General features: G+C 42.4%; 1 protein-coding gene across 9 annotated transcripts; it reads right to left on the reverse strand.

Moving 5' to 3' along the window:
* Positions 1–3,513: 3,513 nt before the first annotated feature.
* Positions 3,514–226,311, reverse strand: UNC13B (unc-13 homolog B). 9 transcript variants are annotated; one of them, XM_054053735.1, is made up of 44 exons: positions 226,191–226,311; positions 195,750–195,779; positions 193,420–193,519; positions 189,459–189,576; positions 188,352–188,475; positions 178,959–179,029; positions 175,771–175,828; positions 164,903–164,938; positions 158,406–158,628; positions 143,294–143,620; positions 140,722–140,812; positions 100,082–100,128; positions 93,421–93,499; positions 91,642–91,716; positions 90,922–91,141; positions 80,892–81,119; positions 80,439–80,580; positions 70,160–70,329; positions 69,176–69,291; positions 67,232–67,395; positions 65,214–65,364; positions 64,135–64,203; positions 60,803–60,892; positions 59,235–59,369; positions 58,298–58,431; positions 57,286–57,371; positions 53,841–53,876; positions 51,463–51,504; positions 48,725–48,851; positions 43,127–43,223; positions 42,180–42,323; positions 41,972–42,049; positions 40,607–40,684; positions 40,023–40,058; positions 32,006–32,094; positions 28,668–28,820; positions 26,608–26,731; positions 19,106–19,162; positions 14,741–14,821; positions 14,200–14,347; positions 11,657–11,713; positions 9,157–9,249; positions 7,903–8,062; positions 3,517–6,774 (listed from the first exon to the last, which is right to left on the reverse strand). In XM_054053735.1, exons 1-44 carry the CDS (start codon positions 226,210–226,212, stop codon positions 6,489–6,491), a joined length of 4,992 nt encoding a protein of 1,663 aa, XP_053909710.1. In that variant the 5' UTR covers positions 226,213–226,311; the 3' UTR covers positions 3,517–6,488. The 9 variants fall into 9 exon arrangements, with proteins under 9 accessions (XP_053909708.1, XP_053909706.1, XP_053909707.1 ...); XM_054053736.1 differs by lacking the exon at positions 164,903–164,938 and having other exon boundaries at positions 3,518–6,774; XM_054053740.1 differs by lacking the exons at positions 40,023–40,058; positions 51,463–51,504; positions 53,841–53,876 and having other exon boundaries at positions 3,518–6,774.
* Positions 226,312–246,613: the final 20,302 nt, after the last annotated feature.

The raw sequence follows: 246,613 nt of genomic DNA on the forward strand, positions 1-246,613 counted from the left end.
GACCCTTTCTGTGAAATTTTTTTCCTAATATCCAGCCTGAGCCTCCCCTGGCAGAGCTTCAGGTCATTCCCCCTTGTCCTGTCCCCTGTCACTTGGGAGAAGAGGCCAGCTCCCTCCTCTCCACAACCTCCTTTCAGGTAGTTGTAGAGAGCAACAAGGTCTCCCCTCAGCCTCCTCTTGTCCAGGCTAAACAACCCCAGCTCTCTCAGCTGTTCCTCGTAAGACTTGTTCTCCAGCCCCCTCACCAGCTTCGTTGCTCTTCTCTGGACACGCTCCAGAGCCTCAACATCCTTCTTGTGGTGAGGGGCCCAGAACTGAACACTGTACTCAAGGTGTGGTCTCACCAGTGCTGAGTACAGAGGGAGAATAACCTCCCTGGACCTGCTGGTCACGCCGTTTCTGATACAAGCCAAGATGTCATTGGCCTTCTTGGCCACCTCGACACAATTCATCCCTATAGTCCTCCTGAGATGCCTGACCCTTCTTTGAAAGCTCATAGACTTTCCCTTTTTTTCCTGAGATCCACTCAGATCTCTCTGCTCCGCCAAGCAGGTTTTCTCCCCCACTGCCTCAGTTTTCAGCACATGGGGATGGCCTGCTATTGTGCTGCGAGGATTTCCTTCTTAAAGACCATCCAGCACTCTTGGGCTCCTTTGCCCTTTAGGATTTTCTCCCAAGGAACTTTACCGACCAGCCTTCTAAGCAGTCCAAAGTCTGCTCTTGGGGAGTCCAAGGTGGCCGTTCTACTTGACCCTCCTTCTTATTTTTCCTGGAACTGAGAACTCTATCATCTCATGATTGCTGTGCCCTAGGTGTCCTCCAGCCATCACATCACCCACAAGGCCTTCTCTGTTCACAAACAACAGGTCCAGTGGGGCACATTCCCCAGTCAGCTCACTCACCAGTTGTGTCAGGAAGTTGTCATCTGTGACCTTCAGGAACGTCCTAGACTGTTTCCTCTCTGCTGTATTATATTTCCAGCAGACATCTGGCAAGTTGAAGTCTCCCAAAAAGACAAGGGCTACGTGACGGTGAGACTTCTCCCAGTTGCTTGTAGACTATCTCATCATCCTCTTCTTCCTGGCTGGGTGGTCTATAACAGTCTCCCACCACAATATCTGCCTTATTGGGCATTCCACTGATTTTTACCCATAGACACTCAACCCTATGATGAAGGAGACTGGGTTTAGTGAAAGGACTATGAAGTGATGTAACAGAAAAGGACTGATAAATATGAGAAGCACATGAAGGCAGGGACTGATAATGTTTCTGACAGAATCTTAGAATCATTCAGGTTGGAAAAGACTTCTAAGATCACCAAGTCCAATCATCAACAGAATACCATCGTGTCCACTAAATCATATACTGAAGCACTATATGTACCGGTTTTTTGAACACCTCCAGGGATGGTGAGTCCATCACTTCTCTTCCCTGGGCAGCCTGTTCCAATGCTTCTCTACTCTTTTAGTAAAGAATTTTTCCTAAAATCCTGTCTAAACCTCCCCTGACGCAACTTGAGGGCATTTCCTCTCATCTTATCACTTGTTTCTTGGGAGAAGAGACCAACACCCACCTCACTACAACCTCCTTTTAGGTAGTTGTTCTTCTTAGGCTAGGGAAAAGAGATGCTAGAAGGGCTGCATGTTAGAGGAGATGCAAAACAAAACTACGCACAAATGATTGGAAATGGAGTTCGGGTGATTATCCCACATCCCTCAAGGAGGGTTCAGACCCACAATGTACGTTTCACCGAACACTAAGTGATATCACCAGTGTCACTAGTTGTATTGCAGATATTCATAGGCCTAAGACCAGGGTATTCTTTAGAAGAGAGGAAATGAGAGGCAAGAGCAGGAAAGGAGGAAGATGACGTGTCTGGAAGAAATCCCACATGCAGCCTGACCTTCTCCACTACCACTACAGCCTCCTCCTTCCCTGCTGCTGCCCAGGAACAGGGAAACTGAATCCCATGTCTGAAGTGCCTGCTGCCTTCCAAGTCTGTCCTAATCACACCCCAAACCCCCCATTCTCCTGCCTGCCTTCTTGTCTCCTTCCATCAACTTGCTAATCTCTTCCAGGAAGACTGATAAACTGCCCTTCCCACCTCTGCCCTTGGCTCTCTGCTCTCTCCCATCACACACCCAGAAACACAATGTCCTTTCCTGTAAGGCCCTTTTTATCTCCATCGCATGCTCACAAGCACACATCATCCCATTGAGTCTTGCTATCACACTCCCCAACCCATTTTTCTGACAGTGTCACAACCCTGAGTTGGCCATAGCTTTAAAAGGGATTTTCCCAAAGATCAAGAAGTATGCTAAGTCCCAAAGCCAGGCTTGGTTTCTTTCTCTTTGTTCTTAGAAAATTATCTCATCTTTTCAAATATGGGCTAGAAATAGGAAGACTGTTAACAGCTCTCTACCGTCTACCCAATCTCGTTCTTTCAGGTTTGCTTTGAGTAACACCGAGTTTCCAAGATGCAGCAACCTCTTGAACTTCCTCTTCTGGATTTCTACACAAGGTCTTGATGTCACCTGGGTGGTCTAGCAACATGCCTGCTCCCTGCTCCTCCCAGCATTCTGCCAGTATATTCTGCTGGCAGCCTGGAAGATTTTGTGAACTACTGACTACTGCTTTTAAGATTAGAAGCAAACTTCTACCTTTAGAAGGCTACCTCCTTGAAGATGGTCCACATTTTGAATTATGGATGCTGTTCTGGTCCTCATACCTATTCAGTTCTGGAGTCCTCAGCCCATGAAGTATACGGATATGCTAGAGCAAGTCCACAGGAGGCCATGAAGCTATCTGAGGGTTGAAGCACCTCCCCTATGATGTCAAGCTGAGAGAGCTGGAGTTGTTCAGCCTGGAGGAGAGAAGGTTCCAGGGAGACCTTATAGCAGCCTTCCAGCACTTAAAGCGGACCTATAGGAAAGCTGAAGAGGGGCTCTTGATCAAGAAGATAGGACAAGTGGGAATGGTTTTAAGCTGAAAGAGGGGAGATTTAGATTAGATCTTAGGAAGAAATTTTTTTCCTGTGAGGGTGGTGAGGCACTGGAAGAGGTTGCCCAGAGAAATCATGGATGCCCCATCCCTGGGGGTGTTCAAGGCCAGGTTGGAGGAAGCTTTGAGCGACCAGATCCAATGGAAGGTGTCCCTGCCCACAGGGGATTGTAACAGGATGATCTTTAAGATCCCTTCCAACACATATCATTCTATGATTCTATGATTTCCGGTCCTCTTAGCTCAGAAATAATCCATATAAATGGAGGAAGTTGCATTCAGCTCATCTCCCGCCTCTATCCTGTCCTAACCAAAGTTAGTGTCACTCCATTCCATAGATTGCTCCTGGATGGGATGACAAGCAACATACCGCTCCCTGCTGCTTGTCATCTTTGCTACGATGTCCTTGGCACAGCCTTATCCAACTCAGTAGCTGTTTCTACTCCAGGCACACTAGCATATACATTTATTTATAAAATACATATTCCATTTATTCATTTAATTTATTTTCATATTATTTGATACACAGTGTATATCCTATATCCAGCTGTCATTTTGAGGAGAGTTCAGATAGAGAGGACAGAGCCATGTGCACAACACAGTATTGTTGCCACAGGTAAAAGAAAAAGTCCACATGTTTGCAGCTCAAGTCTGCATGATCTTTCAGGCAGGAAAAACATATGAAAGGCCCACAATAAGTGTAAACAAGGATAGATGGGCAAACAAGGGAACATGTTACAAAGCAACACTCACGGAAATTAATTCTATGATTAAAAAGTTCATAAACTTGGTTTGCAGCAGGACTAGACTGGTGGATAAGCAATGTATTCCGGAGCATTGGGTCCCCACTCTACTAAGAACAGCCAAACCTCTTGCCCTGTCCAGGCCTCTTCCCCATGGTTACAGACAGAACTTTTACTTTGAATAGTTCTTTACTGGTTTCTCTCCACTGCAACACTATGAAGCGATGACAAGCAAGTGTACTGATGAGTTAGAAAACTGTGTACCATCTAACTTGCTACTGAAGTGGAGCTTTAAAGTCTTCAAACAACACACCACATGGGATATGCCATCAAACTCAGTAACTTCGCTGCGATGAAGCCAGAAACAGAAATACAGCTACAGGCTGGACTGAGACTGTTGACTGTATGTTACCTAATGAAAAAATGGTATCTCGAATCACAGAAAATCAGAGACTCACATTATCATGAAATATGAGTTTGAGTTATTTGAGCTGGTCTGCCGGAAAGTGGCAGCATCCCTCCAAAATGGTGTGTGGGAAAGGGTAGTTTACTTAACACCAAGAATGTTTGTTCTATTATCTCTTGTCAATACCGCCGACAGAGTATTAATGCTCATATCAGACTGAAAGCTAAGAATCAAATTTGGTATATAATTGTATTTCTTCATATATTACCCCTAAAGTATCCTACTGCCTGCCTGAATCTTCCCATTCAGCACCCTTCAGAGGCTCCCTGAGCACAAAGGAAACTTGACTTAAAAGCCAGATAGGAGAAGACAAGGAAGTTACTTATTCTTTATCCATTTCTGTCATGTCTTGGTGTGTTATCAGGAGCCAAGTACTTCAGGGAAAGCTGTCAAAGATGGAGGCACCATGGAGGAGGGGGCAATTATCTGATCCACACCCCTTGCTACGAATCTACAGCAGCAGAGAAATGTCTATGTCCCAAATGAGAGCAATTTACAGAGAGTCAGCAGCAATTCCACCCTATGTGATTTAGCAAACCTAATCACAGTTACACTTCAACAGATGACCCCAAATGCTGCTAAAAGACTTTATTAAAGACGGTACTAACAGTTCTCATAACAATGGCACATACAATGATTCAAAATCATGACAAATAGCGTGGAGTTTTGAAGAGCATTATTATAGTACACCATGGACAAGAACAAAGCGGATGTGCAGTCTCAGAACTCTACGAGCAGGCCCATGAAATACAGGAATCATATCATAAAGCTGTACAAGTGTCAGAGAAAATAGAAAAAAAAAAAGTAATTCAATACACAGTCCTTGAATTTATTGACAGTATTACAGTACTTTATGGACAAGCACTGGCTTGTTCCAGCTGCACTTTCCAGAGCACAAAGGCAGCTGGAAATAGCAAAAAAATCCCCATAAACAAGAGAAACCCTCCAATCAACATATCTCAGGAGCAATCACTACTCCAGACCTTCCTGCTTACGAGTTTTCAGTCAGAAATTCTGACCTCCCTGCAATCACTTTGCTCAAGACAGTGTTTTGTTTTGCAAGAAAACAAAACCAGGATGCTTCTTTAAGACAGTGCAAAAATATTTTCAATGGTATCATTAAATCACAGATTAATGACAATCAGCTTGGATCAACTGCAGCACGGCCAATAGTGACTTCAAAATTAGAACCGACAAGACCTGCTGCCCCTTGACCAGCACTCCAGAGTGAGCGCTTGGAGAAGGGAGAGGTGTTGCTCTCTCCCAAGCAAGCCATCGCTTCTGGTTTCAGAGTGAGGAATGGTCTCAGCTACTCCAGGGTAACAAAATGCTACAGAAAGCCTGCAAGTACTACATTATCCAATCCTACGTCAAAAAACTAACCACAGAATATCAAAGTGGAGAAAGTACATAGCAGCCATGTTATTTACCATGGCTCAAATATTGTTCCCTTCCTTACTGCATCAGTCACAGTAGCCAAATTGTAACGTGTGGAGTTTGGCAGCTTACAGCACCCCCATGGTGATGCAGGACTCTCAGCAGCACAAGGGGATTTATATTCTCTGAAACACACCATCTAAACACAATAGCAGGGCAGCTGCTGTCTGCTCCTGGTGTAATGCCTTTGCAGCTTTTGGCTAAGAACTATTAGGCCCCTCTGCACTTGTCCCAGTGGTCTTGCCCATGATCGCAGCAGCACATCCATGGTCATACATTCATTCTTCAGAGCAATTTGCAACCTCTTTTTCAAGCAGACGCAGGGATGTCTGCATATCACATTGGGACATTGTTTTAATCTGTGCAGAACATCCCCTGACAGCTCCACCGTACATTATTTCAATGAGAGATAACTGTGCTTTGCCAAAACTCCAAATAATTATTCTTCACCCAATTTTCACACAGTTGTGTGTTTGCACCGTAGTGTGATTATGTAGAACCTTTTTAATGTCTGCCAACTTCAGAGGATAAAAATCACAGTGCTGCATATCAACAAACCCAGCATACCCAGCCTACAATATAAAATAATTTATATACACAGAGCAGAATTTGCATCTTAAATAAGAAGAGATTGTCTCATTCTCTATGATGTCTTACCCAGCTACTAAAAAATAAATAATTCACATCAGATTGATGGATTTGTTTCCTGTACAGCACACGTGCGCTATTGGAGCTGACAAAGACAACATGAAAAAAACTTTTGTAATTAATAACAGAATTGTTTAACACTCGCACATATTGGCACAAGGCAGAAGAGAAAAGGGAACATTATACAGCTCAGCTCAGGTGCCCTCCTCCGTGGAGCGGGACTCAGATTTCAACTTCACAAATTCTCTGGCAACTTCATCATTGGTTCTCTGAGACAGAATCCTCAGGACTGTAAGTCCAGTCTCATCCATGTGAATCCTGCGTCCGAGGGGGCACCAGCAAGCACAGCTGCCTTTGTCTGCTATGTCTCTGAGCTGCATCACTGCTATCCCCAGTACTCGGTCTTCCCGAGCAAAGCAGTAGTCCTTTACGCAGACTTGGAGCTCGTAGGCATCAGGACCATCTTCATTCCCCAGTATGCTGAAAAACACACACAGGTTTACTTATGGTTTATCAGAACGTATAAATTCCTCTGCCAAACAAAAGTGTCAGCAGGTGATTGTAGTGCTTTCTACAGAATACCCTAGTCAGAGAGGGAGAAGTAACACTTGTGATGCATGGGCATTTTTGCTGATTTACAGCTGATAAAGACAACCCAGCTACTTAAAAAGTAAAAAAACAAATAGCCCTTATCAAGTTGCCTTTGTGTGTGTGTGAGAAACTCCAAAATGAGAGGAGCAGAAAACATTAAAGCCATGCTAATAGATTTTCAACTCAGATCACTTTAAACACTTCTGCTTCCGTTCAGAGTTGCTTCATTTCAGTAATTAATATTTTAATTAGATGAAGTCTTTGTTAAAAATTCAGAACCTTCCATTAAAGCAAAAGCTAATAAAAATACATCCCCAACCTCTCTGATGTTTCTAAAATTAAAAGAATTTTAAAAAAACGGACTTAGTGGAAGCCTGCCTTTCCTCATATCAAAGAAAAACGATACAGACAGTGCCTCTCCCCCACGCCATTTGCAGTCCTTTGCTGGTCAACTCCTCCCTGTACTATTGCATGAGCACTAGTCTGTAGCTCACTTTTTTGAGCCTTCCAAGACGGAAGATGTCAAATAGTACCTCAGGAAGGATGAAAGCCAAAGTACAGATCAATACTCAGGGTTGAGAAAGATTGCAGTTTAAGCATGGCAAATTACTAACAGTTCCAAGGTCAGTATTCTTGGAAACAAGTTCAGAAAGCATTTCTCATGGGTCAAGTTTGGACAAAAAGACATATTAAGATTAAAAGAACTAAAAATACTAATGAACTTCTAACCTCAGCTCTACCATTAAAAGACACAAAGCTCATTAAAAAAATGGAGCACAGTAAAATACATGGATAAAACCTTTCAGAAGGTAGCCAAAGAACGCTGCTGGTATAGAACAGACCTCAGCATCCCACTCACCGCAAAAATTCCTATAATCTAGCTTTCCCTGCCAAGACACCACATATTTTGCCAAGCTACTGGTACAAGTACTCTCATGAACTCTGGAAAACTCTATCTGTCCTCTCTCCGCATCCGCACTTGCCACATCAGATCTCCAGGCTATTCCTCACACTTACAAGTGAAAAGTTTCATTGTATTTGGGAGCCCAGTTGTTGCTCTTTGACTTGGTTGTGAACTTCCTCTTCTTGTCACTCTGATGGGGCCCAATCATGGTGATTTCAACAAACGGACGGAACATGCCGGAGGTTTGCCACTTCAGGTCATTGGCTGCCACAACTGGAAAAGAGAGTTACAACCTGTTTTACAGTAAATACTCATTTGTTAATATTGCTCTGGACAGCCTTCCGCTCTGCTCTGCTTTCGGTTTCTTGTTTCACAGGACAAAGTCCAACTCAAAACATGCAAGCGCCCCAACATACATGGGCAGGGCTTTTCTGTTATGCAAAGATACAGTTTTTACCTCTATTTTAAGCTCTGTAAAGGGAATTTAATGCTTGGGATAGCACTCAGCTTTTGTCATGTGCACAGTCAATAAATAAGTCCAAAAACCCCAGGCATTCCTGCAGCTCTGAGCAGGCTGTCTTACCAGTTCGGTGGTTAACTCCACATTAAGTGTGGGATGAGGAAAATAAGGGGCATTTTGGGGGCTGATATTAAGGTCTCTGTTGAAAAGGAAAATAAGACTGCAGGTAAGGCAGACAAAGCCCATGAGCTGTGGGTGGTTCCAGAATCCAGAACTATTAGCTCTTTAATCCTCATTCTCTCTCAGGTCACTGCAGGGAGCAGACTGAAGCACAGGAAATAGCTCTGAAAATCAGTTTTTGTATTGCAGTGTAGATTTAGCCAGCAAAAGACAGCCCCGAAGAGCTGCTTATATAAATCTTTAGAGGAAATTAAAGTAGCTAAATATGCTGTATTTGAGCAAAGGAGATAAAGGAGGAAGAGGAAGCAGAGATGAATCACTGCTTTGGTTATTTCCAGAGCAGATCTTCAGGGACTAGTGTGGCCTTTGGGATGGGGGAGAGGAGCCTCTGACCTCTTACAGGCTCTGCGATCTCTCCATTTACTCTGAGCAATTTTGCAATACCGCTCTGTCATGCTGCCCTGTTTGCTGCAGCACAGGCTAAACTGTGGCGCCTGGTTAGAGCTATCATCTGATTTTTTGTTTACTTCATGTATCATTGCCAATAAACAACAAGACAGGCTGAACTTGACAAGCTCATTTGCTCTTTCTCTACATGACCCTGATGTGAAACAGAAAATTCTGGATTCACATCCCATGAGCTAACGCAGAAATACAATGACTGCCAACTGGAGATTTGCCTCAACACAGACAAAGAGCCTGAGCAGTAACAGATGCTTTGCCATACCTTTAACCGTGACTTTGTGTTCACCAGTTCCTGGGTGGGTATAAAGGTCGATCTGTATAGACACTTCGCCCACAGGATCATCCACACCAGAGCCTGTTAAAAGAAAATTGACAGACACACCCCATGCACATACATAGTATTTACTAAGCATCCTTCTTCAGTCCATGGCCTCAGCAAGACAACAGTGTTTTCACAGTACACTTTCCATAGCCAACTTTTCAGTCAACATTGATAATATAACATTAATGCAAAATAATGTCAGACTTGCATGCCCAACACACATAAACACTAATTGTTCTTGCAATCCACCAAGACTGTATCCTGTTGAGAATACCATGAAGAATTTTTGAAGAATTTAAGAGACCTAAAGCTTGACAATGGACCCTCACAGACAGCAAGGATTTTTCAGAGATTCCTGCCAAGATATTGTGCGCACATGCAGGCATCGCAGTGGTGGGCATCGCCATTCCTGTCCACTCAAGGAAGAAGGGAGGACAAAAGGACCAACAAGACAATGACAAAAACACGGCAGAGAAGAAGTTTAGGAAAAAAAAAGACAAAGATGTTAGTGATTTGCACTGAGCCATAGTGCAGTCTCACCCTCCAAGAAGCATTTTCCACGTTGTACATCAGATAAAAGTTGTCTTCCTTACAGAGAAAAATGAGAACCTCTTCACTGTTGTGCATCAAAAGTGATGAGAGAGAAGCACTCACAACTTGCATACTTATTTCCCTTCATCAATTAGCCAGGCAGAAAATAAGATGTAGCTTCACAGAGGACAAGATAACATGTTGTAATAGAGGGAGAAGAGCTCATGAGCTTTATAATTCATGTGTTATGATCTTTTCCACTTTTTAACTTTTAATCATCATTATCATGCAGTATGTGGAAATGACGTTTTTCTGGGTAGGAAAGTCAAGGTGTCATGTAAATTACAGAAAAAGACTGCTTTGCAAAATGAAAACAAAGTCTTTGATAAGATAGTGAGATTGATTTTACTTTCTCTTTGATAACTCTCTGATCTCAGGTTGACAATTAGCAATGCTTTTGTAATTGGGACACTTATAAGGTAATTTGGTACCTACAAGGAGCATTCTCATTTTGTCAGTTTTGAGGCTAAAACACATTACTAAGTGGAAGAACTGGTGTGTTTGAAATTAAAGATAAGGAGCTTGAAGGATATCATTAAACAAACATTTTGATTAGAAAGATCTAACACGAACTTTCACAAGAAGAGTCTGCAGGCAGCAAAAACGCTCATTTGAAAACCAAGAGGTTGAGAGTGAATCTGTGCAGTTCTCCAAAGAGAATTACATGGCACAGAACTGTAGTCAGTGAAAGACACATTAATATACAAATAAAAGCCTCTGAGCAAACGTAACAGAACATCACATTATTATCTTAGGGTAGATTGTCGTTCTTGTCCTGAGTACAACAAACAGCCTTTGGGCTGTAACATTTGTACATCATCTCGAATCTACTGTTTTCTCCACACTTAGAATGGCAGTGTTTCCTCTCTTCTGTACATTAGAACAGAGCTTTAAAATTGGTAGGCTTAATTATTGACCTGACCCATCTGATGGTACAGATCTGTCACTTACACTGACAGCATTTTCCACGGACGCATATATTACCAACATTATAAACCAACTTTATCAGGCCACATCTGCAGAAACGTCAACTGCCAAACATTGAGGTCTTCATTCTACTGCCTCTAGCGTAATTAATAGGCTATGAAGGAGACACTTATGCATCAGAGGAATGACAGCAGAATCATCTCATCACCTCTGAGGGAGACAAAATTTAGATAAAAATAAAATATTACAAACATGTACAACTGTGGATATACATATAGTTGCACATTAGATGACAAGCAGATTTAAATCTTGATGTGGAAGTCTCATTGGTATTGAGATAGTGGAAGGTGAAACTGCAGAATTAAGCTCGCGCAACGTGTTACAGAAAAAAAAAAAAGACATTGGACAGCAAAAATAAATTGAGAGATGAAATAGAACAAGACTTAATTTTTAGGGCTCTCCTGAGTACCCAGACTTTTAGCTGCCACCATTCAAGCCAGATGTTTCAAGCTCAGCCATAACCTTGAGTGCATATCAGACATTACCATGTATTCCTGTAGCCAGTCTCAGCAGACCAAACGCATGCAAGTCTAGGACTTGAAACAGCAATGCATAGCCTGTGGGACAGGGTATGGGAACAAATCCACAGCATCTCTAAAAGAACAGTCCATTTTTGAGACAGCTTTCACACCCATGAATAAATCTCAAGCTTGGGGACAGACTCTCAGGCAAGGTACAGACTTGTACACCGCACAACCCGTAGCTCCATTTGTGGGACGCAAACATTCAGTGAAAGTTCACTTCTACAGGGAGCTATGGGGAATGGGTCTCTGGAAAAGGTTTCTGAGCATGGGGAAGATGACTTCAAAAGCAAGGCGGTTGGCTAATGTTGTTATGGTAACAACATTAGTCTTGAACATACCCTTATCAGGAAGAACATCCTCATTAGCGGTAAACCTAATACCTTTCCCATCATGCACTGAGACATGAATTCAAAAGGCAAGAAGCAGGCAGGATAAAGAGAGAAGAGTGTGAGTTACAATCCAATTAGTGGTGTCACTTAAACAAATTCAAGACAAATATTAGAGCTCTTAATAGATAAAATATCCTCTTACATCTTCCGCATCGACACAGGCTTTCGAGAGCTAGGCTGTCTGCAAGTAAGGGATTCTCTGGGTTAAAACAAGAACAGATTTTGTGCTGGCATAGCTAATCTGCAAGCCCTGACTGAGCTTTGCAGGGCAAACATTATACAGGATAGTGCCATGGAAGCCTGCTCAGTAAGAAAATGAGGACAAGAGTTACCTCACAAACTGGAAGATACAACCATCTAACAGTGAAGTAGGGAGGCAAACTATTTAAATAGCCATTTCCTCCCGCTGGCTGGTGGGAGGCTTTTCTTATGCAAAGGGAAACATCAGTCAGAGAACCCTGGTAAGCAGATGTTAGTTGTAAATACTAGTGCTGTCCCTTCTGTCCCTCCAACACATGTGCAGGCCTCCAAACCAACCTACCAATGGGCGTTACTGAGATGCAGTATGCAAGCAGTATCTTCTAGCCTGAGCCTCAGGAGCAAGTCATGCCTTTCTCAGAGCTATTCCATCACTGATCCTACAGATACTAGGTGGCATAGCTCCAGTCTTCCATTTCCCAAACAGGGTCCAAAAGTCTCAAGTCTACTAACGTACAAGATGCCAATTTGGACCAGCTCAGTGGCTCACCACACCCAGAATCCGTCTGCTGCTCTTAGATTATGTTTAATTCTCTTTGCATATCTGCTAAACACTTGTCCTCAGTAGACCTTTACAGTCAAACCAGGAACTGCATGAAGAGGCTTCCTCATATCAGCTTTGAATTTGCCACTTTGCAATTTGAATAGAGCATCTTCTTTTTCTAATTTTAAACATTCCTGACTGTAGAACTGCAGTGCTGCACACATTCTTATATCTTGGCTCATCACGACCACATAATAGGATCCACATTAAAAAAAACTAGGTTCAATTCATGGTCTGGATATATAATGGGAAACACTTGCCACAGAACAGCAAAGATTGAAAACATATTCTGCCTACAAGCTCTCAGTTAAAAAGTGTTTGCATAACTCTAATGGCATCAGCCAAGTTCCCAGTATCCCTTGTGGACGTAGCAGTCTTTGACCTGTCTGGCCACTGGATGTCATTGTTGCTCTGCTGGGACACAGCTATAGGACCACTCTGTCAAATGCAAATACTGACTCTTTAGGTAACTTCGGTGTTTTAATACAGTATATTTCAACCTAAGAAAGACTATATCATGCACCTACAGGCAGAGAAGATTCAGTTCTCCAAAACTACACTCAATTTTTCACTTTCAAACTCTAAAGGCAAACTTTGTTCTGCTAAAAAAATATCAGTGCCCTCTCAACTAGCTGAGGAATGCCAGTATCAAGCAGTTACATTTGCACATGAGGGAGAAGCATATTGGCTAGAGTGCTTTCTCCTTGATTCCAAGGCTTAGCGTAAGAGTGTGCTGATGGAGTTAGTACAGCCTGAGGTCTCAGCAGCTCTCATAGGCTTGGAAGGATTAAAGGAAAAAGGTGGCAGAAAGATACCCCCCTGGACTTGTACAACTTTTGCTGCTGAGACATAGTAGCCCAATGCCAAGGCTAGTACTTAAACAGCCTGAAAACTTAAAACATTTCAGTTTTGATCTAACATGTAAGATCATCTGTCCCCTCTTCCTGTGACTAGTGAGATTCACAGTAAGTCAGTGAAGGTCCCTGACTATAGACCAAATTATCCTGTACAACAATCTGGAGATGTTTACATGAAAGCAATGAAAGATAAAGACAATTAACTGTTTAGCCCTTCCAAATCAATGAAACAGTACCGCTATCAAGCCTTCCCAGAGAGCTACCAAAGAACTGCAGTGATGAATCCCAGCAGCTTACTAAGATGTTGTAGTGATTAATAACCACCCAGCTTACACATATACTGTACAGGCTGCAGACAAAACAGCGCTTTTGTTACTCTCCTAAGAGACTTTTCCCTTTACAGGCAGGGTGTAGCTCTGTGACTCGTCACATTGCCACCAATCAGACCTAGTCAGACCTACATGGGCTGCTGGCAGCTGGCCTGTTACACAGGCACCAACTACTGCTGAAGTGACATCTCTCACTGTCATGTAATAACTTTGAATTTCACTTCTCTTAAGTCACCTGACTCACTTTAACTCATTAAATGTGACTGTTTAATGAGTATTGCAGAAAATATACCACAAACACTCCAGGACTTGCATCTACTTCTGCTCTCTCAAAATGAAAACAATCTCCTTTCCTTCCTTCCCAGTTTCAAAAGCTCTGAACCGTCAAGCTTCCAGAAATGCTACTGCCAAAAGCATTCTACAAACTGGCAGTACAAGAGGGAGCAATTACGAACAGAGCAGATAGCTCCATTCAGCTTTGCCAACAACACAAAAGAGTCTTACCCTGAGCTGTCTGAGTCTGGACAAAGGTTTTTATGAGAGTGTCTGTGGTCTGAGTGTAGAGAGAGAGCGCATATCGAAGTGACTGCAGGTCTGGACTTTTCTCCAAGAAGGTTTTCTTTAGACCATTCCCACCAGCATGGAAATATTGCTAAAAGCAAAAAGAAAGAGAAAAATATTGCAGAATAATTGCAATCAGCAATCATTAGTTACAGGCTATTGTGTGTGTGGATGGGAAAAAGCTAGAAAAAGTCACAAAACAGCTTCAGTACTGGAAATCCAGCTCTTAGACTGATATCAGCTGGTCATGGCTTTCCTCTTTCAAAGCACTTAAACATACACACGCCGGATCCCAGCACGTGACAGTCACTTGAGCCTGTTCAGGTTCATACAAACATAGCAGTATCTCTCACTTAGTGCCTTTTCCACTGTAACAGCAGCAACAACCTCCTGAGATCTCCTGAACTGGGACAGGCACTATTTTCCCAAATAGTATATGGGGTTGGAGCACAGGCATGACAGAGACAGAAATGGAATCACTTACTTTGATAGTATCCAGTGCCAGATCCAAAACAGCACACTGCTTTGGAGTGAGACTCCTAGTTTCTTCTCTCACCATATGATCCTGCAAACAATTATTATATTTGACATCAGTATGCTCTCAGAGACTAAAGGAAAAGGAGTCCCCAGTATCAGCTCTTTCTCTGGATTCATGCTGGAGCTACGTGGCCATAGAATTAATTCAGCTGTTTAAGGAACGTTTAAGGGAGTCTCTCAGACTCATTTATTTCAGCTTAACTTGAAAATAAAACTACTTGCTCTGTTTCTGACAGGAATAGACGAGAGAAATATGGAAAGGAACCGGACAGAGATTAAATGACTATTTAAAATCACAGTTTGCCTCTCAGAAAACCTAAACAGGAATCTGCTTGCTACCCATGTCATTCTGGAGCAGCCACAACAAAAGCCTCAAAACACTACCTAAATGAAGGACTTCTGAGAACTAGATACCAGCCAGAGCTGTTACATCTTGGTTGTGGATTTTTTTTTTAATTATTCCACCTACAAAGGTCATTAATCCATCATGTTGTTGGTGTAGAGGAAGAAAACGCAAACAAGCAACATGTTCTAGAAATTACTTTTGCTAAAAGAAGAGATTGCTTCCATTAAGACCCATCTCTTACAGCAGAAAGCCAGGGATCCCTTGGGAATTCCCCTTCTTGCAGTAGGAGTGTATCCATGTTAGACTCTTGCATGACTACAAGTATGTGTCATCCTTTGGTATTTCACTAAGCTCTTTCTCTCTGACACTTAGTCTGGGTCTCAGAGAAAACCAGGACATTTTAGGGAGTGAAGGCTTTGCACGAACCCAAATCCTAACTGTCTGAGCTGATGGATGGTCAGGCTACCGGGCTGCAGCCTGGGTGCTGAAGCATTCATTAAAAAGAGGGAAGCAAATCAGGCAAAGGCTCCTTAACCCTACCTTAAACATCCCATAGCCTCTGAGGAGAGACATTTTCCAGGAGACACATCCACTAAACTGTCTTTTAGAAAAGCACGCCTAATGTGTGGCATCTTGTCTGTATTTCACGCTGATAAGCCTGCTGGGTGCTGTTCCTATATTATGCACCATGATCCATTTTCTGCCTGATGGAGACAGGGCTCACAGCAGTCCAGGCGCAGTGCTAGGCATTCCCAGACATGTAGCTAGCAACTTTGCACAGTGCTGCACTGAACTGTACAGAAAATGCCTCTCAAGTCAGCAGTAACTCAGACGATGCTTTCTTGAGTAGCAGAGACACCCCTCAGCTCGCCTCTTTTCCCCAAGCAGGCTGCTCCTCTTCTGCAAAGCTGTGTGCAGTGGCACAGTACTCTAGGCTGCAAAGCATCATCTGTTGGCACAAGCTGTCCTTAGCAGAGCAATAGGTCGCTTCCCTCTTCTTCACGAGCTGAGAATAATCCAACTGAAGATGATGTGGCTTCACACTTCAGTACACACAGGGTAAAACATTCTTTCTCTGTGTGACAGTCAGATTAAGTGCACAATCAGCCACAGCCCAAGGCCACATTCATGGAAGAGCCCAATTTAGTCAGGGTAGCCATGTCCCCAAGGCAGAGTGACTTTCATACGTGTTGAAATGATTTTCTAGGTCTGCCTGCCAGATTCCCCACACTGTGACAGAAGCCAGGTGGTCAGCATTTTTCTCTTTAAAAAGGAGCTCATTTACCCCTCTCTGAGCTGGTGCCCATGCTGTCCTTGCACAGCAACACATCATTGCTTTCTAAGAAAGCATTCCAATGCCATTTACTTCAACACATCATGCAAAAATAACCTTGTTACTGGACTGGTGGTGCTTGCACCTACACGCAGAGCCCACAACTGTCATTTCCCTGCATAGCTACCCTCTGCAAATCCCACACTCTTCCTATAAAGGACTGCAGAGTGCTACTCTGCACTTCCCAGATTGCTAGCCAGGAACAAGCCAAAAAGATTTACTTCAAATAATTATGCAACTTAAAGCAGAATAAGTAAATACATATGTATATTTATTTTTTTTTCCTGGTCTTTCATACTCATCCTTGTATTCTCCACAGGTACTGTGAGAAGAATCTCTGTGGTCAGAGCTTGACTGGTTACCCTGCAAGCAGCACAAGCGAGAGGAGAGTTCCAGGTTCCAGCTATTAAGCAAACTGAGCAGAAAGAGCTTGATATTATATGGGAGGCAGATATGTGGCACAAAGGTGTCAGTTTTATGGTTGGTTTTCTGAGCATTTTAAAATACACTGTGAAATTGATTTCTCATCAGGACAAGAGCCTGTGCCTGTCAGGTCTGTCAGTCTCAGTTTTCAGCTGAGTTACCTGATTCTCTAAGGCTCCATTCCCTCTTTTCTATTTAAGACAAGTAAAGCTTAAAATCCATCCCATAATTTCCCCACGCTTTTAGTGGCAAAATGTACAGGAGAGACTCTCTGAAAAGCCATTTACTCATGCTATCCTTGTTAGCTTGTATATGCCCGCAAAAAAAAAGGATTAAAAAAATGTTCACGACAGTTCCACAGATCCAAACAATGCACATTCATGTAACACCTTCACTCTCCTGGAAATTTCTGGATGTACTGTTGGTTCACACTGTCTGTCTGAACTAAAAGTCTCCAGAATTCAGGTGAAAGAGTGCTTTCGCACTTGTGTCTGGCTCTCTTGCCACACATAAATCCTGTGTATCTGTGCTGCTGCAGTCCTGCATGTGGATATGCAAAAAAAAGGCTTGAACATATATCTGGGCTTGCATGATTCCATGCATTTCTAAAAATGCAGCCCAGAGTTACCAGAGTTAACTTTTACAGAATCCGAACTGAAGCCAGGCTGCTGCTGAGGGATGGCCTTCATCCCATCAGTGCAAATGCACATGGGCAAACCTTCCAACTCATTCCTGGCAAAAGACATATTTTAAGTAAAGATACCTTCCAGCGAAGAGAAAACAGGGAGGAAGTGAAAGTGAATGTCACTGACTGCACCTGAAAATGCAAGCAAGCCACAGGAATTAGCAGCCATCTGTAAACAAATTTGTCCTTGCGACCTGGGAGGAGGCATAGGGCAAATTCAGAGCTCTCCCCTTTGACAACAGGAGTGCACGTAGAGGGCAGGGATGGCTCCTTTTCCTCCAGACGTTGGGTTCTGGCTCCTATATTTGAAAGGGGAAGGGGATGAAAAGGGAAGGGGATACTCACAGGAAGAGAGTCACAAGCTACAGCTACTCCCCTTGGGAACCACACTGAGGGCTTATGTTAATTCACTGCTAAGTGCCATGTAACAGCCTCAAAATGCAGCTGGAGAAAAGCGTGTGCGTCTAATGGCACATTTGCATGTTCAGATCAGTTACTCAGATTGCTGATCAGCACTACCTCAAATCAGTTGTGCACTGCCCTGGCTCATTAACATATGTTTGTAAAAGTGTCTGCTGGACAACAGAAATAGATTGTTGCATAAAGACAGCTGCAATAATTGTGCAAGACAAAAACAAAATATGGAAAAAGACATTTTGAAGTGCATTAGTGCATTTTGAAATTGCACTAATCACTTAGGGGAATGCCCTTGGCTGTGGGAAGATCTCCCCAGTTGCACTCTGAAACAGAATTCACACTCAGCTTCACCTTTCTTGTGCTCGCAGTGTTATTTGTGCACTGTGATGCTTCAGATTTAGACTGCCTCTTGCACAATACCTGTTTTGTAGCACAAGTCAGACCACAACACAGTGTAATTTGAATGCTGTAAGGCGTCATTATTTTCATACCATTCCTGTCGTGACCAGTGAATTAATGCTTGATTGGCTTATGATGAGGTGGCGTGCACTTAGCAATGCTCATGTCATGCACTGTCACGTCATGCTCTGTCAAAACACATCAACATAGCCTTCATATTAAATGCCAGCTTGCCTGTAAAGAGAGCCCACGCAGAAGGAACTTACAGACACAGGCTCTCTTCCATAAGCAGCAGTTATTTTTGTAACAGTTCATATAAATCATCAGTAGCTAGCACAATAATCTTTCCTACCGGTATCTCATAATCAGGATGACACAAGGGACTCCCTTTTATACATGGGGATACGGAGGAACTGGTCAGACATTGAGATCTCTATTTTTTCATTTTAATTTGATATACCAAAACGATCACTGCATCTATAGAAGACAGAAACTACTTAGATGATTAAACCCACAATAAAACTTAACAGATAATTTAAACACAACACTAATGCTAGCAGAATGCATTTAAAAGCACATTCAATGCTTTCGAAAGCATTTCTCTATGGTTGCATTCAGCAACAAACCACTGGAAGCACAAGACATGCTACGCGCTACTACACTTCCATGCTTACACACAGACGTGAACACGAGCCATGCAGAACAATACCTTCAACTTTGACAAGTGTCCCAGTTCCTTAGCAGCACTGAAAATCAACTGTGTGCCCTACGATTGCAAGAAGTTAGAAAAGAAATGAGGGGGGGAAAAAAGATTATAACCAAGCTTTGAATATTTTCCCTTTGAGCAAGTCAAGTCAGTTCACAGCAAGAACTTTACATAACCACCCCAAGGCCAGTCACAACAACTTGACTTTGTGCCAGTTTATTACCAAGTACAAAACCTGGCATTTCCGTGGATACCACATCAAGAGTTATGTCAGAGCACGATGTTCTGCACAACAGGTTTGCTGTTGCTTAAAGTAGCCACCTATTTAAACAGGATGCGCCTTCAAATGGATTGCGCTGGCTGGGAGTGAAGGCTGAATACACATAAAAACAGCGTAAGACTGGCCAAAGCAAAAGATCACACAACTGATGACAATCTCACTACAGAAATAGAGCTCAGTCAGTGGTGTGGCAGTAAGCATACATTGGATTAGAAACAAAACTGGATCTGTTTTCGGTGAGAGACTGGCCAGTGAATACTACAGCATTGCCTTCACATATCAAAAGCTTGGCCAGTGGCTCTTCTTCCCCCACCGTGATTTACTGATGTTGTATGACCAATGCATGCTGTATGAACAAAGAAAAACATAAGATAAATCCCAGTGATGGGAAATCTTGCTAAAAGTCACTTACACTCTAGTACAATGGACTTTTAAATATTTCCTCTGCAATGGTAACAATAAAGTTATTTGCCCTTTGCCCGACATCATTTCTCTGTTGTGTAACATTCCTTTTGCCTGGGGAGTTAAGCTCAAAATTTAATGCGAAAGCCAAAAGTAACCAAGACAATTCTCCAGTCTCTTCTCCCAGAGATGCTTTATGGGGTGTGCTGGAGTTTATTTTCTTCCACTTTACTCTTTTTCATTCATCTAATCTTGCTGTTTTCTATTAAAAAGTCACAACTGCCTGTTACTCAATTCAAAATAAAACCTCACCCTACTGTAATTCTGGCTACAAAATGTGCATCTGTCATATCATGAAACTTTGCCCTTCACTTCAGCCCGTAGGCTCATCAGATTTAGGACCAAGCCAAAGCTACAGATGACCCCTCTTCCCTAAGTAATCCTCCCCTTTTTTATCTCAGGAATGCCTTAGGTATATCAGGAGATCTGGCTTCTCAAAGATGATCTTTGGCTCTCCTCAACTGTCATTGGTCATTAGGGGCTATAGTTAAAAGTACGAGTAAAAGTCACCACTGGTATCAGTTGAGAAGTGCCTATGGGATGTGCCAGCTGAATGCCTGAAATATGCTTCCAGGGATAGACACTGATGGTTGGCACTTTCCAGTAGGGTCTTTTTACTCAGGAAAACACTTATAGAAGATAAAGTGCATCTTATTTGGAGACTGCTGGCTCCATGAAGACCACATTTCCCCAAATGTCTCCATTAAATCCAGTTCTCCTTTGCACAAGCCCTCCTTCTCCCTCCTTACTCTCTCATCCCAACCATCTTTCATCCTCCCACTAAACCACAACTGCCACCTCCCACACTGAAATCCTTTGAACTGTAACAAAACAAGATGTAAAACCAGAATTATTATATTGCCCTTTGTCCCTGCCTATGCCATTCAGTTTGCTTTCTTTGCTGCCTTCTTCAGTATTTGTTTTTGTGTTGCCTTTTACATCAGTGCTCTGTGGAGCAGAACTACTCCACACACACATTTGTGGAGGAGGCTCTTGGAACTGGGTTGTACTGCCAAGATCATTCCTGAAATAATTCTTTTATTTCAGTGATGGCTTCCCCTCAGCAAAAAACTCTTCATAACTGTTGCTAGAAGTAGCAGGTACCCTTTTACAGAAGGAAAACAGGCGAATAGTTTACAGCTGTATAAGTGGAAAGACTGAGACCCACTCTAGGGACACTGGACACACTTTGCCCATTAAAACAGCAGTCCAGAAGTGAATTTTCAGATAAGACATTTAAGCTTTGCCAGCTTTCAAAATTTGTTCCAGCTGAAAGACTCTGCGACCTGAAATCACAGAAGATGTCTTGATTTGATCTATCCATAACCATCACCTAACCCTCACTATTCCTCAGCCTTTTATGTTTGTTGAATACAAATCAATGCAGAATAAGCATTACTGTCTTTGTACTTAAACAGAAGCTCTTGATAATTGTTTGAATTCACAGCTCCTGGGGGAGAAAAAAGTGCAGGTAAGGACAATGCATGCATAAAGAAAAGCTTCTGAAACAAGGATGTGAGCTTCACTTGCTGCCAATATCCAATGGGTAGTGTTAGACTACAATTTTCTAAACCAAAAGAGTACAAAATTCTCTGTATTTCCAGCAAGTGAGGTTGAACATGACTGCACTCCAGAAGCAACAAAGAGATTTCACCAAATAATCCACCAAGGGATACTGCTTCAGCCAGTGCTCTGGTAGCCAGCAGATGTGCCTGCTCTTCTGTACCATTGGTCATGAAGTTTGCTTGACTTATCAGTCTTAAAGTTTTCATGCCTATTCACCCAGCACAAAACCCCCCTCATTTTTATAACCTGAATTTTGAAAAAGTTAAGTGAGCATTCTCTAAACACACTAACATCAACATTTCTTCATCCTGTATTTTCAGCCTTCATTGGACAATTTTTTTTCAGATAGATTTGAACAACAACATTAGCTAGCCCAGGCACGTATTCTCTCTCCTACAGGCCTCTAAGGAAGGCAGGTCTGTAACGCTAAGTAATACCCAGTGACTTGATATGCTTGAAGGAACAAAGCTGCTCAGATAACTACTCCTCAGTCCTTGCCCGCTAAGAAAATCCTCATCAATCAGTGCCCATCTCTATCAGTGTCTGCAAGGAGAAATTAATTTACTATTGCACTGAGTTAGTTATCAATGCCGGTAACATCTAATGAAAATCCAGACAGGTTCTTCCTCTGCTAACTCGCATTCTTAAAAATAAGATGCTATACCTCCTCAAAATAAAGGTACCTATTCATTGAAAACACATCACAAAGACCTACAGAGAGCACTTATTCCAGGTGCACCTCTAGGGAACTGAAATAAATTAAACTTAAGTATCAGATAGGTTTGAGAAAAGCTGCACACAACAGAATTGATTAAAATGTCCAAGATGGAAGTTGAGGAAAAATTAAGCCCTTATTATGATTTTTTTCTGCTTAGCTCTGTGGCAAATGTAGCTGCGCAAGGGGACAGACTTTAGCGCTGGTTTTCCTGGTTCATCCCATGAAATTAATTAGTTTTACCTTCCCAAACTTTCTGGAAACATGAAAGACATCTACAGTCCACAAAACAAAGATTTTACATTCCTTGTTAATGGTGTGACTGTTTTTCCACTCAGTGGAAGCACTCAGAAGAGGATCATCAGCTGACTCAAGTATAACTTTCTAGAAGCCAACAGAACTGCATTGATTTATACTCCAAGAGGCTCACGGCTTCTCATAGCTCAACTGTTCTATCACTCATTTGACAAAGTTAGGAAACAAAAGCCTACTGGACGTCTTGAATTCCAGTCCTTTTTTGGAAAATTTATTATTACTCAGGTTTATTTTTCTGAGTCATAACGGAGCAAGGAAATTTTATCTGGTATTGTACATTCCCTTGCCAGATTTTTTTTTTTATTTCCACACTCAACAACAATAAGATTGTTGTTTGAAAGGTCAGATTCGTTACCTGGCATGCAAACAGCCAATGTCACACACCAAGATGAGACACTGATTTTATTACAGAGTTGCACAAGTCCGGGTGCTCAGTGGGTTTCCACAAACCAAGTACCCCTGACAGAAGCCTCTGCACTCATTTTATTACAGAAAGTTACTGAGTAAACACATGCCAAGCACTTCTGTCTACAAATGATTGGTTAGTGACTACATAAAGTTACAGATCATTTTATCATGCATGCTCAGGGAGTGGGGGCTCTGCTTCTGGAGGGAGGGTTCCTTATGTTCCTCTGCCAAGTTGGGAAATCTGATCATAAGGCCTGATAACACTGTCCTTCCTAATGCAGATTCCAGGATGTTCTCTATCCGATCTTAATTATTAACAGAAAATTAACAACTGTTAGTCTGTTCTGCTGTTCACTTATTTTCATGAACAACACTCTCTTTTGCAATAAGATCTGATCATTCATTAGCAGCAAGGAAGTTTATTTTATAAGGCAATATTTGCTACCACTAGCAAATTTAGCCTATTTTTCAGTTGTTGTTGCGTATTAAACACCAAGAAAACAAGCTTAAAATTGTGATTGAAAAAGGGAAAATAATTTGATGCTGGTACAGAGATCTGGACACACGTGCAGTCAGCCTTGGTCTTTTTTGCTCCTAGCTACCACAAGGAAGAAGTTAGTTTCTAAACTAACATAAGTGAAGAAAGGTTTCAGAAATGCCTTTAAAGCTAGGTGCACCTCCACCTCAGAACAGCTCTGGAGTGGTGCTGCTTGCAGACGAGCCTGAAGAACAGCCAGTTTGGAAATCATGTGTAAAACCTGTCTGCAGCTTGAAGATTTTTTTTTTCTTATCCTGGACCACGTTCTCATTTAGTGAAAAGAATTCTGAGGGATAGAAAGAAGTACAGCAGGAGCAAACACAAATGGAGACTCACATGAATGGATGCATCGTACCATGCAAAATAAATAAAGCTGAGGCTCCAGAGGAATACTTTTTGTGTAAATTAAGCAACTTTTCATTGACTTGACTAGTCACTGATGGCATGCTATAGTTCTGCCCTAAGCAGTGAGGGAGAAAGAAACGTGTAACTAATCCATTAATATCCCCAAGCATTACACACTGAACCCCCAAAAAAGGATTCCCAGAGAGCTGTGTTTGCATATCCACTCATCTAAGACAGAGAGTGTTTAATTAAATGTTGATCTTAAAACTAGTGAGGTGTGAACTGCTTGGTGAGTTACTGGAGATCATGTTGCTACTAATCTCACAGCTCAGGAGAAGTCAATGTTCAAAGGCACAGAAGTCAGTCATCTGAAAATCATTAAGACACCGGCAGCTCAAGTCATCAGCAGTGGATGCTGTAAAACTGCCCCACACCCACTGCATCCATCACAGGCAGAGGCTGACTGCTTTCTCACCTGAGCCCCACTCCACGCAAAATCTTCCAGAAGCGACAGAGAACTGAAGAGCAGAGCACAGATTTTCTTCCCTGTGTAATACAGGCTGAGCTAATTGAAGCGGAACAGATTTCTCTGTAGAGTAACAGGCACTCACGCAGTGACAGGCTCACACGAGCAACAGGTGAGAGACACTGCAGCACGCTGAGAACCTTCCTTCTCAGTATGTTTCCCATGACCACCACCAAAAACACGCACCTCTAGCGAGTTTACAGAAAGGAAAAGAAATATTCCATACAAGGGACTCTCTTCTACCACACACAACCTCTACCTAAGGGCTGCAGAGGAGATTTAGGCAGAAACCCCTCATCCAGTGGTCTTTCAAAGGTGTGGCGTTATCACCAGAGCTTTCTGTTGCTGAGGGCAAGGAAGACAGTGAGTAAAAGTGCCTGTGGCTCTTTCTGAGTCTGATGTGCCTTCTTTTAAGGGAAAGCAAAATTAGATAAGAGGTACATGGCAGAGAAGAAGAGAAATGAAGAGAAAGTACTGTTTCTGCCCACGCCGCCAGCCCAGAGTTCTGCTTTGCCCTGCCAGCCTTCACAACTAAGGTGATGAATATCTGGTGTTGACAGAACAAATCACTAGGTCCCAAGGTACAGTGAGAGCAGCTCTTTGCCTTGCCACAGGTCCCCTTTTCAAGAACAAGAGACAAGGTCATTTTAATCATTGCATTGTTCATCACTGCCTTTCTGAAGCAGCAACTCTTTCCCAGTTTGGATTAGTTCAGACTCCTCACTACAATATCAGACAGCTAAAAATCCAGCTTTGAACATTTTGCATTATCTCAGAAAACTGAGGATGAGCTTCATTACACAATAAAAAGAGCTTCTCAATTTTAAACTGAAGTGAGGGCAACAAGAAACCCTTTGTAAAAAAACCCTCAAAAGTGGCTTGTAGCAACATCCTGCAGATTGGAAGAATTGGCTGATCAGCTATTGCCTTCTTCACGATACAAGCAGTGAAACACACTACTACGCTGCCTTTAAAATTCAAAATTAGCAAGTATATTGCTTAATCAGCTCCTCCTTGGTTCTCTCTGAGGCACTTGATTTCACTGCTTTCATTCTGAAGGGATCACGTCAATGCTGCTCCTATATGACGATTTTATCACCAGTTCCCAAAGACTCCTTTCTAAAGCAAGTTAACTTAAAGACAGAAATTTCATCCTCTTATTTTTTCCCTCCTTTATAAAGTAAAAAGACAAGCAGGAATGATTACTCCAAATCTGAGCTCAGAGCAAGCGGTCTTTACCAAACTTCCACCTCATGCTAATTATATCCTTAGGAGGTATACTGCATACTGCATGTCAGCAGTTTCGTTTATACCTGTCATCATCATGACTAGAAGCAAGTGCTTTCCCTCCCAGAGCAAGAAACTCCTAGTGCGAGATGCAGGTTTGTGTCACTTCTCTGGACACCGCAGCTCAAGAAGTCCACGCAAAATACACAGGCAAGTGCTGAATAGTGAAAATGCCTATTGTTCTACCCACTAATGGGAAAAAAAAAATCAGCATAAATTAGCCAAAGACCGCAAGTTTACTTCCACACAGAGATGAAAAGAAGTTCTGACTTATCTCCAGATAATAACGTTAAGGCCCAGACTTCACACTGCCTCCAGCTGAGCACCATCCCCCCAGAACGACTGGGCATGCGTGACCAACATTTAATCAGTGTCTGTGGTTTTTCAAAACCAGGGAAGAGGTTAATCTTCCATTGTTAAAAACATCGCTACATTCATGACACACGTTCATCCAGCAGGTCCACACAGCTGAACAATTATATAAAAAACTACCTCCGAAGCCAAACTATCTGGATATGCTTCCAACTCCCCAACATCAGAGACAGAGAAATTATGCCAGCTCATATTGATGTTAACGTCTTCTCAGGGCCAAAATAGGGGAAGGTCGTTAAAGAACACGCCCAAATTAACCACATCTATGCAGAGAGACACCTGACTAACAGACGACAACTATTAGGCAAAACTGTTTACAGGTGTCAATCTATTGCCAAAAAGACATTAACTATCCAATAATCCCGCATACTCTTTAAAGGACTCTCTTTAAAGCTCTATTTAAAGGACTGCAAATCCCTAACCAATGCGATTTGATATACTTGATGGCCACTCCTATTGGATCATGGATTTTGAATTGCTTTTTTTCTAGAGTGCACTCTGTATTCTGCAACCCTACTATAAATAGAGCTGCTTTCTTACTTTACTAGGTTACAGACACATTTCTCCTTCCTCGAGCAGGCTGTAGGCAGGCAAATTTACCTGGGCAGATGACTCATTAGGTCAAGGAGATGAGTTACACAGGTAATGGCAACACCTTCTGCTATGAGTCAGGAAGAAGAAAATGCCTTACCGTATGGTCTGTAAGAGGAGGCAGCACAATCAGCTTCTCCATGGTGTTCATTACGACCCTCCAGAGCTCCTTCAGCACCCGTTTCAACACTGTCTTTTCACACACAGTTGCGAACAGCGTCAAGCTGCAGGGAGAGAGTAAGAATCAAGTAAGTTCAAAAAATGAAATCTGCAAGGAAAAAGGAGATGTGCATAGGAGAACAGTGTCCTATCTAAAAAAGCTTGTCGTAACAATTGCTTTAAGGGTAAAACTCTTCCCTCTTCATAAAGCATAGCCTGGCTTCACCCTTAGAGTTCTAAAGCAACCTTGGAGTACTAAAGACATTTGGCCAAAACTGGTTAGTGACAGTTCTGATCTCAATAATTTCTATTTATTGACAGGGGGATGACAGAAGGTATCGCTATGTTATGGTGGCTGCGAACAGACCAAATAAGAGCAGGTACCATTGAACTGGTTCCTTTTAAGAGGATACTTCCTGATGTATTTGGTTTACAGATTATATAGAAATAAAATTACAAACAAACATAGTATAAAAGGCTTTAAAATTTCAGGGGTTATTATACATGATTTTTTTGAATACCTAAAATAATACTTCCCAGATTGCTATGCAGAAGTTCCAGCACAGCCTTCCACTGTCCTCCACTCTAAGCCTTCCACTTTTACAACTGCCTCAATGCATGAACTGGACTCTACTGTATTTTGTTGCAATTGCATTCATCACTCATCACCCACCATATGTTTATGCCCTTTTACATAAAGAAGTTCTGCTTTATCTCCCTATTTATTTTTCCTTTATTGTTCTACAGGCTATGTAAAAGGCCAAGAAATGCTAGATTCTTCTTCAAAATGATTGCTGGACTTTGGCATTTACTGATCACGCTGAGAGATCTACAAAACAGGAACTCTGCAGCCAGGAGCAGTGCACACGCAATACCTGACTGTTCTACATTATGTAATATCATCTCCTTCCTTCCCACAGCTGGATAGACAGTAAATTAACAGAACTGAACAAGGACAAGACTGATGGGGGTAGGATGCAGGAAGCACTGAAAATGAATGCCCTTCTGTAAAGGAGGAAAGAAAATAATTCAGAATTGGATAATCATAATTAAAATTACTTGTGCCACAGCCGGACAAAGAGACTGTAGCATACCAGGTTCCCAGTAATACAGCAGAAGGTGGCTGCTCAGTGAAGGCATGCATGAAAAATGCTCAAATGAGAAGGCTCTTAGATGTAGTCATTGCTGCAGAGTCACATACTACATGGTGATCCAAAAGAAAGATGGGAGAAAAAATACAAAGAGCAACAAAAGAAGCTACATTTTCGAACTGTAAAGCTTTACAGCTCTTACAGCATTTATTATGAAAATTAACAACCACCTCTTTCAAAATAAAGAACTGGTGTGCATCAGCAAGAAGTTTAACTTCTACAGTTATTAAAAACTGTACCTCTTTGAAGATCAAGGCTTAGCCAATGAGAATTATGCACAGTTAGCCACAAAAAGTCCCTGTACAGCTGAATCATGCTGCATGGTGTTAATAGCAACAGCTAATTAAAGTAATGGATCAAGCTTATGTACATCACGTAGTTCTGAAGCTTATTTTCTAGTCAGGACAGCATCAGGTATGACTAGAACACCCACACATAACATAATTGAGATACTGAGTACTATATGTATCAAGTACGTAAGTACAGTTTGCAATACGTTTGCTAATTGGCTACAGTAAAATTTGTATAGAAAAACAACCCCATAACTAGTAAATTTAGAATTTCAGTCTTTACCAATACCTGATCAGCAGTGTGTTTTGCTGATTGCTATAATTGCCAGAGGGAGGAAGGAGAACTGAGAGTATGCTCTAGCACTGAATGAAGGCTGAAGAGGTGATCCATGGATTGACAGAGAGGCAGATATGGAGAGAAAAGCCATTAATTCTTCCGGAAAATTCAGAGACTGGGCATCTCAAAACCAACCCAATAATATGGAGCTATTTTTCCTCCCCCCATCTTGTTCCCAATCCAATACACTGTATATGTAACATATATTTGAACACTTGCTTACTTTCCATCCAGGAAATCCATCAATGGCCTCAGGACATTGTCTGCATCTTGCGCAACTGTGTTTCTGGCATTAGCAGCAACATTTCCTGTCCCTTTCACTTGACAAAGGATATCTGACATTTGCTTGACACACTCATCAATACGAGTCTGAAAGCTGAATGGATAGGAAAAAGGAAAAACCCAGGAAAATCAGTGACAGAGATCTCAGCTCTACTACATAAGGCAAAATATTGCAAGCCCATAAACAATGCACTCAATTACACACTCTTCACTCATTGGGATGGGATGATTTGCTGCTCATTTCCTTACTATATTTGTTACCAGGAGGCACATCACCTAATTGCACATGCCCATCATCCACAGAAAGTCTACTACCTCTGAACACAAGACACAGTCACTTATGAGAGGAATCTGTTCATTCAGCTTGCAAAAAGAAGTGATCCTTTCCTGTTTTCAAGAAACACTAATATTTTTAGCTCAAAGCAGTCTGCTGTATCTTTGCTCTCTGGACAGGCTGTTATATCACAGAGTCTGGGATATAGCATGGAGCGCTGGCACAATGCATGCACAACTGAGCAGCCAGGAGTCCATCGGCAGTAATCTGGTTATGACCCATCACAGGTCACGTCTTTAAAGTAACAGAAAGAGCCTGAAGGCAGGGTGATACCAGTCCACTGCCATGCTATATCAAAGTCCCAGAATGAGATGTGGGGCTTAGCTGTGAAACAACCAGTGTCACTGTAACGAAATGACAGGCAAGCCATTAAAGCACACTTACTGTTCCGACTCTTACTGCTAAGAAGAGGTTTAAAACTAAATAATACAATGGTTAAACATGATTAATATATCAACAGAGCTGTCAACATATCAATTAGGTGAATAAAGGAAAAGTACTTTGGCATTTGAAAGAACTGTTCTAACAACAGGCATTACAAGTGACATTTAGCTATCCACAAACAGCACAGAGGTTTGAAACCAGGAACGGAAGTCAGTATTAGGAGCTGGGTAGTTTTGAGGGCAAACTTCCAAACAACTGGTTTGGAAGTCAGCTTTAGATCTGCTTAAGTGGCCTCATCTTCTGCTGTGTGAGCTACCTAGGACATTTGTGGGTTGGGTCCCAGCACACAAACACTCTGCTGTGAGCTTCTCAATATCCTGCTCCACCCTGTCACCTCTCTCCTTACCTGCACCACTACCTCCAGTCTCACTGTCTCTCTTGCTCACTTCTAGCCCACCTCTCACTGGAGCAATTCCAGAGAGCAATTCCAAGACTTTTTTGCCATGCAACCTCCACTTCCACCCTCCCCATTACTAGCAGATTGGCTTGCAGAAGTCAGTTGTGGCTACAATGACAGCTTAACGAGAGATATGTCACATCAAATAAAATAGTACCACGAATTTCCTGTACTGCTAACAGTCCCTCTACTGTTACAGCCTAACCTCACTCCATACTTCTCTGCATAAATTGTAGGACCCTCCTTCAAGATGCTGTAAACACCCAGTCAGTGGATGAAAAATAACAGAATCCCTGAAAACATAAAAGAAATAATAAAAAGCAGAATCGTCACCAATTATGAAAAATTATTAATCATTTAATGAGGCAACAGGTTCACCTGAAAGTGAACCTCATGTAGATGTACACCTTAATGGGAGCCCTTGGCAGCAGCGAGTTTAAAGACAACCTCACCTATGCTGTCAGACAGGGCCTTCTGCTCTTTAACTCCCTCAGGAATTCTATCCTTCACCCCCACAGCCTTCAAGAATATAACAGAAACTAGCCTTGCATGACGTATAAACCCTTTCAAGGCTCCTCTTCTTTATGATATCCTTTAAAGCAGAAAACGCTTCTGTGTCCAGACACAATCCTTTCTCAGCACAAAGGTGATAAGCCTCTCTGGAAGTGTTTTCCCAGCAGGCGCAATTACCTCACACCAATGAGGAAAAGTTAAGATCTCCAGTGTCAGGTGTGCACAGTGTTGTAGGAGCAACTGTTTACAGATTCTGCAGAGAATATTGTGGATATCTGTCTTACCTCATACATTTACATCTTTTAGAAGATCCCGCTATACAGTAAACTGCAGCTCTGCTTTTCATTCCCTATTACTGTTAAGGAATGAGCAAAGCATCTGACTGTCTGACTGGCTAAATCTCTTGCTGGCACATCTCTCTAAAACATTCCCTGGAATGTATGCTGATACTGAATAATCTCTTTAAATATATTTGCAAATGTCAAGATGGTACCTTAATTGTCTTATAGCAATGACACCATGGATACAGGTTTCAGATAACAAAATTCAGCCCCTAATTATAATTTCTCTCTCATCTTCCATCTAATTATAAGGCTTATCGATTCAATTCAGTTACAGCTATAATCTCTCCATTTCTTGCTACAGCATCCATTACCGGCAACAGGAACTCCTCATTTCCCTCTCCACTTAGCTCTGTGTGCTGAAATGCAAATAGTCTCTGACAAATCCCATCATGACTTTTTAGTCAAAGGTACTGCAAATCTCTAGACTGCAGGAGGCCAAGTTGGTACCATTTGCTTTACTCTCCTTCCCACGATTCAGCTACACTACAGTTCATGCTTGTATTAATCTTGTTATAAATCACAACATGAAATGAATGGGGTTTATCATGAGACATGGTTGTTTTTAAAGATCAGTTGGGAACCCTGTATTTCCATTTTGCTTAAATGACACTTTTTATGGTTCACTACAAAATTATTATACAATGAAGTTGAGCACATTTGTATCCTCAGAAAAATGGTAACATGATTTGCAATAAAACTTAATTGCCATCAATTACTCTGGTAATATTTTAAAGAGCTCCTCCCCTTGAAACATTACAAAACATCATTTACTGCAATATTAGAACAAGTCGATCTCAAATTCTAAACCTGTTTCCTTCTTATTCCAATACTCATTTAACAATCAGAAATAAGTCAGCTGTTTCATACATCTAAAGGAGAACGTTTTAAGAAGAATGTTGCTTCATAAACTGGAAACTGCTTTCCAAGCAATAAAAGAGCAAGCAATTCTGTAACTGACAAGCACTACTTACAGGAAGAAAAAAAAAATCACTCTATGTAATTCAAACACATTTCACAGTTGAGAGATCTCCATGTTACATTCCTAAGCAGAGCAATCCAGAAATGAGGGACTTTAAAACCATTTCTCACTTCTTTAGATGGCCTCAGTATTTGAAAGACCATGAATTTATGGCAAAAAGAAAAATACAATGCAATTGACAAGAGTTTCTTCTCTCCTTTTAACATGGCCAAATAAGATTAGACAAAATAAAGGAACGTTTCAAGGACAGGGACCTCCTTATACTCACCTGTTACCAAACACAGCACTCAGCTCATCCAAAACATTGTTTAACTTCACCTGGAGCTCTTTGAGATGGTCACTTGCTTCTGCATCCAGCTGTGGATGAAAGAGGAGTACTTAGCTTGATCCCAGAGGCAGTTTGCTGTCCTTCACCATTCTCTTGTTCACTTTTCAAGCCACTCTTAACAAGCAGGTGAACTATCACCACTGACTCTGCCAGCTAGGATGTTCTCTTCCACAGCCTACTGCTCTTACAGAAGCTGTGAAATCTCAAGTGATTTCCCCAGGCTCCAATACCCTTCCTGATATTTCTAGAGTTGAGGAAGAAAGTGTATGGGAATTCGCTGTGGCCAGCAGATTAAGCAGGCTGAAAAATCATCAAGCACTGTGCTTTACCCTGGCATCAAGGGTCTTTTCACCACTTCACCACTCTAAGTCTAGGAGAATCATAGAATCACAGAATCACCAGGTTGGAAAGGACACACTGGATCATCGAGTCCAACCATTCCTATCGCTCCATAAACCATGCCCCTAAGCACTTCATCCACCCATCCCTTAAACACCTCCAGGGAAGGTGACTCGACCACCTCCCTGGGCAGCCTGTTCCAGTGCCTGATGACTCTTTCCGTGAAAAATTTTTTTCTGATATCCAGCCTGAAGCTCCCCTGGCAGAGCTTCAGGCCATTCCCTCTTGTCCTGTCCCCTGTCACTTGGGAGAAGAGGCCAGCTCTCTCCTCTCCATAACCTGCTTTCAGGTAGTTGTAGAGAGCAATAAGGTCTCCCCTCAGCGTTCTCTTCTCCAGGCTAAACAACCCCAGCTCTCTCAGTTGCTCCTCGTAAGACTTGTTCTCCAGCCCCCTCACCAGCTTCGTTGCTCTTCTCTGGACACGCTCCAGAGCCTCAACATCCTTCTTGGGGTGAGGGGCCCAGAACTGAACACAGTACTCAAGGTGTGGTCTCACCAGTGCCGAGTACAGAGGGAGAATAACCTCCCTGGACCTGCTGGTCACGCAATTTCTGATACAAGCCAAGATGCCATTGGCCTTCTTGGCCACCTGGGCACACTGCTGGCTCATAGTCAGTCAGCTATCAGGTCCTTCTCTTCCAGGCAGCTCTCCAGCCACTCTTCCCCCAGTCTGTAGCACTGCACAGGGTTGTTGTGCCCCAAGTGCAGGACCCGGCATTTGGCCTCGTTAAACCTCATGCCGTTGGCCTCGGCCCAGCGGTCCAGCCTGTTCAGATCCCTTTGCAGAGCCTCCCTACCCTCCAGCAGATCCACACTTCCACCCAGCTTAGCGTCATCCGCAAACTTGCTGAGGGTGCACTCAATGCCTTCATGCAGGTCATTGATAAAGACATTGAACAGGGCTGGACCCAGTACTGAGCCCTGGGGAACCCCACTTGTAACTGGCCTCCAGCTGGAGTTAACTCCATTTTCCACCACTCTCTGGGCCCGGCCATCCAACCAGTTTTCCACCCAGGAGAGTGTGTGCCTGTCCAGGAGGAGATTAGGATCTAGGAGGAGATAAGACTTTTCAGACTGGATGGTCTTGAAAGATGCTATTCCACCTTTCAACCAGGTGCCAGTATTCAAACTGAAGATTGACCCAGCCACTGCTCCCAGAAGACTAGAGTCCACCTATTTGGAAAATCTGGCCACAGAAACATGGCAGGAACTGTTGTGTTCTGATCACTTTTGGAAAGCACCATCTCAGCTACAGTATTTTCAGCACAAATAGCTCTACTCTTACACAGAGCCAGACAGCTTTTTCTACACAACTGCTCAGAGGAGACTTCACAAAAGAAACAAAAAGGTGCCCCAAGCACTACGTTGACACCTTGGCACATGCAGTAACAAAGTGCTTGCTCCATTATCATCAGCCCAAAGCCATGTGTTTTTACATTCAACATTGCCCTGTATTCCAGCTGTAGTCATCTCTCCAGCATCAAAAGAAACACTTCTGAGCAACCTACCTGTCTGTACACACAAAACATATGGAATGCTCTGTGATCCCTTGCTCTGAAAAAGTTAACTTGTAGAACAGATTTGCCTTTGTATGCAGGCAGGGAAGCTGCTTGTAAAACAAAAGCCTTCCAGATATGTTAGCATTTAGAGCTTTCTAATCTTTAAAGCAGAGTATCTATTTATAAATGTAAAGACCCAGATGCCAGTACATTCATTAAAAATCAGACAGATTTCTACAGTATATCCACACATGGCAACTATACAGGATTTGAACATTACAGAAGTTTCCACTTCTATATACAGTGTTGAAGCCCTTTTCATATTCCTCAGCATCTGTTAGGGAAAGCTAAACCTTAGGGGATTTGGAATGTGATCTGCTAATTTCCCTGTTATAAGTTGGCACGGAAAACTGACTCTACTGGGCATTTGAATCTGTGTTAATGAAACTCCTGGATAAGAATTTAAAAAATATTTTTTTAAAAAATCAAGAAAACTACAATTACTTAAGCCTTATAACTTCAGGCATTACTAGCTTTGATCATTTCACCTTTATTAAAGTGATTTTGTATTCCTGTTACCTTTATAACTCCCTCACTATGAAGGCAGAAGGAAGATAATATCATGCCAAGCAGCAGTCACTCCAGCCAAACTTGTAGGTACAAAACAAAACCAGCATCTGTTGTTGTTGGTTTGTCTTGCCCCTATATTAATCCATCCCTTCTACTGGCAACGAGTCATGAGCTGTCTAGTTTGCTAGCTACAATTACTGGCACTGAACGGTTGTCCGACTTTGGCCATTTCTGGTAGATATGAGGCAGGACTGGTTCATGATTCACCAAAACAGTTCAAGTAACTGTTTTTCCAATGTAAAAAAAAAAAAAAAGCCAGAAGAATTTGGCACAAGACACCTCCTCATAGAATCACAGAGTGCTTTGAGTTGGAAGAGTCCTTCAAGATCATTCAGTTCCAAACCCCTCGCCACAGGCAAGGACATTTCTCTCCGGATCAGGTTGTTTAAAGCCCCATCAACCTGACCTTGAACACCTTCAGGGATGAAGCAGCCATGACTTCCTTGGGAAACCTGTTCCAGTGTCTCACCACCCTTACAGGAAAACACTTCTTCCTAATATCTAATCTAAATCTCCCCTCTTTCAGCTTAAAACTGTTCCACATCGTTCTATCCCTGAACTTTCTGACAAACAGCCCCTCTCCAGCTTTCCTGTATTCCTCACTATTTACATCTACTTCTTTATAAGCTACCAGATGCATGTGTTACAGGTCTAGAGAGTGATTGAGGTCAAGATCAAAAACTTATCACCCTGGTTCAAAAATGACATGATTAATGCCCTCTTCGTTTTTGTTTTATTGCAAGGTGACATGGAGAGCCTGCCAGCTACCTCTGAAGCTTCTCCTGGGTACTGTTGACTGCAAACTGATCTTTGGAGCAGAAACCAGGTTGATTGCAGCCCTGTACTAAAAGAAGGAGCAGCTGGATCAACATGTTGCCAAGGGGATGATCTCCATTATCTGTGTTGAGGAACTCGCTCTCTTCCAGAACATCATCTCGCAGCTTTCTGGGTGCAATTGGCAAGACAGCTGCCCAGATTTAACTCTGCGGTGCCTAGCCTCATGTCCAGGAAGCCAGACCCTAGTGGTAAGCATTCTGGTTCAATATTCACCAAGTCCTCTGTCATTCTTGGAAGGCTGTTGTCTTCTGAGCAACTGCAACTATGGATGGAGTCATCCACATAATACATTACTGATCATTAATGCTTAGGTACTGGCACACTTTGGCTTGAAAGCAAATTTCAGAGGATTACCTGGGTGTGAATTAATTCCAGTAGGAAGGTGCAAGTAGGCAGGTACTACTGTTTCAGAAACATAAATTACACATCAGTTATGGAGTCCCTATACCTTGTGGTATAACTGCAAACTATTCTTTGCCAATATGGTGAAGCACTGATAACAACATTCAAATGGAACAGTGTATGCTTTGCTGTTGCTGCTCAGCCAATGAATTTTAAGCACTTCAGCTACCACTGATAGCCAGAAGTGCTACTCGGACTGCACAATAAATCTGGCTGGTAGAGTAAAGGAGAAAGCAGCATTAGGCAGTTGGGTCACTGCCATGTGTCACGTGCAGACAATTTCTGTCAGAAGCTAGAGCTCAGCAGAATTATGATATCCATTCTGTGGGAGTATCGGAGATGATTCAGAGGAAGAAAGCTAATGAAAAGTTCTCTATGCAAAACATGGGGCAGTAACCGTGACGAGGCAGCTTCTGATCTCTGAGATAGTGCTCCAATTCCAGTGGAAATAATGGCTAGCGTGGTCATGGTTCTGTGGCTGATACTAAACGTGTGATACCGAAAACTGAGGTGCATGCAAAGATGGAAGAAGTAAGCCTATATTTGCATTTCAGGGAGGAAAGCCGGGCCCAGTTAATGTTGTGCAAAGGTTTGGGACTTGTCACGTCAGAGAAGCCATGCCTCAAAGTCTCATCCAAGGAGACTATGCTGGAACCTCAAGTTCTCTGATAATCTGAAGGGTGGCATTTATAGCATAGTGCTATGAACTTCAGTTTAGGTTGACCTTCTGCTTCTCTGACGGATAAAGTGGAACCCATGAGCCTAAGAATTTGCTGTAACGGGCTTCCAAGTTTTCCAAGAGATGTCATTAGTTCTTTAGTTCCTACACACACAGGTGATGTGTGAACCACCAGAAATGTAGCTGATAAAACACAGCTCTTGCCTTCTAGAAGGCTGAAGATGTTAACCAATTCACATCTTAAAGTAAGAGAACCTGTGAAATCATCAGGTCTGATGTGACACAGCATCAGCTAGAGAATTTTGCCCTGCAATCCTATTCTACCTTTATGCAAGTTACAGCACTCATCTGGCTCCAGCCTGAAGTTTTTGCTGTCCCCTCCTCTCCCAGTCCCTGGGAACTCCCCTCTGCTGAGGTGACAGAGGCAGGGAGCTCAAAAGATCTGACTGCCCTTTAGGAATTCACTTGCACTGAATTTTCATGCATCTCCCCACTTTCCTTTAAGACTTAATAGTAAGGAACCTGAAGTGCTGAATCCAAACAACAGCTGCCAGCTTCTCAAATGCTAGAGTGGTCTTTGATATGGCACAGGGGATGCTAAAGAGAAGCAATCAGAAGATACTGTAAATCCTTTGAGAATGTTTCCATTAAGTCTTGGCTGTTTCTAAGCTGTCCTGTAATTTGTTATTCAGGTGGCTAACCTAGGAATTAAATCGTGGGCTAACCCTGGCTGAGCATTAAGAGGAGAGCTTCTTGAAGCATTAATTGTATGGATTAGCTTGAAACCGAAGGCATGAAAATTGTATGATGACAATCTGCTGCTGCTACTCAGCAGCTAATTCTTTAGGTTCCCTAGGCAGTGCTTGTCTCTGATACTTACCCCACATCCTTGACTTTAGGGGAAAAAAAAAAGTGTAGAAATGTTTTAAAGTAGGCTTCCACAGCACATCTAGACTCCAGCAGTGGGCAGCATCTTTTAATTTCATTGCCATGACTTTGTAACTCATTAAAAGCGAAGCAAAATAATGGACTGCTGAAAGCCTCTCTCAAGCGAAATGAGAAGGGATTACTCCAGTGTCAGGGAGAGCACACAGAAAAGGCTGGTCTGCAGAAAAGCTTCAGAGGTGGGTACAAAATGCAGGTCACATTAGGTTCTATTAGATAATGTACGAATAATTACATAAATGGGGCCAAGCTCAGGCAAATGCTAGCAATGTATCTATACAGCCCACTTTAGCACAGAGCTAAATTACACTAATCTCCATTCTGTGGGTGTATTGGAGATGATTCAGAGAAATCAAAGGTTTCAAAAACTATTAATGTACCCAATTTCTGTCCAGGACTTACCCCCTGATTACACTCTTCATTATGCTTTTAATGCTACCTGCACTCTATAAATGCCGCCTTTCCAAAGCATGCTTCAGGAATGTTTTGAATGCTACTGAGCCACAGTGAAGCTGCTCTGATCTCAAGAGATCAACATAGCTCAGAAGTATTAATTATAAATCCTACAAAATCATTTAATATGCTTCTATGAGCGTATGTGTGTATTTAAGTGTGAGTATATATATAAATATATATACATGCCTTGAGATGTCAAGCACAGTCCCAAGAGAATCCCTCCACACAAAACTCTCTCTAATGCTCTGCTGCTGTCCTTATTGTTTCTGACTAGTAATGCTCACACAACACATGATGTCAACACATTAAACCAGTGATGCCAGGCAATTTTTGCCCTATTTTGTGCCTTTGAGTATTACAGTTGGAAAAAGACTAAGAGATGTGGAGGAAAAGCTAGTATTCCTCATTTGGCGGGGGGGGGGGGCAGGAGAGGAAAGTAGTAAAGGAAGGCCCTAGATCAAGGAGCCCAATTGCAAAAGACAGTAATGGGCAAGCACTTCTGTTTCATGTTATGCCGTCACACTGCAGGGCGACTACAGGTGAGACGTGTCCCTTCATTTCCCTTCCTGCAAAAGAGAACAGTTATACAGATTTCTTTAGGAGTGTGTTTTGGATCCACTGGCAAACAGCGCTAGGTAGCAGCACTATTTCAATGCTTTCCAGAGCTGTGCAGTGCTACAACTGTAGATGGAGATGGATCTGTGAATCAGAAGCAGATGAAGTCACATGAACACAGTAACTGAAACCAATTGCCAAGTTCTGGCTTCACGCATGGTACATCTAAAACATCTGCCACAGGAACAACAGAATATTTGTTCTTAGTTCTCAACAACATCTTTGAGAACACAAAACAATGAACAGTTCAAGATAACCAGAACATACCACTATACTATTTTATTCTTCCCCCAAGGATGCAGTTCCTTTTTGGGTATAGAAGTCAGAATAATGCTAACATTTGTGCAAGCTACTCTCTTGTATAGATGAACACAAATCAAACCTGTCACAGAAAGTAAGAACTGCCTTCCTGAAGGAGAGGATAAAACCTATAGATGCATTTTCAGCAACATGTTTGTCCACATGCTCTATTTTCAAAGCTGTTATCTCACCAAGAGTTACTCACTAGCCAGGTTCAATCTACACCAGAAAAAGGACTACTCAACTAGGACAAGACCTTGTTTACTCTAGCAAAAGAAAGGACCTAGCAGGTTTCAAGTCAAGAAGCAAAGTACTACATAGTCACCAAGAGAGAAACACTTGGGGATAGCAAACAATGCAGGCACCTAACACAACACGATCTATTTCTGGTGATCAGCGGCATCTTAATGAAGTGGAAAAGCACCATTTGAAAAGAAATGGGAAAAAATAATTTCTAAAATGCTTCCAGCATGTTTACCAGGTTTCTTCATGTGTGTTTTGTTGCTCACAGCCTGGATTCCTCTCTCCTTATTTCCTTTTGATTCCACAGTGCAGGGAAAATAGTGGATTAGTCACTTCTGTTCTACCTTACCTACACCTCCCGAGGAAGGTTTTAAAGGTCAGAATACAAAGAAGAAGTCTATGCTAGGAAAAGTAGCCAATAAAATACTTTTTTTCCCTCCTACTATTTAACACACCATCAGGTAGTATTTTCAGTTTGTAGGTGGTATTTTCAATCTGAAATATAGAGAAACCCTACATAATGGTCACTGCTATGGGAAAAAAAGTGGCAAACTGATTCCTTAAGGGAAATAAAGTGCACATGGATTAAACCATTATAAACCACTTCATAAACAGCTCACCACAAGTTTATTTTTCCTGAAAAATAAGCATTTAGCTACCACTGCTATTACAGATTACTCTAATTCTTGATGTAGGGCTCTGAAATTGGGATTGTTCAGACCACACGCAAAAGAATGACAGCACTTTTCCTTGCCTCATGAGGTAAAGCTATTTGTTGAGATTTTTGCCACTTCATAGAATTCTGCCACTGAGCACAAGAAAAACTTTAAACAGCAATACAGGCAAAAAATGAGTTGCCCATCAGCAAAGTTGACTGTCCTCTCGGCATACAGGTCATAGCATAGATTCTACCACAACACAACCAAAGAGAATGCAATAATTTTTTTCTAACATCAGAATCAGCAGCCTTTTCTTCATCTTCCTGAATCTTGAAAAGCAATGAAAAAAAGAAGGGAAAAAAAAGAGATACATAGTTTATATCAGACCAGAAACCAGAATCTGCGGGAGGTAAATCTTATTTCTGTAAAAATGGCCATCTCAGAACAAAGAACAAAACCTAAGGTATCTGTATATTTGGACACAATTGATTATCCAACAAAGCATGAGTACACAGCTCTTACTTGCATGTCTGCAGTGTATTAGATACTGGACATCTAGTGCCAGTGGTACTGTCTTCATTTATATGTCATGTCAAATGATTTGATGTCAACAATTCTTAGACCTATTTGTCTGTCTTCAGAGTTGTGAAGCCACCAGCCATGCCAACATCCAGCCCATGGGAGAACAGTATGTATTTTCTTTCCTTCTCTATGCTATCCCTGTGCTTCAAAACATTCACTCCATATGATGAATGTAGTTAAGAGTTGTCAGACTTGACTGTCCCCTCAGACCAACTCTCCTTACGACTGCAGTCTTCAAGTACCAGTATGATGCAAATAATCTAGTAATAGTGCAATAGCCTCGTAGCACTCTTACCTCTTTACCACCCATGGCTTCAAACATCTTCTCTAACTGCACCCTCAGCTGTTGGATGTTATTCATCAGGATGCAGGGCTGAAGAGACAAAAAAGGATGCTTGTTACTGCTCAGGATGCCAACACATTCTCATCACTGGTACAGTCTGTGCCTTCCCCAATTACCACCAGATCTGTGAGTCCAACAAGTGGTAGAGAATTCACAGCTTGCAGCACTCAAACTTAAAAAAAAGACAAGTTATTTTTTGTTCCAGCTTGAAATGGGACGGACAGTTCCAGAAACCCCAGAACAAGAAGATGTCTGCTGTTGCATTTTCCTCCTCAGCTTCACCACAAATAGAGAACGAGCCGACAAGATACCAGTGTCAGGACAAGGCCCAGCTCTGCAGCTCCTGCCATGCCCTGCGAATGTCCAAGCTGTATCAACTTCAGCCTCTTAATGCTGCAGTGTATTACTGTGAATGGTGTACACCCCAGATCAGAGGGGAAATGCCAGCCAAAGCTGCATTCAGAGACATGTCTGGGTCCTGCCAGACCAAGCTTGGGAGCAGCGGTCAAGGTCAGCCTGAGCAATGGGTTTTTGAGTTACCTCCCCGGTACAGCTGTGAGAGACAGTAAAAATAGCATGGGACACACCAAGGGTTCAAAAACGTAAGACACTGCTTTGTTTAAGACACAGAATTTTGCTTAATTCAGGATTAAACAGCAAGATAATTAGGTGGAGACAAGAGTAAACCAAGACTGCTGCTGAGTACCAGGTCTACAGAGCAACTTGTGCCCATATTTTAGTTGGGTTTTTTTCATCACCTCTGTGACACACAACCCAGACAGACAGACTGGAATTTCAAGGGGATCTGACAGCCTCCAACCTGCAAATTACCCTCAGAATTGAGTTTTATTTTATGTCAAAGACAGAATTTAATCCACAAAAGCATAGGAATAATGATAAAAAACAATACCAAAAATATTTACACCATCAGAGGGGCTATTCACAATGGCTTGTGGTGATAGGATGAGGGGGAATGGGTACAAACTGGAGAGTGGCAAATTTAGACTAGACATTAGGAAGAATTTCTTCACCATGAGAATGGTAAGGCAATGGAACAGGTTGCCAAGGGAAGTTGTGGATGCCTTATCCCTGGAGGTGTTCAAGGCCAGGCTGGATGAGGCCTTGGGCAGCCTGATTTAGTGGGATGTCCCTGGCCATGGCAGGGGGGTTGGAACTAGATGATCTTTAGGATCCCTTCCAACCCTAAATATTCTATGATTCTATGATCAGCCTGGGCAGGTGCGATGCAAGAAACTTGGTTTTATGAGGACAGCTAGGCAATTCCTTAAGGCGGAAGAGAAATTCAGTGTGACTTACCAATTTCTCCTTGGAACAGTAGGACTGGAAGCTCTTGGAGAGGATGTCAGCATACTGCATCAGCACTTTCCCAATAGTCTGCAGAGACAAGAGGTGAGCACTGTTACCTGTCCTCTATCACACCAGGAGAATTCCACCAAAATAAAAAATCATGCTGCTTTGTATCCCAACTAAGGGAAAATAAACAGCTGGATGTTGAGGGTGTTACCTTAGCAAACCTTCTATTATAATGAGCAACAATGACGGGGTCTGGGCACTCCAGCTTCTTAATAATCTCAAAGCTCTGATTGAGCTGGGTGAAGACATCCACCACTGAGCAAGAGAACAGGGCATGCTCTGATGTTTGCTGGAACTAAAACAGAAATACAGAGAAAATTGGAAGATCTGATACACATCCGTTTAATGGACATCCCCATCACCTGTCATAGTGGAACCAGGACAACTTTACTAAAAATCCCATCTTCCTCAGAATTAGTTAAAAACTTTCCAAAAGGCACTGAGGAGGAATAGAGACAATTCCACTCAGTCACAGATTTACTGTCCTTCACCACCTATGACACAATAAGCACCAAGGAAATGCAGTGTGATGCAGAGACCCTTAATGAAATGCACAGCTTGCCTGTCACTTAATGAGAAAAGGAAGAGAGAGTGAAGAGCTTTTTGTAGATATTTCTTAAAATCTAGATATTAAAGAGAATGCTTACACTAGCATCACAGACTATAGTGCCAACAGACACTGAACAAAAGGGAAGGCTATTGCTTTCCATCACAAATATTTATCAAATTAAGAATAAGATTACTCTGCCAATGGCTTAAGGTCACATTCTCACTGCATGACTAAGCAGATGCAAAACACCTTATATTTCAATTACATCTCATGAGCACAGAGAGATGAGAGAGCACCAGGCTGCTAGTTGACAGATTAACAGCAGCAGAACGGAACAGACACGAGTGAATGATATGCATCTTGCTATTAAACAACTCTCAGTGACCTGTAGAGAAAAAGCTCTAAAACAAATGAATTTCCCAGTTGTTTTGCATGCAAAAAGGGCTGCTTCCTCCATTTGTATGACAGCTGAACTTAGAGTGGTGTTGTTTGATTCTGGGCACTGAAGGATGCAGTGCCAAGTCTTCCACTAAGTGTGACCTACATACCCCATCTTTTTTATCTCTCTCCAGAGCACCATGCAGGAATTCTAAAGAAACATCTTCGTTTTCATCCAGCCACTGCATCACAAACTGCTCAAACCACCTGTAGGAGGGACAAGAAAGTCAGCAAGTCACAGCAATAAACAAAGTATCCCATCCAGACTCGCGCAGCACCGCTGTTTCAGCAAGCCTTGTAAAGGTATGCCACTGTTAGAATTCTGAATGCTGTTAGCCATATGTTCGAAGTTCCCCAACATCCCCCAAATTACTCCTACCCATACACAAGCTATTAATGAGCAGAGGCTGTACCATTACCTGTTCTGGACAAGCAGGACACAGTCCAGCCCAGCCTCTGCAGACTGTTGGGTCTGTGCTGGCTTTGTCCTTTGCCCTTCTCTTTCCTCTTCCATCATACCTTCCTATTTTTTCCACTTGAGCACCTCTGTTAACATTGCATCATCTCAGAGCACTTTGTCTTTTTCTTCTCCTTTAACCCATGTGCTGCACAGTAGAAAGGAGACCTCCAATGCCACTGTCTGTGCAGGCTAAGAGAGATGGCACACTGTCCTGCTGCCTGTTTGGGTCTACCATCTCTCACAGGAGAGCTGCAAATTAATATAAAGGGAGGATAAGAAGTGCCTGCTTTCCAGGGTCCTTCAGCCAATTTATCTGCAGAGACAGATATATTTCTGGAGTGTCAGGAGGGCGAGTCAAAGCTAGAAGTTTCCTCCTCTTTAATCCTCCTCTCTCTGTCCCCAAGCCTTCCCTAGATTCCACCCACCTATTTCTACAGGCTGCTGATCTCACCATGAAGACGCTTGATAAGATTAACTCCTGGTGATAGAATGACACATCTGCTAGGGCTTGCAGGAAGCTGGCCAGCCCTGTAAGCAGCTCTTCATTGTTTTCTTGTAAAGAAGCACAAACTTAGTTCACACTAAGTGCTGGAGCATCAGCCTTGGAGAACTGATCAAGTCCCTAAACCAGACAGGTCCTAGAGGCAGGACAGCAAAGTTTGTCTCTGTTCCTTGTCTTCACTTAGGAGGATAAACTAAATGGTACAGCAGAATCCAAGAAGCTCCTAAAATTGTATCAGATTGCTGTGTCTAAGGGAGGTGCCTTATGTGAGGTGGTATCTAAAGCCACCTCCTGCACTGAACAAAAGGCTTCTACAAAACTCCACCTTGGCCTAATAGGCAAGGTGAGAAGCAGCTTTCGTGATGAATTCTTACAGGTCATCTCTTTGTTCTCTGCTCTGTGGAACATACTGACATGGTACAAAAAGGTCTGTGTGTATTTGTCTGTGTTTAGTCAACAATATAGCACTTTCAGCTTTTTTAACTGTCTCTCTAGAATTTGTAGTGTGCACATGCCAACACACCACAGCTGAAGCAACTAAGGGGAAAAAAGTGTCCATGTGTGATTTCAGTCTATACAAAAGACTATTTTATGTGCTTCACAGAGTACAACCCCCTCTGAACAGGCAGCTGTGTTCATAGAAATTGTGCTAATTATGGGCTGAGTTTGCAAAGAACATGAAAGCATGTGCCAGACATGAGAAGGAGATCAAGAGTAAATTCACAGACAGAGCATATGAGATGGTCTTAAATACTCTCCACACTCTGAAACATAAAGCACATCAATGCTAATATTGGAAACAGTAACTGACACTGTGTTAAACGCCAACAGCAACCTGTCCATGCAGTCCTATTTAATATAGACAGCAACAGTGGAACATTATCACAGACACATAGATTTCCTGTAGTCTGGAAAAATCCCTTTTGAATGGCACATCAGGGTCCTCAAAGTCAGCATATTTTAAGAGTCTGCTGCAAGTTTCTCAAGCTTTCAACATTTTGTTTTAAACTATAATACTGTATTTTAAAGTGACAGCTCAATCCTTGGAAGAGAACTCAGGTAGCTTACAAGGAAACAGATCTCCCACGTGTTTCGCAGTTCCCAGGCTACAATTCCTGACTGCTTCACAAGTCATAGGTGAGGAACAGCGAGGATTACTCGTTTGTGTCAGAAGCCACAATTTTCACTCTGAGAAGCAGAGCAACTTCCTGATTATCATTCATCCTTAGTTATTGCACCACATTCACAAGAAAGGGCCATTCACTGTTGAGAAGAGTCATTGCCCATTTTTATGTCTACCATATGCTGATATATAAAATCAAGTCTGTAGGTATTTCACTGTCTTACCAAGTTGTCTAAACAAAGGTGGCAAGGAAAAAGGTACTGCTGAGTGGCTGGTGGTGCTGGCGGTGTGCTTGCTTCCCCTCACATTACAAAGAAAAGCATTACCTCCAAAAGGAGGTCTAACAAAATGTTTAAGTGCAAAGTCAATCACTCAGGTCACATCAGGAAATTCTGTAACTACATTTGCCCAGCCCAACTCAACTTTGTCCCTTACTGGCTGGCAGGATAACACAAGAGATACAAATCATCTACAAATACTTCCAGTCCCTGGGACCTCAAGACCAAAGCCTGCTTTGAGCTGTAACACAAAAACTAGACGTGGTGCTTAGGGACACGGTTCAGTGTGAACTTGGCAGTGTTAAGTTTACAGTTGGACTTGATGATCCTCAAGGTCTTTTCTGACCTAAATGATTCCGTGTGATTCTGTTATTTTAGGCAAAATTCCCCTTACAGTGTTTTACTACCAGATCTTGGGCTGCTGAGCAAGTGAGGGGGGACTCCAAGTAGTACAAAAGTAATACATCCAAAAAGATATTCAAAATTATCTAGCTCAGAAACTAATAAAAATAATTTGATTTCATGCCGAAATAACTTCAAAATGTTGTTATATGACAAATATCTTCTTTCTTGTCTGCTTCAATTATTGATCTAAAAGAAAATGCCATAACTATTTATGCACCATCACACAAGGCAGAGGCTCATGGTGCTGCTTCAGGGACTCTTTGCTCGCAGGGATCAGCACAGCGTGACTCAAGATGGCACAGACAACCTCTCCAAATGAGGTTTGGACTGAATATAAATCAGTCCTGCATGCTAGGAGAAGGAACGGTGCTTTGTGACCAACTGAAATCTTACATCTCTTGGTTGCACAACAGCAGTGTAAGACAAAAGGCTGGGATTTCAGCTTGGCCATGAGTCCAGTTCCTGTGGTCTCCAGACTTTACAGGTGCATTAATCTTGTTCATTTGCTGTTTTGATGCACATGGGTACCCAGTGAACATCCTGTGGGCCTACACAAGCACAGAGGCAAGAAGGCAGGCAGGGTTTTAATGAGCAAAAGAATAAACACTATGTTTGATGAAGTGAGCCAGAAGAATAAGACAGGATTTCAAAGGAAGGAATATCTTCCCCCACCAGAGAAGAGGTTAGGTCTCCAGTACAGCTACAATACTAGCAGCATGCTAACATCAGGATTAAACCAAATCATAGTACACTTCTTTATACATCTAAAAAGATGAGGAAAATGACAGTTCACAGCTTTTAGCTGGCAGCTAAGAAGTGAAAAGAGGAAGTTTTGAAGATTCACTAGCAGCTATGTTGCTGCTTCAGTTTCAGAAAATAAAGGGAGCGTAAAAACTGCAACTTCAATACTTTGGAGCTTTCACTTTATTCAACTGTCTCTCAAGGCTATCAGAAACATGGTTTCTCATAGTTGAAGCATGAAAAGTGAGTTTGTAGATAGCCTCATCTCTGTCAAGTGTACAGACAATTCGGCTGTCCTCTGGATAGCAGCAATTTAGTTTCATCTGAAGACTTTATTGATGTGCAAACCTGATATGTGGACTCTTTTGCTTAAGAAAGCTTCAAGACTAAAAATACTTGTGAAGAAACAAATCAAAGCACAAGAGCACATTGCTGTAATTGATACCAAGGGGATATTTCATGACAGATGAAGGTTATGGTTGAAATAAATACCACCTGTGTCTGACAATGTGGCTACTGTACTAAAATACAAGAGCGGAGTAACAAAGCCAGTGGCTGAAAACATACATGAGCACTAAAGCTCTACCACAAAGGCTAGCAGAGCAGAACAGTCTGCAAAAGACTGCATGAATGAAACTGAGCATCATTATTCTGATTACACATGAGAAAAAGAGAGATTAAGAGTATCTGATGGCTTGTCTGAGACTGCACTGACTTGGAGGCACAGAAAAGAGAAAAGGGCTTCTGAGATTGTCACTCCAGCACCCTGCTCACTGAGCTAATACCTCTCACTGACCTGATTTCTTAAGTATGGCCAACAGCTCAAGCCAACGGATTTCGCTGACTGCCTCAGGTCTTATTAGCATGCAGCTAGCACCAGGCTTGAGGGACTGTGTGCACCACAGGATGGGAAGATAATTCGAAATGCCAAACTGGAAACATGGTCCAAGCAAGATGTTTTTTTTCAAGAGGGGCAAGTGTGAAGTGCTGCATTTAGACAGCAGTGAACAGTCATACAGGATGGGAAGAACAGTCAGGACACTGTTGAAGGTGCCTGGAGGTTGACATGTGGCCTACTGGAAGCATCACTACTCAACCAAACCACTGAAGGAAAAAAACAAACAAACAAAGCTGCTAACATCCCAGCATGCAAAAGCAGCAGCACTGTTTGCGAGACAATGCAGTGCAAGGACTAAATGAAATATCATTATTTAAGTCTGGGTGTTATATGTCCAGACACAGAGCAGCTGGAAAGAGACAAGTAAACCTTATCTAGAAGGAAAGCTGGGAACAAATGGGAACTAGCAGAAAAGGACATGAGAAAAGCATGATAGTCTTGTAAAACAGGATCGATTTGTCCAGGCTGGCAGGACAGGATACAACAAGCTCAAACTGAAGCAAGAAGGATGTGAAGGGGGGAAAAGCAGAGTGTGTAAAACCCCCCAAAACCCAGTGGGGGTGTAAGAGTGAAGCACAGGGAAAAAAGCTGCTTGAAGGAGATGTATAGCCTCTGAAAACCAGTTAAACTCTGGTCAGGAACAAAACATCAGCTCTCGCCTTAGGCAAAGCGTGGGACTGTAGCTACAGTATTCTCTGCAGGTTGCTCAGACAGCTTTTGGGACTCATAAACCTTACTCAGGTCTGAAATCTACTTCTGCTCTTTTAAAGTTAAATAAAAGTTACAAAAAAATTGCTTAGAGCTCAAGAGTGACATCTTATCTGATGTTTCCAGCTAAATCACATGGTCTTAGAACAAAAAGAAGGCATTACCTTTACTTATAAACTCTTCTGTGTGTATATATATATGACATTCATGCACACACATACAGACATACACACAGTACACACAGGTAAGGCTGTATCTATTAACACAAGACTGTGAGCACATATCCAGAAGCCTGCTGTTCAAGAATTGACCAAAGCCCACACTGCAGGCATAAAGTGGCTTATACACTGTCCATGCCATTGCTAACGCACTTGAGTTCTTACTGTACAATAACGGATTGAATTGTGTCAGGGATAGTGGCACAGAAGTTTGTTCCCCTCACCAGAGGGACAAACATGTACAGAATCACAGGAAATCAGAAGTGAAGAAGTGACATATCATGAAGACAGTCACAGGAGTACCAAACAGCTACTCTCAAGGTAACACAAAGAGATCCATGGCAGGATTTACTACAGGAGACATAATGCACTCACGCTGGATATTCAGGCACTTTTCCCTTGAAGGCAGGCAGATCACGAACATATTCATTGTACAGCCACTTCACTTTGAAGTGTAAATTCATATAGTCTGCACTTTTACACAGCCTGTGTTTCTCGTGCTCTGTAAAGAAGGAAAAAAAAAAAGCAGTTAGGTCTGAATTTACCACTGTCACTCCATCACGCAGAGGAGGGTCTTCTAAAGCACGTCCACAGTATGCAATGGTTTTGAGGATGAAGCACCTATAAAGCCACAAAATCTTCATAACATTGTATTTTAGCAACAGGCAGGCATTCTTAGTGGTTGACTGTCAGGGCTCTGGAGTTTATTTCTGTAGCTCCAATTAACACTTTCATTTGTTAAAGACTTTTTGGTTGTGAAATCAATAAAAATAGATAAATCTCCTATGGCCTTTCTATTTAACATATGACAGTCCAGATTTCATCTTTGCAGGAAACAAATCAAGGACAGTAAGCCTGTTCATTCTTGGATATAAACAAAGGAAATACCAACATTACACTACGTGCACTAAAAGACAAGAGCACAAAGAATCAAGTTCTTTAGAGTTTAAAATTGTGACTCACAAGCAAGTTCAAATGAGCTACACAGGAGCTGAGGCCTTCCCTGGTACTTTGGAGGAATTTGAAGAAATGCATAACACTTCTTCAGAAAGCAGCTGTTCTCTTACTTGTACTGCCTTCCTGAGCACACTCCACTGAAGTGACACATGGATATCTGGCTGTTACTGAGCCTCCTTCTCCTCCTGCCAGCTTTCATCATGTTTTTGTACCCAGACTATATTGAGACAATGCAGTTCTTTCCTATATAACACACATCCACAACAGGGCCCTTCCCACACAGCTGTGCTGCTAAAGCACTCACCATACTCAGACCTACGTTTCTGCACAGATCATCTCCCTAGAACTCTGCTCCTCCTCTCTCATGAGAAGTGTATGCTCCATGCTCTCAAAGTCCTTCACAGCCTACATCCACACCACCATCTTTCAGCAGTTGACTCCCACCTCTGGTCAGCCTACAATCCCTGTTTTTAAGCTACTTGTTAACTTCTCCCAAAAGTATCTCAACACTTTCTCCCAAGCCACCTCTCATGTGTTTACATAGGCAACTCCTTCTACTGCACTGCTTTTCTTCAAAATCTTCCTTGAGAAGGACAAAATTAATTCCTTTTCCATGATACTAAGAGGACTCAGCAGTGGGCTTTGTCTGCACCGTGATCCTGAACGATCAGCTCACCAATTCTGCACCTCTGCTCCCTAGTGCCACCTGACCATATCCATCTCCTTCTTCTGCCAAGCTTCAGCAGCATAAATAAACCTTCCGCCAGGCTTCTTTGTTCATGCTACTCATTCAAGACTACACTCTGAGATATGAGACTAAAACATACCTGATCAAGATTCAGATATTTTTCTTCCTACAAAACTTGACTTCAGACTCATCTTCCTACATTTTATGTGTTTACTTTGTTAGTGCTGATGTGTAGACAGAATTTACCTATGTTAAAAAGTGGAAACCTTTCTCTTAACTTTGAATGGCTTCAATCTAGGGCTTCGGTACAAGTATCCAGTAACCGGGTAAATATGCGCACATGTGAGCAATACATGCTACAGATATTCATCAGCAGAAGATAGGTCTTTATGTTGTAAAATGCCCCAGTTTTCTAATCAGTTACCTAACAGACAATCTTATCTTAAAATATCATCATCTATTTTCCTATAAATGTGAATTTTTGCAACTATTCTAAAACATTAAGAAACTTCCACATCTCTCTTGAAACTTCAACAGCATGCACAAGAAGAAAGGCCAAATAAATTATGAATTTTCCAACTGAAAACACAAAAACCAAAGAACTATTCATGCATAATTAATCCATAAGACTTGTCAACTCCCAAGCAGTGCAACACTCCAGTGAGTTAAACGTTTGACGTCCTCTGTAACAGTGTAATACAGATTTCCTTCTAATTCACAGGTAGCAGAACCACACAGATGCCGTCTCAAAATACAGAACCCAATCATTGTTTTAAAGAAATTAAAATGCCCAATATCTGAGAAAAACAGTCCCCGGGGGTGACAATTCAATGGACAAATTACATGTGCTACCACTTCGCAAGGACCGTGACCCATTATTCTCCACAGTGAAGTTGTTTGTATTGAAGCCAAGGAAAGGCTACTCCTGTTTCACATTAATAAATCTGGTGTCTTTCTTCAGCACAAAGGAAGTACGCATATTCTCACTGTTTGAACTGCTGAAGTCTCTCCAGAACAAATGCAGAAGAAAATGCAAAGCTCTCTCGGCAGACCTAAAACTGGAAACAAACACAGCAATAACCATGCCTGCTTAGCTCCCTGCGAGAGTGAGGAAATCAATGGACAATTATAACTTCATTAACTTTGATATGTGCTGCCACCCAGGTGGTGTTCCTGCATGCGGAAAGCGCCGTTCCTGCAGGGGGAAGGTCTGACTTCAAAAAGGACTCCAAACAGATTTATTTCCTTAATTAAGCAGTGCACTAGAAGCAAGGAATTCAAGACGCTTCTTGGTTTTTTTAGGACATTTAAAACACTAAGTGCAGAAGAGGAATACACAAAGCAACCACAGAAGCATAAGCCCAAGGACTGCTACTAGGACTACTGAGCCATCTAAGTAGTAGAGGAGAGACTTGACACCAAGGCGATAAAGCTATAGAAAAGTAAAAGAAAGCAGGAGAGATCTTACCACCATAAAAGAGAACTTTACGTATGCGAAAGAAAGGTGGAGCTTGTGACAGAGGAAAAAAACAAAAGTGAACTACAACAGCTCAAACATGTTGGAGGACAAAGAAAGCCAACCAAGCACCAAAAGTCCCTCATTCCCAATAGCTTATAACGTATGCCTTCTTCCCTTCAGTGGAACCTGCGCAGTTCTGATCAGGTGCTTTCTTGGTAAAGAGAAACATTTAAGAGCACTTGAAAGTGACATGGAAATGTGTTGGCCAGAGTTATACTTTGAAAACCTGTTTTAGAAAAAGTAAAGTGAAGAGTGTGGGAGCCATCAGCCTTAGCACATTTCCGTTTGGCTTTATAACCTGCTGACTTTTAAAGAGCTTAGCGGCAGCAAGAGTGGAACAGTGTACAGATATTCTGCAGCAACTGCTGTGTTTTATCTTGAAAAGATCGCGGAGTTCTGCAAGTCTCTCACTTTTCCTCAGCAGATTTCATCTGCAAACAGTTTCCTCCAGAGAAGAGCTTTTAGGGTCACCAAGGCCATATATTTAAGGCATTAATAGGGAACTGCTTCCTGGCAGCACACTTTTTACAGTTATATCCAGTGCTATTTTTCAGGCAGAGAACAGGACTTTCACCATATCCTTAATCCATGGATATTTTTTCCTTGATTGTCAGTCTACTATCCATGGATTAATTTCTAGCAAATAGTGCTGAATTTTGGCAAAGAACCTTTAATAGGTACCAAGGCTGTTGAAGTGTTAACACTTCAGACAACTGGCATCTGTGTGTGCATCTGATCCCCCTCCCCGTATTAGAAATGAGAACGTGGCAGAATGATTTATTTCAATCCTGCTCGCCAAGTCCACTCAGTCTCTCTTCCTATTAGAGATGCTTCCAATTTACAACTCTCATAATGCTGATGCATCCAAAATAAGATGAACCACAGTTGTCAAGGATTAGATTGATTTTCTATTACTGCCTTTTAACGTCTTCCTAGTAAAGGAAGAGCAAAAGCCCTCTGCTTGGAGAGTCTGTGCTTTGTAGGTCATGAAGTTTTCACAGAGGACAGCAAGAACACTAGTAACTCTAGTTACCAGTGGGTTCTAGAGGAGGTTGACCTAACTGTATGACTGGGAAAAATTATCTTCTACGCTACAGTGACTCCAGGGCATGCTACAGCATGATCCTGCCATCCACGTCTGGGCCACACAACACATCTATCCACTCTGATTTAATCTAGGGTTGATTTGGAACAAGGGATACTTCTCAATGCCTCATCCTGTACTGCCTTCACCAGCAAGGAGGGAAGGAACAGGTGTGCTGTTCACAGTGCCCTGAGCTGTCACTGTTTTGGGGCAGAGAGAAAGCAAAACAAGTGGGGTAGATGCTGGAGATGCTGAGTCTCCTTAGAGAAGACGAAGGCAAAATATAGGTCTGCAGGGCACCTGCTTTCTAGCAGACAAACACACTCCTGCCATGACTACTGCTAACAGCTGCTAAACCTATTTTAAATAGAAAATGAGAACCTATTTTAAATAGAAAATGAGTGTTTCATTTTTATGACTTGAACATTTTACACATTAGCAATTTAACTCTTCAGAGGGTGCCCAAAGAATACATCCACTGGCTAGTAAGGCTCCTGGTTCTGAAGACGCTATACACTGTATTCTAGGGATAAATTAATATTTACGCATTGCCCTGCACAGGCTGTAAGCTCCATTTGGGAGAGGCACGGTTAGCTGCCACCCGTGGGGTAAGAACAAAACAATCCACACAGCCAGACACCGCTCTCCATCTCGAGAAGCCATCTCCCACCTGAGCCTCCAAGCTCTTTTCCAAACCGCATACTAGAGAGCAATACAGAAGCATCAGAGTGGAAGGAGGAAGGGTGCAGTTTCACACAGCGTGGTCTGCACTCTGTCTACACCAAAGTCACTGCACCGTCTTTAGGCTAGAAAAAAACCCCTCACTCTCATTGCAGAGTAAAATGGCCAAAGACCCTCCATTCTCACCCCAGCCAGGAGGGAAAGAACAGAGCCATACATAAACCAGGGCTCTTACTTCACAAGTTACTCTCCGTCAGATGTTATCTGCAGCTCAGCTCCTGGGACCCAGCAAAGGGGTACTCACCATGAACTGCTCAGTGCATCAGGTACCACGAATAAACAACAGGAGTGACCTGTCAGAGCAGGATTCTCCTAAGCAGTACATACCCCCGACTTCCGCAGCAGCAGTATGGTCTTCTGCATCTTCTTTGTGTATCTACTCACCACTGACATAAAACTACAGAACACCAAAGCTAGTACTAGCAACTACATCCAAAGAGCTAAAACTACAACTAGCAGGTGAAACTCTTCGCCTGTTTACAACTAAGTAGTATGAACTTACCACTTGACGAGGTGAATGAGCTCATGTTGTCTAGCACTTAGGAACAGAACATAAGGGAAACACCATGAAGAAAGTTAGGGGCAAGTGTTGTATTCTGGGTTCACGTGCACACATCTCCACAAAAAAAGATCAGCTTTTGTTGCAGAGAGCTTAAGATGCGTACAGATCTTGGAGCACACCAGAAATGTATCCAGGGATTTCTCCACAAAGCGGCAAAAACAGGAATATGAAACAACTGAATAATAATAATAGCAACTGAAACTGAGAAACGACAGAGCCAAGAGCTGAGGACAGCAAATGTAATCAACATCCTTCACATCACTTAATCTCATTGTTTCCTTTTATCCCTTTTTCCTTCTCACTTAAAAAAAATGCAGTGAGCTAATCCAATCCAGTATTTAAACTACAAGTAGTAAGGCCTGTAATTGAATTATTGTAGAGCTTGTTATAAAGGTTATCTTCATAAGTTTCTGGAGAGCAAAGCATTGAGGAATCAAACTTGCCTCAAACAGAATTTCTTCAAATTGAAAGGATTTCTTAAATATATATTTCGAAGACACACACACCAACACAGACTCTTATCATTGTTCAATCCACCTGCAGGACTTTCACAGCAGGAGTACAAATATATGTTCCGTGCAGTTTTTCAGCTTTAGTTCAAAATGCAAACCCTCCCTGGGTTTGAAGAAGGATTTTCTTTCAGCAAGTATTTACTATGCACTGGTGAACTCACAGGTGCAAACTTTACGCCAGTCCTTGCTTTGAGAGGCTCACAAGTGACCATAAGGCTGTCAGGAAAAGCTAAAATAAGCTCAGATTCACCAAGGAGGACAGAGTCAAAAGGGACACGGTATGAGATGTAAACAGAGAAAACCTGGGAGGCAAATCAGCTTGAGCATTGGCAATCAAATAAAGCCATGCAAAAGGTGAAAAAAAATTACTTATCTCCCCTTTGACAGACAAATTCACACACACGATCAGTAACCTTTTTGCACCTGCACTTGAATGCAATAGAAAAAGGGAATCTCGGGGAAGTCAGCAACTAGACCTGGAGAGATCCAATTATCATGACTCCTAGCAGAGGAGGAATATATACCACTTTCAAAACACAGACGAGAAAATTGCATTGTAAAATCCTGAGGGTGTAAATAAGAACAAAATGGAAAGGGGAGGCAAAATATTTTCAGGAGCAAACAGTTTCTAGGGAAAGCAAACTTGAAGTTTTCACAGTCGCTGTGTCTCTAACACACAAGCAAGTAGTGACAGTCACTATAAAAGGGACACTTCAACACAGTTAGTAGATCTTTAGTTCTTCTTCCCAGCATCTGTACTTACATCAATACAATCAAAAAAGACAAAGGAACTGTGTGGTACAAGCGTACATAAAAGGTTCCTAACACAGAAGTGAGAACATTTCATCCAGACCTGCAACTTGCTGAATTCAAGTCTAGAGGTGACAAAGGGTGTCCCCACCACAGCAGCCTCTACCCCTTGTTGCACTGACAGAGACTAAGCAATAGACTGAGTCAATCTTCTTCACCTAAAGAGCAACCCCATAGACTTTTCCTAAAGAATAAAATGCAAGAAATTCTCTTAGGTGGCAGCAGTTTTCTCCTAGCAGTCCGAAGTAATATCCCAATAGTCTGTCACTCTAGTAAGCAAGCTTAGATCAAACTGGGGACGTATTATAGAATCACAGAATGGTTTGGATTGGAAGACAGCTTAGAGATCAGCCAGTTCCAACTCTCCTGCCATAGGCAGGGCCACATTCCACTCAATCAGGTTGCTCAAAGCCCCAGCCAACCTGTCCTTGAACATCGCCAGGGATGGGGTATTCACCACTTCTCTGGGCAGTCTGTTCCAGTGCCTCACCACCCTCATGGGAAAACAATTCTGCCTAAAATCTAATCCAAATGTCCCTTGTTTTAGCTTAAAATCATTACCCTTCATCCTATCCTTGCAATCCCTGATAAAGAGCCCTTTCTCAGCTCTCCTGTAGGTCCCCTTTGAGTAGTAAGGTCTCCATGGAGCCTTCTCTTCTCCAGGCTAAGCAGCCCCAGCTCTCTCAGCCTGTCCTCATACGGGAGGTGCTTCAGCCCTCGAAACGTGGCCTCCTCTGGACAGGCTCTAACAGATCCATGTATTTCTTGTGCCGAGGACTCCAGAACTGAACACAGTGCTCCGGGTGAATACAAATGGATTAACGATAATTTTGAGAGTTACCAAAAGCAGCAACTTCACTTGGCTTTGGAATATGAATATAGCTGGCATGCCACAGGCAGCACTGGCACTCCCAGTTCTGGAACTTTTCTGGGCTTTGCATGCCTACCTCATTTTCAGAAACAGTAAAATTTCTCCATATTTACAAGGAGTCTGATGGAATTACGCAAAGGCTATCTCAAAAGGAAGATGTCTGCAGCAGCATTTATTCTAACATCATGTTTCTGCCAATGGCTTAGACCATCTATGCTTTATCATCCATAAACTACAGCCATGACACAAACCACAGTCCATCTACTTCTCCAGTCCTTTCTACCACTGTATATTGGTAGAAAGAAGAAAAAAAGAAAGAAGCTGCTGCTGATCTAAGCCATCACACCCTTAGGCCAAAGTGAACTTCTGATTTCAGACCAGATGGGATGACAATAAACAGCTTGGACCACATGCAGATCTCAGCCTGCATTCTCACCCATAAAGCAGCAGTCCACAAGCAAACCACTAGAAATCCCTGCTCCAACCAGCAGCACTTAAGATGTGCTTAAGCCTCGTTTACACCAAATGGATGGAGAACAAGAGGTCAACAGCAAGTCAACTAACTGGCAGTGTTGTCCAAAAAGCCAGATTTGTTACCAAGCATGCAAACCTGCCAAGCCGAGACACTCATTTAATTACAGAGTTGTACAAATCTGAGCACTCAGTGGCTTTTCCACAAACCAAGCACAACTGACAGGAGCCTCTGCACTCAATTTATTACAAAAAGTTACAGGGCAAATCCATGCCAAGTACTTCCCTCTACAAATCACTGGTTAGAGATTACATAAAGTCACAGATGACTTTATCATGCATGTTCTCTCTACACACATTCAGTGAGTAAGGGGGGTCTGCCTCTGCAGAGGGGTGTTTCTGATGTTGCCTCGCCAAGCTGGCAGATCTGACAACAGGGCTTGATTAATGCTGTCCTCCCTGATGCAGATGTCCAGGATGTTCTCTATCAGATCTTCTGGGTCCCTTATTCTCTAATTAGTGCAAGGCCCAGATGTGCAGGACGTACTTTATCAAGATATAGTTTATCAGATTCTCTGGGTGCTTTGTTCTTTCAATTAGCCCAGTTTACTATTTAATTTGATTTAGCATTAACAAATGTTAGTCCATTCTGCCGATTGCTTACCAAAATGTTTAGAACAGTACATGTTTTTGCAACAGCAGCAGAGAGGAACTGTCTTACCTTCCATGGCATATTTCATATCCTGGGCAAAAAGATTCCACATCACCTCTGCGCTGATCTTCCCAACAGCCAGCTCTTGAGGAAATCTGAGGGGACATTTGTGAAAGGTATTGGCATGTATCAGAACAACAGTTCTTCTTTATTCAGTTCTGCGCTAAACTACAAGCTGAAAAGCTCAACATCACAGACATTTCCTTCATCCTAGATAAATCAATAGGTGGAAATTGGAGACATTGAATTGGACTCTGCAACATAGACTAAGTAGTCTAGGAACAATACTGCTGTTGAGACTGGTTTTAACTCAAAAACGAAACCCCTGGACATTTCTCCTAGAAGGTGAATGTGATCTTGACACCCTTGCACCTTTCCCTCTTTATGTTCATATTTCTTCTTTTTCTTTATTCCTAGGGTTACTAGGCTGACAGGTAAATACTAAACAGGTGTCATTGCCATGTTAAATTGATGATCACTAGGGCATAATCTCACTTTTTGTGTAATTCGTCGTTAGACATCTCCCTCTTTCCTGCCCTGTGGGACTCTTGGAGGCGTATCCACTAGTTAAACAGACTGGTTTCGAGTTTCCTTCAAATGCTGTGCCAACTCAACCCATTGCAATCTCCCGTGTTACACTGAACGCTGTATTTCTAAATCACAATGTAAGGTGTGGTCACCATGGCACCAGTGTGCAGTTATGTGCATTCCAGAACTGCTCAACGTCAGAAAAAAACAAAAGAACTCTCACCCCATTTTCAGGTGCCTCCCTGAGTTCAGCATTGTAATAATCAGGGTGTTTGTGCTCGAACGTCATCGTAACTGAACCTTTTGAAACTCTTCCATCCCAATCAAAAAGAGTTATTTATATAGACAGAGACAGATAAGACAGAAAGACAGACAGACAAGATAAGTACATCTATAAATACACAAGTGACAGAAGAGATAGAAAGCAATTTAACAAAGAAAGCAGAGCACACAGAGACTAGCATTAGTCATACAGGACACAGAAGATTCTTACTGATTCAGGACTGGCGTATAAGAATTTTTGTCCTCTTCTATAATGGAAACAATCAAAGTGATGAGCTTGGGCCAGAAATCCAGGTTCCTAATGCTGGGGCCCTGTTCCTCAGGAGGAAGGTCCTGATTTTTGTTCTGGGAAGGAAATTATTGGAAAATCATTGTAAATTTAAAGGGGAAAGAAAAAGGTGATAAACGTAGATCACCGTACAAACTCCAAGTACTAATAATCTGTGTATCCTTTCTTCTGAAGAGTTCAAAACTAACTGTGTGCTGGCAACTTCCAGGGTCTAAAGCAAAACACAGTAACATGCCAAATCATGTTGCTCACTGGTGGCCTCAAAGCCAAATAATCCCCATTTTGTCACTGACCATGCCAAAAGCAGGTCAGGTTCCAGGAGACCTGCTGAGACATCATTTGACCTAAGCTTGTTCCAAATACTTGGGTTTTCAGGCACCTGGGTTGACGACTATATCTATGTTGACAGACTGTGTGTGCATTACTGCAGAGCAGCCCAGAGAGCTCTCACAAATTTGGAAATGGTTTGTGTCTAGAGGTACCTCCTAAGCCTAGCACAAGGCACTGGATGCCAGACAACAAGATAAAATTTCACTGCTTGCAACTTATCTATGCAAAAGACATTTGCTCTAATTGGCGTTTGCTCACTCAAAGCTGCATCGAATCTTCCCTTCACAAACAACCACTCATGAAATAAAATTGCTGAGGCCAGCAAAATGAATCGTAATTAGTTAGTGTAAAACAATTATCATCCTCCACTTACTAATTAGTTCTCATTAATTGATTACAAGTTTTGCATATTCAAAAGATAACAAGACGTACTTTTTTTTTGTGTTGGCTTTTAAATTCAATTACTATTGTCGTTATTATCTGAAGAAAATCAGAAACTTAGATTTCTGCCTACTTATCAGCTACTCACAGGATCCGTCTGGTACTCGCGACTATACAGCTCATGGCAGTTGTTGAAAATATACTCATAGGTGGAGTTGAGGCAAGCTTTTACACAGTCCTTCACCACTTGGCTTGCTCGGGGTGGACTCTGCAGCTCTTGAACCTGGCAAGGAGACAACAAGGAGTCAAACAAAGCACTCTTCATAATAGGGACAGAACAAGTCACTGGGGTTTGGGAACTGCATAGGAGTTGGTGGGTCTGCTTTCAGTGACTGGAGCTATCATTGACCTAAAATCACAAACAGGTTGCTCTCCCCAAGCATAAAATGGCAGCGTAACACTTATGTCCCCACAGGATCATTTGGAGCATAAAAGAGATTTTGAAGTTCCAAGGAAGATTCTTCAGAATAAATAAATCATGTGGCTTGATATGTGCACAATTTGAACCAAGCACACACAATTTCTGCTCAACTTGCAGGATTTGTCTATGAAGACAGAAAGCAATCTTTTCAAACATTGGAAGAACATGCAACAGACATGCACATTACATCTGATCTGCAAAGTCTTGCTGAAGACCAAATAGTCACACGCCTTATAAGACAATAAGGCTTTCACAGGCTTCACCCATTTTTTAAAACAACCAGAATCCTTCTCCTTTTTCAATGATAACTCTTTCATTATTTCAGTTTTACACTGCTCTAGATAAACACTGCAGGGTTACTGAACTCACATGCAGGCATCACCCTGCAAATAAAACTATAACCTGAGACAATTTCGATACTGCCACTACTACCTCTAAGCTTTTCAGAGTATTTCTACACAGCAAACTTTCAGTGCAGACTTATTGTCTGACCGAACATGTATGTTCAAAATAACGTTCTAAAAATCATTATCACAGAGCTTAAAAGTAAAAACTGAAGCACTTCCTGAAACAGCTCAAATTAAAGACTTGCTTTGTTTTGGATAGGACAAAAAATACTAAGCGACATGTGCTAACCTGCAACAGTATTTTTTAAAAAGTTCAGAAACAAAAATCAGGAATTAAAAATAATCTCATTACACACTGCCAGAACAATAAACTTACCTACAAAACCAGCACATTAGCATTCCTAACAACTCTTGGATCTCTACTGAGAGATTCTATCCCTTTTCAGTATCTTACCCTCCAAGAAGAAAATGTAAAAATATTTGCAAGATAAAAGATGGTGAAGAGACAGTAGTGACTGATAACACTAGATAGTTTGCTATAAAACTGATAGGCAGTTTTATAGGAAAACCTTCCTAATGCTATTAAAAAAAGTAAACTATCTTCCTAAAACTAGACAATTTTCTTCCTTCCTCCTTTTTTTTTTTCTGAATTATTTTGTGCCATATTTATGATTGAAAAACCCCAGTGGAAAAAAACAACTTTCGTCTTCATGATGCAAAATACAGTGAAGATAAAATGTGGATATTTACTACACAGTCAGCAGATGATTTCCATTTTCCTTTAAGTGTCTAAAGCACAACGTCATGAAACAATTGTTTAAAACAGGAAACCAACTCCTGTGGCAAAAACTGCAGAAGGCCTGTTCCCATTCCCACCCATAACACTACCTTCATCCTGAAAAAGGTGATGCTGGTCAGCAAATCCACTGTAGATTTCAGGTCCTGCAGCCGCTCACGGCTGCTGGCTGGGAAGTTATTCTGTCGACAAAAAAGGGAAATCCTGTTGGAAAGCACAGTCGGATCCATGCAAGGCTTCAAGCATGTGCTAAATAGGGAAAGTGTCTTGGAAACATTTCCTGCTCGAGAAGCTTGTACCAGTCAAAACAATGCTCAATAAATAAGGCCTTTTTGCTGCAGGAGCTTATCTGCTTGCTTAATTAAACAGCTTCTCATATGAATTTAAAGTTTGTGGATGCCAGGAAACTGACAGCCCTCGGCAGCAGGAGATCTCTCCTTGGCTGCAGAAGGAGCAGGCAGGGAGCAATGGCCTTGCCAGCAGCAATCCTGGCCTTGTGGTTTGAGGTTGCTTGTGCGGGCTCTTTCCTTTCTGCTCTCATCACTTGGGTTTTGGCTTCTCTTCTGGGACACCAAGAGGTATGTTATATTAGAAATCTCTCCAGGGAAATGAACTGGACTGAGAAGGGAAAATGAGCACTGTTCCGGAAAGAAGTCACTGTAACCACTCTGTCCCTGTAAAATGCAATCTGCCAAGGTAAGCAAGTATCCTTCAGTGCCTCCTTTGCTCTTATGCATTTATTGTACACACTTTGCACACCACCTCACTGTCCACAGTCATAGCTGCTTCTTACACTCTCTGGGTTTCACTGAAATCAGAAGTCTCATTGTCCCTCCCAGATATGACACCTACGTCTCTGTGTGTGTATGTATATATGCATGTAAATACAGGGCTGGAGCACCCCTCACATGAGGACAGGCTAAGAGAGTTGGGGTTGTTCAGTCTAGAGAAGAAAAGGCTTCATGGAGACTGGAGAGGGGGTCTGTATCAGGGAGTGCAGGGACAGGATAAGGGGCAACGGTTTTAAGCTGAAAGAGGGGAGATTTAGATGGTATTAGAAATGTTTTCCTGTGAGAGTGGTGAGGCACTGGCACAGGTTGCCCAGGCAGGCAGTGGATACTCCATCCCTAGAGGCGCTCAACACCAGGCTGGAAGAGGTTTTGGGCAACCTGATTCAGTGGAAAGTGTCCCTGCCCATGACAAGGGGGTTGGAACTGGATGGACTTTAATGTCCCTTCTGACCTAAACCACCCTAATGTTCTCTGATTCTATTAAATGCATCAGCTGAATGCAGCAAGCTTTGCTTTTTGCACGAAACTGCTCCCTTTCTGACCTCAGGCACTATGCCCTTATCCACTTACCTACATTCCCACTCTTTCCTTCCTGTGTCCTTTAACAACGTTCATGCTCCTCAGCCTGTTCTTACACTCTAGCTCAAGTGATTAGTTTTGCTGCAAGTAAAACAGCAAAGGCAACCTACACTTGGACAGTCTCTTCGTATTTGTACATTAAAAAAACATTAGAGACAAAGGTCAAAAGGGCAGAGAGGAATAAGTTTTCATTTATTAACTGACTTGCAAAAAAAAAATGCTGTTTCTTGACACCAACTGAGTACTGTTGCAGTTCAGAAAACGCTGCAAGCAACTTAGTATTCTATACAGTCATTTGTAGATGCTCATTCCTAGACAACTCTCCTTTTCAAGTGACATGTTCACTCTGGCATTTCAGGAATTTACCAAAAGAAAAGACTTCGTGGGTCAAGATTTAAACACAAAACATTGGATGAATGCTGGTGACTGAATGTTCTTGAGTAGTAATAATAATAAGGAAAAGGTAACTTTATCTGTATTGAAATTCAGCCTCCTCTATGCTTATATCAGTTAGCAACCAACCACCAGAAAAGAACAACTGACATGTGCCTAGAATAACTGCACTTGCTCACAAAATGCTTTTCAAAAATAATTATTCAGAGGGTGACTTGGAGCTACTCTTGAGCAGGATCCACCTCTCCCTTCCTTACCTGCCGCCCTGCCCTGGAAGGAACACGTATTTGTTTGACACTTTCTTTTTCACAAACCCACACTGCTGGTTATTTATTATTTTAAGTGCTTACAAACAGCTTAATTAAATCAGGGGAAGGGACAGGCCTAATCCAGGTGATTCAGGTTGTAAATTGCCATCTCCTATACTGAAAGCTAGAAACTAACACATTTTTCTTCTAGAATTTAACTTGTCCCTCAGGGGTCTTAAAATAATCACTAAGAACTGCCAAATTGCTTCAGCCATTTCTCCAAATATACTGTCCAATAGACAAAATATAAATTATTTAAACTACACAAATCTTTCCTGGTCCTTTACATAAGATTTTACTTGTTTGTCCAAGGTCTTGTTGCATTCGCAAACGGAAAGCAGCTTTTATTGAAGACCAAGAAAACAAAAAAGGCATCGCCATCACAGCTTTTTATTGCCAAATGTTGACAATTTTCCCTCTGCTAAACAGTGGATTGGTGCTCTAGTTAGACCTTCTCTTACTAGTAATGTTGTTCTAGAATAGCTTTTTACACAACATTCCTTTTATCTTCTTTTTCACCTTGCCCCTTGTTCTTTTTGTTTTCCTTCCTAATGGACTTCTCCTCTTAGACCAGTTGTGTTTCCCTCCTCTATATGTTGTCCTGTGTTTCAAATAAATGCACTAACCAGAAGAGGATCTACTTCAAAATAAACAAACAAACAAACAAACAAATAGAAGCTCATATTTTGCCATGGTTTTTTTTTTTTCAATGAATTAGTCACTAATTAAAATAATAGAGTAAGGAAGTAAAAAATAAAAAGCCAAGTCACATGATAAGACTATGTTGACTCTTGAATAGCAAAGATGGAAACTCAGAGAGTTTAAGAAGCCTGATGGACTGATACTGACTTTGAAATTCACTTCTTCCCAACAGGCTGAAGGGGTAGGCGATCTCAAAATGAGAGCATGTCTTAAAGATCCAGAGTCAGGGACAGTAATTTGACCTAAAATAAGTGACAACATGGCTAACGGTCCTCTAAAAGATTTCTGTCTCACTAGGGAGGAGCAAATCTATTTTCCCTTAGTAGATAATACTTGAAGTAGATTATAAGAGTAATTCAAATTAATTAATTAAAATCAACTTGCATTTCTGTGAGACTATCAGAGATAAGCATAGCTCACAATCTGTGAATTATTTTACAAGTCTTGAGGAAGTTATAATGGAAGAATAAAACATTGTTTAGATTCTATCCATGAGTAAAACAAAATGGTGCATTTGGGCAACGTGCTTGTCATGACAATTCCCTAAAAGACAAACTACCCAAAAGGTTAGAAACATAAGAGAAATCCAGAAGGTGTGTTTCCCTTCTGCGTACCAGAATTCCCAAAAGGATTCTGTTCATTCTCACTCACCCTGTACATTGACAGATCGATCCGAAGTGAATTATGAAGCTGATCCAGAAGCTTCACAAATCGTTCTTTCTATGGAGGAAAACACCAACAAACATCACATATCATCACTGTCCAACTGATGTTCAGACTAAACAGCAGGATATCAGCAAATTGATGCCAGACCTTAGGAGAGTGGTAGAAGCAATATGGATGTATGCTACTGTGCAAGCATTATTTTCTTTCAATGCTTGTATTTACTTTTATACTGTAATTATTTCTGAAGTTGCTGTAACACTACAATTGTCAGAAAACCACTCTATTATCACTCTGAAACAGAGGCAGAAGAAAAGCCCCTCTGATTTCTAGTCTGCAATTTGCACCAAACTTATATTTAAGACAAAATATTTATTCAGAGACAAATAAAGGAATAGGAAGAAATGGGTCTAAGTTGGCACAATGACACAGCTCCAAGATCTTATCTATTAGTTCAGACACAAGTATTACAGGCTTCTCATGACTACCTGCTTAAGGTCAAGTCCCTCTACCGGATTCTGGCTGGGCATTGTGAACTCATCATTCAATTTATAAATTCTCAGTCTGATGGGAAGCATGACTTTTTTCAAATACTTTTCCAGCCTGCTCAACTCCCCCACATGTAACAGGAAAAACATTTTAATTATCAGGGAGACAGACTATTTTTTTGTTGGATTTTGCTTTTTGGCTTTGGTTTTTTTTTCTGAAAGCAGTTGCTTGTTTTAAAAAACAAAGTTCTGAAATGATCAGATTGCACAGTGTATTTTATCAACAGCACCACCACAGAGTTTAGCCTTACTTGCTCGTTTCCACACCATCTGTACTCCAGTGTAATTTGAACAAAAAGAATAAACATCACAATTCATTACACTGATTAATATCTAAAACCTGTGATGATGACGACAATAAAACCGTGCTCTTTGTCTAGTTTAGAAGAGCTCCACAGCTTCTAGCTCCTCACAGATATACTGCTCCTTAAAGAGAACAAGTTATTTATTGAAAGGCAGAAGCACTGTAAGCAAATTACGGCAGTTCAATTGTAACGTCACCAAACAATGCAAACATACCCCAAAATTGGAGGCTGCAAAGCGGTCCGAGGCAGACACATTTGTGGAGGCAGTTGTGTGCGCATAATAAGCATTGATATTGGCAAGTAAGGTGCTCATCACAGCTGGCACGCCTGGGCACATGTATTTAGAGGACAGACATGCAAAATGCCTGCAAAAGGACAGCTCTGTAAGTTATTCTGGTCTCCTATGCGTAGCACAACTTGACTCTATTCCTTTAATCCCCCTTAGCTAGTATACAAGCTAGTATTTCTGTGCTGCACCGGTATGTGATTCCTTAGGGCTAAACCCTTCCAGCCTGCAGGAAGCTTGCACAATCATTTGCATTTTCCCATTTAACTGCTCTCATAAAAGGCAAGGAACTCCCCTGCAGGAAATCTCAAAATTATGCCAGAAGCATCCAGGCCTGTTAAATGATTAAACAATCAAACAAAATACGTTAAACATAAGGGGGAGGAAAAGCCAGCACTTAAGAGGTCTGATATTATGTGATGTGGGAAGCAAAGTTCATTTCAACAAAGAGGAGAGGTGAGCCATTTTTACTTCATGCAGGAACTCTGAGCTCCCAAACTAAATTTGGGAACTATTTTCTAAATGTAGCTTTCTCCCTAAAGGACTCATCACAGACATTAGCTACTATGCTAGTTAACCTACAAATAATTACAACAAAAAAAACCTCCAGTGAAAGAATTTCACAGGAATTCACAAGCCAATATTCCAAACACACATGACATTGATGCCTGAATATTAATTTGCTGGCTACACGATACCTCTGTACCAAATGGTCATTTAGGCCCTGAGTAAATAAAGACAAACACATAAAGTTACTTTGTTTAGTTTGAAGGGGAGAAAGCATGAAGAGTGGAGAACAATGTCTTGACTAATTAGCAGGGATGAGAGGGTTAGTGAGAAGACTGAGTCAGACCAAAAAAATTTTTACAGTGAAAATTAAAAGATAAGCAGCAATATGCACGGTAACAGTATAGGAAATTCAAAGCAGGATTTTCTTATCTGGATTTCAAACAGGAATTTCTTCCTCAGAGTGGTAAGGTCTGAGGACAGGAGCCCAGACAGGTGGTCAGTCTCCATCCTTGGAAATCTTTTTAAAATGAAAGATGCCCCAAGCAGTCTGTTCCAACTTGCAAGTCAGCCCTGCTATCAGAAGGGTCTAGATTTCCAGAGGTACCTTCCAATTCTTTTCCACTTTGGCTTAAATCAAAAGCTGCTTGCAAGGTGACTTAAGTACAGACCATAACTCATCCAAGGATGCAGATGCCAAAACTTTCAGTTTCTAACATGAAAAAGTTCACTTCATATATTTAATATTACATTTGAAATAATAAATTAACTAAGTATAGCACTACTAGTCTTTAAGAGGAAGAATGGCTAATCCCAAATCCAAGTAAAAGCAGAGTAACAAGGAAAACACTTTGAAGATCATGACTTGCATTAGCCTAGCTCCAAATCAGACAAACCAGTGGCTCCATTTCTCAAACTTCTTATAAATGCCCTCAGCAGCACCTTGGAAATTAGTAACTTCAAAGGACTGTGACAATTGCCACAACAGACATATAGAACAAACGCTTTCACAAAACCTCATCCATTCTCAGATCATCAGAAATCATCAGTGGAATCCTTGAGTGGTATCTTTTTAACAAGAGAGTGCTCCAACAGAGATTTTAGAGTGGTAAAAGAGGAATGGCTCAGCAATCAGTAATAAAATATGGTCATTTACTCTATGAAAGTTTGTGTAATTCCTTAGAATTAGTTTTAAAGTGCTCGCACAAACTGTTCAGATGCTTGATTCCAGCATTTTGTCACACATTAATTCATAGACTTTCAGAAAATCAGTGATTCAGAGACAGGCAGCCTCTTCCTGCTCACAGGAAGCCCCATAAGGAGCAGCTGTCACTGCCAAGTCTTCCATTAACGACACATTTCATCTTCTAAATATTAATGGTCACATCAATTAGTTACACTGGTTATATGCAATGAAGACCACACAAAATGCATCTTACGTCATGGCCTGGTATATTGATTCAATGCCGTAACGCATTGCAAATTCATCCACAATCTCTTGAGCTGTCTCATCAAAATACACCTTCCAGGCATCATCTCCTTTGGCATCAGGGATCTTCACCACCCCATTTCCTTGCACATCTGTGAGATGGTGAAAGAGGTTCTGAAATACAAAACAGGAATTAAACGTGAAGCTGCTGAAAACTTCATGAAGACCTTGGAACTGCTGAGCGGAGCACTAAAAAAAATGTCTTTGCACTCCTGCCTCTTTCTTTCCCCCTACTCATTATGCATTTTTCTGCTTTTACCATCTTCTCTTCCCGACTGCTCCTACCTGAATTTTTTTGCATGCATACCTCCAACTGCACCCAGCAACACTGCAAATGATGCAGAGGAGTGCTTCAATACAGCAAAGCCACAAAGTAACTAGTTTCCTGAAACCTATGCAATTCTGTCCTGGGAATAAAACACCTTAACATGGACAAGCTATTTAAATGATCTGACATAACAGCTCCGTATCAGCTTTCTATTATAATTGTTATTATACAACAGAACAGTCCAAACAGGATATTATTTTTTTTCTGAAAAGGACATCCTTAACATTACCCCTAACAACTAGACACTTGCATTATTATTCAATATAACCTTTCACTTTATCTAACACTGCAACAGCTTTCAGCTATCCTCGCTGTGCAGAAATTGCACATTTAGTGCAGTGGGTTTCTCAGTAATCCTCAAATTCACATCACTTACAGATTCATCAGCCTTTCAGACAGCTGGCTCCCTGTAGTAAGGAATGCAAAAGTCTAATGATCTCATTAGGAGCTAGAGGACTCTGCTTTACACTACTATTTTTCCTGATTAAATTATTCTAGCTGTAAATCATCTTCATGTTATGATATACAAATGAAAGAAAGTGATATTTAAAGAGACATGTATTTGCAAAAAAGAAGGGCAGCGAGTCATCATGAGTACTCAGAAGAAAAATCAAAAAACAGCTTACCAAACAGAAGCCATCATTGAATTCGAAAACAATAAATATGTATTGAAGGGCAGAACACAGCCTACGAAAAGAAGCCTACTGATGTCTTCCTGAGCTTCATATTTATCTGTTCCCTGGTAAGGCCAGAAAACACCCCAGGGCTCACCTAGCAAAGTGGCTGGATAAACACACGTTCCCATAGCTGAACATTTCTCTGTGATACATCTGTCCTTCTTTTCTAATCTGAATTTGCTTAAACCTCACTGGACCTCATGATATTTTTGTACATCAGATGAAAGAGGCTCTGATTACTCTTCTTTACTCAGTGCAGAGAACAGAGACTGACTCTGCCACCTACTCTGCGAGATAAGGTTTTCCTTTTAGTCATTCTTACAAGTCACCTTTGGATTTCTCCCAGCTTCTACAGCACTGCCTGCCCAGCTTAGTCGACCCTGAAACAGGTCAGCACTCAGTAACCACAGCTTTTATTCTGCTCCCCAACAGTTTTTCATAGCTATAAACCAGCACAGCACCACAGAAGAATTTACAACACCAACATCCATACCACTCAGAGTCACTCCAATGATCAGCATTTACTCATAAAGCATTTTAGTGTGCCTTCTCTAAAGCTCATGCTGAAAGAAACTCAGAGGCTTCTTTACATGAGACTCGTGGAGGGCTCTAAGTTGAGCCAACACGCGACCTCTGCCTGACAGCAGCAGAGCTGTGACAGTGGGACAGACTGAGACAGCCACCCCCAGAGCAGAAGAGACAGCCTAAAGGCTCCCTTGCCTTCACAATTGCAGGCATGATGATTCAGCATATTTCCAGGACTGCAGAGCAGGGAAAAGGAAGCTTATCTAGGGCAAGGAAGAACATTTCAACAAAACTAAGGTCAGAAAATTGGTTCTTCAATAGACAGAAGTCACATGGTGATGGCTGAGCTGAACTCACTTCTTACCTCGTGAAGGCAAGTGTACTGAATATGATATGGTGCCACCTTCTCCTCGCCTTTGATCTCCACGCTGATTTGTAGGCGAATAGCCCCAGACACTGCAGACTTATCTGTTCGCTTCTCTAGAAGGAAATATGATCAGAAATTACATGCATTTTTCATATTCAGAGCTCATCCATCTTGGAGAAACAACACTGGAAAAGAAACTCCTGGAAGCTCAAGCTGAGCTTGTGATCAGAGTCACTGTGGAGAAAACTTTCTGACTCTTTTTTTCTGAAAAAGCTTTGGAAGACTGACTGTAAGCCAGTCATTCTGACAGCAAATGTATCATAGGGTCCCTGGTCTTGGACTCATTCAGCTGAAACTGAGCCACCAAGGACAAATCCCTTCTCTGAGAACAGAGCTGACTGATGTGGAATGTATTCCTGACTTCACCACAGTCCTGAACTCCTGGGAATTGCTAGCTATCTGCATCAAAAAGATTTCAGACCTCCTAGGTTTATTACTATGGCTGTCAACTCAGCGTCATCTGGTTACTTGTCAGTACCTTCTACAACATCCTACGGGATGTTGGAAAAATATGAACAACTTCCCAGTTCAGTGTAGGGCACATGCAGGTCTTGCAGACTGGTACAATTCTTCTGTTACCACAAAAAAAAAAAGGGCACAGGACAGGAAATACCTCCAGCAGAGGTGGAATCCAACCCTGCTCCAAGCATTTACCCATTGTACTTCCCAATGCTTGACAGGGAAAACCACCACCCTTCTGACATGTCACACTGTTCCTCTTCATTTTAAGTGGGATCAAAGCTTTGCAGCTACTCTGCAGCACCACCATGCCCCTTGAAATCATGGAGGAGTTTGTGGTTTTGGGGGACGGTGGGAGTGTTGTATTTCTTTTCTTTCTTGTAAACTTCCCAAAGTTCTCCAAGCACTCTCAAACATCCCTGAACCAACATGTGACATTTTCAGTCCCAAAACCCTGCTCACCAAGATTGTACCACACATCCATTTCTCCACTCAGGGTACGGACTTCAATGATTGTCTGCCCCAGAAAATCATCAGACTCGCGTTTCAGTCTCTGCTTGACACGAGACTTGATGTCATCATCTTCATCCCACACTCGCACCTTGATCCGGTCAGAAGAATTATGGCACTCACTGCAAACAATACAAACAGTATGTTGAAGAACACATAATGCAGCCAACATTTGTATGCTACGTGTTTCACATTTCTCTTGACTCACTTGTTCAACACTAAAGGGATGCACAAACAAAAGGTAAACAAATGCCTATTTCTTTAAAATTGGAGCATCTGAGTGGAACTACACAACAACTTTTTGGTGCACTCTAAATGCTCCTCTGACATGGCAGGTACTGCACTTCAGATGCACTCTGCAGGAGTGCCCTGCCCTGACCACAGCCACCATCTTCAGACTCACTAAGTGGCTGCAACTCTCTTGCTCGCCCTCACCCAGCAGCAGCTCCTTGAACTTGAGAATCCTCTTCACTGTTGTTGCTTTTGCTGTGAAGCCCACCAAAGCCTGGTGATGGCTAGGCTGCTAATCTCAGCATATACAGCCCAAAAATATCAATGAGCTTCTCACTGTTTCCTGATAGCTCTCCTCACCAATGATCTTCTGTTAGCTTTAAGCGTCACAGGCTACTGGTGTTTATGCATATGTAATATCTAGGATAGCACGGTCAAAGCCTATGACAAACACCCTTCATGAGGTTTTCTAATGAAAAATAAAGAGCTCAGATGAAGGTAGCTCTCTTACTTTAAGATAGTAAAAAAGCAGTAGTGTATAAATACACAATATGTTGCCATCAGATGATATAAAGACTGCCTGCCTCTGGGAGGGAAGGGTGAGATACATAGTTATAACATTGGTATTTAATTACCAGAGTTGAGTCTGCCTATTATTCACACCAGATACTTTGTGCCCCAAGCAGGTCATTAAAGACATTTCGGTTTTTTTTTAAAAAAGCAGTCTACGGTTTGCTGAATAGGCACCCTCCAGCCTAATGCACAGGCAGAATTTCCAGCCTCACTCTCTTTTTAGGTGTTCAGATATCTTTTGTAGACACAAACAGGTTCGTGGATGTCAGAAGTAGGTAGAAGAACCTTATAATAAGAGCTCTGCCCATTTACAGGGTATGCAATACAATAAAGCAATTTGAATGCTCATATGAGACTGTGACAAGAGTGATTACTCACCATAACCACTACAAATATCTGCCCTCAAGGAAATAAAGCCTCTGAAAACAGGCAACTTCTGCTGAAGGCCTGTTTTCCAGTCTTTTTAACTTTAACATCCTGCATCTGTTGCTAAGCAACAGTGAGAAGGAAGAAATGGGTCAGAAGAGATCTGCTAAGCCCGGTCAATAAAATGTGGCAGTGACTGGCATTTGCATTCTCCCTGCCAAGAAACCATATAGGCTCCCATCGTGATTCAGGACTGCTTAACAGACAGCTATGCAGTTACTACCAATTCCTCCAGCATAGAGGAATAGCTGGGAATTACATGGAGAAAGTCAGAGGCAATTCCAGGCAGTTTTGATTATGGGCAGAAAGCACCGCTGCTCCCGGCATTTGCTGTGCAATCAAAGCCATAATTAGAGTTCAGAAGAAAGAAGATCCAATTTTTCTCTCCTTCTTTTATTCTCCCCTTCCTCTTCCTCTACTTCTAAGGATGTCTCCCTTTAACAAAACATGCAGTAACCATTCACAAGCAGGGAACGCTAGGACTGCTGCTCTCTGTAGCTCTCAAATTTATCCAAGTGCATTGCTGTATCTACCAGCAACACAGCATAAGCATGTAAAAGAAACCCTCTGTTCCTGACGTAGTGCACTAACGTACATCCTGGCAGTACCATAAACACTCAAGTGTTCAGGAGTGCACAGCTACCTAAAAAAACACAGCCTGGCACACATTGCCCTTCACAAAACATCACTAAGTTAGCTCCTGACTTCTTCAGACCTCACTTTCTGCTATGCTAGTTCTTGGTTAGGATTGCTTTGATCTTGTGTCTTTGCTACGAAGGATCAAACACTGCTCTTCCCTTTAGGAAAACATTCACTATTTAGACCTAATTCTACCTTAGGCGGTTCCACATGCATCATCCCACACTCCTGGAGCGGCTGGCTATCATTAGCTACAGGAGCATAACTTGCTGCTTAGTGCTATGGGAAACTTTCCAGTAGCATTTACTCAGCTGCTGAATCTTCTGTTATACCATACCTTTCTCTGTTGTTTTTAGGAGATGGCTCTATTCACATTCATTATGCTGCACCCATGCCAGAGTGAGTCTTATCACTCACTCACAGCAGCTGAAAGCTTAGGGCTGGTGGCTCACCCACAAAACATCAGTAAGTCTGTAGGAAACACAGTCCTTACTTTCAGAGAACAAAGACAGCTGTGCCAACACCAGTTCGCCTTACAGAGAGCACCCCAAAACAGAACCAGGAATACCGAGGTGCCCGGCCTTGTTAAGTCTTAACAGGATTTTTAACTAATGAGAAATAGCTCTCAATTTGTGACAGAATTATGACCCCGTAAGGCTGTGCCTAACAAGCTCTGCTGCGAGCAACTTTCTCCTTTATTAATACAGTAGCTGGCACATTTCTAAAGATGCCTGTCCCACTTCTTGCTACATTTTTAAGTTTGACTTCACTCTGTGCACACATACATCTGTCCAGTCTCCCACAGTTTTCCCAAGAGGACGAGGAGAGAAGAAACACTCTGTGGTCTCATTGCAGGGAAGAAACTACTGAACACTTTCAGGCCCATTTCAGAAGGCAAGAAATTGGAAACCAGGTTCCCTTTGTAAATGGCTCAGAAATTGCCTTCTCCTTTTATATCCTTATTCTCATATGTTTGCAATGGTGCCATTTTTATAAAGAACTTGCTTTTACTCTTCAAGCTACCAAATAAAGTAATGTTCTCAAGAAATAGCACACTAAATCTTTAAGAAAACTGAAATGAAATAAAATAAATAGTCATCTATCAAGTTTTTCAGCCTGAAGCTGATGATTGCAGGAGCAGTGGAAGCAGCTGAGCCTGGTTCTGCTGACTTGCCCTCTACCTCCCTCCATTCCTCCATCTCTTCTGCCACATTCATTCCCCTTCGGCCTCATCCAACCCCAAACCACCAGCTCCCCACATGTATCTTCTACTCTGCCAATACTCTGGCCTCGTCCCACATCCAGCTAGCAACTGGACTGAGGGGAAGTAGGCGAGCACATGAAGCTGTAGTTAATTCTGGTCTGCACACACAGTGGCCTGCCTAGACGTAAGCTAATTTGTATATTGGTACCTAAACAGAACAGGCATCTGCTGAATTTACACTATTAGTGCCTCCCACAATGAAGACAGCAATTTGTATCCTTCTAATCTAGCCCCAGTTTCCACAAAAAAAAATTGTAGAAAATTATTCTTAGTTCTTAGACCTCTGCCCATCTGTAAATGTTCACCCAAGCTGGCTCAGATGATGTCAGGGATGGAGTTTTGCATAAGCCTCTTCTCCTTCAAAAAGTAGAAAGAAAGAAAAAGAAGTGTCTAAAAATGATCAGAACACCACTTCCAACCAGTGATTATCCATGCTCTGAAAAAAAAAAAAACAATTACATTTGTGCTGAATTTGCTAATAATTTGCTGTTCGTGTTAATAACACTTGCAGGATTGTTAACCTCCTTGGAGCCTTGAGCAGCCAGGTTTCACGGGAGGTGTGCTTGCGGCAGGGGGCTGGAACTGAATGAGCTTTACGGTCCCTTGCATCTCAAACCATTGTATGATTCCATGATTCCACATAAATGCTAAAGCCAAAGTCATAAGCCTGGTTAGGTTGTGGCAATACTGACAGTTCTGCCAAAGAGATACAAAGGCATACCTATAAAACAATTGGCCCAACAGTTCACCATATGGTCTTTACCCACAGTAAAGATCATAAGTTTAAGGCATAGAGAGTGCCAAACTGAAAACCTGTAACATTCTGACATGGTTAACTCTCACTGGTGAACCTACACCAGTTATGAAGAGGTAAATAACCATAAGGGTGAAGGTCCATTTGTATCATCCACAGGGACTTTTCTTCCCAATCAATTCTGATCTCAAGAAATGTGATTATCAACACATTCACAGAATCGTAGAATGGTTTGAGTTGTAAAGGGCCGTAAAGATCATCCAGCTCAAAACCCCTGTCACGGGCAGAGCACCTCCCATTGATCATGGTCCCATTCAACCTGGCCTTGAACACTTCTAGGATGGAGAAATCGCTGCTTCTCTGGGCAACCTGTGGCAGTGCCTCCCCACCCTTACAGGTAAAAAATTCTTCCTAAAATCTAATCTAAGCCTCCCATCTTTCAGCTTAAGACTATTCCCCCTTGTTCTATCCTTGCACTCTCTGATAAAGAGACCCTCCCCAGGGGGAGGACCCCTTCCCCTGCAGGTCACCTTTAGGTACTGGAAGCTGCTCTAAGGTCTCCCCAGAGCCTTCTCTTCTCTAGGATGCACAACCCCAACTCTCACAGCCTGTGCTCACATGGGAGGCATGCCAGCCCTCTGATCATCTTTGTGGTCCTCTAACATTAACTCTGCAGGACTTACCAAGCCACTAATGGTGCAGTGAGATCCAGCTTGTGCATTTCTAAAATGCACTTTGCAGTCTAGAGAGGTGGAATGCCAACATGACCCCATTACTCCACATATTCATTTTACATAAAGATGTTTCCTTAAATTATGTCAGTTTCTTGTATTTTTTGCCTGAAGAAACGGAGAGCCCAGAAGCTCCAAATGCAGCCAAGACTCTGCTGTGCTTGGAAGCTCCCAGAGGGGAAGACAGACCATGCCTCATGGAGCTGACAGGCCAATAAAGTCAAAAAGCAACAAGTAGATGTCACAAGAACAATGGAAGTGAGGGAGCAGAAGAACCAACAATAAAAAATAGATTTAAAAGTACATAATTCAATCCCAGAATTAAGTACTTTTGTTGTGTTTAGTATTAAAAACAATATTTACAGTTCCAAGAATCTAGTGAATATCTGTATGGCCACAGTCTGTGAGCAGTTTCACTTCTGCATCATGGCAGATGCAGCTCTCAAGAAGGGCCTGTAAAGTTGCATTGTCCAGTGCAGGGGACATTTCAAACAATGGTACAGAGAGGGAGAAAGAAAGTGAAGAATTGCTTGCAGAATTAATAGATGAGAGTACACAAGAGACAACAGATCAGCAAGACTTCAGGACCCGTGATCATTTTAGGAGGAAACTTTTGCTTCTGAGGAGCAAAGCTTCAAAAAAAAGCAAAGCGATTTACTGGAAAATGAGAAAGAAATGAGTAGTTGCAGCAACCAGTACGTGAAAGCCCAGTAAAGACTTATAGCCACACACACGGAGGGAGCAGAAAAAAATGTTGTCTATGGGAAATGGTCTGGTTGAAAAAGCAGGAAGATTTGGATATGGTTCAAATGAAGCATCTTGACACAGCAGGGTCCAACAAGCAGCTCTGTTGTGGCCAACCTCAATGGGAATAGAAGGCAGAAAACTTCTCAGAACAGGTTAATTTTTAAACAAGGCTAAGTCTCTTCTATTAGTGAGAAAACAGGGCAGTGGAGAAAACACTGAAGGCAAAATAAGAATGGTAAGAGAATGAAGCTAAAATCCTTAGCAGCTTAGAAGTTATGCATGACAGCACAATAATATGCCCCGAGATCCAGCTGTTGCTATCTCTAAGAACAAAGAAATGAGTTTTCTGTTCTTACGAGCATGACGCTCTTTTCTTAGGGGAACAAGTACAATAATTTTGCTGCTACCCAGTGCTACAACATCAACTGACAAATTAATGGTGCAGCTCTCCTAACTACAAAGAGCAGATAAAGTGATAGAGAGCTACATCCTAAGCTACATTAACTCTGCTTCCCAAAAGGCACTTGCCACAAGGCATCAACTCTGCCTTCAGATTTAAGCTTCACATTAGTAACTGGGCAGGGAAACAAGCGGGATTTTATCAGAGTGTCAGTTTCAGTATCTGCAGTACCTGGAGAACAAAGAAAGCCAGACAAACCGAATGGCCCCAGCCATGCAAGGAAGGGAGGCTGAGAGTGTAGTGTTACAGTAACATTTATAAACACAGTGGTCTCAGAAGGGGAAGTCTAAAATACAACTTTGGAACAGTCACCTATAACCACAGAGATACTGAAAAGACGCTGAGCTTGGTAAGAGGCTCAGCAGCTGAAAGGAAAGGTGCAGAATCAAATAAAAGCTTCTGGGTGACAAACCAGTGGTTAGCTACGCAACAGCACCATTCCCAAAGGACTAACAGGTATGTATACCATGTGAGGCTCTGCAGGTTCTAGTAAAATATTATCTGCTAGCAGGAGGCACTGCATTTATTTTAACTCAATTACTCCTCTGCAGTGAGAGAGAATAAACATGCCTCTTGCAAACTGTTCAGTGACAATGTAATCTGTTCCAGGCAGTGATTTCACACCCACCCATCAAAGCTCCAGACACAGCTGTACTCAGACCATGCAGTTTCTAGGGGACATTACTGTAAAATGAACGAGTCACTTTGTGCCTAGGCCAAGAAAAACAGGAACATCCTGTTTAAATCCAGCAGCTTATTGTTCTTACAGTCATTAAGGACCAGGGTGCTTCCTGGATGAAAGGTACGGACAAGCAGACTCCAAATGAGCCCAGAGTTCTCCCTTTAAAACAAAAAAATCTGTCCTGCAGTCAAGTTAATTCTCCTGAACTGTCTGCTATTGTAACCCATTCAAATGGATGCTCAGCTTCAACCTTTTTAAAAAAAAAAAAAGAAAAAAAAAAAAAGGGATTCTAGGAAGCCTGTATTTTCTACTGACAGTCTAAAACATGTCTAAATGGGAAATGAATTCTAACTGCATTGAATAGGGCAAAAATATCTTCCCATTAACATCACTGGGCTGCTTCTTAAGGAAATTAGACTTACGCAGACTCTTTATGAATGCTCCTATATTCCAACAGGTTTTGTGAAAAATTACAGGAAGAGAAGAGAAGAGAAGAGAAGAGAAGAGAAGAGAAGAGAAGAGAAGAGAAGAGAAGAGAAGAGAAGAGAAGAGAAGAGAAGAGAAGAGAAGAGAAGAGAAGAGAAGAGAAGAGAAGAGAAGAGAAGAGAAGAGAAGAGAAGAGAAGAGAAGAGAAGAGAAGAGAAGAGAAGAGAAGAGAAGAGAAGAGAAGAGAAGAGAAGAGAAGAGAAGAGAGAAGAGAGAAGAGACCCTCACCAGCTGTCATCCCTGGGAAGTGTGCAGCCACCCAGCTCTCATGTACCAACCGGGTCAGACAACTCAGAACAAGCTACGGGCTAGACGAGCTGCCTTTCGTTCAGCTAGAATTATGGGCCAGGAAAGAGGGCAGGGATACATGGCAAATGAAGGAGGCTACCTGTAAGTCTGCTCATCAGAAGTATAGGAAAGAGATTGAGCATTACTGCAGAAGGGGAATGGGTTGTATAGCCAAGGGAAGCAGGGCTTCCTTAGTGGACGCTCACAGAACAACAGTCCTGCATTGCAGCAATGACTGGAGTCTCTCATCAAGCTCCATCCTTCCAAGTACCATATATGCAGTCTCTGCACCAAGTTTGTAAAGCTCTGAACCACAGAGAAAGATCAATGCCTAATATTTTCATAGGTCTCCAGATTTCAATGCAAGATATGAAAATCACTCTTTAACATCACATTGCCTAAAGCTGAAGATGTAAATATGCAAAAGGACAATTTTCAGAAAGAAACAGGACCTGCAAATCACTCATTCAGGCAACATGAATATGCTTCAAGAACTGGTCATTAATTTAAGCAGATGCCTACAGTAACACAGGTTACTAATGACCTAAATAGCACCTACAAGGGAAACCCAAAGTGTTTTCAACCTTGCCTTTTCTAAAATACAATTCTAAATCTGGACTTTCAAACTGGGTCAAGCCTACCACAACTTTTTTTTTTTCCGAAAATATATAGAAAAGGAACCAAGTCATCTTTAAGCAGAGGTTTCTAAATTAATATACCTTTCCATCCATAAGCAAGCACAGAAAAATTACTTGAAATAGGCTACTGCAGGCTTTAAAATTTTAAAACTTGCTTAAGCTGCCCTTAGCAAACTTTACTGAGTCTGTAGAAAGAACTGTACCACTCAGCTGTATATAGTCTGCTGAATTCATACCACGGATTACAATAGCCAACACTATAATTATAATGAGTGATGCACACAGATTTCTGGCTCTATATCCAACCTTTGAAAAGACATCAGAATTGTGATCATATAAAACGCACTGGGCACCTAATGAACACCAGCTACCAACAAGTCTGTCCACATAGTCAAACAGAAAAGGAACAGCAATTGCTGACATACACATTAGTTATTTACCTGACCTCTCTCTCCTCACATACCTTGCACACATTGAAATCAAAAAGCATTTTGAACACCAAACCTTTCATGTCTGCTGCAAGGTAGGCTTTCAGTAACTACCAGCACACCTTTCTCAAAATTATTCCATTCTAAGGAACAAACACCCAACCCAGCCATTTAAATCTGACAATCTCTTGGATGTCCTGACAATCTTGTCTAAAAAAGCTTGGTATGTAATGAGTATTTTTGTTCTGCATATGTTGATTTAAATTTCCATTTGATTATGGGGTAGAAAATTTCAGAAACTTTAAGAGTTGTAAGCTGCTAAAAGATACAGAAATGCAAAAAAAAGGGAAGATGGGTGTGTAAAAGACCAGTGCTGCATACAGTTCTACACGACACACTCTGCACCCAGCATAAGGTGAGCTTTGACACCTACTAATGAAATGACACATTGATCCCTGTACTGAATCCTCTCCTGCCATCGATTTGGACACTGTACTCATTTCCTTCATCTTCTCCTGCTATTCCAAGGCAATTAAAACAATGACCTATACACAGGCAAGACAGAATGTAGCATCAACTCTAATGCCCAACAGCATATTATCTGCTGAATCACAGACATGGTGATAAAATCTAAACAGCAGCATCGTTAAAGCTGTGACATTTATCACGTTGCGCTATCTATCTTTAAACACTGTATTTGTTGAAGCTCCTAAAATTAGAAGGGAACACACAGCAAACACCATGGTAACTACTTGGCATGGTAAATCGAGGTCCTTAAGGCTCCCACACAGAGTCTCTGCTATTGTGACTAGAGTTATCCAAATGGCACCTAAGCACACTTACTACTTACCAAGCAGTAATGTTACCTTGGATTAAACTAAGAATAAAGCCAAGGGCTTGCTCGCTCAAAATAGCACCAAGATTTTTTCTGACGTTAATGAGTAGATCACAACTTTAAAAATAATTTTGTTTGTACTGTACAGTGAGAAGACAAAGCTGGGTTGATATAAGCCTGATTTTAAAACACAAACAAACTTCAGCTTACTGTGAGAGCTCCCTACATACAGTTTAGGAAAAAACAAGGGAAAAAAAGGAAAAAGAAAGTACAAGGAAGAACTAACACATGAAAGGAAACAAAGATGTTTGAGGTTAAGTGAGATCATCCACAACCTTCAGAAAATACTTTCTTGCTGGATTTCATGCCTCCCTTTTGTTTTATAACATGTTCAATGATAAACTGAGGGTACTGTTTACTTATTCAATAAAAGTAGGATGGAATAATACATTCTCCAGCCTTCTGAGAGCAGTTGATATCTAAAGAATTGTGCCTCCAGCTTTTGCTTTCAACTCAGACATTGCTACACTGCTCATCTTGAAAGTAGATAATCTCTGAAGTTATTGCTATGCTGACTTTCAAGAACTGACAGGGAAGACTGGCAATGTCAAGGACAACTAACTACCTTTAACATTTGTTGGTCAAACACCAGTAGCAGGTCACCGCAATAGCTCATGGGAAGTTTGCTTAGTCTTTTAGACAAAATTTACTCCTTTATAGTACAAAGAATTTTGAAAGCACGTCTATTAGTCAGGAACAAAAGTAGCTGAGTTAAAGATTTTCCTTTTTCTTTTAGCTTTCTCCAGAAACATCAATACAAGTGTTCATAGAGCAGACAATTTATACACACACAAGTAAGACAGATGAGATGAATAGATGTTCACTACATACATTGTTAAAGACATCAATCCTCCAGATAACAAATACAACACTGAGTGGAAATAAAACCATTGAACCTGAGAGGTTATGTGGGAATGCGTATTGACAGAGAAAACACAGGTGGTACGAATAGGCAAAACAAGGCAGAGAGTTATTGTAAGAGCACTTACAAGTAAAACTTCTCTTCCCATACTGGGTTCAGATTCCCAAAAATGGTTTTTGTCCTCTTCTTGGTTTTACCCACTTGAACTGTTACGTATGGGTCACTAGACCCAGTCTTGTCTTTGGCCTGCAGACCCTGAGCACACACCACTGGAAGGAAAAGAGAAGGGTTACAACCAGTCTGCAACAAGACAAAGTGTCTGCACATTATATGAAGCAGCAGCTCAGAGTAGCCAGAGAAGCAAGAATATCACATATGAGAGCTTTTCTAATGAGCCTCAGCCCGCTACGCGCTACAGGGTCTGGGTGGGGATGAGTATCTCCACCTGCTACTTGAACACTGAGCAGAAGAGACACAGGTCAGGAAGCCCTTCCTCTCCACTCTCTCTAGCTTCACAACAACTTTCTCTTACCTGAGGCTCCCCCATAAGGCCAAGAGAACTTATGCCTCCTTCACTCACCTGTAATCGTGATCTTTGCTGACCATTTTGAGGTGCCATCAAGCACGCTCTGTTTCACTGTCTTCATCTGTTGAGCATGTGTCATTTTGCTCTCACAGAACACATCTCTGATCAAGTCAAAGATCTCCGGCTTGTTCCGCTCCCGGATTTTCATGCGGTCCTTCATTGCCATGATGAAATTCTGGGTTCGGTCTTCAGCTCCATGCTTTGAGCTCTTCTCTGCTGCTCCTGTGCATCAGGAAACACCCAACACTCATTAGAAAGAGACAAACACAAAGTCATGTTTACTGATTCTGGACAGCTGTATCAAAGCCATGAGTTACCCTTTGCAAGATAGCTCTTGCATTGCGTTTCACAGCCAGGGCCCCTCCCCATTTCAACACACACATAAAAGAGAACCTGAACCACTTGGAGCTGTAAGAGGGTAATGGAAACAGAGTGCCTAGATTCCTCTGTAACATGTGACCAGGTTGCTCTCTGGACTGCAGACCTGAGTTTAAAACCCTTTTAGCTGAGGAAGACCCAGGAATGAGGTTCCATCTGTAACAGCAGTCATCAGCATACCTATTGTTCCCATCACCTTGCTCTAAATAAATAAATCTCTGCTTGGGAAAGTGCTAAGAAGAGGACATGGTACTTCCATCACAAATAGTACATAAAGAGCTTGTCTCAGTGCTGCACCCCAACACCACAGAAGAGCACAAGTTCAGATGGGCCACCACGTTCAGCATTTCCTGTGGACTCCCAATTCAGCACAAAGTCGCTGCATGGCCTATGTCTCTTTCTGCCTGGAACCAACCTGTTTGGATTGGGCACTAAGCTGGAGGCATCGAAAGTGCCTCCCTGGATCCCAGTCTATTCTATCAGTTAGTAAGGAGATAGCTCATATTATCCATTCTCAGACTGGCGCAGACACAGTAACTGTAACAAATACCTATAAAGTAGCAAATTCAATAGTTAAAAATTTGGGCCATCATTGGGCACTAGTACAGTACAGTATCCAGCAACTGGAAACACAAAGGACAGGCACAAGGTGTGTATTACACTGCTATTCAACTGTATCTGTAAAAAAGAGAGGCCTCTGGTCACTTGCATACCTCTTACAAAATGCAAAAGTTCATTTAATTCTGAGGTAAGAATGCTCCCACAACCAGCCACCCTCTATTCAATTTTTACCGTTCTGTTCGCTGTCAAAATTCAGCCATTGACTAAAGTTTCAGATGTGCATTAAAGACAGCACTGACATGAGCTAACAGGGCAGACAAACCAGAGTGTGAAATGAAATGTAGGAACCCAAGATTGCACACAGTCTCTCTATGTGCAGTCCACAGTGATTTCAAGTTATGATATTAAGTCATATTAAGTTAAACTAGTACAAAAGTCCTGTAAACACACTCAACCATAAAATCTCTATTTAGTTTAATATGCTTTTGCTTGTTTTTCTTTTCCAGGATTATTTATTTAATGTAAGCTTTGTCCTAGAAAAACTATCTTCATCCAGATGTTCAGAAATACTAAATTACCCTAAAAAATATGCATTAAAGCAGGTACAAGCATGTGCAAAGGGAGCCATCAATCACAGAGATACACAGAATCATCTTCTGGAAGAAGTAAGCAAATATGATATCTGGAGTGCCTTTAACATAAGTCATTACATTTCTGCATGTGAAACAGTATCAGCAGGCAGTGACCAAATATGAACAAAGCTCTATGAACACACACATATAAAGGACCCCCAGCAGTACAACATAAGAGACAACCTTGTTAGCAGGCTCAACAGGGTGCCCAGTGACGAATGCTGCCTGAAGCCATCCATTTCTAGGGCCTTCCATCTAACACCTTTCACCGTTACTAAATCCACTTCAATAAAGAAACAAAACTCTATTATAACTTCCACCACCCAAATCAAAAGGAATAAAAATGTGGTTTGGAACAGACTGTGACCAGTGAAGTTTCAGAAGTTCATTAAGGACACTGCATATCAAGGCATGCTATTAAAGACCTGGGTATAAAACAAGCCAAAACTCTACATTACCCGACAATTATTTTTCTCATTTCACTTGCTAGAGGCTTGATGTTCAGTATTCCATTTAGTACAATAAAATGTACCTGCCCCAGAGTTTCCTTTTGTTGGCTTAAGATGAAATGAAATCACAATACTGGAATTAATTACGCAGTCCCTGCTGTCTCTGCTCACCGGTGATGAAGACCTAGCACCACCCAAAGCGATGTTTTGTATCGGGCAATCATCCAACTGTAGACCCAGCATTTATTAAAGGAATATGAAACCGAAATGATACCAGTGGCTATACTTTGAACTTCAGATAAGAAGTGCTATTCAGCTTTAACAGAACTAGGTCTTCTGGGGATGGAGGCGGACACCACACAGAATATGCAAAGCTACATAAAATTATCAGGAAACTGGGAAAGGCCAAGCTGAAAATTTTGCCTTTCCTAACCACGATTCTGAAATCTACAGTGATGCAAAGAAACTAACCCTGCCCTGCCCTTTCTGACTTAAAGAAAACTCTATTTCAGAACCATTTTTTAAATAAACTACCAGCCAGGGAGCTTGCAAATATAAATGTTTCACTGTTCGTCACCGAGATAGGACACCAGTTATCTCAGTTCTGGAGCAGCATGGTTGGTATCATTGCCTAAGTGCAAGCATTCCAGGAGCATCAAATGTGGCTTTAGAATGCGAACTTGAACAAATGGACTTATTTAACATCACCACCACCTCCAGACAACTTGTATGGCAGGGCCATTCGTCCCTCTGCAAGGCCAGCAGTAGTCCAGGGTATCATGGGTTGCAGAATGTGCAAGCCACATCACACAGACACCTAGAGAGTCTTCTTGTTTGCCACCACTAAGGCTTGGCTCTGCTTCGTGACTTTCAGATGAAACACCCCACCTTCATCCACACTGCTTCCCTATTGTGCCCAGATAATCTGCCCAGGTAAGAAGGCTCCATCGTTGCTTTCCTGGGAAAGTTTTCTCTCTCCCTGCAGAGACCGCAACTGAACTGCAGTGCAAAAGCCAGAATCAGACAGACACGTTATTTAATAATATGGACTAATAGAGGACAGAAAAACACTCTGTCTCAACAACCCACTCTTTCTCAATTTTAACACCTGCTTGTTGGTACAAAATCACCAGTGTCCAAAATAACCATAGGGGGACTAATTACCTACAACTTATGTGTGACAAACCCAAAGCATGTCACTACGTTGGATGGCTGAGAGTGTTTTTCCTCCAGCTGGACTTAAATGGTATTTATTCAGCTGCAAAAACGATTTTGGCCAGTGGATCAGCTTTTAAAGTAGTGGTGTAAATGGCAATTGAAAGGCACAGGAATACACAAGTACTGTGCACAGTATCATACAAATGGTATGGCTTTTCTTCTCTCTTCCTTTCTAGGACTGAATTATGCGTCAATTTATGACTGGAAACAGAAAGCAAACACGTCTATATTGGGAATTGTATTGATACAGCTATTAGGAAACCATCAGTGCTGTTATCCTATGCTTCAACAGGAAAAAAGTCAAGAAAGCAACACTGGCAGGATAGAAGACAGCTGTTCAGTAGGCGGATAATGCTTAGAAATTATATATTCCTGAAACTTAAAATAGATATTCAAGTTTCAAATAAAGGTATCCTTCCTTCTTCTGTGCAAATATTTTCCTACATAGGATTCTGGGAACAAACAAGCATTTATCACCACAGTGTCATTCAACCCAGAAGCCAAGATGATTATCAGAAGAGTGACTTAATTGGTGTCACTACCATTCCACTTACAGAGCAGGTCTCTGGACAGCAGCCTCTGAAATCAGTGGGCAACACACACAAGTTTCGTATGCAAAAAGCAACGAACACATTTCACTTCCAGTCCTGAGTTAAAAACCACTGAACAGCTCCAGACCTGAGCCAAAACAGTACTGAAAGCAGGGCATTCAGTAACTCAATCCCGACAACTCATGTGAAGTTCTCCAAGGTTTGTTATTTTAGCACACCATAAAGAAGCACTAATAAATTCATGTAGCTATTCACACTCACAACACAGATATCATGTTCAACAGCAGTTTGAAGCTGGAGATCTCATTTCCTCATTTTCAAGAGCTCCAGAGTACCAGATTCTGATGTGCCAGGGCAATGTCTTTTCTCAAGTTTAAATGTAATCTACCCAGGAGAGATTAGTGTCACCACAAAAAAATGCTAGCCCAGAACTGTATGGGCCCCTTCCACTAGGGTGCTGCTAGCACAATGACCTTCCTTTCCCCACTTTTCATAATTCTGCCTATTTCTCTGCATCCATTCCTTTATATCCTAAACATCCATCCTTAGCTTTACTCTCCCTTTGATACTAACATTGCCTAACCTATTGTATTGTAGTTAGTGCTACACCAGTGCTCAGACCAAGAAATAAAAGCTCTCCTTTTTCCAAAAACTTTGCATGCTACAGGGATTTTAAAGAATACTCTTTCTTACTTGGCTGAAAATGGATGGAGGGAAGTGTACCCCTGCAGCAGAGATTTCAAGTACAACAGATTAGCTATACCAGCTTCCAAGAGTAGCAGAAAGCTAAAAAGAGAGCATCTTCCCTTGAGCAAGTATTTATGAGCTCATGATAAAGAGGTAAGTGCCCCATCATCATAATAATATCTTCTAAGTACAAACAATAGAGAAACATTCGCTCAGAGAAACAGGCTGGTGCCAACAGAGCAGTAAACCAGGTGGTGGCAGAGGCACATGCCACAACTGATTCCAGATTACTGCACTTCAGACACTGCCGATTCACAGAACAGGCCTGCTAAACCGGTCTGCAAGTGGATTTTCTTTCAAACTGTAACGAAGCATTGCTGACATTGAGTATTTCATCACTGTAGTCCTACAAATTGGTTGACCATCTCAGTTGCTCAGTTTTGTAAAGATACAGAGGATAAGAAAAACACCATTAGCAGAAATAACTAAACTTAATTCTAACAGATCTGGGGAAAGAGACCCTTTTATTTCTTAAAAAAAGGCACTGAAGGAGAGAAGATGGATAAACAGCACGTTCTGATTCTAAGGAATAAAATCCCAGGTGTCTACCCAGAATTTCAAGACACAAACAATGGAACTGTATTTGTTATCAGTCTGAAAATTCATTTTACTCCAATGCAACATTTTTCTGGAAGACTTACACAGGCTGAGGTGAAGATATATCCTGAGGCATCAAGGCATAATCAACAGAACTGTATTTAATACCAGTCTGAAAATTCATTTGACTCCAGTGTAACATTTTCTAGAAGCCTTAAAGAGACCTAAGAGAAGGTATGTCCTGAGAATGGTGTTTTTTATCAATAGCAACAATAAAGCTTCTGTTAGGAAGAAATCCTTCCTGAGTTCAGTATACATTAAAGTTCAGTCTTGGAATTTATTGGATCTCTAAACTGTTGCTTGTCCCCCAGAAACCCCATTTCTTATTCCTCAAGCACAGTTTGTTCCTCAAACACAGAAAAAGTCAATTTAATTTTTCCATTTTCTTCTGGCCTGGTGTGTCCCAGTTAGAAGGATTTTAGCATGAACATCCCAAATCAAAGAACACAGGTGCCTGAAAAAGCCTTTTAATAGATTTGTAGTACCTATAACTTGTTTTGTCAATCCAGCAGCCTTCTAATCTCTACTCTCCCAGCACCATCTTTCCTCTGCTGCCTCTGTCTTCTAATTACACAACTGCCGTCTTCAGTTTCCTTTACATCTCTACCCCAGATCATGATACCCACCACACTCGCACTGGGGACCCCTCAGATGCCCAGCTCACAGCTTCTGTATCTTTCCTGCTCTGAAGCCGCACAGCTTTCAAATAACTCAGTAAGTAAAATTTTTGTTTGGTTGGGTTTTACCTTTCTACATGCTTCACAAGATTCGAGCCCAGTGTACTCTCAGTTGTTTCCTCTCCATTTCTTTAACTCTGCATGCTGAAGTATCTTCTGTTTACATTTTGAAAGAAAATGTGCAAAGCAAACATCTGCAATCTCGTGAACAAAACAAGATGATCTTAGCTAATGCTTTGCCATATATGAAAAATAAGAGTACTTTCCAGTTGTTACTTCTGTTCCATAGAAAAGCACAGACTACTGCCATCATCACATCCCACAGCGGATTGCATAAGCTTATTTAATTTCAACCAGAGATTAGAAATCCTTCCCCCATGGTTACTTTTCAGAGGCTGTTCCCGAGACTCCCTGTTCTCATCACTGAAGTTGTCTTCTACTTCCACCTTTAATTTTCTTACAGCAAATTTATTCCATTTTTTCTTTTGTAAACAGTAAGTTTAAGAAGACCATCTTCCTGCTGCTTATCTCCCTCTTCCCCAACACAGTTCAGACATAAACAGGTTTGAATAAGGATTAAACCAATTCACAGAGCCATCACTGCCAGCTATTAAACATGGCATCTACTGCTCAGAAAGGCTTTAAGCCACGGATAGCTGTAAGCTGTAGAGTAAGCCAGTCATAGGAGCTCTGTGCTCACACATCTTACACCTCCATCTTGGGGTCCTCAACATCCCTTTAGAAACTTATACTGGGACAGACCTAGCGCGGCTATTTTTACTTTTTTGAAACAACATCCTTCCTGTCCTTCTCCTGTACCACAATGCCGAGCCTTTCTTTTGAAAGAGTAACAATCTCATATCAACCTCTCTTGAGACTTTCTTATATTTTCCCAGCTACCAATGAAATCTCTCCATTACACATCCCATTTTAAAGTTTCTCTTCTTGACCACAGACAGCCATAACTGCCCCCTACAGGAATATACCCCCTTCGTCATTAGCTATTTCTTAAATTTAGTTTTCCTTTTATTGCTCTCCATTCCATAACCTCTGCTCTGTACAATGTGTCTGTTTCCTCGATGCTGCTGGTACAAAACTAATTTTCCTCTGCTCTCATAGAATCATAGAGAATCATAGAATCATTAGGGTTGGAACAGACCTATAAGACCACAAAGTCCAACCATCAGCCCAACACCACCATGGCTACCACACCATTTACGCAGTTGCCAGGTCTACATGTTTTTTGAACACCTCCAGGGATAGTGACTCCACCAGTTCCCTGAGCAGCCTGTTCCAATGCTTCACCACTCTTTCAGGAAAGAATTTTTTCCTAATATCAAGTCTATATGTCCCCTGGCACAACTTAAGGCCATTTACTCTTGTCCTATCATTTGTTACTTGGGAGAACAGACCAGCATCCACACAACTACAACCTCTTTTCAGGCCGTTATAGAGCACAATAAGGTCCCCCTTCAGTGTCTTCTTGTACAGACAAAAGAGCCCCAGTTCCTTCAGCCGCTCCTCATGAGATTTGTTCTCTGGACCCTTCATCAGATTAATTGCCCTCTTCTGGACATGCTCAAGCCCCTCAATGTCTTTCTTGGAGTGAGGGGCCCAAAACTGAACACAGTATTTGAGGTGCCATCTCACCAGTCCTGACTACAGAGGAAAATGCCTTCCCTAGTCCTATGGCCACACCATTTCTGATACAAGCCAGGACGTTGTTGGCCTTCAAGGCCACCTGGGCACATTGCTGGCTCACATTTAGCTCCTGTCAACCAGAATCCCCAGGCCATATTCTGTCAGCTTTCCAGCCACTCTTGCCTAATCCTGTAGTGTTGCATGGGATTGTTGTGACTTAAGTGCAGGACCCAGCACTGAGCCTTGTTGAACCCCATACAGTTGCACTCGGTCCAACAATCCTGCCTGTCTATATCCCTCTGGACAGCCTTTCTGCCCTCCAGCAGATTGACACTTCCATCTAAATTGGTGTCATCTGCCAACTTACTGAGAGTGTGCTCAACCCCCTCATCTAGATAGTTGATAAAGATAGCATAGCTCCATAGCATTTTCCCCATAATAAGATATTTCAACTTCATCGCAACGCTTTAACACCATGGACACGCATCTGAATCAAGATTGGATGTGTACATCCACAGCTTTTCATCTCAAATACCAAAAATCACCAGTTCGTGGAAGGTCCCAGTGAACTCCAGAAACAAACAAAATTATCCTCAGTCTGACCCTCTGCATCAGGTTTTGTCAGAAATTTGAGTTAAGACTTAACTACACTCTTCTGAACTAAATGCAAAACAGCTGCTCTTTGCTTAGTCAAAAAATGGTACCAACAAAGCCAAGGTATCAATGATACAAATGCTTGACTATAAACTATAAACTAGCCGAGGAGAAACAGAGATGTTTCACCAGTATCAGCAGTGCCTGATAAATAAGCCATTGAAATAGCCCCAGTCCTAACCATGGCTGGTTTAAAAACTCTGCATACATGAAAAATACAACCATAAAGAACATCCATTTGGAATGTTAAGATAAGCCATAAGAAAAAAGTGACCTGTGATTCATTCACTGGTATCTCTTTGCTGCATCATGCCATCTAGCTTTCCTAAAAATAAATAACCCAAGGCAGATAAGATTTGACTCTGTATATACATATAGTCATTGACATAAATTTGCAGTAAGTCTGCTTATACTTTTCTGAATCCATAGACTTAGTCCATCAAGATGCAGTGCCAGAAAAGTGAAGGGTGAGCAGAAACAGCCCCACCTTCCTACTCCAGATTTACCACATACAGCAGAAGTTTCTACTCCATTTAGACAAAGGTATTTTGACCTCAAACAGGAACACAAATATGAGACCAAATTAAGAACCTGGAACAAGCAAATAAAACAAAAACAGAAACCAGCCCAAGGTAGACGCCTGCATTAGTACTTTTTCTCTCTTCTTTATGTCGTTCAATCTAACTCACTTTAAGTTGTTTGTGGAAGGTCTCATTTATCCTGCAAAGTCACAGCTCTTTGAAAAGCTCTTCTTTGAAGAGAGGGCTTAGCTTTTGAACACTGCAGATAAATAACAACAAAATAAACAGAAATACTGCTAGAAGATTAAATGCTGCCCATACATTCAAACACCTTCCTAGCTGACCCATCATCTGCTGGTCTCTAAAGTTTTCCAGCCACAAGACTCTGCTAATAAAAAGACTACTTGCCAACCTGCACCTGGTAAGAAGAATTCAAGCTAAGTCCACGGACTCTCTGCCCTAAGCAGGAACCCAGTGCTACTCTGAAGGGCTTAAATTGGTGTAAACAGCCTGATGACTGAAACAAGCAATCTGGCTGGGATACGAGGGCAGGAGCGACAGAACAAAAGCCAGAATATCCAGCCTAGTACCCTGTTCACCCAAACCACTGCCTCTCTTCCATGCAGGATACCTTAGCACACTACCCAAGCTGACACACAGACACTAAACATGTTACACAGTTTAAAACAAAAAAAAATAAAAATTAATGTGAAAGAGTCAAGAATTAAACCCCTTTTAAAGAATACCAGACATGAGGTTGCAAAGCTCTTTTGTCTCAGTGGAACTGCCTGTGTCCACAAGGGTAGGTTTAGACTAATGATACCTTTCCAGAAAAATCAGTCATTTTAATCATAGAATCATAGAATATTTTGGTTTGGAAGCGATGTTAAAAATCATCCACTTACACTCCCTGCGCAGGGACACATTCCATTCAATCGGGTGGCTCATAGCCTCATCCAGCCTGGCCTTTAAAATCTACAGGGATGAGGCATCCTTCTCCAGGCAATCTGCGCCAGTGCCTCAATGCCCCGTCAGAGGAAAAAAATCCTCCTAAAATTGAATTTAAATCTCCCCTCTTTCAGCTTAAAACTGTTACTCCTTATCCTATCCCTGCACTCCTTGATAAAGGTCCCTTCCCCAGCCTTCCTGTGGGCCCCCTTTCAGTACTGGAAGTCTGCTATAAGGTCTCCCTAGAGGCTTTTCTTCTTCCGACTGAGCAACCCCAACTCTCTCAGCCTGTCCTCATAGCAGAGGTGCTTCACTGCTCTGATCAACTTTGTGGCCTCCTCTGGACTTGCTCCAACAGATCTGTGTCCTTCTTGTGCTGAGGACTGATCACTGAGGTATCCCCTGTACATTTAGGGAAGCTCTGGTTACACCCCAGAGGCCGCTACTCACTTTGTAAGCAGTCAGCGTTGAGCAAGTCTTGGCACTTCTCATGGCACTTAACTCCACATTCACCACAGCGCATTCCCTGCCGTGCGATACCCCACAGCAGCCCCTCGCATTCATAGCAATAGGTAGGAGTTGTGGCCGTCCACACTTCAAAGTTGTGTGGGGTTGTACAAGAAATGGGGTAAATTAAGGCTTGCAAGGTCTTCTTATAGACATGAGATTTCTGAAAAGCAAGATCACACTTAAATCAACATCCAGGATAGTGATTGAACCTATTTTTGCTGGGTGACAGCTTTAAGGGGAAAGACACAAGCAGCGCCGTAAATGTACACATTTGAGGTAGCCAAATTTATCAAACTTTTAAAAGCAGCAGGAGAGGAAACCCTTCCAAAAATGTTTCTCTAGGCATTTAAAAAAGTGGAGGAGACAGAAGAAAAGGATTAAGGTTTGTGGATAAAGAATATCTTGCATAAAGCAAGTCTCACACTGTCCCCCATGGCAGATAACTAGAACAGAATGAAATGGTAGAATTACATTTTTCAGGCTTATATTGACACATTAAATGTTGTTTTTTACATGTTTGGTTTCTTTAAAAAAATGATACAAGAAGCTTTGCATCTATATTTTTAGGCATATGTGAAGCTGGCTCTGAATCCTAGAGAGGCAAATTCCCGTAATTTGCTTACTAAAAGTTAACAGGAGCCAAGCAACCCTCCCACTTACCAGCTCTTCATCTTTGAGAGATGTTCTAGTGGCCATTGCTGAGGTAATTCCGGCTTTCCGGGACTGAACCAGTGACTAAGAAAGAAGAAAGTTTGTTATTCACCACCACTATTCAGAAATGCACTGGCACTACACACCCAGAGGTGACCATGTGAACAAGGGAACTCTCTCATGCCAGACACCAAACCAGCAGTCTAATATATTCAAATTGGTTTCTTAAATGATAGCTCACATCTCAGAAAAGTCAAATTTATAATCTGAAAGGTCTCCAACCTGTTTCCAACTGCCCACAAACAGTCTCACTCTGGTAAGTTTTTATTTGCTTCTCTGGTAAGAACTGTGAACAAAATCTGGATTCGTATCTCCACTTCAATATTTTGGTAGCAGTAGTAATTCTGCTATTGCCTAAAATCACTACATGGAACTCACTCTTCTATGTCTAAGTTCATTCATACCCAAAAAAAGGGGGATTATTTCATCATACGTAATACCCTCAAACATGACAGTGGAAAGGTTAGAAACAAATAGGATATAAAAAGAACAGAGTGGGTTGGGAGCACACTTTTGACCGCGGCCACATTCATTGGCTGTAACTGAACAGAATGAACAGCATTCTCCCCTCAAAATTGCCTCTTTTGCATCACTACAACATCAAGTTCTGCAGTCTTGGACAGCACAGGACAGAGCCTTTACAGCACCTCACACTGGATTTTTCCAGCAAGTCACTCCACTTAGGTGAAGGCAGAGAAGGAAGTGAAAACTAGCAACATCTGCTTTGAAATCATCAAACCCTACCAGAAACCTCCATTTAGGCTCAGTCAATGGTTTTAGAAGACAGACTGAAAAAGTTCATTCTATCAGTGATGGAATAGGACAGTGAGGTGGGCACGCATGCACTGGAATACTGCAGGTTCAAAAGAATAAGCAAGGAAGTGCAGGGAAAATAAGGTAAAACAATTTTTGTTTCTGGTGAAGATTTGGTGGATAGCCTTAAGCTCTACTTACCATGGCCTGTGGAGAGAGAGAGTGAAAGCATAGAAAGGAAGTAACACAAGTTAATGCCATTGTTGCAAAGATTTAAGATATAAGCAGGCAGTAAGACACTTATTAAGCTTCCCATGCATAAGCTCGCAGAGAGAATTGCACACAACTTTTCACATAAATTACAGGGCATGGAAACTTCGGTCTTTCAGCTGTTACAGCATTTCTCCCAAGTATGAAATCGCTACATGTACTGAACACCGCCAGAAGAAAACCATTTGTCCTCCAGAAGCCTTATTTTACCATATCACACAAGCATATGAAACTTGTCCTCATTACACACTTGGTTCTTTTTCTTCCTCAGTGCAGAAGCCTACTGGCAATATTGCAAATCACTTTAAAAATCCAAGCACATATGTTCGTTTATCTATCCTCTGAAATTCCAACCTTCTGGTAAGTTTCCAAACCTCACATGGACACTAGAACTTTCCTTAAAGTATGTGATTTTTAGAAAAACATATAAAAATAACATAGGTCTAAAAATAATCAAATATTCTATGTAGAACAAAAAGGAAAAAGAACAAGAAAAATACCTTAATTCTGCCAAATTAATGAAACCATCTACAAAATTATAGCTCATTCTCACTGAGATTTTTCCAAGCACAACTCCTAACCCTTTAGCATTGAATTAATTTAACAAAACAGGAAACCTTTAGTGACAACGAACATTACCATATGTTCAAAAGTAAAGCCACTTGCACTAATGGCTGCTTGGCCGAAGAAAAACAAAACTCTTACCAGATCACTGACAAGTGGAATTGGCTTTTTTTTGCGTAGATCAGGCATGCTATCGATGCCATAGAGACCACCTGCAGGCCTGGAAATTGAGGAGGGAAAAAAAAAAAGATTAAAATATTACCAGCAATGACAGGCAGAGAGATGAACAAAAACTTGCTTATTACATCAGTCTCCTTGCTAATATCGCAGTGAACGAGAACATGAAGAATCCATTCACCGCAAACGCAACTTGATAATAAACCAAAGTTGTTAATACACTGAAAAAAAGGTCATTTAACCATCCTCAGTTCCAAGGTCTGAGCCAGCTCAGAGTAGGCTGCGCACATGCTTGCAGAGCACCCAGTGCTTCAGAGTCACTGCTGCCAGCACAGTGGGTGAAGGCAGCCGTATCCCCATCGCTTCTGGGGGGCACAGATTTGACAACAATACTTACTCAGGAGCAGAAACAGAGGTCCATGGCAGTAATACTGCAGATTAAGCCATGTGTGAAACTGAACTACACACCTCTGCTTTCAGAAGTACCTTTTTTTCCTTAGAGGCAGCTCAGTTTATATTTTACTCTGGGCATTTGGCATCGTGGCAGGAAAGACTTTGGAAACTTGAAAACATTCTGTCTCCAGTCTTTATCTCCTTTCTTCTCATTTAATTAATTTAAGTTTCGGCAGGGGCGGCGGGTAGGGTGAGGAGAGGGATGTTTTACTGGAGGAAGCAAAATCAGCCAGATTATACTTAAGAAAGTGTAAAGTTAATGCTAAAACCGATTAAGTGTTTATCTTCTTCACATGCAACAATCCAGGCGTTCCTGCCTGGTGCCGGTGGCTGGGAAGGAGCATGTCAAAGTGGATCAGCCCAGGGGCAGGATGTTAATCATCATCTGATCCTCAGCTAGAACATACTTAATCCCAGCCCTTGAGGTCCATAAAATTATTAGGAAAAGTCTCACATGTGAGGAGAAAGGAGATTATTTTCGTTTCTATTAAAGGGACCATTCATGGTACTCAGTGTTTCGAGACATGCAGACCTCTACGCACAAGAGCTGTCATTCACTGGTGGAAGTGGTGATGGAGCAAAAAAGCCACTACATCAGCAACACTCAGATCCTGACAAAATAAAACAATATAACCTTCTTTCTTCCCGATGAGACCAGCCTGGATAACTGTATCTGGATCATGGCAATGCCAAATGGATGTAAGCCTATGCTTGAAGAAGGTCTGTTAATTCAGCTTGAAGGTCTCTGGTAAATCAACTGCATTCATCCATAAGGCCTTTAAGATAATGCTTTTTGTTAGGGTTCAAAACTGAGCGTATACTTCTCCACTGTTGAGTCTATCATATCCACCCCAAACTGAAGACTGGACTTCTGATGCGACTCCCTCCTTGCAAGGAACACCCAGCTTGCCATGCAAAACCCACAGCCCCTTCTAGCATCTTACTCAGCTTCCCCATCTCCAGGTTGCTCTCATGCTTGGTAACACTAAGAATATGGTTCCCAAGGCCTTTTTCTCAGCTATAGAAACCATAAAGGAACCTTCTGCCTATCCATCACTAGTCTTCCATTTTCACCCCATACCATGCTGGCTTACACCTCTGTGCCGTGGCATGAGAATCTGGCTGGCACTTTTAACCTGCATGTTTTGCTGCTGGTACACAACATCCAGCTGAAATGTTTTAGGACACCACAACTTCAGGGAAGAGGAACATGGGTCAAACTTTTCTTCCTGCAATAAGGGACACACAAGGAGCACATGCCACGAAAATTGGGAGGCTGGTGAGTAAAAAGAGGCAACCTGCATCCCTCAGCCCTCTTTGAATATAGTAAAAAAAAAACATTCAGGGTGACTATACCTACATTACACAGCAGACCATGCTCTAGGATGAACAAGAACGTCATGGCACAGCCTAGCACAAGGCTGTGTCAAAGACAGAAAATGTCTATTATATATAGAAACATGCCATGTTGTTGTAAAGGTAAAACTGACTTTTCGGATGGGGTAAAGGAAGGTGACATGTCTGAGCCGTGGCTGAGTTGACAGCTGCTGTTGGTGAACAAGCCTGGTGGGAAGGTGAGCAGCCACATGTAACTGCGTGAATTGCGTCAGCTCTGCAGGCAGCATGAGTCATGTTACACAGCAGCAGCGTGCGTGGCGCTCCCTGCTCCTACATGAGCCACACAAACCACCCGCAGTCAGCTCGAACAACCAGAGCTCACAGCTGGGAATGGAAGACAAATTCAGCCATGAGAAAGGTGGAGATTTACAGCAGTTAATTGAAATTATAGGAATCTTTAGCCAAGAATGAGAACAGTTTTCCAAAACTGGAAATACAGAGAGTCCACTTGGTGTTTTCACTAAAGGCTATCCTCATCTCCAACAGAGAATTCCAGAAAAAAAAAAAAAAAACCTTTGCCCACATTTCACTGCAATAATTCCTTCTGGCTTATTCTAGAAAAATGTGACCCACCTCAAGAAATAAGAAATATCTTTATAAAGTGTTTATATTATCAGAACTCAGTACAGACTTGCTGGGATCAAACACAGAATTTCATCTGCTGCCCTGATGTTACAAACCCGTTCTGATACTAAGGAAACTGTTTTGGGGTGAACTAGGTGAAATAGGAAACTACCCAGGCAATGGCAAAAACTCGACCTCATTTAAATGCCTCATTCTAGGGCTCGGTACTGGGTCCAGCCCTGTTCAATGTCTTTATCAATGACCTGCATGAAGGCATTGAGTGCACCCTCAGCAAGTTTGCGGATGACACTAAGCTGAGTGGAAGCGTGGATCTGCTGGAGGGTAGGGAGGCTCTGCAGAGGGATCTGAACAGGCTGGACTGCTGGGCTGAGGCCAACGGCATGAGGTTTAACAAGGCCAAATGCCAGGTCCTGCACTTGGGGCACAACAACCCTGTGCAGTGCTACAGACTGGGGGAAGAGTGGCTGGAGAGCTGCACAGAGGAGAAGGACCTGGGGGTAATGGTTGACAGCTGACTGACTATGAGCCAGCAGTGTGCCCAGGTGGCCAAGAAGGCCAATGGCATCTTGGCTTCTATCAGAAATGGCGTGACCAGCAGGTCCAGGGAGGTTATTTTCCTTCTGTACTCAGCACTGGTGAGACTGCACCTTGAGTACTGTGTTCAGTTCTGGTCCCCTCACCCCAAGAAGGATGTTGAGGCTCTGGAGCGTGTCCAGAGAAGAGCAATGAAGCTGGTGAGGGGGCTGGAGAACAAGTCTTATGAGGAGCAGCTGAGAGAGCTGGGGTTGTTTAGCCTGGGGAAGAGGAGGCTGAGGGGAGACCTTATTGCTCTCTACAACTACCTGAAAGGAGGTTGTGGAGAGGAGGGAGCTGGGCTCTTCTCCCAAGTGACAGGGGACAGGACAAAGGGGAATGGCCTCAAGCTCTGCCAGGGGAGGTTCAGTCTGGATATCAGAAAAAAATTCTTCATGGAAGGAGTCATTGGGTACTGGAACAGGCTGTCCAGGGAGGTGGTCGAGTTGCCTTCCCTGGAGGTGTTCAAGGAACGGGTGGATTAAGTGCTTGGGGACATGGTTTAAGGGAGTGTTAGGAATGGTTGGACTTGATGGTCCAGTGGGTCCTTTCCAACCTGGTGATTCTATGAGTCTATGATTCTGTGAAATCATAGAACTGCTTATTGGTAAGTTTTGTGTCAAATCAGGACAGCACACATGATATAGAAAGGGATAGTCTGTCAGCTGAAAAGATGCAACAAAATGGTCACATGCAAAAATTCAGAGTCAATGCTCCAGCTGAAAGTCAGTGGTACAGCTGGGAATTCATACTTCCAATGATTTTTTTTTCTAATTCAATTGAAAGGGATCCATGATACTCCTGACATTTCCTGGAAAGAAAAACATTAACACAGCACATTTTATAATTAGTCTAAACAAGTTATTGTGCTTGAAAAGCATGTCCAGTTACAACCTGGTTTGTAGCAAAATATTTATGCTAGACTGAGGTTTGTGATAGAATCAATTGCAAACTAGGCTGATGGAGAACAAGGCTATTTGAAAGGTGCACCACTGAAGAGAGCTATCCTAGTGCCTACTTATACACTCAGATGATCAGCTTTTTTCTTGTTAATATTTAAGAAAAAAAAATTTTCAGCAATAATTCTTAATTTTCAAAATTACTCAGCTTGAGCTTTCAGCTGCCTCAGTCTCTTTATTCAAGCACAATCTCTACTTTGCTTAACAAAATTACAGCCTTTGCACAGACAGAAATACTGACAGCGCCTCAAATATGCACACTGTAGCTTTATACGTAATAAGGCAACTCTTCTCTGCAATACATGTAATATTTATAGCATTATTATGGAGTGCTGTATTGAGGAGTGAATGGTATATCTGTATGAGGAGATGATTTTCACTAATAAATAAAATATATAAATATGAGGTATTGCACCCACAGACTGATCCATAATAGCAATTGTAGTTCTTTTTAAAGCTGTCTCTCCAAAGCCGGTGATTACAGACAGGGAGCTACTTTAAGTATTATGCTAAAAGTGCAAGTAGCTTGAAACATGTATTCACCTTTTAATAAAAGTTTTATCACAGAGATGCTTACACTAAATCTTGAAAATTTAAGCAAGCAAAGATGGTTTGCAATGACAGAAGATGATGGCTTCCTTCAAAGGACACTACTTCTCTAATCTTCATATGAAAGAACTCCAAAGCTCAGTGCTTTCATGTATACTTTGTGGCTAACAAGCCACAACCAGGCCAAGGGTGGAATTAAAGGTTCATCACCCACTAACACCTTTTCTGCAAATCCTCTGCATGTGGGGATAAACTGAATGAGCCATACTTTTTTCAAAACTACATTTGCCAGTGTGTTTTGTTATAGCTCACCTAGAAAGGGAATAATTAGATGAGAGCAAACATTGCCTTGAATTGACAAAACTTATTTCTCAGTATTTCAGGACTGTAGGTGTATTCAACTTTCAGGTTAGGAAATGATTTTGTGTGCATGAATCAATAAACTCAGTGCATCGTCTCCTTGTTAAAATAGAAGGTGCTGTTTGTAGTCAGAATAAATCACTTGTCTTCTGCTCCTGCTAATTGCCAGTTTTCCAGCAGCCTGCTCAGCTAAGTCCCGGGCACCTTAGGAAAACACAGGGTTGCTAGGCAGCTCCAGGCATCCACAGGTGTGGAGGATGCTTTGTGACTCCAAAATTGCTCCAAATAATGATTCCAAAAGCAGAGAGCTGTATAATGATGAAGCCTCTGATTTAACTTTGCCTTTTATTAGGGAAGCTTCCTTTAGTAGCATGAGAATTAACTTAAGCGTGTAGCAAGCCAAACTCTTGCTGAGATTTCAGGGCAAATCTTCTGCTGCCTCAGCTCCTAATGAGTGCACTGCCACCGAACTGTATCGCCCTAATTGTATACACAGCACAGAACCAAACAGCTTGTAAAATGTGTCATTGTCTTTTTTCCAGAGAGGATTCCAGGGAAGCTACCATGCTGGCACTTATTATGCAAGGTATCACAGAATCATTAGGTTGGAAAAGACCTTTGAGATCATCAAGCCCAACCATACTTGTCCACTACTAAATAAGATCCCTAAGCACTTAATCTACCCACCTTTTAAATAAGCTCAGTGATGGTGACTCAACCACCTTCCTGGACAGCTCTTCCAGTGTCCAATAACCCTTTCAGTGAAGGAATTTTTCCTAATGTCCAACCAAAACCTCCCCTGGCACATACTGAGGCCAACACCCACCTCTCTACAACCTCCTTTCAGGGAATTGTAGACAGTGATAAGGTCTCCCCTCAGCCTCCTCTTCTCAAGGCTAAACAACTTCAGTTCCCTCAGCCTCTCATCGTAAGACTTATTCTCTAGACTCTTCACCATCTCTGTTGCCCTTCTCCGGACAAGCTTCAGAACGTCAATGTCTTTCTTGTAGTGAGGGGCCCAAAACTGAACACAGGATTGAAGGTGAGGCCTCACCCATGCTGAGTGCAGGGGCAGAATCACTTCCCTGCTCCTGCTGGCCACACCATGTCTGATGCACTGATGCATGTCTGATGCACTGAAATTACACACAATCAGAATCTGCTACATTGGCTGCGAGTAGCATGTGGCAGAGAGGACACACAGCCTCTCACTCTCACCTGTGCAATAGAGGTGTGATGATCATTGCTTTAAAAATTACAAACTGCAAGAATTTCCAGAATTAATGCACTTTTGACTGCTACATAAATCACTGCAAAGACAGAAGACTTCCCTAAAGGTACTTATTTCTTCCAGGAGCAAAAGACACAGTGATCTTTCTGAGCTTCTCTTTCTCTGCCCTGGTGCCATCAGTGACTGATTCAGGAAAAAGGATCTCATCTAGATCACTCTGTGGTGCTCAGCAAGGATTACTTAATACTACTGCCACAGGTGCTTGTCTCCATCACGTTACAGATTACACATAGCAACTATAACCTTGCTTTTAACTACAGCTCTCTTGAAGAGCTGCATAGCCCACTGCCAGCTGGTTGAGAGGAAACTGAAGCAGCCTGGCCCTAAGTGAGGCCTGGCCACCTGATTATCCCTAAAATGGCCATTAGAAACCATCAGAAGTGCTGCATCTACTCAGGCTGAATCTCAGGATTGCAATTACAAACACAGGGAAACAAGGTCTAAAAATACCACTTACCCTCCTTTGAGCCAGGGTGGTTTTGACGGATCAGCCTCATCTTGACCCTTAAATGGGAAAAGGCAAAAGAATAATATGAAAATAGTTCCCAAAAACACCAGAAAAAGTATTTGGATGATGTTCTAAGAAGAGTATAACACAGCACACTGCATGCAGGCAGATGCATAGAGAAACTTATTCAAACACCTCCAACAACCAACACGTCTGGATAAGTCACATAGACACAGGCAGGCTATGTGATTTCATTGAATACGTAGACCAGAAGAGCCTGTTCAGTGCATCTCCTCCTTCAAAAGGCAGTCTTGAAGCCCAACATTTTCTTTTTCCTCAACGCAACAAAAGCATGAGTTATTGGAGAACTCCTCTTACTACAGGTCATCACTTTCATGAACATGGTTATAATGAAGATGTTGTAAATTAAAAGCACCTGTATGAAATGAACAAATGACTGAGCAACAGGAAACTGTACAAACATTTGTGAGCTTTGTCCATGCCCAAATGAAAGATTCCTCAGCCCCCTAAGCAGTGAGATCCCATTGCAGCACCAATCTTTCACAGGCAAGTATTTAACTTCCAACAAGTATCAAACATAGGCCAAGATGATTGCAAGTGATTTGCAATCTTGCAAGATGATTACAGGTGAACTGGGATCTCACAGCATGATGGAAAACACTACAGATTGCAATGTGAGAATTCATACTCAGGAATTCAAACCATGTTCTTGTGTTCATATTAGGAGTAGATTTACAGAGCGATGTTTCTTTGAAAATCTTCAGTGAACTGTTTAGAGCTGAGGAATGTTTAAAAATGTGAAATATACCTGGAGGAAAAAAACATTTTTAAATAAGGGGGAAACAGTTTACCTAGAACTCTTTGTTTCAGCTTACAGTTCATACATTCTCCTGTACTCCCTGAAAGACAAGCTGGTTTCAAACAGGAGTAAGCAGGACAAGCTGCTAATAGCTAACACTCCAACCTCAGATAACAATGTCTGTCAAGAGTATAAAGGGGCTGTAACTTGCACACAGAGGAAAACAAAGTATTTCCAGCCTGAGAATCATCATAAAGTAAAAAACTACCTGTCAGGAAATGAGTTCCAGTCTTATGCAAGATAAAAGAACACAGCTCCAAAAGGAAGATTTATTTATTTAGTCCTGTGCTTTGGACAAGCTATGCAACCTCAGGCTGTTCACAGGGGACAGAGGAAGTCTGCCAAGAACCAAGAAATACAAGTTCCTATCTGAGGTCTCAACTTGTACAGCAGCAAAAGTCCAAACTTTTTATTAGTCCTACAACTCCGGGGCCAAGCATATCTGAAGACTGCATCATGCTTATTATTTCTAAAGAGGCATGTACAACAAGGCATTATCCATAACTGGATGGACTCTCCAGCTTTCCTACATGATCATACAGGTCTGCAGAGCAGGCAGGAGCCCCAGACCCACAGTCCAGCACAGGTGCACGTTCTCCCCACAGCCAGAGCAGCACACCAGGATCCAGGGTTCTGCAGGAAGGATTGTGCTCTACACATCTCCACTCCAAGCTGTGCTTCCAAAATCCCTCAGCCTGAAACCTGCACTTCCTTTGGCAGGATCTGAATCAAGTGTTAGTCGAGAGAGTGGATTTCATGAAGCAAATGAAACCAGATCCTTCAGAGCACACAAGGGAAGATATCTCTACTTTTGCTTTTGAACATATGGAAGAGCTGTGGCCAGAAAACAACCTTAAAGTGGAACAACATTTCATGCTGGGCCAAGCACGACACGTGGTGTTCAGCTGTAGTGAATGACAGAAATAGCAAACACAAATACAGAAACATTTACTGGTAAAAGAAATCAGTGCAAGAGGTTTTTCAATCAATTTATCTGAGAAACCCTAAATATAAGTGGCCAATATTTGAGATGTTAACGCATCACAAATAGCACCGGCAATACTGCAGCCTGGACACCACAAGAGTACAAAGAAACCTTTGCAGGGGAAAGAAAAAGACCCAGGGAAAGCTGTTATCTGTCTGAGCAATAACTATTTCCTTCATGAAGCTATGAGTCAACGGAGAATGTCTGGGAGTCTGGATGCAGGGAGGGGCAGAAAGTGTGATCAGGAAACAAGCCTCCATCACCTCTGAGATTTTGAGACATCCTGAGTAAAAATTGCCTAGAGTTCAGATAAACTGTACTTCTGCTCATCTACTTTAACTGTTTTTGTCAAGCCTTTTAGACATGTAAATAAAAAGAAAAGAGAAGAGGAAGAGCTCTAGGGTTGACATTAAAAATCATCTGGTACAAGAGCACAAAACATAATAAAGAGCTTTCAGAAAGTGACAACACTGATGCAGGGGCAAGGCAGGTGATGGCTGTGTGGAAACAGGAGTTCATCACCTGCTGAAAGCAAAGTAAAGAGATAATTTGCTCCAGGCAGCATTCTCCCTGAGAAAATGCTGAGGGACACAGCACCTGGCATCCATCAAATGAGGGCTGATGCCTCAAGACCATAGAAGAGCCAATGCATTACCAACAGTTAAGGCAAGGAGGGGAAGAGCAAAAATGTTATCTAGACTAGCACAGTCTCATTATTGGCTTCAACAGCTTGAAAGGCTTCAAGCAAACAAGAAGGAATTAATTCAACATAGAGACAACTGGAAAACACAAAAAAATATCATAGAGGGTACAGAGATTTTTGAAAGTTTTCTTTGTTTGACAAAGCAACTGTTTTTATCTAGACTCTAAAATGAATTTTCAATTGAATTTTCATTTTGACAAACAACTTTTCATGTAATGGCATGTGATGTTAATAAGGCTATATAAGCTGAAAAGAAGCAGGGAGGTTTAAGGTGGAAAAACAAGTCACTTGTCACTGAGCCAGCCACAGACAACGCAATAAGGAAGCTAGTGGGAGTAAGTAGGATTTGCTGATAAAATCTGCCAGTGACAAACACTGGAGAATCACTGACAGAGAACTCAGATGTGCAGTGGAAAGAACTGATGGCAGTGAAGGTTGCAGCAACAGAGCATCAAGCATGGTACAAATGGCAAGGTCAGAGTCCCAAAGCCTACTGTGAATTTGACTGCATGAAAGGTATTCCTCAATGGAGGAAAACACATAACAAAGCACTTGTATTCTAGTCATTACACTGGCCATAAGCCACTGTGATATAGCCAAGTCAAGAGACAATATCATCCATAGACTACGTCCAGTGAAATTCCTCTATAGAATAACAGCATAAATACCACTGTACTGGGCTCGCAATACTTCTTCAGAAAGGCATATACAATCTTCTCATTCTGTACTGAAGTAAAAAGAATTCACACAGGAAAATGGCAAAGCAGCATAAGGATGTAAATACAATACTATAGAAGAACAGGACAGGTTGCTTACTCCAGCAAAAAAAAAAAACCCTTTTTCCATGGTTGTTCAATAAACAGGTTATCATACTTCATAGAAGAACAACTGCAACTAAATATAAAAGGAGGATGAAAGCTCAAAGGTTCTGCAGTAGCCTTTTAAAAGGAAAAGCAGACACCAAACCTATCCTGTTTTAATGAAGGAAATCGGGCAGTTATATATGAGTTGATGGCACAATCTCAGACAGTGGCAGAGGGCTGGCATCATCAAAGAGTCCCCACAGACCCTTGTTGCACTGACACACGCAGCTGAGAAAGCAGAGGCTGCATTCCTACAAGCGTTGGCATGAGGGTTAACAGGGCCCTGACACCTCTGGGAGTGCCAGTTAAAGTAATCCATAGTTTACACCACTGTTGTGCATAGGAACACTTCATACATTCCTCTTCATCTCAAGAAGGCAAACAGCAGTGCCTTTAGATGGATTGTCCACCCACCGAAGGCAGCACTTGCACCAGGACACCGGAGGACTCTAGCAGCTGCTCTAAGTCTTGCCACCAGCCATGGATTTCCTTGAGTTCAGCCCACGCCTGGCTCACTTAGAGCCTGGGCAAGCAGAGGAAATGACAGCAGATGAGAACACTAGGATAACTGTGAGGGACTTAGCACTGTGCTTCCCCAAACAAATGGGAGGGCATAGAGAAAGTAGACACAATTAACACCTAGACATCCACATGCTGCATAACACAAAGTGTTTTACTGGCTTATGCTTCACTTTTCCACACAGCTCTGTCACTTGATCTCTCCTTGAAAGCATCCAGACAAACCAATTTGGAAATTTTTTTTATTTTTTTTTTTTAGGTTTCCAGTAAGCACATTAAGCGGCACAGAAAGGATGAAGCAGAAAAGATGTAAACAAAAGAGCCCATTCCATCTCTATTCATCTTTCTTTTATTTCCGTTGCTGATGGATGACAGTTTTACACCTCCTGTTCAACAAATACCTTCAGCCAGGAAAGTGCTTGTCACCCCTATTAATGCTGTACATTTCACTCACAGTAAGCATGCTGCAATCAGTTGCTGAAAGGTCTTCTCCAAGTAATTAAAGTTTCTCATTAACCAAGAAACCGTTAGCAAAATAATGCCAGTGACAAAGGAGCATGAATTTAATACTTTAGATTAAATAAGTCAATAGACATGATCATTTAAGGCACAGTATTTAGTGCTTATAGGGAAGGCAATGTGAAGCCTAAATAGGAAACTAACACAAGTTTTGCTTATACAGGCAAAGCAGCAGCTAATGCTACAAGTGAATGAGAAGTCATTCAACCAAGTTGCAACTTCTAAATTTTGCAATCAATATCATACACAAGGAGATGTTTCAATGGACATAACAAACAATTATGTACTTCTGTGGAAGAGAAAGTCCACAAAATGGACAGAGAACCTTAAAAAAAAAAAGATGGAGTAGCACAATGAAAAGGAAGAACATACCCAGGTCTGTTAGTCCTCTCCATAGAAATCCACCTCTTCACATAAAAGGCTTTCTAACAAAGTAACTTTCCATCACATTTGAGCACTGTGTCTAGCCCATTATCCTCTTAGATAAAAAACAGATGTAAATTATGGAAAGCTGCTTTACTTAAACAGATAAGGAAAAAAAATCAATAATGACGTTTTATTTGTTTTGCAAATCATCCTAACTTGTTTTCAAAGACCACGCTTCATTATTAAACCTCAAAGATGTCAATTTAACTATAGATTAAGCTGAATCAGGCTAAAGCAAGAAGCAACTGTTTCACTGTCTGATTAAACTTCTGGTCATGCCTAATTAGACCATTTCTTCAGGGGTATTAACATAATCAGTCTGAACTAAATCATTCCAATTCAACTAGTCGGTTTTGTGGTTTAGTGTCTTCATTGACTACATTGTACATGGAATCCAAAGCTGCAACAAGACAAGGGATTATTTTAAATCCACTCTAGTCTGCAACAGCATCAATTTAAGTAGTGACTGAAGTGCCACAAAAGAAGCTCCTTCCACCTGATGTATCTTCCACTACCAGTTTTCCAGAAGCCAGATGAGCAGCTTAAAGGAGGCCACTGTGTTTTCACACTGAAGCCAGAAGAGTACCAAATTTGACTCCAATATTTGACACCGGATATCTCTGCATTCCCTAAAAAGAGTTAACAGACAGACATTTGTCTGTAAAAGTGAACCAAATTTCTTGATACACAGCCAAATAAAGCTTAGAAATAGAAATTTATCAAACTTAAAGGATAAGATCTGCACAGAAGCCCAAAACTCATGCAACGTTTAGCCTGATTCATAGAACTAAGAGACATGCAGAAGCACACCAGGCACCTAGTCCATATACCATATACTCAAGAAAACAGAAAAGTTGGGAATCAAAAGCCAGATACTTCTCTGTGTGAGGTACAGTTGAAGTACTAAGGTGTTACACTGCTGTCGGAAAAAAAAAACCTGTAAATACTCTTAGGAAGAAAGTATTTCTTGTCCATGGGCAACTGACAACTGTTATGAGTCTGAGTGGAGAGGCAAGAGCTAAGTCTTAAGCTAAGTCCTTCCCATCCGGCACACAGCCCTACTCAAAGCAGTCTGTACACATCTAGAAAGGCATGAGATCTGCAGCAGACACCTCCCAGCATCCATAGTCTTCCTTAAAACTCAATATCACCGCCCGCTGTGATACTTTTGACTTTGATTGCTGTAAGCATAAAAATCAGATAGAGATGGAATGAAATAATACAACTGAGGAAAAATGAGGAAATTACTTCATTTTAATAGGATTTATGAAGAGGAGGACTGGAAAAGATAAGAAATAACAATTTGTACTTTGCTAATGTGGTGCTTATGTACACAACAGACACCCCACAGAGCACCGAAGGGAGGAGATCACTCCAAGCATCCATGTTTTCCTCTTATTTCAAGGTATTACGCACTGAACAGACTCTTAACTCACACACAGTATTACCAAATCCTCTGACAACTACAACATGCTACACTGAATCTCAGTGCTTCAGCAGGTGCAATTGGCTATTGACAAGGCATGCACACAGAGAACTTTCAGAGAGATACTGGTTACAAGGGACAACGTTTACAACCTGGAGCTCTCCTCTACCTCCTTCTGTGAAGAAAAAAGAGAAGCAGGAGAGGAACAAAAGTTAATAGACCATATTTCTGCCATGAGCTCTGTAACACAATTCCAGAAAGTGGCGTAAACATTTTCTACAAGTTGATAAAGTATTTATGTAGGGGAGAGTTTTCTCATGTGCTTCCTGGGACATACACAAGTTAATTAATCTCTACCAATTAATGCAGAGCTAAACCAATAAAATTTCATCCGTAACTTCACACGCATTAGAACACATGCTTTTGAGAGCTGATTTTGAGAGTTACAGTTCCTGTTTTATTCACTCAAGAATTTCAAGTAATCTTATTACAGAATTGGAGCTGCTATTCACCACACTGAGAGTAGAATCTGCAATTATTATAGAGAGGAATAGGTTTGTTCCCTCTTTCCCCTAGACTGCATCCAATACCTGCATTTGATGCATTCCCCCTCCTTCCCTCCTCACCCCCTGTACATTTTGCCCCTTATGAGCAAACTGACAGCTCCAGAACACATTTTGCTTTTGCAAATACCATAATTCTGACAGATATTTTCTGATTTTAAAAATGTAGGCAATTCTCCCGTGAATTAAAAAAAAAATCTGGAAGCCTCCTACACTGAATCTCATGTTTATGGAAAGGCAGTTTCAAGGCTAGTAAAGTTATATGAGAGTCATACTCAAAACTTCCGGCACAGACATGATATTTTTTAAGTCTTCCAATCAGATAATTCGGTATCTGCACAGAAGAATCATATTACTCGTTTGCATATGAAAGATGGAGGGGAAGGAACATCTTCATGGCAACACGGGCCACTCAAATTGGTTTAGAAGCTAAAATAGTTTTCAAAGTGACTGTCTATATAAGCATAATTAGATATATGCAATCACTAAGACAGGAAAATACAGAAGCTATTTTAACTCAATCACTAAGGAGAAGTCAAATTACCTCAGCAAATGAAGTGTTGGATTGTAGCTAAAATAAAAACCTTACTTTCCACCTTAAGACATGCCCATATGGATCCTCATCATGCAGGAAAGCCTTATGGATCCCCATTGCAGAGGAATGCCTTATAGATCCTCGTTGCGGAGGAAAGCCTCTGATTGCCCTACAGATCTCTCCCTCGTGAGCTAATAGAGGAGAAGACACAAATGGCAGGATGCTGCTGTCTTCTGCACAGCTGCTGGTGCTGCAGGATTATCGTGTTTTGACAGTGAGCTCTGCACAGACCTGCCACAGAGAAACTGAGGAAACCCTGAGTCCACCCCACACTCAGATGAGAGATGGGCATGGCCATTCCTGATTCTTCCCTCCTAAAGTGACTTTCTACACCATCCTCCCGCCTGTTCCCCTCTATTAAGCAAAACCTTCTCACCTAGGCTGCCCCAATTCCACTTCAAGTCCTCTGGTTTCCTTTCAAGCCCAAGCCCAGCCTCTCCTGACTTGGTCTCTGGGGTTGTTTCAGTGTGTTCCATGCAGATCCAAACTTCACCCATACCTGTGTTTTTATCTCCTTTGTCTTTGAACTAGATTCCTTCCTGCTGTCTCCTCCTGAACACAGAAGATGCAGAAGAGCTGGATGTTTGTCCCCACTTGGGTATGCCATGGCTCTCAGTCATGCTGAGCAGGGAAAGCCCTGCTTTAGCCCCTGGCTGGAAAGCGCTGAGGACAGATGGAGTCTCTGGCAGCGCAATAGCTCAACTGTAGCAAGCTACCAGTAAGCATATGCAAACTACTCATTTCTCAAAAGCTTATTCACTTCGCTTATTTGGGGGTGATTTTCCACAGAAAAATTGTTGACATAGACTAGTTCTGCCAAATTTTGAGGCCCGAAGGCACAAGAGCTTCTCAAATATAGGTCAAACTTATTTTTGTACAAACATAAAGCAATAAATCTTGCGCTACACTTTTTTTTTTTTTTTTGGAAAATAAAAGAGAATTATTTTGGCTTAAATTCCATATATATCTTTGATTTCAGAGCCCCTTCAGTTTAAAGCTGTTAAGGACATAACATCATCAATGGCAACTAATTTGGTTAAGCCCCAGTCACAGAATTCTTTCACCATTCCATTTTAGATCTGTCAACTTACATCTACAGAAATCACTACCACTTCAGGGACTGTTTTTTTAGACATAAACAAAAGTCAAACTATCTTCATCCTCACTTATGCTTTTGTTTTTCTTTTTCTCAAGTTAGAACTTTAAAACATTGCTCAGGTTTGCAGAGGATATTTTATTTTTTCTCCTCTGACTTCAAATTAAACACAACAGTTATGTACACACATCTGCCAAGTTCTAAATTGCTCTAGTATTTTGCATCTGCATACAACTATAAATATTCGAAACCTTTATGCCAGTCCATCAGCTCCAATTTACCAAAACACACAGGTTTACCAACACCTTCAAAGTTATCATCCATTCCTTTGCTGTAGACTGCTGCCAAACACATTTAATAAAATACCTTGAACAGAATTTCCAAGCAGACATGAGTAATACAGTAGTTTGGGCTCAGAACCAAAAAGCCAGCAGGCAGAACTGGATTTCCAGTGGACTCAACCTAGTAACTTAAAAGCCTACTTCTGAAGCAAGACATAAACACTCCTCTGCAGTGGGGAGGTGTGGCGGGGAAGCAAACCAACAACCTTTCATTGCATTCTGAGTACAATGCTTTCACCAAAGAAAAAAATAGTAAGAGTTCATCCTAAACTTTAGTACTGCGAAGCAGCACATAAAACCGTTGCTTCACTTTCTCAGTAAACGCTTGTGAAAACAACCTCTTTCAAAATGAATGAGTGTATGACTAATTTTGCCCTGCTCTACAGCTCTTGGCAATACTGTTGTCCCCTTCTCTTGCTCTGGCTACTGCTACATGTTTATTCACTCACTGTCTCCTAGCCTGTCCTGTGCAAGCATTTATTACTATAACTTCAGCTGTCCCATCTTTCATACAGATACGTCTTTACACCAGCACCACACAAGCATCAACTCTTTGACATATCACCAAACGATGTTCAGAACTGAACTAGGGAGGCTCAGGAATGCCAGTCCCCACTGGAGGCAGATCTAGGGCACCTAAGTCCAGCTATGATCCTTCTCCTTCTTCACTGTTCTGGCTACTGCTAACCTTGTGAACGTGTCTTTATGCTCAAACTCTGCTGAGAGGAGCAGCCTCCTCTTACATTCAGAAATAGGTTATTTAAATACTTTTGTTGCATTATGACAAATGCTCATCAAAACCACTGTCTGTTCCCTTAGGTCCTAAAATTAGGACATATGTCTGGGACTTAAGTGCTACACAAACACTACCAAAAGAAAAGAAAAAAAATGAGAATATAAAAACAGGTTTCTGAATTAAAAATAAAATCAGTCTCATCTTTACTATCTGCACTTCAGTAACCCAAACACTCCCTTGAAAGACAAAAATATGTGCATATCTGTGCCAAGCCTGCTAACAACTCCTAGTGTTTCACTCATTAAAAACCTATTGTTTGAATCAACTCACACTAAGGACCTCACACAACGTAAGACAGTGAAGAGCTGATTACAAACTTTATGATCTGTATAGCTGAAAAGGTCACTGGCACAAAAAGTCCAATAGGGATTGACAGATTGTTTCTTCATAGGGAAAGTACAGTCACTGGAAAAGACACTTGGAGCAAGATAACTCAGTGGAAAAAAAGGGCACTCTGATTATTCCGACTAGCATTCAGGACTGCAAGGAAAAAATTGAACAAAATATTTAATAGGAGGTTCTCAGCAAGGGTGTAAAAATTTCAAGCTGTAGTTCCAATACCTACCACTCCTGAAACAAAGCCTCCTCCCTTAATTGTGTAGTGTCTTGGACAGAGATGACACTGAGAGTTTCCTCAGTGCTTGGAGAAGGAGCGGGCAGATGTACCTACATTTCAAGGCTACTGTGGTTTTACCAGATCAAGGCCCACCAAAACAAGTTGGTCCTTTCTATCTTCTGCATCCTCAGGAATGGGTTAACCAGCACTACTGTATCAGTTAACCTCTACTGAGGTCAAACACTTCGTCATATGTGCTGACAATAGGCTGAATGTAGCTCCAACAAAATGGAAAACTCAGCTCATGGAGAAGTTATGTAAAAAACAGCAAAACACAGGTCTCAACCTTTTTTGCAGGGGGTGTGAAGATGTTGGTGGCTTGGTTGTTTGGGGTGTTTTTTGTTAAAGGTCTCTACTACCATAACATATAGCAGTGATTAAACACAGAACTCCCACTACATGATGAAGCCACTTGAAGTCTTGGATCCACTCAACTCCCCAAACTGCAAATCTGGCTAGTTATAGCTCAAATGCACACTCGTTATCACATGTCTTAACTATTATATTTAACAAGAAACCAAGTCACGAATTATGATGAAAAACTCTAACACCTGCTATTTTGAAGACGCACTGTAAATCTCCCGCTCTCTCTCTCAAAAAAAAAAGAGGTGAAGCTTCCTAACTTGCATTTCAGTGTTACACAACAAGTTTTAGGTATTTTTGGTCAGTATTGTTGCACAGTGTATGTACTTGCTTTCATACTTATTTGCTCACAACTCCTAAAAAAATGTTCACCCACGGAGTGAGGCGTTGGCTACCGGCTGTAAAAATATCAGATTTTCACATCTCCTTAAAAACAATTTTTTTTTTTTGTTTACCTGAATTTGTCTCCTCAGCAGAAATCCAGTTTCCTTCCTGTGCTAATTCTTTTAAGAGTCTCCTACGCATTTGTCTCTTTTCCCTCAGCACATTTTTGAAGTTGTTGATGCACTTGTTCAGGTAGATGGTCTCTGCGCACACCTTGTCAAGGCTCATGGGTCTGCACTCCTTTGTTGGCTCAGGTACAGAGTTCGCATCTCCTCCAGGCTCCTCAGGAGGTGAGCGCTGCCCAGCAGGGGTTTCACAGTCAGATGATGGCACCAAACTGGAAACAGGAGGCTCATGTGGAACAGAGGAATGACTAGAAGGAACAAACTGCATGTGAGCAGATGCTTCGCTGTTGACAGTTGGGTTTGCCTGGCTCTCGGAGGACTGACTAGGAGGGGTTTCTGCAAAGTTGTCAGAGCTGCCGCACATACCTGAACTGGTCAGCATAAGCGTATTGTCATCGTCCATCTGTAAGCCACTATCATTTTCCAAAAGGATTTCAGAATCACTGGTCTCCAGTTTGTGAAACACCACCTGCAGAGCAGACCTGAAGTGATTAATAGCTTTCCCAAGCTTATTAGTGTAAAACTTCACATCTACAAGATCAATGTTATCCCTGGAATGGTCAAGGAAATATTGAGAATTTTCCAAGACATCCCTAAAAACCTGATCCGTTGGATCTTGATCATTTAGGTCCATTTGGATCATATCTTTCAAGCTGTCACTACTATCAGCCATTTCATCTGTTGTATGGTCATAGCTAATGGTTGTCACCCCACTAGAAACATCTTCTCTCTGAATATCAACTTTCTCCACACTCATAAATTTGCATGGAGTGTTACAGTCTGTTTCAATTTCTTTTGCAGTTATTCTCTCATCTTTATCTGGAAGGGAAGAACCATTCTTAGTGATGTTTTCAGTGTCAAGCCTGTGCTCACTACCATTGCTGGAAGCACATGTCTCGCTTGCGTGGCCTGAAAAGTCAGATGAGCAGCAGTAACTTCCATCACCCGGTTTGGCCAAACTGGTCACCAGTGGATTTTGCAGAGGTTCCTGTAGGACCTGGTGAATGTGTCTCCCATCTGAAGGCGGCTCACTGCAGTTTACTGTTTCTACTTCCTTCCCAGTTTCATGCATCAAGTTGCTTTTCTTTGTCAAGGTTGACGTCTGGGCAGGATCAGATTTCTCCCCTGCACACTGTGTTTTCCTGCTTGTGCTTTTACACTTAACCTGGCATGAGTCAGTTTGAACTGCATCAGTTTTCTGAGCTGCATCAGGATTCACTGAGTTGCAATGATTTTTTTTGAAGACAGTCTGCGAAGAGACTGAATCCGTTTTGCCACCCTTTTGGCCACTCTGCCGCTTCTGCTCTTCACCAGTAACAATCTGGACCCCTGAGCTTTGCAGAAGGAGAGATTTCTGTAAAATAAAGTCCCTCTGTTCACAATTGACAAGTCTTACAACTGCTGGTCGTGGTGTTAATGGCTTGCCAATACCAATGTCTGATCTATAAGCATCTTTTATATACTTACTGCACTGGATACCATTGAAACAGTGGTATTCAGATAAGAAGCTGCAGATAAGCTCTACTGTGTTTTCACCATCTTTTTCTGGGATACCATAAAAATATAATATTGGTTCTTCCTTGCGTACCTCCTTAACTGACTCTCGAGCATGTGTACCCTGGGTTTTGCCAGTGGAACCACCTTGCAGGCCTTCTATCTCACTCAAGACAGTATCCACGCAGCTGGAGACTTCATCCACAGAGCCTTTTATCAAGGTGAGGTGCTGCCGGAGCTCAGCAATCTCTGTCTGGATGCGACTTATTCCCTGGAGTTCTTTCACAATGTAATCAACCACATCAGCTGAGCGATCTCTCGATTGCCGTCTACGACGCTTGTATGCAGTGGGCTTTTCCTGTGGAAAGCACCCTTGCCTTTCAGCTACCTCCCTCCAGCTCATGGTAATGCTCAGGGAAGAAAGGTCCTGACCTTCAGTCACTCTGCTCTTTCTTTCAGAAGATGCGTGCATCATGCCATCAGAAGAATTTCCCTGCAAATCCTTCTTGTTCTGTTGAACTGAGCATGGTATTTTCACATAGCCATCCCAGTTCAGTTCCACCTCACCAACACAGACTTCACTTACTCCCTTGGAATCATGTCCTCCATCCTGATGGAAGTCCCCTCCAGCAGTGGAAAATTCAGTGCTGACAGAACTCCTCTTTATCCCACAAACAAACATGTCAGTTTCAATCTCCACTGGGGAGAGCTGGCAGTGATGAGCATGGTTTGGATTCTCATCTACCTGACCTTGAAGAAGCCTCTTCATTTTGTCCCGCAGAAACAAATGGAGTTTTTGCTTCCGGAATTGCTTCCTGCCCCACAGCTTTACAACAGGTTTTCTATGCAGAAGCGTAATTTCATTTTCTTGCTTTTTCAATCTACTTCTAGCAAACATTATCGGCAGCTGCACCTGTGTTTCTCATAGTGCTACAAGCTGCACAAGCACACATCAATCACTTCCCAATGCACAACTCACATCCAGGTCTTATTCTGTCACGAAGCAGCTACCAAAAGAGGGGAAAAAACATTACAGCTTGGTTCAGACAGAAATAGCCAAAGTAACTTAAGCAGCAGAATAAAAAAACCCAGCATCCATGTAAAAGCAGACAGAAAGAGGATGTGTTATTTAAAGTGTACAGACATCATCTTGGTTTTGGCCACGTCCCCAGATCAGGACCTTCTTTGTTAAAATAGTTGTTCCTCACTGCCTCTTCTATCAAGAACGTAAAAACAAGAATAAAAGAGCAATTCTGTGCCCATTGCCTTTTTCTAGCAGGTTTGCAAATTACTCTAAGCTGAGCTCCTGGCAACTGTGCACTCTGTGATTTAATTGCCCCTCTGAATACAGAATTCTGACAATTATTAGGGATTTCATCCCTGCACATTTTCTTTCAAACCCACAGTCTTCATCCTTTCTTGCTTCAAACCAAAGCAGAAACCAAGATTAACTTGGCACAGTACCAGCTATCCCACAAGAACTGCACAGCTATGTAAAGTGGCAGGAAGATTGGGTGACAGATTTTAAGTGCAGAGCCCTCTTGCTATTTTAATATTTTTATCTTAATATTTTGCTACCAAACACTAAAAAAAAATATGCAAAAACTTCAAAGCTTACAAGCTCCCAAGCTAACCCGCAGTTAAAAATGCCGCACTCAGCATATGTACAAACTGGCTGAGCTGACAGCATGAAGATTCTGCACGTCATTTCTACTCCAGCCCTCAAGATTTCTCAGTGGATCATTTCCCGATTTAAATCCTCCCTGTAAAGAACAAAATTAAAAAAAAATACTATGCTAACTGTTTAAAACTTTCATGTGCCTTCACTGCCATACGTACTAAGCAATATACAATCAGCTTTTTCCTCTTGGGACTAAGGCAGACAGAGACCCACTCAGAGGTCTTTCTGGTGCCCAGGTGACTGAAGAACACCAGTCTGATCCAATTTGGATTTGCTGCTGTAGAACATATTCTTTCTCACATGCTGTTTGATTTAAGATCTACAGTAACTGCCTTTCATTTTTACGATTACCTAGTTTAAAAAAAAAAAAAAAAAAACTTAAGCTCCAGTACACACAAATATAATCTGCACATACAACTTTCAGCCTACCTTAAATTTTGCCAAGTGCATCCAACTTTGCGCAGGAAAGTTTTCTGCCACATCAAAAGGATTAAAAACAGGGGTTTTAACCTTGTTTTCAGTTTAGCTGTTTTAAGGCTAACTTGTTACAGTTCATATGAAGACAGGTTTTGCCGCTCCACTCACATCATCTTTGAGGTCTGATAACCTTATGTCTCCTAACATGGCCTTTGCACCCCTGACATCTTCTGCAAGGAGGGTCATATGTGGTCCCAGCAGCACTCATTGCCACTGAAGAATGCTGGACCAGATGCTGAGCCCAAACCTTCCATGCTCTCATGCTAAGCAGAGGACTGAACTCTACAGTAGATCTGTGGGCACTGGATAGAGGCCTTGACCTAGGACCCAACAAACTCACTCCAAGGACTGGGACATTTAGATTAGATATTAGGAAAAATTTCCTTACTGAACGAGTGGTGGAGCATTAGAATAGGATGCCCAAGGAAGTGGTGGAGTCACTATCCCTAGAGGTGTTCTAAAAAACCTGTGGAGATGGCACTGCAGGACATGCATTAGTAGGCATGGTGGTGCTGGGTTAACAGTTGGACTGGATGAGCTCAGAGATCTTTTCCAACCTCAATGATTCTATGATTTTCACTGCCCAAGGGCCAGCTCAAGAGCTCACAGCAGCTTTCACCCGGTGCCTCTTTCAGTCATCACATATTGATTCTTATTTTCAAAGCATTACTCAAAGTTTCTACACCTGCACTGATCCCAAGCTGCTGCAGTGCAGAAACCCTCACGGACATCCCTCTGCTCCACCTGACAGCCATTTACACTACCACCAGCATTTTTCTGCCACTGAGCATTTTCATCCTGCTGAATTTTTGTTGTTTCACTAGGGAGGGGGAAGGAAAGAATGATTTTTAATCAGGAGGAAGCAGCATTTGCAAATACCAATCTCTATAATCTCAGCTAATTGATATGCTATAACAGAGGCTGCATCTGTGCTTCAGGTTTAAGCCCCATCACCCAATATATCAGGGGAACTTTCATACCAAAGGCAATATCTGCCTTTGTGTAAGCTAAACACCTTCTTAAAGAAAAGAAGTTTTAATTTGGTAGAACTTTCAGGTCATTGGTCCGTGAATATCAGGTTTAATTTTTCACCTATTTCTTATCTAACTACTCCTTCAAGGAACAGGGCTGACCTAAGAAATACTTGCTCACGCTCACTTCTTTTTCCAAGACTTACACAGTTTACCTTTCACTTGAGTGGCTAAGTGGTGTTTAATACCAGAAAAACACTTTTGAATCAATGTTAAGAAGTGCACCCTCACAGAGCAACCACCTGAATTCAAGAAGAGGAGCTCTATAGTTGTGGTTTCCTACTTGTGTTGCTTGAAGGTAGCACACAGAGATGCTCATTTCAAATATTTTCCAGCATATCAAACCCCAAGTGCTAGGAGAAAAGCCTACACATGCCTATGCAAGGATTCCCTCGGAAAGCTCAATGTTCATCACGCTTCTTTCTGCACGCAGCCTTCAAGGCACCAGAGGGACTTAACAATCATTTTAGTTCAAAAAAAGAAATCAATTCAAGCCAGAGTTCACACACATTTCCCTTGCCTGCTGCAACACTAGACAGCAGCAGTTTGTTACGGTAAACGCTTTTTCTTGCTGAGCGCTTGCAGGACCATAACCCCATTCAAAGCAGGCAGCTCAGTGCAAACACTACAATGCTGTCATTTTTATTCATATTTATAATGTTTGTGGTACATATGTATGTATATGTACATACAGAGATAGAGAAATACTTATTTCATTAGAGAGTTCAAAAAAACACCTTTGATTTCAAAGACTAGCAATACCTTTCCAGCTTGCCCCATGAGGGATAGAAATTGTTCACCCAGGATGGGATCAAGGCCAGAGCAGAACACGCGGATGACAGCTCTGGCTCAGAGGGAAGCCTCTCCGCCTCTCCCTACAGTGGATGCAAGTGGATGGAAATCTACATTTCCACCAAAGAGCAAAACACTGCCTACTTACAAGAATGCCAAGAAGCAGGTATGAGAATCACCCTCTTTGCATCTCTCCCACAGGCTTCCTCCCCCATTTCCTGCCTTCTGCCACCCCAGACCCACACTCAGACCTGGAGCTTTGGGTATTCACCCACTTCATCAAGTAGGCTGACCCCACAGTGCCTCTGCACCTCCTGCCTGGCCCATCACTCCTCCTGCGCACTCACCGTTGTGTGTGCACTCCTGCTCCCTTCCTCTGCTCCAGACAAGGTCCTTGGCAGTCACTTGTCCCTTGTAAAGGACCTTTATTTCTCTAATGTTGCCTGTGCTAGGGCCACGCTTGTTTGTAGTGCAGATGGGGAAAGTGCCAATGACAGTTAATGCAGGTTCAGCCAGGAAAAAAAAATCCACTCTAATCTGGATGCATCCTCATTGATGTCTTTTTTTCTTCTAGAATCACTCCAGGAGTCATATTAACACTTAACAAGAAATCAGGTCTTTAGAGAAAGAGTATTTGCATCCTGGTATGCTGGCAGATACTGCAAGCCCACACTGACTACAGCAGCTTTGTTCTGACTGCCTTTCTAGCAGGCATTTCTCTCCAGGAGAATTCCATGCTCAGTTCAGCACAGCTGTCTCTGGGTGTGCAGACTGAAGAGCAGCATGCACAGGTACCATAATTTGTATGTTTCCCGGCTTCCCAAAAGGAATCCAGGCTCATGCTGAGCAGGATGAAGGCATCTCTTGCTTCACCTGGGGGTGTTTCGGTTGTTCTGCAATTCCCATGAGGGCAAAACTGACATGCTAAGATTTTAAACAGGGAAAACAGGTGAACTGCTACAAACACTGCACAGCTTATTACCCTGTCACCATCCACATTTCTGAAATATCCTCATAACACACAAATAACAGTTACTTCTGCTCCTGTCATACAAATTTGCAATGACAATAGGAGTGCAAACATGCTATCATCCATGACTGAGAAACAAGAATGTGAGAAAACTCATGAAGGAATAAACTGCAGTAATGAGATCTCTGTTCATGAGCTGGGAATCAGCTATACTTTAGACTCATCGCACTCCGGAGAAGGTCAGTCTTCACCAGGCTGACTACAGCAGGTTGCAGCCCTCTCTGAGCAGCATCTTCACTTCTGTGAGCCACTGGACAAACATGGTTCAAAGCAGAGGCAGCTCTGCGGTGCCTTCAATACTCTCCCACACACAATGAGCCAGCTGTGGGTGAGAGCACAACCTCTGTGTCCTTTAAATGAGGTTGTGTTTTTACCAGCTGTCTGGTTTCCATCACACTAAGGAAATACTGAGACATGATAGAAGGTGCTGGTACCCTACGGTAGATGTGATTTTCAGAGTCATTGGCCACAAGGTATAAAAGCAATTAACTATAACCAAAAAGACAGCTCACAACAGCCTCTCTGGCTATCCACTCATGCCACCATGGCACCGAGTAAAGTCTTTCAGATTAGATTTTATTTACAGTACCCTCCACACAAACTGGTATTGCATTGAGTGTGCTAGCAATTACATTAGGAAAAGCAAAAAAGTATTGATAAATGGTTTTGCGACTTCACAAAGAACCATTTAAATGTGAAGAATACCAATCAACAAAATGCAGGGCATTCTAGGGGAAAAAAAAAAAGGTTTTGGCATTAACAGGAGAAAGAAATCATGGCTAAGGCTGCCATAGCAACATCGCCTCAGCGCTCTGCATGCTGAAACATCATCTCTTACTGGGAGTATCATAACATTTTTAAGCACATTAATTGCTGAAAGAATTATAACAACAAAGCTTGACAGAGATATGAAGGGTTACCTCCAGCTTTGCTGATGTATAGCTTCCAGAGGTAAGCATGCAATTTTCTAATTAACATGATTAGATTTAATTTTGGGTTGGATCATATCTAAACATGGCATTACTGCTTGCTTCTGAGAATGTGCCTCTTTTCAAACCCTATCCTGATAATTAACAAAAACTCTAACTTTTGAGTCCTGGCATGAATTTTTAGAACACGAAGGTATTGAGCTAGGCAATCCTGGGTAAAGAGCAGCTAGACTGAAGAACAAAATGTTCTCTTGAAAAACATGTTCACCTCAGGACATTTCTGATAAAAGCAAGGTGCAGAAGAGACACACGACATTTCGCAGTGGCTTAAAGAGGAAATACATCCATCTTATTTTAAAGACAAAAATTATAAAAGGACAAAAAATATTTTTAAAACAAAACAATGTGAGCAAATAAATTATTACAGAGTCCCTTGGTGGCCCTCTCACAGTCCCTTTGCAGCCAAGGCTCTACCTATGTTCTTGTTCAGGAATTACTGCATGAGCTGTGAAACCACATCCCAGCCCCGCTGGTAGAACTTCCTGAATTTTTTTAAGCACTTCCAATGATGTTTTCCAGGTTTCACCTGTACCTACAGATTTGTTTTGCTGAGCAAAAACTGTGTTGGAACACTTCAATGCAGACATCAATGTAAGCCAGCCTTCCCGCCTGTCACTTTATATAAAAAATACAGTTGAAACCTTCCCAAGGCCATTTGGTAGGTGTGACAAAAGGTCACATTTATCCAGTCAGTCACCCTCACAGTAGAAAACTGATCCAGGGAACACTACATATTGGCAGAATGAATTATGTGGTTCTACACCTCCCACATCACAGTTATTTCTTACCTTTTACACAGCCAATCAGCTGAGGCAAAAGCACCTCTGAATAATATTTTGTTGTACCAGCAAGTTATCAGTATAGCTACAAAGCGAAGGAACAGTAAAAACCACTAAGTATGAGGATAAAACACCCACTAAAGTGTTGCAAGTGCATTCACCAGTGTGAAAAACTCTGCTGCAAGACAGCATGAAATTAAACTCATGTAATTAAAGAGTACTGCTATGTAGTACAGCAAAGAGATAGCACACCCTGCCTTAACTCCTTAGTACCCTCTTCAAACACAGACGACACCATAAAAGTTGCTAAGTGCCTTGGCTTTCTGTAAACTGGGACTAATGTCCACCATCCAGCTAGCATCCCTATTGTGAGTGCAAATGGAGAGCAACTGAGACATTCAGTCCTTTCATGTCCAGTTGTTTTGGGAGCCCCCAGGGAGTGACTCAGCATCAGGCAGCCCTGCCATTGTTTGGGATGTGCTCAATCCCTCTGCAGCCACATCCTTTTACCACAGCTTTTTCTGCAAGCTAAAAGCAGCAGTGGCTGACCCAGTGGTGCACCGGTGGCAGTAACAAATGAGGTCTGTCATTACCTGGCAGCCAAGAAAAGGCAGCATCCAGAGACAGAGTTAAAGCAATAGAGGTTGTCCCAGAGCGCAGAGGGAGGCACAGTTTGGAAGCTGCCGACTGCAGAAGCAGAAGGCTGGTGCCTAGCTGGCAGGGCTAAGTCTAAGTCATCTACCTTGTTCTGAGACCATCCCACACCAAGAAAAAGGCAAAGAGGATAACCAACTGTTCTTATGTAAAGTTACTTCACTCCTTGGCAGCAAATACAAAACCTCAGCAGCAGCTATCAGCACTTCAACAGCAAACTGAGAAGCAACTGAGTTCAGCAGTTCCCTTATTTCTAGAGCATGGGGGGTTTGTACAGAGCTGCATCAATTAGTTCATGTTTTACCCACAACAACCTTAAATACTAGTTGTTCCTTAAAACAGATTTTTGCCAAATCAGGATTCTAAGGACTAAGTATTTTATTGAATAGCTGAGCCAGGAGCAAGAACCAACTTTTTGTTTAAAAGAAACAGCACCAAGAACTGAAACACAAACACTGGACCACGCTGAACACACTTGGGATCAAAACTGTAGAGATGCCTGCTGGGCTTCGGAGAAATGTTTCCAATTATTCAGCTGCCTCTCATCAGAGAGCAGACAGACAGCGCTGCCAGTACACACCCAGCAGTTCTTGTTTAAATAAGGTATGCGTGCAACGCAATGAAAACACTGAAGGATGCTAAGAGCTCTGCCTTGACTAAGAGAAACAGAATATGCTGTACCCCTCCTCTACTTGTAATCCGAGTTACAACCCAGGGCTATTAGTGTGAACTCATCAAGTGCTGCATTTCTGACCATACCCATCAGGAACACTCATTCTAAGAATTTTCTCAAAACTGATTACTCAATGAGGAGGTCTGGAGCTGATTTTCCAGGTAATAGTGCCTCAGCTTACCAGGACACTTTGGTAGGGGACAGACAGGCAGCACTCACCAACCCAGGACAATGAATTATGAGCTCCAACTTTATTTGTCATGGCAGCGTTAGCAAAGCTAAGGTACACACTGTTGCTACGTAGTCTGGCTCACTGATTCTGACCTGCACGGCTTTGGAGTAGACACTCGGCAGCATTCAGCCAGCGTGGGCAAAGGTAATGTAGGCAGCTGATGGAATAATTAGGGTTTTCCAGCTCATGTCACTAAACTGCAGCACTTGGCAACTAAAATCCTGCTGGGCTAAAACTGCAGCTTTACTTCTATAAGCTTTCTCCTTTTCATCTTGAGGACAGAAGACCTTAGCATTCTGTATTAAGTCTTGATGTTTATCCCCAAAAGGCTGTCTCTATTAGCAAAAGAAAGCTGCCCCTATAAAAGGAATGAAAACTGAAAAGATATTTGATACAGTCACACCATCTGCTCTGATTCACGAGCTTGTACAGCACCCTCATCACTCTTGCATGCCAGTCATTTCATCTCATCAGCTCACAAGCTTCTCAGCACAGGAAATCAGGCCAATGACAAATAACTCTGCATTAAAAGCAAGCCTGTTTTAAGTGACATTTAAGGAAGAATCAAACCAGTAATTTAATTACTCTCAAGCGATCAAATTTAAATTATCCCCAAATCCCTTTTCCCTTTAACTCTTCTTCACACAGTGATTTTCATGTCAAATTCCAGCTGAGAAACAAGCCCTGCTAACAGAAAAGTATGAGAAGTAAACAGACACAACCTCAATTATACCAGCAAAAAGACACCTATAATTAGTGTCTAAAGGGTGAACACAAAAACTAAGAAACAGAGCATGCAAATGAACATACTAACAGTAAATTGTCTTTTCGAACACGTGTTTAAATCCAGTCAGTTTCCAACGGAGCGACTATATTGCTGAAGTAAACACATATACACACAACCCACTCTAAAAATAAAGAAAATTCTCCTTGTTTGTTGCCTACTTGCAGCTTATACCCAGCCACTTCATTTGTTCCAATCGTTCACTTACCTTGCTGCTTCAAAATAAAATAAGAGCTTAGAATGTAAAGGAAATCATAGAATTAATAGAAAACTACAGAATATAACAGCTTGTTCTCATAGAAAAGACAAGTCCCAAAGGGTTCCTAATCCTGTTAAAGGTTCACCACATAATGAACTTTCACTGTGGAGATTATCAACATATTGTTGGTGTCCCATGTCAGCTACCAGGGAAACCAACATTAAAGGCACCAAGAGTATCCCGTTCCACGGCAGCAATAGGATGAGAAATCACATAAAGTTGAAGGCATGATTTGAAGGGTTAAAAAAAAATGCAAACAGCTGCTAAAAATCCAAAAAGCAAAAAAACCAGCAGAAGCCAATGAATATAAAAGCCAAAAACGCAGAAATCCTGTCGGCTTCCAGGAGTATCCCTCCACAGAAATTCTTTAGTTCACCATCACAGTGCCTCTTTTCCCTTTCTCAGGCAGTATCAAGTACAGTTAAAACTTCATCCTTCTCTTCAGTTGTGACTCAACAGAAAATATTGTACTTCAGAGGCAGAGAGAAAGCTGTGCAGCTATCGCTACTTTACTCCTCCTCGTCAGCTGCTTACTGCCTAGCTCCTCACACACGCAGCCTCCCCACTCCGCTCGCGCACCAACACTCCTCGCCTTGAAACGATTCTCCACTTTATTATTCATTCAGAAGGAAATACGAACTGATGGAGCCAATCTGACTAAAGACAAAATGCACTCCTTCAGCATTATGAGAGCAGGCAGTACAGCACAGCAAGCTGATCTGTGCTGGAAAAGAACTCTGCCTGACTCCTGGTATCCTGCAGGACTGCTGAGCAGGAGGGCTGGGGAAAAAAAGTCCAGGACTCACATTACTAACCAGCTCCAAGAAGATTCTTCACCCAACTCAGATACAGATGTTTATTTTCATATCTCCCGTTCAACCCAGACTAACCCGCAGGATTCCATGATGCCCTCACTGAAATGAATCTTATCCAGTTTCCAAGGAACACTAGTACCAGTTCTGCTGTGAGTGTGGGGGATTGAACACCCGTTGATCAGCATTTCCCAAAAATAAAAGTCACATTGTTACATAAAAGAACGACTGCAGAAGTGCTGTGCACAGAATCAGACCCACTCATGTTGTTCTGACACTTCTCTCCTGGGAGAGACCAGCAGCAGGCACTTACCCAGTCTGAATTACCGGCACCACTTACTTGCCCCACAAGCTGCCCCAGGAGCATCCAACACAGAGCTACCAGGAAAATCTTCCTGTCCAGTTGGTCCACGTTCACATCTTCCTTTGCACAAATGCTCCCTTCATCCCATCTCACTTCTTCATGCACCCAACAACAAGCACCCACCTCCTTCCCAAATGCTACTTCCCTGCCTTTAGCACCAAAGACACTGTACAGGAGCTGTGCACATTGCCTGGTTTTGCTCAAGGACAACTCACCGCATCTTTCAAAACAAAGTCTTTTTACAGTGTGGAGTGGGATTTTGCAGAGGCCTATATGACTTAGCCATGGAAATGCCACTATCCTCCCATCTGCTGAAAAACCTCCTACCTCCCTGTGAGCCAGCCTTGCTATGAATGATACTTCCCCTCCAATCTCTTACCTACACCAATAACAACTTTTATTCATTGCTTCTTCTACAAGAATCATTGTGCTCCCAGCCCTGCCCTCACTGCATGGGATATTCTCCAAGCACCTTCTACCCTCTGATCTCACAGCTCCAACTCAGCACCTCGCTGAAGTGTTTGCTGACAACAGCCAGGCTGGTGTCTCCATCAACTCATTTGTTTTACGAACATAAGTACAAGTTTTGTAACCAGGCAGACCAACAGTTCACAGTATTTTTTCTCAGCAGCACCACTGGTAAACAAAAGTGCTGTATTTTGCACCTGGGACACGGCAACCATAGATATACACACAGACTGGGGAGCAAGAGGTTGGAGAGCAGCGCTGCAGAAAGGGATATGGTGGTTCTGGTCAACAGCAAGTGAACATGAGCCAGCAGTGCCCTGGCAGCCTACAAGGACAACCGTGTCCTGGGGTGCATCAACCACAGCATTGCCAGCCGGTCTAGGAAAGGATTGTCCTGCTCTGCTCTGCACTGGTGCAGCCCCACCTTGAGTACTGTGTGCAGTCTTGGGCACCACAGGATAAAAAGTACATCAGGCTACTGGAGAGTGTCCAGAGGAGGGGCACAAAGTTGGTGAAGGGTTTAGAGGGGAAGCCATATGATGAGTGACTGAAGTCACTTGCTGTGTTCAGCCTGGAGAAGAGAAGACCGAGAGGAGCCCACATTGTGATCTACAGCTTCCTTCACAAGGGGAAGAGAAAGAGCAAACATTTTTCTTTTCTCTCTGGTGATCAATGATAGGACACGAGGGAATGGCAGGATGATGGGCTAGGGGAGGTTTAAGTTGAATATTAGGAATAGGTTCTTCACTCAAAGGGTGGCAGAGCACTGGATCAGCTTCCCAGGGAAGCTCTTGCGGTGCCAAGAAGCATTTGGACGACACCCTCAGACACGTGGTGCAAATATTGGGGTTATCCTACGCAGGGACAGGAGCTGGACTTGATGATCCTTGTAGGTCCTTTCCAAATCAGAACACTCCCATGATTCTATGCTCCTTCCCTATGCAGTCACAGCCGTAACCCATGCAGTCATGCACAGAATCAGACTACTAACCTCCTTGCAGAAAACTCTCCCTCTTCTAGCTCTTTCTCTTCCTGCAGGGGCAAGGACCATAGGTCAGATTCTCAGATGTGTTTTAACTTTAAAAGTCTCTGAGAGCCTGACTCCAAGTTTCTCATTATATGTTTGCATCTGCCAGGATAACAGGGCTCCTACTCAACTGAGGACACTGGGCTCCCTGCAATAGAAATGATTGCTACTAAACACACCAATTATAGCACTTGAGCTCAGAGCCGGAGCTCTGCATCACATTAATCCACATAAGGCTAAAGACTGCCCAACTGGAAAAACCAAAATGCAACCCAGGATTTGCACTGCACTTAGTACCTTTCAAAACTCTGCACATGAAAAAGACAAAGAAAGATCTTGCCAGGGGTCTCTTTCACAGCAAGAATTGAAAAAAAAAAAACAAACCATAACATATTAAGGATCCATTCAGACACTTTGTTATTCACATTAACTCTCACCTGAAGCAGATATCAGACAGCCTCCCAGACCTTTATATGGCTTACACGTTCCAAAAATCCTACTACAAATGAGGCCAATGTCATCTCGTGCCTCTGCTCTTCATGTTTCTTCCTTCCTTGGTCTTTGCTCACTATTGCACCACCAACACCAGACATTAGCACACCCAAGTCAAAAATGCAGTGGGGCCAAACAAAATCCTCCAGCTGCAGTTCTTAAGATCCAAAGAGCCTTTGCATATTTCAAAGCACTGACACATCAAATCCCAATATCCCTTGTCTCATAAAAACACAAGCAGAAAAATGCAGAGAAAAAAACAAGCAAGTGTCATCAGACAAAAAGATAGGAGACATCGCTAATGGAGGTCATGAGCAATGAAGTGCTGGAAAATGTCACGGCCCTCACCAGAGCTCGTAGGGAGCTGAGAGGAAAATGTGGTTACTAAAAGACAAAAACACAGGTGCCCTCAGAAGCAAGTCAGACTGCACTTTCAAACATTTTAAAACCCTTACCCAATGCATAGGAGATTGACACAGCGCATAGGTTCTGTTTTTCCAGGATTGTTTGATTACTGAAGAAATGAAAATAACTTGAAATCAGGAAAAATAGGCACGACTTGCATCTGAAAACATACTATGAGAAAGAGTGTGCTTTACCTTAAGGCTCCAAGCATTGAGTTATTTGCCTTCTACTAGAGAAACAAACTTCCACTTAAAATTTTAAATACTTCTTACTGTGATTTTTTAATTCGCCAACAGATTTTAATTTTAGCTTGAGCCAGCAGGGAATTATTAAAACTGATAAAGCTAGGCTCAGCTATATAGGCCAAACGCTTTGATGTCTGCGAGGTCTACATTACTCTTTCTTCTTTTTTAATCCTCATCTATTTCATTCCAACTTCCTGTAAAGTACTGAATTACTGATAAAATTGTAAAAGTAAGCAATTCCTTCACAGGCACGAGTGGATTAACCAAATGAAAATGAGCACACTTTGAGCAGAGGTCTTGCTCCTCCCTCTCCCACGCTTGTACCCCTTCTCCCTGCAGGAAGACAAGTCAAAACACTTGTAGTGTCCTGGTTCTTCAGGAAGAACAGAATGGGGTGGTCAAGTAAATTACAGGGTTAGGATGTTACACAAAGAGATGAAACAAAAAGACAAGAGGGAAAAAAGTCAAGAGAGAAGAGGGACGAAGGAGAGAGTTTGTCTGGAATAGCAGGGATAAATGCTGCCCAACTCACACTCAGACTTAATTCATCTCACAAATGGCCTCAGATACCTCTGACTCAAGTGCTCTCTAAAACAATTTTTTAATGTCTTTCACTGGAAGAAAAATAAGAACCTTCTGTCCCAAATGAAACCACCCACTGCACCTCCCTAAAGACAGAGTTCTGAGTAAGGCAGTTTGAGCTCAGTGCTGCATTAGACCTCAGAAGTCCAAACACACAGTGTTAAGCTCACTAACCAATTTAGGAGTGAAAACATGCCATTTATTATCTTCTTCAAAGCCACAAGAAGATTCAGTCAATCAGCAGGCTAAAGACCAAAGTGTTAATGCAATCCCATTCCCCAGTGAACACTACACTTCAAGGAGCTGTGCGTCACCGCAACCAAAGCTGTGCTGCTGGGACAGAAGCATGGAAAAGAGGAGACTGTAGATTCTAAGGCATTTAAAACTACCCTGTCAATGCCATTTCTGACATTACAATGAACACACTTAGGAAACAGATGCTGAAGATGTTGCTTTCAGATATAAGGACAAGTTTCTTTACACAAGGTGTCACTCAAAGCACTGATTCTTTCTTGTCCCCTCAGGAAAGGGTAAGGCAAGGTGCAAGGCTAACCTGCAAGCTCAGAAGGGAAAAAAAGCACATGTACCTCCTCCAACACCCTACGCACCTTGGAAACTGATAACAGCTATACATTGGTCTTGAGGCAGTCAAAGAAAAGGAAGGAGACAATCTTTCCCAAAGGTTCTCACTCCTGAAAAATGTTTTTTTCTCCCACAGAAGCTGAATTATTCATTTTATAGAAAGACAAGAATAGCACTGGCATGTTGAAAAAATGCTAAAGATCAAAGGTATTAGGACTGTTTACCTTCGAAAGACAGGCAATGTAAATCCATTTGTCATGAACATGAGAGAACAAAACACTGGCTGACTCGCATTCGTACAAAAGATGTTTACTCTCCACATGTTAACATTATTTGACTGTAAGGTTGTATGCTGAACCCTGAGACATGAACATTGCTGAACTAACAGAAGGAAAGATTTTAACACAGACTGGGAACAAAGGATCTTTCCAAGGCCAAGAATGCTGTAAGATTATAGACTCTTAGAATGGTTTGGGTCAGAAGGGACCTTAAAGGTCATCCAGTTCCAACCTCCCTGCCCTGGCCAGGGATACCATCTATGGATCAGGTTGCTCAAAGCCTCATCAAGGAGCAGGATTTTTATAAGGTTAGTGAAAAAATTAGTTAACACAGTACTAATGCCTTTGAAGAATTATGAATCTTTCCACTTCACAATTTAGTCCAACAATGCAGGATTGTTTAAAGACATTAGAGTTGCCTGCAGTGTGCCCTCCTATCTCCATCTCTCTGGGGAAGCTGCTGCCACACCAAAGACTTCTCCAGAGGCTAGAACAGATATAGTCTGACATGGGAAGTTTTAAGGAGCAAAATCCTTAAGGAACTGCTGGTCAGAAAGTTAGAAAAGCTCAAATTAAAATCATCCTCCATTTAATTTGTTCATAGTCATCAGTGTCACTCAGGACAAAGTCTTTCGTAAGAGATTTGTGGAAGGCCTCTAAGCACACAGCCTGAATACTTGCATCATTCTCATTTCCAGGCAGACATTTGCACTCTTAACTTTTGGGATACAAAACCAACTACTGTCAGCTCTACAACTCAGCACTTCATAGGAGAGGCTATTTTGTTCCTCAACCAGTAAGATCAGCCACTCTGTGGCATAAATATGCCTTACCTCCCAGACAACACGCTTCTTTCATGAGCTGCTGCCAAGACAGTGCCAATCCCACTTGGAACAGCCCACATCAGCCTTTAAAATCAGACTTTGAAAGGAAAGCTGTGTCAGGTGACAGCCCCTGGGGTGGCACGTTATCTCTTTTTTTTCATTACAGACATGAAACCTTATTTAAATGTGCCCCTGACAACAACGGAATGAGCTCGTGTACTGGGTTTTAGCTGCCCATCTGAACGTGTGAAAGACATTCTCTAGCCGAATTGTCATTCTCCACTTTTAATCAAACAGTACAATTAGAAGATGGACTTCTAGCAAATGTGTGCTGCCCTCTGCAACGCAGCTAACTCAAAAACGTTACCAGTGGATACCCTCATTCCCTATAATACTGGCTTTTAAACTACAGTCAGCTTGAACACCTTAGGTCAGCAGGCAGTGAGGAAGCATTTATAGCAGAGAAAACTCTCCCTCTGCTGCTTCCTCCTTCAAATTACATCTCTTTCCCTACTGATGGCATCCTAAACACAAGGACTTGCTATTTCACAAAATTGGAAAATTATGATCAATGTCTTAATTGCACATCTAATTAAATAATCAGCACCCCTAAAAGGCAAAGGCACCTGAACACAGACATGTGCTGGAGGTGGAAAAATCTGAAATTATACTCTCAGTTAGAGCTGTAATTACTTTTTTGATCAAGAGAAAAACTTGAGAAGGAAAAGTTTCAGATGCTGTGAGATTTAGAGCTCAGGTAGATACAACAGCCTTCAAGCATGAATAAGTTGAGGCAAGCACAAGGGAAGGAAACTATTCAGCATTTCTATTGTGTGTATATATATATAAATAACCAGCTTACCTTGCAGCAGTGGAAATCTAGGTTAGGCATACGGAAAAGCTTTTAATCATAAGTGTAAGTGAGCATCAACTGTCTAGGAAAGCTACAAAATCTCCATCTCAGAAGGTTTTCACAAAGGGTGCACATGCATTTTTCAGGGATGCTTTTGATGACGACAAATAGTCCAGTTAGTCATGGATGCTCCATCTCTGGAGGTGTTCAGGGAGAGGATGGATTAGGCTTTGAGCAATCTGAACCAGTGGAAGGTATCCCTGTGGATGGCAGGAGAGTTGAAACTGGACAGGCTTTGAGGTCCCTTCCAACCCAAACCATTCCATGATTGATACTATGAATAACCATATGGAGCAACGCCCAGCTGCCTCAGACGATGAACCGCTTCCCCTGGTGGCACTTTCTTCCTCATGGGCTACAGATGCATCATCTTCCAAAAAGCAGGGAAAGAATCTTTTTTACTACCCTATCTTCATCTTTATGATTCCTGGCTTAAATAATATGCTTTGCTGTGTAGGTAGGAATAATTTTGTGCATTTATATTCCCTGCAGAAGGTAGCAGTTGATTAATGTACCAAAATACCCCACATAAATACTTGTTATGAACCACATATAAGCCTCTGAGTCTCTGAGGACGCTGTTAGTGTAGGCACTGAACAAGAAAACAGGGGCACTGCCACACTGTAACTCTGACAAACCTGACTTCAGCAATCACATCCAGATTAATAAGCCCAGAGACAGCTTTCACACCTCCAGTAAAGGCAATTGACAGGCTCTATAAAATGCACCTGAATTAACTGGGTCTAGAAACCCAGTCAGTCTGCTCCCCTAATGGGGTGGGACGGAGAGGAAATTTAATGCAAAACATGAAAACTACTGGATTTAGAAGCAACTCTGAGGGGATGAAAACTGCTCCACAGGCCAGGCTTTGATTAGATAGATGACCTACATCAAGTGCCTGAAAGGCCAGCAAGACCCTTTGGCCAGTCTGTGACGGGAGGGACAAGCACAGTGTGACCAAGACACACCCAAATACTGAGCAGGGATGGGGTGATTCCAGCAGCTGCCTCTACTCTGTGCTCACAGGTCACAGAAGCCACTCCACCTCCACCAAAACTGGCGAGAAACAGATTCAAAGACAATCATCTTTGTCTTATGCTGTAACAGCTGCACACAGTTGTATATTAACTAGCTATTACTACTGCCAGCTAAAAATAGAGAGACTTAATTAGGATGAGTAATGTATCCATGTCACACAAATATGAAGGAGAGTTGTACTTACTTGAAATTAAGTTCCTTAAATTAGGCATAACAAAATTCAGAGTGAACACACCAGCCAATCTATAGATACTTGTGTAGACAAAACTGGATCCTTCAAGTACCCATTACATGAGGTGTCACAAAAAGTTGCATGCAGTTCAATCTGCTGCATTAACATGATACACTGAATAAAAATAGAAATATTTAAATAAATTGCAATAAAATTTAGCACTCCTAGTTTCTTTATAACAGTTTCTCAAAAATGTGTGTTATCTTAAAATACAAGGTGAATATTGACTCATTAACAAAAATAAAGAACAGATGGAAACACGGTTAAAATAAACTGATCTTTTACTTGAAGCAATCTTTATTTATATTTCATATATTCTTGTATGTAACAACTTAAAGTACTAACCAAAGATGGGCTAAATAGATACATCAGTTCTAGGCTAAATCTAAATCCCCTTCTAGCTGGCTACCTCCATTATCTTCTTTTGAGTACACATCACCGATTTTGCCTTAATATCCTCTGTTGCTTTTCAAGCTCTCCTAGAAAAATAATTCTGTAGCTTTTCAAAACTTTTAATGAGTATAAGATCAATTGCAATCTACTATCCAAATAAGCAACTGGAATCCCATCGGGAATTTTTTAAATCTCATTTAAGAACAAACCTGTTTACAAATACATCATATTTTCTGAAACTCTTACCACTTGAACATTTGTCAGAAAACAAAATTATATCTATGACAGGTTCATTACCAGGCATGAGTCACTAAAAACTACCGCTCTTCAAGAAGCCCTTCACACAGTCTAACATCCTTAATATCTGCAGTGCAACTGCATGGAAAGGCACCATTGAAGAAGGACTGGATAATTTTCACAATTTTACTTCAGTGACAGCATCTAAATAGCAAATACCTCTCCCACACACCTCTGGTTGTGCTCTGAAACTCACTGGGTCCTGCGATGTGGCAGAGCTTGGCAGCAAAGGCGGGCAGGTGGGCAGTGTGAACATGGGGAGGCCACACTACGAAAAATAGTTAACAGAGACTGTGGTTCCATGGACATTTCTCATAGCCTGCTTAAAGGCTTCCTGGATGACAAAGTCCCATTCTTTGCTCCCACAGGCGATTGTCATAATAGCTTTCACAAACAGACCTATTTTTAGATTAATTAGAAACAGAAAGGGCAAAGAAACTCGTTTGGAAGCTGTTCACTAACAATTAGAAGAATTGCTTTCTGATTTCTAGCCTGGGTTTGTTCATAACCAGCTTATACCCTTCTGTTCTTGTGCTAACATTAACCTTTAGCTTAAATAGCTGTAAACTTGCCAATATTTACTCCCCTGCTCTATTAGTACGTGGCAGCAACATCCGCTCTCAGCTTTCAGTCTGTTAAGCTGAGCCATACTTGTTTGGTCTCATCTCACACATCCTCAGCGCCTCCTTTCCCAGGGCTGCCCCAGTGTCCCCTCTCCTGCTTCTATAACCTGTCCTCTGATTTTTGCAATAGCCTACATCTTCCCAAATAATTTGCTGGTTTCCGAAATGGTATATTATAAATATTAAAGAAATACAGGCAGATGAGATGTATTGGCCACCTGGTCTGTCAGAATGCAGAACAAAGCAGCATGCAATTAGTAGCCGAATTCAATGAATCTTTGACATTAAAAAGTGCAGGAAAAAATCAAATCTACTCTATTTGACATACTACCTAGCATGAGCCAGAATTAGAATCCTGCTGTCTTCAGACATTATACTACATTAAGAATTGTCAACAGTGTTTTGACTTCCAAATGCCACTTTTACAGTGGAGGGAAAAATAGCAATCATCCTACTTTAATCCTGATGCACAGTACTAGAATATTCCAATTACAACAACCCTTACAGAACTCCAAAACTTTGCTCAGGAGCTTTCAAGGCAATCCTACCCTACGTCTAAAGAAGATAAGTAGCCATGCCGCCTGGAAAACAAGAAACAAGTGACAGAAGAACATGAAAAGACAAAATTGTTATGTACAAACCCCCTTTTCCTGACCTACTGTTGTTTTCCTATGAGTTATCATACTGTTCAAAGCATTTGTTAACAATATATGCTTATTTAACACTTCATTTATGATGCTCTCAGCTACTGTTAGTTGGCTCATCTTTCCCCTAAGCCCTGCGCTTTGTAAGCCAAAGCCCACTGCTGACTCTCCGGTGCAGCATTTCTTGCACAGATTGCTTCAGTAATACACAGCACTGGGAAATATCCCCTCCTCCCACGCACAGTCTTAAAAATAAGAGTGTGAAGTCTGGCTCTCCCAACAGCCAACGCTATTTTTAAGGGCTGCGTATGTGTCAGGTAGGAGTCCCCCCACCCACTTCTCCCATTTGCACCCCTATTCTGAGCAGGAGGAACTGACTTACTCCAATGCTGTCTGAAGTTCTCTCAATTTCTACTGATTAGCACCATGTGCAAGTGGCACATCAAGTGACCAGGACACCATAGGTTTTTGCACCTACTTCATACCAGATAGAAGGCTCTACCAACAAAGCACATGCTGCTGTTAATTCCTTCTGCCATTGCACCCCCGAAAGACAGTGCAAAAAGCGGAGTTTTGGATAAGGTGGCAACAGTTGCCTCAGCTCCAACATTTTTAGTACTCTTCTATAGCCTTTGGTACACATTATTTAGAGGGTTTTGTTCACTCTCCAAACAGATCTGGGTTCCATTTTCCCTGAAAGCTTCAGACAACTGCTGCAGCAGGTCCTGGGAATGGAAAAGTGCTTGCTCAACAAAGTATTTGAAAAAGTCTTGGTACAAATGTGAATACAAGCTGGGCAGCACCACGTGAAAGGTGAGGGGAAAAAAACTTACTGTCATTCATCGTGGTGTTCTGTGCACATGAATAGTTCCTTGCAACACACAAGTCATTTCTGGGGACAACAAACACAGAAATCTCTACAATCAGATTGGCTAAAAGAAATTATGGCAGAGACAAAAAGGCAGCAATTCTTGGAACGTTGTCTACCTGGGAACCTGGGGGCCTTATGAGAGACATAAGGCCATCCACCCACTAAAACTTTTGTACTTTGCAAATGCAGCAGCTACTTTCCATCCAGCTTCACAAGTCAAACACTCAAATATGAAGTGAGATACAATGTCAGATTATTCACATCATTCTCAGTACTGTCATTATGACCTTAGAAGTCAGAGAGCAGAAGCACAGAGTTCAGCCAAACTGGATTACTTGACCTTCACATGCAGTGCTGGCACAAAGTAAAAGATGCACCTGCTTGTGGAACATTCCATGTTTGCAAACTACATCCCAGATGCTGCACAAACACATTCTCTTTCTTTTTAAGGAAATCAATGGAACAGACAACAGAAGAAAAAGAAATACATTTGAGTTGCTATTCATAAGAATTTTGACCTGCAGATGGGTAGAGTTTACAGTACAGAACTAGAGAAGCAAAGCTGTAGTCCTGAACACTACTACAGGCAGAGAAACATGTCAGGATTCTTCAGCTTCATATGGAGGCTACCCCTGGTCTCACAAGTCCACAGGAGGCTTGCAGTGAAAATTCATAGAACGGTTTGTGATGGAAGAGACCTTTAACGTTCATCTGGTCCAAGCCCCTGCAGTAAGCAGTGAGCAGGGACATCTTCAACTGCATCAGGCTGCTCAGAGCCCCATCCAAGGTGACCTTGAATGTTTCCAGGGACAGGGCATCCACCAGCTCTTTGGGCAACTTGCTCCAATAAAATAGCATTATAGGAAACTTAGATGTCCACTGCAAAATCCTGTTACACCTAAGGAAACTCCCCAAGTACACTTGTGTTTTTTCTAACCAGCAACAGGAAGGTATGGAGAACTCTGATATCTGTGACGGGGACAGATGTCCTGTGTGCTGTGGAAAACAGCCCATCAACACCAAAACTGGTGCATAGCAGTGGTGAACAGAAGCTGAGTGACAGTACATTGTCAGAGAAGCTTGAAGAAAATCCTGTTAGCAGCTGAACAGATTCCTAGCTGCTGTGGTCATTATGAAAAGCATTTCTGACCAGCATGCTGCTTCACATGAAAGCATTTCTCTTCATTTTAGCCAAACCGCTCTAAAAAGGGCAAGCCAGCTGATTTTTCTCACTGGAGAGAAGGTTATGAAAAAGTTACTCAAAAAATCACATCACCAGCTAATAAAGGCATGACATTATTTTCTTGTGTATATATACAAATAATTATCTCTTTGCTGTATCATTACATTCATTGTAAAGCAGGTTAAAAACTGATAGCAAGTCTGAGGGAATCTCAGTAAAGATAAATAAACAAGCATTTTATTCCAAACAGATGTGAATATGCTGATATGTTATTTAAGACAGCTGGAGATGAAAGAAGCTCTTCCTCCTCCGAGTAGGGCATGTCAGTGGGACCTTCCCTCACAGAAATGCAACCAGAAAAGACAACAGACGCGGGTTGTTCCGGCACCAGGGAATCAACCTTCACTAAGAGCTGCCTCAGGAAACCCACGTGGCCTTTGAGGAGTCCCGCAAGACTTGACAGTCAGCAAATTCAGATGAAGGTATGGAAGTAAGATTATGACACTGGGAGACAGATGATCCCCCCCTACTTTGGTATTTAAATGCTTCCTAAATGATTATTGTTGTGAGCCCCTAAAGGATCTGGAAGCCATATATGAGTTTTATAGATAAGGTATGCAGAAATCATTGACTGCCATTGTAAGCCCAGACACCTGACAACAGATAGTCTGCAATACAGAGAGCAGTGACCCTTGGATTCTGCCTCACCCACACAGAACTGATCTCCTCCTTAGGGAAGGAACAGCAACAACATGAGGATGTTCTACAGATCACCAGCAACTCTGATCCCTGGGACATTTCATCAGCAATGCTGGTATTTTGGTGGAGGCCAGAGATAACTTTCATAAGCACAATAGGTAGAAAAGGAGGAAGACATTTAAATGGAAATGTAGGTTTTCTATACAAAGAGAAGTTTCTAGTAACTCTCTGTCACACTGCTTCGGTTTGCTGCTTTGCCACTGTGTAGGAGGCTTTGAAAATGCAGAGCTTACTCATCTTCACAGGACTGATAAAAAGACACCTAGGCAACAAAGCTTAAGGGAAATAAAATGCCAAAAGTAAACCATTGCATGGACTGCACAGTTCACAAGAGGTGTAAAAGTGCAGTTTCTAATTCTTTGGATGCTGGCTTGAAGCAGATATGCCCTGTTCTAGCATCTGAGCTGGTGTACAGAACAGAGTTTAACTGACCAGAGGATCTGGATTCACATGTGGGGAATCAAAGCAGGCCAGTACCTTACAAATTAACAACCAAAACTGGCATCAGTGAGCACCTTGCTGGTCTCCTCACTGGGGTGGAAGTCCAGGAAGGACTCCTCGGGGCACCCCACAGCTACTTAAGGAGGGGATTGTGCTAGTTCGCACTGACACCTTGCTTTCTCAAAATAAAACTTTGCACTCCAAAAATCACTGATTCAACTCCTTCCCCAGAGCAGGGCTTTTAAAAGTGAGACCCTGACGGTTCTTAAATATTTGCAGGTACTTGATCGGAAGTGCAGACTGGGAAGCTATGGAGCATGGAAAAACAAGACCAAGTATAATACTGGGTACCTGTACAACTGGAGTAGAAAAGTCATTTCCCACTGCAGGAGCTTCTCATATCCCAGAAAATCAATGTCATGAACTACGCCTGCCATCTCAGTAAGTGATCCCATTACATAGCAGTTAAAAAGAACAAACTATTGACATGTAACAAGGAAAGACATAGATTAAATCAAAATAACTGGTGTAAAATGTAATCTAGAAGAAGAAAAGAGGAAACACTGCTCTGATACCCTTCGTTTTGAAATGAAAACAAAAAAGAGTAAAATTATGCATAAGGCTTCTCCCCATAAACAAATAAAATATAAGTGGATAAAATCCCAGATCTCACACTCTCTTGTAACACCTGAAAGAACTGGTAAGAGGGCAATTTCATGATTTGACTGAATTTTGCTCTTCTCCAGTCTGCCAGTTCTTCAGTTATACAAAACTAAGATTCAAATGTGTGTAATTTTAAAAGTGACACAGCTGTGTCCCTAGCTGAAAACTATTTAAGTTAAAGGCAGTTGTGAGTTGAAGATGCACTAGATACATGCTTGTACTACTGGAAAAGATGCTCCCACAGAGGGACTGCAGCAGACAAGCTATCAATTAATTCCTCTTTGTAGACAAAGTTCTAAGTGTGAAGGTGAGAATTATTGAGTCATTCCTCTCAGGGCTGAAAACCCTAGTTTGATTCTGGCATAATTAAGTTTCCTCTTCACAAACACAGAAAGAGAACAAGCAAAACAGCAGAAGCGAAGAAAAAAATATGCATGCCACCACAAAGCTTTTCCAACATGCACAGTTACGAATATCTGTGCCATTTTATAACTGTCAAGTCTTAATTAAAATACTACGTTTCTCTGACTCATAGTGCTGTAGGATGCATGTATATTATTCACATGAATATTAATCTCTTTCCAGGTAGGAGGCTGAATTGCTCAGGGGATTTATAATTGCATCACATATGGAAACTTCTTGGGTGACTTATTTTTTTTTCTTCTTTCAAATTTCAGCCAGATCATTGACAATTAAGAGTCATAAAAACTATTTCAGCAGTCTGTGAGAGACGAATCCAGCAGTTTGCATCCATGAGCTAGAGCTCCATGTGTATTAATGAAATTATATTGCACCTCAGGAAGTGGAATGTGGAAAAGAGCTGAAGACCTCACTTTGAACATCAGAGACATAAGCAGCTGCTCTAAGCGCTGGAATAAAACAGAAGGGTAGCCCTCTTGAAAGTTTCTAGGTGATGATGGAAAGTGGGACCATGTTAATATAGAGTGATCAGAGCAACGAGACATGATCTTTCCTAAATACCAACAGAAGCACCTGGTTAGATTATCACCACAGGGACGTTTAAAATCCTGATATTTAATCCAGGTAGTCTGTATTTGCATCACTGACTTTCAAACAAGATCTAGGAAGGAGCTGATGATGCACAAGGTGCAGAAAACAGCTAGCAGGAGATGTTCTTCTACACTGGAGCAAAACTACAGAGAGAAATGAGAATGCAAATGCACCCAAAAAAACTGTGACAGTATTCCTGATACCTTAGAAGGAAAGGAATCAGACAAGCAAGAAAACCCCTATGTAACTCAAGCACACAAACTAATAACAGCTCAGAAAATTAGTATCTCGAGCCCATGAGAAACAGGCTTAAAGGACCAGGGAGTTCACAGCTAATAGTCAGTTAAACAGTATGAACAGACAAAAAAGTTGCAGGCTATTCCAGTGCAAAGAAAGGAAATGACATAAAATCGGAGATCGATTCACCCCTTCAGAGGGCTTGAACCTCAAACCTCAGGAAGACTTTAAAGACAAGCATGATTGCACAAAAATGAAATCAACAGGAGGAACCACAAAACAAAACATCTAGCACTGAACACATAATGTGACAAGGAACGCATAGCCGCTACTCATAAGAAGACAAGCAATCAACGGGCAGCAGTAAGGAGACCGGAACATTCAATGCCTTAATTGCTTCTGGTCTTCACTGACAGGGACAACCACACTTAGGCAGATGACAGAATTAGGACTATTTTTTTTAAAAAGGGGAGAATAGAAGTTTAGCCAGTTATAACAGGGTGCAGTAAAGGAAAACAAATTTGAAAGCAAACAGATAAGGTAGTTATTTCCAAGACAGGTAGTCCTGATAAAGCTTCATCCTCAGGTACCAGGTTGCAACACTGACAATCACAAAGCACTACGATCTTGAAAAACAGGCAGCACACTTGAAGATTTTAAAAGGGCAAAGCAAGCATTTATGCTTAAAAAATAGGAAGAAGAGGACTTGGATAATTATGAAAGCACTAACTTGACTTTTTCCCCCCGCTCCTGGGAACTGAAGACTGGAACAAATAATCAAATTATTTGCAAATCTTCTAGAACATAAAACGGGGAGAAATAACAGCGAGCACGGTTTCATCAAGAGTAGAACTGTGTCAAATGCATTTAGAATTTCAACAGAAATTAGTCTTAAGGGTGGAAGAAGAACAGTAGAAGTTTTATATCCTGAGGTCTGGATGAAACTCCTAAAATTAATGCAACCACACTGGAAAAAATATACTCAGAGTAGCCAACCTCAAAGAATGCATTAAGCAGGGTCCCTCAGGCAGCTCTGGTAGCACACAGCCTGGCAGCTTGGGTACTACACAACTTTTTCACATACAACTTGAAAGATTTGTAGGCATAACAGATTAGGAAGAGGCAGACAGAAATGTGCTTAAAGAGTGAAAAAAAACAATTCTGTGAGAACAAGTGCAAAGCCATATTCAGCTGTAATCCAACACAAATATAGGCTGGGGAACAACTGACAAAGCACTTCTTCAGAAGGAACCTCAGCTCTGGAAAGGATAAGAGGCTAACTACACATCAGTGTTAGCCTGTGACTGAAAGGCACCATCACAGCAGGATACCTGGTATCTTGGGATATCAGGATCAACAGGCTGGAGAACAAAGTCTCCATTGCTCTGTAGTGCACATGAGCAGGCTCTCAGCTGGGTTTCTACAGTCAGCTTTGGATGAAGCACTTCAGGAAAAACAAAGAAAGGGGAAGAAAAAAAAAAAATTACAGACTGATAACAGAGAGCATAAAACAAAAGCTCACAAGAAAAGGCTAAAGGAAAAGGGTCATTAAGTGAACAAGTGAGGCTTTGTCCTCTCTTTGCAGCAGCCCTTCACTATTCCAAAGATGAAGAGAAACAATTCTGTTTCCTTATTCCTTTTCCTGAGCATGAGAAATAGATTTATACAGCACAAGAGAGATCCAGAGCAGAGGGTGGGAAACACCTTTGGACAGTAAAGACAGCTAAGCCCTGGAGCAGGCTGCTGGAAAGCTCTAACTCTTACCTTTTTTGTCTTAAGAGAATTTTGGATCAATAGTTGTTAGGAGTAATCAAGGCAAAGCAAATCATTACTTTTTCCTACCATAACTAAACCAGTGCTTCTGTAACGGTCATCTCAAAGCAAGTCTTCCTTCCAATTTAGCAGAAACACAAAGATTGATGCTGAACCACCTAATGGACATTCTGTTCTCTCAGAGAAAAAAAACCAAAAAAAAACAAAAAAACAGAGAGACAGATTGATCCATGGAAAAGCACTATTGAATTTCTTATATGTTCTAGTATGTTTGTGCACTTGTTTTCCATAAGGCACAGAACGGCTTTACTTGCATGCTCTATAAAATCACAACAGAAGTTTCTTTTCTTCTTAGATACTAACGGTGTTCTTACACGTCTCTTTCCACCTCATACTGACAGTTCTGACCTAAATCCCTTCTGCTCAGAAGTGAAGTAGCACAGTAACTTGTTAGACAGGAAAGAATTTACAATCTAGATAAGCTAAGGAAAAACAATTTGTGCTATGACATTTGAGATGCCTCCCCAGATGCCAAAAAAAACAACAAACCTTGTTTTCCTAAAAATTTGCAACAAATCCAGAAGAAAAAGAAAATTCTGGTACTGATACACACTGTAAAATAATTTCTTATAAAAACAAAACAAGAGAGCTATAGTCTAAAGTAGTATTTCTAAATTAAATATATTAACTCTGCACTTTGGGTAGTAGGCAATAGTTTATCATCTATAGAATATGAACACCATATGTTATCTTTCTGTGGGCATACAGATGGATGAAAGCAGGAGACTTTTTTTTAAAAAAAACCCAACTTTTCAGGCCTTAATCGCTGTTTTCTAAAACAAGCGTGTTTATACTGCTGAAGAAAATGTCACAACCTTTTCCTTTTGACTTCCCAAATCAAGATTATTTATTTTTAAATCTTACTCTCAGGAGATGGAAATACCAAGACTTATTATACACCCACTTTCAATTAGTGTATATAAAAATATTTGATGTAAAGTTTCCCAAGGAACATTTTCACACGACAAATAATACAGATAACTCCTACTAAAGCTAACAAGCTATCCTTAAACTGCCTTGAGAAAAAGTCTTCATTTCAAATAGTTTAACACAAACCATTTGGTCTCAGATATTATTATTACTATTTACAAATTCAGAGCTAATTTCTCTGCCTCTGCAACTTTTTGTGATATTCCTCTCCAGTACCACACAATGATGTTCAAAATGTTTGGCAGAATTAGATAGCTCTAAGACCATCACAATATGCTGCAATCCTATACAATACATTTGATTAAACTGTTGTCTGCAAAACACCAACAATATAGGAGATGTCTTACAAGGAAGAATAAATGACCATGAGGCACAGATCTAAAATCCAGGCAGCACAGAGAAGGAGCGAAGCAATATTCCATCCTACCTCTTGAAGCCGCAGTCGGACTTTGCTAATAGCTCTAATCCAATGGGCTCTTGCTGGAGGAAATGGTGGTGGTTCGATGTCACCATGGTAGCTTAAAGGCAAGAAACAGAAAATCACTGTATGAATAACACTCATTTGTAGCATCAATGATTCGGTGTTACACAGTGCAATCACTGCTTTAGCTCTGGAAGCTGAAGTAACCAACAGGCTCCAGTCAACACAGCCCTGCACATGCTCTGGGAAGCGGGAGGCTAAAGCAGAGGTCTTGTTACACACAAGAACCAGCTTGGAAACTGAAGAGCCAAAAGATACAAGCTAGGCTACAATCCAGCCCCAGGAGTAAGATGATGTTAGTCAGAACATCAGGAAAGCAGTCCAAGACACCTTATCAAGCCAGTTCAACACATTGGTACCGTAACTGCATACATACAGAGGAACATGGAAGATTTTCCATCCCTATGCTTGATGCAGGTCCATTCGAATCACTGCCTCTTCCTACTCACTCCTACTGCTAAAAAATCACAGTTCGTCTTCGACAGAAACACAGGCAACAGGGCTCAGTTGTGCTTTTTTCCCATTCATTGCACCTTTCTCCCTCCTTTTCTACAGCTTTTCAAGAGGATACATGCTTCATCTCAGATCTTCACTGCACATTTTACACTCCCTAGCCTCATGATACATTGGGCCTTTGGTTACATCCCTGCTTTTGTGTGTTGCTGAGGTGTAAATTGCCAAAACAAACACCCTTTCCAGTCTGCAACTGCTGACAGTATAAAAAATCATAGCTGAGAGCAACATGCATCAATGCCAGAGATCTAGCTCAGGTGCAACTCTAAGGATCAATGTTCTGAGCTCAGTTCCATGCATACTCCTTGGAGACAGGAAAGCATTGCCAGAGACTGGAGAGAAAGGGAGCCAGTGATGGAGGAGTATCCAAGTCAGATGCCTAAATTAGCCTGAAATAGACTATGTGAATAACCTTCCCTGTAAACAAATATAGGCCAGCCATTCTGGGACAAGACTCCTGCTGCTCTGTAAGGAGAAGAGGGAAGTGAGTCAGAGTTTAAAAACAGTTTAACACTTTTTTTCTAGTCTGGTTTCCCTTTTTTCATCTTTAGTGTAAGGGTTGCCTACACATGAACTGCTGTCGCTAATTCTCTCATATAAGCACAGTGACACGAGCTGTACCCGCCAAAGGGAACAGACAGGCAGACAACTTTCCATGGATCTAACTGAACCAGATAAAAACAACCCCGCATAACTACATCCACGCTAGGGGCTGCAATGCCTTGATTACCTCCAGGGAAAAAAGCAACTCCCAAAGCAGAGCAATTTTAAATTCCTGTGATATTTGAACAAACCCCCAGCGCATTACTCCCCCAAACTTAGCTGATATACGTTTGAAGACTGTTTTCAATGCTGCTGACAGCTTGGAAAGCCCAACCACAAGGACAAGAAAAGCTGCTGCAGTGAGTCAGAGCAACATGTCTATTCAAATTGTAACTCTACAACCTACAACTGCATAAACACTAACTATAATTGCAGTAGCCAACTACACGAGAGAGGAACTAGTGAAGCTCTAACTGTGACTACATGTAGTTCTTGGCTGCTCACATGTTAGCTTGATCACACAAGAGCAATGGAAGCAGCTATCTTTGGGTCAGACTACATTCATCAAAACAGAAATGGGAAATAGAGAATCATAGAATCATAGAATAGTTTGGGTTGGGAGGTACCTTAAAGATCATCTAGTTCAAACCCCCTACCATAGGCAGGGACATCCCACTAGATCAGTCTGCCCAAGATGCCACCCAACCTGGCCTTGAACACTTTCAGGGATGGGGCAGCCACAGCTTCCCTGGGCAACCTGGGCCAGCGCCTCACCAACCTCATTGTGAAGAAATTCTTCCTCATGTCTAGTCTAAATGTGCCCCTCTCCAGTTTATACCCATTCTCCCTCGTCCCATCACTACAAGCCTTAGTGAACAGTCCCTTCCCAGCTTTCTTATAGCTCCTTGCAGGTACTGGAAGGTCACTATAAGGTCTCCTCGGAGCCTTCTCTTCATCAGGCTGAACAACTCCAACTCTCTCAGCCTGTCCTTATATGGGAAGGTGTTCCAGCCCTCTGACCATTCTTGTAGCCTCCTCTGGATCTGTTCCTACAGTTCCATATCTTTCTTACGTCGGGGATTCCAGAACTGGACACAGTACTCCAGATGAGGTCTCACAAGAGAGGAATAGAGGGGCAGAATGCCCTCCCTCGCCCTGCTGGCCACGCTTCTTTTGATGAAGCCCAGGATACTATTGGCCATCTGGGCTGGGAGTGCACATTGCTGGCACAATGGACATCAAAGGAGCTTCAAGGCACTAGCAGTCTTTCCCCTCTACATGCATACAGAGCAAAGATAGTTTAAGCTTAGACAATGTCTCATAAATAACCAGACCCGCACATATAGATGTTTCACAGATCAGCAATATCAAGTTAGGTGCAGTAGCTTGAGGTTGGGAAAACAGCAAAGAGAGGAATCCACTTTGAATGAGTTGACAATAACTCAGTAATAGTTTCACCTACCTCACTTGGGCTCCTGCATCAACATCTTTGGGCTCCTCAAGTTCCAGAGGTAAATTAACTGCAGAATGGTCTGCGTGTTTCTCCTCTGTCTCGCAGACCCTCTCCTCCTCTCCTTTGCTGTGAGGCTCCTCTTGCTCCCTGAGTGATGCTTGTATATCCTTCTGGTAGCTGCCTGAACTGTGGTAGGAATGATTCGACATTCTTTCCTGGTGATCATCTTCTTGCTCAGAGCCATGAGCACTTTCATGGGAATGGTCCAGCTCACTTAGGTGAGAGCTTCCCTGGCTGACATTACAAGAGGAGCCATATCTACTACTGCCAGCAGGACTATGAGAGAATAAGAAAGACTATCAGAAAAAGCAGTGGCTTAGAGAAACACAAAGCAATCTGCATATCTAACAAACTGAGCGAGACACTAAATATTACTGAAAAGACATGTTTTGAAGTCATATTTAAATATTATGCTCCCCAATGTACATCTAAACTCTGAACTTCAAAATTTTGGTAGGCAGTAGAAGTACTTCACACAGAGCCCATCCATGTACACCAGTGTTCTAACAGTATACAGAACATATATGCCAATGTTTTTTCTTGCACCAACTGACAACTCCTTCATCTTACATCAGCTAGAAACAGCCAGTGAAGATATTCTAGTAACCGGACAGGAATAATACTAGAAACAATGTGATTCAGAGTGGAAGTGCTTCTGTCTTCTGTAGTTTCACTGCAGCTAAGGTCTTTTACCGTGACCATTTAAGCCCACTATTTTTAAGAAGTACAGTTAAAGTTAATTTTATTTATATATATATTATATGTTTATGACAAAATACATTGCAGTCAAGATTATCAACTTAAAAGTAGAGCAGTTGTTCAAAGGGAAGCCACACATCTCAGTACAACAGAGCTTTTTCAAGATTTTAATTTATATAAAACTTCAATGCCACAGGGGCATGGTCTCTGTGATTGAAGACACCACTTCCAGAACTGAATTCCTAGAATCTTCACACAGAATAAGGTGGACAGAAATCTCTCATGCAGTCAGGAAAACTATGGCCTAGAATTAAGTAGAATTAAGTTGTTTCCTCTCACTTGCACATTTAGGAGAATTTGAAGCCAGATAAGAAGTTTTGGTGGTGCAATGTTGCAACAGCATGAACAGAGGCACAAGTTTGACTTACATCATGCAGAGATATAAGTTTAGTGAGACTCTGGTTTTATTTTTTGAGGGCAACCATAACTTTAAACATGCACAGGACTGAACACAGACCAGGAAATATTGATACTTTCCTTTAAAAGCTTTCCTAACTGCATGAAATAACCTTTGCAGAGATTTTATGAAGAGCAAGCACTAGAATACCTTCACTGATATACCTGACCATGTTTTAAAATCTTCAACGATGTGGAATTAGTTCTATAATATATAAGCAGTAGGTTAAATTTCCATCTAAAATTAAAAACCCTTTTTTTGAAAAAAAGTTCTCATACTTTCCAATACATTTTACCTACTGTCAATTTTTTCTTAGCAAACACAGCACAATTATCACTAAACAAGAAAGCAATGTCAACTGTATGCAGCATAATTAACACACAAAGGAATATAATTTCTGAAAGGCTAATGAAATCAGCACTAAAAGCATTTCATTTCAGTGCAACATAGAGTAAGAATATGGGAAATGCTACTACACTTACAGAAAAGAGGAGGGAAAGGTGAGAAAATAGTACATAACTAGTGACTGTAGTTTGCCACATCCTCTGTGACAGCTACCAGTAATACTACAAACACCTGACAACAAATAGGGGATGAGACTGAGCTACAAACATCAGACACCAAGGCCAGTATCTACTGCTGCAGTATTGCATTATAAATGGTCAAAACCTTGAAACCATTTATTATGCCTCATTTGTAACTAGCCTTTTCTCATTCAGTGGTTCCATGCTATTCAGATCTGCAGCCTGTGTGCTAGGATGAAGCACTGCTCCATTAGGAGCAGAATCAAACTCAGATGATTTCTCTTTCAGTTCAGGCTTGTCTGGCTCGTGCCCTTCTGCTTGATCTTCCTTCTGCAGTTCACCTGAAATCACGTTCTGCTGGTTTTCTGACTCTTTATCCAACTTCTCTCCCAGCTCCTTGTTCGATGCATCATCAATAGTGCCTGAACCAGATGGTTCTTCAGAAAGTTCATTGTCTACAGCGTCAGGCTTCTTTGAAGACAAGTTTACGTCTATATTCGCATCAGTCAGTTGATCCGAGACTGCAGATTTTGAGTTTTCATCTGAACTGACTGTTCCTAACACCTTGTCATCTGGTTTTGACAAAGCCTGTTGTGGTGGTACATGTGGCTCCCTTTTGGCAGAGGGCTCCTTGTTGTCTTTTTGCCAGGGAAAGGAGAAATCGAGCTTTTTCCCAAATACTGCTCCTTGGACACCCTCTGGCTTACTCACCTTTTCTTCACTACCTCCTTCAAACAGAGTCGAAGAAAGTTTCTTAAAGCTGGACATGAGGCCCTGATCTGCCCCTGGCTTATTAGCAGAAGGTGGCTGCTGAGAGAAGAATGACCCAAATGGCTTTCCACTATCAGCAGATGACATAAAGCTGAATTTTGGCAAACTGGGCATGTTTGGTATTTCAAAGACTGGTTTACTACTGTTTGCATCTGGAGGAATGTTATTAGGTTTACCCTGTTTCTTCAAGTCACATTTGGAAGCAACCCCTTCTGCAGGCACCTCATCAACTGCTGGGCGTTTCTCTGGTTCAGCAGTTTGCTGTTCTGCCTCACTTGCCTTCTCTTCATTCAGCTGGAGCAGACAAACACTGGGCTCACCAGCTGGAGCTGGGGGTTCTTTACCACTACTACTGATCACGTGCTGCTGATTAGTTCCAGCATCGGCCTGATCCCCTGGAACAGCAGGCTCTGATTCAAATGTAGCACTCTTGTCCAACTCAGAAAGTTTTGTGTCTTCCTCTGTAGCTGGAGCTTCCATTTCCAGTTCAAGCCCATCAGACGAGCCAGTCTGAAGAATGTCAGTGGCTGCCTTGTCTGTAGAAGTAGCTTGTTCCTCTGCTACCTGCGAAGACCCCACATCTAGTTCACAGGTATTTACGCCAGCCTGGTCAGTGGCCTCAGCCTGCACTGCATCAACTGCATTACTGAGATCAGACAGGAATGGCTTGTTATCCACCACCTCAGAGGGTTGTGCATCATTATCTGAGTGCAGAACCTTGAAGGCTTGATTTTCAGTAGTCACTGATGTTGCTGGAATGATGCTCAAAGGTTCCTCTCCACAGGTTTCTGAGTTCTTGTTTTCCTCACCTTCTGTTTTCATAGGAGACTCTTCTGTGAGGTTCTCTTCTGCTGAAACAGGCAATACATCCTCCTTCAGAGAGCTTGTGACATCTCTTTTAGACTCTCTGGATGCAGCTGTATTTTCTGTCTCCCTAGAGTTTTTTGCTGGAACAGGTCCAGTGACATCTTTCACACTGCTGCTTTGAGGTTTAGGGGTGGATTTTGGAGGCGTCTCTTTGGGAGATTCTTTTGGACCTCTGAAGATGCCAAAGAGATCATTAGTCAAAGTGGGTGCTGGACCACTTGGGAGGGATGAGAAACCAAAGAAAGAGGAGCTTTTCTTCTGTGCAGGAGGAGGTGCAGTAGCTTGAGGTTGGGAAAAGAAACCAGATAATGTCTTAGGCGGTTTCATTTTTGTCATGAAACTTGAAAACATCTCAACTGAAGAATCCAGAACTGATTTATCACTTTCGGATTCCTTAGGTTTGCTTTGCAAATTAGACGTCCCTGGCATTTTAGGAGAGGAATGATCTTGTGGCTGTTGTAACCTGTCACCAAGAGTTTCTTTGGGTAAGTTATGTTCTGGCAACTCAGGTTGTACATGTACTTCTTCAGAGATTACTTCTTTTTTTATGTCACTAATAATATTTAAGTCATTTAGAGTCTGGGAATCCATTTTATCACCTAAGGCCATGCTAGTATCTTGCTCTTCAGATGCTTGTTCTTTTGAAGGATAAGGCTCTTCTTTATCAATAGGAAACACAATGCTGTCCGTTTTCTCTGTGCTACCCAGAGCATCATCTTCCGCCCCTACAGAAATAGCCTGTGAGCCCAGAGAGTCCTCCTGCACATTGGGAGTCTGAAGGCAAGGACCAGAAGCAGCTGAACTGGTTACTGCAGCATCATCCATTTGTGGAAGCTTCTCTAAGTTGCTCTCTTCAGCCACCTCAACAACACTTTCTACATTTTCCACTGCCAGCATTTCTGATTTATTTTCTGGGACTGTGAGGTTATTAAACATTTGCTTGCCAGTCACTGCTGCGATAATATCATCAACTTCTTTCCTAACATCTGCATCTTGCTGTCTGGCAGAACTGCTAATTTTGACACCCGAGTCAATGGAAATACTTTGTGTCATATGTGACTTGGAGTTCACTGGTTTAACTGGCTTTGTATTATTCTCCTGTCCTGGAGTAGGTTGTGGCTTTTCATCCAAAAAGGATGTCAAATTGAAGAAGCTAAAGCTAGTACTTCTTTGAGGTGTACTCTTCTCAGCAGTCTGATTGCTGGAGAAGAAAGAGGGCAGACGAAACAGCCCCTCTGTTTCTTGTGGCTTCCCACTAGCCGGAGCAGCAGCAGGTGCTGGAGGCTTTGGTTCGTCTGATCCAGTGAAGAAGGAGAATATGCTCTTACTGGCTGGCTGGGCTGGCTGTGATTTCGCAGCAGTGATATCAGAGAAGCTGAATGGCAAACTGAAACCTGACTCTTTAGGTGTCTGATTTGGCTTTGATTTTGCCTGGTTAACTGTGCCTCCTAAATGACTTCCTCCTTGTTGCTTTGGTATGCTGCTTTGCTGCCCAGCTGACTGACTCACTGGGCTTACTTTGGGACCTGCACTCATTGGCTTCTGTGAAGCATTTCCAGGAGGCACTTTTTCACTCTCAGGAGACTCCTCCTCAGCTTTTCTGCTCTGCTGTCCCATTTGCACCGCAGAGCTAGGAGAGATCTGCCTGTTCATGTCTTCTGTTCTCATCCCTTTCTTAGGGGTGGAGGACAGACATGGCATACTGGCACTCTGAAGACCCCCTGACTTCTCAGTTTGTTGTCTCGACTCAGCCACAGTTCTGCTGTTGGTTTTTGGCAGAGTCGCAGTGCTTGAGGTTGGTTGAGAAGACACAGCTTCCGCTTTGAAGAGATCTCCAAGGGATCCAAATAATGATGAGATGCTGGAGGTTTCCTTCTGTTCTGGCTGTATCACCTTTTCTGGTTTATCACTTGGACTTCTTTCCACGTTCTGTGGAGGTTGTGGTGCTTTGCTTACCTGGGTTTTAAAGAAATCGAAAAATCCAGAAGCTTGGGGTTTGTTGGCAGTTGAGCTTGCGGGATTATCTTCTCCAAGACTGAACAATTTCAAAGCGCTTTTAAATAATGTCTCTTCAGATTCAGTGGCTGGGTGGCTCTGATTTGGCTGTGACTGGCTAGGTTCATTAACACCTGCATGCCCTTGGAGACGCTTGGAAGCCGGTATTGCTTTAACAGGTCTCTCTTCTCGTATGGGCTTGCCATCTGGAGCAGTTTGGCTCAATTGAGAAGGAGATTTTGTTAATCCTGTTTTTTTAACATGGATGTTTTCGTTATGATTTAATTCCAGCTTTTCCTTTCTAGAAGCCTCCAAATTAAGGTCTAATGAAGTATTTCTTCTTGGTTCTGATGTAACGGGAAACTTTTGCCCTGCTTGTTCCTCATCTAATCTTCTGTCTGCTGCAAGCGATGGTGAAACATCAGTTTTATTTTCAGATGACTTTGACTGTGTGTCTTCTGATGTCTCATGGGCAGGACCTGAAGACTTTCCAATCAGTCCACCCAAAGCAGAAAATAAAGAACTAACTTTGTTCACTGGTGTTTTCTTATCTTCCTCAGCTTTTTTTGCTTCTGTTACTCTTTCTGCAGGTGCCACAGTTTCTTCAGCTTTAGGAGCAGATTGAAATAGATGGAAACCAAAGAATCCTGATGACCCACTCCCAGTAGTTGTCACAGGGACACCTTTATCCAATTCCTTGGTGTGCTCTTCCTTACTCCGTGATATACTGAAAGCCATTCTGGAATGTGTTCTGAGATCAAGGGTTTGCGGAGCCTCCTCTGAATAATTCAGGGGTTCCTTCTCAGGTCTAAAGTCTACTTTGAGTTTTTGGAGTTTATAACCTGAGAAGTCTAGCGGCTGCTCTCTTTGATAATAAATAGATTCTTCAAACATTTGTGAAAAAGTCTCTAAATTCATGTTCATTAGCTGATCGCTCCTTTGCAAAGCTACTGACAAATCCAGGGGTTTGTTGATTGTATAATCATCTAAATACTCTTCTTCAGCAATCCAAAACAGTTCATCTTCACTGCCAAGAGGGACTTTAAAACCACAAACAGCAATTGTGTTGTCTTCTAGCACAGCTCTTGGTATGGACTCCATGTGAAAATTATAATCCCAGCAGTCAGGGTAAGAATATGTTTCAGGAGCGCACACATAGACATATTGTCCAGTGGGATCAGTGAGCAGCGAATACACATACTGGTTATCACTGTACATGTAGTATCCACAATCACCATCCTCTGATGGCCACCATATACCCTGCTCAAGCATCATTAGCCACTCCTGATACTCTTGGCTGTAGGATGAGTACATAAAGCTCTCATCCATGCTTAAAGTCTCCTGGTCAATTAGGGTCCACATAGTTCCATTGCAGCCAGAGGAGTAGCTTAAATCCATGGGCAACTCTTCAAATAAGTAGCTGCCATCTCTTTCAAATGGTGGAAAGTTACCATAACTTTCATTGAGAGAACTAGCAGTCCATGCATCATTTTCTTCTGAACAAACATCTTGAAACATTAACTGGTCAAATGACTCATAAGACATCACACTTAAATCCAAACTCTGTCCATCAAAATTTGCATTAGTCTGCCAATCCATCACGTTTGCATTTCCATCCTTCTTACAGAGATTCACTACCGTATCACTTTCAGGCCAGTCCAAGAACTGAGGGGGCAGAACAGAGTTCTGATTTAATACGTAGTAAACTGGTACTGATATTTCATGAGTGTCAGCCAGTTCCCCCACTTCATATTCCCATTCAAAGCTAGAATGGCTTCTTGTTTCCTGATAAGCTGAGTACTGCTCCGTACAGTTATATCGTTTGTTTGTCAAATTGAGAAATTCATTTGATCCTTTGTTGGAATGAGTTGTAAAAACTCTAGATTCAGCATCCTGACAAGGGATATGCCTACTATTTACAGGCTTTCCAGATAAGTCCTGTACCTTGTCTTGAAAACTTAGAGCTTTGGGAAGTACAGGCTGCCTGCAGTGGGGAACACTGGGTTCTGTAGGTTTATTTACTCTGGCACTAGACAGACGGTCAGTAGTTTTGGAAGACTCTGCTGGTTTTGCATTATCCAGTTTCTCCTTTGATTTGGGCAGGAGATTTTTTAAGAAGCTGGAAGCTTCCTGCTTTTCTCCAGTGCTGCTTTGAGTGTCAGAAGCCATTCCTGAGTTGCTGGGTTTTGTTTCCGAGCTAGAATCCTCACCTTTATCAAAAAGTTTCATGAAGCCCAGAGAGCTTGTTTTCACCTTCTCTTGCTTACATTCAGACAAGTTTTCACTTGAAGCAAATTTAAATAAGCCAGAAAATAATCCAGGAGAAGCATTTTTCTGGCTATCGCTCTCATTTTTAGCAGACAAGTCTGGATTACTGGCTGTGTTTTCACTGGAAGAAATGCGAAGAAACCCAGAGAGAAAACCTGGTGTGTGCTTCTTCTGCATTTCATCTGCACTCACAGCTTCTGACCCTCTGGCAGAAGAGATGGACTCAGATGTGCTGTCTTTTAAGTTTGGTGCATTTAGTCCTTCTTTCATCAGTCCTCCTTTTACATTTCTAGGTTCTTCCTGTGTGCTTTTAGTTCTCTGCTGCTCTCCTGCAGCCTTAAAGTTAGCAGAGGCACTCTCCTGGCCTATTTCCCTATTTACTTGGGCATTAGGTAAGTTTTCTTTATTCATGTTTTTTGTTGGTACAAGTTCCTCCTTACGGTCTGACAAATCTGGAACAGAGCTAGATTTTAGTGAGTTGGCATTTTCTGAATCGCTCTTTCTGTCTTCAACCAAAGAAATGCTACTAGAACTCTGATGACTCTTTTGATCCTGTGAGGGTGCTAGATTTTCTGCAGAAGAAAATTTAAATAATGATGGAAGAAAGCCTCCTTTCTCATTCCCTTGTTCCTGCTTTTCTGAAAAACCCAATCCACTAAAAAAAGGAAAGGATCTTCCACTGAAAGGAAATAAGTGTTCTTCATTCGATGAACTATTTTGTCTTATATCCTCCTCAGACTTATGGCCTTTAGAATGCTTGGATGTACTTTCTTTCTGCCCTTGTTCAGCAGAAGGAAGCAACAATTGACTGAAAGACTTTTTGAGTGGACTGAAAAAGCTTTCGGATGCTGTACCCTGATCTTGAGGCTGTGAATTAGGTTCCAGATCACCTCTGTTTTGCTTGATTCCCAGGCCATGACCTGTAGCATGCGGAGCCCCTGAGTGATTTGCAGGAGGCTGATCCCCTGACCAATTTACAGGAGGGTGATGATCCCTGACAGAAGGCGCAGTTTCTTTCACAGTGGCATTTGGCTGATTTGTGACTGACTGCTTCTGTGGTACATCCTGCTGCTTGGGAGCCAAGAGACCATCAAAATTGGCTTTCAGACTGAAGGAACTGACTGAGCTTGTGAGCCTGCCAAAGATTGAAGACACAGAAGTGCTATTTGTATTTACCTCTGGCTCACTTCTAGTCTCACTTGTCTGTACCTCCAGAACGCTGTTGCTGGTCCTGGCTGCCGTCCGTCCAGATGGTCTCTCACTTTTGTCTATCTCATCAACTTTCACAGCATGGCTGTCCTCCTTGGTGTGCTCCTCTTTTACGACTCCCTGTTTTGGCACTTCCTTCTCGGAGAAGATCTTTAAAGGATTAAACATGCCTAGAACAGAATTCACAACCGAATGTTCGTTTTGCTGGTTGTCTGCAGTAGTTTCTTGTGATTGCTGTAGATGACGTGGTACGGAAGCATGACTTTCCATTTCAGTGGTTTCTGGCTTGTTGGAGTTCATGTTCTGGGCTTTTTTATCACCACACACCTGAGACGGCAGCAGAGAATGAATGGAGAACTTGGTGTCAGCTTTATTATCTGCTGTCATTCCAGAAGACGAACTCTCACTTTTGGATGTACTAGAAAAAACATTCAAGCTTCCACTTTCTGATGAGTTTTTGGTTTCTGTCTTCTCCTGAGTGGAAGAAACAAGCTTTTCAACAGAGGCTGTGAGCTGCTTTGTGCTTGACCCCACCTTTTCAGTGAAAGAGCTGAACAGGGAATTCACTGTATTCTTCACACCTGACAAGTCTGGGAGAGATTCAGATTTGCTCTTGGTGTTCTCCTCTGTAGCAGGATGTTTGGGCTGTTCAGACTTCTTGCCTTCTGCCAAATTATCAGCACTGTTCTGCTTCAGTGGCACACTCTCCACATTTTTTCTGGTCTCTGGCAATGTGCCAAATTTGCTGATTTCTTCCTCCTTTTCTGCCAAATATTCTGAAACTGATTCTACCAGACACTGAAGTTCATCCATTGTGTCTATGTACTCCTCGTTGGGTTCTTCAACAGGAGACAGTGTTAAGTCTTGCACAGGATGGCCATGCTTGCTCCCTTTAGTCTTGTGGTTTTTATCACAGCCAGTCTTTAATTGGGAGTCCAGATTTTCAGGGTAGTTAAGAGTGAAGTCTCTCAAATGGCTGATGTCAGAATCACACCACGTTTGTGAAAGCGTAGCCATTTCATCATCTGAAACAGGTGAGTACTGGAACTCATCAGAAGCACTGCTGTCAAATTCCTCAAGGACATCCACAGGCACAAAAGTGTTATCTGACATCCCTACGAGCTTCACATCTTCACTGTTACTGAGGTGAAGCGAGCCCTTGTGGTTCACCCCTTGCTTGTTCAGCAACTTGCCACTTTTAACCATTAAGCCATTTTTGTACGGGCGCAGGATGGGATAAGCAGATATCTGCCCCTTCCTTTCAGAGCTACTAGTGTATTTTCCAGTTCTACCATATACTGGGAAGTCATCATCAGGTTCAGATCTAGTTGCCACACCATTGAAATAAACCATTTTCTCCCCAGGGAACTGCAGACCTTCGTTAGTTTGCAGGCTTATTTGTTCACTCTCCTCAAAATTGTATCGCAGCTTCTTTTTCCTTCTCCTGTCTATCGTATCATATTCCTGAGGATACCTAGGGACATCTACAGACCCTGACTCCATTAACACATTTTGGCAGCACCTTGACCTTTCACAGTGATTGAAATTTTCTCTTTTTGAGAGAGTATGCATCTTTTTTTTGTTTGTTTCCTGCCAACGTCTATTTTTATGACTCTTTTCTAAGAATTCCTCTATTAGCAGTTTTCCTAGCTCTTCATAATTACTCTCCTGTTCTTCTTCTCCATCTTCAGAGTTAAATGGAATGATCCTGACTCTTTCATTTCTAGTTAGAGATCCTTGTCTAAGATGAGAAATATAGGGGGTAGAAGGGAAAGGAAGAGAGGCAGCAAAAAAAAAAAAAAAAGAAAAAAGAAAAAAGAAAGGGGAAAATAACAGTTATAACAGTTTAAAAAAACTTTAGAAAGGACAGAAAAAACAGTAATGAAAAACCATGCATAAATAAAAGAAAATTAAAATCAGAAACATCCAGAGATAACAAGACTGAAATCCTGCCAATCTACTGCCATGACATTTCAACCACACAGTCAAAAAAAGCAGCATGGGTTATGATAGTCCACCAGCCATAGTTACACAAAATTCAGAAATGCCTGTTTGAAGGAAAACAGCTTTTTGTGACCGAGTGAGGGCACACAGCCTTGGCTGTACCAGTAACTCTGCTGTTTCTTTTTTAGGCATGCTGAAAAAAGCCACTTACTACAGTAACAGGACTACTTTCAGATATGGTGCCCACGCACACCATTCCACTATGCTGTGCATGCATTTCGGTCACAGCAGGCTGCAGATTTTGTTTTAGCAGTATTCATAAAGCACACAGGCACTTTGATTCTCCAAAGAGTGGCTACAGAGCAGAGACTGCATGCAGTCTCAGGAGCCACTGGACTCTAGGAAAGTTTGGGACAGGAACAAAATGCGAACTCTGCACACCATCAACAGGAGGAGTTACATCTATTCCACCACTCCTGTCTGCTGGAAGGATTCTCACTGCAACTAATGCTAGGGGGGCTCCTACGAGAACAAAATGAAGATCCTCAGAAGTGCTACTGAATTAGAAAGCAAAACAACACATTGGTGATGGCTAGTAGCCCAGTGTAAGCCTAATATGCTTTTCAGGATCTGTACTTCCCATTTATAATGCATCTAAACAGATCCAGCAATCTACACTTGTCTATCTTGTGACAATGGATTAAAGCAGCTAGTGTTTTGCTGTCAAACAATCTGAAACTTCCTAGAAACCCAAGTAAATGACCCTTGGGATTTTGGAATTAATTCCTAGCCCTTGATTGCAAGGGTTATCTCAATTGTTCAACAACGCAAAGGCTAGTAGCAAGAAATTCTCCTCTTTATCTTTAAATTTCACAGGAAGTTTTCCTGCCAGCCTACATAAAAATAAACATGCAGAAATCGGGTGTAAAAAAAATAAAAGATGCACTGCAGCTTTGTTTCCTTCATTCACCACTGAGAATCATGGAGCACAAGGGCACGCGTGCCCTGACCCCCTATGAGCATGGCAAGAGAAGGGAAAGAGCAAAGGGCACATGAGCATTGTATGAATACTGCTAATACAAAAAGGAGTCTTCACCTTGAGCCTTGCCTGAGGCACCCCAATAAGGAATGCTGATGGGATAGCCTTGAAAGAGAAACAAGTCGTTGCATTTTCACTGCTGCTGGTTTAGAGCTTCATTCCCACCAGTATTAGCTAACTTACACCAACTGGAAAGATAGTAATTACTTTAAATGAACTCTGTCGTACACAGTTTAGAACACTTACTACGCTTTTTGCTTGCAATTTTAAGCTGGTAATTGAAATAATTTTCTTTAAAAAAGCTAACGAAATTTAAAGGACTCCCAGGGCCACTATAGTTTCTGGATCAAGCCCTTCCAAATCTCAGCTGAAAGCAATGGGAGCTACATGAACACCTGAAGAGCCATTATCTGTAAATGCTGAACCAACAATTGACTAATTTAGACATAAAGGAAATTACTTTTCTTTTTAATGGAGCTCCTGCTCCCTGTGTTTCCCCTGCTATTTTATAAAGCATTCATTTTACTAGAAATAAAGCAAAGATAAGAAGTCCAACACCTGAGAGGAGAAAAAGATGGCAATGTCAGACCAGCATTAAACAACCACAGATCCGAAGTATAGCCAAGGCAAACAGCGAGTGTCAGCTGAAATGTATCACAAGACCACTTCACAGCAGCAACAGCAAGGAGATAGGCACAGATACTGAAAAGAGGTTAACCCACCTATCGGACAGCTCTAGAGAGCGTCTGCTCTCTAGTGAGCACTGGCAGCTTGTCATTTGACTAGACTCAGATGTGGACTCTAGGTCAGTTCGGCCACTCACAGTGGAATCTATGCTAGCATATCGCCTTGGAAGTAAATAGAGCAAGAGCAGGAAGACATGGGGGATACATGGTTACACAAAATGAACACTGCAAAGAAAAGTTAGTGCTTAAAAAAAAAAAATCCAAGAAGGCGTGTGCTTCCAAAGATCCAAAATCCAAAAAAAATCCAAGAAGTCAAACTGGCTGTTGACAGCTAAAGACATTCCAAGGACAAACAAGAATAATACTTGCTATGCTTAGGAGAGGGGGAAATAAAATACAGGTCCTTCCATCAAAAGAACACATCCACATGTAATGGCTGATAAAGAGGACCAAAACTTTCCCAAATCCAAATTTTATTAGAAAAAAACCCAGGTGTTAGCCCAGCCATTTTCAATTGAAGTGTTTTGGCATAGACAACTTTCTGTCCAATTCAAGACAGGTTCTAGCAGAACCCTGTCTAGTTCCTCTGGATCTGACCAGGACAGCCTCCTACAGTCTGTTGTTTCCTCAGCAATCACCACTGCAGTCTGCCATGAACACCAGTTTTACCAGGTGGCTGCCTGGTCCACAACACTGAGAGCTGCTAGGAACAAAAGTCAAACACAATCGGGTTTTGCAATACTCGGCTACAACTAAGCTTTATTTAAGATCTACCTAGCCAGTTCTTGTAAGAAATACATTTCTGGCAAGAAAGGGGACCCATGTAGCTTATTTGAAAAGCTTATTTGCACTTTCTAAGTTTTAAGATTGAATATGTAGCAAGAAGTCTTGCTGGGCATGTGGAAAATGCACAGGGAAACAGGGAAGCTCAGAGGGAAGCAATCCCCATATAGGACTTGCTTTTCTGGTGTGACAGTAATTTTAGACCACAGGAGACTACAGAGCTCTTAGCTTATAAGTAAACTTTATCAGGCCGAATTGTTTCATATCAATACCTTCAGGATATCAGAAAATACATACATATTCCATCTTTACATTCTTTAACAATTCAAACCAGACATGCTTCTTTGGAAGGTCTTATGAACACATCTATCTATTAGACACAGTTAAAAGTTTAGAGTCCCTGCCTCCAAGCGAGGTGAGCTGTGTATCCTTGTACTGTCAACACCACTCCAAGAAGTCGGCTAACTGCAGAAACACCAAGCCAACTCTGGCTTCCACAGTCTGAGGGCCAGATAACATTGTTTGGCTTTGCTTTTCCATAAAGAAAAGGCTTTAGCCCATCTTCCCAGACTCTCTGTAAGATCTTAAGCAATTTTACCACTGCAAATGAGCAGTATAGAATAGCACGGAAAGGGGAATAACTTGCTTATATAAGACATTTAATGAACTAGGGAAACAGCACTAAGAATGACATGTCACACTGCAGCAAATGCATTTTGTTGGCACATTGCCTCTGCTGCTTTAAGTCTCAATAACAGTAACAACATTAAATGTTATTATTAAACTTCACCTTTAGCCATTAAAGACCATAAGGCAAAAAGAGTAAAATTTAGCCTCAGTCATAAACCCATAATGGCAAATGAATTCAGGTTCAAGCTTCGGGAAACAAGAACATCCTTACCAAGGAGGGGACAGTAGAACAAATCCATTACAATACATATAAAACCTTGCATCGCTGACTGTGACAGAGCTTAAGCAACTGCCTCTAACTACTAGACCAAAGGCAGAAGCAGCATGGCCGGTTCTACACTCTTACCATGCTGATCAGTACTGTTGAAGTTCTTCTACTCTCCCCTTACAATTAACTCATCCTTTATTTGGAACAGTGGTTTTGTGAAGTTTCTACAGTTCCCAGCACAAACAGCTCTAATTCACAGCCATTGATCCTGGCAAGTTTATGTTGTCATGCTTAATACTTAAAAAAAGATAAAAGCAGGGGTGAAACTACTGATTTATAGTCAAAAAGCTAATTTAGAGCAAGTAAACTACCTTTCATACAGCTCAAAGGAAACTAAAAGAGAAAACACACTATTCAACAGTGCTACATGGAACTAAAAACATCCTAACTGGTTATAAACTTTCCTCTTTTTTATGTTATTTTGGCAGAGCTAATTGAAAAACAGGAACTAATCTGAAACAGAAAATAAATCTGGTCCAAGAAATAAACTCCTATTAGGATAACTCTGCTAGACCATGCTTCACTGGTTTGCAAGGCACATCCATGCAATGGTACCAAACAATCAATCACCCAGTGGTCTGGCCTTTAAAAAGTAAGGTGATAGTACAATTAAGAACAAATAGCCTCAGAACTGAGTGTATCTTTTAAAAGCTAATGCACTGAACTGCCTTATCTGGTATAACACACAGCCTTATTTTCCTATTTTCCCTGCTTCACAGCAGAGTCCTAGTGTTCACAAAACATCTAACACCTTCCTACCAGAAGCCTGTTGGAGTCCTTGAGCCACTTTCACCTACCATCACGGCACCTGCTATGGAAAACCAATGGGAAAAGAAGAGCTAGCCAGAAGACAGCACGCACCTCATGGCCACATGCTCCCGATAATCCAGATCGTAACTTTGTAGGGAGTCAGCACAGGAATCCCGCAAGACCCCTTGCTGCTGGAGGCGTGATGGCACAGTGAACTGGTGCACAGAGGCATTAGGCTGCGCAGTCGTGTGGTACGGAGGAGGAATGCTGTTACTTGTCTCGCTGCGATAGTCACTGTCTCGATCATCCACAGCACTGTCAGCATCTTCAAAGGCTATGAAATAAAAGCAGTTAAGGGCACAGATCTCTCAAGTTTGCCTTATTGGGATAGTGAGGTGCATTTTGTTTTTAAAAAGTGACAAAACTTGCTACTTCTGCTATGGATGCTTCTCCATCTGGTAACTGGATATAACCTCCAATTCTCTCAATGTACCAAGGAACTCCAGTGATCACCGCCATACCCTCCCTTCCCACGCCTGTCATAGGAGTTTATTTCTCTTTAGTCATTCCTAATAAGGAGATTAAGACATTTTCAGTTGAAACAAAAAAAAAGAACACTTCAACATCAAAAATTTCAGGTTCTTTGCTGCCACCAAAACATTCAGTTGCTGGGAAAAAAAAAAACCGAAAACCTAAACATTCTTTTATGGAAAGGAGCTCTCTCCTGGAAACTTTTAAACATTTAAGCTGGAATAACATCTCCTCAGCATTCTTTATCAGTACTCTAGGGTTCTGAGTTGTTTTTTGTTTAGCATCTTTTTTTAAAAAAACAAACCTATTAGTTCAAGCGAAACTAATGAAAAGCACTCAGTAGGAAAATCTGAAGAACTGGAGACCAGCTCTGCTTATAAGCAATTACACTACTACTTATAGGGGAAAAATTGCTGCATTTAACACACAGAGGTATATATCAGTTTATGTTTAGTAGTCAATAGTAATGATAGTCTCTAAAAGGGAAAAGCTCATTTCCAGCAAGTCGTTCTCCCTAATTCTGCTTGCTAACCCTTCAGAAAAAAAGAGAAGGCAGAGTTATAGTAAAGAAAGGTATCACAAATACAATATTAGTGTATGGCTGTGTTTGACCATGCAGGATGCAAGGTTATGTTTGCAAGCTTAAAGTGAAATGCACACACCGTAAGGGAGTGGAGTGTACCATTAACATGCTTGAAACAAAAGAAAATAAGGATCAGCCATTATTTCCCCTCTTTCTGCCACCAAAAGCCTGTCTAAAAACAACAATTAAAATTACCTGTGCTAAGTTATTTGGCAGTATGTGCCCTACACAGCCATTCACCATAAAACTGAACAATAAAGTGAAAGTGCTGTTTTCATGCCAGATCTTTAAAAACCTGAATGTAACTGCTGAAATTCCAATGAGATGGAATGCAGCATCAGGGAACAGCTTTTTCTACTACTGGTGCTTCCCACACCTCCTATTCAATTTTCCTTATTCTTAATAAAAGGTAAAGCTTGTTCTTAGGGATCTTCTCAGTTCCTTCCCATCTGAGGAAGATTATGTCAATGCCCTAAAGTGGGTGGAATAGTAGAAAACAACCCCAGAAGAAAACATGTCTTCAAAATACAAACCACTTGAAAAAGCCCATCTCTACTCTCTTAAGTACAATGAATTCAATTTGATAGCCCACGCTGAAAATGGAGTTCAGACTCCTACTTTTTAGTAGTCTAAATGCTGCAATAGTTCTTGTCAGTCTCTAGCCAGTTTTATAGAAATAAACAGCAATTGTACACTACTTTATTCAGTTTTATTAAAAGCACAATGTCCTTCAATTTTATACTGGTTCAGTGCTCAGGAGAAACACTCAAGATGTGCTACACAAAAATGACTGGATATGCCAAAGTGTCAAACCTCTCTGGGAAGCACCAAACTTCCAGGCTGTGGAGGAAGGGCTGATTTATTTGTAGCTCACAAGGCACCCACCAACCTCAGAAGGAGAGCAAGCTCTTATTCAGCTGAGCAATGTCATTGCTGAACACTTGAGCCATTACTATCTACTATAAATAATTACTTTCATTGGGACAGAAACTCTGTTTCAGAGAGCTTTATAATGTCTCCCTTTGCTGCTCCACTAATTTCCTCTTCCCATCAGACATAATTTTCATCTAAGGCAAAGCCTAAATAACTCTGGTATGATGGAAAGTTCTTTCAGCTGTGGCTGCATAATCATTGTAAGTAAGCACTTGTAAGGGCTTAACGCAGTTACAGGTTCAGGATCTGGTAAAAGACACCAGACCAACAGCTTTGGAGATAAACAATTTATTTCACCACAGTAGTGTAACAACAAATACAAATCAATAGTACAACTATCTGCGTAAAAACTATAACGAATCAAATAATTCACTAATACTGGGCTAAACTTAATATCAAGGTATGCAAAGACTTGTACAATTATGGTTATTAGGCAGCAGGAAGCATGACACAGCTCTGGGTCAGTGACTCCGCCCATCCAATGACATCAGAGATTTCTGAATTCCCTGATAGAACTGCTGCAGAAGCACTATCTGGATTTGCTAGCCAGTCATCACAACTTACCTCTGTGCTATCAAAGAAAGATTTCCCATATGAACCACAGTATCTCTAAGCAACACCTAAAAATAGCTGATTGGCTTAAATGTTAATCAAACATCTACCACATATACCTTTATAAAAAGCAGCACCAGAATTGCTCCCAGTTCTTACTGGTGTTTACCACGAACAAGTCTGTTAGAGGTCATGACACAAAGTGCCTTTCTGATGACATGTTTTAAAGAATGCAATGCTCCAGCCACCACAAACTTCGATGAGGCAGGTACATGTTGTTTCTCTGATGTTATGTGCCATGCACCTACAGCATCTGCAGATGTTAATGCCAGGCAGAAATCCTCGACTGACTCATAAGGGCCACCTCCAGAAACTCTTATCCATGCTGAACTGCACTTACCCTTTGAGCAATCTCACTTTATTTAACAAAAGTGTTCACAAATTAAGACATTGCTCAGACTGATGAAAAGCACGAAACCTGGTCCTTATGTATCTCACAGCACACATTACCTTTGCAAGAAAGGCTACTCTGAAATCTCTTCACGTGGTGGTGATCCTATTCACTAACATACTTAACACTTAAATGCAATATAAGTGAGGGACTGACAAGAACTTTAGGGATGCAGCATCCTTTCAAAACGAGGGGTTAGGGATTACAACCCATGTTTTAGCAAAATATCCCTCACTACACACATGGTATGAGATATTCAAGCACATATTTTTCAGATGATACACCAACTCTTCCATAAGGGAAATTTTAGTTCAGTCGCTAAAGAACAGTTAATTAATAAGAAGATAGATAACAATACACATAAAAAGACAGTAACTTTTAACCCAGACTGAGAAATTTCACATGTACCAAAGAGGTCTCAAGGGATGAAAATGGTTTCTTTGTTGCTGAACTCACTGAGTAGAGAGTTGAGGGGTAAGGTTGAAGGACAGGGCAGAAGCATGCTCTTCGTGTTTAATAATAGAATATTCATGCATATAAGGCAGCATAAGAAGAAAATCTCTTGGACAGTCACATCACAGCAGGATTTTACAAAGAGTGGGGAAAAACAAGAAAGGAAATAGTTTCTCTGAAGCAAACTGCCTCCTGGAAACCCTGTTATTCAACCCTGTTATTCTTCCCCACTGATGCCTCCAGAAGTTATTACACCCCCACTGCAGGGCAGAAAACATAGTTTTTAATGTACTGACCTCAAAACCACTCTGCATTGTGCAGTCACACCAGCTCTAGGAGTCACATTTAACCTCTGGCTACACTCTTTAAATTAAGTTTCCAGACAGAAAGGAAAGCAAACAGCAAAATTATTATTGGTGCCTGCATAAATGCACTTTGAAAAATGTTTGTGTTGTTTTAAGGTCCCAACGCACAGCAGGAGCTCCCCTCAAAAGCCTGCCTCCTGCTTCCTGCTGTTCTAGCAGCGGTGTGTCATCAGCCACTGGGAGCTGGGCTCCAGTCCCTAAGCTTAGTTAACCTCCACAAACCTTAGCAAAAACTTGGACTAAAGTCTTACGTGCAGCACACTGGGGTACTCTGGAATCGGGAGGCTTCTGTCAGGTTCTGTATACCCAAATACCCACTTCTCCAAAACAAGCCTCCAAGCTTTTCACAGCTTTTGTCTATTTTTATAACAGTAGAAGAGAAGAATATGTACTACCTGAAGAAAGAAGACATCTCTGCTGGCTTCACACCAGGGCCTTTGCCACTCACCTTCCCCACTCTTCATCCACTTCAACTGCCTTTCCCAACAGCTGCCAAAAAAACCTTAAGTCTTGGACCCCAGTGCTCCAACAGTCACTTCTGACAATCATGTACACTTCCTGAAATCTTATAATCAAAACGCGTGCCGGTTTAGATAAGAACACTGAAATAAAAAGGAGGAAAAACGAGATCTCAAAAGGACACAATGGCATTTTTTGAGGCTTTTCTACAGCTCTCCACCTTCAAAAAAAAAACTCATAGGTTTTGAGAAATTAAAGTGCAACTTTGCAGGTTATTAGTCCATCCTATCTCTCTCACCATTTAAAAACACATTAGAAATCTCCATAAATTTAAGAGAGCACCTTAGCAATATTCAGTCTTCATTTTATGAGCTTTCACAACCTTGTTTTTCCGACCTGAAAATACTCTCTGCTGCTGGAACACTCAACAGCCCAGAACTGGACTGACAGTCTGAGGTGCAAAGACCGCCTCAAACATCTACCCTACATATTTAGGTCTTTCCCTTTCCTAAAGCAAAACCAGGTCAGCAGCACAACATGTTTATTCTCAAAAGGGTCCTCTGCCCCACTGGCAAGGGTCTGGGCTACAGCGTTCTTGAAAGAAGCTCCCACCAGGAATAAGTTTTTCAGCTACAAGAATGCTGTTTCTGCTGCTTCCTTCTCAGTTGTTCCTTTAAGTTTACAATTAGAAGTATATTTTTTTCATTGTATCGTCAAGCTAATGGAGTTCACTTGGAAACATCACCAGCACTGGCCTAAACCTGCCTATTAGGATGATAACATGACTTAAGAGGACAGCACAGGAAGGATGAAATAGAAGAAAAAAGGAAAGGAGGGAAGGAGCTCCATGAATACATGCACCTTTTAAAACAAACACGCCAACACTCAGATAAACAGGAGAAATATCCTCTGCACAACCCTCCTAAATCTCTAACCAACCAATGCCTAACCACCCCATTTCCCTCCCAAACACACAAAACTGTGGAATAAAAGAAAGCTGTTTAGGTTACTAATCTTTGTTTTAGTAGTATACAAAAGTATAGGTAATTCTCAATTATCCTATCACACCTCCCAGAGTAATCCCAAACAACTGAAACGTCCAACACTGACAGCATGAAGAAACTGGCCAACACTGTTGATGCCCAAAGAATTTATGGTCTGACCAAAGAAAGGAGAACAAAAGGACAAAACATAGGAGGAGAAGCTGGCAAAACTTGTAAAGATACTGATGGAAGAACTGTAAAATGCAGAGCAGGAAGATGTGTGAAATGCATTGTAACATTAGCCAGACATTCGACAAGTTACTTGGCTGCAGTAAGAGCATCCTCTCCGAATTCCACTATGTCAAAAATGGAGAAGCACCAAGCAGAATCTCCTCCCTGCTGGTAGTGGTCATAGCAACCTTTCATTGTATGCCCCTCCCAGCAACACCCTCGCTCTTTTGTTTTGACACAGCAAACAGATACATTCGTTTTAAGAGTGACGGATTAATCTTTGCAGGTCCTACAGGCAGTAGAAGCTGTGCACTACAGCTCTTGCAGAGGCCTTGCATGTTGGAACTTGTGGGAATTCCACAAAGTGAAGATGCTTCATGCACATTTTCTGGAAAAATTAACAAAACTATTGAGCTATTGAGTTTTCAGGTGTAGGCATCAGCTCTACACATCACAAGCAGCTGGGTACCTGATTTTTACCTTCACAAGGCTGATAAGCACTAGCTAAAGCAAAGCCATTTTTTGCCATGACACTGCCTCACTGAGCTTAAACATTCTACAATAACTACAACCCTTCTCACAGTGCTGTCCACCAGCCACTCCTGTTTTCAGATTTGCTCCTGTTAGGAATTTCTGTGACCACTTCCCACATATCTTTGCACCTTAGTAAAACAATCACTACAGATTCCCTTGTGTTTTTCACTCACTTCAAACATTGACTTGGGGCTACACAGGTACGAAGGCCAAAACAACAGAAGGGTACAAGCAGAAAAATGGAATCATCTTTACAGGAAAAGAAGAACAGTCCAAATTCTGCATTCTTAGCCTCAAATTCCAGTAAGTAAAAGGCACAAGCAACTGAACTAAAACATGGCCAAATCAAAATTAACAGTAAAAAAAAAATGAGTGGACAGCCATCCACACAAACATGAAGACTCTGTGAAAGTAAAAGAAAATACAACGGAACAGATTTTATATATGCATGAATATTTCCACTTTCTTTGTACTGGAGCATGCTGCATCACTACAGGATCAGAAAACTTGCAAGAAATCAAACTGTTACGTACTCAGCTGCTCTCCCCATCCGAAATAACTCCAGTTGCCTGTATGTAACACAAACAGCAGCAAAGAATAGGAATGGAAAAAGAAAGCTTAGAAAAACAAACCACAAGCATACATTTAATGTATTTTAAAAGCCTTATAGATTGCACTCTTGACAACATAAGAGTTTTTTCATTATATACAACATTGAATTTATCTTGAGTCTTACTCTTTCCTATCCCGTTTTCTTTGTAAGACATTCTGAAGATTAAAATCACTATAGGCTTGAAGAATAACCAAGAAATCATGCATTTATTGACACAAAGAGACAAAATATTTTTCAACACACAACTTAGGAAAAGTAGTAACACACTGTATTTCCTAGTACACATTATCAGGATTACAGACAGAACGTTCTAGAAACCAGAGTCCAGTTAAGAGCAGTACCTGTTTCCAGGCTAAACTGTGCAAGTCAAGTGGTAAATGTGGCTTCATGTTTCCATTTCTGCCCCTTTTATAGAACAAAGGTTAACTCAGTAGTGAAAATACCCCACTGGTCATCTCAGGGTGAAAAAATTATATTTGTGCAGAGTGCTTTCTTAGCTAGACACACACTGGTACAAAACTTAAGACCTCTCACAGCATCCTAACCGTGCAAATAGTCACAAGTTAATTCTACAGCTGTAAGAAAAATTCTCTGTGTTAAATCAGAGGTGACAACAAATTCATGCTAAAGCTAACCTGCATGTTGGTAATAGAGCCAAGTTATTACTAATCAATATCCATGTTGTCCCCCCAAGGTCATACTCAGTATGATGGAGGCAACAAACTACCACATACAACCTTCAAGGCATCTTGGAAGCATGCACACAACTTGCAGCTCTAAGAAAAGCTTCAGAACCAGCATTTCTAGATGATGTTCCATAAAAAACTCTTTTAGAAGTGAAGTTTATAGGACTGTTGATGTGTAAGTGCAGCAGGTGATAAAAAAAACCTTCACATGCACGCAGAAGACAAGCATGAGCTTTCTGTCCTGGCAATCAGCCTCATTTCTAGCTACCAGCCAGCCACACATTTCCAGGAAGGTGATAGCTCAGAGGATAGAACAAATCATTTCGCTTCCCCTCACCAACAAAGTTAGACTGGGATAGTTATTGGTCTTAGCTAAAATTGCAGAGAATAGTTCTAAAAATACCAAAAGTCTGTCCTAAAAAATTACCACACGACCTACTATGCAGTAACTGCTTCTGGTGAGTAATTTGGGTTCCCAAAGCTTTAGTCCTCGTGTACACGTACCTAGGAGGGGCTCTGGTGACATTTCAGTTTTGTGAAGGAAAAACGGTGAGCAGAAAAAAAAATAATAAAAAAGATAAACAGATATGAACAACTCCAAGAAAAGGGGGAAGAGATTAAAAAATGGAGAGAGATTTAAACTCTGACTTCCTTATCTGGCAACTAGTGGCGCATCAAAGCCACAACCAGGTTGTTTCCTCTTTCTCAGGCATAAAATGTTTTCAAAGCAATGCACCTTCTCGAATACATCTCAGTACTTGCAGGGTTCCTGGACTCCAGGCTCTCGCACACGTGGTGCTTTGCACAGACACAGCCACAGCTCAGGTTTAAGTGGCACTTCTGTTATCTACTTGAGCTCCAACGGCAGGTACTTCCCTTCCAACTCCTGGGAGTAGCAAGAGAAAATGTAATATGTTATCATCTCTCATAGGAGAGATGCTCCAGTCCTCTGATCATCTTCGTGGCCCTCTGCTGGACTCTCTCCAGTAGTTCCTTGTCTTTCTTGAGCTGAGGAGCTTAGAAATGTCCACAGGACTCCAGATGGGGCCTCACTAGGACAGAGCAGAAGTGCAGGAGAACTTCCCTCACCCATCTGTCCACACTCTTCTTGATGCACCCCTGGATACCATTGGCCTTTTTGGTCATGAGGGCACATGGCTGGCTCTCGGTGAGTGGCAAAGAGAGGTAAGAAGGGGAGGCAATAAGAAGAAAGTATTGAAACAAGTGGCAAAGACAGAGGGAGCATCAGAGAGGGGACATGTGGAGAAGGCTGAGGAGAAAGAGCAAGAAGTTGACAGAATGCTGCACTGAGTTGTATCTTGCTGTAATAAATAGTTCACATTAAAGAGAAGATTATTTCCTACTCACATGTAAGTCAAGCAATGGCTTATGTGTCTCTTATTCCTGAAAAACTCAAGCCATTAGCACATGGGATAGCAACCTCAGCACCTCCTTCCATCAAAAGGTTCCTACCTCAGGTAAACAGCAAGAGGTAAAGGAAGCCAGCGTTCAGACATTTGCAGGCTGGATTAAAAATGCAGAAAACTTTCCAGGAGCACAACAGTTTTGCATTCAGACTACCTGCTAGCTAAACCGATTTAATTATTCACAAATGAATGCCTGTATAACACCTCAAAGCAACTGGGCAAGAAATATCAGAAGACACCAAGTTTCTGTAACCAGTGTGCAGATCAGAAAAACTAGAGAGGAAATGGAGCTTACCTGTCTTGCACCCTTTTCCCAAAGATAAAAATCCCAGCCTCTGCACAAACCACTGTACTTTGCATAGATGGAATAAGTGGCTCTTTAAGGGAAAAAGCCTGTCCTCAGAAATCATCTCAGACCCTTGCTAGCCCATGTTTCAATGACAGCCACTGTTCTGATGGCTGGTGCAGCACTACCTAGCTTCAAATGTCAGCAAGGAGAAAACCACCCCAAGCCTCACACTGTGTCCTTGGAGGAGAAACATTACCACCTCCCATAGACCAGAGTCCTCAAACTGAAGCAATATCCCCAAGCCAGCAACTTGCCTGCCTACCTTACTGCTACCAGGTTCTCCATGAACAGCATGAAAACCCCACAAACTGGCTAAAGCAGATAAGAGACTGTTATTTCCATGCCTAAGACAAAGAGTAGTAGTCGATGCCGAGCAGGGCAGGGTGGAGAGAAAAGCAGCTGCCTGTAGGCACCAGCTCCTTACCCTGCAGATTTTCTCACACTGAGAAGCTGGGTCTTGGCTAACCAGGGCACACTCCAAGTAGAGACCAACTGGGAAGGCAATGCTGCAGGTGCAAACAGAAAGAGATGCAGTAACACAGAGTAGGGGATTTTCAGCCAGAATCTCAAAACTCTGCTTTTGTTTGTTTTTACTAACACCCACTTCACTTCAGCGTCTAACATTTTGGATAAAAGATGAATTTAGTAAAGATTCAACACATATGCTGCTTCATTTAAGATTCAGGAGCTAACAGTATAGATCTCGGTCCTTCACCATAATCGCAGAAGACCTGGGCTGACAGTCTTGATATTCTGAATGTTAATGAAAACAGAGTTTCTTTTTAGCCTTTTCAAGTTGTTTTTCTGCTTCATAAAAATAACAGGAATAACCTCATTTTGTTAAGAAAAAAACCCTTCCAGATGACCTCTGGGAAAAAATTTAAGCCTGTACAAATCTGAACTGAAAACACCAAGAGGTCCAGGCAGATAGAAAATAGAAAATTGTAATTCTAAACATATACAACAGCAACATACATTATCACTGCAATAGATGCTACAGACAAGTCAGACTAGGTACTCTTTGCACTCTTACATACAACAGTGTGTTTCTTGTTTATACATTATTTTGTATTTGTAAGTTTCAGTACTCAAAACCTGAGGTTTCATATAAACCTCCAATTAAGGACTAAGCAACACCAGCAGCCTGGTGCCTTGGAAGCTACAACATTCTTGTCGTTAACACATTTTATAAAGCATATCTAAGTTCCCACAGTTAGCTGAACATAACATATGCTCGTTCTGTGTCTCAATTATGCAACTATTCAAGGAGGAACTACTCCTCCCCACTTCACACTGTCAAGCCTGGATCAGCAGGGACACTGTAGAAAAGCAGAATATTCCAAGTTTTGAATACAGTCTAATTTGATTGCCTGAGTGCCATTTTGTTTCACTTCTGTTTATAATTCTCAGAGTGGCTAGAACCTGCTACCCACATCGGAACATTATCGTTTACTGCTGTCCACTGCCTAAAGTCTGGCTAATAAATTATTTAATCATCCCATGCTGACCAAAGACAGAGAGCATTTAAACAGGTTTATAAGAGTAAACTGGGCACAGGAAATTACACTATATTTGGTGCTGATAAAGTACTGTTTATAGAATACAAACAGAGCTGGGAATGTGCTGGTCAGTTCTTTCTTCTATATTTAATAAACTTCAGTTCAGTTTTGCAACATCACAACCTCTGCACTGAAGGAACTGACAGAAACAAGAACAGGCACTGAAGTATGATGTTGGAGTACTGTCCTGGCTCACTACTCCCTCTTTCTCACCACATTCTATTCCAGTTTAAAATTCAGCTTGTGTAGAAATTTTGGAGTATTTCACTTCACTGTCTGAAATAGTGCTGTTGGTCACCTTCACTATGGCTAAAAAAAAGTCAGATTTAGAGCTGAGTTTAAGCAAGACTCAGATCTCCATCAAACCATTGGGAGTATCCCTAAATTAATACAAGCTTATGCAAATCATTAAAACCAAGGAAAAAGAATGGGGCAGAGTACCACTTAATTTTATCTACAATGGCAAAACTGTAACATTTCTATCACCATATTAATGACAAACACAGCTGTCTTGTCTGACAAATTTCTGGGCTACCAAGTCACACAAATAATTCAGTTAAGAAACATAAACACAAGAACCACCAAAAGTTTTACATCATAGAACTACAGAATGGTTTGGATTGGAAGGGACCTTAAAGATCACCCAGTTACACCCCCTGCCATGGGCAGAGACACCTCTCACCAGACCAGGTTACCCAAGGCCCCATCCAGCTTGGCACTGAACACCTCCAGGGATGGGGCATCCACAGCTTCCCTGGGCAACCTGTGCCAGTGCCTCACCACTCTCACAGGAAAAAAATTCTTCCTAAAATCTAATCTAAATTTCCCCTCTTTCAGCTTAAAATTGTTTCCCCTCATCTCACTGTGCAATCCCGGACCAAGAGCCCCTACACACATTTCCTGTAGCCCCCCTAAGTACTGGAAGGTCGCTACAAGGTCCCCTCAAAGCCTTCTCTTTTCCAGGCTGAACAACCCCAACTCTCCCAGCCTGTCCTCATATGGGAGGTACTCCAGCCCTTGGATTGTCTTCATGGCCTCCTCTGGATTCGCTCTAACAGATCAATATTCTTCCTCCAGGATGAGGACTCCAGAACTGAATGCGGTACTCTCAGTGAGGTCTCAGGAGAGCCTAGCAGAGGAGCAGAATCCCTTCCCTCAACCTGCTGGTCAGAATTCTCTAGATGCAACCTAGAATACGGTTTGCTTTCTGGGCTGCAAGCACACTTTACCAGCTCCTGTTGAGCTTCTCATCCATCAAGAATTGTATCTCCTAATGGGATCCATTTTTGGACCATAGTGGATCATTTAACCTTACATATATGCATAACAGCAAAAAGGAATACAATGTTCTACAGCAGCTGAGATAAAAGATTTCTCCCTTTCTCCTCCTCATTTTTAATCTTGGACTTTCAGTACAAGCTTCATTGCTCAGGGACACATATTTATGGCTTGTAAATAAAGTTAAGCAATAATTTTTCTGCCAGTTTAAAATCTTCAATCTAATTTTTAAAAAGGTTATATTCCACTGTGGTAACCAAAGTCAAATTAATTTTCTGTTATTACTGTGACATTAAAGGATGACTAATAAAGTTTCAGAGTCCTGAAAAAAAAATCCCTACCAGTAAAAAAAAGAAGCATTCAGGAAGAGCAGCAAACAAATTATGAAACCTAGAGTGGTTAACCATGCATTCACTTTTTGATCACTGCTTATAGAGACACATGTCAATATTAGCAATGTTCAGCACGGCAAGAGGAGCTTTAGGTTTGGGGCTTATTTAAAAGTCAAAGCTTTATTTCCTTGTCTACACCTTTCAGAATACTGCATGCACTCTAGGAAAACAAAAACTAACAAAGTGCATTTAGAGGATCAGCAGCCAAACCACAGATTAGCTCTCCTCTAGAGTCTAGCAGTAAGTTGAACTTTGTTACTGTATAATTTTCTAATATTGTCAGTATTATTATTTGTAACTACAGTTTGCTGAATACTTTTCCTTAGACATATCCAGTCCTGAAGCAGCAGCTCTATCCCAAAAATGCAGACAGACATTTTAGAGTACGTCCTTGACTCTGCACTCCTGGGAGCCAACCTGTCGTGCCTTCTGCCAGCTCAGGCAGTGAGTACTGCAAAGCCACAAGAAAACAAGTCTCCTAAACCAAGAGGAACAGGAGGAACAGTCACTTGGAAGCAGAGAGGCCAAAGAATTTACTTCCCCAGCTCATCAAACTAACAAAAACCAGCTCACAGTGGTTTCACTTGTACAAACAAGCATAGCTTTTTCTCTGCCTCGCTAAATTTAAGCAGAAGTCATTCATCTGTTCCATTTTGAATTACACTGACAGAACATTTTTTGAGGACTGTTGTAAGGCTTACTGTTTGTACTGTCACCAGTAGTTTTACTCTTACTAGAGCACAGCTTTCCAACGACTGCTGCAGGATTTTTATTGGCGCCCACCCTTCAAAAGGGTAAAAATAACCACTGACCTATTCCTCACTTCTCCCAAACCAGCCTGGCCTAGAGATGTCACAGGTAGCTGCTGACCTCTATTGTTTCTAAGTGCAGAAGCAGGTTGATAACCAGAAAAAAAACAAACAGCAAGAATCTAGACATGTAGCATACATCTCTGCCACAAGGAAGGTGGTATCACCTCCCAGCGATCATAGCCAGCTATGCTTCCTGCCACTGCACTATTAAAGATCATCAATCTCCAAAAACAATTCAGACAGTCAAGTTATGCCCTGCTTAGAAGCACTTTGATATTCCCTAGCCTTGAGAGCCTAGTACAGTCGATCATTATTTTTACATATTGTTACCAAAGAGGAAGAAAAAACTCTTAATAGGATGTCATTTCAGCACATTTGCCGCCACAGGACCACTTCCTCCAGTTGAACACTGGTGGATGGCAGCCAGCATCATCTTTGACTAGAATATACCATAGTATTCAACAACAGCACAAAATGGCATGCTGAAATGAGTGCACACACAACCCCAGACGCATATGGCTTCATTCCATGAAAACAGCCTGCAATGCACATCCTGCCAACCAAGCTCTTTACCCAGCTGCCTTGGATCCCCAGCCCATCCAGATCAGGACATTCAGTGCCGACACTTCTGCTAGGACCTCACCAGCATCTGTGCTGTGGAAATCCTAGCAACGGGGCTTCATCGCTCCGGCCCAGTGGCACTTTACTGGCAGCATAAACATGCTCGCACCCACAGTACAATATCCAAAGCACAAAACCGGTGTGGATGCTATGAGGGCTGGCTAGGGAGTCATGGGCAGGAAAGGCAGTCATCTGGCTTCTTAGCAGGCAAAGCTCCTCATCAGTGCCATGGAAAGCACCACAGCCTCAGCATTCAAGTTAGTCTGTGCTGAGGAACAGTACAAGCCTCCCTGATGCACCAGTGGAATTTGAGTTCCCAGAAAGATAACTGAAGGCCATCAGGAACGAAACCTCTCAAAGTCAGCCTTTGGTACTCTTGAAACAGCAGTGAATGTATGGATATTAATGGCATATTGTCTTACACATTTGGAGCTGTCTTGCTCCTTTCTCTCTGACCTGCTGGCAGACCAAGCACAGGCTAGCTTTGATTCTTTTTGCTGGTATAACAGTCTTATTAGAAAAGCTATTCCTTTCCTTACTGCACCAATTCACAACCCAGAGCCAAGCAACAAATTTACCTTCTTCTGAAAAAAAAAAAAAAACAGACCCAACAAAACCCACAATAAAAAAAAACCACAGCCCTGGTAGACAAGGTTTTTACAGAGCAAAAGACATGTAAGTGAGAACTATGGTGCACTGTGGTCTGTCAGGGTCTCAATGTGAAAAGACCAGCACCACAGAACACTCGAGGAAGAAGAGAAAGAGATACATGCAGAGAAGAGAGGAGAAAGCATTCTCAGAAAGATTATCAACCAAGATAAGAGTACAGACACAGTGACTGATTCAGTGGCATGTAGGGCATCTTTTCTGAGAACACTGAACAAACCTGCTCTCTTCCACATTTGTAAACTCTGTGACAAGAGGTACATTCACAGCAACTGGCATTAACTGTGACTGACAAGCTTTTTCCACAAAGACGCAAAATATCTTTCTCATCCCAGTTTGCATGGTGTCTTCTCCAAGTCAGAGCTGTGTTTAAAATACTGACAGAGTGACTCATTTATGGATCATAATGGACATCTTGTTACCAGGAATTATCTTGAGCATACAAGGAAAACAAATCTATATCTACCACAGTAAATAACTTGGAGCTTATTGACTCAATGAATGGTAAAGCAATCAAATAACATTTCTTCAATTGCTTCATTTAAAGTGAATTTCCTGACAATAAAAGCTTGTTTTCTTTTTAATTTGCATTCAGTTTCAGGTTGCGGGTAAAAGCCTATATGAGGATGCTGCACTTATCCAACAATGAAATATCAGGAAATTAAGAATTAAGATTACATTTAATAGAAATGCAAACAAAACTTTATATTTTTTAGGATTTGGGAAGATATTCTTGGGGTGCAAAACGTACTCTCATTGTGCAGGTCTTTTGCTCCTTCTAGATACTTAGTCTGCTGTCCAGCTGATTGTGTGCTGCTCCCAGCAGTGATAACATCTCATCTAGCACATCGTGATGGAAAACTGGACGAGTCTTACAAATGTTCTTGAGGATATTTTTATCAAATCTAAAAGTACAACTATCAATTATTTACCCACATGGTAAGTAAGAACACTCCATACTCAATGTGTTTTATGTAAAAGGAGGTTTGCACATGATGCTCCTGCATCATATGCAAAGGTCAGGTAAGCTTTTAATAAAAACACAACCAACACTTCTGCTGGGTTGAATACTTGAGTTTCAAAGGGCTATGTTACATTCGGGCATTACAATTCTTATGCACAAATTGATGCAGACACTGTTCGTTTTTCAAAAGTATTTCTACATTAATTGCCTATTTTGTATTTGTTCATGTAAATTAGATATTCATATATGCTAAATACTTGTAGGCAGTAGATAGACAAAAGTATATGCAGTGCCACAAGCTTTATTGGATTATTAGAAAATTCTTAAATACATTAGACACATACTGCTATGCAACATTTAACATCAGTTCTAATGAGTGGCTTAATCTCATGAATGATTAAATTAATTCTTATACGATTTTAATTGTTAAACCAGGGTCCTTAAATTAATTACTATAAAAGGTCACTTTATAGCAAGATACAAGCTATTAACAGGCAACACAAAAAGGGCAACTGCAGTTCTACTTTTCACTATGTCTGGCTTGCAAGAGCTGAGTGGGTCCTCCAGGGAAGCAGCCAGCTACAAGAGCTTGAGGATGTACAAGCACCACGCTGTGGGAACACGTGCAGCTGCTTTCCCTACACAGAAGCATTCCTTCCAATTTACCCACACATCCCAATACTTAGAATTCTGAGTGAATCAAACCAGCCTCTCTCAAAGAAAAGCAAAGTCCAGGGCACAGAGCCAGGAAAGTCATTCACCAAATAATGCACTCATTTCTTGGAAACTTCATATTAGACACTTTTTCTTTGACTTTCTAACTTCAGAGTTTCTCCATGCTATGCTAGTATGGTTTAGTCAAGTATTAGTCTCTCCAAAATTGTTTTTTATTTGTAGCCTTTGCAAATCAATTGTATCCTTCTAACTATGTAAAAACAAACAAGCAAAAGGAAGTCCTCTTTACAGTATTCTTTACATACAGTATTTTTTTTAAAAAGGGAGGATACATTTGTTAGGGTACCACTGCCAGAATACTTTCACATAGCTTTGTACAAGTTCCAGCTACACGTTCAGATTTCCGAGGCAATTGGTTAGTGTCCATATTTTGTTGAAAAAGTAAGAACACATAATAACACTATAGAGACAAATTAAGTCTACTCAAAAAAAAGGTGAACAGTAATTAACACTGCCTAATGTTAACAATTTTGTAGAGCTCCAATAACAAGCCTAATGACTAAACAGCCTGGAAAGTCTTACAGGATTTGAAGCAGAGGATAAAGGATTTGTTTAAATTATGAGACTTGATTTTTATTAAGGTTGTTGCCAAAAGCAGATAAGACATTCCTAAGAGACATCAATGAGTTTTCATCTACTGTACATTAAAAGCAGTGTTTCAAAAATATAATTTTGCAGACCATCAGATACAGTATGTCCCAGGTTATTTTTCCATCCATGCTTTCAGAAGCATAAAAAAATGCAAGATAAGATAAGCAGAAATTAGTAAAAATATTTTTCATCAATCAACACAGCATTGAAAAGTAATATCAAAGAAATTGCCATCAAGTACAAAAACATCTGGTACATTTTAGAAGGCCAGTAGTACCTGTCTCCATCTATTCTCTTCCACTTAAAATTTCATTAAAAGGTCATAAAAATAATAGTCAACACTTGATGTTTGAAGAGAGCATAGCCTGGCTTAGTTATATGAAAAATCTCTCAATTTCTTGTGTTGATATTTCAACGGTCTGACAATCTAGGTGACTTTGAACACATTTGGTGTTCTTCTCACACATGAGGACACAGTTTAAAGACTCAGCGCTTGATTTCACTTACTGGCATCAGAAGCTTCAGACCAACAATTTGAATGGCAGAGCTTTTTATAGCTGACAAAAGTTATTAGCTTCATAGAGGTTTAAGTACTTCTAACAAGCGAACATTGTTCAAATGTACAATCTATTCGGTACCTAAGCAGAGAAGGAAATAAAGTACAGTGAAAGGAGAAAAAATGCTGAGAAGAAATAAAGTGTAACTTACAACACTGGGAGGCAGCACTGGGCAACGGTTTCTTCTGGACTTCCTCCTGAAAGGAATACTAAGGGAGACGAGGAAAAAAAAAAAAAAGAAAGAAAAAAAAAAGAAAAGAAAGAAAAGGAACACAGACTGATGAGAAAGCAAATAGTAATTTCATTGAACAGCTTTCAGAGTGTAGCACACCACGTGTACGAGAAAGCACCCCAGTAGTATCAAAGCATTAAATATTCTCTGTTAATACCGATATTCAGACATATTCTCAGAGGTCTCGTCTTTTTTCATATTGAAACCAGGTGTTAAGTGCACACCTGGTTAAGTTGAAGTCTGCTTTACTACAAGCATCAGCCCTATTCTCAGTTGTGAGCCTTCAAATTAAACATCTAAAAGATCCGATTCTTCACATCACAAAATCACTGTGACAGGAAGCTCAGAACTGAGTATAAGCCCATTTACATTTAGACACTGAAGCACGGCTTCAAAAGCTCAAAATTCAGGTAGGCTCACAGCAACACTGCAGTAGGAGATCGAAAAGGTTCAATAATGAGTGCGCTCAGCAGGACAGTAACACATTGTTTGCCCTGGCAACACTTACAAACTCTCCTGTAGATCCAAAACAAACAATTTTTCATCTCATTTAATACTAAATTAGAGAACACAGGGATATTTCAATTAGCCAGCTTTGACTTTTTACAAAGCTGTTTGTTACAACATCAAGGCATTCCCCAGAGGAATGCCAGTTGTTTTATTTTGTTATTCTCCTCTGTCTCGTATTACATAGAGATATGAGGAAATCAGGAAGATTGAGCAAAATAATGAGAACAGCAGTCTTTGTTAGATAAAAAAGGTCTGATGACAACAGAAATGGCAACCTTAGCAACCTGGTGCTGCAATCTGTGCCAAACAGGGCCACCAGACAGGCCCTCCTTGGATCTGGTTAAGGATTAACGACCAGTGCATTACACGGAAGGTGGCAACCTGCAGACTTCCGCAGTGCCTATCTTCCAATCTGTGCTATTTAAAATGCACAAGTGATCCTGAAAGGCGGTTAATCTTTTCATCAGCAAACTGTCGACTCACTGAGCTAATCAGCACAGTGAAAACAAGAACTGGATCTCACAGCACTGACTGGTTGACAAAGTGGTGAAAGGAAAGCTGTTGATGAGCAGTTTCAGCAGCACAGGACAGCATTGGGTTCTGAATTATTACACTGAAAGATGCAAAAATGGCAGTATTTTGTTCTTTTTAAGGCATCAACCCAAGGACTATCAGCAGTCCCAAAAAGAAAAGTGACTATTAAGTGTTTGTAGCAATAGAGACTGGAAATCTTTTTTATGCCACCACATAAACTCCAAATGAACCTGCTCCTTGAATACTGACGTGCAACTCCAGTTTGTTCATCCACTGCCTCAAACTCAACAAGCAGAGAAGAAGATAAAGGCACAAAGTTGTCCTGTACTGAATACCACCAGGCAGATCAGGACTCCGCAGCCCAAAGCCATGCAAGAGGGTGAGGTCTGTAAAGGTGAGCGGCACAGAGCAGATGAACGAGGATCAGTCATTCCATTCTTTAAATAAACCTGCCTCCAGCTGCTTTCACAACATACAGTTTGCTTGCTCAGAGCAAGTTAGATATTTCTTCAGGCAATGCTCAATTAAGGTGCTGAGTTCCTTTGCTACAACATAACTGACCTGGGTGCATTCAAAAGGCAACTGATATCCACAGAAGAAAAATCCATCCAGTGTTAAACACAAAGATACTGCCTCTGGCTCTGGAAGTTCCTGAGCTACTAGTCATTGCAAATTCGGGGAATATGCAAGGAAGATATCATCCCCACTTTGGGTAACTGTCTGGCATGGGACAGGATGAATCTAAGGTCAAGCCCTGCACAGGTGGTGTTTCATTTTTCCACCTTCTCACTGGTGACAGGAACATCCATCATAAATCTGAGATCATGAGATCACAAATACAGAGACACCATTTTGTTATTAGTATTTCATAAAAGCGTGCACTTAGTATGCAGACAGGTGGCACTCCAGGGAAAGGGGAGTCTCACCAAGCACTGAATGTCTTTCATGCAAACACCAGTGCAGTGAGGCACTAGAGGGCACCTATGCTGCACTGATGTACCTGGCACAGGCTGCTGCCACAGCCCAAGGAGCAGGGAGGCACTGCAGCAGCGTGTCACTGACAGGACAAAGCACAGATTGAGCTTTTCACCAATTCCAGGGGTTTCTCAGACTCCTAGGAAGGGAGGAGAGGTTTCCCTCAAGCAACTACGCTTTTATCCACTCAAATACTGGTCTGTCCACGTTGTTTTTCTTCATCCACACAGTAAACCAAATGACTCACTTAAGCAGAAGAAAAGAATAGATGAAGGATTCCAGAACAAAAAAACTCCTAAGTTAATGCCATAACATTTTGCAAGTTATCTTGCTATGGAAAGAGACCTATCAAGAATTTAAGCAAGCACTATGTTCCTACTCAATGATGTTAGCATTGACATATTAGTGAGGGGTTTTGAAAAATGCTAAGCTTCTGGTACTGGCATTAATATGTCAGTACAGGCATTAATATGTCAAATCTTATTTTGCAAACACAATAAACTGTAAAGAAAAGATTGAAATATGTAGCAGTCTCTATTAAAAAAAAATTGTAACTTTCTGTTTATAGCTGTTTAGCCAAGTACATACTAGAAAAAACAGGAAAACAAAGCCATAGCTAGCATGTACTATAATACCAGATTCACTAAAACTAAGCCATTAGCAATTACTAACAAAAGCTAACAGTTCAAACAGTCCTCATTTCCAAGGAATATTCACCGTCTTGCTTTATCTTCTTCGCAGAAACAGCCAACTGCAAAATCATTCCTTTTGACTTGATTTCACAAATGAAGAGAAGCTACCACATCTTGTCAAAACTGGTTTCACTGTCTTCTGAGGTAAAACATGGTACTACCTTCCCCTGAGTGTATGTGCATCAAAAGAACAGTTCTTGCTACTCAAGCGCTTCCAGCATGTGAAAGAATGTTCCTCTCCTTAATACTAACAGTACACTTGAGAAAACAGTTCTGTAAACAGCTTATGGAAGACTCATGAACTATGAACATTTAGCCGCTGCCCTCCAATACAAAGAATAAAAGCAAGTTATAAGGCATTCAGGGCTACATTCAACTTCCAACTTAGATATTTACCTCATCATCTCCCAGTGAATTTATTTGTTCTAGTTTTCTGGTCCAGTATCTGGCCTCTTCTTCAGGGATATCTATACCAAAAACAAGTCACATCGTATTATTAACTAAATAATGTATTTCCAAATATAACCAAATTTGCATTTCTCATCAGTTGCATTGAAACACATATACTATCCCAAGACGACAAAAAAAAAAATACATCATTTTGAAGTAACAGAGCTGTCTCATGTCAGCACTCAGACAAAAAATAAACATTGTAAATAGAAACATAGTTCAAAGGCTTACATTGCTTTCTTGTTTAAAACTTACTAACCAAATGCACACTGCACAAAGGTAAGAAAGAGTAAGAGTGACTGGTTCAGATTTAATTCAAGTATTAATTTTGTGAAGAGCCATTTCACAATGATATTAATACACTTTCTATATGCTTTGATTATACATAGCAAAATCAAGAGCCTCTTCTGGAGGCTTTTGTAATCTCAATAGAACAAGGGCTGATTTTGAATAGCACATCTTAAGTGTACCTGGTACAACGCAAATTAAGTATCAAAAAAGAAATAGTCTTTTGTTTTCCTTCACAGACAATAAACCAACTCTTTTGAGGTAATGAACAGTGTTATAGGCAGCAAAATTCACATGAAAGCACATTCCTATTTTTAGACCACTCCACAACTTCACTGTGAAATGAATCACAACAACCCTTTTACCTTCTAGAAGATTTACCAAGTCAATGACTGACAGCAGGTAGCAAGCATTATCACATTTACTTTGGTAACTATTTTCTATTTCACATATTGAAGTAATATAGCATCCTAATGGTTTGAAGGGAACACAGACTTCTGTCACTCAGAATTCCAGCTCTCAAAGTGCACCTTTGGAGGTGCCGATGAACTGCTGTGAAAAGCTTAACACAGGCAAGTCAGGTACAAGACTCTGCTTAAGGAACAAAGCAAGAGGTGCATAGCACCAAGGGAAATAATCCACTGAAAGAAAAAAAATCATCAGTCAGGCTCTCAGTCCAGGAGAATTAGGTAAATTATTTAGGGATGGAGAGTTTAAAATCATTGGAAAAAGGGGAAAACTTTGTTGGTTGTTTTTGGTTTTCAGCCACTAAACATCTCCCTGACTGTAATAACTGAAATTCAGTGATCCATGGCATGAAACTGCACCAACACAGAAACATCAGGGCTCACACAGGAAGGAAGTGGAGGGACTGCTCCAGCTAGACACCACCAAACCTGCAAGCTGACAAATGAAGATGAGTATGATACCAGTTCAGCTAGTTTCCCCGTCACCTGGAATTCTTTACACTCTTTACACTCTCATAAGAAGCCAAGAAGTTTACATCTAACAAGTTTGTTTTCCTGCAATGAATTGCACCCCATGAACACCGCCACACCGATCAGCTAAGGAGGTGGCTGGGCTGGTCACTGGATGAAGAGGTAGTTCTAAAGGTTACATCCATAATCACTCCTGAGAGAAACAGGAACTTGATTTATTGGCAGGAGAGCCAATTCCATTGGTACCTACGATGTTTTAAGAAAGGATCAAGTAAGTATTGCTTTCTTCTCATGCTCAAAGGGGGCATCTGTGCTAGACACCCTCACCCAGCCACACAAATCACCATCTAATGAAGCCAGCGATCCCAAAACATCTGGAGATAACACTGGCCGGTGTACCAGAACACAAACCACTTTCAACAAGAACAAAGGACATGCCAAACCTAGTTCGAAGTATCAGAAGTAAATGTCTCCCTGGACTACAAATTAATGTCTACACCTTTGTAATGGAAACACCTTTTTATGCAACTAGCTTCAACCAGACAACAGCCCCACTTGACAAATTTTTAGGGAACTGAAAACTGAATACCTGGCTCTAGAAAACCTGCATTAAGTAGAAAAAAAGACAACCTATTTCCCCTTGCTTGAAAGGAAACCAAAGTAACTTATTTTAACCATAATACATAGAGCTCTTTCTGATGTGCGGTACATTGCTTTGTTGTTATACGCTATTAGAAAATGAGGTAAGAGAAACATGAGAGCGTCTTCCACAATTACAAGAGTTGTACAAAAACAGTGATGCTTTTGATCATCAGGGCTGTGGAATCACAGCTGCACAGATTTATTAGATGAGCTCCACACAAATTAGGCATTCAAAGGAAATCTGGACAGAATTGAGCCAGAAAGAAGACATCAATTAACTGAAGGGCTATTAACATACAAACCGATGAGATTTAGGAGAACAAACTCCAACAAGGACCTGAAGCAATCTAAACATCAAAGCAAAGCTTAAGGAATTTTGTCTTTGAAACCCATCTCTTATCTAAAAGATGAAGAAAAACTCATGAACTGAGGACTAAAGGTCAGAGTCAAAATAACTCATCTCTGGAGTCTGAAATCAAGACCAAAGAGACCTAGGAGGAATGAAGAAACGGATTACCATCAATACTGCAGAAACTACAGTTGCCTCAGGGTAGGCTTCAATTCTTTCTTACTGGCCATGGCTTAGCTGCATCCCCAGACATCAAAAAGCACCATTGTCTCTAGGATTTTTATTGTCCCTGCCCTGTATCCAAGGTGCCCATTTCATAAACAGAGCTATCAGATTTTTAGTGCATGATTGCTGCTATTCTACTGAAACACCTTCTTACGCAAGTCATAGATTAAAATCTGCTACTGTCAACATTACTGGCTGCTTTAAGGTCATCTACTCAATCTTAAAGAAACTACTGTTATAGAATCATAGAATCACCAGGTGGGAAAAGACCTCTTAGGTCATTGAGTCCAACCATTCCTATCCGCCACTAAATCATATCTCTGAGCACCTTGTCTACTCGTCTTTTAAATACCTCCAGGGAAGGTGACTCAAACACCTCTCTGGGCAGCCTGTTCCAGTGCCCAACGACCCTTCCTGTGAAGAATTTTTTCCTGATGTCCAGTCTGAACCTCCCCTGGCGGAGCTTGAGGACACTCCCTCTTGTCCTGTCCCCTGTCACTTGGGAGAAGAGGCCAGCTCCCTCCTCTCCACAACCTCCTTTCAGGCAGTTGTAGAGAGCAATAAGGTCTCCCCTCGGCCTCCTCCTCTCAAGGCTAAACAACTCTAGTTTCCTCAGCTGCTCCTTGTAAGACTTGTTCTCCAGCCCCTTCAGCAGCTTTGTTGCCCTTTTCCGGACACGCTCCAGAGCCTCAACATCCTTCTTGCAGCAAGGGGCCCAGAACTGAACACAGGATTTGAGGTGCGGTCTCACCCACGATTATCTCAAGATTATCTCAAGATTATCATTACTAATGGCAGTACAGTTACTGCAGGGCAAACCTTAAACATGAAGCAACTATGAACTTTAATCAAGTCACCCATTCAGAAGAAATGCCGATTAAGACAGAATTCTTGATTTTTTGAGGAAGAGGTTTATATAACAACTATTTTTAATTTCACCATCTATCTGTGCCTTGCCTCAGCCAGCTATTTTGTTAATAATTCTGGACTGCACAGAATGGAAATCCATAGTGCAGAGATCACAGACAGACTGCTGCAAAGCCACATCCACTGGCCAGCTCCTACATCACTGCTCAGCTTTGATTACAAGTGCAAGATACTCCACTACATTAACTTTGCTTACAAGATAAAAAGCTGAACAACTCCAGAGGCCATTTGATACCAAGCTCAGGGCACCACTAACATCACGCTTGGTAAACAAGAGGAGCAATGCCATATGTCAGTGAAACAAAACTGCTGAAGAACAGAGAGGAGATGGGCAGGGATGTTCACTAGCTTTTGGGGCTTCTTAATTTGACACCAACAGGGAAATATTGCAAGCTTTACTGTCCTTCCTCCTACTGCCAACTTCATCTGGAAGTTGAATGTCCTGTCTTCTCTGGACTCCCGATGTCAGAGAGCAGTGAGATCCGGTTGCTCAGCAAAGAAGGGGAGGCAAGGGAGACTCCATGGCTGCCAAAGCAGGGGAGTTGCCAGCCATTTCCTCATCCTACAGCACCTGAGCAAGGTCAGCAGGGCAGTTTCAGAGATCATGGTCAGGTTCAGTCAGGAGCCCAGATTGGCAGGCAGGACCATGGCGACAAAGCAGTTCTAAGGTCAAGCCCAGAAGTTAGTCCACATCTGGCCTGGATCTATGGGGTCCATAAGGAGGTGCAGACATGACTACAGTTGAGGTGAGGGATCACTAACTCCCACAGCATCACTCAGGATTGAAAGCTCAGACATAACTCCTCATCCCATAAGCAGAGGCTGTGAGCAGAGGTCCCAGCTGAGGCTGCTCAGAACAACTAGGACTTACCAGTGCACCCTCACGCCCAGATACAATGCACCACCACAGAAATGGGGACACAGCATCACAGAGACTTATCAGGCTGAGGAAGGAATTAGAGGAGAATTTGCTATACAGGCCACTTCACTCAGTCAGACTCTGTCAGGTACTTAAACATTACAGTATTCCCATTCAAGATCTCTAGCTTGGCAATAAACAGGAGTTTCAGCCTTAAAGCTTTTCTTCATCTCAGGTCTGGTGGTCCTTGCTTTGCTCCTCGCACATCACCTTGTGCCGCTTGAGTTTTTCCTAGGCAGCAAGTCCTGGGCTGGGACATACCCCAGGAAAGAAAAAGTGAGAACAAGTATTAGAAGTAAGACAGATATTCCCTCTCTCCTCCCCTTCCTACAAGCGTTCACCTGGCTTCCTCTCTTCCTAGCCCCCAATTCTTCCAGAAGCAGGGGAATCTTCAATGAAGTAACTTTACAGAGCTGAGAATTTCTCTTTCTGAACAGTTCCCAAGACAATAAACTCAAAGCACATTTACTCCACCTCATGGCTGGATGCAGATCAGCATGCTCCCAGCCCGGGCATGGCAAGAACATTAAAAGCATTTTCACTCCAATTATCTATTAGAAATAGCTTGGCACAAACCCAAACTGCTATAATTTGGGAGCCAAAGCATTTTTGAGTACTCCATCTCGTGAGGGACTTGTAAAGCCACTAGACTTCTAAAAAAGGGGGACAGAGTAAAATTCCTTTTAGACAGCACAATTGTATACTCGAAAAGGAATATCTCGGAAAGCCTATGCCAGCACACATTCACTACCTTGAAATAATAAACAGCAAGACTGTCTTCTCTCTACCAGAAAATTTTCTAAACCAAACAAGAAGAAAAATACCCCTATCTTGATATGTCTGTCTTGTTCCTGAAAAGAAACAAGATATGATGAGCATAGAAAGCTGTTCCAGCCTGGTTTTGCTAACAGCCTCTTCCTCCCATCAAGAAGGCAGTTTATTGCCATTTTTAAAAGACTACCAAGCATAAAAATGCTTTCCACCCTAGGGGTTAATATCAACTCTTACTAACATTTCACATTTCCAATGCTCACACTTTGCTGCACTTTGATAGAAGAGGATTTTCAGTCATTCTTTTTCTGTGGGATTGAACATTTAGGAACATAGGGCTGACAGAGAATGTTAGATGACAGTATGGTCCCCAGCACCACAGTCCATCACACACCACAGAAGGGCCCACTCTCCCCTATACCACACAGGCTGATGTCAGACTAAAAACAGGGCCACCATAGATGCTCTTTGTCTCATTAGACATCTAAGCAATTAAAAATTCTAACTACTGGATGATCTCAGAAAGGCTATTCTATATCACCAGGAGCAGAGACTACAACTCTAACCAGCCTCTGTTCGGAAATGACTGTTTCCAAACTCAAAGCCTGGCAAACACTTAAAAATTACTTCATAGGGAAAAAAAAATAAATGTCTTCAATAAATCTTCATTGTGTACTATCATTGCCAGCATCAGCATGTTCTGCATTTATTTCAGCTTTAGCTGTTGCCTGTCTTCAGAGTACCAGAAAAAGGCATACCAGAGAGAAAGAATTCTGAGCACATCAGGTGGAAGCAGAAGCAGAAAACTAATCTGGGATAAATATAATGCAAACAACAAATCAGTTTCTAAACCTCTTTGCATATATAATCATGTTTTACATCAAGGACTTCAGCTTTTCTCATTTTCAAATTCATTCATTCTCTCTTACAATCCCTTAAAAACTTTTCAAGCTTCCCCTAATACAATGAAACATTCTAATTACACAGACTGAATAACCTGGGGTACTGCATCCATGTGGATCACTTAACCTAAACGAAACAGAACAGCCAGAAGTGATGGACAAAGCACAGACGCACAGCCAAACAGAAGAATACACAATTTTTTAAAAGTTGCCCCCAGACAGCTGTGTTTTACCAGACCTGGAAAGCAGCACAAGCTGTACATGTGCACATGCATCACTCCAATTCTCATGTATCTTCAACAGCCAGGAGATTTTCACCTCGGAAAGAAAACGTGATGCACGCTGTTCCTCAGCATCACTCCAAATATGCTGCTACTAAAACATTACCACTACAGAGCCACTGGCTTAAGAACTTCCACGGGAGATCAGTAATCCATTTAGTTCTCTGAGTAGGTTTAAAGCAGCAGCTCTCAGTTCGTATGACCACACAGTCTTAACATGTGGGGCACTAAGAGTCTATGCTACTGCCTTCCACTTAAAGTGAAACTGACCTACAAATATATTGGGAGAAATGCAGAGGCAGTGCTATAAGCTGAGCTACCTCCATGCATCCCTCCAAGTTTCACAGTACCAAAGGCAGGGAGACAGACCCTAATGCAACTTCCAGGGTTCTTCTCTATCCTAGAATTGATGGCAGCAGACGTTCAGTCATGATGTGAATGGAAGCACTTCCAGAGAAGGTGATATGGGGAGATGCTGCCGTTTCAAGGAATATCCCATGCTCTTGGTGCCTACCTGCTCCTCTCCTTGCCATAGCAGGACTGGCTGCAAATACAGATGAAGTAAGAAAAACTGCAGAACTCTTCAAGCAAACAGCACCAGAAGCCTTGAAAGAGCTGTCTGATGCACCCACCTTTCCTGTTCATGAAAAAGCACTGGACAGGCAGACAACTTTTCACACTTGAAAATAAAACCGCTTCAATACAGCAGCGTGGAGTTCCTGCTATTTCAGTATTTGGCATAGTAAGCAAAGGAAGAAGTAATAGATGTGCTTTAAATGACCAATTGTGTTAGAAACAGAAGAGTCACAAAAAGCTTTCTATTTACTTAATGCTTTAAGTTTTATGCATGAAACCCTACTTCTCAGAATTCTATGTTCTACAGAACATCATATATATTAATAGTAGTTTAAAAACTCAAAATAAACAAACAAAAAGAAGTCCCATGTTTTGAGTATGGTAGTAAGGAGAAAATACAGTATTACCTGAAATATTTTTCATTCTGTAAATCCAAATGCTCTAACATGTAACAGTTTACAGGAATTCTGCTTTTCTTTACTTGAAAACAAAGTCACAAAATGTTAGGCATTCCAAAACATGAACTGCAGAAGAAAGCAAATTCTCTTTTGGAGACTCTCTGAATACACAGGGAGAGATCGGAACTTCATTTTCATTTAAAGCAGGGACAGTTTACAAGCAACTATGTTCAGAATGAAGGTAGCAGCTATGAGTCTTGCCTTCATGTTTGTGCGCTGTGTTCTCTCCCTCCCAGAAGCCTGAATGCTTGTCCCGAAGAACTAATGTTTCACCTCACAAGGAAACAAAGTGAATTGTTCCTCTCCTTACATAAGGAGCAATTTCAGTAACAATCTTCCCACTGACAGAGTGACAGCAGCAGTGAATCACCAGGACATTCTCACAACGCAGAGGGATGGCTCCAGACCAGCATTAGACAGCTTAGTTGTGAAGACCGCTGAGATGTCAGATACCTTTTCCCCTTTACACACAGGACTGTAGTTAAAGAGCGGCGTCTATTACATCTATAAAACAATGCACACACCCTTAACTGCTCCATCCAGTGGTCTGTGCAGGCAAAACAGCACACTGGGAGCACAAGATGCAATTTGTATTGACTGTGCTGCTGCAGGGCCAAAGCCTGCATCTTCCCTTGCACCTGGAAGGTGGGTACGAGATGAATAGATGACCTAACTTTTTCCTACAACAGATGTTTGATCCTGACAGTTGCTGGCAAAACACCAGTGGGTGCACAAATGCTCTACCTGTGTTCAGAGTGAGATGCAAATTGCTCACAATGCCAAGGGCTCAGCAGCAAAGAAGAAGCAACAGGCAGAAGGGGAGAGATGAGCCTTGCAATGACAGATAACTTTGAAACATGTCAGTGCCCAATGCAGGAAAAAAATCCCATGAGCCCCAAAAATATCATCTCTGTTCTTGATCCCAAGAGGCAGCAAAGAGCTGGAAAGAGAAGCTATGGATGCATTCATGTAAGTCCAGGGTCCAGAGGAAAGCCACGAAGATGATCAGAGGGCTGGAGCACCTCCCGTACAAAGACAGGCTGAGAAAGTTGGCCTTTTTCAGACAGAAGAAGAGAAGGCTCTGGGAAGACCTTATAGCAGCCTTCAGTACATAAGGATCCCACAGGAAAGGCTCTTTCTCAGGGAGTGCAGGGATGGGACTAGGGATAATGTTTTTAAGCTGAAAGGTGGGAGATTTAGATTAGATCTTAGGAAGAAATGTTTTCCTGTGAGGGTGGTGAGGCACTGGCACAGGTTGCCCAGAGAAATAGCTGGATGCTCCATTCCTGGCGATGTTCAAGGCCAGGTTGGATGAAGCTATGAGCAACTTGATCCAGTGTGGTGGTGTCCCTGCCTACGGCACGGGTGTTGGAACTGGATGATCTTTAAGGTCTATTCCAACTCAAACCATCCTATGATTCTGGCAAAGGCCTTACTTTTGGGGTTTGCTTATTTGTTTGAGGCTTTTGTTTGGTTGATGGATTTTAATTAAAATAAATTTTTTAAAAAAATGCACACAATTTAACTTGTGATTTGTTTGAATTAGCTACTTTTCCACATTCTGTATATTTTAACCAAAAGCAATTGCCAGAGAGGCAATTTTTAAAGCAGCAAGTTATTTATACACTATGCTAACGATAATGTTTGGGAGCACTGATCATTAATGTTACACTAACCACACACCTTCACAGGGTTTAAGTGCACTTACCACCGAACAGCTCTAACAACACACTTGACCTCTTCTAGAGCCAAATTTGTCTAGACACAAAGTAGTGAATGTTCCCTGCTCAGGAACAAAACGTCTGACTGCACCATCCTGAAATAGCATTAATAGTTTCTTAAAATGCTGCTAGTCTAAACATTCCAGGACTGGAAGACCTTCAAATCTTTGGTATTTATTATGAACTTGTTAGAAAGAAGCCAAACAAGAAATAAACACCAGCAACATGATCCACACTGAACTACTCTGAACTGAGAATGAGCACAACTAGTAATAAAACGTTGCTCCCCAACATTTTTGCTCTACTGTTAGCACCTTGGGTAAGTTACTGAAGTGCACTCACCAAAAGGTAATTCAAATCTTGTGTCCAGCAAAATTTTATGAGGAGTTGGGTTTTTGGTTCCACAGATTTCATCATGTTTCATTACAACTTCTGCCTCCAGCGTAGACCACTCCCCAGGACCTTCCTGTGAACCACAAGCCAGAGGTGAAATTTCAATCTGACAGGTGCTCATGCAGCGACGCTCACACATTTGACAAGATAAAAGACTCCAGGAAGAGCCTTACAATGTGGCCTGGTACGGATTTTAACATCAAATTACATCCATTCAGCACATTCAGCTTTTCTTCTGAACCTCAAAGACCCTTATCAAGACAAGCAGCAAACACCTCCTAGCAGAACTACTGTCTCCTCAGTGGAACTGCAGCGGTAAATCCTCAAAGGCAGGCGTTGCAGAGTGCCTGGACAGCGAGAGGAACTGAGCATCAGCTGGACATTATGGCTACACTGCTAGGCATCCACACCTTTTCCTTTCATGGAAAATATAAGCTCTGCACCCCTGCTCAAATTCAATAAACTTGTAAATAAATGCCCTGAAATTTGAGGTAAAAAAGCCAAATACGTTTTGCTTAGCTCCAAGAATCACCAAATTCCACAACTAGGGCAGTTACAGACACTGCTATATCTCATTTTCTATGTTTTTCAGTTCATATTAGCACCACCACACTCTTTCTGACACTACAACCAGAAGCTTTAAGGAGATGATATAGACATGCTCTGGCCCTTAAAGGCCAACTTGTCTTTTATCAGGGAAACTTCTGTCTTTAGCAGGAACTCATGGAAATTGGAGCACCAGACTAAGCAGTGAGTCCTTACGATTTTAGATACATGTCAATTATACGCATTCTTTAATAGACTAAGCTCTGGTTTTTAAGCCCACATGAGTAGAATGAGACCAGAGATCCCTAGTTAAGATCAGTTTTGGTCTCACTGTTGGCAGCCTCCTTCAAATGCAATGCCCGCTCCCCTCACCCAGCCTTCCTGATTTTGCGAGTGAAAATTTTGCCAAGGAGCACAGTTCTGGGCTGCACCAGGGCAGATCTTAGTGTTAGTAAAACACTAACTACCAATATCAGAGCTGTCAAAGTAAAGTTTCTGTGCCAGCTTAACCTCATCAGATTGGTGAATGGCCTTCAGAGCAATCCACACGGTCCCAACCAGTGTGTCCCAGATCAGTCCTTTGTTCCATACTTCTACAATTAGGCCCAGGTCCAGACGACTGATCTCACTGCAAGAAAAGAAAAGGCAGCACATATGAGAAAAAAGCCAAATACAATCTGATTCTGCTCTAGGTTCTGCATTACCACCATAATTATACTAGTGAATTCTTTCCACACAGCTGTGTCAAGCTACAGAGCTTCGGGAAGTGCGTGGTTTAGGCAGCTCATACTCACAGGAAACATTAGTTTCTAATGACTGATTTCTCATAGTTTAACACCAACTACATAAAAACTGCAAACTAAAAACCTGAGCTATGTCACATGTGGACTGCAAGCTGGGAACTTGTCTCTGCAGCCATGTACACATAAGGAAGAAGCATATCTTGTGCCAAAACCTAGAGATGAACTCGTCTTCACCATCAGACACCCCATATCAAACACAGTGGGTAAATCCTTTTCCTTGCCAGCACAGCAACACAGGCATAGTCTGGCAGGTCAAATATGCCAATACTTATCCATGAGCAGATCTGCCACATGCCAAAAGTAACAGTCCCAAATCCAGCACAGCTGCATCACCAGCAGTATGTATTGCTCAGGGCTGTGTTGCAACCCTTCTGCTCCAGCACCAGCTTCTTCCTCTGCATAACATAGCAAGGCTTAGAGCCAAGTTGATTCAGTGGTAAGTGTCCCTGCCCATGGCAGAAGTGTTGGAACGAGATAAACTTTAATGTCCCTTTCAACCGAAACCATATGTGATTCTATAATAAAAATAATAAAAATTTAAAAATTCATAAAATGTTAATAAATAAATTAAAAATTAAAAGATTTTTCAGTAACAGTGGCTTTCAATGTCTTTGTGTCTCCCTTTCTCCACCTCCTGGTTAGATGCAGAATAGCTTCAAAGAACAAAAGAGCTGAGATTGGAATTTTGTATCCCTCCCTTTCCACACGCATAAAGAATTTAAATGAAATACATTTCTAACAACTTCAGCACTGATTTAATCATCATATCTAAAAATCAGTTAGCACCTTCACTCAAGAGGTGCTTGCTGCAAATATGCAGTCCTTTTAAAGCTTCTTCAAAATTAAAAGATGCCCTAAAAGATGACATTAAAGTGCTTTACTGGTCTGGTAAATAAATAAACCTCAAACATCCCCAGAGACAAATTCTTAAGTGTTTGTCTCACAAGGATTCAGAAGCAAAACCAACAAACACATAGAAAGCTTTTCTTGGTTGTAGTCTATTCTTCTACAATGCCTCATAAAAAAGGTAAACACAAACATAGACAGTAAAAGTATCTTTCCCTCGGGGGAAAGCTACTCTGTTCAAAAGCCTTTTCCAGCTCCTGAAAGAAAAAGAGCACACCAGTGAACAGCAGTATTGGAATATCAGTGTTATTTCTCCTGGGACAACGCTATGTACATAGGACCATGCAAAACACGTTCTCTGCCACGTGTAACACTGTTGTTATAAGGAAACAAAACAACCGTGCTGTTGCCCGGCTAAAGCAGAGACCATAATGGCTAGGTAGCTCAGCTAATATTCTGCTTTCATATCCCCTAGCAACTAATTACGGAGTGGCACGGTGACCTTACAGCACGCTAGCTAAGCTCCAGCTGATATGAGAGAGCAGTTCCAGGAGCTGTTTGAGTGGAAGGAGGAGGAGCAACGCAGGAGCTGTCATCAAACGCAAACACACGCCATTCTTAAATTGCTGGTGATCAGCCTCCTCTGTAGCTGGGCCACATCTATAGCTAGTTCCTTATCCACAGGATTAGCACAGATGACAGGAAGAATGAGTCAGTAGTTGTGTACGGACATGTGACAGGTACCATTCCCTCCTCCAACCTAACCCCAGTTCTGCATGATTTACATCTGTGATAGTGACATCCTCTGACCAGAACTGCAGAGATGAGGAGGTCATGGTGCTCAGGAGCATACGTTTCACCATATGCCAAAGGACAGGCTCCAGACTCTCCGTATAGAAGGAGAATCGAAGAATCGTAGAATCACTGAATAGTTTGGGTTGAAAGGGACCTTAAAGATCAACCAGTTCCAACCTCCGTGCCATAGGCAGGGATGCTTACCACTCAATCAGGTTGCTCGAAATCCCATCCAGCCTAGCCTTGATCACCTCCAGTTATTGGACATCCACCACCTCTCTGGGAAACCTGTTCCAGTGCCTCACCACCCTCACAGGGAAACATTTCTTCCTAAAATCTAATCTAAATCTCCCCTCCTTCAGCTTAAAATCTTTACCCCTCGTCCTACCACCACACCACCTCATAAAAAAACCCAGATGTCCGTAGGACTCCTTTAAGTATTGGAAGGCTGCTATAAGGTCTCTCAGGAGCCTTCTCTTCATGCTGAACAAGCCCAACTCTCTCAACTTGTCCTTACATGGGAGGTGCTCCAGCCCCCGGATCATCTACATGGCTTCCTCTGGACTCACTCTAACAGATTCATATCCTTCCTGTGCTGAGGACTCTAGACCTGAGCACAGGATTCCAGGTGAGGTCTCACAAGAGCAGAGGGGCAGAATCCCCTCCCTCAACCTGCTCCTCACACTTCTTCTGATGCAGCACAGCACACAGTTAGCTTTTGGGGCTGCAAGTGCACATTGCTGGCTCATGTGGAGCATCTACCAGCACCCCCAAGTCCTTCTCTTCAGGGCTGCTCTCAATTCATTCTCCACACAGCCCGTAATTGTGCTTGCAACACACCTCATGTGCTGGTCCAAAAGCAGAGTGCCACCAAACAAGGGAGATGGTAGCACAGTTATGATGGCAACACTGTCCTGACCTTGGGGCAAACTCCTCAATTAGAGGCAAAAGCTTCCCACTTTCAGCAGAGAAGAATAAATTCCCGCTGGATTGGAAAACATACAAAATCTCATGTGGGTCTCTCACAATGCATACTACATAAACACTTCAGATCCACTGAAGAATAACAGCACTAAGCTTTGACTCCAAAACATCATTCCTCCTGACACAGCAGCATCTGTGCCAAGTTCAGAGAAAAGCACTTGAAGTCTAGGATTTAGTGAATTTAGTTCACTTTGTCTTACAAAGCTATAGAAACAGAAGCGGATGAAATATATCAATGAGTCATTCATCCACCAGCAAAAAAAACACCATGCTAAAGACACCAGGACATCCTCGGCTCCGTGTCAGGAATACGAGCACCAAGGCAAATCTGAAATGCCAATTGCACACTGGGAGAGCTGCGACTGGTTTGGCTGCTCGTGACAGGGACTGGCAGCTGCTCAAGCCACAGCAGCAGCGGAGCTGGAAATCACACTCATGGGCACTAGACCAATGGCAGAAAGCATCAACGCACATCGCACTGACAACAGCCCTTAATTGCCCTGAACAGCCTCATCAGTGGCCTCCACCCACATCCTCTTCCTATGGTCCAGGACCTCTATTTAAAGGCAGACACGGGCTTTCAGTACTTGTCTACGCGCAGCTGTGAAGTGTGCTTGTCTCCAGCCTGTTGGAGCTGTGTCCATGCTTGGCCATGAACTCCATCAATCCAGACCCAACCCACGGTCTGACTTCCCAGCTCAGCCCCAGACCCGTCTCATCACTACGGACCTGACTGGCCATTGCTGGACTATGTCTGACCCCAGTTATCGTTGCCAGACACAATCTTGAGCCTGGCTTGCCAGCTTGCCCTCACAGCTTCACCTCAGATCATTACTGCAAATTTTTCTGACAACCTGACCTCTTGGCAGACACCAATCTGATCCCGTGTGTACAACAAGCATATTATTTATTTTGTCACTAGGCTTGTGCATTTTACCTGTTTAAGTGCTCCAATTCATACAACATAATAGTAGCTCCATACAAACATCGGTGCTATGGAAGCACTCAACCACAAGAACTTCACTGCACTACACCATACTTACAACATGAAATCCTGTTCCCAGCAGGGCTGGTCACCTCTCACCGCTACTGTGGTGCTCTTCACATTTTGCACTTTCAGGGTCACATAGGTATTGAATTTATCTGGGGAATGAGAGGCAAGAAGTTATCGCCTTCAGCAAACCCTCCCATCACACAAGTTAAACATTTCAAGGTTTAGTAGAATCACAGAATCATAGAACAGTTTGGGTTGGAAGGGATCTTAAAGATCACCCAGTTCCAACTCCCCCCACATCAGCAGGGACACCTTCCACTGGATCAGATTGCTCAAAGCCTCATCCAGCCAGGCCTTGAACACCTCCAGGGATGCTCTGCACAAAAAGCCCATGTGAAAGAGATCCCTGGGTTAGGGAATCAAATGTTCAAGATTTTCACCTGCTACCAAATTTTCAGTCACAGTTTCTTAGAAATTCATGCATAACCAAACAAAAACAGGCAACTAAGCACTTGCAGTAAGTCAGGGACAAAGAAAAAGTGTAAAATTCTGAAGAACACAAACAATTTGCATGTAATATGCTGTTACTGAAATGTAGATGAGAGGAAGATGACACAGTTTGAAGGAATAGGATCCATCATGCAGACTGTGCAGAGAAAAACAAACTTGCAAAACATACAAGGACTGGTTGGACTGACTATATCATCTCTTCCCTCCTGACCCAAATGCTATCCTAGTTTCAGTCTGGTTTTCCAACCATGAATCCACAAAGAACTTTGCAGACCAGTCAGAAGCAGGAGAGAAATACAGTCGTTTATCCTACAACTAGGACTTTAACTAAAAATCACCTCTATTGCTTAAACCAGCTGACCTAGAAGAACCACATTACACTCACATTTTGACAAGACAGCATTTGTTTAGATGCTTTACGTTTATTTTAAAACTGAAAAAAAAAGCCTGGAACAACTTTTTCCTAGTTGCTGCTATCTCTTTGCTAATAAAACCAAAAGCAGCCAAGCACAGAAACATACGAAGCTTGAACATCAGCATCTGAGAATGAACAAATTCCTTTTTAAGGGGAGTTGCCACCTCAGAACTATCTATAGCTTCATCAAGCCTAGGACAAGATATATGCCAAGTAGCTAGAAAGCAGTGTACATGTTTTAATACTTCAATGTTCTGCTGTATCTTTTCCCAGCGTAAGTTAGGTGACAATCCATTCTAATACTGCCAAAGTCTAAATGCACCATTTCTATAGGGTACTATAGCATGTCCCAGCACCTAGCTTCAAATACCCTTACTGAAAGGTAGGAAAGGAAAACTACATGATCCAGAGGATCAGGAAGAAGTGGAAATCACTGAGAGTTAGATTCCTTCATATCTAGCCACACTACTTGCATCCTCCTGCGTCACCAGACTTATCAGTGAAACCACATGCTTCAGTTGAGTCAAACCTAGAGAACAGGACAAACAGTTTGGGGTGGTGAGCAGGCTTCTTGATTTGAAAAAAGATAAAGCACATACTATCATCTTTCCAGTCTGGGTACTCAGCTTCCCTTCCCTGAAAATTCAAGGTTGGTGCACACACACAACTTGACCTATCATGGAGTACAGACAAGGAGATCTGCGAAGCTTTCAACTACAACCCGGCGATGGCTATTACCAAGAGAATAAAGCTGAACAAATAGTCATGAGTACAGCTGCACAACTGCTTCAGATCTAGACACCTGAAGGAATGCCTTTCCAGAAGCAAACTGCTTACTCTTTGTAAAAATGTACATAAAATGTAACTCCATAAATGTATTTACCTGCTAAGGGATTCCTTGCTACCTGCTGAACCACAGTGAAACAGTGTTGCCTACACTGTACATTCTGGTCCTCATCAGCTACTCTGTTCATGTTTTATTATGCAGACACAAAACCTGGTGGATAGGATTTCAATTGTAGGCACAGCCTGTATGGACTGTCAAGTTACAGAACAAATCACTTCATCCAGCAATCCTGATCAGGATTAAGAAGACACTGAATCTAGATGGGCATGTATCAGTTTTGCTCAGTGGACATTTTCAGGTCTTGTTTTAACAGGGACAGAGGAAGGATGAGGGCAGAGTGGGAGCTGGTGACAGTGAAGGAACATCTTTCCTCACCCATCACCCACTCAAGACAGGTCAGCAGGCAGAGGTTCCTCAGTGCTGTGACACAAGGTCAGGTCCTCTAGCTTTCCTAACCCAAGCTGCCTGGACCCTGAGAGCAGTTTTTACCCCTCCTAAGAAAACTGTTGAGCGGAGAGGAGGCCGATGAGAACTGGTAGGAGGAGCACAAGCCAGAGTGAGAGCCGGTATCACCACTGCTGTGAATAAGGAGTAGAGTGTGGCTTACCTGGTGGTCCGTGGAGTTTAGCTTTCTTTACTGTAAAGACAAAAAAAAAAAAAAAAAAAAAAAAAGAAAAAAAGCAGCTGTTAGTGATTTTGTCCTGCTACAGTTTCATCTGAGCGAAAGCATCACAGGGCATTGCATTATTTGGACAACATCCCCCCCCAGAGGCCTGGAGGCTGGAAATCCATACTCATTTTAACAATTCAATAGGTCTGGAGGCAAAACCTCTTCTGTACCCCCATCCCATCTCTCTAAGTTGACACATATAAAAAAATAATCATAGGATTAATGTTTGGAAAATAATGTGAATGTGATATGGCTAATGCACTGCAATTTCAAAGCCAATCCTCTGCAACCAGCAGTTACTGTTCCTTAGTAAGATGTCATTTCATGTCACCTCACTCAGAGATACAGACATTCTAGAATAAATAAACATTTCTCTAAAAGCAAAGAATGTCTCCTCAACTGTGCAGAGCAGACTTCCAACCACAACCTGAAAATAATCAAGCCGGAACAGCAACTCTATTGTAAGACATCTGTAAACCAAATTAATCAGCTACGCCAAACAAGCAGCATTCTAAATGCAAACATCACTTTTCCACACTCTGTTAATTTAATGCCAGGATGGTATTTATCAAAAATAATGGTTAGAATATAACACAGCACTGTCTGCTATCTCACCGGATGGAGAAGATCCATGTCTACCTAAGGGAGGTTTTGTTTACATTTATCTTTTGCAAGCTCATATCCTCATTGGTATTGCTAAGTCTAAGCACTAAGAGAAGACAGGTCTAGACTCCAGCTGGTTTTCCCAATGGAAAACTAACAGTAAGAAAAAGACATATTTAACAAGCTAAGAAGCAGGAAATACCTGAGAGCAAAAAGATTTAAACACCGGTATAGCAAAGCTTCCTCCAGAACACAGAGCACCCAGCACTGACTAAAGGCTTACAGAGTCAAACTACCAAGCAAGATGTTTTAAAAAGGAACATTACAAAATAAAAATAAATAGATAGATAGATCAAATAAAATCCTTCACACAGTTACATGCACAGAGTTGCAATGGAGTGTGATGCTGGAGAACACCCTTGCTATTTGAGAAATACCCCTTTGAAAGCATTTATAGTCCAGGTACGCATTTGCATGAAGGAAATGCTGTACCAGGTATAGTACAAGCCACAGACATCTCACATAGAAGTTAGAAGGGGTGTAGCTTTTACCTAGACTGCCAAAGCCCATGAGACTTTAGGTCCAAAATAAACAGGTTCAGGGCCTAAAGCATTCTTGATGCTCAACCTAATGCTGCAAGCAAAACACACTACAGTCACAGTGTTCCTGCTGACTGAAGACGCAGATTCCTTTATAATCTCCAAATCAATCAGTCGTTTTAACCACTGAGACATAGGCAGGGCAACCTACTCATTTTCCAGGTGCCTCTGGATACCATACAAAAGCAGGTATCTGATGAAATATCAGACTGACACCAGCTTCTTTCTGATCCTCCCCTCTTCCTGCCCTTTTCAAGAGGCAGTGATCAAAGAAACAAGTGCATGTGTTTGAGGGGAGGTAAAAAAATGGGAAAGGGGGCAGGGGACACACAATAATCTTCAGCTGGTCTCTCCCCATTCGTAAAAAGCTCCACTGCTGTTCGCAGGGAAGCAGAGGTACCTCCAGTGTGGAAATTGGGTATTATTTGTCAAAAAAGGTAGCCAGAGTAGACCAGTGGCTCCCAGACAGGGAGGAGACATTGCCTATGCAGAAAGCGATATGTAAACCCAGAGACAGATGCTGTCTGCACATTGTGGACTCAACCTCTAAATATTAAGAGCTTCAATTGATGAAAGCAAATCCTGTTTATGCTGAAAAGAGTATTTGTGTGGGGCTTCAGCAAGAGCTGTCCCAGGGCTTGCAGCAAAAAGGGTATTCTAGAGCAGCAGTGAGACTCAAAAAGCATTCTACGCACCCACATAACAAAAAGGGTGTCTGGTATCCTTAGCATCTACCAGGAACGAATCCTATGTCCTCAGGCAACCTGTATGTAATAAACTCCACCTCTAGCCACAAAAGCAGGGTTTATAAATAAGAGCGGGATCACAAACTTATGAGTCTCACCTCACCAGTAACTATTTTGCTCTATGTGCAAGTTCACACAGCACGTCCAAAAAGTTCCCACAAAAAGTGACTTGCAGGTCTTTTTATTTTGTTAACCCGCTGAAAAGCACATCCCAGCGGTGTGTAAAAATCTTTGCAACGGTGCAGCTCCCACAGAATCTCAGGATCAGGACTGGCCATGAGGTCACAGGGCTCCCCATTTGGGACATGGTTGAGCAGGCACAGTGGTATAGGGCTGATAGGTGATCTGGATGATCTTTTCCAGCTTTCATGATTCTATGATTCTATGGTGTCTGGGAGTTTGGAGCTGGAAAGAGCCATTAGGTGCTGCGAAGACACAGCATGTTCGTCAGCCCAGGGAGTTCTCAAGTCAGCTGAAACACACAGAATGGCATGAACCATGACTCTGCGAAAGGACCACAGCTTTGAAAAGGCACAATACCATTAGCTTCTCTGGGGAAGCTTTTGTACCCACACCCACTAGTTCTGTCTCAGAGCTCCCATATGCCAAAGGCTCAAGAAAGGACACAAAGGAGAAAGGAGGTGGTGAAGAAGCCTGATGTATCAACAGTTAATTAGTCACAGTGTTGCAACACAGGCTGAAAACTTGTTGCTACTCCAGGGGTAGGACAGCAGGTGAAATCAAGCCACCTGAAACAGTACATTTTACAAAATAAGATCTGTATCACAAAAGGAAACCATTCTCTAAAGCACTCGGCACAGCAGGTTTTACAGACACAGTCGCTTCTGTAGCGCCACAGAGTACAAATATGAAGACAAAGTCAAAGGTCTAGATCAGAGATTTCCTGACTCACTCCATTTATCCCATTTACTTCTAGGCTCTTGGGAAGCCTTATTTTTAAACTATCTGGAAATGTTAAATCCCATTCAGTTTCAAATGGCTTCTCTCAGCACACTGGGCAGCACAGAAAGCTGAGCCATTCGGAGGCAAACACTGGACTAAGCTGAACCGTAATCCTCCTATGACACTTCAACACTGTGTAGGGAGGACAACAGGGAGGCAAAAAAAAATCACAGAAAATCAGAAGGGAAAACAACCCAGAGCTTTGCACTGCCATGGGCAAACACTCCCTGATACAAATGCACACAGGTGCCATCGTTCTCACTGTGGAAGTAAAGCTTCCATAAAAAATGATTTAGTCATTTAATCACTAAAAAAAGACTTGGGCACATCAGAAACAGCTTTTGCACCTCAGTTCAAGAAGCTATTAGAAAGCAGACAGGTTCCACTAAGCAGACAGAGAGGAAAGCAAATAAAATTGATGTAAACATTCAGTTAATTCAGAGACTGTTTTTCTCTGGGACTTTCTCACCATTTTGATGTTACTCTAAATAGACAAGAAAAAAATAATTTTAAGTCTTGCCTGCAACTTCAACCAAACAAACAAACAGAAAAAAAACATTTAAAAAAAAAAAAAAAGCCACAAAAGGATTACAGATGCTCTACGAGTCTCAGTTACTAAAGGTTAGACAGTCAGATAGATTCTGAAAGATTAGGAAAGGAAATTAAAACCCAGAGATGGCAAATAAAGGTCCGGAATCACAGAATCACAGAATGGTTTGGGTTAGAAGGGATCTTAAAGATCATCCAATTCCTCATCCCTGCCATGGGCAAGGACAACTTCCACAGCCTGATCCAAGCTGGCCTTGAACACCTCCAGGGACGGGGCATCTACAGCTTCTCTGAGCAACCTGTGACAGTGTTTGGCCAACCTCACAGTAAAACACTTCTTCCTAACACCCAATTTAAATCTCACCTCTTTCACCTTAAAATCATCACTTCTTTTCTTATCCCTGCATTCCCTGGTAAAGAGCCCTTTCTCAGCTTTCCTGTAGGCCCCCTTTATGTACTGGAATCATTGTGGGAGGGTGGAAAAAAAAACAGCAGAACATCCATCAGAGTATTCTTAAACGCAATTCTACACAGAAGTTCTTACCATCCACTTAGCTCTCAATCAATCTAAGGATACTTTTTTCCAGACTACATGCCTCATGCACCAGCCAGAGAATTAAATTCAAGCAGCCAAATTACTGTGAGGTTCATACAACACATTGCTCAAATCTCCTAAAAAAGAACACCCTCGTATTCAGTCAAAGGGAACCAGGGTATTCGAAACATTGACAGATTCGAGATCACCTTTAACACTTGCTTGCAAATCAGAAGGATGCAGACACAGGGAGGGCCTGAGCAGATGGCCAAAAGATTACATCCTAACTAAATCCAGCACATGATTTACGAGCTGGTCACTCACTGCACTACAACAAAACCAACATCCTTACACAGGGGCCAACACAGTGTTGTGGAGAGGCTGCAGGAGAAATGAGAGGAAGGAAAGTATGAAGTTTAAGTAGTGCTCTTAAAAAGAAACACAATGCTGAAAGCAGAGCATTCAAAACGCATTTTCATGATCTGCAATTTGACAAATAGCTTCCTCTTCCCTGTGAAACACGAACACAGCGTTACTGTGTTTTCCAGAGCACTCTGACTTCTATAGTAGCTGTCCCCACCTGAACAGCAAAATAGATACATATTTCCATATCACTCTGTACTTTCCTCACCTTTCCCAGCTTCTCAGACTTTGTAGCATGGTGATACGCATCACTCAGTGCAAAGGTTGCTTAAGCCACGGAAAAAAGAGACTACAGTAAACTGCTGATACTGCCCAAGACTAAGTGCACCAAATTCACATCCTGCGCACCCTGCAGCATACATGCAGGAGGGAGAGAATCCCATCTGGAAGGGGAGCAATGGGTAGGCAGTGCTCTAGCTCTTCAGGTCTGTTACATAACTGAGCTGTTGGTAATAGTTGTGCTGTCTGAACCCTGCAATAACACATATAGCACACGTACTCATTGCACAGCCAGGAAAGTTGTTTGTAAAATCCATGAGCAGTTGGCAAGCAGCAAAACACCAGCATATCTCACAAGGACTGTTCTGTCCCTGGAGATCCCACCAGGTACCTTTGCCTCCCCTGGAAATCAAAGTATTTCACATGTACAGCCCTGCACAACACCTCCTACTTGAGTGCAAGGAACCCTTATCTTTCCCACTATCCGAACCCAAAAGGTGCTCCAGGCTGCAGGAAACAGAGGCCACACAGTGACCTCACACTTGGTTTTAACTCAGTCATGGTTTTGTTTCGCAAGATCCCTGTAAAAGCCTAGCAGCATCAGAGGTATGCTATTAAATGAAATTGCATGTACCATAGCAGTACTAACTGTGTTGTAAAACACTTCCCATCCTTTCATAACTCTAAATAAGAAAGACCTGGATAAAACAGCAGTTCAACAGTTTTCCATGCCTGTTATGCAGATTTGACATGTCACAGCCACCTTGGTACTCCTAGACAGGTGAAGTCTTGCAAGAGCAGAGTAGAGGGGCAGAATCCCCTCCCTCAACCTGCTATTCACACTCCTTTCAACGCAGCACAGGATATGGCTGGCTTTCTGGGCTGCAAGCGTACACTGCTGGCTCATGTGGAGCTTCTCATCTAACAGCATCCCCAAGTCCTTCTCTTCAGGGCTATTCTCAGCCCATATTTGTGTTTGGGATTGCCCCAACCCAAGTGAAGAACCTTGTACTTGGCCTTGTTGAACATACACTGTTCCACTCAAGTGGGGAAGAGAGTAATTTATGCGCCAGCATATTCTCTTGAAGAACAATGTGACAGAAACACAGCAGGCACCTTCATGTACCAACAGATGTAAAAGCTGAGACTGCATTCACATGGAGGATAACATTTTATTATCATGTGATGTGAACAGAGAGCTGGGCTAACCAGAGAACTCCTTCACTACCAGAAGGGAGAGGAGCCACCGCAAAATGCCACTTTGCTTGGTGACTGACAGAGAGCAGGAACCCAGCGCAGATTTCCATCAGTACCAAAGAATTAAGGATGCATCTAAAGGCAGATTTTTTCTGACCTCATACCCAAAGTAGTCCTTCAAAAATCCATCACCAGTTTGCCTGAGGCACCTGTGGAGGAATCCAGACAGTCTAAAGAGCCAGTCATCAGTACCACTAAATTTACCTCAACTGAACCAACAGATCAATCTACTTTAATAAGCAGTCCAGAATAAATGGAATTGAGTTATTAAAGGTTTATTAATTTTTAATAGCTCATGAAAATGAAAATTAAAAAAAAAAAACACAAAACACTTTTACACTGCAGCTCCTGTTCATGTAGCAAAGAGCTTTCTTCAATTCAACCACTCTAAATGCCCACAGCACGATGTGATTCATGTTTCTCAAGGCCTTGGGAACCAGGTCAGACTAAGGGAAGGCATATTCCCTTCAGAAACCTACCACATTTAAAAAGTGACCGCTATGACTATTGGGTTCTTCTCAGGAAGGGGGGCGGTGGGGTGGTGGAGAAAAAAAGACAGATTCTAGTCTGTTGTCTGCAGTAGCAAATTGATCTACCCAAGGGATTTCCATTTTGCCAGATGTCTTGAGAATGAATTAGAATCCCTCCGCATTCACAGGAATTAGCATCTTCCTGCTCAGATGATCTGCAAATTCATTACCCTGTCCACTGACACATAAAGCTAACTAAGTTTAGTTGATTTACAATACCATTTCCAACAAAGAGCTTTCTACCAGTCATTCCACCCCCTTTCCACCCTGGACAGTGACTGATAGCAGCCAGGACACACATGACTGCTTGAAAGGCTTTTATAGATTCCTATGCTAAGGGAATATACACACGACACTAACCTCATTTAACTTCATTAACATTTCATATAGAAAATCCAACGAAGTTCTACACAAAGTACACATTCAATAATTTCCCACACTGGTAGACCTCACTAGATGCTCCGCTGCTCACCTGTGAATTCCTTGGTCAGTTAAGATCCAGGGCTGGCATGCACACAAGCATCACACCCCACAGGCAGACAGCATCCCTCATTTCCCTCCACAGCCCAGATACTCCATACATCAGGGATGAGAGACGTCTCCAGTCCCAATGTGACACTGTGGCTACTGCCTGCTTCTGCTTAATAAGTTTCACCCCAATTTCTGGCCAGAATTTTCACAGCCCTAGGCTCAGCATTCCATCAACGTATGGGCCAAACTTTGGTGAGCAAAGTACTGAAATCTATCTACAAAAAGATACACATCATTGTTTTGTCTAAATTTCTGCCACAGCCCATGGGCGTCAGTGACAGCACAGCAGCAGGGTGTTCCACTGACACAAGCTTGGGAGAGCCAGCAGGACAATATGATCGCCAATCCACATAAAACTGAGCAAATCCACAGTTAAATATACTGTGCTGAACCAGCTATTAAATGAAAGCTACACCTGACCATTTTTGCCCAATCATCTAGTCTGACCATCTTAGCAAAGCAGGTAATTTTACCACTTCTGCAGATGCTGTCATTTTCAAGCTCAGCTTTTGCATAAAACTCCTCCACTGCATACAACACAGCTCAGCTTGCATCAGAGCTTCACAGTGTTCCGCTTTTTCCATCCTTGCGAAAGCTACTAGATTACTTACACAGAATAAATTAAAACACTTGGTAGGAAATCCTTTCTGGCAGTTCCAAACACTGAATAAAAACCATGTTCTCTCATCATATCTGGAGCAGAGAACCAACCTTGCAGACCCTTTGGCAAAGGTTGTTTAACTGTTTCTTCTTTTTTAAACAGAACTCATCCTTTATCAGCAAAAGAAGGCCTCTCTTAAAAGACACTACTTCTCTAACAGGTATTTATGAGATAGAAGGGATGACAACTCAATTTACTTTCTATGATGGTTTAACGTAGTAGGCAGTTAATGTAAGTAGGCTTCTAAACACTTTCAATGACAAAATAGATTCAGACAGTTAGAGGCATCTGGGTCTCGTTTACAGGTTAATCTGTTACTAGATTTGACTTGACACACTGACTTAACATCACACAGATTTTCAGGCTCCTGAAGTGAGGAGTTTCGTATGCATTCTTGTTTGTTGCTTAGCTCAAGAACTCACCTACTCAAAATATTCCTTGAACTATTTCAGCAACAGAAGTTTACAGATGAAAATGCTACAGCAATTTAAAAAATTATAAACAGTGCTGCAGAAGATATGCACTGCGGACTGCAGTTACGAACAGAGTTTTGGACAAAAAAATCAAACCTGTATCTCAAAGAAACACAAACTGAAAACAAAGCATCTTACCAGGAGAATAAAAGACAGGAAGAATGGAACTCAAAAGTACACAGGCAACTTGTAGAAAGCATTTGTGACAGGGAACAACAAAGCAACAGGACGACTAAGGAGGTCTGCAACTGGCTCCTTCCCTGAAGGTAAAGTAGATATCAGATTGCTCTTCCAGGATCCTTACACCAGCACTTCTCTGGAAAATATACCAGGAAGCAAGGTCATACTGTTATTTGTGGGCTTGAAATCAAAATCTGAAGTAGAGAGCTAGAACAGGATAGGTTCACAGAGGGGAAGGATGGGAGGAGACTCAGAAAACAGCAGCTCCCAAAACCCAGAAATCCTCTCACCACTCAGTTTGTAAGTAGCTACTATGATTTTACTAAAATGCTAACACAGAAAAAGATCTACACCGAAAAAAAACATTTAATATACCATGACCACTAAGTACTGCAAAAGAAGTCCAAAGCTTTATATCATGCAGATCATTTTATCCAAAAAGCCTCAGGAGATCTTAACAATAAAATGCATAAAACACTGACAAGTTATTTTATAAACCACAGCTCAAATTATTATTGTATGAAGCATATTAGCACTTAGTGAAGTTTCTTCTTTGCAGTAAGGAAGCTGCAAGAAGTTCTTTTACAGCTAATGCCAGAAAAAGCTTCCTGAGAGGCACTAGGAAGCACTCAATTGATTTCAGATAAAATGCAGCTGAAATCAGATCGACAACACTGTTCCTTCTGCCTGGGGAGAACAAAAAAAGCAGATTCATGAACTATAGGGCCAAAAATGCTGGAAACAGATGCTGGGAAGCAGTAAAGAAAGCAGGAACGTGCAAGCCTTGAACTTTACAACCTCCTGAAACAGATTAGCACTGCCAGTGAACCCAGAGTGGCAACAGCTCATAAAGTATTTTCAGTTTTCACGTGAAATATACTTGTAAACAGAAGTGTAAAAGCTTCTACTTCCAGGCACCTTGTGCGGCTAAACACTGTGCAGGAGAGAGGAGGTGGCAGCAGTTTGAGGAGTGGAACATGACATGGTGAAATTCCCAACAACAGGACTCTTTTCCAGGAATTCCCATCCCTGCAGATGCTATTCCAGGCTACAGGGGCAGGCAAGCAGTCTCAGGAGTCTTCCCCAGCCAACACAAAGCAGATCAACCCACTGAGCTCAAGCCGCCTTTCGGGTAACCAGAACAAGTTCAGAATCATAAGCCACCTTCCACCCACTTTGGGACTTGCTGGAACACAGCCTCCCAGTTCCCAGAAAAATACCCTTCCTCCAGCAACGCATCTTGTTATCATCCTTAAAGGCGGCATAGAAAGTATAAGCTGCAACCCTCCAGAGCCCCGCAGCCTATGCTGGAATACAAGGTGCCTCAAAGACACACCATGTCTGTATGCCGCTCTCCAGAGAGCTCTTTACCTCATTACTCACTTTTTCTACCTATCTGACAATAATCACGATCTCAATGGAAACTGACAAGTTAATTCTAGCAAGGTGAGAGCCAGCATACTCAGACGCTTATTCAGAATTGCGCTTTGCTTCTTCGTAACCTTCCTACATGCAGATTAAAATCTACCTGGAATTTAATATCATTCCTAGCTGTCACCTCAACGTCCATTTGCTTCTCAAATCTCAGGGGCCAGGCTCCGAGACACATAGTCGAGCTGTCTTTGGATGCTTTTCTTCACCAAGGAAAGACTCCAAAGTGTTAGTTCTCCTGTCCTATTTCTCCACTGAGAACTGCAACCAAGCCACACGAGAGTCTTCACAAACAACACTCCGCAGAGACCTTTGTGCCACCTCACAGATATTTGCCTAGCAGTTGCTGCCGCTTACCCCACCAGCACCCTGACAAAGCCAGCCAGCTTCATAACTGACTGTTCCCAAAACATCAGTTGTTTGAGTAAATGCAATGGGCCCACCGCTCAAATCAGATCCTAGAGTTTCCCAAGCCACTCTGACATTCATGACATCTTAGCTTGGGTCCCAAAACAGGTATCTTCTGCCCCACAGACTGAAATGTCTTTGCATGCTTTCTGCGGGAGTTTGCACTAAGAGAAGTCACATCACAACAGGAAGGGCTGCAAGCAAACACCTAGACAATTCCTAGGAAAGAGTATTACATGATGATACCACAGAACCTACTCTATACATTAATATGCCCCCGGCTCCCAAGCTTAGGTCACAGAGGTGATATTTTGGGAAGTAGGGCTTCATACAGCGTGTTCTACCACCAAATCTCCTCCACCTCCAATATAACCAAGACTTAAATGTGCCAAAAAGCAATTTCAGGTGAATTTCACTTCAGTATTTCTGCAGTAGCAAGGGGAACACATGCTTCAGAGACTTTGTTTCACAATTTAGCCTCTTTGCTATACATCCTTACTGTCACTTGACAGTAGTATCAGAGGCTCTAAAGCAGTCAGACAACACAAGTAAATCTATATTGCCCTCCACTGAGAGGAAAGGAATTATGATTCAAGGAGAGGTGAGATGCTTCACTACCTGTTTGGCACAGCAAATAGTCTTCCCTAAAAAAAAACTAAAATGAATAGCTTCCCCACAACCACAATGCACAACAGAAAATTCTTCTTCAAATTTTATGGGGCTATAAACAGAACTAAGCTCCTTATTATTACGACCACCATTCCACAACGGCAATTACACCTATGTTAGTTGGCTGAGTAATCCCTTCTCATTTTGGCTGACCTAGCACAGGCAGGCAAGCATCACCTCACACTGACTGGTCTGCATCAGTTACATTTTTCTTGAAGTAGGAAAACAAATACACGTTTTGTTATGTAGTTTTGTTATGTAGTGCTTACAAACCAAAAGATGATGCCTTTGTCCAAAGTTTGCTTTCTGAGAGGGGTGGGGAAGCAGATTGTTGATGAGAAATGGATTTGATACTATTTGTGTAACAGAACTCCTTTTAAATAATTTCCCTGATTCCACAGAACAGCTCCACCTATAATATATACAGTTACCACCCAAACGCTAAAACCAGTTGCTAAAACACACAGGTAGCATCTCTCTCTCCCTCCCTCTTCTGATGGACAAACAGACATGTTGCTGAAGATTCACTGAAGTTCCACTCAACAGCTGCTCTGAACTGAGCAGTGAGGACAGAAACAAAATCTCTTATTCAAATCACGGAGATTATGAGAGGTTAATCCTCCTGACGATGGCCACACAGACAACTCTGTCAGGCGACCTGATTCCCCCATGAAGAGGTGAACTAAACAGTAATCCAAGCTGCCTCTTCTCTCCAATATTCTGTTGCAGCCTTTGTTTCATTTTATTAGTTAAAAATGCAGCTTAGGTGTAATGTACTGGAGCAAGTTACTGCGTTGGTGACTCTCAGACAACATATTCTGTTACACTGTGCCTTGGTCACTTTACTTTAATGAGTTCCTGCAGGCTACAGATTTGTTCTGAATTTTTACAATCAGAAGAGACAGCATCCTTACTCCTGAATCTGTTCCCGGTTAGGAAAAAAAAAAAAAAAAAAAAAAAAAAATCCATGAAATCTTTCAGAATTTTTAGATATAGAAGATATCTGATAGGGAAGATAAAACTACTGGACAGAGAATAAAGGAGACTTCTCATTTTCAGTGGAATAAATTATCCTTCTTTCAAGTCTTGTAAGGTTCAGAAATGTATTATTTTAAGTAAGTGGAAGTGCCTTAATTGAATAAGGGAACAAAACCCCTGCTACTACATTTTACACAAAACAGACTTCAATTCACACATGTCCCCAGCTGTCAAAGATTAAGGTGATATGTATAATAAAAGCCATATCTTTACACCAGAAGGCAGGAAAAGAGGCAGACTGATAATGTATTAAGTCTGCTTGGAGCCAGCCTAAGTTGATAAACCTACTTTGCTGAAAAATCAATATTTCAACTAGTTTATCCAAAGAGCTCGAGTGAAAAAACAAACCACGACAAAGAGCAAAATTAATTTAAAAAAAAAAATAAAAAACAAAACCTTACAACTAATTCAGAAACCAGAGGAGTGGACAAACCAGTTTGAATTATTTTATTTTATTTCTTATTTTGAAAATAAGACACCCCTCTTAACAGAATGATTTCTTCCAAGACAAAGCACACACAGCTGCTGTTCAGACACTGCACGTGCAGGTAAAGGTCAGTCAAATGACCAGAACTCTGCAAGAATTATTAGGTCAAACCACACAGCCTGGTCATGGCAAGGTAACAGCTGCTACAAGACACAAGTACTCTGGCACCAAACAAAAGAAAAAGCAGGAATTACAGATAGAATAAAACAACTCGTATGCTTTTCCTTTGGCTGGCATGTCCTTCTCCCCTCAGCCAACAAAAGCACCAAAGACGCTTCTGGAGTCTTCGAATGACTCAGGTTTCTACACTCCCTGTTCGAATTTAGTTCACATGAGATGCACCCTTGAACAGGAGCTGCTGACGAGCTGCACCAGCGGTGATCACCAACTAACCACAGCCTCAAGTATATTCTCTGGTAGTTTCGATTTAAGCTACAGGATTACAAGCAACCAACCAACTGGAACAGGGCCACTTGTCAAGCAGGACTGAGCACAAGCTTGCCCTGAGAGGCACTGAGCTAAAAATTGATACTGACAAGTATTATGGTACAGAAGTCCAGCACTCACCAAGAGAGCAACTCAAAAATAAAGCAACAGCACATTTGTGGTGGACTCAGCCACTCTTTGTGAAAAACACAAAACAACAAAAGCATCCCACCATACTACAGCAAATTATAAGCTCCCAGGAAAACCAGCACCTGTGTTTTCCTGCACCAAACAACAAAGCAGGATTTGCTGTGTTTGAAAACTAGTTTTAATGAAAATATTAATATTGTGTTACTTAAATATTTGCATGCTTGAGTTCACAAACCAGAGAAAAGATAAATACGTAGATGATAGATACATGCTGACTTAGTGTTAACAAAGAGTAAAATAACTGCTCGGGATGTGAGTTATAGTGTAACTGAATTACATGTTCAGGCAAGAATGGGAGATAGAACAGAACGCTGCAGACTAATTCTTCGCAGCCTGACTTTACCCCCAGCATTCACAAAATGCTCAGACAACACTGGTCCCTGGAGGACATACACATATTGCAGAAATAGGACAGTGAGATTGGCACCCACATTTTTCCTTTTTTTATTCCCCTTGAAGTCTTGGGATATCAGTTGCTCACAATATTTCCCCAGAAAGAAGCTGAAAAGGATATTTTGGGGGTGTTTGTTTAGTTAACTCAAGTTCATAAAGACAGAATGAGCATTATAAAATTCATACCAGAGAATGATACCAGAGCAAGCCCATAATTATACTCCACCTGGAAGCAGCAGCCAAATCGCTACTCTGCACAGGAGTTTTATGACGTCTAGAGGAGCTGCATCTCCCAAGCACATGAGCATTCACCTGACAATGCTTTTGCTTTGATACGAACTGAAGCACAAGCAGCTCTTACTAACAACAGGAATCATGCCCAAGACTGTTCTCCTGAAGCCCCTGCTCTTTGACTGCACTTGGGCCTCTACAAAAATTTAAGTGGAATTCCATCAGGTTAAATGGCAACAGAATCAAAATCACTAACTAAAATAAACAGCCTCAGGTAACATTGACTATGAGTAGTTTCCCTAATACGTAGTTTGGGGTTTTTAATTATTAAAATTTATAACTAAGGGTGCTGGTTTGGCCTGGAATAGGGTTAATTTTCTTCATAGCAGCTGGTATGGGCCTGGGAATACTGTTGGAAACAGCATGGACAATACAGGGACAGATTAGTTACTGCTGAGTTAGTGCTTACACAGAGTCAAGAGCTTTTCTGCTCCTCATACCACCCCACCAGTGAATGCTGAGGGTGCACAAGGGGCTGGGAGGGGACACAGCCAGGACAGCTGAACCCAACTGACAAAAGCTATGTTCCATAGCGTATGACATATAGATCAGCATATAAACCTGGGGGAAGAAGGATGAAGGATGTTCAGAGTCATGGCATTTGTCTTCTCAAGTAACAGAATGTGTGACACAAGTCCTCGTTTCCTGGAAGTGGCTGAACACCTGCCTGCCAATGGGAAGCAGTGAACAAATTCCTTGTATTGCTTTTTGCTTTGCTTGCACACATGGCTTTTGCTTTACCTGTTAAACTGTTTTTATCTCAACCCACGAGTCCCCTCACTTTTAACCTTCCTATTCTCACCCCCATCCCACCGAGAGTGACCACGCAGTTCTGCTAAGCTTAGTTGCCAGCTAGGGTTAAACCATGACCCTAAGCAAGATATTACATCAATATTTTACCTTAATATACAAACTGTCCATAGCAAGTAGTTGTCAGAACAGAAATTCACGTCATAATGAAGCTAGCGCTGCAGGACCATAAGAAAGGAAGGATCCTTTGGGGCAGCCAACTCCAGTGTTGGTTCCCTCACCACGTGGAGCCGTTCAAAATCATTCCTGACTTCCAGCCTACACTTTAATTGATTGCACGCTTTTACTTTCCCTGTCTTATGCCAACACAATCCTCACCCTTAATGTTCTTCCTCAACCTGTGTTTAATTTCCTAATGTTTTTAATGGATAGAAGTCATAGATCTCATCAGTTTCTGTTTATCACGTAGGATAAGCCACAGCTTCCTCTTCTCACCACAGAGACTGAAAGGAAGAGAGACAGTGAATGTTTTCTTTCATCCTCTCCATTCACTCCTACCTAAGCTCATCCTTCCTCAACAGGCTAAGCCAGCACAGGCTGTGGCACGCAAGGGCAAACCACCCATGGCTTTGTCCTTCTCTCTCCACCAGGAATGCTTTCCCCAGCAAATACTGGTATCACCCTCTCCTCTCTTCACAGTTATTCTGTGCTGGTTAAGACCACAGTGCTGAATCACAAGGGACTTCCCAAAACCTTTTCTGTCACTGACCTTCACATTTTTCAGAAATTCTTGTCATTTGCCTTCAAGACCATAGCTCTTCTACATAATAACTCATTTTCATTATTGCTATCCTCAGGGTCATTAAATCCTTCTTTTATATTTAACTACTCTCAAATTCATTATACCATTAGGACTTGTCTTAAAAACAACTTTGACACACACATTTCAAGTGTTCTTGCCATGCCAGAAGCAGAAAACAGCTATCTGCTTCTTCCAACAGCCTCTGCAATGTTACCCACTTCTGCTAAAGCCAGTTCATTACGTATTTTCCCATCTTTTGCAATTCCAATTTTCTTCAAAAAGAAAATAGTGATCAGAAGTGCAGAGACAGGATGAGGAGCAACAGTTTTAAGCTGAAAGAGGGGAGACTGAGATGAAGTCTTAGGAAGAAATGTTTTAGTGAGGTACTGGAACAGGATGCCCAGATAAGTCACGGATGCTCCATCCCTGGAGGCGTTTACAGCCAGGTTGGATGGGCTTTGAGCAACCTGATCCAGTGGAAGGTGTCCCCACCCACGGCAGGGACATTAGAACTGGATGATCTTTAAGGTCTCGTCCAAACCAAACCATTCTATGATTCTATGAAATGTCTGTTACAGTGATTTGTTAGGTACTACAAAAGTACAAACAGATGCATGCTTTCATCTAGAAATAAGAGGTTTTCCCAGCACAATCTTTCTCTCACAAACCCACGTCACATTTTATACCCAGTGACTTTCCATACTGCTTCCATCTGTCTATGAAGTTTTTATTATTCTCTTTTTAAAGTTTATTTTAAACCTGGCATGTTATCACAGTCTTGCCGGCTTTTGAAGTCAAGATCCTTACTTTCCCACATTTATCACCCATCCCTTTATCTCCCTGTCAACCCACAGAAACCACCTTTCCTGTTCTCCAGTTTGGTGATGCCACTGCTTGCTTACGGCAGTAACTAAGCTCCTGCTAGCGGAATTCAGACTTCAAGTGTTGCCTGTTTTAGCACTCTGGCCTACAGGTTAACAGACTTGAATTCAGAGTGTTAAAAGTTTTGCTCCTACCCCATGTAACCGTGCATTATTTTCCCTGTCATCCTCATAAGAAACAATTCCTACAGTTTGGGAATCATCCAGATCATCTTTACTCAACTTCCCATCCCTACGCACAGAAGTCCAGTCCCTTCCTTTCTGAGACAGGCTGCTTCTCCTTTTCACATGACCAGAGCACATTCTGCAACCTGTTTTAATACTCTTTGTGAGACATCCCCCTAGTCTGCTGAGGTGGAAGCCCCTGCCTTAGCCCTGGCTTCCCTCCAGGTTTTCCTCCAGAAACACCTTCCTTTACAGACCGATGTTTCACCCACACCTTTCAGAGGTTCTGTGTTTGCTCAACATATCCTGATGCAATGATCAGGTGAATCATCAGCTCCCCAGTAACTTCCTAGGTGGAGCCATTTCTGTTATTTGAGATGCTAATATTTACCCCTGTAGCTTCACTGTATTTCATGCCTTCCTTCGTATCCAAGCTCCTTGCTTCACTGAAAGGTTTCTTCATTTTCTCTGGAGGCTTGACAGTTGCTGCTCTACTTGTTCATCAGTTTAATTCAACCTAGCTTAAGTGTGATCACTCAAACCAAGTTCACTTTTATGTCCAGTTTCCCTGAAGCGTCGTCCATGTGTCTTAAAGCCACATCTAGTGTTAACTCCACCAATTTTATGGCTTTGGTCACTATCTGGCAATGAAACTGCCAGATAACACAGCTCCATAACCAGCCATTACCAACAGCATTCATTTTCCAGTGCAAGGAGTTAGTGTCTCCTATTGACAACACCCAGAAATACTTCTCTCTCACCGTATTACGAGATTTCTACCCACATTTAAATCCTGGACTACATGTGGTAGATCTCTCGCGCTATCGCAACAAAATCTCTTATCAGCTCTTCCCAAAGCAATTCCAGACCAGCTGGTTCTCTTTTATCCACACTAATGCTGCTTTACAATTTTGCATCACTAACACACAGTGGAATTTTCCCAGTCACCTTTATTCCTTTCTTTCCAGAATGGGGCATCCCCCACAGCATGTCTGTTCTCTTCATAAGCATCACTCCTCGTGGCTCCTGCTAACCTTATTCAGGCTAGTTCCAAGCCCTACACCAACAGCCCCCCTGCCGCCTCTTCTGTCACAAGCTCCCACTTTGCTTTATTACTATAATGTGTTTGAACCCTCCTGGAAACAAACTCAGAACTACTAATTAAAATGCTTTTCACTGTTTATATAACTATATCACTGGTCATTTCAGGATCACATAATCCCTATTTCACCTCCAATACAAGCTCTTTCCTGATGTCCTATGAGACAAAAGAATACAATGCAGGCCCCCAGTAAGCATGCACAGGGTTAACTTACACGTATTCAGGCTTCTGTCACGTGCTGCTCTACTCCAATAAAGCCTGAACACATTTCTATATCTCTGACTGAAGTGTCAGAGATAGAACGGTGACTTCAAACTCCAGTTTACAGTAGAAGTAAAAGGTTTGCTGGTGGAGCTGTGTTAAATCACACTCCTCCCACCCAGCCAAAGCATAACAGAATATTGATTTAGCACTGCAATTTGATAGGTCATAGTATGTCTTGAACACTTTGCAACCATGGAAAAATATGTCAACATTTCTCATTATAGTCAGATTAGTCATAACACAACAGCCAGGCACCTCTACTCAAGTAACAGACATTACCAAACTCCACTATTTCCAATAGTTAAGTACTGGAAGGGGCAGGAGTAAAAGTTTCATAATAGCTTCTCTAATCTAAGAAAAGGCACACCAACTTCTGCAGTTCTGATGCTGGAGCTAAAAAATCAATTCAATATAAAAGGCATAACATTGTCACATATGATGATAATCAGCATAAAGCCGCCAAGAACTGCAGGAGATCCTTCATCAATTTTAACCAGACCTTCATCTTCTTGAACAAGAATCTAGGTTGTTATAGTGAAAAATATGATGTCCTACAGAGGGTCATATTAGGTGATTACAACAATTCATTCTGGCCTTATAACCACAGAGTTTCTTAGTTAATCTCTTCAATAAAAAATCTACTAAAAATGGAGCGTACACAGACTCCACTTATTTAATTTGATATGTCAAAATCTAATAAAATTTTGCACATGCAGCAAGTTACACCAGGTAGGAAATAAAATTACTGTTTCACTTTTCCTTCCCCACCAAACCGTATCCACATTGCATGCCAAATTCAAGCCATGTGCAGCAAGTTAAGGTTCCAATCAGGAGATCGAGGTTGGGAGATGTCTGAATCAGAAAATAACGAGAATTTATTAGAAACCAAGACTTCATTAATCTATGAAATCTATGAAATCTATAGTATTGGTAGTGCTAGAACTCCTAAATCCAAACCCAAAGGTCATATTAGCTTTGTAGTAATTTTAGGCCCCTCTGACTCTCAAAAAGGAGACCCATGAAGTGTGCCTTTGACAGAGGCCAAGTCATCTTCTGAAGAACACCACCTGCTTGTCTTTAAATGAGTCTCATGGTGAAAAATAACTCATGAAATTAGGTTGGTGAACAAAACAGGAACGGCACATAATTTTTCCAAAGTGTGTGTAGTAGTTGACTCAGTAGTCAAATTCCTTCCTCATCCACAGCTGATAAGCTACCTTGGCATCATCTCAATTAGCGTCCAGTCCTCCTGCCTCTATAGCAAAAAACAGTTATTAAACATTTCCAGAATATCAGTTTGTAGATCTCCAGTAAATAATTGCAGCTGTAAGACTCCACAGGGACTTCATGTGCAAAGGATTGAGGCTGTTGCAACAGAAGACTGTGCAGTGGCTGAATGTGAATCATAGAATCATAGAATCACTAGGTTGGAATGGACCTACTGGATCATCGAGTCCAACCATTCCTAACACTCCCTAAACCATGCCCCTTAGCACCTCATCCACCTACCTTAAATAATGCCAGGGAACTACATCCCTGGGCAGCCTCTTCCAGTGCCCAATGACCCTTCCTGTGAAAAATTTTTTTCCTGATGTCCAGCCTGAACCTCCCCTGGCAGAGCTTGAGGCTATTCCTTCTTGTCCTATCCTCAGTCACTTGGGAGAAGAGGCCAGCTCCCTTCTCTCCACAATCTCTTTTCAGGTAGTTGTAGAGAGCAATCATAACAGGTACTGGAAGTCTGAAGTCCGTGTACATTTTCTGAACATGATCTGAGGTTTATAGAAGCCTTCAGGAAAAGAAAGTGTCTCTAAACAGTTTTTCTCCAGAAAGGTGAATATTTATATATACTTACGTGTGTGTGTGTGTGTGCACGTGCGCACGTGTATGTGAATATGTATTTATTCCTTGGAAACTGCTGTGTTGGCTAAGTAGAAATTTTCAGTTCACAACATAACTTAAAGGAAATTTGACCCAGGGTTCTTCGTGCCTAGCCTCTTCAACGCTATCTGACTACATCAAACTGTTTCAAAATACCCTTAAAACATATACTAGAGCAATTAAAAAAAGAAAAACATAAAGCTGTGAAAGAACTCTGTTGGCATAGCAGCCTTTGAACAAGCCGGTCATGAATTTACTGAAAAAAAAAATGCGTTATAGTAAGTAATCTTGTGATAATCAGGATGCCATCAATCAGTACAAAGCAGAATAAAGCACACAGTTCTTCATGCTTGAAGCATATAAAGCTGTCTGGCCTCGATCAGGTATCCAGTGGCACAAGAAATAGGATAAATCCTTGACAACTCCACAAATTACAGGAAGCCAGGAGAGGTCCGGTCCAGCCTTGGACAACAGGCCTACACCCTTCCCTAGAACAGCTTCCAGGTGATGCAGTCCCTTCATCAGATCATTTCATCTTATTCCAGCGTGCCAGCGTCCACACCACAGGGTCTGCACCACTGTGCTGACATAAAAATTTGTCAGAAATAAGGGTTTAACAGGCCACTATACTTAGCTACTGACCCAAACTTCCTTCTTCAGGAGAGGCCAACAGAGATGACAGCGGTTCGGTTATACATTGTGGACTTCATCTGGATAGGCAGATGACCCAAGAAGTCCTTTAACATCTTTAACATCTAATATCTTCTTTTTTTAAATGATATATTTTAAACTGAGAATTACTACATTGGTCTAAGCCATGAAAATAAGCGAAGAGCGTGCCAATACTTCAGAAGTGTAATTCTACAGTTATTTTATAGCTAATAATTGTGTCTCCACGGTGGAAATGCTGGAGTACATTTAGGAGAGCATTTAGCTGTAAACAATTCAGAGACTTAAGTCACAGGAGCTTTAAGTAATAAGGTTAAAACCAGTATTCCTTAAAGGGATACAGTCAAGGCTGGAAGCCAAACTTCTTTTGAAACTCGCCAACAGTTCTAGACTAGAGATTATCTCAAACAAGACGCCTCCACTCATCCCTCAGACATGCATTCCAACGCAATTCATTTTCTATTCACACAGGATGTCCAATTGCAAGGAAGAGCACCAGGAGCTTGAAGTCAGCACAAAGTTGTTAACGACCGACCTTCTTTCTATTTCTCAATGCCCCAACACCCAAATACAAGCAAGCAAAAAGGAACAAAATCTTGTTCTTAATCCCTTAAATGCAGTTTCTAACCCATACACCCTGGCCAGTGATGTCAACACCTTTACAAACTTAAGCCTGGCCAGCAAAACCAAATCCTGCAAAGGAGATGAGGGATATATATATATATACACACACCTCACAACACCTCAATTTACTTTTCTCTCAGCATAGGATTTCCACAAACCAAAGGTCTCTTAACATATGCCTCAACATTGATAGCGCCCCTGTACTTGGCGCTGGTGAGGCTGCACCTCTAATCCAGTGTTTGGGTTTGGGCCCCTCTCTACAAGAAGAGGGGCTGCAGCGTGTCCAGAGAAGAGCAAAAGAACATTCATAAGGGTCTGGAGAACAAGTGTTAGGAGAAGCAGCTAAGGGAACTGGGGTTGTTTATTCTGGAGAAAAGGAGGCCAAGGAGAGACCACATCAGTCTGTAAAGCTTCCTGAAAGAAGGTTGTACTGAGGTGCATGTGAGCCTCTTCTACCAAGTAACAAGTGACAGAACAAGAGTAAATCACCTTGAGTCATGCCAGGAGAGGTTTAGATTGGATATTAGGAAAAATTTCTTCACCAAAAGAGAGGTGAAGCATTGGAACAGGGTGCCCAGGGAAGTGGTGGAGTCACCATTCCCAGAGGCATTCAAAGAACACGTAGACATGGTACTTTGGGACATGGTTTAGTAGGCAGGGTGTGTTGGGCTGACAGTTGGACTGGACGATCTTAGAGGTCTTTTCCAAACTATGTTTCTATGACCCTACAACCGCAGGAACCCAGCACCCTTATAGTTCTTTCCAAATCCCACCCCAACTCACATGACAAATGGATGAACATATTGACACTCAGGGAAGTGTGTTAGAGGGAATATGAACTGAGTCACAACCATCAGCTGGCAGTGCTTCCTTTTATTTTCAACACACCCTCATGTAGCTGCCAGAGAGACAGTGTACATGCCAGTACCATGCTCCAGCTCCTTGCCACTTTCCACGTTAGTAGGCCATGAACTATAGAATGGTTTGGATTGGAAGAGACCTTAAGGATCATCCAGTTTCAATCCCCCTGCCACAGGCAGGGACAGCCTCCACTGGATCAGATTGCTCAAAGCCCATCCAGCCTGGCCTTTAACACCAAAAAGCCTCTCCTGACCTTTCCGGTAGGCTCCTTTTAAGTACTGGAAGGCTGCTATAAGGTCTCCCAGGAGCCTTCTCTTCTTCAGGCTGAACAATCCCAACTCTCTGAGCCTGTCCTCATACGGGAGGTGGTGCTCCAGCCCTCTGATCATCTTCAGGGCCTCCTCTGGACTCACTCTAATGGATCCATGTCCTTCCTGTGCTGAATCTATGCCATAACACAGTGCTTATGAAATTCAACCAACACCAGTCAAAAGAATTCCTCAGCTGAGGACTTATCACCTAATGTGATCCCACGGTGACAGCTGCTCTCTTGCACTCCATGCTGTACAAGAAGGAAAAGGTCACTAATATCTGTAGGTACACACTGTGTTGCTTGTTAGTTAGAAGTGTAATTATTCAATAATTCAAAGTTAATAACATGGAAAATAACTTAAAAGAACATTAAGGAATCTATTTTGGAAGCCTGGTGAGCATCTCAGCTCTTTACAATACACAAAGTAAGCTTCATTTGCATCTTTTCATTAAGCTGCCAACCACGGCTTTCTCAGTTTAACTTTTTCTTTTTTTTTTTTTTTTTTTAAAATCTGGATTAAGCTTGAAGCTTTCATCCTAGCTGAACCAGAAACATAGATGCTCGTAGTGTATTTCATGATGTATTTAACTGAAACTTGTGAACACATGACAGAAGACGGTGTTAGTCATATTGAAACAGTTAAACAGAAATGCTGGAGAGTTCATACGCCCAACAGTGTTTCTTCAGTTCTTTTAAAAATGGTAAATAGCATTCCAACTCAAAAAGTGTTAAACAGGAGAATAACTATTCTGGATCTCCACTATCATTTACTTCTACAAAACAATCCTTTAAAAGTTACCTGCAGTAGTTGTGATCAAATCAAATATAACATCAATTGTCTGAAAACAAATCCTAGCAATACAGAGAGACAATTCAGAGGCGGATAATGTCATGAGGATAGCTATTAGAAAACTGACTAAGAATAAATTCGTAATGAAACTGTGATATCAGATGAAGGATTCATTAATTAAGAGTCTTGTAGAGGGACAAAAAGCCACTACTCCTCAAGCAAGAAACACAGCTGAAGTCCATTCCAACCCAGAGTTATAAGCCATGGTAAAACATACAAGAAATAGCCAGTATTGATACCAGCTGGAGGGTCTTAGGTGTAAGAAGTTAGATGCAGGGGGAAACCAGAGAGTCCAAAAAAATACTACATTGGAGACAAAACACCAACAAGGATATTGCCCTCCCATCTCACTAACTGACTACTGCTAAAGTAATTGGATGCTTTATAAGCATCCAATACACATCTGCTCCACGCTGGGGGAAAGACAAGTATCTGTGTGGCCAGTTCCCTTCTAGCCCATCAATAAGTGAAGACAACATTAAACATCCAAGATGGAAATAATAAGCATCAGGTCTAGGAAAGAGTCACTCAGACATCAGTGAAGAATTCTGCAGATCAAGGACATTAGCTTTAAATGCATCCTGAGAGATCAGAAAACAAGCCCCAAGCAGAGAGTACAACACTTGAGGTGACACACGGGGCACACTGGCAGGACGACAAGTACCTGCAGGTCACTGAGCGCACTGCACCAATGTCTGGAAAAACTAACACAGCAATCAACATGCAAGGAGATAAAGTCCTTAAAATGTGATGCCTGTTTTTCAACACTGGTTTGGAAAGACTTATCTAAACTACACAGATAAAACATGCAAAACGGGAGACATATGACTTACTAGTGCAGGATATTCTCATTTAAGTGTAAAATGACCTAATACGGAAGAAAGTCAGTGAAATAGAGCACGGTTAGCCACTTGAGAGACTGTTCATGTTCAGTGAAGTTTCCCAAATACCAGTATCAATGCCTGCCATGTTCCAACATTTTCGCTCTTAGAATGGGTAGGTGCTGTTTATACAAAACCAAGGAGGGGCACAGAAGCCAGTGAAGAGGCAGATAATAAAAGCAGCATTGTGCACAATGGCCTGATCACATATAAGGAGAGTCTAAGAGAAAAGAAAATCCATCTGAAATGCTGCTAAAAGCAGGCAAATCTGATCCAAACATGCAAAATATACCCGTACAAGAGCAATTCTTACCACAAAAAGCATCTGCCAAGTATTGCAGGTCACTGTAGACAAGAAAACATTGTTTCAGCAAAGTCCTGGTCAAAGACAGCTAACGCCTGCACAGATAAGTACGAGTTGGCAACAGGAATAAAGTAGATTTTAGTTCTCCATTTAATGATGATGAGATCAACACAAGAATATTAAATCCAATTTTCATTTCTATAGAAACTTCAGAAGCGCGGTCAGAAAACAAAGACTCCAAAGAAGAGCAAATCCAAACGCTAAAAGAGAAACCTTTCAAAGAACGTATGCAATAAGTCTTTCTGTCTAACAGCAGACAAGAATAGCAAGCTGCTTTCACATACTTTCACACCAGGAAAATACCAGGTTCCAGTAAGCTCTAACCTACCCAAGAGGCAGTGCAATGGAAGACCTTGCACCCCCTCACAGCAGCTGCCAGTCAGTTTGCAAGACCACACAAGGAATCAGCTGAATGAAAAGGCAAGAGTTGTTAGGCACACCACTCTGGTTCAAACTCTTTCTGAAGAGCCCCAAGAACAGCATGCACTAAGTGACTGAACTATTCACTGAGTAAAATTTGATCACAAGGCATAAAATAAAACACATGCAGGAGAAAATTTCAAAGGAAATTTATAAGAGGATAATTTGCCCTCAGACAGATGCGTTACACATGCCTTCAAGTCAAATATTTGAAGTAAGGTCCTGGATTTAAAACAGCAGTTATGTTTGCTTGCACTATATGCCATCATGTAAATTGCAACTGGCTCTCAGACTGCTGCAGTTCAAAATGAGGGTATTTCAGCATTTGTATTAAATCCAGCAGTTTGTTGCATATTAAAACAGTATGTTAATAACAACTTCAATAAGTTTGACTAGGCAGATCCCAGACTGAAGGAGTCAACAGAGGGGTCACCAAGACAGCAAGAAGAAAGAAGATACTATTCAAATTCAAGAAGTAACTATGTGCATTTCCTTCACTCCACTGAAAATTACTGGGGCAGGTTCAAGTAGCAATTAGTCCTCAAACACTTAAAACAAAGACTCCACTCTGTCTGTTCAAACTTCTGCAGTAACGGTATCCAAAACCGAAAAAGCCAGAGTTTGAAACAGGGAAATAAATCACAAGCAAAATGTGCTTTGTAGGGTTTCAACATTCCTATTATTTAATAACAGAAGAAGCTTCAATGTTTAGAAGTTGTCTCTCCAAGTGAGCCACCAATTACAGCTTCACAAGCCCCAAACCTAGGATTCAACACAAAGAAGTCTCCATTAGTAGCAAAGGCTCTTTTTGCTCAGTGTTACTATCCAAATTTCTGATGCACTTTATTTTGCTCCTACACTAGTAGCTTCCTGACTAACTGCAGCTCCGGAAAAGGAGTTCATAATTTTACACAGCAAATTCTTCACGAAGAATTATATTTTTATTAATACTCTACCTTTATAACCTGTACCTTGGCTACTGCTTTTAGAGTCCAGTTCTGTTCTTTTACATTTTAATCTACACAAAGACAGGCAGCGTTGGGTTTTTTCCCCTCAGTTCTGCAATCACTGCAGAACAGCATCACAACACAACAATACAGCTACCTAGTTGCCACGAGTACTATTCACAGGTGTGCAATGCAGAGAGCTCCAGCTAGAGACCTTCACCCTTGAGACAAAGAGTTTGAGGCACTGCATTCAGCCTCATGGAGAACCCTAAGCTAAGTTGAGGTTATTGCATCAGAAGAAAAAAACTTTTAAATACAAAGAAAAAGCCCTGACAATTCTTCATTGGATTTCTAGTTACTAGTATTTCTCAGTACTCCACAAGATGAACATGTTTACATTTCTGTTATCACTAGCATCCATTTCCATTTTCCCATTTAGTTTCTTTCACCTGAATGTCAAGTTTAATTTGGCAGATAGGTACTAGAACCCAAGTTCCCCTGGTGGTACAGGGATGCGCAGTGAAGTTCATTCCAACACTCCACCTATTCTGACAACTAAGTCAGTAGATAAGAAAGGTCTTCCAATTCTTCAGAGGATAATCAAGGTAAGTGGCAGGCAAAAATAATAAAAAACATCCCCAAAATCCAGACGGTGCCATTCTCACACAGCAGATAGCAACTTAAAATTTTAGACTGCAAAATCAGAACAGAACATCTCACTCCACCTCCTACATACTCCAGGCAGCCACACCTCACGCAGGGGCTGCAGATCAGCCTGAGACAAAAGCTCATGAGACAAAAGCACTGTGCCCCATGGGATTAATCCCTCATACACACGGATGAGGGGAGAACCCACTGCCAAGATGCAAAAGCAAAGCATTTCAGACATAGGTACAGGGAACAGGACAGGCAAGGAATGAGGCAGAGACATGGTTGGTTTTTATTGCAGTTATCAGAAGGTATGTCAAGAAGTTAAGAATACAACAGCTCTGAAGACACAGTATAAACTGTCAGAAAGCAGAGAGGAGGAAAACTAGAACAGAATCATCACTTAAGATAGCAAGAGCTGGGGACAACAAAGATGTAGCAGAAGTGAGGAAGTGAAAGGGTGTGGAGTGTTTCTTGGGACAAAGATGCAAACAGACCGAAGGAACCTACAACAGAGAATCTGTGACCCAGACTCAGCAAGGTCCTCCCTTGCTATGACCCTTGCAAGCTGTTGAGGGACAGCAGTTATTTCTACCCATAAGTCAGGAAACAGCAGAGATCCAAAGGAATTTAATTAACTCTAGATCTGAGTTAAAACAAGACTTCCAAGAGAAGGCCAAGAAAGGTAACTATGCGAGACTGATGGGAAAACTGGACTGCTTCACTGGGATTAGTTTTATTTAATATGTGCTATTTCCACAAATACAACACTAAATGCAAACTAATAAAGCAAGCTATGCCAAGAGAAGATTATCAGACATAATCCAGACACAGCTGCTCTAAACAGGAGTATATGCAATCTCTTCTGCACTTAAGCAGTAGAATGAAAATACAAAGAAGTCTCCCGTAAAAGCCTTTATCCTGTAATATTCAGGATTTGGTTTCCTCTTCACTTCACTTACACCCCCTGCATATCTTCCCACTCCAAAAGAATCCCTTAATTTTGCCCCTACACCAGCCTGTTACTGCTGTCCCACTTCACACATCCCCTGAATACCTGCAGGCGAGCCCAGACTCAGCAATTCCTCTGAGCTCAGATTTTCTATCAGGTATTTCTGTGGCAGACAGAGCTCAATGAGTCTGGAAAAAAAAGTCTACTTGATCTGTTCTCTAAGAAGAAAATGTAAAAGACGTGCTACTAAACATGAGAACAAGAAGCCACATGTGTTAGCTGCTTTTTCACGAACAAAAGCAGCACTTAGACATGTTTGGTAAGCTCTGTTTTAGATTATCCATTCATTAAGATACTATTAATGTGTGTAATTCAAGGGTCAGGAGAATAAATCAATGAATTACAATACTATCTTCCTGGCTGCCAGGCTTCTTGTTACACAGCTGCTTAGGGGTTTTTCCACATTTCCCTCTATCTGCTGAACTGCAATCCGGAGGCTATTAACAGCGTCCAAATCGCCTACAACTATTTCACAGGGTTTTTTTGTTGTCTTCCTTTTTCAATCTCAGGTCTACAGCATCCAACCCCATGTTACTATGCAGTCTCACGTGCATCACATCTAATACAAAAAAAGCAGCTTTTCCAACTTCTTTATTAACAAATGCACTGCAAGATTAGTTTGCTTCCATGAAAATGGAAAATGCAAGAAGAGCATCTTTTTATTTTAAAGAACTGACAGTTACTAGATCTCACTCCTGCTTGCCCTGTAAGTTATTCTTCTATCTCAGCTCCTGCTACCCGCTTCGTTTTTCAGGCTGTTCTACCTCAGCATACTTCGATTTTAGGTTTAGTGGTCCATACTTGCAAGATGTCACCAGCTCACTCAGTCACGACTATTTCAGAATACGTATATTCAAGCTCAGTAAATTGACTATCTTCTGCATTCTTACAATGAAGTTGTTCGGTATGATCCATCTACAGTACTGTTAGTATTTTCTACTGTCTTAGCACAGCAGATGGAAACAAAAGACATAACAGTCACAATAATCCTCTATCACACACAGTCACCAGCCAGTTCAAGTCCTCTCTTTAGATCATTACACCTGAGCAAAGAAGAATAACAACACAGGAGCGCATCCTTCCAGGCTGCTGAAACACCTGTGTCCCAAGAATTAACGTTCTGAAGAGGCAAGACAGTTTCAGTAACACAGTGGGTGCTCTTTCACTTCTTTTAGTAGATGGGGTATAAATACATCTTTAACACTGGCAGTTTCAATTGGCATCAAAGGCAGACTTCTTTAAGGGACAGCCTGAGAATGTTTTGAGGATGAACTACCAAAAAAATAATGAAGAAATACCAGCAAAATGTAAACATCCTCCAGCTAACAAGAATCAGCTCCAATGAGGGCCATGAAGATGACCAGAGGGCTGGAGCACCTCCCATATGAGGTGGGAGATTTGGGGTTGTTCAGTTTAGAGAAAGCTCCTGGGAGACCTTATAGTGGCCTTCCAGTACTTAAAGGGGGCCTAAAGAAGGCTGGAGGAGGGGCTCTTGATCGGGGAGTGCAGGGACAGGACAACGGGGAATGATTTTAAGCTGAAAAGGGGGACATTTAGATTAAATATTTGGAAGAATCTTTTTATTGGGAGGGTGAGGAGGCACAGGCTGTCCAGAGAAGTTGTGCACGCTCCATCCCTGGAGGAGTTCGAGGCCAGGTTGGATGGGCCTTTGAGCAACCTGATGCAGTGGAAGGTGTCCCTGCCCATGGCAGGGGTGAGGAACTGGATGATCTTTGAGGTCCCTTCCAAGCCAAGCCATCCTATATGAGGCCATGATTTTGGCAAAGCCCTCAAAACAGACAAGCCTACCACAGATGCCACACATGCTTCAGAGATCACACAGAACTGCATCAAAAACTTTTTTAAGATAATCTTAGCACTTGTACGTCTAACTCCTTAAACACGACATACCTTTAATAAACAGGCTGAAGCTTAATTCAAAAACCCTCTCCTACAAGAACAATTCTCACACTCAAGATACATTGCGGCATATTTTTGTTAACACCATCACCAAAAAAAGGATTTTGATTCAAAAAGGTGACGAACAACTGGATAAAGAGTTGTTACCAAGTAAACCAACATGAATAAAAGGAGAGCGAAGCTGTTGGCAGCACACCGGTGCCAGTTTTTTTACCATACCTGGCAGAGGAGCTGAGAACATTAAAACTGCACTTTTAAGCCACAGGGCACGGCTGGCACCCAGGGACACTCTGTGACCACAGCATTCAACACAGAACACTGACAGCAGACACATCCCAGAAGCATGAGTCCCAGCAGATGGTCTTCCCCAGGGATTTTATTTTTTTTGGCACAAAAGAGTAAGAAATTAAAGACCAAGGATAGAGAGCAAACCATTAGTGCTGTAATCCAGCCTGCATGAGAAAGTGCCACCTCCCAGTAACCTGTTCAGTGAGGAAGCGAGCCTTGACAGCAAGATGGGAAGGAAATCACCAGTGTATTTGGAATTACAACGTGTTTGGAGAGAAGCAACTGCAAGACTGAAGCTAGCGAAGCAACTTGTGCCTTGCGAGTGTGGTTTGGCTCAGCGCAGCATGGCACCTCCTGCTCGGATGAACTGGGACAGTCCACCTTGGCTCCTTCTGGCTCCTGGGAGTCTGGGACTGGCTGGGATGGATACCGCTGCCCCATCGCTGCTGCCCAGCTGCCTACAGCCCTGTCCCACCACCACTTCTCCTGTCCCACCAGCACTGCCCCTGCCTCAATGCCAGTACCCCAAGATCCCTAACCCTACCCCAATGCCCCTGCGCCATCGCCGCTGACCCTGGCCCACCGCTCCTATCCCTACCCTATTGTCACTGCCGCACTGACCCTACCCCTGACCCACCACCCCTGACCCTGCCCCAGCACCGCTGCTCCATCACCCCTAACGCAGCCCCAACACTACTGCCTCATCACCTCTAATCCTGCCTCACAGTCCTTGCTCCAGAGCGGCTCTCCTATAGCCCCTGCCCCACTGCTCCTAACCCTACCCTACAGTCCCTGCCCCAAAGCCCCTTCCAGCCCCACAGCCCCTACCCCTGCCTCATGGCCCCTACCCCTACCCCAGTTCTTGCCCTACAGCCCCTGCCCCACGGCCCCTAGCCGTGCCCCAGAGCCCCTGCCCCACTGCTCCTGCCCCACCATTCCTGACCCATGGCCCCTAGCCCTGCCCTAACACTGCTGCTTCACCACCTCTAACCCTGCTCCACAGTCCCTGCCCCACCGACCTTTCTCCCCTGCGCTCAGCCCCTGCCCCCCCAGCCGCGCCCCACAGCCCCTGCCCCACCGCCCCACCTCCCCTGCCCCCCCGCCCCGCCGCACTCACCCCGCACGCAGAGCAGGGACATGGCGGCAGGCGCTCAGCTGCCGCCCCACCGGCCGCCCCCGCCGCTCCTCATGCCGCCCCGCTGCCTCCGAGCGGGCGGCGGCGCCGGCAGCGGGGGCGGAGCCGCCTCGGGGGACGGGCGGGCGCGGGGGGCGGAACCTGCGGCCGCCGCCAGGGGGCGACACACCCGAACCCCGGCACGGAGCGGGGACGGGGCCCGGGGAGAGCGGGTGCGGAGTCCTGGGACCCGCAGTGCTGCGGTCCCGAAGACCTGGAACCTCGAGTGCTGGAGCACTGGGATTCCAGAGCCCCGGAAGGCTGGAACCCTGGAGTCTCAGAGCCCTGGTACACTGGAGCCCTGGAGCCCTGAACCCTGGAGCGCTGGAGCCCTGGAAGCCTGGAGCCCTGGAGCCCTGGAACTCTGGAGCGCTGGAACCCTGGAGCAGTGGAACCCTGGAGTCTCAGAGCCCTGGAACCTTGGAGCCCTGGAATCCTGGAGCCCTGGAGCCCTGGAACCCTGGAGCCCTGGAACCCTGGAGCCCTGGAAGCCTGGAGCGTTGGAACCCTGGAGCACTGGAACCCTGGAGTACTGGAACCCTGGAGTCTCAGAGCCCTGGAACCCTGGAGCGCTGGAACCCTGGAGTCTCAGAGCCCTGGAGCCCTGGAACCCGGAGCCCTGGAACCCTGAGCCCTGAAGCCCTGGAACCCTGGAGTCCTGGAGCGCTGGAACCCTGAGCCCTGAAGCCCTGGAACCCTGGAGTCCTGGAGCGCTGGAACCCTGAGCCTTGGAACCCTGGAGCCCTGGAGCCCTACAGTCCTAGAATCCTAGAGCCCTGGAGTCCCAAAGCTTTGGAGTCCTGGAACCCTGTAGTCCTAGAATCCTGCAATCTATAGGCATATCATCATCAAATCCTGGAATCCTAGAACCTTAGAGTCATAGAATGCTAGAACCATAAAATCCTGGAATCCTAGAATTCTAGAACCCTAGAATCATAAAATCCTAGAATCCTGGAATCATAGAATCGATAGGTCTGATACCAGCCAGAATGCTGTTGTGGTTTTTGGCCCCTGAGCATACTGCTGGCTTGCATTCAGCATTCTGCTCCCTAGGCTGGCTCCGAAGTGTCCCTGCCCCAGGAAAAGGGTCTGGGAGGTGCTGTGCTTGGCTGGCAGGATTTGTACTTTGCCTCTTTGTTTTTCCTGATTTTCTCACTTTCGTTTTACTTCTGCAAGGGAAGAGAGCTTCCTCAATACATAGCATCTGGCCGAGGTCTTTGCAGGAATCGTTCCTGTGTTCCCCATCTACACCCCACCCATCTAGGCACAGGCTCTGGTTTATCACCACAACAAGCTCAGCTGATGCACAGCAACAGCTCTCTGTACCCACTCATGTATCAATCTCTTTGGGAAGCACAGGAGCAGGACACACTGATGTGATTACTGTGCTCTAACTTCTCCCTGGGTACCTTTCCAGCTGCTTGGGACGTAGTGATCGTGCACTGGTGGAGTTCGCAGTTCTGAGGGATATCAGTCAGGTGAAGAGTAAAGTCAAGACCCTGAGTTTCAGGAAAGCAGAATTCCAGCTCTTCAAGGAGTTAGTTGATAGGACCCCTTGAGAAAGCAGCCCTCAGGGACAAGGGAGCAGAGGAGAGCTGCCAGATCTTTAATGATTCTTTCCATAGAGCACAAGAGCTCTCCATCCTCAGGTGCAAGTAGTCTGGCAAGGAAGAGACTGGCATAGCTGAGTCATGACCTGTGGCTCAAAATAAAGACAAGACGGAGATGCACAGACAGTGGAAGCAGGGTCAGATATCTTGGAGAGCATATAGGGATGCTGCTCAGTTGTGTAGGGTTTGGGACTGTAAGTCCAAGGCATGGCTGGAGCTGAACTTGGCAAAGGATGCAAAGAATAACAAGAAGGGCTTCGACAGGTATGTCAGCCAGAAAAGAAGGGCCAAAGAGAGTGTACCTTCCCTGATAAGTGAGACTACTAAGCTGTTAAGGCTGAAGTACTCAACAACTTTTTGCCTTGATCTTCACTAGCAATCTCTCTTCCCATACCTCTCAAGGGTATGGGCTGCAAGATGCAGACAGGGAGAGCAAAGTCCCTCCCACTGTTAGAGAAGATCAGGTTCACAACCACCTGAGGAAACTTGATGTACATAAGTTCATGGGACCAGATGAAATGCATGCAAGCGTTCTGAGGAAATTGGCTGGCGTATTTGCCAAGCCACTTTCCTTGATATTTGAAAAGTCATGGCAGTCAGTCAAAGTTGAAGATGTCCCTGTTCACTGCAAGGGGAATTGCACTAGATGACCTTCATGGTCCCTTCCAATCCAAACCGTTCTATGATTCTATCATTCAAAGTGTGGACAGCTCTGAGGATTTCCTGACCCTGTGATGTGTTTGTGAGGTTAGCAACCCCCAATCCCCCTCCCTGCTTGCCTGTTCTTTCTCAGACCCCTCCAAAGTCCTTGCATCCCATCTGCTGATGAGGTGTTCCACAGCTCTGCAGTCTGTTGCAGGAAGAACCACTCCTTGCTCTCCCTCGAGGCTGTTTCTAGTAATTTTCTCTGATGGCCTCTAATGCTTTTAGCACTGCTTCATCCCGGCCTATAAATAACCATCACACTGCAAAATGTGCTTCTGGTTACAAACTGAGGATCCAGTGATTTCTGATATTGAAACACAACAGCAGCACAGGGAGGACATGGATCTGTTGGAGTGAGTCCAGAGGATGGCCACAAAGATGGTCAGAAGGCTGGAGCACCTTCCTTAGAAGGACAGGTTGAGAGAATTGGGGTTGTTCAGCCTGAAGAAGAGAAGGCTCTCAGGAGACCTTACAGCAGCCTTCCAGTACTTAAAGGGGGTTACAGGAAAGATGAGGAGAGGCTCTTGGTCAGGGAGTGCAGGGATAGGATGAGGGAACAGTTTCAAGATGTAAGAGGGGAGAATCAGATTAGATATTAGGAAAAATGTTTTCCTGTGAGGGTGGTGAGGCACTGGAACAGGTTGCCCAGAGAAGTCATGGATGCCCCACCCCTGGAGGTGTTCAAGGCTCTGTTGGATGGGGCTTTGAGCACTTTGATCGAGTGGGAAGTGTCCCTACCCATGGCAGGGGGGGTTGGAACTGGATGATCTTTAGGTTCCCTTCCAATTCAAACCATTCTATGATTAATGTTTAGAATAACTGAAAAGTCTACACAGAGGGTAGAGGACAAAACTCCTAGCTGGGTGTTTCAAAGACATAACCAACCTTCCCAAAATTCAGACTTAGATAGGAGAGATTTGATTTCTGCCTGGTCTAGCCCAGCTTGTTTTACTGCCCTTATGTATGCTGCAGAGAAGTGTGTCCATTAACAAAACACATCAAAAATATACACAAAGCTTCCCTGAGATACTGAGAAAAACCACTTGAAAGGGCAAACTGTGATGTTCCTGCAAACAAACAAGTAGACTGTGTGCTAAAGGTGTTACCAGAGGCTTTCTCAAGGGACTGGGAACACTTATATTTAGCAGTGTGAAAGTGGACTGTCGGTGCAGGGAGCTGCAAGTGCCAGCACTGAGGTAGACAGGGAAGGAATCTCCTCTTCCTGCCTCTGAACTGGCTTCAGCGCTGCTGAAATGCTGCTAAACTCTTCAAAAGCCTTAGTTCTCTTCTTTTACATGTTGTCCAAGTGTGGCAGTGGCAGGCTGTCAGGGCTGCAGCCCCACATGTGAGCTGGGCACCACACTGGCTTTTCGGTTCACTTCGGGAGACATCAGTGCTTTGCTGTAAGAAGTCCTTCATCATTTATCTCCCATGATAGACACTACATCCCAGCCCTCTCAGATCTCCATTGTTCCTCCACATTCATCATTAGAGCTTTTTAAGAGCAAAAGATCTGCTCGGGGTACATGAGCTGTTCCAACGCATTTTCTTTCCTCTCTTCCTTTGCAGCCTCATTGCAAATGAAAACTCTTATACTGTACGTGAGCTAATCTCTGCCGTAACCATACAATCTTGTCATGACCATCCGCCTCCCTTTGCTGGGCCCCATTGCTCTGCCTGTCTTAATTTAATAATTAAAACCCTTGTAGCCACGATTGTCACCTGGTGCATCACACAGCGTCTGGTACAGCCAGTCCCCATCTTGCCCACAGCTTGTAAATGCTACTGTAGTACAGAAATTATCTTATGAAGGGCGGATGATGTCATATGCATTTTTAAATCACAGTAATACATTATTAGCAAGCATAACAATCACGGAAGCAACTCGCAGATAGGATGAGATATCTTACTACCAGCACTAACCGTGAAGGCTGGGATCGGATTATCAGAGATGTTATGAACTTCCTGCAGTTCAGCCATCTAATTAGATCCGATTGTTTTACCACACTTTATTGAATCAAAAGAGATCATCTGTATAACACCCTGTTCTCAAATACAGTGGTTACTTCTGTGTCTGTCCATCCCTCCTCTCGCTTCAAATAGGCTGGAAGAAGGATCATGAAGCTGCTGCAAAACCTCTGCAAGGCAGAATTACCCATTATGTGTGCTTGTTGAAATCAACTCCCTTATGTTTGCCCAGCTGAAGAGACATTCCCCAGATACATCTTTTTCTGTTATTTTTAATAATTTTTCCTCTTTTGTCATAAACACAAAACCAATTTAGTGAAAAAAACGCTGCAATAGAAAGAGAAAAAAAAACATCAGTTCCTGTGCTGGCCTCAGCTTCTTAAACACAAAACACCTTGCCTGTTTCACAAACACTTAACTACAAGCAAGCCTCAAACCCTATTGTAGCAGACCAGATCTAAATTCTGCAGCTGATGGCAACTGCTGGTGGCACAGGCAATTCAGTCCACCAGCAGAGTAATTTGTTTAACGGGGAAATTTACCGAATTTTCCTTTGCTCAGGAAATATTCAGGCAGCACACTGCAGTAACCACCATGCACTCTGAAACTATATGCCTTTCTGAACAAAGACTGAGGTACTCTGCACAGTCGGAAAGGAGGCACTACTGCCAAATCCAAAGTGCTACCTAATTTTCACTCCCCGCAGAGCAAGAGTTAATTTTCTCTGACTACTCAGCCCCCAGCGTTGGTCTTGGCTCATGCGCTGTTGGATAGGAAAGTAATAAATGAGTGATCCTCCACTCACAGCAGCTTGCCAGCTGTTTTATACCTGCCTATTTGCTATAGTTTCCCTGTTCAGAGAGCAATAATGTAGCTACGTTTGCAGTTTAACTAAACTATGTTTTCTTCTTCTTTCCTTGTTCTTCTGCCTTTTTTGAGTTTTGTATTTCTGCCTCTGGAGAGTGGCTAAAGCTGAAACTTGGTGTGTGGAAAACCCATCTAGGCTTTTTTTTAAATCAAAAAATTGATTTTTTTAAATCAAAAAATTGATGGTTTAGATCTGTTAAACCATCTTTTGTCATATAACTGGCAAAGAATAAAAAATCATCTCAGACTTGGGCTTTGGGGCTAAACTCTAAAGATAAGGGGAAAAAGCTTTTAATTTTCCCTTTGACATTTTGCAGGAATTGAGTGCTAAGTATAGACTGAGTTGATTGATATCCTGATAGTGGGAAGCAGCCTGCAGGTTTGACTGTAAAGGTAACAGGCTACCAAAATTTCTTTCACTGGTATTTCTGCTTTGTTTGTTTAGTAATAAAACGTAACACTTGCAGAACAGCTTGGGGACTGCAGGATCTTTTTCACAATGCTGAGTGGTGTCTTACCTGTGCATGGGAGCCATTTCAATAGCATCTTAAATTGTAGATTTCCCCGGAGCGGATCATGCAGTTGCTGAGGAACACCATATATGTGCACTGAAACTTGCAGGGAGGCAGCCTACAATCCACTCAGCTATATGTAAACCAGAATCTTGTTCTTTAACACCCCAAAATGCTCAAATGGGATGATATCCATAACATTTTGAAGTTCTAGGAATGCATAGAACCTCTGCATCTGGAGGGGAGCGAGATAAGCAGGGCAGCTAGGGACAGCAGCACCCGCTGGACAGCTAGCCAGACTTCAGGCTGCACCTTGGGGCATCTTCTTTCTAGTGTCCACATCTAGAGTTTAGTGACATCTGGAAGTGACAATGCTCTGGCAATTTAAATCTTTAACTGTTGTCTCCATTTTAATTCCCTCTTGAATCAGAGGGTCTCCAACTCTCCTGTTCAACCTGACAACATGCCATTGAAGACCCTGTACTGAGTATTTCCTTTCAGCATGCTCAGGACCTAGCTGCAGCCATTCAGCCTTCCTCTCTGCATTGTGTGGGCACTTTGGCAGGGTTTAGTCTTTGTGTCTCAGTTCTCCATCTGCAAAATGAAGGTTGTGATAATTCTTTATGGAAGGAGGTGCCCTGATTATAGATACGTTAGCAATGATGACATGCTTGTAAACTGTCACCACGTAGCCATTTAAAACAGATAGCACAAAGAGATCTGCGAGCTTTTAAATTACAAATCCATGTTCAAAAGGCTGGGGAAGTGAGAAGCATCCTTTCATCTCATGGAAAAAAAAAATCTCTGTACAAGAGGGCAGCTTCCATGGGAATTGACCTTTCAATTACAGCTGCTCTGTAGAAAAGTCTTTCAGCTGCTCATGCCAGAGTCGATAGAACTGAACCTCTTTCTCATGCAATTATCCCAAGCATCCCAAACACAGCATTTCTTGTTCATACCGGAGTGCTTTGTCCTTGAGAAACACAATGAGACTACACCCAGGGCTACACACATGCAGCACAGGATCCCTGTCTGTCCAAGCAGTGAGCAGGAAAGCCGGCAACACAGGGTCTGTGTGAAGCATAGACCTCAAGAGAGGTTCCTCATGGGATCTGATCAAGCCTATTAGGACTGGTATTGTCTGCTAGTGATTCCTCACTTTGCCAACATAGACATTGGCACTGTTGCTGCTCCCTCGAAAGTAGGTGGCATAACATATCTATGAGCTGAAGGATGTTCAAGTGTTCTGAAAGCCTCTGCATTAGGCTGAAGTAATCTTTCTGATCAGCAGAAATACTGTGCTTTGAGCAACCTCTACTCTTCTCTATGTTCTATCCTTAACTATCCCCTCCTCGACACATACCTGCTGTCTGCCATTCATGAGCTAGTGACGTGGGGATACATGTCTGAAGAGAACTCTAGGTTAGAAGCCTTGTCACTACATTTACACTGCCCCTTTTTCCCAGCCCTATCTCTTTCACAAACAGCCTGGGGACTTGCTCTGACACTTTACAGGAACCCCTTGTCAGCCACCATCTCCAAAATATTCATATTCTTCACCCTTCTGCCAGCTTCGACTTTCAGCTAAAATAGCGTTTCTGTCTTCCTACTATTAACCCACGAGTCAGCAACCTCATCTCCTCCCTAAATTTGCTCTGCCAGCCTTAAAAAAGACACCTTTTCCACATAGTCCAGAGATCACTGGCTCTCACTGTCTGATTTCGGCTTAGTAGCTCTTTCTGTTTGAGCTAGCACTTCTCAAGTATGAATGGCATGTATCGTGCACAGTAGGTCACATCAGGATCAGGCCAATATTTCCTAACGTAGATGCCCCAGATCCATGAGGTTCTGTGAGGTGGCCACCATCTGATTTAATAGGAACAGGTGACACTCATTCTGCTGTTCCATATTCCACTTCAGTAGGATGCATATTTAAATTGAGCCGTGCTTTCTCTATTACAAAGGAAGGGAATAAGTGGTTTATTTTAAAGAAATGCAATGTTTTGCCTTTCCAGGAGGAGTCACATTTAATTTGGCGAGGTGCAACACCCCTCAACCCCGCCAGGCTTGTTTCCTGCCTTACAGCTGTGTCTTCAGTTTTTGTTTTGTTCACATTAACAGACATTTGAGGAGTGCAGATAGTTATTCTTCAATAGAGAAGCCTAGAGGGATATTTTTTCTCTTGCTTTTGTAGTTTTTCCTCATTGAAGAGGAACGTTTGTCAGAGATAGAAGAGGAGATATTTGTCAAAGTAAAAGTTGTTGGCAAATATAGCTGGAGAGATGGGCTCTGAGAACGAAGCCCGGTGGGACCACAAAGGATTCTTCTGTCTGTTTGATTTGCTTCACCATCCCTAGACCACAGTCAAAAGCCACAGAGTCAGTCAACTTCTTGCAAAGAACATTACAGGCGTAGGGAAAAACATGTTTCACCTTGAGGATATTGAATCCTTCTTGCTTTGCTGTTGAGCAGCTGGCCAGAGTTTCTCCCCTCCTGTGTGATTTCATAGTATAGTGTATCTGTTTTATGAGAGCAGCAGAGAGAGAAGGAGAGCTTCTACATTAAACCCAAATATGCCTTGGTAAGATCCACAAAGAACACGGGAGGGTATTTATCTATATTTATGAACATGGGCTTTGTCAGAGGGTTTTTATAGTACTTTTGTAAATTTACTTTCTAGAGCAATAAAGTAAGTTGCAGGGAAAGACCAAACTCCTACAGTCTACTAGAGCCACCAGCTCTCTAGAAGTGGCCAAGTTACTGACATTTCCTACGCAAACAGGCTGTTTAACCTTCCAGCTAAGTTGTTCCGTAGGCACTGGAACCCAAATGGTGTGCGTGTGTACCATGGCTTCCTGCTACGTGAAGAACAAGGGGAAAGCAGGCAGGCTCGCCCTCCTGCAGGCACGCACTTAAAGCTTTCAGAGCTGCGATAGCAGAATAAAAGCCCTGTTGTGAACACTTTCTGCCACCAGCTTTTTCAGAGGGGTGTGCAGAAACAAGCATTCTGCAATGCTTGATTTTGCAATCTATCCTCCCTAGTTCTCACAGGAGTCTCTGTAGTTCATGTTTTGATTCCCCTTTTTGTCTCTTTTTTCCCAAAGAATTTAGAAAAATCTTTTCCCAAAGAATTTAAAATGCAAGAGTAAGACGATCTTACCTGTTTCATCACATCCCCGTGCAATGTTTAGCACCCTGCTGCTGGTTGTTTCAGTTTAATACAAGCAATAACTAATAATTACGAAGCGTCTCACTGTCCAGATTATAATTTTTTGAATTCCTCCCTCAAGTCACATTTTTTAAAGAGCAAAAATAAAAATCAAGGGCTGTGTACACAGTGCAGGCTCCCTGGCAGCTACAGGCACAGTTTCCTTAATAACAGAGCAAGCTGGAGGTGAAGATAAGTCACAGAAGATGCAGCGTTACAGCCTGAGCGCTGTTGTTTTAATGGACTGTAACTCTTTATTACCCATGTGTGTGTGCTGCTGAACTTCACCTGGTGGAAGGTCCAAGAGTCTGGGTCTTGAAAGAATAACAAAAATAGAGGATCCTCTTGAGCTCTTTCCCAGGAACAACTTGAATGACATCTGTTTGAACAGGATGAGTATTGTTTAGGGACTATTTCTCTATACTGTTTGCTGCATCTTTGAACAAAATTAATTGATAAATGCAAATATTTAATCAAAATTCAAAGCTGTAGCTAACAATCCCAGATTTCCCCTGTTTCTTGGGCTGGCTATGTTTCTGTTGCAACTAGAACAGACACCACTCATGAGGTCTTTGAGCCTCTTCTGAGAGTTGAGGATAAAAAGAAATTTTTTAAAGGGGAAGAAAGTACTGTTCTTCCAATTTTCTTTTCTATCATAAAACAACAAAGAAGGGCAACAAGCCTTTGTTCTATAGTAATGGGAATCCAGCCCAGCTGGTTACATAAAATTAAAAATTACTTAGGAAAATCAGCAAAGGTTGGAGAGAAATAGCCTGGCACAGATATGGTTGTTTAAACATTGGGACTGTGATAAGGGGTCCACAAGGATCCTGCCACGGTCAAGGTTTGCCTTGGCAGCAAGCTGCAAAAGCCGAGGAGTGAGAAGTCCCTGGTTACTGGAATGAAACTGCCAGTCCCACGGGGATTTCTTCTGGAGGGCATTGGGACAGGCAGCTTTGAGCCCTGCGATAACACCAGATACCCTTTGCAATACAACATGATAAAACAGCTGTCTCTGAGCTCACCTGGGAAACTTGTCCAAACCTCCACAAAGGGAAGGAACAGGGGCTACCAATACCTCCATCTCCACCCTGAACAGTGACTGTATTACCCTAGGACTGTCATTTCCCTCCTGCTTCTCTTTTCTCTAATTTCTTTCCATTTGCCTGAGAAGGGCTTCGTTGAAGAACCTCTCAGCACCTACAACCAAAGCATGGCTGCAGGCAATGCCTTTAACTCCTGCCTTATGCTGGCATGAATTTGCCAGGTCTTGTCTTATCCGAGTAACTGGTGTTTCTCACTGAGGGAAGGGAGATGGAAGAAAAACAACCCTGGAGTAAAAGGCAGTGACAGTGTAGTGCCACCGAGATCAGGCTAGGTGCAGTAGTGGAAAGTAGAGTGGTGTAGGAGAGGCTGGAGAGCAGTTCAGGTCTAGCCTCCCATCATCTATGGGCAATGAACTTTCCCGGTCTGCTGAGATGCCATTCCCTGTTCCTATTTGTGTAATTTCTCACATCTGAGCACTGAAACCACACAGCATGTAGTGACATCCATCACTACGAGCTGATAGGGACGTACGGCAGAAGGTTAAGTTAGGGCCCACCCATCCGGACCAAATCCCGCCCCTGCCAATTAAGAGCTGGGGTGTCTAAGACCTGCCAGGAGGCAGGTGTGGACAACTGATTCCTACAAATAAGAAGCCATGGGGAAGTAACCTACCTGAAATGACATTTGCTTAGCCCAGGGCCATTTTGAGCAGTACCAGGCATACTTTTTGCCCCTTTATACCCCCTGCGACATGTGTAAAGCCCAGATCCCAAGTGCATGCGTTCACCAGAGACCCTACAACCCTTTCCTGTGGTACTGCTCTTAGTTCCAGGATTCTGGCCAAGTTCCAGTTGGGTAATTAGTCCACGATTAGGTAACTGCTTTCATATGCTATTTCCCTTCCCTAGGGAGACTGGCTTTAAATTATTTGATGCTTTCAGGATTTCTAGTCATTAGCAAGGCTGTTTCCCTTGCCAATGGGAGACTAAGTGCCGGCAGAGCTTGAGGAATGGCTCCACTGTACACAGGCTGCCTGTAGGGTGGGTATTGCCTTGATGGCTTGAATATCACCTATGGTAGTCACAAGATCCTCCTGCCATTTGGGGAGATGAGCCTACTCATAAAGCTGGGGTGTGACAAGTAAGACCCCAAACTGGGAAAATGAACTCGGTGTCATTGTTGTGCTTAGTGGGTAGGAAAAAAACAGATTGGCAGAGTCATTTACATGTGCTAAGGATCATTTTGTGGTTTGCAGATTGGATTCTTAATGGCACTCATTACAAGTTGTTTGCTTCCAGATGCTGTTTGCTTTCATGTTCAGAGCTACACACATTAACATAGAAAATTCTGCTTGGAGAAATGCTGAACACTGGCAACTGCAAAAATCTAGAGAAAGTTAGCATCCAAAATAAAGGAAATCTTAGGCAGATACCATAATTTTGCCTTGTCTTTTGATCCTTAATTGCTAGATATTTATCGCCAATGGGATATTTGTGTATATACAAAAATGCTGATGGCTCACAAAGATACAAGATAAAGAGATTTTTACTTCTATTATAGGATCTTTCATCCATCATCTGCTTCTTCCCCTACCCAGCAATGCCCATCTATTCTGCTTCTCATCCAGCTCTCACCTTCTGTTCCCATCTGGTGATACCAGTGCTGTCATCTGCATTCAAAAGCTCCTTAAAGCCAAGCCGTGGCTGACAGTTCACAGGGAAAAGCCCAGTTCCTCAGACTGATTACAGCATCCATGGCAAGACTGCAAAAAGCCAGATATTCTGGCACCAGGACCTCCTCTGGAGACAACACACATGTAGAAGAAAAGCATCCTTATCTGAATCCACCTTCCCAAAAGGCAGACAGGTTTCTCTAGAGGTCTACCATGAAACTGCCAAGCAACACAAAACCTCTTTTGTGTGCAAAGATCTGCTAAGACATCGTCTAGCAGCAAGAAAACATGTGTTTGGCTGCAGTACCCAGAGTTTTCAGTGCAAAGGCTGGATGTACTGAGGAACCTTGTGGGTCAAACCTAATGTGTTCCTTTGAATCATAGAAACATAGAATCATAGAATCCCCAGGTTGGAAAAGACCCACGGGATCATTGAGTCCAACCATTTCTAACACTCCCTTAAACCATGTCCCTAAGCACTTCATCCACCCGTCCCTTAAACACCTCCAGGGAAGGTGACTCGACCACCTCCCTTGGCAGCCTCTGCCAGTGCCCAATGACTCTTCCCATGAAGAATTTTTTTCTGATATCCAGCCTGAACCTCCTCTGGTGGAACTTTAGGCCATTCCCCCTTGTCCTGTCCTCAGTCACTTGGGAGAAATGGCCAGCTCCCTCCTCTCCACAACCTCCTTTCAGGTAGTTGTAGAGAACAATAAGGTCTCCCCTCAGCCTCCTCTTCTCCAGGCCAAACAACCCCAGCTCTCTCAGCCATTTCTCTTAAGACTTGTTCTCCAGCCCCCTCACCAGCTTTGTTGCTCTTCTCTGGACACGCTCCAGAGCCTCAACATCCTTCTTGTGGTGAGGGGCCCAGGACTGAACACAGTACTCAAGGTGTGGTCTCACCAGTGCCGAGTACAGAGGGAGAATAACTTCCCTGGACCTGCTGGTCACACCGTTTCTGATACAAGCCAAGATGCCATTGGCCTTCTTGGCCACCTGGGCACACTGCTGGCTCATGTTCAGTCGGCTGTCAACCATTACCCCCAGGTCCTTCTCCTCTGTGCAGCTCTCCAGCCACTCTTCCCCCAGTCTGTAGCGCTGCATAGGGTTGTTGTGCCCCAAGTGCAGGACCCGGCATTTGGCCTTGTTAAACCTCATGCCATTGGCCTCAGCCCAGCGGTCCAGCCTGTTCAGATCCCTCTGCAGAGCCTCCCTACCCTCCAGCAGATCCACACTTCCATGCAGCTTAGCGTCATCCGCAAACTTGCTGAGGGTGCACTCGATGCCTTCATCCAGGTCATTGATAAAGACATTGAACAGAGCTGGACCCAGTACCGAGACCTGAGGAACCCCACATGTAACTGGCCTCCAGCTGGAGTTAACTCCATTGACCATCACACTCTGGGCCCGGCCATCCAACCAGTTTTCAACCCAGGAGAGTGTGCGCCTGTCCAGGCCAGAGGCTGACAGTTTCTGAAGCAGAATGCTGTGAGAAACTGTCAAAGGCTTTACTGAAGTCCAAGAAGACTAATCCACAGCCTTTCCCCCATCCAGTAGTCGAGTCATTTGGGGTTGCTTGTAATCTGAGCATTTACCAGAAAACTCCCTAGTTTTGGTGTTATTAAGGGAAAGTTTCTCTCTGTGGTCTCACCAATTTAGCACTGACAGACAGTTTCTACAGACCAAAATCTCTAACTGCAGGATGCTGTGAAGGCAATACGAAAGCTCCTTAGCTACTAGTACTAAATACTAATTACATCTGCATATGGAGATGTAGGAGCTGGCATTAGTACCCTGTCTCAGCTTTCTGGAAGGAAGAACAGAGCTTTTCTAGTTCTTTCGGTGTGGCAGACCATCAGCCAAATTGTAAGCCCTTCCCAAGAGCAGGGAGAAGGGGGTTGCAATGCATACCAGTGACTCCAGCCAAGAGCCAAACAGGCAGCACGGATGAGAGCCAGCAGCTCTCTTGCAGAAGCAAACTGAGACAACGAAACTTTCCTTTTGCATGCAGGGGTTTCTCAATACTCATCCTTGCACCTTCCTCCAAGGCCAACAGCACTGAGTGCTCTCAGCCTCATCATTTCTGTACTTTTGTGTGTTTGTACTGCCACACGGCTTTAGCTGTTTTGCAGATACAGGATGTGCCAGGGCCTTGGCCACGAAGCAAAAGATAGTGCAACTGCTTTCTCCCAACAGTGAGATTGTGCAAGCCTTACAATTGCTCCATTCTCCTGTGAAGCTCCCAATGACATTTTCTAGCCCCTCTTGGCCCTGCTGCTCTCCCGACGCAGGTTTAGAGAATGAGGTTGTGCTTTGTCCTCCCTGCTTTGTCACCATTGGGTCATTGACCACATTTTTCTCAATGAGACCCCATTTTCCTTTGTGTCCTGTGTCCTCACTGGTTATTCCCTAAGAGTGTCCTTAAAAGTAGGCATCTCGCTTAGATTTCCATGAGGTTCACTCTGGATAAGGGCTTAGCTGAGCAAAGGCAGCTCTCCACAGCATGGCTGGCTGTCTCTGAGGTCTTCTCCCTGTGTCTCGCTTTATAACCAAGGGAAACATTTCTTGGAAACAGTAGCCTTCACACTCAAATATATGTTCAAACCAGGTTAGATGCCCCAAAAATATCTATTTTTCTCCACTCACTGTAAAGGGAGCCTGAGGACATTAGCTCAGTGGAAGGAAAATGTTTACCACTGAATCTAGGCAGAAGCTCATATAGATTCATGCTGAGGACTCACAGATCTGCCTCTCTGTCCCAGATCTAGTTTTCTTTGTTCAAAATTAACCTCAATCTGACACAATTTTCTCCTTACAGACACACCCCATGGCCTCAAGCTACACCTGGCCAAACCAAATCTCTTCACATACATCAAATCCTTCCATCATGGGGTACAAAATCATAATCCAGCCAGTTTTTCAGGCTATAAACTGGTATGTCATCTTCAAACCAGGTGTCTCTCTCACCAGAGTCTTATAGAGACTTTTAACACCCTTGATCTTTCCCCACTCCCTCACAGGAAGGATTCTTGACAAACCTTCCATCAGCGTTACTCTGAAACGTGCAGCAAAGGCATTGTTCCCAGCCAAATGTTAGACTCAACTGGCTAACACTGTCCTAAAAAGAAACCACATGAACCTGCTGCATCAGTCATCCAGCTCTCTCAGTTCTCCACTGTCTAGCTCTCTTCATCTCTGAGGTTTTCAGCATCCCTCCACACTCATCTTGTAATGCTCCCAGAAGGTGAGCCGACTGGTTGGCTCAGCTAGGGTGCCCAGATCCATGCAATGTTGGCTGATTTTGTTTTTCTTCAGCACCCCTTAGTCTTGTCTCTACCTGCTGATGTGCTTCATATTATAGCCTCTCAGCGACAGCTTTGGTTTCTTATTGTCAGCTTGCACAACAACCACTGAGGTACATCCTCTCTGGAGCGGGTTTTTTCTGCAATAACTCAGACCACAAGGCTTGAAATACACTCTTTGCCTGATTAAATCTGAATGGGGATTAGTAATGGAGGAGGAAAGAGCTGCAACTTTAATTCATGAACATTATCCTCTTTTCTTCCCTCCCCCATTCAGCAGCAAAGTGGATGCCTGGCTGCAGGGCAGCACTTTTATGAGAGATGTGCACAGCCCATGCTCCACTCCGCTGCAGCTGGCGGACCTGCAAATCCAGACCCAGTTCTGGCTGGGAGGGAAGCCAGCTTCTGGAAATAGCTCATCCTGTGGAGCATGTTCAGATAGCACAGTCTGGGTATGGATACCCCAAAAGTAGACAAGTGCCTCCCACCACAGCGCAGCCATTTGCACCCAGAAAGAGATAGCTGTGATTTTTTCTTGACCTGGCTCTTGGGCTTCCACATCAGAGATCTCTGCTGACAAAAGTTACCCTGTTTGTGCCCTTTTGCTTCTACAGCACAGGGCTAAAGGGCATAAGCTGCATCAGCAAGTGGGTTTTGTCAGCTCTAGGTTACTTTTGGGGTGTATTTTTTTCCCCTCTGAACTAAAATCAAACCAGATTTGCTAGTGAGGCTTTTGGGTTTTTGCAGATCTAAGTGTAAAAGATATGAAGGCAGGTCTCCTGGGCTGGAAATGGCTGCAGGGAGCCCAAAAATACTTCCCATCCATTGTTGTCACTGCTAGTATTGCTGCAGCATCCTCCACTAGTGCAGTGCAAAGCCCAGAGGTGAGAGGGCCTTGCTCAACCGCCAGCCACCCTTGTGCTCCTCAACTGATGGATGCTTCAGTGGGATGGGGGCAGCTGTGGTGCTTGGAGCAGGAGCCCAAAACTCCTGCTTCCCCTGTGCCCGTGACCTCTTTTGCTTGCGCACTCGCCTGCACAGAGCCAGCGAGACTCATCCAGGGAGCCCCACACAGGCAGCTGGCAGGGATTTTTGAATCATTTAATTCTCAATCCTCCCAAGAGCCTGGTGAGGGATTGAGTCTGTTCACTGAAATTAAGGACAGATATGAGGGGCAGAGATGGGCACTGGGAGCTGAAGGTGCCCAGTGAGACCTGTTGGTTCCCAAATATCAGGTTGAGTGGGAAAAGCTAAGACACAAATAACAGCCAGAGTGAGTGATTCTACGGCCAGCAAACCAGCAGCACAGCCAGAGCTGACAGTTCCCATTCTGCCTGCAAACAGCATGCTGAAACCTTAGCTAGGGTCCCAGCTGAGTGCAAGCAGAGGTGGCAGGCCATAAGCAGCTGTGTTTCAGTGTGGGAAGGTTTGTCCTCTCCAGTATCTGCTGTCCTCTGAGCACAGAGATGCCCATGCTGTGGTCCTGGGTGTGTTTGCACATCTGTGCACAGAGATGCAGGTGGATGCACAGACAGGGTTCTCCTAGATGCCAACATACATGCTGGCAATGCAGCAGCTTGCTTGTGTTGCTCAGCCTTGCCTGATCATGCTGACAGCTACAGCAGCCCCCTCTTCAGGTCTGCCCCCTCCATGAGATCCTTCTGACCTGTTTTCCTCTCTAGATGCAGATGAGATGCAGATGTGATGAAGATGTGCTCAAGATACACAGAGGGGAACATCAACTATTCAGTGAGACATCTTTCCGCCACAGTTTCCTACAGAAGCTTGAAGCAGCCTCTGCCCCACAAAAATGGCGTTAAGGCAAAGGTGCAGTGCCTGAAGAGCAGGGTGTTGCAATGACAGCAAAGGCTAGGGGTGCCCAGATCCCAGCCTTGGGGGAGTCAAAGCTCAGGTTATGGCAACAACAAGGGAGTAAAGAGGTCTGGTGTAAGAATCAACTACAAATCCAAAGGAAATGCTAGCTGGGGCAGACTTCTAACAAGGTCTATCATATCAGCAGCATTGTCATGTGTCCCTGTTACAGACAAGCAAACAGAAGATGGAAAAGGATGTATATCAAGTTGGAGCAAATCCAGCAACGCATGGACACACAGCAGCTTTGGCTAGTCCAGGAATGTGGGCAAACCGTAGGCCTGAGTTGGGCACCATCAGGAAGATTCACTGAATTATCCCATGACAAGAACTTTGCAGCTCCTCCTCTTCTTAGGAAAACGTGCCCGCGGAGCAGGCATGGATGGATGGAGGGGAGAAATGGATCCCTGTCATGCCTCTTCATGGCTGTCTTGTTGAACATAGCTATAGGAAACCTTGGGAACAATGCAGCCTCCATCCAGCAACAGGCAGAGGAAAACAACAGGGCACAGGAATACGGTGACCCTGAGAAGTGAGACTTGGTGCCGAAGAACCAGAGGCATAGAATCACAGAATCATAGAATCATTAAGTTGGAAAAGAATTTTGATATCACTGAGTCCAACCCTACCCATACACTACTTAATAGTACCCCTAAGCACATCATCTACCTGTCTTTAAAATGCCACCAGGAATGGTGACTCAACCACCTCCCAGGGCAGCTGTTCCAGTCCCAAATAACCCTTTAAGTGAAGGAATTTTTCCTAACACCTAATCAGAACCTCCCTTGGCACAACTTGAGGCCATTTCCTCTTGTCCTTTCTCCTGTATCTTGGGACAAGAAACCAACACCCACCTTGCTACAACGTTCTTTTAGGTAGTTGCAGAGAGCAATAAGGTCTCCCCTCAGCCTACATTCCTCCAGGTTAAAAATCCCCAGTTCAGTCAGCTGGCTCATAAGACTTGTTCTCCAGCCCCTTCACCAGCTTTGTTTCTCTTCTCTGGATTCTTCAGCCCCTCAATGTCTTTCTTGTAGTGAGGGACCCAAAACTGAACACAGGATTTGAAGTGCGGTCTCACCGTGCCAAGCACAGGGGCAAAATCAGTTCCCTGATCCTGCTGGCCACACTGTTCCTGATATAAGCCAAGATGCCACTGGCCTTCTTGGCCACCTAGGCCACTGCTGGCTCATGTTCTGCTGGCTATCAGCCAACACGACCAGGTCCTTCTCTGCCAGGCAGCTTTCCAGCCATTCTTCCCCAAGCCTGTAGCTCTGCACGGGGTCGTTGTGTCCAGGTGTGTTGGTACTGTTGAACCTCGTCCTGTTGGTCTCAGCCCATCAATCCAGCCTGTTCAGATCCCTTTGTAGAGCTTCCCTGCCCTCGAAGAGATCAACACTTCCTCACAGCTTAGTGTCATCCACAAACTTAATAAGGGTACATTCAATCCCTTCATCCAGGTCACTAATAGATACTGAATGGAACCGGACCCAGCACTGAGCCCTGGGGACACCACTTATGACCAGGATCCAACTGGATTTAACTCCATTTAGCATCACTCTTTGGGCCCAGACATCCAGACATTTTTTAACCCAGCCTGTCCAGGCCAGTGGCAGCTAGTTTCTCAAGCGGAATACTGTGAGAAACGGCGTTGAAGGCTTCATTAAAGTCCAGGTACGCTACATCAACAGCCTTGCCCTCATCCATTGAGCAGGTAACGTTGTCTTAGAAGGGGGCATCTCCGCTCCCCATAAGAGCAGAGAAAGGCCTACCATTCCCCATTGCTGTGCTGGCTTGTTTCTCTCATTCCTGCATTGCTCATTCTTGCTTAGAAAGGCCCTGAAAGAAGGTCCTGATAGAAACCATGTGCCTGGTGTGGCCTCACACCGAGCCCTCTCTAGCCCAGGGGCTGCTGGACTGGAGATCACCAGCATGTTCCTTATCCCCAGATCCCCTCACAGAAGGAAGTGCAGCAGAGACAGGACAGCCAAGGTGCAACCCGTGGGTGCCCATAGGCAAGGCTGCCCCATACCTTGGTGGGGCTTCACTGCCATGCATCTGAACACAGAGATGGGACCCTTCTTCCTCCCAAGAGTGAGCGGTACAGGTGCAAAACCTGGGTGATGGCCAGCTGCCCTTGCAGCCCTTCTCCAGGGACATGTCACATCTGGTACGAGACAGGAACTTGCCTGTATGCTGCACCAACTTGCTGTGTCTGTGCTCAGAGGGGATACACTCTGCCACGGTCCATGGCACTGGCAGGGGACAGGCTCTGGTTTGTGCTACCACGGCCAGTTTGGCCAGCTGACCCAAGGCAGTGCCTTGCTGCTCCCTGTTTTCCACGGGGCTGTCTCCTGTGGCAGGGCTTTTCCATCCCATAACGCCAGTCCACGACAGGCGAGGGCAGCACCCCAACTCTGAGGGGACAAGGTCCACCCTGGCAGGTCATGGCTGGGACCAGCTCACCCCCAAAAAGGTGCCTGTCGTGGCTCTCCTGAAAATAAGCTGGGCTGGGCTGCCACCTTGTGCCAACAGACAGCATCCACTGACCAAGCCAGGCATGTGAAGGGATTTTCCATCACCTTGAATTTTCAGTGACGGAAATGAGGATATACTCCTGAACCTCAGTTTCCAGGGGAACCTCACAGAGCTCAACACTTCTCCAGCAGTAGGAAAGGGGCTTTGCAATATGCAGCACGGCACAGGAGCTGTTTTCATCCACCAGACAGGGTTCAAAAATCTCATATCTGTAAGAAGATCAGCTTTGCCATCCAGCAGCCGTATCTTTGGAGAAATACCTGAGGGCTGGAAGAGGGGGTGCAGCCGGGTGCAGGACCCCAGGATGCTGGTGCTGCATGATGTGCAGGATCCACATGAGTGCTCTGAGTTGCAGAGCTCAAGGGAAACGCTCAGCCCTGAACAATTTGCATGGCCAGATGGAAATGCCAAAATACAGGAGCAGGCAGACACCTGCAATGAGCAGGCAGCCTGAGGCAGCCTGCAGCAGTGGGAGGCGTTTCTCTGTTTCTGGGTGGCCTCTGCCACCCAGCCAAGGTGACGCCAAGGGGACCTTTGCCTTCCTCTATCATCCCTGGCTTGCACACTTGGCACTGGCAAAGGCTGCCGGCACAGCCGGCAGGCAGCAGCAAGGCTGACACGTCACTGCCCAGCACTGGGCAGCCCTAGCACACACCAGCCCCGGCACAGCCCATGCCGGCTGGCTGCTTGGGGCTGATGCTATCTGGGTGCGTAAATAGAATTTATCAGTTCCTCCCTTTTTATTTCTTCAAGGCCGGCACAAAGGAAAAGAAATATTTCTGCAGGAAAGCTGCAGTGAGAGAAGCTCAGGGAACCAGTTCCAACGCCTAACACTCAAGCAAGATGCATCTCTCCCCATGTCCCACCTGCACCAGTGGCACCCCCCTGAAGCCCATCCCTGGTGCCATGCTAAACCTGCAGCCCGTCCACCAGCTGCAAGTCAGAGAAGAGGGCTGTTGTAGAACAATAGAATGGTTTGGGTTGGAAAGGACTTTTGAAGGTTACGTAGTTCAACACCCCACCTGCAGTGAGCAGGGCTGTTAAGTAAAATCAAATTGGTCATGGCAA

This window comes from Cuculus canorus, chromosome Z (assembly GCF_017976375.1).
Source record: "Cuculus canorus isolate bCucCan1 chromosome Z, bCucCan1.pri, whole genome shotgun sequence".
Lineage (NCBI taxonomy): Eukaryota > Metazoa > Chordata > Aves > Cuculiformes > Cuculidae > Cuculus > Cuculus canorus.

Coding starts and splice junctions, on each gene's coding strand:
- UNC13B (XM_054053731.1), bottom strand. CDS start 113,664: ATGTTTGCTAGAAGTAGATTGAAAAAGCAAGAAAATGAAATTACGCTT. Junction 32,095..40,022: donor AAAAGGCTGCTGATTCTGAT/GTTAGAAAAAAA, acceptor TTTCATCCACAG/CTGGATGCAGAAGCAAGTGA. Junction 6,775..7,902: donor TACAATGAAACTTTTCACTT/GTAAGTGTGAGG, acceptor TGTGTTTTTCAG/CATACTGGGGAATGAAGATG.